At 44.0% G+C, this 263,518-nt stretch overlaps 1 protein-coding gene across 5 annotated transcripts; it reads right to left on the bottom strand.

Annotated features, from left to right (window-relative positions):
* Nucleotides 1-76,462: 76,462 nt before the first annotated feature.
* CGNL1 (cingulin like 1) lies at nt 76,463-250,150 on the bottom strand. Of its 5 annotated transcripts, none has more exons than XM_037020954.2 (19): nt 249,964-250,146; nt 194,203-195,828; nt 193,374-193,468; nt 191,749-191,854; nt 188,570-188,671; nt 187,884-188,032; nt 186,290-186,425; nt 179,499-179,711; nt 107,885-108,091; nt 106,874-106,978; nt 101,223-101,375; nt 100,218-100,388; nt 96,488-96,649; nt 93,548-93,637; nt 82,947-83,030; nt 82,096-82,220; nt 81,021-81,129; nt 80,565-80,728; nt 76,463-79,505 (listed from the first exon to the last, which is right to left on the bottom strand). In XM_037020954.2, the coding sequence occupies exons 2-19, from the start codon at nt 195,811-195,813 to the stop codon at nt 79,370-79,372; spliced, it is 3,918 nt and encodes a 1,305-aa protein (XP_036876849.2). In that variant the 5' UTR covers nt 195,814-195,828; nt 249,964-250,146; the 3' UTR covers nt 76,463-79,369. The 5 variants fall into 5 exon arrangements, with proteins under 5 accessions (XP_036876849.2, XP_036876851.2, XP_073068002.1 ...); XM_037020956.2 differs by having other exon boundaries at nt 194,203-195,825; XM_073211901.1 differs by lacking the exon at nt 249,964-250,146 and adding an exon at nt 249,803-249,820.
* Between the last annotated feature and the right edge of the window lie 13,368 nt (nt 250,151-263,518).

Below are 263,518 nucleotides of genomic sequence, written 5' to 3'. Positions count from 1 at the left end.
AGACTTGCCATTAGGTTTTGCCTGCAGTACCTGTAAATTTGGGTAAATTCCTCTCTTCTTGAGGTTCCCAAGACATTCTTGAGGTTCCTGCACCTGCCAGGAAGTGACCTTCCTTACTCACCTGGTAAGGCTGCTGGGAACCTTCTAAGCAAGGTACCAAGCCAGTTCTTCCAAGGAGCTTTGTTGGCCTTATAAAGTCAACCTTAGCTCCTTAGAGCTGTCTGTTCATATCTGAGATTACACATGTGTCTCTCAGGTATGACATTCCAGTAAAAGCCTTGGTCATATAACCAGTGTTTTTAATTGCTCCTGTTACAAGGAAAGCAGATTCTTATTGAGCTTATGCAAATAAACACACTGCTGTGAAATATAAAAAATAGTCATTGAGAGTTTTTAAATTCTGGAGGGATCAGGTACAGAGAAAGAAACATGTTTCAATTCCACTTATAAAGATTAAACTGTTGTCAGCTTAAAATAAAAAGCTTAAAACACTTTATCAGCTACATTTGAAACAAAAAGTCACAAAATCATTTTCTTTAGTTTACTTAATCCTATGTAACCAATACCTGTTCTGCTGAAATCTACTTCTTTATTAGTTTAGAAGTAATAAAACAGTAACTAAAAATGACAAAAGACTTAAAAATGACAATGGAGGCCGGAGCCAAGATGGTGGCATGAGTAGAGCAGCAGAAATCTCCTCCCAAAATCATATATATTTTTGAAAATACAACAAATACAACTATCCCTAAAAGAAGACCAGAAGATACAGGACAACAGCCAGGCTACATTTGCACCTGTGAGAACCCAGCACCTCGTGAAGGGGGTAAGATACAAGCTGCAGTCTGGCGGGACCCGAGTGTCCCTCACCCCAGCACCCAGCAGGAGGAGAGGAGTCAGAGCGGAGAGGGAAAAGGAGCCCAGGACTGCTTAACATCCAGCCCTAGCCATCCAGACCAGAGCACAGACACACAGTGCGTGGGGTGCTGGATACTAGGGAAAGGGGACAGTAAAACCTGTGAGTGGGTCCCCGCAGCTAGTGCCCCAGGACAAAGAAAAGTGAGTGCTTTTTGAAAGACTTAAAGGGACAGGGACCCCACAGATGGACTGAAACATCCTGGGACACTTAGCCCAGCAGCTGAGAATCCCAGGGAACTCTGGGAGCCCTAACCCCCTGGGTGGCAACACAGCTCGGAGGCCCCTCATGGAGATAAACAGCCTCCCACCCGTTTCTCCTCCGATGCCACCCCGCCATAGTGGAGTAGCAGCATGAGGCTGGCCACACCCACAGCAGCAGGGCAGAGATTCTTTCACAGTGGCCAGGCAAGAATTAGAAACCCCGTCTGTGCACAGCTGCCCAGCACAATCCGCTAAGGGTCGCCGTTCTCCCAGGAGAGGAAGGCCACAAACCAGCAAGAAGGGGAGTTATCCAAGCCAACACATGTGCCAGCTCACCACAAGTACCTCTACCGCCATGAAAAGGCAGAAGAATTTGATACAGACCAGACTAACCCACACATCCTCACCTGAGAAGGAACCTGGGGAGATAGACCTAACCAATCCCCCTGAAAAAGAATTCAAAATAAAGGTCATAACCATGCTAATGGAGCTGCAGAGAAATATCCAAGAGCTAAGGGATGAAGTCTGGAAGGAGACTACAGAAATTAAACAATCTCTGGAAGGATTTATAAACAGAATGGATAAGATGCAAGAGGCCATTGATGGAATAGAAACCAGAGAACAGGAATGCATAGAAGCTGATGCAGAGAGAGATAAAAGGATCTCAAGGAATGAAACAATATTAAGAGAACTGTGTGAATAATCCAAAAGGAACAATATCTGCATTATAGGGGTACCAGAAGAAGAAGAGAGAGAAAAAGGACTAGAAAGTGTATTTGAATAAATAATTGCTGAGAACTTCCCCAAACTGGAGGAGGAAATAATCGTTTAGACCATGGAAGTACACAGAATTCCCAACAGAAGGGACCCAAGGAGGACAACACCAACACAGATAATAACTAAATGGCAAAGATCAAGGACAAGGACAGAGACTTAAAGGCAGCTATACAGAGGGAAAAGGTCACCTACAAAGGAAAACCCATCAGGCTATCATCAGACTTCTCAACAGAAACCTTAGAGGCCAGAAGAGAATGGCAGGATATATTTAATACAATGAAACAGAAGGGCCTTGAACCAAGAATCTTGTATCCAGCACGATTATCATTTAAATATGAAGGAGGGATTAAACAATTCCCAGACAAGTAAAAGTTGAGGGAATCTGCCTCCCACAAACCACCTCTACAGGGTATTTTACAGGGACTACTCTAGATGGGAGCACTCCTAAGGCTAAACAGATGTCACCAGAGAATATGAAATCACAACAAAGAAAGCAGACTGACCAAATAACTAACTAAAGGCAAAAAATAATATCAACTACCCACAAAAGCAGTTAAAGGAAACACAAAAGAGCACAGAATACAACACCCAACATATAAAGAATGGAGGAGGAGGAATAAGAAGGGAGAGAAATAAAGAATCACCAGACAGTGTCTATAATAGTTCAAGAAGGGAGTTAAGTTAAGCACTAAGATACTAAATAAGCTAACCTTGATCCTTTGGTAACCACAAATCTAAAGCCTGCAATGGCAGTAAGTACATATCTTTCAATAATCACCCTAAATGTAAATGGACTGAACGCACCAATCAAAAGACACAGAGTAATAGAATGGAGAAAAAAACAAGACCCATCTATATGCTGCTTACAAGAGACCTTTTTCAGACTCAAAGACATGCACAGACTAAAAGTTAAGGGATGGAAAAAGATATTTCATGCAAACAATAGGGAGAAAAAAGCAGGTGTTGCAGTACTAGTATCAGACAAAACAGACTTCAAAACAAGGAAAGTAACAAAAGATAAAGAAGGACATTACATAATGATAAAGGTGTCAGTCCAACAGGAGAATATAACCAGTATAAATATATATGCACCCAACACAGGAGCACCAGCATATGTGAAATAAATACTAACAGAACTAAAGGAGGAAATAGAATGCAGTGCATTCATTTTAGGAGAATTCAACACACTACTCAATCCAAAGGATAGATCCACCAGACAGAAAAAAAGTAAGGACACAGAGGCACTGAACAACACACTAGAACAGATGGACCTAATAGACATCAATAGAACTCTACACGCAAAAGTAACAGAATATACATTCTTCTCAAGTGCACATGGAACATGCTCCAGAATAGACCACATACTAGGCCACAAAAAGAGCCTCAGTAAATTCCAACAGATTGAAATTCTACTAACCAATTTTTCAGACCACAAAGGAATACAACTAGAACTAAATTGTTCAAAGCAAAAAGGCCCACAAACACATAGAGGCTTAACAACACACTCCTAAATAATCAATGGATCAATGGCTAAATTAAAATAGAGATCAAGCAATATATGGAAACAAATGACAACAACAACACAAAGCCCCCAACTTCTATGGGACGCAGCAAAAGCAGTCTTAAGAGAAAAGTATATAGCAATCCAGGCATATTTAAAGAAGGAAGAACAATTCCAAATGAATAGTCTAATGGCACAATTATCGAAATTGGAAAAAGAAGAACAAATGAGGCCTAAAGTAAGAAGAAGGAAGGACATAATAAAGATCAGAGAAGAAATAAATAAAATTGAGAAGAAAAAAACAATAGAAAAAATCAATGAAACCAAGAGCTGGTTCTTTGAGAAAATAAACAAAATAGATAAGCCTCTAGCCAGACTTATTAAGAGACAAAGAGAGATGGATTAAAGATGGCAGCATGAGAGGAGAGACAGAGGCTTCCTCCTAAAACTGGATACAATTAGAAAATTTAATTGGTGCAACTAATCCTGAGAGAGCAACAGGAAAGAGGACTGCGCCAGACTGCACACACCTGGAGAAAAGAGCAGACCTCAGTGAACAGGGTAACGTACCAGAGCTGTGGCTCCGCGGGACCGAGCCCCTCCCCCACCCCAGCTCGCGGGCAGGGGGAAGACAAACGGAGCAGGGAGGGAGTGGAAGGCTTGGGACTGCTGAATAGTTAGCTCCGGAGATCTGCGCTGGGAGCACAAACCTACATTTCATGGTGCTTGCATGAGACTCGCATGGAAAGTTAATACAGGCAGAGTTCCTGGGAAGAAAGGGATTCCGGCTGCTTGTGGAAAGGAGGGATCCATATCTGGCTGCTCTGGGACAAAAACTTATACCTGTGTGCCCGGCCCACTGGCTCAGGCAGTGGAGAACAGGCACAGGAGCCAGGAGGCAGGGACAGCTATTTCCTCCCCCCAGGCACCAGTACCGTGCCCCTGCAACCCCCGACATTGCTTCAGGGGCTCAGGAGCTCCAGTATAGACCTTCTGGACACTAGAGGGCACCATATACAAACATGAAACGCCAAAGGAACCTTGTCCAGAGTAGAATTGTTAAAACAACTCCTGAGAAAGACTTAAATGATATGGACCTCATGACTCTTCCTGAAAGGGAGTTCAAAATAAAAATAATTAACATCCTAATGGAGGTATGCAAAGACATCCAAGAACTCAGGAATGAATTCAGATCAGAGATCCAATCGTTAAAGAACACAATGGAGGGTATTAAAAGCAGGTTGGATACGGTGGAGGAGACAATAAATGAAATAGAAACTAGAGAAGAGGAATACAAAGAAGCTGAGGCACAGAGAGAAAAAAGGATCTCTAAAAATGTAAGAATATTGAGAGAATTGTGTGACCAATCCAAGCGGAACAATATTTGCATTATAGGGGATACCAAAAGAAGAAGAGAGAAAAAGGGATAGAAAGTGTCTTTGAGGAGGTAGTTGCTGAAAACTTCCCCAGTCTGGGGAAGGAGATAGTCTCTCAGGCCATGGAGGTGCACGAATCTCCCAACACAAGGGACCCAGGGAAGACAACACCAAGACACATAGTAATTAAAATGGGAAAGCTCAAGGATAAGGACAGACTGTTAAAAGCAGCCAGAGGCAGAAATAAGATCACATACAAAGGAAAGCCCAACAGACTAACAACAGACTTCTCAGCAGAAACCTTACAGGTGAGGAGAGAGTGACATGATGTAGTTAATGCCATGAAGCAGAAGGGGCTGGAACCAAGATTACTTTATCCAGCGAGATTATCATTTAAATTTGAAGGAGGGATTAAACAATTTCCAGAAAAGCAAAACCTGAGACAGTTTACCTCCCACAAACCATCTCTGCAGTGTATTTTGGAGGGACTGCTATAGATGGAAGTGTTCCTAGGAGTGGATAGCTGTCACAAGAGGTAGGAAAATTATGGTAGGGAGGGTGGAGCAGCTGATTGTGAGTCAAATGCAAAATTAAATTGACTATCCCCAAAGCCAATCAAGGGATAGAGAAAAAGTATAGAATCTGATATCTAATATATAAAGAATGAAGGAGGAAGAAAAAGGAGGAGAAATAGAAAAGAACCTTTAGTGTTGGCAGCCGCGCTCAGAAAATAGTGCCCAATGCAGGGCAGCTGGAAGGCCCCGAACTTCCTAATGACAAATCATCCCACACCACTAAACTACATGCTAATTGCGCCTTGGCATAAGGACCAATGAGACCCACCAAATGGTTATGCTAATAAGGCATATGGAGCCGCACCAACCAGGTCAGAGCATGAGAACTATATAAGCAAGCCTCTCCTTCCCCTCTGGGTCCTGCCCAACTCATTTGTTTCACAAAGAGCTGAAGAATAAAGCTTTCTGCAGAAGAATCCTGCTGTTGTTGCGTGCTGTTCTTGCTGGCGAGGACGGGGCACGCGACAAGTGGTGCCGAATCCCGGGAACCAGAACATCACCGGCACAGGGAGGACCCTTCAGACATCTGGAGAGGATTCAGAACTGCAGGTCAGAAGAAAGCCAGGAGGGGTAAGTTCCGAGAGGCCCCTGCTTTTTAGGATGATGGTTGATGGTTCTCTGTAAATAAGGAGGCACCATGGGGAATGCACTGTCATTAGTCACGGCGCTGCAGACAGCTCTCAAAGAGCGAAACTTGAAGGTCTCCAGCAAAGTCTTAGGATCTTTTGTGAAGGAGACAGACCGTGTGGCCCCCTGGTTCATTTGTTCAGGGTCCCTCTCAATCCCGAGCTGGGACAAACTGGGGAAAGATCTTGATAGAGAGGAGGAGGAGGGTAGCCTGAGGGGAGGCACCAGGCCCCTCTGGAAACTGATTAGAGCTTGTCTGCAAGATGAGAGATGTGAAAGGGTAATAAAAGAAGGTCAGAGAGCATTGACAGATATCCAAGAGAGCATGTCAGAAACGGAACGGGAAACAGAGAGCGCGCGCGGCCAAAAAAAGGCCACAAAAACGAAGGTAAAGAAACCTCAGAGTGAGGGAGAAAGCCCGCCTAGGGCAAAAGCGAAAGAGCCCCGAGAAGCGAGTGACGATCGCCTCGGAGAAAATAGTAAATACCCCTGGAAAGAGTTGAGGGACCTCCAACTCTCCAATAGGGAATCTGAGGAGGAATTAACGTCCGCAGAGGAAGGGGAAGAGAATAAGACCGCAGAGTGCAGAAGTAAGGGAACCAGCAAAGTTGAAAAGCGGACCAAGGAAAAAATGAAAGCAGGGTGTCCCCCGACGCCCATTGCCCCGCCACCTTACGTGAGTGGCGCACTCTCCTTTTGCCACCCAGATACTCTTCAGGCAATTAGACAAATGTTTCCTGTATTTGAGGATAATGGCGTACGCTCTCACCAGCCCCTGAGCCATAAACAAGTTAAGGAGTTAGCAGAATCCGTTCGGGCTTATGGAGTCAGTGCTAACTATACCATAGCACAAGTTGAGAGATTAACAGAGACAGCCATGACACCCGCAGACTGGCAATATGTAACTAAGGCATGCCTTTCTAGTATGGGGCAATACATAGAATGGAAGGCATTGTGGCATGATATCAGCATGACCCAGGCACGCGCAAACGCGGCCGAAGGACAGCCTGCGTGGTCATATGATATGCTGACGGGCCAAGGACAGTGGGTAGCCAACCAGACCGCCTTCCCCTTACAGGTATACGCACAAATAAACACGTGCGCCGCCAAGGCATGGAAAGCCCTCACCAACAAAGGAGAAGTATCAGGCAATTTGACAAAAATTATTCAGGGACTGAGCGAGCCATTTTCTGACTTTGTCGCTCGTATGATGGAGGCCGCAGGCAGAATATTTGGAGATCAGGAACAAGCAATGCTCCTAGTGGAGCAATTAGTATTTGAACAATGTACCAAGGAATGCAGACAGGCGATAACACCCTGGAAACAAAAAGGGATACATGCCTGGTTGAAAGCCTGTAGAGAAATAGGAGGGCCACTCACCAATGCGGGCCTAGCCGCGGCCATATTACAGAGCCACAAACAAGCCAGGATCACTAACAGAAGTATCAAATGCTTTCAATGCGGGAAATTAGGACATATAAAGAGAGAGTGTAGGAGCCCAGCTTCAGAACAAACAACCCAAAAGACCCCTGGGTTGTGCCCTAAGTGTAAGAAAGGCAGGCATTGGACCAATGAGTGCCGGTCTATTAAAGATATAGAAGGGAAATCCTTAGAACTGCCAAAAAACGCCCAGAGGGGCCCCCGTCACCAGGGCCCGCAAATATATGGGGCAACCAGCACGCAAGTGTCATTCGGGAACAACCAGGCCCCCCAAGGAGAGCCACTTCAGGTTCCGCGGGATTGGACATCCGTGCCACCACCAGAATAGTGTTGACTCCACAGATGGGAGTTCAGCCTATCCCTTCAGACTTTAAAGGCCCCCTACCACCAAATACCATTGGGTTACTCCTAGGGCGCTCTTCTGCTGCATTGAAAGGCCTGGTAGTTCATCCGGAGTTATAGATCAAGATTATGAAGGACAGGTAAAAATCATGTGTTCGGCTCCCAGAGGAATCTACCCTATATCTCCGGGAGACCGCATAGCCCAGCTCTTAGTTTTACCTAGTCTCCACGCCAATTATCCTGCTACCAACACGGAGAGGGGAGAAAGGGGCTTCGGCTCCTCTGACTGGGATTCAGCCTTCATAGTATTAGATTTAGCAGACAGACCAAAATTAACTCTTCAAATAGAGGGAAAGAGCTTTGAGGGAATCCTAGACACTGGAGCAGATAAAAGTATTATCTCTGCAACCTGGTGGCCCTCCAAGTGGCCTGTGACCCAATCCTCACATTCATTACAAGGTTTAGGATATGAGTCAAGCCCTTCAATTAGTGCCAAACCATTGAAATGGCGAGCCCCTGAAGGACAAGAGGGTACAGTCACCCCTTATGTACTCCCTCTACCGGTCAATTTATGGGGGAGGGATGTCATGAGAGACTTAGGCCTCAAACTCATTAATGAATACTCCACCCCCGCCCAAGGCATGATGATGGACATGGGATACATCCCTGGCAAGGGGCTGGGGAAACACCAACAGGGACACATAGAGCCCATCCTGCCCAAAGTAAAGAATGACCGTCACGGCCTGGGTTTTTCATAGGGGCCATTGAAGATGCCATGCCCATACCTTGGCTCACAGAGGAGGCCGTATGGGTTCCTCAGTGGCCCCTATCCTCTGAAAAATTAGAAGCAGCTCATTGCTTAGTGCAAGAGCAGCTCCAAGTGGGACACCTAGAACCCTCTGTGTCCCCATGGAACACACCCATATTTGTAATCAGGAAAAAGTCAGGATCATGGAGGTTGCTTCATGATCTGAGAGCAGTAAATGCTCAAATGAGAATGCTTGGACCCGTACAACGGGGACTGCCACTCCTCTCTGCCTTACCCAAAGAATGGAAAGTGCTCATAATAGATATTAAAGATTGTTTCTTTTCTATACCTCTAAGCTCCAAGGACAGGGAAAGATTTGCTTTTACTTTGCCAGCTATTAACCATGAACAACCCGATGCCAGATTTCAGTGGAAGGTCCTCCCTCAAGGAATGGCAAATAGCCCCACCATATGTCAACTGTACGTTCAGCGAGCGCTAGACCCAATTCGTAAGACCTATCCCACGCTAAAGATCATCCATTACATGGATGACATCCTTCTTTGCTCCCCACAACCAGCGGAAATAGAAGAAGCATATATAGATCTCACTAGATCCCTAGAAAATTGGAGACTGAATATAGCAAGCGAGAAGGTCCAAAAATCTAGTGTTAGCAAATTCCTAGGAGCAACCATTTACACAGATGTAATTTGCCCCCAAAAGCTTGAGATAAGACATAATCAACTGCGAAATTTGAATGACTTCCAAAAACTCCTAGGGGATATTAATTGGTTGCGCCCATACTTAAAGATACCCACCACTGAATTGACTCCACTATTTAAAACCCTAGAAAGAGACCCACAACTAACGTCACCGCGCTCCCTCACACCTGAGGCATTACAAGCCATTCGCAAAGTAGAACAGGCTTTGATGACAGCACAATTAAATAGAGTGCAATCGAATGAACCCTTTGAGTTGTGTGTGCTTCCCACCCCGGAGCTGCCAACAGCAGTTTTATGGCAGCACGGCCCACTGATCTAGATCCATCCCCAAGCCTCTCAGGCTAGGACAATAGAGTACTATCCAGCAGCCGTGGCCAAACTTGCTTTGAGAGGAGTAAAAACCTCCATGACACATTTCGGAGAGGCTCCAGCTAAAATTATAACCCCTTACAGCGTAGAACAGATACAAGTATTATGTGCTATGAATGATGATTGAGCCATACTTGCTTACAGTTTCTCAGGAACCTTTGATAATCATTTCCCTAAACATCCCCTCATCAACTTCGCCAAAAATCATCTCCTAGTATTTCCTCAGGTCACTAGCCTAACCCCGCTGCCTCATGGAAAAACAGTTTACACGGACGGGTCTAAGACAGGCACAGGTGCCTATGTCCATGATGGCAAAGTTGTGACAAAAGGCTACACGCTTGACACTCCACAAATAGTGGAATGTCGCATAGTCTTAGAGGTCCTACAAATCTTTCCTGAACCTTTAAATATTGTCTGACTCCTGTTATGTAGTTAATGCAGTCAAATCTCTAGAAGTGGCCGAGCTAATCAAAGCGTCCAGCCCAGTAGCCACTTTGTTCAAACAGATACAATCAGCACTACTTCATAGGCAATCTCCTTTGTATATAACTCATATCAGAGCACATTCAGGCCTTCCCGGGCCTATGACCCAAGGCAACCACCTGGCAGACCTCGCAACCAGAAATATAGCTTTTCCCCTGCTAGACCCTATCACCACAGCTTCAAAATTCCATACACAATTTCATGTCACTGCCGAAACACTGCGCAAGCGGTTTAGCATAACCAGGGCCGAAGCTAGGAACATTGTCCTTAGCTGCCAACATTGCTGCAGCTTCCTTCCCACACCTCATGTTGGGATCAACCCCAGAGGTATTAGGCCTTTACAAGTTTGGCAAATGGATGTGACGCATATTTCGTCTTTTGGGAAACTGAAATATGTACATGTATCCGTGGATACTTGTTCAGGAGTCATCTTTGCCTCCCCATTGTCAGGAGAGAAAGCTTCCCATGTCATCCAGCACTGCCTTGAGGCTTGGAGCGCATGGGAGTTACCACAGATTCTGAAAACAGACAATGGCCCAGCCTATACCTCTACAAAATTTGCTCAATTTTGTCATCACATGGGGATAAAACATATCACTGGCCTTCCCTACAACCCACAGGGTCAAGGGATTGTGGAACGCGCGAACCACACGCTCAAATCCTATTTACTTAAACAAAAAGGGGGAATTGAAGATATACCCCCCACACCAAAAACTGCCATAGCCCTAGCACTTTTCACTATAAATTTTTTGAATCTGGATGCTCAAGGCCATACAGCAGCGGATCGCCATAATCAGTGGCCAAAAGACCCACAAGAACTAGTAAAATGGAAGGACGTGTTATCTAACCAATGGAAGGGCCCGGATCCAATCATAATCAGATCCAGGGGAGCTGTGTGTGTTTTCCCCCAGGGTGAAGAAAATCCCTTCTGGATCCCGGAGTGCCTAACGAGGAAAGTCCTAAACAAAGGAGATGACTTCGCTGTACCTCCTGACCCTGCTCCTGACACTGGAGACCCCGACTCAGGGAGTATTGAGATGGGGAATCCTGTCTGCCTTTCCTAAGCCTATGCCTGTCCGTTTCAATGCAGCCGTTTTTCCGCGCTTTTTCACTACCAATACTAGTATGAACTTGCCCTACTTAGTTAAAGACACCCTAGTAGCTCCCCTGGGAGAAAACCGATCCTTCGTAACTAATGGGTCATTATGCTTCACCACTCAGAATCTAGCTGGCTGTATCTCCCTGAAACGGAGGAAATACGGATGGTTCAGTGACATAATTCTAGAGGCCAGTAGCCTCCCCGTTATGTCAGCTAAATTTGAAGGGCCTAATAAGGAAGGGAGCCCGCCCTATAAGAACATGACTATCCACCAGATGGTTCTCTGGATCAATGGCACATTTGTACACTCTCCCAGGAACAATTCCACCGACAGGCCTCGTCAACCCAAATATGCCTCCCATTGTGTGGGCGACTATGAGGGAGAGCTGTGGCCCTGGACTGACTGTCAGTCAACTGTAGTAACGTGGGCAACTGAGAGGCAGGAGTTTACCATCTCCCCAGATATGGAGGGACGGCCAGCCAATGAGGCTTGGTGGCCAGTAAAGGTGCTCGAAGGCGAGTTTCGTCAGCAGCTGAGCATGAACCCCTTCCATAAATGGATGCTGTGTGGAGTCAATGGCTCGTGTACCGACCTCTCCCCCTTTTCCGCCCTCCAGGGTGGGGGAATCGGTGTAAAAAATATCACCTTTTGGTGCGAGAATAACCACATGCGCGCACACTGGAACATGATCATGACCCATAACAACGAGAACTACACGTGTTCAGCAAAATCAGGTCCAGAGTCACCTAATTCCCTTTTTCCACCTTCTCCAGTATGCGTATACCCCCCATTTCTGTTTATCTTATCCAATAGTAGCTTTGACTCCTGCTCCAATGAAACCTGCTTTCTGTCTCAGTGTTGGGATGCGCGTAACTTTACCAATGCTTTGGTAGTCCGCATCCCCCGTTGGGTCCCTGTTCCCGTAGACGCCCCTAACACCATGACTCTGTTTCGAGAAAGGCACGATTTCGGTGTTACAGCCGCCATAGTGCTCCTGATCTCCGCGACCGCGGTCGCAGCCACCGCCGCTGGTATAGCTTTAGACACCTCCATCAAATCGGCTACAGAGCTCAATAACCTTGCAGCCTCAGTAGCTTCTGACCTGGACCAATAGTCCACACTTGATGGCAAACTGAAAGGAGGAATAATGATCCTCAATCAACGCATAGATCTCGTGGAGGAACAAATAGAGGTGCTCTGGCAAATGGCCCAATTGGGATGTGAGCGGAAATATCGTGCCCTCTGCATCACTAGCATTCAATATAAAAATTTTACACGGGCAGCTAATCTGTCACGAGACCTGTCCCAGTATCTTTCAGGAAACTGGTCCCAAGACTTCGATGGGACACTAGAAGAGCTGCGGCGAGAAATTATCCACATCAACTCCACCCGTCTAGATATCTCCGTAGCGGAAGGACTCTCTTCCTGGTTCCTCAGAGCTCTCTCCCACGTCAAGGAGTGGGCGGGCATGGCTGGGATGGGTGTGTTCCTGCTTGGAGGTCTCATGCTCTTACTCTGGTTGTTATGCAGACTCCGCAACCAACATAAGCAGGACAAGGTGATCCTTGCTCAAGCCCTAATGGCGATAGACGTTGGCGCCTCTCCCCAAGTGTGGCTCAACATGCTTAAGAAGGAAGCTCGGCTTTAGCTTGAGGTAGCTCTTGCACCCTGAGCCCATGTGGCACTGCACCAGGCCCGAGTACCTCAATGCTTAATCACAGCTCTCTTTAAGAAGCTCATGGTGCAAGAGGGTTGAGAAAAAGGGTCCAAACTCTTTGTACCAAGTGGTCCCAACGCCAGCCAGAGGATGCGAGGCAAAGCACTGCAAGAGGTCTTGGACCCCTCTGAGAGGCATGCCTGACTGCATAGGGGTAGATGCCCAGAACCCCTCTCCAAAAAGGGGGCATCAGGAAGTATGATGGAGGTCAGGCCTCTGTCTCCGCCTCTGCTGGCAAGTTCCGCCTTGAGCTTCTGTTAGACAAAAAAGGGGGAGATGTTGGCAGCCGCGCTCAGAAAATAGTGCCCAATGCAGGGCAGCCGGAAGGCCCCGAACTTCCTAATGACAAATCATCCCACACCACTAAACTACATGCTAATTGCGCCTTGGCATAAGGACCAATGAGACCCACCAAATGGTTATGCTAATAAGGCATATGGAGCCACACCAACCAGGTCAGAGCATGAGAACTATATAAGCAAGCCTCTCCTTCCCCTCTGGGTCCTGCCCAACTCATTTGTTTCACAAAGAGCTGAAGAATAAAGCTTTCTGCAGAAGAATCCTGCTGTTGTTGCGTGCTGTTCTTGCCGGGGAGGACGGGGCACGCGACACTTTAGATTGTGTTTGTAACAGCATACTAAGTGAGTTGTTAGACTCTTAGATAGTAAGGAAAGTAACTTGGAAGCTTTCGTAACCACAAATCTAAAGTCAGAAATGGCAATAAATACATACCTATCGATAATCACCCTAAATGTAAATGGACTTAATGCACCAATCAAAAGACACAGAGTCACTGAGTGGATTAAAAAACAAGACCCATCTATATGCTGCTTGCAAGAGACTCACCTCAAACCCAAAGACATGCACAGACTAAAAGTCAAGGGATGGAAAAAAATATTTCATGCAAACAATAGGGAGAAAAAAGCAGGTGCTGCAGTACTAGTATCAGACAAAATAGACTTCAAAACAAAGAAAGTAAAAAGAGATAAAGAAGGACATTACATAATGATAAAGGGCTGAGTCCAACAAGAGGATATAACCATTATAAATATATACACACCCAACACAGGAGCACCAGCATTTGCGAAACAAATACTAACAGAACTAAAAAGGGAAATAGACTGCAATGCATTCATTTTAGAAGACTTCAACACACCATTCACTCCAAAGGACAGATCCACCAGACAGAAAATAAGTTAGGACACACAGACACTGAACAAAACACTAGAACAGATGGACCTAATAGACATCTATAGAACTCTACATCCAAAAGCAACAGGATACACGTTCTTCTCAAGTGTACATGGAACATTCTCCAGAATAGACCACATACTAGGCCACAAAAGGAGCCTCAATAAATTCAAAAAGATTGAAATTCTACCAACCAACTTTTCAGACCACAAAGGTATAAAACTAGAAATAAATTGTACAAAGAAAGCAAAAAGGCTCACAAACACATGGAGGCTTAACAACACACTTCTAAATAGTCAATGGATCAACGACCAAATTAAAATGGAGATCAAGCAATATATGGAAATAAATGACAACAACACAAAGCCCCAAGTTCTGTGGGACACAGCGAAAGCAGTCTTAAGAGGAAAGTATGCAGCAATCCAGGCATATTTAAAGAAGGAAGAACAAACCCAAATGAATAGCATAATGTCACAGTTATCAAAATTGTAAAAAGAAGAACAAATGAGGCCTAAAGTGAGTAGAAGGAGGGACATAATAAAGATCAGAGAAGAAATAAACAAAATTGAGAATAAAACAATAGAAAAAAATCAATGAAAACAAGAGCTGGTTATTTGAGAAAATAAACAAAATACATAAGCCTCTAGGCAGACTTATTAAGAGAAAAAGAGAATCAACACACATCAACAGAAACAGAAATGAGAAAGGAAACACCACGAGGGACCCAAAAGAAATACAAAAATTATTAGAGACTACTATGAAAACCTATATGCTAAGAAGCTGGAAAACCTAGAAGAAATGGACAACTTCCGAGAAAAATACAACCTTTCAAGACTCACCAAGGAAGAAACACAAAATCTAAACAAACCAATTAACAGCAAAGAAATTGAAGCAGTAATCAAAAAACTACCCAAGAAAAAAACCCCTGGGCCAGATGGATTTACCTCGGAATTTTATCAGACATACAGAGAAGATCTAATACCCATTCTCCTTAAAGTTTTCCAAAAAATAGAAGAGGAGGGAAAACTCCCAAACTCATTCTATGAAGCCAACATTACCCTAATACCAAAACCAGGCAAAGACCCCACCAAAAAAGAAAATTACACACCAAAATCCCTGATAAACGTAGATGCAAAAATACTCAATAAAATATTAGCAAACCAAATTCAAAAATATATCAAAAGGATCATACACCACGACCAAGTGGGATTCATCCCAGGGATGCAAGGATGGTACAACATTAGAAAATCCATCAACATCATCCACCACATCAACAAAAAGAAAGACAAAAACCACATGATCATCTCCATAGATACTGAAAAAGCATTTGAAAAAATTCAACATCCATTCATGATAAAAACTCTCAGCAAAATGGGTATAGAAGGCAAGTTCCTCAACATAATAAAGGCCATATACGATAAACCCACAGCCAACATCATACTGAACAGTGAGAGGCTGAAAGCTTTTCCTCTGAGATGGGGAACAAGACAGGGATGCCCACTCTCCCCACTGTTATTCAACATAGTACTGGAGGTCCAAGCCATAGCAATCAGACAAAACAAAGAAATACAAGGAATCCAGATTGGTAAAGAAGAAGTTAAACTGTCACTATTTGCAGATGACATGATATTGTACATAAAAAACCCTAACGGCTCCACTCCAAAACTACTAGAACTGATATCAGAATACAGCAAAGTTGCAGGATACAAAATTAGCACACAGAAATCTGTGGCTTTCCTATACACTAACAATGAGCCAATAGAAAGAGAAATCAGGAAAACAATTCCATTCACAATTGCATCAAAAAGAATAAAATACCTAGGAATAAACCTAACCAAGGAAGTGAAAGACCTATACCCTGAAAACTATAAGACACTCTTAAGAGAAGTTAAAGAGGACACTAACAAATGGAAACTCATCCCATGCTCATGGCTAGGAAGAATTAATATCGTCAAAATGGCCATCCTGCCCAAAGCAATATACAGATTTGATGCACCCCCTATCAAATTACCTGTTGGGAGCCGGGGCTATGTCCCTTCCCCCACGTCTGAATGCAGCATGGGAAAGCACAAGCTTGAGAGCAACCGGTGCAGTGATTGGAAGTTATCTGCTCACAAAAACATATCTTGTCCTTGAAGATGAGCCAAGACTCCTCACTCTGAAAATAGGGAGACCTTGAGGATGTGTGAAAACACCTCCCCGCCAGCGCCACCTAAGGTCCAATTATCTCCTGACCTACCCCTTACTTGCTACTTGTATAAATTGAGCCTGTAAACAATAAACTTCGCCAGCTTGATCAGACATCCTGTCTTGCTGGTCATTCTTTGTGTCTCTTGCTTGTCTCATTTCTGCAGGCGTCTCTGGCACACTCCACGTTTGTCCCGCGGGCCGGGACAATTAACAACAACATTCTTCAACGAACTGGAACAAATAGTTCAAAAACTCATATGGAAACACCAAAGACCCCAAATAGCCAACGCAATCCTGAGAAAGAAGAATAAAGTGGCAGGGATCTCACTCCCAAACTTCAAGCTCTACTACAAAACCATAGTAATCAAGACAATTTGGTACAATTTTATATCAAACAAAAAAGCATCTGTACAGCAAAGGACACCATCAATAGAACAAAAAGGTACCCTACAGTATGGGAGAATATATTCAGAAACGACAGATCCGATAAAGGGTTGACATCCAAAATATATAAAGATCTCGCGCACCTCAACAAACAAAAAGCAAATAATCCAATTAAAAAATGGGCAGAGGAGCTGAACAGACAGTTCTCCAAAGAAGAAAGTCAGATGGCCAAAAGACACAGGAAAAGATGCTCCACATCACTAGACATCAGAGAAATGCAAATTAAAACCACAATGAGATATCACCTCACACCAGTAAGGACCATCACCATCCAAAAGACAAACAACAACAAATGTTGGCAAGGTTGTGGAGAAAAGGGAACCCTCATACACTGCTGGTGGGAATGTAAATTAGTTCAACCATTGTGGAAAGCAGTATGGAGGTTCCTCAAAAAGCTCAAAATAGAAATACCATTTGACCCAGGAATTTCACTTCTAGGAATTTACCCTAAGAATGCAGCACTCCAGTTTGAAAAAGACAGATGCACCCCTATGTTTATCGCAGCACTCTTTACAATAGCCAAGCAATGGAAGCAACCTAAATGTCCATCAGTAGATGACTGGATAAAGAAGATGTGGTACATATACACAATGGAATATTATTCAGCCATAAGAAGAAAACAAATCCTACCATTTGCAACAACATGGATGGAGCCAGAGGGTATTATGCTCAGTGAAATAAGCCAGGCGGAGAAAGACAAGTACCACATGATTTCACTCATATGTGGAGTATAAGAACAAAGAAAAACTGAAGGAACAAAACAGCAGCAGAATCACAGAACCCAAGAATGGACTAACAGTTACCAAAGGGAAAGGGACTAGGGAGGATGGGTGGGAAGGGAGGGATAAGGGCAGGGAAAAAGAAAGGGGGCATTATGATTAGCATGTATAATGTGGGGGGTGCATGGGGAGGGTTGTGCAACACAGTGAAGACAAGTAGTGATTCTACAGCATCTCATTATGCTGATGGACAGTGACTATAATGGGGTTTGTGGGGGTGACTTGGTGAAGGGCGGAGCGTAGTAAATAGAATGTTCTTAATGTAATTGTAGATTAATGACAAGAAAATTTTTTTAAATGACAATGGTTTAAGATCTGATGAGAGATTACTGTAAGACAGTTGACATAAGGAAATTAGGATATTTCTGTACACACAAAACATTCACTTACAAAGTTTAACATCATTCCCTTTGACAGTGCTGTCCAGGTAATTAAGCAAGTAATTATATGTCAGATAAATAAGCCAAATTAGCCAAATACTTTACCCAATGAGAAAAAACTCCTCTGACATGTTCCAGGGGCCCTCTGGAAAATATCAGAGTTAACTAGAGGTAAAAAAAAAAAGCGCCTTTTTCAGCAGAGCCAGGATGGTGGCGTGAGTAGAGCAGCAGAAATCTCCTCCCAAAACCACATATATCTATGAAAATATAACAAAAACAACCCTTCCTAAAATAGAGACCAGAGGACACAGGACAACATCCAGACCACATCCACACATGCGAGAACCCAGCGCCTCACGAAGGGGGTAAGATACAAGCCCCGGCCCTGCGGGAACAAAGCACCCCTCCCCCCGGCCCCTGGTGGGTGGAGAGGAGTCAGCAGGGAGCGAAAGAGAGCCCAGGACTGCTGAACACTCAGCCCCAGGATTCCGGACTAAAGCGCAGACACAGTGCATGCATGGGGTCCTGGATACTAGGGAAACAGGGCGGCAGGACCACTGAGCAGGTGCCTGAGGCTGATGCCGGATAACAGAAACAGGAGCAGTTTTTTTTTGGCGAGTGCTTCTTGGAAGCCTTAAAGGGACAGGGACCCCAATACTAGGGAAACAGGGCAGCAAGACTGGTGAGCGGGTGCCTGAAACCGGTGCCTGAGGACAAAGAAAATCACACATTTTTCCCTTTTTTTTTTCTCTTTCGTTGTTGCTGTTGTTGTTTTGGTTTGGAGAGTGCTTTTTGGGAGTCTTAAAGGGGCAGGACAGGACACTTAGCCCAGAGGCAGGGAATCTGGGGATCTCTGGGCACTCTAACCCCCTGGGCAACAGGGAGCACAGAGGCCCCTTACAGAGATAAATAGCCTCCCAGCCGCTCTAACTCCAACGGGGCTCCACCACTTTGGAGGAGCAGCCCTAACCAGGCCACACCCAAAGCAACAGCGGAGAAAAACTCCAAACCAACCGAGCAGGTAGCTGAAGCCCTGTCTGCACACAGCTGCCAAGCATAAGCCACTAGAGGTCGCTATTCGCCCAGGAGAGGAAGGCCACAAACCAACAAGAAGGAAAGCTCTCCCAGCTGTCACTTGTACCAGCTCTGCAAACTATCTCTAGCACCATGAAAAGGCAAAACTATAGGCAGACAAAGATCACAGAGACAACACCTGAGAAGGAGACAGACCTAACCAGTCTTCCTGAAAAATTATTCAAAATAAAAATCATTAACATGCTGACAGAGATGCAGAGAAAAATGCAAGAGCAATGGGATGAGATGCAAAGAAAAATGCAAGAGCAATGCGATGAAGTCCGGAGAGAGACGACAGATGTCAGGAAGGAGATCAGAGAAGTGAAACAAACCCTGGAAGGATTTATAAGCAGAATGGATAAGATGCAAGAGGCCATTGAAGGAATAGAAACCAGAGAACAGGAACGTATAGAAGCTGACATAGAGAGAGATAAAAGGATCTGCAGGAACGAAAAAACACTAAAAGAATTATGTGACCAATCCAAAAGGAATAATATTCGTATTATAGGGGTACCAGAAGAAGAAGAAAGAGGAAAATGGATAGAAAGTCTCTTTGAAGAAATAATTGCTGAAAACTTCCCCAAACTGGGGGAGGAAATAATCGAACAGACCACGGAAAAACACAGAACCCCAAACAGAAAGGATTCAAGGAGGACAACACCAAGACACATAATAATTAAAATGGCAAGGATCAACGACAAGGAAAGAGTTTTAAAGGCAGCTAGAGAGAAAAAGGTCACCTATAAAGGAAAACCCATCAGGCTAACATCAGACTTCTCGACAGAAACCCTACAGGCCAGAAGAGAATGGCATAATATATTTAATGCAATGAAACAGAAGGGCTTTGAACCAAGGATGCTGGATCCAGCATGACTATCATTTAAATACGATGGCGGGATTAAACAATTTCCAGACAAGCAAAAGCTGAGGGAATTTGCTTCCCACAAACAACCTCTACAGGGCATCTTACAGGGACTGCTCTAGATGGGAGCACTCCTAAAAATAACACATAACAAAACACACAACATATGAAGAATGGAGGAGGAGAAATAAGAAGGGAGAAAAGAAAACAATATCCAGACAGTGTATATAACAGCTCAATAAGCGAGCTAAGTTAGGCAGTAAGATACTAAAGAAGATAACCTTGAACCTTTGATAACCACGAATCTAAAGCCTGCAATGACAATAAGTGCATATCTCTCAGTAGTCACCCTAAATGTAAATGGACTTAATGCACCAATCAAAAGACACATAGTAATAGAATGGATAAAAAAGCAAGACCCATCTATATGCTGCTTACAAGAAACTCATCTCAAGCCCAAAGACAGGCACAGACTAAAAGTCAAGGGATGGAAAAACATATTTCAAGCAAACAACAGTGAAAAGGAAGCAGGGGTTGCAGTACTAGTATCAGACAAAATAGACTTCAAAACAAAGAAAGTAACAAGAGATAAAAAAGGACACTACATAATGATAAAGGGCTGAGTCCAACAAGAGGATATAACCATTATAAATATATATGCACCCAACACAGGAGCACCAGCATTTGTGAAACAAATACTAACAGAACTAAAAAGGGAAATAGACTGCAATGCATTCATTTTAGGAGACTTCAACACACCATTCACTCCAAAGGATAGATCCACCAGGCAGAAAATAAGTAAGGACACAAAGGCACTGAACAACACACTAGAACAGATGGACCTAATAGACATCTATAGAACTTTACATCCAAAAGCAACAGGATATACATTCTTCTCAAGTGCACATGGAACATTCTCCAGAATAGACCACATACTAGCTCACAAAAAGAGCCTCAGTAAATTCCAAAATATTGAAATTCTACCAACCAATTTTTCAGACCTCAAAGGTATAAAACTAGAAATAAATTCTACAAAGAAAACAAAAAGGCTCACAAACACATAGAGGCTTAACAACATGCTTCTAAATAATCAATGGATCAATGAACAAATCAAAATAGAGATCAAGGAATATATAGAAACAAATGACAACAACAACACTAAGCCCCAACTTCTGTGGGATGCAGCGAAAGCAGTCTTAAGAGGAAAGTATATAGCGATCCAGGCACACATGAAGAAGGAAGAACAATCCCAAATGAATAGTGTAACATCACAATTATCAAAACTGGAAAAAGAAGAACAAATGAGGCCTAAAGTCAGCAGAAGGAGAGACATAATAAAGATCAGAGAAGAAATAAACAAAATTGAGAAGAATAAAACAATAGCAAAAATCAACAAAACCAACAGCTGGTTCTTTGAGAAAATAAACAAAATAGATAAGCCTCTAGCCAAACTTATTAAGAGAAAAAGAGAATCAACACAAATCAACAGCATCAGAAATGAGAATGGAATAATCACTACAGAGCACAGAAATACCAAGAATTATTAAAGACTACTATGAAAACCTATATGCAAACAAGCTGGAAAACCTAGAAGAAATGGACAACTTCCTAGAAAAATACAACCTCCCAAGACTGACCAAGGAAGAAACACAAAAGTTAAACAAACCAATTACGAGCAAAGAAATTGAAATGGTAATCAAAAAACTACCCAAGAAGAAAACCCCGTGGCTGGATGGATTTACCTCGGAATTTTATCAGACACACAGAGAAGACATAATACCCATTCTCCATAAAGTGTTCCAAAAAATAGAAGAGTAGGGAATACTCCCAAACTCATTCTATGAAGCCAACATCACCCTAATACCAAAACCAGGCAAAGATTCCACCAAAAAAGAAAATTACAGACCAATATCCCCGATGAACGTAGATGCAAAAATACTCAATAAAATATTAGCAAACAGAATTCAACAGTATATCAAAAGGATCATGCACCATGACCAAGTGGGATTCATCCCAGGGATGCAAGGATGGTACAACATTCGAAACTCCATCAACAAAAAGAAAGACAAAAACCACATGATCATCTCCATAGACGCTGAAAAAGCATTTGACAAAATTCAACATCCATTCATGATAAAAACTCTCAGCAAAATGGGAATACAGGGCAAGTACCTCAACATAATAAAGGCCATATATGATAAACCCACAGCCAACATTATACTGAACAGCAAGAAGCTGAAAGCATTTCCTCTGAGGTCGGGAACCAGACAGGGATGCCCACTCTCCCCACTGTTATTTAACATAGTACTGGAGGTCCTAGCCACGGCAATCAGACAAAACAAAGAAATACAAGGAATCCAGATTGGTAAAGAAGAAGTTAAACTGTCACTATTTGCAGATGATATGATACTGTACATAAAAAACCCTAAAGACTCCACTCCAAAACTACTAGAACTGATATCGGAATACAGCAAAGTTGCAGGATACAAAATTAACACACAGAAATCTGTAGCCTTCCTATACACTAACAATGAACCAATAGAAAGAGAAATCAGGAAAACAATTCCATTCACAATTGCATCAAAAAGAATAAAATACCTAGGAATAAACCTAACCAAGGAAGTGAAAGACATATACCCTGAACTACAAGTCACTCTTAAGAGAAATTAAAGGGGACACTAACAAATAGAAACTCATCCCATGCTCATGGCTAGGAAGACTTAATATCGTCAAAATGGCCATCCTGCCAAAAGCAATATACAGATTTGATGCAATCCCTCTCAAATTACCAGCAACATTCTTCAATGAACTGGAACAAATAATTCAAAAATTCATACGGAAACACCAAAGACCCCGAATAGCCAAAGCAATCCTGAAAAAGAAGAATAAAGTAGGGGGGATCTCACTCCCCAACTTCAAGCTCTACTACAAAGCCATAGTAATCAAGACAATTTGGTACTGGCACAAGAACAGAGCCACAGACCAGTGGAACAGATTAGAGACTCCAGAAGTTAACCCAAACATATATGGTCAATTAATATTTGATAAAGGAGTCATGGACATACAATGGCGAAATGACAGTCTCTTCAACAGATGGTGCTGGCAAAACTGGACAGCTACATGTAGGAGAATGAAACTGGACTATTGTCTAACCCCATATACAAAGGTAAACTCAAAATGGATCAAAGACCTGAATGTAAGTCATGAAACCATTAAAATCTTAGAAAAAAATATAGGCAAAAACCTCTTAGACATAAACATGAGTGACCTCTTCTTGAACATATCTCCCCGGGCAAGGAAAACAACAGCAAAAATGAGCAAGTGGGACTACATTAAGCTGAAAAGCTTCTGTACAGCGAAAGACACCATTAATAGAACAAAAAGGAACCCTACAGTATGGGAGAATATATTTGTAAATGACAGATCCGATAAAGGCTTGACATCCAGAATATATAAAGAGCTCACATGCCTCAACAAACAAAAAACAAATAACCCAATTGAAAAATGGGCAGAGGAACTGAACAGACAGTTCTCTAAAAAAGAAATACAGATGGCCAAGAGACACATGAAAAGATGCTCCACATCGCTAATTATCAGAGAAATGTAAATTAAAACTACAATGAGGTATCACCTCACACCAGTAAGGATGGCTGCCATCCAAATGACAAATAACAACAAATGTTGGCGAGGCTGTGGAGAAAGGGGAACCCTCCTACACTTCTGGTGGGAATGTAAATTAGTCCAACCATTGTGGAAAGCAGTATGGAGGTTCATCAAAATGCTCAAAACAGACCTACCATTTGACCCAGGAATTCCTCTCCTAGTAATTTACCCTAAGAATGCAGCAATTAATTTTGAGAAAGACAGATGCACCCCTATGTTTATCGCAGCACTATTTACAATAGCCAAGAATTGGAAGCAACTTAAATGTCCATCGGTAGATGAATGGATAAAGAAGATGTGGTACATATACACAATGGAATACTACTCAGCCATAAGAAGAGAGGAAAATCCTACCATTTGCAGCAACATGGATGGAGCTGGAGAGTATTATGCTCAGTGAAATAAGCCAAGCAGAGAAAGAGAAATACCAAATGATTTCACTCATCTGAGGAGTATAAGAACAAAGGAAAAACTGAAGGAACAAAACAGCAGCGGAATTACAGAATCCAAAAATGGACTAACAGGTACCAAAGGGAAAGGAATTGGGGAGGATGGGTGGGCAGGGAGGGATAAGGTAGGGGAAGAAGAAAGGGGGTATTAAGATTAGCATGCATAGGGGGGCAGGGAGAAAGGGGAGGGAGGGCTGTACAACACAGAGAGTACAAGTAGTGATTCTACAACATTTTGCTATGCTGATAGACAGTGACTGTAATGTGGTTTTTAGGGGGGACTGGTATACGGGAGAGCATAGTAAACATAGTATTCTTCATGTAAGTGTAGAATAAAGATTTAAAAAAAAACAAAAGGAAAAAAAGAAAGAAAAAAAAGGATAAAACTCCTTGATAGGATAAAACTATTGGTAAATCAAAGATTAACGCATGCTTTAAATATCCTTAATTTTGATCACTTAAAGGGTGTCAGAGGATCAGCTATGGAGGTACTCTTTTCTGAAAATATTCCTTTCTCTTAATAAAAATTTAAAAAAATTAAAAAATAAGCAGTTCCTGTGTGCTGACCTCCAATGAGTTCTACACAGTAGTATAGAGGGCATGTCAAATTGTGGGCAAAGGGTCTGTTTTTTTTAATGCAGAAGATCAAGGCCTAGCTTGGCTATCCAGAAAATGAACTAAGATACGATATGAGGAGGAGCTTCCGGCATCAGCACTCTCTGGAGGACTTGTGCCGGGGGATGATCATCAAAAAGCCTCCACAGGGATCCGGACGATGGTGCGGTTGTGGCTGCGTCCATCCCACCATTTCCTGGACTTGCCACTGGAATGAGGAGGGAGATGTTTAGGCTGGCATGTGCATACAGTGAGACAACGAATTTGAGTGGATCTGTACTGTTGGAACTCAACCAGGAGTTGGGAGGGGTGCAAGTTTTAGCGCTCCAAAATCTTACGACTATGACTATCTACGGTTAAAAGAACATATGGGATGTGAATAGATCCCAGAAATGGGTTGCTTTAATTTGTCTGATTTCTCTCAGACTGTTCAAGTACAGTTGGACAATATCCATCATATCATAGACAAATTCTCACAAATGCCTAGGGTGCCTAACTGGTTTTCTTGGCTTCACTGGAGATGGCTGGTAATTATAGATTTGCTTAGTTTATGTCACCGTATTCCTATTATGTTAATATGTGTGCGCAAGGTAGTTAGTAGTTTAAAACCTATACATGCTTAAGGTACTCTACAAGAAGATATGGCAAAGAAATAATCAATCCTCCCATGTTTTCTTCCATATGCTACCTCTATAGCTTTTCTTCTTCCTTCCTAATTACAACCCTTAAATAGAATTCGTGCCTCATATCGAATTTACCGAGTATCATAATTCCTCCAGGCGGTAAAGATACCTCGAGACAAGTGCTGGGCATAGAAGCCACAGGGCATAAATCTGCAAAGAAGTAAAAAGCTAACCTTTTCAAACAATATGGCTTCTCTCTCACTTACCAACTTTATATCTCCCTGTATGGCCCCGGAAGATGACTGGTTAGCCAGAGACGGGTAAGATTCCTCAAGGGAGGAACAACCTAAGACAGGCACAGTCGCAGGGGGGCCATCAGGTGAGAAATTGGGGATCAACAGTGGTGAGGCATAAAACCTCTCCCCCCCTGTTTTGAGAGAAATCTGCATCTGTGGATATTTTAAGGCCCTTGTCTAGCTTGGATTAACACATAGTCTACAGGCACACACCTGATCATCTACATTTGCTCTCTTACAACACTAAACTATGTTTTCTACCTTTATCTTGCATCTACCTACCACTTCAGCATTTTATTAAAAATAAAAATAATAATAATAATAAAGGGAGAAATGTGGGATCCACATATAAATCAAGTACAAAAATCAAACGAATATTTATATCTGACCTGATTGTTTATAATTCATAATGCGTGATCAAAACCGAAAGTTTCTGTGATGAATGCCCCTGTACTGTTCACCAGGTAAGAACTTATTCACTATGTAAGAATTCGTTCTCCATGTAAGAACTTCTTCGTTATGCTTCAGAAGATTGGAGACTGACGAGAATTAGGCTTGAGATGGATTAATGATTGTGCATTGAGCATTGACCCCCCTACAGAATTTTATTGTTGTTAACAATCATTTGATCAATAAATATGAAAGATGCCCTCTCAAAAAAAAAAAAAGTGCCTTTTTGAATTTGATTCTGGGACCCTGTCAGAAGAAAGTTTTTAAGTCACTTGCTTAAATAAGATTATAGGTTGCCATGAAGCAATACGTATCCATTTAACCAGAATGACAACAAAGTACCTCAAAGGCAAATACAGAAGGTTACACAGTACTTAGACAACTCATTGAGACTTTAAGCATGAGAAACTGCTTTGATAAAACAATTAGAAAACTGTTTGCAATCTTTCAACATTAAGTGCTCTTAATGAAAACTCTTTAGGAAAACTCTCTTTTACACTGAAAACAAAATTTTATTTGCTGTGTACTTGATGTCGACTTATTTGTTTCAATTTCACATAGCATGACTATATCAATTTTTCCACAAACTTTCTACAATTTTTTTTACATTAAGTGTTTTCTGTTTAAATAAACAACTGTACTTTTGAACAGATACCACCTTCTTTTACCCTTAACAAAACGAATTTCCATTCCTTACACCTTTTTTTATTAAAATACATTTTTTTCTAGCAAACAGATGTTTTCTTTATTACTTTAAGTAGTTTTATTTAGAACTTAAAACCATTAGGAACCTTAATTTTCAGTGAACACTGAGAAGTAGGCTATTGTAAACCATTACACTAGCATCCTTTAGATTAAGAAATCTATGAATACATTTTATAATTTCTGTAACTATAAGCTTTACAGCACAATCTCCCACTAAGCACAAAGTATGTCTACTTAACTTAGCAAAACTTTCTTTAAGGTTTCAGGTTGCCAGAAAGATTCTCAGGCCCTTTGTAGGTATACACACTGTAACACACTATTATTAAGATGTTCACTTGCTACACTTAGTTTACTCATTCCCAACAACCATGCTAGATTACTCACAAAACTTTTACCAAACATTAGACAAAGTCAGGACTCTTTTTCAAGCATTTTTTCTTGAAAGATTTAACAAATATCAACTTAAATGACTTTAGGTAAACTTAGGCAGCTGATAACCATAAGGACATGTCCATTTCAGTTCAACTTAAATTAGCATTAATGCTTAATTTTGGAAGGTTTGAAATGCCCAATTTTCACAAGCGCTTGTTTCTAAATCAATTTTTATTAATACCATCCGGAGGTAGAAAAAATATTTTTCATTTACACACTTAAACACAAACATACCGATTGAGACGTAATGACTACAGTTGGCAACACTTTTCATAAGAGAACATATGCACAGATAAACTGATACAAAGATCTGAGTTACTGATATCCAATTGCCTTCTTTCCCTTTAGCTTAGTAGATTAAAAGTATCCCAATTTTCTAGAATACACTCTAAGAGCGAGTAGTTTACCTAACTGGATTAAGGGTTAGAAAATCCTAGACTAATAGGGCGAATGAAGGCACTGTACTGATAGGGACTGTGTGTGTCCAGGGGGCTGGAAATGAAATACAAGTATAGTTCTAGCACTAGTCATTTAAAGCCAGTCTGTTTTGTAAAAGACAGATTTCTTCCATTTCAGGGAGTCTAGTTTAAAAACCTCCCAATTTTTGAAGATAACCTAAGTAGAATAGATTTTTACCAAAAAAAAATTAGAAAACTAGTTCCATATTGTAGTAGTTCATGGGACTTTTGACTATATTCCTGTGGCAAAATATATTTAGGTGCATAACCTTATTATATTGCATACTTCTCTTAGGGGACAAGCCTCTCTAATCAGAGAGTTTGTATTGAGGCCAGGCTTGTGTGCAGAAGATAAGACACTTCTTTTTCAGGGTCTGGAGATCAAATTTCTCCCAGTTCTTCAGAATGCATGCCAGAGGTGTGTCTGGCCTTAACCTTGAAGAGGAAGCTCCCATCTGGAAGAGAGGGAAAGTCAAGTGTGTGACACCTGATTGGCCTTTCCTCTGTGAGGGCATCCCCTCGCCTTGGAGCCTGGTTACAGTGGTCAATCACTTCCTCTGCCAGGCCTACTGGATTTAACCACTCCTTACCAGCATGGCCTGCACCTTGCCTTGATTCGCCTCTTGCCTTCCCACTCAGCAAGAGTCTCCTTGGAGCTCTGGATTTAGTGGGACCTTACCAGTGTGCTCCTACTTTACGCCTTTTGGGAGTTTTGCTAGTTTTCTCTGCACAAACTTTAGTCATTCCTTGAGAGTCCTCCTGCCTGTCCGATAAGTGCAGGGACTGTGGTGACCTATCGCTGACTGAGCCTTGGTCAGAGTCACAAGCCCGTTTTGCTTCCCTGGGGCCACAGAAAAGGTAATGCCTAGCCCCAAGATGACTGCCTATAAGGAAGAGAGATCAACAGAATAGAGCCATGGCTAGAGTTTAAATGGGACCATTTACATGTACAGTTATGGACAGGGGTGTCTATACTCAAACACTAGTTTTTGCCACTGCCTGGAAATTTATTTAGCCAGTCAGTCATCTGTGACTCTTGCATAGGCAGCAGCCTAGCCAGAGGTTCACTCAGTGCCATGGGATCAATCAGCTGGAGCCAAGATCCAAGGACCACTGTCTACTAGTCCAGTCTGCCCTCAGAGTCCGCAGATTGATAGGAAAGTAGGAAATCGGCTCAGCCACTCTGCGACATTTCCGTCTGGAGGCGGGGGATCAAGGAGCGGCAGACACCGGGAAATCTTTCACCCAAGACTTAAGACTGGTAGCTGATGCTAATCATCTTTTAAGTGGCTAACAGGTGCCCAGACACATTTTTATGATCTAAAAAGTACAGCAGTAAGTCAGGAATAAGAGTGAAGCATAGGTCTCCTACCTTGCCATGGTGGGCATTGGGTTCCGTGAAATTGAAGTTAGGAGAGAGTTAGGAACGCCCCATGCCTCACTGAGGCCAGGGCAGCCTGAAGAAGCTGGCTGGAAGTCAGAGGCAGAGAAAGAGAGACGTTCCTCACAGATACCCAGTCGGGCTATCTGGGTCTGATTCCAGACACGCAGGCCTTTGAGAAGCCGCTGAAGTGTAGCCTCAGCCTAGACTCTCGCAGTTGCCCACGGCCTTCCTCAGTCCCTCTCATCCCAGGAGATGCCTCTGTAAGGGAATCCTGGCCTCCACTCAGCTGACTTTCCCGGCTCCCAAGGGAGATGGGGGATCCACTGAGGGAGACGCAGGGGAACCTGCCGCTTGAGACTTTGAGATCGGCAGCCAGGCTAGTCCCATTTAAGGGGCTGATAAGCACCCAGTTTTGTGTGCCATAGATGGCTTCTGTCCATAAGGACAGTGAAAGAAAAAAGCAGGCTTGGTGCCGATACTCACCTCTGAAGTTACCCTGGACGAGCCCCCAAAGATGATGCCGGGGTTCTTCCTCATGAGCTTCACAAACACTCAGGGTAGGAGAGCAAGGTACAGGCTTTATATATAGATAGAGTGACAGGACAGAGCTCCCGGCTCACGCAGGAGGCGAAAAAGAGAGTCCCTAGTGGTGCGTTGTCTAGGGGGTTTTATAGGCAGTTGAGGATTTTTTGAGAACATGAAAAAAACACTTATTAAGTGGTCCCAGGATATTTACAACTAACTTGATACAAGTAACCTCCTGCTCTGTTGATTTCTCCCTGAGATACCAGCATCTTAGTCTGGGGGCATATGAAACAAGGCCACCTGCTCCACCCCCAAGGCGGGCTGAGACATTGTTTGCTAAAGAGTAAATCAAGCGCAATCTTATCTTCAGGGTGGAATCCTTCTTGCCTTTTACTGTGTTATGGCTGGGCCTGCAGGCTAAATTAGTTTGCCCAGTTTGCAAAATCACTGCATCAGATCTGAAGGAGGAAAGACAGCACATAGGCCTGGGCCTTTTAGCATGTTAAAGTGAATTTTACACATTATTATAAATGATTAGCATAAAATGAACATGTGCTGCGCTTCCTTATCTGGGGTATATTAACTGATCTCACACTGAAGAATGACTCTAGAGCTGAATGTTTAACACAGAGTTTTAGCAGGGGGTTTCCTTGCATGTAGTTACATTGCTCTGACTGCAAATATCCTGCCTTGTCTTTTCCCGAGGCCCTCACCCTACTCTGACTACACCCACGGTCCCTCTCTCACGAGGCTCCAAAGACAGCCCGAGGGTGTGGAGCTCCTGCTCATCCAGTCCTGGACTCTCAGACCTGCCGATTCCAAGTCTCCCCTTTGCCCGGCAATCTCGCCACCAGCAAAGTGCTCGTCTCTGAGAGAAGGGGACAGCGCCTGGCCGAGAGCCAGAGCAGGATTTGGATTCGGTGCCGCTGGCCTCGCCCTGGAAGAGCGGCGCCCTCTCCTTCCTCGGCCCCACGAGCTGAAATTCCGCGCCCACTGCGAGCTGGGGGTTCTGGAGTCCGGCAATTCGGGGCTCCCTGAGGGAACCGAGGTACGACGTTGGAGGGCGCCATATTTTCAGTGTGTCCTGGCTGCGGAGGGCAGGGGCCGACCAGTTTCCGGGCCTCGGGAACAGAAGGGGCAGGAGCGGTTTGCTCCAGGAATTCTGCGCGCCGACGTCGGCACAGAGGCGGCGGCGCAGGACGCGCACGGCGGCTGTACCTGCGGGGCTGGGAACCGCGGTCGGAGACTGCGCGCCCCGCTCGCCCCTCAACCTTCCCGCCGAGACGCGGCGTCCGCGCGCGCAGGCGCAGGGAGCACGTCCTCCGTCCCCGCCGCCCCACCGCCCCCGGCGCCCCGGCGCCCGGGCGGAGTCGGACGCCCGGCGGCACCCTCCCGCCCGGCTCCGGATGCCGAGCGTTCTCCAGGCCGGGGGTTCGCCTGGGCGCCCCGAAGGGTGCGGGAGCTCACACCCTGAGCAGGGGGAGGTGCCCGGGTTAGCGGATGCGGGCCGAAGAGCAGCCCCAGCCTCTTATCCTTGCCGGGCTGCGGCGGCGGCAGCAGCAGCGCCCGCGACTGCGTGCCCAGCGCTCGCTGCGATGCCAGCTCTCGGAGGCGAGATGAGGGGGGCGTTCCCAGAAGTTGGGGCTTCAGGAGACGCGTGGGAAAACTTGGAATTTTGCTGCCTGTGAGGAGCTGCGGCGATTCGGGGATAGGGAGCTGATTCAGAATCTCTCGATCTCGCGGTGAAAACTGATCTCCAGTCTTTTCCAGAAGATGAGAGAGGAATGAGCTGAAGTTCTCGGCGTTGCCCAAGACACAGTTAAAGAACAGGAGGGTAGGGACGATGTCCTGGAGAAGTGGGCCCAAAATACAAAAATTACAGACCCCCTGGTGCTCCAAGTACCACCTACTTTGGCTTCTACGCGTGCCTGGGTGCACTGCGTTGTGGCATCCGCAGGTTGCCCACTGTCCTTTCTACTCCAGAGCTTGGAGTCAGCGACCTCTTGGAAGTCAGGCGGTGGAGAACCATTATTTATTTTTTAAAGAGACTGTGGTCTCTGCTTTGTGAAGGGACAAGGGAAGGGCGTGTTTACTGACCTACAATCCGCTGACTGCAGGAATGTGCCAGTCTTTTTCCTTGGCAACTTACTTAAGTGATGCCATAGTATTGAGGTCATGTCAGCACTTTGGGGGCTTCATCATTGGAGAGAATTCAAGGGATCACAGAAGTGGGAGTGAGGGTGGGGTGGGCAGAGATGGGGGGAAGCTTTCTTCTGGGAGGTAGGGGATCCATGTCAGGGATTAGACCGGTTCTTCCTCCTCCACTTCATTAACTGCCTCCAGGGTGAATGTCAGCCATTGAGTTTACAAGATGTTATCGTATTTGATTGCTGATTTGGGATGTCTATGGGAAAATGGGGGCAGTGAAAATGACAAATAGCCTTGAGAGAGGAGGGATATCTGCATGAATGCTATTTTCGTTTTCATTGAGTCCAAGAATTGTGGAAAACACCCAGAGTCCAAGATGTGCTTATCTAAAATTAGCATAACCAATTTTGGAGCTGAAATCAGCTGCAGAAAATCCCCACCTATATTGTGAGGTTCCCAGTCTTAGAGGTGGTACCTTCAATCACAGAAACACAGGCCTCCTTGGATTGGGCAAGTCACTGTTTTTGCTCAGCCTTTGTACCCACTCATTATCAAGGAAATAGTAGAGCTATTAGAGCCTCCATTTTTGGCATTCATGTTGTGCTTCAACCTCCAAAGGGAAAGTGAACTTGACCCTGTTGGATGCGGATGTTCCTTACAGGTATAGACATATTGGTGTGTGTCTTGTATTCTATTCCTGCTAAATTTGTTCAGGGTTTTTCAAACACTGTTCCCTAGTTTAGGTGAAGTCAGATTTTAGAAAGATGTATGTGTGTGTGTGTTTTTCTAGTCCAGTTTCTATCTTTAATACCTGAAAATTATACTGATTCCCTTGTTCCTCGAATCCTTACTCCCAGATCATTCATCCCCAAGAGCAGTTAAGGATGGTTAAAAGTCATGAACAATCTAAACTTTCACCAACTCAGAAAAAAAAAGTACATCTAAGCATGTATTTACTCATTTTATCATTATGCTTCATAACTATATGTCACATAATTTGTGCATGTGATAGGTGTTATATAATAGAAATTACCTCTAAGAAAGTTTTATTGCAAACCCTGCAATCTTCATTCCCAAGTTCATTGCCTTAATATTTACCTAGTTTCTTATGCCTGTCTTAACAAAGTGTTATAAATTGTGCTTTGTTGCCTCTTGACTGATTCTTATTACAACTTAATGGTTTGATGAAAGTTCTTTTTTTTCCTTAAGAAGATTTAAGAAGATGTCACTTCAAAAGGTTACAAAAGGCTTATAAGTTTTAAAGAGCTGTCTGTCAATTTACCGTGCCTTGTTTTGTGTTGTGCGTGTTGTGGTGTGGCATGCCCAGACTCTTGGAGCAGCATCTAAAACTTGTGATCTGTGACATTATTGCCCCAGAACTTTTGAGTCACAGTGTTTTCTTGGAGATTAGGGGTGGTGTTTGGCCAATACAGGAAGTACTAAAAAAGAGGTTAATAATTCAAAGTTATTTTTATTGGGCCCAAGAAATGTTAAAGACAAGGAGGAAAACTTAATAAGCAGGACCAGAATGACAGCTTAACATACCCAACTGGGGCCTTTTTAATTACAGCACTTTCTCCCAGAATTTTTAATCCTATTACTTTTATATTTAATAAGGAGACTAGTTAAAACATAAGCCAAACAGAACTATTACAAATAATGGGGATAAATGGTGGGTATAACCACATTTTGCCTTAAGTGAAAATAGTTAAAGAATCTGAATTGTCAGACTCCCCCTGCAGGCCCTCCCAACACCTCTCTTCCTAGTAAGCAGGAGATTTTGAGAGGCAAACCATCTTTGAGGGGGTGGAGACAAAAAAGAAAAAAAAAAAAGAAAAGAAACAAAATGCTTAGGGTAGGTTTCTCCTGTTCCTTGCAACCTTTGGCTCAGTGGCAAGTGCCATTTGAGTGAGAAATGGTGGACAAGGCTGGGTACAAAATATTTTGGTTGTGAAAGCCTTGATATGTCACCCAGAACTGTGAATTAGGGTTGGGCTCATTTGCCACCCATTTCATAGGGAATTTTCAGAGTCACTGCCAAGACCATCGTTTTGCTTTTTCCTTAACCAACAATTTAATTTCATCCAAAGTGATGCTGTTCTGAATATGTAGAAAAGTAATGAATATTTGTGTTTCCTTTTACTTTGTAGCCTCAGTCTTAACAAATAAATTTCTCTTAAGTCTTCTATTCACTTATTCAGCACTTGGTTTTGAGGCTTCCCGTGTACTTCATGCTAAGAAGACATCCCTGACCCTCACCACACACACTGAATTCCAAAGGGATGATACTCTTTCATACTTTCTCTATCTAATAGATTAGGGTGGGAGATGAGTGTGTGATTAAATGGTTAAGGGACAACAAAATGGAAAGATGAGCAAAGGATGTGAACAGGCAATCCCGAAAAGAAGAATTATGAATGGTCAATAAACATGGGAAAAGATTCTCAACCTCCCTAATGGTCAGGGAAATGAAAATAGAAAACAGATAGATTAGTTTTCCGTCTATGCAATTGACCTACTTTTTAATAGGATGTTAACATCCTTCATTAGATGTGTTGGGGGCAACTCTTTGGTAGGAATATGAATTGTAACATTTAAGGAAAACAGATGGTGTCTTACCAATGGGTTTCAGCCCCAGGCAAGTTCGCTGTGGATTCAGTGTGACCAAAGAAATTGATAGCAAAACGTTCTTTGGGGTGAAAGGGTTTATTACCTGGCTTGTTGTGTGGCAGTAGGTCGAGCACTAGCATCTCCACCCAGAGCACTGGGCGGAGCTCTCTATACAGCACAATAATAGCTTATTGTCTAAAGATGTGGCAGCGGCAGCCCAGCACAGGCCAGGTACATCATCAGGTGGTTTAAGTTCAGTGAGGATCCTGGCCATAGGAACCCCAACTTCCCCACACTCCACCCCTCCAGGATTCTCACCTTACAATCTACATGCTTTCAATCTTCCGCAATGGTCCCTGTGTGAGAAAGCTGGAGCACTGTAACCAGATTCCACAGTAGCAACAGAGGATAACAACTTGGAGATAATAAAAATTAAGATACAGCAACATTTTTTTTATTATCATTAATCTACAATTACATGAAGAACATTATCTTTACTAGGCTCCCCCCTTCACCAAGTCCCCCCCACACACCCCATTACAGTCACTGTCCATCAGCGTAGTAAGATGCTGTAGAATTACTACTTGTCTTTGCTATGTTGTACAGCTCTCCCCGTGCCCCCCTGACATTATACATGCTAATCGTAATGCCCCCTTTCTTTTTCCCCACCCTTATTCCTCCTTTCCCACCCATCCTCCCCAGTCCCTTTCCCTTTGGTAACTGTTACTCCATTCGTGGGTTCTGTGATTCTGCTGCTGTTTTGTTCCTTCAGTTTTTCTTTGTTCTTATACTCCACAGATGAGTGAAATCATTTGATACTTGTCTTTCTCCACCTGGCTTATTTCACTGAGCATAATACCCTCTCGCTCCATCCATGTTGTTGCAAATGGTAGAATCTGTTTTCTTCTTATGGCTGAATAATATTCCATTGTGTATATGTACCACATCTTCTTTATCCATTCATCTACTGATGGACACTTAGGTTGCTTCCATTTCTTGGCTATTGTATGTAGTGCTGCAATAAACAAAGGGGTGCATATGTCTTTTTCAAACTGCAGTGCTGCATTCTTAGGGTAAATTTCCAGAAGTGGAATTCCTGGGTCAAATGGTATGTCTATTTTGAGCTTTTTGAGGAACTTCCATACTGCTTTCCACAATGGTTGAACTAATTTACATTCCCACCAGCAAGCAGTGTAGGAGGGTTCCCTTTCTCCACAATCTTGCCAACATTTGTTGTTTTGTCTTTTGGATGGTAGCCATCCTTACTGGTGTGAGGTGATATCTTATTGTGGTTTTAATTTGCAATTCTCTGATGACTAGCGATCTTTTAATGTGTCTTTTAATGTGGAGCATCTTTTAATGTGTCTGTTGGCCATCTGAATTTCTTCTTTGGAGAACTGTCTGTTCAGCTCCTCTGCCCATTTTTTAATTGGATTATTTGCTTTTTGTTTGTTGAGGTGTGTGAGCTCTTTATATATTTTGGATGTCAACCCTTTATTGGATCTGTCATTTATGAATATATTCTCCCATACTGTAGGGTACCTTTTTGTTCTATTGATGGTGTCCTTTGCTGTACAGAAGCTTTTCAACTTGATTTAGTCCCACTTGTTCATTTTTGCTTTTGTTTCCCTTGCCCAGGGAGATATGTTCATGAGGAAGTTGCTCATGTTTATCTCCAACATTTTTTTGCCTATGTTTTTTTCTAAGAGTTTTATGGTTTCATGACTTGCATTCAGGTCTTTGATCCATTTCGAATTTACTTTTGTGTATGGGGTTAGACAATGGTCCAGTTTCATTCTCTTACATGTAGCTGTCCAGTTTTGCCAGCACCATCTGTTGAAGAGACTTTTATTTCCCCATTGTATGTCCATGGCTCCTTTACCGTATATTAATTGACCATGTATGTTTGGGTTAATATCTGGAGTCTCTATTTTGTTCCACTGGTCTGTGGCTCTGTTCTTGTGCCAGTACCAAATTGTCTTGATTACTGTGGCTTTGTAGTAGAACTTGAAGTTGGGGAGCGAGATCCCCCCAACTTTATTCTTCCTTCTCAGGATTGCTTTGGCTGTTCGGGGTCTTTGGTGTTTCCATATGAATTTTTGAACTATTTGTTCCAGTTCGTTTAAGAATGTTGCTGGTAATTTGATAGGGATTGCATCAAATCTGTATATTGCTTTGGGCAGGATGGCCATTTTGACTATATTAATTCTTCCTAGCCAAGAGCATGGGATGAATTTCCATTTGTTAGTGTCCTCTTTAATTTCTCTTAAGAGTGTCTTGTAGTTTTCAGGGTATAGGTCTTCACTTCCTTGGTTAGGTTTATTCCTAGGTATTTTATTCTTTTTGATGCAATTGTGAATGGAATTGTTTTCCTGATTTCTCTTTCTGTTAGTTCATTGTTAGTGTATAGGAAAGCTACAGATTTCTGTGTGTTAATTTTGTATCCTGCAACTTCGCTGTATTCCGATATCATTTCTAGTAGTTTTGGAGTGGAGTCTTTAGGGTTTTTTATGTACAATACCATGTCATCTGCAAATAGTGACAGTTTAGCTTCTTCTTTACCAATCTGGATTCCTTGTATTTCTTTGTTTTGTCTGATTGCTATGGCTTGGACCTCCAGTACTATGTTGAATAACAGTGGGGAGAGTGGGCACCCCTGTCTTGTTCCCCATCTCAGAGGAAAAGCTTTCAGCCTCTCGCTGTTCAGCATGATGTTGGCTGTGGGTTTATCATATATGGCCTTAATTATGTTAAGGTACTTGCCCTGTATACCCATTTTGCTGAGAGTTTTTATCATGAATGGATGTTGAATTTTGTCAAATGCTTATTCAGCATCTATGGAGATGATCATGTGGTTTTTGTCCTTCTTTTTGTTTATGTGGTAGATGTTGATGGATTTTCGAATGTTGTACCATCCTTGCATCCCTGGGATGAATCACACTTGGTCATGGTGTATGATCCTTTTGATGTATTTTTGAATTCGGTTTGCTAATATTTTGAGTATTTTTGCATCTACGTTTATCAGGGATTTTGGTCTGTAATTTTCTTTTTTGGTGGTGTCTTTGCCTGGTTTTGGTATTTGAGTGATGTTTGCTTCATAGAATGAGTTTGGGAGTATTCCCTCCTCTTCTATTTTTTGGAAAACTTCAAGGAGAATGGGTATTAGATCTTCTCTGTATGTCTGATAAAATTCTGAGGTAAATCTATTTGGCCCCAGGGGTTTTGTTCCTGGGTAGTTTTTTGATTACCAGTTCAATTTCATTGCTGGTAATTGGTTTGTTTAGATTTTGTGTTTCTTCCTTGGTCAGTCTTGGAAGGTTGTATTTTTCTAGGAAGTCATCCATTTCTTCTAGGTTTTCCAGTTTGTTAGCATATACGTTTTCATAGTATTCTCTAATAATTCTTTGTATTTCTGTTGGGTCCGTTGTGATTTTTCCTTTCTCGTTTCTGATTCTGTTGATGTGTGTTGATTCTTTTTTTCTTAATAAGTCTGGCTAGAGGCTTATGTATTTTGTTTATTTTCTCAAAGAACCAGTTCTTGGTTTCATTGATTTTTGCTATTGTTTTATTCTTCTCAATTTAATTATTTCTTCTCTGATCTTTATTATGTTCCTCCTTCTGCTTACTTTAGGCCTCATTTGTTCTTCTTTTTCCGATTTCGATAATTGTGACATTAGACTATTCATTTGGGATTGTTCTTCCTTCTTTAAATATACCTGGATTGCTATACTTTCCTCTTAAGACTGCTTTTGCTGCGTCCCACAGAAGTTGGGGCTTTGTGTTGTTGTCATCTGTTTCCATGTATTGCTTGATCTCTATTTTAATTTGGTCATTGATCCATTGATTATTTAGGAGCGTGTTGTTAAGCCTCCATGTGTTTGTGGGCCTTTTTGCTTTCTTTGAACAATTTAGTTCTAGTTGTATTCCTTTGTGGTCTGAAAAGTTGGTTGGTAGAATTTCAATCTTTTTGAATTTACTGAGGCTCTGTTTGTGGCCTAGTATGTGGTCTATTCTGGAGAATGTTCCATGTACACTTGAGAAGAATGTGTATCCTGTTGCTTTTGGATGTAGAGTTCTATAGATGTCTATTAGGTCCATCTGTTCTAGTGTTTTGTTCAGTGTCTCTGTGTCCTAACTTATTTTCTGGCTGGTGGATCTATCCTTTCAAGTGAGTGGTGTGTTGAAGTCTCCTAAATGAATGCATTGCATTCTATTTCCTCCTTTAGTTCTGTTAGTATTTGTTTCACATATGCTGGTGCTCCTGTGTTGGGTGCATATATATTTAGAATGGTTATATCCTCTTGTTTGAGTGAGCCCTTTTGCATCATGTAATGTCCTTCTTTATCTCTTGTTACTTTCCTTGCTTTGAAGTCTATTTTGTCTGACACTAGTACTGCAACACCTGCTTTTTTCTCCCTGTTGTTTGCATGGAATACCTTTTTCCATCCCTTGACTTTTAGTCTGTGCATGTCTTTGGGTTTGAGATGGGTCTCTTGTAAGCAGCATATAGATGGGTCTTGCTTTTTTATCCATTCTGTTACTCTGTCTTTTGATTGGTGCATTCAGTCCATTTACATTTAGGGTGAGTATTGAAAGATATGTACTTATTGCCATTGCAGGCTTTAGATTCGTGGTTACCAAAGGTTCAAGTTAGCTTCGTTAGTATCTTACTGCCTAACTTAACTCCCTTATTGTGCTATTATAGACACTGTCTGGTGATTCTTTATTTCTCTTCCTTCTTATTCCTCCTCCTCCATTCTTTATATGTTGGGTGTTGTATTCTGTGCTCTTTTGTGTTTCCTTTAACTACTTTTGTGGGTATTTGATTTTATTTTTTGCATTTGCTTAGTATTTGGTTGGTCTGCTTTCCTTGATGTGATTTTATTTTCTCTGGTGACATCTGTTTAGCCTTAGGAGTGCTCCCATCTAGAGCAGTCCCTGTAAAATACCCTGTAGAGGTGGTTTGTGGGAGGCAAATTCCCTCAACTTTTGTTTGTCTGGGAATTGTTTAATCTCTCCTTCATATTTAAATGATAATCATGCTGGATACAGTATTCTTGGTTCAAGGCCCTTCTGTTTCATTGTATTAAGTATATCATGCCATTCTCTTCTGGCCTGTAAGGTTTCTGTTGGGAAGTCTGATGATAGCCTGATGGGTTTTCCTTTGTAGGTGACCTTTTTCCTCTCTCTAGCTGCCTTTAAAATTCTGTCATTGTCCTTGATCTTTGCCATTTTAATTATTATGTGTCTTAGTGTTGTCCTCCTTGGGTCCCTTCTGTTGGGAGTTCTGTGTACTTCCGTGGTCTGAGTGACTATTTCCTCCCCCAGTTTGGGGAAGTTTTCAGCAATTATTTATTCAAATACACTTTCTATCCCTTTTTCTCTCTCTTCTTCTTCTGGTACCCCTATAATGCAGATATTGTTCCTTTTGGATTGGACACACAGTTCTCTTAATATTTTTTCATTCCTGGAGATCCTTTTCTCTCTCTCTGTGTCAGCTTCTATGTGTTTCTGTTCTCTGGTTTCTATTCCATCTATGGCATCTTGCATCTCATCCATTCTACTTTTAAGTCCTTCCAAAGACTGTTTTATTTCTGTAGTTTCCCTCCCTACTTTGTCTATTAGCTCTTGTATTTTTCTCTGCAGCTCCATCTTCATGGTTATGACCTTTATTTTGAACTCTTTTCCAGGAAGATCGGTTAGGTCTATCTCTCCAAGCTCCTTCTCAGAGGTTGTCTCTGTGATTTTTGTCTGGATCAAATTCTTCTGCCTTTTCATGGTGATAGAGGTAGTTGTGGGGAGCTGGTGCGTGTGTCAGCTAGGAGAATGTCCCTTCTTGCTAGTTTGTGGCCTTCCTCTACTGGGAGAACAGCGACCCGCAGTGGCTTGTGCTGGGCAGCTGCATGCAGATGGGGTGTCTCTGATTCTTGCCCAGCTGCTGCAGAGTAAGCTCCATGGTTGCTGTGGGCGTGGCCAGTCTCAGGCTGCTGGGCTAAGTGTCCCGGGATGTTTCTGTCCAGCTGTGGGGTCCCTGTCCCTTTAAGACTTTCAAAAGCACTCGCTTTTTTTTGTCCCAGGGGCACTGGCTGCAGGGACCTGCTCACAGGTTTACTGTTCTATTTCCCTAGTATCCAGTACCCCCACGCACTGTGTCTGCGCTCTGGTGCAGATGGCTATGGCTGGGTATTTAGCAGTCCTGGGATCCGTCTTCCTCCCCTCTCCGACTCCTCTCCTCCTGCCGGAAGCTGGGGTTGGGAGTGCTCGGGTCCCGCTGGGCCGCCGCTTGTATCCTACCCCCTTTGTGAGGTGCTGGGTTCTCGCAGGTGTAGATGTAGCCTGGCTTTTGTCTTGTATCTTCTGGTCTCTCTTTTAGGAATAGTTGTATTTGTTGTATTTTCAAAAATGTATATGGTTTTGGGAGGAGATTTCCACTGCTCTACTCACGCCGCCATCTTGCCTCCTCTTCCTCAATACAGCAAGATTTTGATACAAAAACTATAATAATCCTCAAGCCAGAGGAGGTTCCTAATTACAAAAATTATAATAATCCTCAAGCCAGAGAAAGTTCCCAATCCACAAAGAGTTTAGGGGCAGTAGGACACATGTTTTAATGACACCAGCATAGGCAAATCTTGTCCATCAGGTAGGATGCATGCAAGAGAGTGTCCTGTGATAGGACTATAGCAGGAAGGGGGTCCCTTCCAAGTCTAGTATACCACACTTTTACTCCTTTCCCCATGGGAGTTACTGAAGGGTCTATATATAGTGCTACTGGAGGTGCATGCACTGGCCACAATGATAAAACAAAACTTCCCGGTAAGATGCTCCTACCTTCTAGCTGTTCAGGATATACTACTGTGACCTTTGGTGGCCACTCTGCTCTTATTCCAGGAATACACAGGATGCCAGCTTCCAGGCTTTGTCCCCAAGGTGCCTGGAGAGCCAGCCATCGTTGGTCCATGTGTCGAAAGATCCAAGGCCACGTCCACTCAATGGAGTCTCTGGGGTTCAGTGCAGTTGGTGCTGGCAGCAAGATGTTATTCTGGTGGCCAAACCTTGGCTTCAGTGATTCTTCCTTGGTTTGTACTTGCAGTTGTATAGGGGAGGCAGCCATATGTGTTAACATGTCTACGGGGCTCAGGGCTCCCTTTTGGGGTCTCTCATTCAAACGCCGTAGCATGGTTCATAAGCGGACTGACCATCCCCACAGACTGTTGATATCTGACTTTAGTCTGGATTTAACAAGCCATGGTGCCTCTCTATCATGCCTGCTGCAGTAGGATTATATGGCACATGAAACGTCCACTTGATTCCCAGCTGTCGTTCCCATTCTTGCAGTGTATGTCCAGTAAAATGGGTGCTCTGATCACTCTTAATCACCTGTGGTCGGCCATAGGCAGCAAAGAGACACTCTAGGCCTCTTTTGGTCATCTGTTGGTCTGCACAATGGGTAGGAAAAGCAACCAGAGGTCCAGTAGCTGTGTCCACACAAGTCATCACATACCGATATCTTTCTGACACAGGTAGAGGCCCAATATAGTCTATCTGCCACCTGATGAGGGGTATAGGCCCCTTAGCTATTGTTCCATGTTGCTGTGGAACTCGGGGTAAGTCCATTTTAGAGCACATGACACACTCCTGCCAGGCTCTACTAACTTCTTCAAAGGTCAAAGGCAAGCCCCACCGATGGCCTACAGCCCACATTATCTTTTGCCCTGCATGCAACAAATGCTTTCCTTCTAACCAACGTATCTGGGCCAATTCATCTGCCTCATCATTTCCTGGGGATTCCCGTGGCAAATGACCTGTCATGTGGTATACTATAATTATTTTGATCTGACCACAGGCCCATAAGCCTTGCCATAATTCTTGCCCCCAGAGGGGTCGCTTACCAACCAGCCAGTTGGCATAGTACCAGGTTGGTAGCCACAGGGTCAAGCCCTGATAGACAGCCCAGCTGTCAGTGCAGACAACTATAGGGGAGGGCTCCTGGCTGATCACAAGCCACACGGCCCGCAACTCTGCCCATTGGCTGCTCTCCCCCTCACCATCTTCCATCCATATTGTCTCAGTCTTAGGATGGAAAGCTATGGCCCTCCATTTTGGGGGCTGCCCATGGCTGGAGCCATCTGTGGGCCATGCATCTTCGGGTATAGGGGCTCTTCCCTCCCGAGAGGGACTGTCTGCTACTAATGGTTCAAAAGCAAGTTCTTCCTGCTCTTCACTAGTATATGTCACCGGCCCCAACAAGTGTTGGAGTTCTTCACTCAAGGGGCTACTAGAGGGCATTACACTGCTGTAGGTAAGCACCCCTTTTGGCTAGTGTGGGTGTTTGTGTCACACCACTCCTTGGCTTTTGGGTCCAGTCTCATACCCACCCCAAGATGGGATAGGTGGTTATTACCTTTATCGGGCAATTCCAATGATGGGTTCTGTAGCGAGCAAAGCATGATACACGGCAGCCAGTTGTCTTTCTATCAAAGTGTATTGTAACTCTGCCCCTTTCCAGAGTTGTGACTGGAATCCAGTGGGGTGGCGAGTTCGTTCAAGTCGCTGCCAGAGACCCCAGCCATAACCATCTTCAGTGACATGAACATCCAGCTCACAGGGCCTTGTTGGGTCTATCACACTCAAGGCCTGCACGGCCCTGACTGACCGTTTTGCTGTAGTAAAGGCAGATGCACATGTCTCATCCCAGTCCCACCTGATGCCCTTTCGTACCAACCGGTATAAGGGCTTCAGGATTTGTGCCAAGTGCGGTATAAATACTCTCCAGTAGCATAGAAGACCCATAAACTCCTGTAGCAATGCTACAGTTGTGGGGGTAGGAAAGGCCTGGACTTTGTCTATAACTGCTTCTGGTATAACTTTGGTCTTACCCGACCAGACGACCCCCAAGAATTTGACAGACAAACCAGGTACTGTTCACAGCCCATCCTTTTTCCTGTAGATGCTGCAGCAGTCTAGGTGCTGCACCTTCTAGATCTGAAAGAGAATCGGACATGAGCATGACATCATCAATATAATGGTACAGCTGCACCGTTGGTGGTTTCTCCCATGTAGCCAAGTCCTGGACTACAAGTCCATGACAGATGGGGCTGTGGAGGTTTCCCTGTGGAAGGATGGTGAAAGTCCATTGCCTTCCCACGTGAAGGCAAACTGTTCCTGACTTTCCTGCTCAATGCCAATGGAAAAGAAGGCATTAGCAAGATCTACCACATAATGGTATGTTCCTAGTTCATGGCTGAGGGTAACCATCAAGGCTGCAATAGAGGGGACAGCAGCATGCATAGGGGGTATGACTTTATTCAGTTCTCTGTAATCCACAGTCATATGCCAGTAGCCATCTGGCTTTTTCACAGGCTGCACAGGGGAATTGAAAGGACTATGGGTGGGCTTTATAATACCCACCTTTTCCAGCTCTTGGAGAGTTTCTCCAATCTCTTTATGCCCTTCAGGCCATTTGTATTGTTTGGTATTAGTCACCCGCCAAGGCACAGGCAAAGCTATGGGCAGGTGCCTAGCATGTCCCCTCAGAACTGCCTTCACCACACGTACCCTCAGCCTGAACTCACGTGCAGTGGTCTGCAGCCATAGGCCCTGCAGGATATCAATCCCCAGAATATCCTCAGGGATAGGAGATATATACACAGTATACTCTTTTGGGGGTAGATGCCCTATTCCTAAAGGGATTTGGGCTTTTTTTACTCTGATAGCCTTCCCCCCATATCCCTCTATGATAGTGGGGGTCCAGGGAACCTCTCCAGGTTACCATGAATCAGTGAACATTCAGCCCCTGTGTCCACCAGAGCCAGGACACATTGTATGTTCACTGGGGACCAATGGATACCTATTTCAACATGTGGCCTCCAGTCTGCCCCTGGTCCCTCAGGGCAGATACCTTGACCTTTCCCTCAGTCAAACCGTGTTCCCCAATCATCTTCCTGTGTGGGCTCAAGTGAGGTTGGCTTGCTCTCCAGCAGGAAGTCTTGCAAACACACAGGCCAGACTCATGGCTCTGCCTCTAACCTCTGCCTCTTTGGTCTTAATGGCTGGAACTGCTGATCTGGTTTCAGCTGTTGCCATAGCTCTAGTAACATCATATTGGACTTTCCATCTAATTTCCTTCCATCTGCTCCTGTCTGTATTAAATCAACCCACATCTGGGTCCTCGTAACCTTCATAGGGTCCTGTAAATTCTTCTTGTGAGTAACAGGTCTTATTTCTCTCTGGGTTCTCATTGCTTCTGCCTCTCCTAAGTCTGCTACTGTACGTGTCACCTCGCTTATGGGATACCCTAAGCGAGGGGAAAGAATGGCCACTAGAGACCCAAAGAGGGATGTGGGAGCCATTTGAAGTACAATATTTCTCATTCCAGTAGTGAAAATCTCTTCATCTGGGTCATAATTCTCTGGACTATAGATGGCATTTCTTATGCCTAGCTCTTGTAGCACCTGTTGGAACTCAGCATATGTCTGCCATCTAACAGGAGAGGATGGCAGATCACCTGGATTGGGCCTCACAGCACTAAGTGCGGCCATAAGCCAATCGAGGAGGGAGTGACTCCCTGGAGTCTGATGTGGACTTTGTAATCACTGCCTCAAGGCAGGCTGCACTGCCAGGGAAGACAGCTTTCCCATCTCTGATCCCGACAGAACAACTCCATCCACCCCCAAGTCCCACAGACGCAGGAGCCAAGCTGATACTGACTCTGCGGGTTTCTGCCTAAACCAGGAGCCCAAATCCACCAGCTCAGCCTGAGTACAGGGGCAGACCATAGAGTGCTCCACGACCTGGGGAGGGGGCTGCTCCTCTCCTTGGGGAACTTTCAGCTGCTGGGTCTTTATTATCTTTACAACCACTGGGCGTGCTTTCAGTACAGGAGGCGCCAGTTCCTCCGGCACCACCCCTTCATCCTTCCCCAGCTCCTCCATTTCTGGGGCTGATGGCACCTTTCTCTCCCCTCCCCCGAGGGCCTCCTCTGCTACAACCTTTACCTTTTCTACTGTGCCTCGCAGCTATGCTACCTTAGTCTTCAGAAGGTCTCTTACCTTCAACTCAATACTTCGCAGCTGATGTTCTCATGCCACCTTCGCCTGTGCTTCCCTCAGGAGTTCGTCTTTTTCCTTGATGGCCTCTTCCTCCTTCAGAACACCTGGCAGCACTGCTGTCTCATCTCCAATCGTCTCCAATGGCACCTTGCTGCCAGTGCTCTCGTGCTGCCTCCTCCTGCATCAAGGCCATCTCCTTCTTCAGGGAATCCACAGAGGTTTGCAGCTCGCGTTCTCTTGCCGCCTCTCACATCAATGCCATTTCCCTCCTCAGGGAATCTACTGAAGTTTGCAGCTCGCGTTCTCATGCTGCCATTTCTTGGGTCTCCTCTTTAGACCTTTTTAAGACTGTGAGAAGCAGCCATCCCACAGTCCCCGCTGCCTCACAGGCACTCTTGCTTCTCAAAGGATCTGCTTACTATATCAAGAGCCACCCCTACAGCCTCAGGTGTCACCTCCACTTGCCTCCAGTCCTGGGGTGGGGCCCAGTCCTCTAGGAGGTAAGCCACCTCAGACCACATACCCATTGGAGGATGATCCACTATCTCCCCATTCACAGGGGCAGCCTGCTGAAGCACCCCTCCCATAAGGGCAGCCTGTCTTTTTCCTTGATCAACAATGAACCCTGCCAACTTTCACCAATTGTCTTGCCAATGGGTTTCAGCCCCAGGCAAGTTCGCTATGGATTCAGTGTGACCAAAGAAATTGACAGCAAAACGTTCTTTGGTGTGAAAGGGTTTATTACCTGGCTTGTTCTGCGACGGTAGGTCGAGCACTAGCGTCTCTGCCTCCGCCCAGAGCACTGGGCCGAGCTCTCTGTATAGCGCAATAATAGCTTATTGCCTAAAGGTGTGGAAGTGGCAGCCCAGCAACAGGCCAGTTACATCATCAGGTGGTTTAAGTTCAGTGAGGATCCTGGCCACAGGAACCCCAACTTTCCCACAGATGGTTTCTACAAAAGTTTTGTAGGTGCATGACAATATGATCTAGCAGTCCCATTTTTGGAGTCCTGTCTTGCAGAAATAAAAGCATAAGCATCAAGGATCTGTGTGTGAGGATGTTTATTGCAGGATTATTAAAGTAAATAACCTAGGAGCAGCATGAATGTTCATCAATCAGTAGGATGAATGAAGTAGGGTGTAGCCATACTAAGGATTTTTTTTACAAGGGATGTTGCCTTGCCTGAGGGTTTCAGCCCAGGCAAGTACACTATGGATTCAGTGAGACGAGGAAATGACAATGGGATGTTCTTGGGTGAAAGGGTTTATACAGACTTTATTCTCAAGGGGTAGGCAGAGCACTAGTATCACGTCTACATCCATCAGTGTGCAGGTCTGTAATCTACCTCTGCCTCTGCTCAGAGCACTGGGTGGAGCCTTTATATAGCGACATACTCAACAATAGCTTATTGCCCACAGGTGTGGAAGCAGTAGCCTGGCAGGAGGCCAATTACATCATCAGGTAGTTTAGGGTCAGGTGAGGATCCTGGCTGTAGGCATTTCCATGTTCCCCACAGATGTGCATGATACAGTAAATGTAAATAAAATCCATTTGTGGAGTATCATGTGTAGTGTGATCCTAATCTGATTTATAAAAAAAGAAGCTCTATGTGTTTGACCTTGGAGAAAAATGGGGAAAGACACACAAAACTTAATATTGTTTAAAATTGGCTGTGGAAAAGGGGTGGTGATTAAATTGCTCCCCATACACCTAGATTGGTTTACTTGCTCAAACATGTAAGCTTTACTACAAGGAAACACTTAAAAATGTTATTTGGTTAGAAACTCGTATGGAATCATTTTGGAAACAAAAGCTGTGCATTATCATGCCTGCTTTCTCTGATGCCTTCTGCAGCAATCTCCATCGCTGAAAACTTTCAGATAATTGTCTTCACAAATCCTGAGGTTTACTGGTTTTGAGTAAATTCCTTCCATGTAAAGGATGGCTTCAGGAAAAGCTGTTTACCTCTGTGCCCCCAGAGAGTAGTGAAAATAAGAGATCATGAAAACTCTTGGCAAGCACTCCCCTTTCCCTGGACTTTCTGTGATCCCATTCTGGGAGAAGACCAGTGGCAGACCTTGCAGGGGAGGTATTTTGGCAAAGTGCTGTCTTCCTCGATATCAGCAGCCTGTTCTCAGACTTGGTTTTCCTATGTGAAGCCCAGAGAGGTGCTGCTTAATGGCTGGGCTGGCGACTGAACCCAGGTCTCCTTCCACACTACCCCCAGCTTAGCTGATTGCCTCATCTGTATCACTTTCAATCCTGCCTCTTACTGTGAGTTTTGATGCTTGATAGAATTTAGAGTTCTTGGCAGTCACCACTAAAACTGAACTTCCAAAAACAGCGGAATCTCTACCCATATTTTTAAAAGTACATTCCAAGTGACCTTGTAAATGCTTCTGGGAGACTCAAAATCTTCACTTGTTGGAAGCTGGGGCCCTGCTGTACAATTTGAGACCCATGGTTGAATTCGAGTGCATCAGAATCACCCAGAGGGCTTGTTAAACCCAGGTCATTGGGCCAGAATTGAAGATTCTGCAAGTCTTGGGTAGGGACTGACAATCTACATTTTCACCAGGTTGCCAAGTATGCTGATCATGCTGGTCACGGACCACACTTTAAGAACCACTGGTTTAGAGGAGATAGCTTGCTCAGATTTGCAGTTCTTGAGTGCTTGGCCAGCCAGTACTCTACCCTATCACAAATGAAAATTAGAAGGCCTATCAAGGCAAATTAAATCAATTTAAACAATTTCACCAGGCTGGGAAAAATAAATATTTGGGTTATGCTATGTAGCTGTTGTCTGTATCTGGTGTATGTGTTAGGATTTAGTGCTATTTTGTCAATAGATGTTTGTTTGATCAAAGTGAAAGTCAGTTAATGGGTATTGTTTTGAATATCTGGAATGGATTCTCTTGGAAAAGCCGAGAGGACTGTTAGAGGTTCTCTGGTTCCTCTTTTTGGTTTTTTTTGCTGCTTCATCATGCATACATACATATTTAGGATTTGATGTCATTGATTCCTTTTAATAAAAAGTTGCATGCATGTAAAGGGTATTATGCAGAAGATGGTGGCCACACGATACATGTTGTTTAAATTGCATTGTAATCTGATCATTCGTGCATTTTGGGGGGGAAATTAAGTACAATAGCCATGAATTTCAATAAGGGTTTATTTACAGTGTTGCCAGAGAGGCCACATTTCTAACAGTGCTTATTAGTGACACGTAAATTCTTGGCTGTCCTTGGGGACCCTCACTTGTCTGGATGTCCTTAAGGGGCTTGGATGACCCAGAGCTCAATAACAAGTTTCCCTGAAAGACTCCCCTCCCCACTGATCCCCTAATTCTAAAAATCTTTAGCAGATAAACACTTGTTCTCTTTGTAGCCTCTCAATTATTGTGCCTTTTATTTGTTTCTAATGATTTCACATATAAGTTATAGCATAGCAAAATGGTTAGCAGTAGTGAGGTGTATGAAAAAAAGTTAAGTGGAAGAGAAGTTTCATAAAGGAGGTCGTACTTAAGCTGGGCTCACTAGGAGTACGTCCCTTCTGTGGGGCTCTCTGCTGGGGCTGCGCGTTGGCATCATCTAGGCACTCTGATGTGGCTGGGTTGGCAGGACCTGGACACTGTGGGCAAGTTCTGCAGGGAATTCTAATGTGTAGCCAGTGTAGACAACACCATCTACAGTTGTGTGGGTCACTTTGCCTCATTTTTTTGAAGATTTTGTTATCTGGCCCATAGTACCTCTCCCATCAGGTTTCAAAATTATTTACTTATTTATTTTTGCCAGAAAGGAACAAACCAAACACTTTTTTTTTTCTGGGTAGTGAGATTATAGATGTTCTAAAATTTTTTAAATACTTGTTGCCATTTTCCAAGTTTTTATGTCTATTTTAGGGTATATTTCTCTTATAATTGGAAAACATTATAAATCTTATTATTGGGTAAATTATGGTTTATCAGATGTATATTTGCATTTATATTTTTCTAATTATTGAAATCAATATCAAGACAGTAACTTCTCCGTATATGCTACAATAAGTGCAGTGCGCTTTTCCTTCTGTAATCCTTATCTCACTGATATATGTTTGTTAAAAATAATTGGGGATTATAGGTTAGTTTATTATTTTATAGTTTTATATTATATACCTTAATTTACAGGAAAGAGAATAGAATTTTGTAAACATGTTTAAAAACATTTTTTCCTGCTGAATTGTATATATTTTGTTAATTTTCCTGATAATCTGAAGTTTTAAACAGAGCAGAATGGTGCTGTCAACATTTCGGTGACTTGGACACCTATGCAGATTGTCCACTCAGCTCAATCCCTTGACCAGTCATCTTTTTCTCTACTCTCCCTCGGACAACTCTCCCATGGTTCTCTCTGGAGCACCCAGAGGCTGTTTGGCAACGTCTAGAGACATTTTTCTCTGTCACTGGGAGGGAGGCTGGGAGGCGTGCTACTGGCATTTTGCAGGGATGCTGCCAAAATCCTAGGATGCATGGGGCAGCTCTCAAAGAATTATATGGCCTAAAATATCAGCAGTGTCAAGGTTGAGAAACTCTGCCCTAGTGTCCTTGAAGTTTTTATCTGTAACTCAAATCCACGGGAGAAATACATCTTCCAGGATAACCCAGTACAAAAACATACATGCAGCTGAAACTGGTCTCCCAAAACAGTATTTACACTTACTAGGTATAATGTGCTCTTAGATCTTTTGTCTCATTAAAAAAAAATTGCTGATCATGACCCACTAAATTGATTTCACTACTCACTAAACCTGCAACCTGTCATGTGAAAAACATGGTTATAGACCTCATCATTACCTATAAATGTACCTCCACCGAAATCTTGACAAGCATTCCAGGCAGACCCCCACTTCTTCTCTTTCATCTTACTCTCTTCTCCACTTCCCAGTCCCACTCAGCCTTCACCCTACAAAGGGCTCTGACCTGGCGACTCTTCACTTTCTTATTGTCTGTTTTCTCTTTCTTGTCCTCATGACACCCCCACCCCCAACTCTCAGCTCACCCTGCCTGCAGACTCCCTCAGCTCCCTTGACCCTTTCCCCCTTCATCTCACTGTCTTGAGAAAACCCACCGTCCGCCCACCCTGCTCCTGCCTCAGGTTGATGAACATGGCTGGAGAAAACACGCAGCCTTCTGTGTCATCTCCCTTTTGATTTATGACCACAAACCTCAAGGGGTCTCTTGGCACAGCTGGATCCATATGTTTCTGTGCCCAGCCCACTCTTGGCTGATGACTTGGTTTATTTCATTGAAAAAAAGGAAGCAATTAGAAACTAGTTTCATCACTTTCCCGTGGCGAGTCTGCTACCAGCCTGCAATGTAACCACACAGCATCGCATGCCCCTGGGCACTGGAGCCGGGCTCTGTGGGCACGCAGGGCTCTCACTCCTGTCTGTATGTCCTGCCCCTTCTGCGTTGTCACTGTTCCCTCTGACAGACGATCCCCATGACAGAAAAGCTGTAGTATCTGTCATCCTGAGGAAAACAGCAGCCAGGACACACCGTGGCCCCGAATCCCATCAGCTGCCCTTAGATTCTGCCTCCCTTGTAGTAAATGCTTCTGAAAGAATTGTCAGGCGTTCTGCTCCACTTCCTCCCTCATCCTGTCACGAACCCACTCGAGTCCAGCCTTTGCCCCCCTGATTCCCCGAAACCACACTTCCTCACACCAGTGATAATCCAGCGGCCAGTTCTTAGCTGTCATCTCCGGCAGGTTCCCAGCAGCAGTGAGCCAGTGAGCCCGCTGCCCGCTCTCTGAGGGACACTTCTTGCACCCGCCTTCCGTGCCCCACCCCCACCTGGTTCTCCCTCCAGGCCTGAGGCCACTGGGACTCTAGCTCCCCTGTTCTCCGCACCCCGGTTCTCAAGGCACTGGAGGCACTCTCTCCACCTCCCTTCATTTAGGAATTTGCTCCAGTGTCCCCTCCGCATGGGCTGGCATCCCCCAGCCTCTGCCTCAACCTCTTCCTTTTTAATTTTCATATCATTTATCATTCAGAATTCATTTATTGCCTGCGTCATAGCACTATACAATATGAGATCCATGAGAAATCATCTCTGGTGCTATGTCTCCAAGTGTCTAGAACAATGCCCAGCACACAGTGGGTCCTCAGTAAAAAACTTAATGAGTAATTGAAGGAAACTTGCTGGTTACACAGGTAGGCCTTGGGTGAGGGAGAAGTAATCTTGCCCAGGTTGGATCTAAGGAGAATAACGAGGTGCAGAAGTGGTGTCTCATAGGGCAGTAGTTTTGAGGTCATGTGCTGAGAGTTAGAAATTCAAGTACTGAGTGAATGAAGCACTCCCTTGCTGAATACTTGCTGAGTGATAGAAGGTCCCTGCAGGGACAGCTAGATGGAGATGAATGATTGCCCCTCTTACTTTTATCTCTGAAGAGGGGCACTTCAGCAGTCTGTTGGGGAACTGTTGTCACTGGGTTGAAGACAGTAAATTCACTTGTCTGAAGTGTTTACCATTGACCTCAATGTTGTGGTGAATTGTTCTGGTCACTCATCTCCAGAGCCCATGTGACCTCATGGCGCGACGTCCTTTTTTCTCATGCAGTGTTTGAGCCCATGGCGGAGTGAATTCCTGCAGATGGGCGGGCGTGTTCCATGGTTCCCACAGCAGTGCTCTCTCAGGCACCCAAGGTGGAGAGCCCCAAAGCTTTGTGTGTTTATATCTTCCCCTTGTATCACAGGTGTGAGTATATGGGCGGGTTCCATTCCTTGAGTGAGGAGAATCTTGAACTTGGCGAGAACACATCTTGAATATGGATCCATGTCTGTGGATCCTTAAACACAACTGAATGGGCATTTTTTTTCTGGAAATAGACCCCTAGCCTAAAGTGCACCAGAGTGCCCAAGGCCAGAGCAGTACGGTGCTGGCTGGCCTTCTCTGCTCTGGGCAGTGTTTCCATGGCAACCCCTCTCTCTTCTGCCCTGCCCCCATTCCCGCCTTGCCTTTGGCTATGCCTGCTGGATCTCCGTAGCAGGATACATTGACCCCACTTCTCTAAAAAGGTGTCACGCAAAGCAGCATGTCCCATGGATGCATGTCTCTTATCCATGCAGCAGTTTTAGCTTCTAGAGGCCGTTTCAGCCTTTTCTGTAGCCTCCCCATTTGGTGCTTAGCAAATGTTGAAAGCACATATGAATGACTAACTACAGCAAGGACTTTTCTGAAGGAAGCAGTGTATGAAACAAGATTATGTCTAACTTGTGGCGATGGTCTATGGAAACAAAGCTACATTTTGGATATAGTCACATTGGCATATAATAGCTTGTCATCAAGCGCTCTCTTGGTTTCCCTCCCATTTCACATTTGTGCTCCAGGACAGCATTTCCTGCTGTGTGCTCCAATGAGCTAGTGATGTGGTGGATGTTCCGTTAGTGAGAAAGGGTTTCAATCCAGCAGGGGTGGGTTTGCTGTGAGCTATGAAGCCCGAGCGTCAGGACCTCTCATTTGTGGGGTGCCTGCCACGGCGCTGCACCTCCTTTGGTATTCTTTCTCCTAAGAAGGGCTTTCTAACTTGGGAGCTTCAAGTAGGTCCATTCCTGAATACAAGTATAAAACACTGAGCTCAAGTATAATGAGGCTTTTAAAACACAGAGAAGACAAGTAGCGATTCTATAGCATCTTACTACGCTGATGGACAGTGACTGTAATGGGGATGTGGTGGGGACTTGATGATGGAGGGAGTCTAGTAAACATAATGTTGCACATGTAATTGTAGATTAATGATACCAAAATTTTAAAAAAAGCAGCTGTAGAGCTTGTCAGAGCCTTTAATGTGTGAATGTTTAAGATGACTACAGTACTGTTTCCCAAACTTTGATTTATAGGACACTTTTTTGCAAAGAATCTCATAGTACCCCCTGAACGTCTCAGAATGAGGCATCTATTAAGTACTATATGAATCAGAAAACTATGGAATTAATTGCCAGCTCATGTAAGCTGACTGCTTCTCTTTCTAAACTGGGTATTCAATGATGTCATGTTGGAAGCTTGAATTGGCTATGTTGTGAGTGTTTACACCATGAAAATTTGCAAACTTACCCACAGGCAGGACCTGATTTCTTATTTTTGTCTGCTGCTTGGACGAGTTATCAGGCGTAATGCATATTCACACTAGGAGCATAAATAACTTTAGAACCCTTTAAAAAACATTCACGTGAAAGGCTGAAAATGTGGAATGGTTGTTTTTTTAAAATACTTTTGTTTTTCTGAAAAATGGGTGCGGTGTTGCCTACTTCCCAGAGGAAAAATTATGCCTTTCTCATTGAAAAGTAGCTAAATATTTCAAAGATATGTACTTAGACCAAATGATTTCACTCAGTTGTGGAGTATAACAACAAAGCAAAACTGAAGGAACAGGACAGCAGACTCACAGAACCGAAGAATGGACTAGCAGTTTACCAAAGGGAAAGGGACTGGGGAAGATGGGTGGGAAGGGAGGGAGAAGGGGATTAAGGGGCATTATAACACAGAGAGGACAAGTAGTGACTCTATAGCATCTTGCTACACTGATGGACAGTGACTACAGTGTGCTGTTGGGGGGGGACTTAATAATATGGGTGAATGTAGTAACCACAATGTTGGCTCATGTGAAACCTGAGCATAAGATTGTACATCAATGATACCTTAATACAAAAAAAAGATGTACTTAGCCTTTGAAAACAACACTTTGCTATTGTAACTAATTTTTTTTTCTGATGCATCCTTAGTCTTTTTCTTTCTTTCTTTCTTTCTCTTTCTTTCTTTCTTTCTTTCTTTCTTTTCTTTCTTTCTCTTTCTTTCTTCTTTGCTTTTTTATTTTGGTATCATTACTCTACAATTACATGAGGAACATTATGTTTACTAGACTCCCCCCATCACCAAGTTCCCCCCACGTTCTCCATTGCAGTCATTGTCCATCAGCGTAGTAAGATGCTGTAGAATCACTACTTGTCTTTGTGTTGCACAGCCCTCCCCCTGCCCCCCTCCACATTATACATGCTAATCATAATGCCCCCTTTCTTTTTCCCCGCCCTTATCCCTCCCTTCCCACCCATCCTCCCCAGTCCCTTTCCCTTTGGTAACTGTTAGTCCATTCTTGGGTTCTGTGATTCTGCTGCTGTTTTGTTCCTTCCGTTTTTCCTTTGTTCTTATACTTCACATATGAGTGAAATCATTTGATACTTGTCTTTCTCCTCATAGCTTATTTCACTGAGCATAATAATACCCTCTAGCTCCATCCATGTTGTTGCAAATGGTAGGATTTGTTTTCTTCTTATGGCTGAGTAATATTCCATTGTGTACAAGTATCACATCTTCTTTATCCATTCAACTGCTGATGGATACTAAGGTTGCTTCCACTTCTTGGCTATTGTGAATAGTGCTGCAATAAACATAGGGGTGCATTTGTCTTTTTCAAAGTGGGCTTATTGTAACAAATTTAACACAGTAGCTTAAAGCTACACAAATTTACTCTTACATTTCTGCAGGTCAGAACTTAAGTCAAGGTCAGCTGGGCTGTGCTCCTTTTGGAGGCTCTAGGGGGAGAATCTGTTTTCTTGTCCTCTCTAGTTTCTAGAGGCCACTAGCATTCCTTGGCCTGTGGCCCCATCTTTCATCTTCAGAACCAGCAGCATAGCCTCTTCCAAGCTCATTCTATCACATCTATTTCCATTATCACGTCCTCTTCCTTCTGACCTTGACCATTCTTGTAAAGACACTGCGCTTCCATTGGGCCCATTAATCCAGGATAATCTCCCCATTTTAACCTCCCCTTTTAATCACATCTACAAAGTCCCTTTTGCCATGTTAGGTACTACTAGGTTTTGGGGATAGGGACATGGGCATCTTTGGGGGGCTGGTATTCAGCCTACCACAGTTGATAAATTTAATAACAAGTTTGTTATTCTTTAAAAATCCAGTTTAATAAATGTCTTCTAGTGTTCTGATTATAATGTTTGGTATTGTCCATGTCCTTCCTGCTTCCTTAACTGGGTCTAATATAGTTTTATCACCATTAATGAACACTGTTGGACAGTGACCTTTAATGGTCCTGCATCCTTTGTTAAAACTTGGGCAAAGGAAAATTGTGTTGGGCTATGAATGAGCTCTCAATTAAAGCTATAAAGGAGGATTTATTTTCCAGTTTGGCAATTTTCATGCCCAGCTACCTCAGAGACCTAATCAAAATCCACTAAAATCCTAAAACACAAATATGAAGGAGCTTTGAAAAAAGAGTCGGGTGTGAATTCACTGCCCTCATTTTCCCTGGGTTTACTTGCTGGATGGAGAGTCTGGAGATTGAGTTTATAGAGTGCTTGTAAAATGAGAATCTGGGATCTCAGTTCATCTGTTGGTGTCCACAGAATTCATTGTCTATTCAAGAAACCTTTACTGAGCCTGTGTTGCTGTGAGCCTTGAAGGGACCTTAACAGTGAATGGTGTGGTGGAGCAGGGGGACCTGCACAAGAGACGGGGGAGGCGTGGTCAGGGAGGAGGAGGGAATGGGAGTGCTGAGAGGGTGGCTGAGGTTAGGAATTCTTATTGCTAAGAGGACAGGATGAGGGGGTCTTAGAAGCAGCCTTTGTCTTTAAAGATGTGAGGTCACTGGTTGCCTTAGCTGTGTCTGTGGAGGTGACGAATCCCAGGAGAACCACGTCTTCAGATGGCCTCAGCCCTGTGGATGGTATGGTTCTTAACTATTAACATCAGACACACATTCTGTAAAGGAGGCACAATAATTCTCTCTATTTTTAATTAGACTTTCGTCTTAGAGCTTTTGTGAATCCCCAAATTTGTAAATGCTTTTATTAATACATAATTTTCTCCAGAAAATACAGTAGTGTAGACTTTGAAGATTATGTATCAGTTTATTTTTGCTTTCCAAAGGACGATCATTTCTTAGTGTTTGCTTTCTCCATTTCCAACACCATCTTTATGCATTCAGTAACTAGTTCAGTCAACAGTTCTTAATATCAGTTTTGTGACTGAGTGTGTCACAACTGATTGTAAGGACTATTGAAGTAATTTGCTACTAATTTCTGGTTAAGGTGCTAAGCTTTGTGTATGACCTACCTGAAAAGAGGAAGTGAGGTGATTCCTATGAGATTGCTTTTCCCTTGTACGGCTTCTAGTATGCTTTGAGTGGGGCAGGAGGAGGAGAAATGGAGTGAGCTGCTCATGGGGATGCATGTAGTGGTGTTGGGTCTTGGCACAGGGAAATGGTGTTGTGCAGCCTTGCCTGTTATTGTGTGTGTGTGTGCGTGCATGTGTGTGGAGAATTGCTTGGCCCTAGTGAGGAATTACAAAGAACCACAGCTTATGCTTTAACAAAATGATAATTACCATGAATCATGGCCATGGAGTTGCCAAGAGACTGCTCAGTGTCGAATTCTAGGACAGGAGAGAGAATGCCTGGCTTAGGGAAGCCAGGATCAAGGAGGCTGTGTTGGAAGAATTGACCTTTAGGAGTTGAACCAGATGTGTTGAGATGCCCAGGAGGTAACACCTGCCAATGAGACAAGTGGAGACCCCAGGCCTCCAGAGCAGGAGTCCTCATCCCTATCTGTGGACTTTGTGACAGTGCAGAGATCTCCACCTTTGACTTTTGGAGGTCTTGATTCTGCCTTAGCAAATAACAAGCAAATAACAATGTACATGCTTGGGTTGATTCCACATTCCTTTGAGGGTTGTGGAGGGACAAGAGGTATCACAGTTTCATCACTGGACCTCTGAAGGAACAAGCAGATTTTCACACATGTATTCTCCCATGCATGCATTCAGACACAGGCAGGTACATGCACACCTTCATGCAGCATTTGTTTGACTATAATCAGGTCTTACATGTGTAAATGCAGCTCTAAGAAAGAAATGTTGAAATTTGTAATGTGCTGTCCCAGTAGTCAATGTCTTATTCAGCTCTGCAAATTATCTTGTTCTTGATATTGAGCTCTGAAGCCTTAAACTCCTAATAGTCATTGTGGAGTCTTCAAAGAGTGCTTAACTCCTCTTTAGTGAGCTCTGGTATTACTTGGATCTTTTCTGTTACTGTTTTTTTGTTCTTGATATGATTGTGTCTTTCAAATCACTGAAGTATCCTGTATTCCTTTACCTGCTGGCAAACCAGCTGGATCTTGGAAAGGGTGAGACCTATTTTCTTTATCCCTTATTACAGAAGGAACAGTAGCTAAGGAGTTGGAAGATCTGGGTTCTATTCATGGTTCTGTTACTAACTTTTGTGACTTGGCCAATTCATCTTACATCTGTGAGCTTCTTTTTTCCTGTAAAAGAATGAATGGAACCTTACTTGATGTTCTCTAAGGTTTTGAAAATTATAAGATACATATGTTTTATACTATTAGATCTAATGTTTCTAATAATTCTTGAGTATCTCTGCAATACAAGGGTTAGACCAGGGACCGCCAGGAAATCAAAGACAGGTAAGACATGCTCCTAGCTTAAATGAATATTCTACCTAAAATAACGTGCAGATACACTCAGAATTAAATAACGTAAGATTAACTGTTCAAGTCAGTTAAATGGCAAACTAAAGATGTGACTTGATTGGTTGGCGGATGCATGGGCTAGATCAGCATTTCACCAACTCTTCTGTGGACCATCAGTTCTGCAATATGACATTAGGTTTTCCTCCACAAACAGGTCCCTAAGTCAGTTGAGTTTAGAAAATGCTGGGTGAAACAAAATCAAACAGTTTAAAGATTCTGAGAAGATCTTTAATAAATCCATAATGAATGTACATCTGCATCATTGGGGTCCTAGACTTTATTGTCAAAGAAACCCTTCATTTCTTTTTTAGAGATCATGGACTACTCATTCATTGAATGTAGTGTAATTTGGAAAGTTTTTGTTAACTGTAAGTGTTAAGAGTTTAAAGTGGAGAGAGATAGGTTTGAGCTGGATGGGCTGGTGAGGTTTTAAGGAGATGCTGGAGTTGGGGCTGAGTGCTTGAATGCTGGGGAGGCTTTGCAGAGCTGCAGGGGATTTGGGCATATGTGCAAACAGCGTGTGGCTGAGTTGTCCTGAACAGAGAGGTGCAAAGAACCCCTAACACTGTCCTCAGAGCCTTATCAGACTCAGTCTTGTCTCGGAAGCGCTCCTTTGGCAGTTAACCCCTCTGAAGTTCCGAGTGCCCTGAGGGTGTGAGGGGAAGTCACTTCCTCCTCCTTTCACTGGAGTGCCTCTTAGTGTTTGCTCCTGCTGTATCCAGTAGCAACCAGCTGATTGCTGGCCTCCCCGCTTCCTTAATGTGCTGCTGTGAGGGGTCAGGGCACCAAACTTGAAGTTGGCTGCTTCTCACCCTTGGTGGGCGGGGACTGAGGGTGGCCCAAGGACTGCCTGTACTGAGTCACCTGAGCAACCCCTCCCCAGGGCCACTGAAGCCGAATCCTTAGGGAAGGGGCCCAGAAATCTGTATTTGTAACAAGCCATAAGGCCATGGAGTTAGAACTTGAAGCCAAACCAGCCTGGCTCTGCTTGGGCCCAGTGAGCCTGCATAGACTCACTTGACCTGAGATTTTGGTGAACCCATTAGGTGTGGAGTTACCCTGGGGAAGGCTTGGGACATCTGTGTGCTATTGACTCCAATGAAGTCTGGCAGTGAAGAACTACAGAATGCTGGGTATTAAACTTCTGGGCAATAGGAAAAATAGTGTGTCACGGTGCATTAGTTTTTAAGACCTGAAATGACGTGGCTTAACTTATTAAGAGACGATGCCTTAGAGATACACCACCTCTTAAAGGGGGGCACCCAAATGGATGGTGAGTAATATGTGGGGGTGGGTGCCTGGTGCCGTAGCTCCTTTGGGGGGTCTGAGGAGGTTTGGGTGTAACTGACTCCTCTGGTGGTCTGCATCAGTGTGGTCCCGTTGCTGGCGTTCTTCTGGTTCTTCCCTCATCTGCCCGGAGCCTTGGAGCTGAAGGAGATGCGGGATCCGCCAGGAAGGTCAGCTAGCACAAGGCAGGGGAGTTTGGAAATCACAGCACCTGCAGGGCCAGCCCAGTGTTGAGAGCCACTGGCCCCAGAATGCCAAGTTCCCTTTCAAAACAAAGACCAACAAAACCTGGGCAGGAGCTACGCATAGAAAGGATGAGAATGCCAGGAAGGGCTTGTGTTTCTAGGCTGGTATTCATAGCCAGAGATGCGTGGATCCATGACTTTCTGTCTCTGTTTCCTTTAATCCCTACTCTCCCCTACACTTCCTTCTTGCTGTTTCTTCCCTGTCCTGGTTGTAAAAGGATTTGGGTTCTCTGCCGAGTTCTGCCACACAGTTTACCCTTTGTGATGCTACTTGCAACCTTCAGTGACCCCCGCTGCTTCTGTAGCTGGACCCCACCTCCCCTTTCTCATGTCCTTTTCTACTTTCCCCTGCAGGAGCCTTGCTCTGGCCAGCTCGATTCCCAGCTGATCTTTCAATGTGTCTTTAGAGTCCTTATCCTTCAGCCTTTATTCAGAAGAGACCCATTGTCTGGAATGTTCTCCCCACAGACCACTTGCTCCCTTTAAATACCAGATCCTACTCAGACGGAGGCAGGAGACTGGCATGGCTCAGGTGTATTAGACTATTACAGAGTAAACAAGCAAGTTCAGAAGCCGATGGTGTATCAAAATCACTATTTATGCAAGACTGATTTCTTGGTTTAACTTGGGAACAAGTTTAATTTGTGTATAAATCTTCAGCATAGACAGACCCCCTCAGAATATAAAGTTGGGTGTTCAGCTTTTTTTCACCTCGCATGACTTTGTGAGCTTTCCCCACATCATTAAATAGTCCTCATGACACATTTTTTTTTAAGCCCAAAGCTTGCCTTCAGTGTGTTATATGTGGTCTGAGGATCCCTTCCTTTAGAATTGCTTGGGTTTTTGCCAAACCTGAGGACTCCTGAGCCCCGTGCAGGCCCGGGGTGGAATCTGGGAGTGGAATGGGAATCACTGGTGTGATTCTGGCACATGAGGTTGGAGAATGTCTGCTTCAGACCCACCCCTGGAGCCCACCACGTGGTGTGAGGGGTAATTGTGCCCACTTAGCAGCCTGGGCAGGGAAGGGCCAAGGAGAGCCTAGGTCCTTCGGGGGAGCTGTCTGCACAGCCTGGCCATCTGGCGAGAGAGCCTGCTGCTGCCTCTAGTCTTTGTGCCCTTTGCACGGTTTGTTGTCTTCCATATACTTTGCAGCCCTGACTCTGTGTGTTATTTTTTTGACTGCACATAGCAGCTATAACTCATGTCCTGAAATCTGTTTTATGTCAAACACCCTCCAAGGTAGGTGACATAGAACGTTAGGTCAGGTGTCAGTTTGACAAGACCCCTGGTCTGGGGCCTCCAGGGTCTGAGGATGGGGGCGCTGTGTGAATAGGTGTGATACTCCTGTGTGCGTGGGTGGGAAAACACGTCATTCCAAAAGGAATGGAATTGTCTTTCTCTCTTTGTTGTCCTTCGCCCATTTCTGGGCTTTTCATTTGCCTGAAAGCGAGTTCAGAGCTCTAAGGCCTGGTTTCCCCCTTCAGAAAAGGAAGTTGTTCCAACTGCAGAGATGGCGTGGGGCTTTCACCAGCCTGGAGGCCTCCTGGCGTGTGGAGATGAGCTTTCTTGCCTCCTTGGACTCTGTTCCTGGGAGGTTTCGAAGCCTGTTGGGGGCTGAGTATACGATGATGCCAGGGCCTTTGGACATGAAGGGAGAAGGAAAGCGGTGGAGTGAGGGGTTTGTTTGCGGGATATTCTGAGGCTGGGATGGTGGGAACCAGGTGGGCACAGAGGCCGGCTTCCCAAGCCCCTGGTCCGCCCCTTCCTGGTCTTGCTTTCCATCCGTGTGTTGCTGATCTGTTTTCCTCATAACCTGGACATTATTAGCAGCAGATACCTGTCCCAGGAAGTTACAGATGAATCAGACAAAAGAGACAAAAAATCTTAGCTAAACAGGAAAGAGGAAGAACATTAGTCAGTCCAAAAAAAAAAATTGGTAAAATACACATACATTTTAGCACTTTAGCCCTTTTTAAGTGTACAGCTCAGCAGCTTAAGTAATTCTTAAGCCATCACCACTTTCTATCTTCAGGACTTTTTCATCACCCCAAACTGAAACTCTATTCCCATCAGACACTAACTCCTCAATCCTCCAGCTTCTCAGCCCTTGGCACCCACTGCTCTACTTAGTATTTCTATGAATTTGCACACTCTGTGTACCTCATAAGTAGAATTATAAAATATTTTTCTTTTTGTGCCTGGCTTTTGTTGGTAAATTTGTACTTTTCTCTGTTGAATTGTTTTTTATTTTTTATTTTTTATTTTGATATCGTTAATGTACAATTACTTGAACAACATTATGGTTACTAGATTCCCCCTATTATCAAGTCCCCACCACATACCTCATTACAGTCACTGTCCATCTGCGTAGTAAGATGCTATAGAGTCACTACTTGTCTTCTCTGTGTTGTACAGCCCTCCCTGTGCCCCGCCCTACATTATGTCTACTAATAGTAATGCCTCCTTTTTTTCCCCCTTATCCCTCCCTTCCCACCCATCCTCCCCAGTCCCTTTCCCTTTGATAACTATTAGTCCATTCTTGGGTTCTGTGAGTCTGCTGCTGCTATTTTGTTCCTTCAGTTTTTTCTTTGTTGTTATACTTCACAGATGAGTGAAATAATGTAATACTTGTCTTTTTCCTCCTGGCTTATTTCACTGAGCATAATACCCTCTACCTCCATCCATGTTGTTGCAAAAGGTAGAATTTGTTTTCTTCTTATGTCTGAATAATATTCCATTGTGTATATGTACCATAACTTCTTTATCCATTCATCTACTGATGGACACTTGGGTTGCTTCCATTTCTTGGTTATTGTAAATAGTGCTGTGATAAACACAGGAAGCATATGTCTTTTTCAAACTGGGCTGCTTCATTCTTAGGGTAAATTCCTAGGAGTGGAATTCCTCGATCAAATGGTATTTCTGTTTTGAGCATTTTTAGGAACCTCCATACTGCTTTCCACAGTGGTTGAACTATTTTACACCGGGGTCATGTTGGAGATGCTGTGTCCATGTCTCACAGGAATGGGCATCCCTGCCTCTGACCTGTCCTTTTTCATAAAGTTCAAAGTTTCTACAAGTTTTATAATGAAAATGAGCATTTTCCTTTTCCATCTTTTGCACCCTGATTCCCAGTCTCTAGACCCAACCACTTTTAACCCTTTTAGCTACTTCTTCTGAGGTTTACCAAATATAGCTTCTGAAATATTCAAACAACACACTTATACAGCTAGATGTGGATTTTATTTAGATTTTAAATCTTATTTATTGACTTCCCATATGGAAGCTGAGCCTCCCTCCACTTTTCTGTCCTCCATTCTCCAGATAGAACTGTGTCATAATTTTGGGCAAATCAATATTCAGTGCTTACACTCTATGGCCATGCAATGATTGACTGCACAAAATGCACTATATAGTAATATTTTCTTTGTTTTACAAGTTTCTGCTTTTCCTGGACTTAACAATGATCACATTTTGTTCATTTATTTGACTTCATGTTCTTATTACTATCTCACCACTAAATTTCCTTCAAAAGTAGCAATCTCTCATAAAACCAAAGTCATTTGGTCCTATACCAATGGCATCCTTTTCTGTCCACAGCCCCCCTGCCACTTCAGGGCAGAACCCTTCTGCTCCAGCCTGGACTGGTTGTTCTCCAGGCCAGCCTCACAGCGCCACCCTGGGGCTTCCCTTACCATTGTTGTGGGGATTCTCACAGTGTATCTCTGGGTATGGATCACCTGCTTCCTTTATTTTATGTCCTTCTCTTCCTTGGAGAATCCTTTATTTTTGGAGGAACACATGTAAAGGTAAAGAGGAACTAAAGTTTTCAAGACTTTGCATTTCAGAAAATGCAAATCAGAAATGCGTGATTTGTAGATGATTTGGGTGTGGATAGAACTATAGGTATAGAGAAATCACTCTCAGGATTTTGAAGACTTGCTCCATGGTTTTCCAGCATCTACTGTTCCTTTTTTTGGAAAGTTCAAAAAACATTCTGACTCCTGATGTCTCCTTCTCCTCTACCAGATGCTTTTAGGGTCCTCCCTTTGCTCCTAGTGGCCTGAAGTGTCATGATTACATCACTTTTCATGGATCTGTTTTCATACATTGTGGGTACTCTGAAGACCTTTTCCATCTTGACGTTCATGTCCTTCAGATATGGGGAACTTTCTTGAATTATGTCTTTGATACTTTTCTCCCCTCCATATTCTCTGTTCCCAATCTATGGAACTCTTACTTGGTTGTTAGCTGACCTGAAGAGTTCCCGTAATTTTATTATATTTTCTCTTCTATTTTCCACCTCACTTTTGTAGTGTTTTACTTTCTGAGTGATTTCCTTCATTCTCCACCTCCTCTCTTATTTATTTTTTCTTTCTGCTGTCAAACTTTGAAGTTCCAAAGAGTATTTCTCTTCTCTCTTCCGTTATTACACCTTCCTGTGCATGAGTATCCATCCATTCTCTGGGGATCGGCCAGTCACAGCACCCTGTTGCTGCTACTGTGGTGACTATTTCTTTCTGCTGCCTTGATTGTTAATTCCCAAGCTCCTCTTGGTTCTTTCTTTTTCTTTGCTTTTGTCTCTGTCTCCGATATTAGTGATTTCTCTCCAATGCCCGATGACCCTTGATTGCCCACTCATATTTGGGAGTGGAACACTAAGTAGCTGAGGTGCAGCAGCCCTCTGAGTGGGGGCAGATCCACCCACTGGGGACTCACTAGAGTAAATGACTGGGCACTTTCACTGAGGGACACCCACTTCAGCATTATTAAGTTCTATGGCCTGAGCCAGTCATCTTCTGCAGACAGGAATCCTCAGGCTCCTGCCTGGAAGATGTCTTCCTAGCTGCCACTGGTCTTGCAGCTGGGTGGTGGAGGGGCCAGTGGTGTCACCATTCAGTGGATAGACTATCACTCAGTCTCCAGTGTAGCATAGTGCCCCTGTCCACAGCCATGCGGCCTAGAGCCATCAGCTTCTGCTAAGATGAGTGAGAAGATCGAAGGGATGTTTCATATACACACTTTCAATCCCTATCTTTAGCCCCACCCACACCCCATATTCAGAGGATCTGCACACTGCAGGCTTCCATCACTGTCTAGATTGCACCATACTCTGATCTGTTAGGTCGACCCTTGTCCATCTCTTTTCAGCTCCCCAGATTTTATTGCTGTGTTAACTGTCCTCTTTTATTGTTGTTGTTTTATGGCCTTAAGATACTATTTTGACTTATCTTAGTGGGGTTTCAGGAAGGAACAATGGCAACCAAGTGAGTTCTATCTGCCACGTTCAACTCAAATCTAGCCATGTCATGTTGGTGAGTACCTTGTCTCTGTGCCTCTTCTCTCTTCCTCATCTGGTAAGGGCTGCCAATAACATACCTCACAGGGGTGTTTTAAGAATAAAATGAGGGAATGTTTGTAAAGCTCTATGTGTGGTTTCTGGCACATACCATATACTCAACACATAATGGTTACTATTGTCAGTTACCAGGTCCACTCTGAGAAAATGTCATGCAACATAGCAAAAAATACTCAGGTTAGGATCAGGTATAACTTCCTAAATTCATAAAAATTAGATCCTGGAAGTAATTCTTTGTCCAAGACATAATTTTTCCACACCTGTAAAATTTTTAAAATATGGTGGACAGTCACATTCTGAGTTATTTTGATTTAGCTCTTTCTGGAGAACTAGATGATATGAACTCTGAATTACAAGGAATCAATTCATCTCTGATGAATACATATCACAAGCACACCAAAGAATGGCAATATGACAGCCCATTATTCCTGGGAATTTGAATTGCTTTATCTCCGTGGTGGTGGCTTGCTGGAACATTAGCACGTTCTCTGAGTAATGCAATGGTAGGACAGGAAGCCTACAGATGGATTATTCCAGTAAATGGTGTAGGGTGGTATTGCAAATGTGTATTTGCATTAGAGCTACAAAGTAAATTTGAATGTAAACAAGGAACACCTAGTCCTTATACTGACCACAGGCCCTTCATGAACTAGGATTCTAGACTTGCTCAGGCTTAGGAAACACACAGCTGTCCTAGAAGATGGGTATTGAAGGGGTTCATCCACAGAGTCTGGTATTTTTTTTATCCAGGGTGAGTTGACTTAATAACTGTTCACACAGAGAATATTTGGGAATATATAAACTTGTGAGAGTGAGAGAGACAAGAACATGGCTTCTCTGAAGAGTAATTGTGCCTGACCATTTTTAGAGGAAATTAACATTCACAGTGATGCTAAAGTTAGGGGAAAAGAGTTATATGTAATTTGCAGGCGATAAAAACACATTTAACAAGAGTCTTTTGCAAATGCTCTCCTTTTAAAGAAGCCATGGTTGTGAGGAATGTTCTCTCAGAACAGAGAACTGGCTTATGGCCCAGAAGGAAGGAGAACTCCTGAGCAGGAACCTCCCTTATGGAAGAACCACAGACCCCTGAGGCTTCAAGGTCCTCATCCTAGCACCACCTCTTCAGCTTCTTTTAAACATTTTCAGTTATTACCTATTCAATGTTTAGGAAAATTGAAATAACCTAAGCAAAAAGAGGAATCCTTGAAATCCTGCCACTGATTTTAGCTTTTTCATAAATGATCTTTGTATAAGAGGAACAATCTAGAAAAATCTTCTGGCTTGAACATGGCACTGCATTTCTACAACAATGCCATGCTTATGGCCTATTTGTAGCTGGGGAGTCCTCTAGGGCCAGATCTGAGAGCCCTCAAAAGCTTTTCTACTCTGTTGCAGGGCTGGCACTCTCACCATTACAGAGTCATTCATACTCTGCAAACATTAGGACTCGGTGAGTCTCCTGGTGAAAGGCCAATGTCTTACTGGCCATGAGCACAGCTGAGCAGGGGTTACTCTGCTTTAGCAAGGCCAACACCTCTGAAAGCAGAGCACAAAGCCCTGAAGGAAAAGGAAGCAGGACAGGCCTTTGACAACCACCAGGAGCTGTACAAAGAGTGTTATTCCGGGTCCTAAGCAGTGGGAGTCCAAGTGATAGAGCTCAGCACTGAAGTTCCTGGACTCACTGGTCACCAATGTCAAGAAAAGTCAGGTGTCAGTAGGCAAACTAGGAGTCACCAGGGATGATTGTCTAAACAACATATGCAATCATAGACGTGAACACCCAGTACACTCATCAGCTTGTCTCACAGAAAGGTAACGGAATCACAGATTCATTCATACTCTGCAAACATTAGCTGAGTTGAGAATTTCCCCTGTACTGAGGGGTGTGAGCTGGGAGCCACTGGGCTAGTTGGCTTGTCACTGCTTGGCTTTAAGAGCCTGTCATGGTATCTGCAAGGAACAGTGCCTGCCACGTTCCCACAAGGCTGGTGTGATTGTAAAATTGTGCAGCCACTTTGGAAAAAGTTTGGCAGTTCCTCAAAAGGTTAAACATAAAGTTACCTTATGATCCAGCAATTACATTTCAACATATACACCCAAGAGAACTGAAAATACATGTTCGGACGAATCCTTGTATAGCAATGCTCACAGTAGCATTGTTCACAGTATCCAAACAGCAGAAACTCAAATGCCCATCAACTGGGGACCATGCAAGCAAAAGGCTGTGGAGTCACACTACAGAATAGTACCAGCCATAGAAAAGAATGGGGCACCGGGACATGCCACAACATGGAGGAACCTTGAAAACAGCAAGCTAAGTTGAGATCAGATACAAAAGACTATGTACTGCATGATTCCATTTATATCAAATGTCCAAGATAGACTCTACAGAGACAGAAAGCTCATGAGTGGCTGCCAGGGCCTAGGGGAGGCAAACGCAGGTGACTGCCGATGGGTCAGTGGTTGCCTTGGCTGGTAATGAGAATGTTCTGAAGTTAACAGCAGTAGTGGTTGCACAACTCTGAGAAAGTGCTAAAAACCAATCGATTGTACACTTGGGTGCACAGTATGGTATGTAAGTTATATCTCAATAAAACTGTGTTTAAAAGAAAACTAAAAGACTGCTCATTTTTTTCTGTCTGGTGCCCAGAAAGATCTTAGCATCCCTCCCAATACACCAAAAACACATCAGCAAATAGCCTGCAAAAAAGGGTGGGGGCCTAGAAGGGTTGGGGAACCTGGATGGAGATTATTCCATAGTGAAGCAGCCAATGCCATTTTTCTTTAATAACAGACAATGAACCTATACAGGCATTTTCTTTATCAGTGAAAATACTGCACAGACAAAACAACAGAATCAGGGGTGCGGGACCAGCCTCCCAGGTTACACCTCTGGCTTTGGCTGCCTGTTCGGGGAAGGAAGACAGGCAGCTCCAAGAAGCTCCACCCTGGCAGGTGTGTGGAGCAGGAAGAGGGGCTGGGAAATAATGACCCTGATCGAAGAGAGAGAACCACACCCAGCCAGAGGCCGCTGTCCAGCACAGCGCTCCCCTCAGCCACGTGAGAAGACGGAACGGAGAAAGCGCAGTCCGTGCCAGGAGCCTTTCAGGTGGGCCTCTTCCCCCGCCAAGTCTGCGTTATGCTGACAATTTTACCCCTCCCTGTGCAGCTTCTAGTAAAACACCCAGCATGTGTGGGAGCTCAATGAATATTCATTTAATGAATTAATAGCAACATTGCTTATGACAGCAAATAAAAAAGAAACAACTTAAATGTCCTACTACAGACTATTGGTTCATATGCATTTATAATATCTCTGTAATTAGGCAAATTATTTAATCTTTCTGTGCCTGACTTTTTCTTTGTGCTAAAATGGAGAGAGTAATGAATGGTACCTATATCATAGGGTAATTGTATGGATTTAAAATGAGCTTAGGTATGTAATCTCCTAGCATATAACTACAAAATGAATGTTGACTATTATTAGTATTCCATGGAATACTGTGCAGCTGTTAAAACTGTTGAGGAAATACTCTTTTATACATGGGAAGATTCACTGTAATTTGAAAAACAGCTTATGTGATAGTACAAACAGTATGATTCCAAATTTTATAAAATAAACATGCATATGGAGAAAAAAAGTCTAGACAAATACACATGGAGATATCAAATATTTGATATTTCTGTATAGTAAAACCAAGGTGACTCTCCTCCTTTTCCTTCTTCTTCATATTAATACCTTTTTTTTTTTGCCTATCTGTATTTCTTAATGACAAACATCAATTATTTGAGTAAGTGAAAAAGTTAATAAAGATTCCGCTTGGATGCCAAAAAGCATATGACACAGTATTTCCTATTCTGGGATACTCTTTCAAGAAAATAATCCCTACAACCAAATAAATACTGCCTAAAAGAATTAGGTAAAATATGCTTTCTATACATTATAGAATAATATATAGTGATGTTTAAAAGATGTTCAGGATGTTCAAAACATTAGACATTCAAAAATGTTGAAAAACATTGAAATAATGCTTTAAAATACTAAAAATGCTATCAATAGTAATTTAGGATAAAAATTACTGGTATCTAATCTCCAGCATATAACAAAATGTAGTAAATATCAGGAGCAAGATAGACTAGAAAAGGACTAGAGGAAAACATTAGGAAAAATAGTCATTAGCAGAAGACATGTTTGACTCTCTATTCTTTGTTGATTAAAGCACAAAAAGCATGATTCCAAATTTTATAAAATAAACATACATTTATCACTTTTTTTTGGTATCATTAATCTACAATTACATGAGGAACATTATGTCTACCAGACACCCCCCATCACCAGGTCCCACACACACACACCCCACTACAGCCTCTGTCCATCAGTGTAGCAAGATACTATAGAGTCACCACTTGCCCTCTCTGCGCTGCCCTCCCCGTGCCCCCCCTCATTATACATGCTAATCATAATGCCCGCTTTCTTCCCCCCACCACCTTATCCCTCCCTACCCACCCATCCTCCCCAGTCCCCTTCCCTTTGGCAACTGTTAGTCCATTCTTGGGGCATTTATCACTTTTTGACCAGAACAGTATGAATTCTTTCTCAATGATTCACAAACTAACTTACAAACCTCTAGATTTGTTAGAATGTCAGTTCTTCTGTGGGTAGGTGGTTGTCCTGTGATATAAAACTAAAATCATTAAGCCTATTCAGTCTAGAAGGAGAAAGGCCCAGAAGAAATATCCTTTCAGTTTACAAAGTCATCAAGTTTAGGTAAATAGAGCCCTGATCATTTCTCAACATGTGAGACAAACAGAAGTTCCAACTCCATCAATATGGAGGCACCTCCTGCAAAGGTGAAAAATGAGACGCAGCCTTTGCCGTGGAGCAGCTCGCCACCTAATGGTGTAGGGGAGAACGACTCTAATCTGCTACGCGGAATCTGGGAAGGGCTGCAATAGAACAAAGGGCCGCGGGAGCCCAGAGAGGGAGCAGTTTGGATTTGAAGGGTCAGGATAGGCTTTTTATGGGAGGACCTTTGAGCCAAGTCTTGAAGCATGGGTATAGTTTTAAAGTGGGGGACTGAATGGTCAGATCCAAACAGGGAGGACATCCTTCACTGAACAACTAGTTGGCAGTGTGTGTAGCTGATCACTTTTAGGGCTCTGTATTGGTTCCTCAAAGGGTCAGCCAAATGGCCCTTGGAGCTACTGACAAGGGCAATCCTTGCGTGAAGAGCAGGTGTTGCAGCCATCTGGCCCAGGTGGGGGATGGGGGGGGACGGGACTGGATGCCGTACCACCCGGGATGGCACCTGGCTAATTCTGGCCTCCTGTCTCGGCCAGCATGGTCTCTGCTGAGACACAGGGGGCAGGCTGTGTGCTGACCAGGCACCATCCATGCTGGTCCCCACAGTTCCGTTTCCAAGCTCTAGTTCACGTTACATTCGGACAGAAACCTAACTGGAAATGACCTGGAAAGTCACCAAATATACTCTGCTCGTCAGGGAAGGACGCGTTGAGGAGAGCTCGCGGGGACTAGCAAAGGGTGTGTGGGGTAGAGCTGGGAGCAGGGGCATACTGGAGAAAGAATGAGAGCCAAGCCACCAAGCACTCCCTTCTACCCTGCGTCCTTGCACTGAAAGCTTGATGATGTGGTCCGTCTGTGTGGTCGTTTGGTAGCAAACGCCCGCATTTGAAGTTCATAGGGAGGGAACAGCCCTGGGCCGCCTCTACCTGAGGACTCCAGGTTGGGCCAGTGGGGTGCTCTCTGCTACCACCTAGTGGGCATATGGAGAAAGGTCAGAGAGGAAGTTTAATCAGAGGTTCTCAGGGAGGTCCCCAGACCAGCACCATCAGCGCCACATTCTCAGCTGTCTTGGAAACTGGGAACCAGGCCAGCAGTATGTGTCTTAGCAAGCCCTTCAGGCGATCCTGACTCACATTCAGGTTTGTAAAGCACTAGTTCAGACTGAATAGCCATTTGCCCTCTGGAGTGTTTAAGATGGATAAGCAGAGAATTCTTAATTGGGAGAAGCTGATTCTCTTTATTGATAATCAAGGATCATACCTCTTTTAAGAACTAAATTTCACCAACCACTTTAAAAAAATTATTCATCTCCTTCTCAAAAAGGACAAAAAGACATAAAACCCAACTCTTCTTGTTTTTTATCCAGAAACTCCCACTCATGAACATCCGCTGCTTTCCTGTTTTTGGGAGTGGCATTCAACATCCTTCAAAAATATGGTCCTAAGCATGTTTTCCAGCCTCACCTCCCATAGTTCCTCCACTTCATTTATCTTAGACTCTAACTCAACTGGCTGATTCCCTAAATCCAGCCTGCATCCGTGTGTTCAGTCCATTCTTTCCCCCCAAGATGCACCCATTTGTAAGACTAAAAATTCAAAATAAGAAGCTCTAAGACATTGCACCCACTGTTAAGTTGGATCCTCTTGAGCACCATTTCCTCCATGAAGCCTTCCCTCGTTGCCCCAGCCAATAATGATCTTTCCGCATCATGAACCACCATCCCACTTCATCTATACCTCTCTCCTTTAGTGCTTTAGATTTAGCTCCTTGTGTATTTAGTTGTTAACAGACATTTTTTTTCATTCCTTTGCGTCCAGAGACTGAGTCCTACTCATTTCAACATAGGCCAGTGCAGCGTTAAGTGCACACAGCAAATACTTTCTGGCAGGTGTAAATGAGTAACTTCAGTCTTTCACAAAATAGCAACTCACAACTAATGTTGGAATTAAAACCAGTGTGATGTGATGCAAACATTGCAACATGAAGGTAACTTAGGAGCCCCAGATGACCTAGGCTAAGCTGGGAAGATAAACCTTGGTATTGTCCAAAGTCCTGTTTGGAACTCCACCACCACTGGGCAGGGCAAAAAAAATGTACAGCTTTATCCGTATTGTTTTATTTCTTTTATTTAAAAACATGAAGTAGATATGACCAAATGTTAACTACTGCTAATTCTTGGTGGCAGAGACACAAATTGCTCAATAAAACAACCCAAAACTCCTCAACAAGAAATTCTCAGAGAACTGATGCCATGTCGTGTCACCTGGCCTATTTCTGTCTTCCCCATATTTGGGACTCCCGAAATGTCTTTGTTGCTGATGTTGGTAGCAAAGTTACAGGGACCAACTTCACAGCTGGCCTCTTAACATCTAGGAAGCAAGTTCTGGATATGCACTGGCACTCCTCCAAAAGCTCACACCCCACATGATGACCCATGGGGAGTGCAAAGCTTCCTGCCTGCATGTCTCTGGCTATCCTGGGGCTCACTGACCCTGCTTACCCTGGGCGCACCTAACCTTTCCACAGGGCCTGGGAAGGCCACACACTTCGAGTAAGCCCACCGGCATTCTGTGCCTTGATTTTAGAATCCAGCAGCAATGAAACACACAGACAAAAGGAAAAAAAGAAAAATACCATGAAGGGGAAGAGGGAGGACAGGAATTGTTTCAGAAAATGGAGCTGCTTTTGGAAGACATACATGCATCAGGAACAAAAAGTGCGTGGAAAGGCCAGAGCTGTGGGTTATACCTAGGCTGCAGGCAGGCTGAGCAGAGGCCAGTCTGTTCTCTAGTTCTTCAATATCTCAGTGCTAAGAGAAGTCTCCCCAGGGAGGGTGGACAGGAACATGGACTATCTCCTTCTGGAGGAGCCAGGAGCCACAGAAGGAGCTTTGTCACCCCTCTTTCTCAGATCCCATTTCCCTTGCCCAGCTGCTGGGAGCACTGTGCCTATCTCCAGAAGCTCCTGTATTCATTCCCAGTGATAGGTTGGGAATTGGCACCTGAAGGAAGGCCAGGCAGCCAGAGCCTCAGAGATGGAACAGAGCAAACCAAGGAGCTAGACTGGCAGGCTTACTGGTCCAGCCCTTTCAAAGGCTGGAGGGCATATAACCAGAAACACAGGGTTTATCTTCATCTCCAAGCCCATTCCTGGAAAACAAGCTTGTCCTGGAAGGTCTAAAGAGCCCAGAGGTTAACCAGGCTGGCAGCATGCAGCTGGCAGGAGGAGGACTTGCAGAGAGGAGCGGGCAGGTCTCATGCTCCAAGAGCGGCTTGCAGTCCAGAGGCCAGGGCGCTGTGACCAGACAAACCGCCCAGCCCTTGGGCCTAATATCTTCAGCTAGGAAAGTCAGTGGAGGGGCAGCAAGGAAGAACAGCCGGAGTACAGGGAAACTCGGGGTTGGTAAGAGCAGCAGACGAGGTGCTTTATCCCAGCCCTGCTATTAGTTGGTGACTTTGGACAAGTTATTTCTCTTTCTGCACGTTTCCTAACATGCAGAAGGAGGTAACACCACGCACCTGACAGGGTGCAGACAAAATCAAGTAAGGTACAGACTCCTGGCCCACAGGAGTTTACCCAACCCTGTGAAGGGATTTTAGATGTTAAAAAAAGACTCATTCTCACTGCCCCAAAGCACCACTGGGTCTGTCCACAGGCCGAAATTAATTTCTTTTTGGAGAGTCCCTGGGTGGAACTCAGAAGGGATGCCTGTCCTCTGATGTGTGAATGGGGAGGTGGGTACCTATCATCTCCCCAGACCTGCATACACAACCCCGATCTCAGCTTATAGACCAGGTTAAGGAGACCAGGAGTCTTGGCCTCTAGGGCTGGAGCCCTACTGCTCCTGGGAATGGCTGGGGCAGAGGGGTCTGTCTCCTTCAAGATGAGCTTCTGCACACAGCTCTAAGTCCTGAAGCTGGCCGTGCCCAGCAGACTTCCTCTGTTGCAGGACACAGCTCAGCCCCCTGTCCACTCACAGGCATCCGGAGCCTATTCCCACTGGGACCACGGCTCCCAACTCAACAGACACTATGCTGTCACCTCTGGGAAGGCAGCCCACTGTTGTCAAATCTGGGGTTTCCAGACTCCAGCCCAACCACCCAGTATTCAGTGAGCTCCTCAGGGCTGAGGGGTTTATTAGCGACCTCTGTTGGTGTTCCATTGACAATCTGCTGATTACAAGTTGCAATGCAATTTTGAATGTAAGACTACATTTTGATTGTAATGAAAGGTGTACTACCCAATGAAGATGACTGCTGTCATACACTGTCCTAGAAGGTTCTTACCACAAAACAGTCTGGGGTTGGGAAGGTAAATGTTCCTTGAGAACCACCTAAACTCAGGGACTTGCTGGCGTTACCCAAAGACATATAGTGAGACAGTGGGGAGGCCCAGTGACCACCCAGAGTAGCTGTCCCACCTCAATCAGGCCCAGACAAGTCAGTGAAAATGAGACTGAAGGTGTAAGGATGAGAGATCCAAAGATCACAGAGGCAAATGGCAGCAAAGACAGCAAGGTCAGGAGAGCCGCTGAAAATCTGTGACTAGCCGCATCCATCGGGCCTGTGGCTACAAAGGCTCACTTTGATTTCCATCTGCCTTTGATTGCCCTGCTGAGAGTAGCGGCAGGCAGCAGGCTGTTGGGTTGCATAGAAAACCACAACAGAAAGGGAGGCCTCAGGAATCCCTAACACAGGAGTGAGTGAAGGGCCTTTGTCCGCCTGGACAGTAAGTGATGGTGAGAGGCAGCAGACTCCCTGGTGCAGAGTGGGAGCCACAGAAACAGACCCAGACTTGTCCTGGCCCGCCCACCTCCTCCAGGCGCCCTTGGGGGGTTAGTAACTCCCTCTGCCAGGGATGCTTCACCTGTCACAACAGTACCTGCTTAGGGGCTGTCAGAGGGATTTACAGGAGTCAACATGTGCAAAGGGTTTAGAACGCCTGATATATGGCAGATAAGTGCTCAGTGCAGGTAAGCTGTTGAACTGCACGTGGCCTCAGAAACCTGGCAGCACCAATTGCTCACAGGGAAGATGCAGAGCTGGGTGCCATGAATGTTTGAAGGGTTTCATGTTTCTAATTTCCACTTAGCTTAATAATCACCATTGCTGTGATTTCACTGGAAGCTGCCAAAGGTCCTAGGCAGTGGCTTGCACCTGTATCTGCACAGCAGCTGCCCAGTGACGGGTTCTCCTCCCAGGTTGGTGACCAATTCCAGTTTTGACCCACAGCAAAATGCCCAACTTCCCCCAGCCTCAAATTCCTTACCTGGTGCGTTCTGCCCTTCTCATAAAATTGTTTAATTTTGTTTACCCAGAAAACCTCTGGAATCATGCTCCCATCCCTAAGGAGTTGTTGACAATCTGTTGTGAGACAGTGAGATTCCACACGGTAGGCAACTTGCAAACTTTCCCCCACAGAATAGTTTTATTGTGGAATGTCTTATGGAACTGCACTGGCACATTTTCCAGCCTTAATAAACTCAGCAAGGGGCACACACTCAAATCCTGCTTTGCTCATGGAGACAGGCTGGGCCTTGGGTCATACCAGTGAACGTCGCGATCATTTTCAATGCTGTGTAATCAGCAGGTCTGAGAGAGGACCAAGTGGTGCCGATCCCTCTGCAAAGCCCGTAATTTCTGGTTTTGGGGCTGTTCAGGCTCTGATAGGAACTTGCTGTTGAGTCATTTTTCCCTATCATTTGAAAATTTAGAACAGAAAATTTTCTGGCTAATGACTGTCTTCCAACCCAGACAGGATCACTGTAACTATTCTCAAGTTCAAAGCAGGAATGCCAAGAATGTGGAGGAAGGAGGTGCAGGCCTGGAAGGACTTTCCCTTTGGCTCTGGGCTCCTGACTCACATTCCTCCATAGGGCTGAGGGAGAGGTAACCTCTCAGGATCTCTTATTCGCACCATGAGAATCCTGGCAAAGAAAGAGGCCTAAATAGTTTCAAAGCAAATAATACCAAAAGGGTGACTTTTCTACAAGTAATAAAATTATACCTCAATAAATCTGACTTTAAAGAAAAAAGCAAACAATTTATGCAAAGTCTCTGAGGGCTTATTAACTAGAAAATCTCATTTATATTTGAGAAGCTCCATGTGCTCCATGTAATCAGAATAAGGGGAGTCATTTTGTCATTTCCTGCAAACGGGCAGTTGGGATTTCCCGTTTCCTGGATGGGTGGGATGTTTACATCACAGGGGCACTGAGGGGGCAGCGGGCAGAGCTCTGCACAGCAAACGGCAGCCCCCTGCATTAGTCCAAAGGTCTTAGTGACAAGCTGCCCTGTAAGACAGTGTCGGAGGGACCTGCCGAGGCTGCCGAAGGACAGAGAGGAACACAGCAGGCACCAGCTGCAGATCTAGATTCATGGGAAGGAAGCACGGTCACCCAGTGCTGTGGAAGCAGGAGCCACGAGGGAGCCCCCAACAGGAGCCACAGCTGGAAACACTGCACAAAGCAGGGAGTGACGGCAGAGAAAGGCCCGACCTCCACCTGCTCCTACCGGAGGACCTCGAGCAGAGCAGTCGGCTGTCATGGAGGGAAGCCAGGGCCCTCAGGTAGCTGACAGGATAAGCGGCGTAGGGCCCTGCCGTGGAGAAGTAACTTCCGTTTCCTGTAAGATGGGGGCCATGGCACCTGCTGTCAGCCTGCTGTAGATAGAGATTATGTGCAAAATGTGACTATTTAAGTTTAGGAACAAGGAGCAAACAGCGGGTGCCTGTTAGTTTGCAGTTGTGAACACTTCCCCTTCTGCCATTTCCTGCAAATGGGTAGCTGGGATCTCTGAGAAGGCTACTGCCCTCCAGGTGGGTGAATTCCCTCAGGGTCCACCAGTGACCCATTCCCCACTCTTTTACTTCTGAAACTGATTCTGGGCTTGGAATGCCACCAAGTTCCACTTCCTCAAGCAGCTTCCAGCCATTCACCTCGGCTGTTCCTTGGCAGCCACAGAGCTAAGCTCTGGAGAATACAAGGGACTCAAAATAATGGGCGAGGCAAGATTCCCACCAAGTGACACAGTTTATTGAAAGGCATTCTTGCTTCATCCAGTTCACTTACATGGAGGTAGCTGCATAGAATGTCTCTTCTCCAGGACAAACCAAAGCAGTCAAAACATACCCAAATGCAGAAACCCAACAGAAAAAGCCAATTGGCATTGTCCAGTGACACTTGGAAGCAAGAAAAAAATTATAAAGATATATGATGATTGTCTCCCCAGCACTGCATTTGGCCACATATTTATTAAATAAAATATTTCTTTTTTAAGCTAGCTAAAGAGAATATTCTTGAGTAGGGTTAGTTCTTAAAACAAACTGAAAGAAAAATGTATGTATATAATAAAATCAAAGAATGACAGCATGTCAGAGCTGTAAAGGACCCTGGGCCCTGGGCCTTGTTTATTCTGGGCAATCTGCAGCTCTGAGAACATGCCCTGTCAAGGTCACCTCCATCAAGGTCACCAGGGTAAGAGGAGCCAGGACTTGAAAACCACCTCTCTCACTAACCAGGCCAGTGGTCTTCCCACCCCGCCACCCTCGCCGCCAGCTCCATTACCAGGGACAATGGCGCATTTGTTAATATTAAAAATGGCCCACTTTTAGGGCAAGGATGGCAAGTCTTTCAAAAGCTGATTTGTGCTTCCTGCAGCTTGCCTCAGGGCTACCAGGAGGTAGTGGGTGAGGGCCAGCAACTTCCTCACAAAACTGGACACTCATTGGCTCCCAAAGTTCCTGGGCCTCTGACCTTTCTCATCTTTCACCTGTAGTTATAAGCAGGCTGAGGCATTTCTAGGCCACTCTTTGGCAAGTATCTCATGATGGTGGAAGCAGCAAAGAAATCAAGAGCCTACTGAGGATCAAAGAACCCCTGGGCCAACCAACCACAGGCCCGATGTGTCCCCGAGAGGACAGAGGGCTCCGGGGCTCGGTCCGGAGGGGCTCAGCCTCTGTGTCCACACCCTACCCCTGGCTGTACTCCGGGAGGGGAAGGATTTGGGCCCATTTTATTCTTTACAGTGCCAAGGACAGAGCCTGACACATTGTAGGTGCCCAATAAATATGTGCTAAATGAAGGAAGGAATCTCTCCACACCCCGTATAAGCAGAGAACCACTCCACTCAGCAGAGGAAGAGGGCCTGGCTCTCTGCTCCAGGGGCCTTGCCTGTCAGGGGCGATGGCACTCACCCTAAATTGGGCTGATTTCTGAATTCTGCTTGGTGGGCTCTGCGGCCTAGGGTGGGACACTGAGATTCTAACCCCTGTGGCTACCGTCATGGAGTTCTCTGATCTGCAGGCTCCCAGCTCGTAGGATGCTCAGAGACAATGCCAAAGCAACTGAGCAGTCATCTCTGCGTCCAACCGTATACACACATCGCAGGGTCCTCTCCCCGGCCATGGTCTTGTCGCCCTCCCCACGCCCTGGGCCTGACTTACAGGAGCCTGGCTGGGTTTGGACCTGGCCTCTGGAAGTGCCTGGGGACCGACCCAGTGGGAGGTGACACCAAGCAGGCCAGGAGAAGTGCCGGATACTACATCCCTCCAACTCCACACTCCCTGTAATTCTGTCCCTGCCTTGTGGCCTTGCCCCAGACCTCACCCAAACCTCTTCTCTTCGTGCCTGGTGCTGGCCCATGTCCTTCTGTCCCAGGAGGCTGGAAGGAGCCCTCCAGTTTGCACAGACACACCTTTATCTGGCTTGTTTCTTTCCCCTCTTCCCAACATAAACCTGAGATCCGCCCCATCTGCCCCCTCTACACATCCCCCAGCTTACAAGAACCTGCTTCACTTCCTCTCTTCCTTCCCACCCACACCCACACCCACCTGCTTACTGCCCCCTATTTTTTCTTTCCCCATGATCTTACTGGACACTGCCCACCTCTTCCTCACACCTAAGTCTATGAAGCTTGTCCCCAGACCCTCTTATTCCCACCCAGAAACCACGCTGTCCAGGGGCTTGGAGAGCGCAGGTCAGAGGCCTGCCATGGAAGGAGGGAGGAAGGACCAGTGAGGAATGACAGAGGGCTCCAACCTTCCAGAAACCATATCATTTGTCATAAGTATTACTTACAAGTCTCCCCACCCTGCCTGTGTAAAAGAAATTGTAATTGGTGACTGGAAATTGGTCCCAGCATGGTTCAGAAATGATAAAAAATTCTAGATAAAATAAGCCACCAAGGTCACACAGACAAGTGATCTTCTGACTCTCCTTCCATCAGCAAGTTGTTTACTAAGACCACTTGAATTTCTCTTCTCAGGATTACCTGTCCTTTATCACAACAACAATTCCTTTGTTCCATGTCTGATGTCCAAAGTGGTCTTTTTTTTTTACCTTCTCTCTCTTACCTCTGATCCTTAATACTTAAACCTAGTAGCTTTGCATTTAAAAAAATAGTACTCGATAGAGATGTGTGACATTTACAAACAAGCCACCCTATGAAGCCTCTGTCACATTCCAAAATGGAACAGCAGCAGTCCAAGAGAAGGTCTGGTTTAAAATATGTACAGCCTAGACATCATTTCCTCCTCTACACAATGGCTATTAAATAACAGCTGGCATTTGGACCCTTTTCTTGGCAGGTGGGGTTGGGAGGCAGGAGCTGCCATGCAAATGGTGCAGGCAGATAACTGTGCAGAACAGGGGCTTTGTCCTGTCAAATTATATTTTCCAAAACATCTAATGGTTGGTGGCACCTGTGCTTCAGGCATCTCAGTGTTTAAGTTGCAACAGCTGCCTGCCTAAGCTACAGGAGCCACCCTAGGAGGAAGGTAATGTGGAGGAATTGGCCTGCAATGTGCAGAGGAGGCGATGGGGCTCCACTCCTGATGGGCGCCCCCACCCGCCCCCTGCTGCAGGTGGCTGTGGGTCCCTGTGAGGAATGATGGGCCGCCTCCGCAGCCCTGGAGGTGGCCTCAGATCTGGCTGGTGGCAGTGCTGTCCCTGGAGAAGGTGAAGCTCAGGGGCGCCTCACAAAGGCTGCCCCCGTCGGTGCTGAGGTCGTCATCGTCATCCATGTCATCCAGCACTTTACTGGGCAGCTTCTTGAGTCTGCGGAAACAACAGGAGGCATGTTTCTCGGGGTCCTGGCCCATGGCACACTTCTGATCTGGAGGTGCAGGAAAGGTCTTAGGGCCCTATCTCTTCAACCCCACTGTGTGGCACAGAAGCGCTTGAACTTCACTGGTCTGCACCTGGAGGTTCCTTCAGTGCCAGGGAACAAACGGCCCGCCTTTCAGCACAGGGGGCTGGTGCTGACACGGTGGGCTGGCCAGGGCTGGGGCCAGATCAGTAGGACTGGCTTTTCTTTTTGTCTCAGGCTCCAAAATGGCTTGTCAGAATGCTGTTCTCAATCCTTCTAAATTTAAAATTTTGATATTTTGTTCACCATTGTTTTGTTTGCATTAATTTTTTAAAAATACTGCATTAAATATTACCTATCTTGATTTCTGAGATTTGGGGTGCCCCTTAAATGGTGTACCCTAATGCTGGCCCCAGGGGCAGCTTCTCAATGGACAGGCCCTGTTTAAGGGGTTTTCAACAGGCCTTTAGAAGAGAACTACCTGTTCCTGCAGCCAGCAGTCAGTCTCCAAGAGAGGCTCAGTTCTCGGGATGAGCATGCACGTAACCTCACCCCTGCGCTCCACCCCAGGCAGGGGCACTTGGGCAGGGAAAGGGCTCCCAGCCAAGTCCCTTAAGACCATGGCAGGGGGGCTTCAGAAGCAACTCTCCTGAAACCAGGCTCGGCAGATCCTAGTCCCATCAGGACACACACTAGACTTTATTTCTAAGTCACGTAAAAGTAGGGGTCACAGGGGCTGGTACAGGAGCTGCCTCCTCCTTGGTGGTGTGAGCTAGTCCCCCTGCCCTGAGCCGGAAATCGGGATAAAATCTGCCCGGCTGACATGAGGATGACACATGGGAGACCCACGGAGCACATGGGGTGACTGAAGGGGACACCACCACTCTCATCTCCAGAATGGGGTGACCCCAAAAGGCAACAACAGGGAATTGGCTTGAGAAAAGAGGAGTGAGAATGCTCTGAAAGCCCTGAGATCCCCTCAAACATCGGAGGCTCACGGCGCCTGTGGGCTCAGCACACTTGCCCACCTCAGGTCCTTCTTTATGGAATTGAGCTGTCCCTGCAGCTGCTCATTCACATCCATCTGCTCCTCCAGCTCCCTCTGCAGCTTCTTCTTAGAACTTTCTAGTCTGTCGATTTCCTCCTCAGCCTCCTCCACCTGCCGCTTCATGGCTTTCAGGCGCAGGCTCAGCTGCAGTGGGAGAGGGGCAGGTTGAGTGCGGCTGGTCGTGCCCACTTGCAGGGCAGTGCAGGTAAGACTCTCAGGCAAGGCTACTTTCTAGAAGCCAAGCTCAGGGTTGGAACACTGCTGAAATCCCCGACTACGCTGGGCTGGGAAGGGCCCATTCTATGACGGGGGAGCGGAAAGGCAGAATCAGTCACCACAGTGCCACTGCCCACTGCAGAGGCCTCCCGCCCTCTTGCTCCCCCAGCCTGGGGCATTAAGCTTCATCTGAGAAAGACCTTGGCAGAGGGCCCCTCACCTGGTCCTTCTGATCTGTCAGTGACAGGTGCTCATCATCCACATGCATCACCAGCTCCTTGACCTTCCGCTCCAGCCTCCGGTTGCTGAGCTGGAGGCTGGCACGGTCCCTGGAAGGGTGGGGGAAGCCAGATCAAGGACCCTTTCATCCCAGCCTCACAGGAGGCTTGAGCTCCAGCCAGGGCTGCCTGTTCAAGTCAAGGCTTCAGGTCAGGGAGACACACATCAGTACAGAAAGGAGGGCTGCTCATTGGACAGATGCCCAAACACAGGTTCCAAGGAGAGTGAGAGACTTGCCCAAGGTTGAAGAGGCTAGCACAGGGCTGAGTTACATTTGCCTTGAGTTCTCCCAGTCCCAAGCTCAGCTTTGCAAGGCAGAGGGTCCCAGACTGCAGGACTCAACATTCTGAGTCTACTCAGGTTGCTCTAGCCCAGCCCCGAAATGTCCTACTGAATGTGGATAATGGCAAGTGCTACATGCACACAGGCCACCATACCCCTTCTAGGGAGGTGAGGTGCCAGGAGTTAGAATTGAGGGTGGTCAAATTCAAGCTGGTGCTGGCCCTCAGGCTGTGATTTGAGAGCTAGCTGTAGAGGGTTGTGGTGTTAGTGCTGGAAAGAAGTGTGGTCACCTGATTCCATGTCCTTTCCACCACTGTGGGGGACCTGCCCATCTCTGACAGATGGCCACTGGGCCTCTGCTTGAATACCCCTGGCCCCCAGGGCAGAGTCGGCCCCCTGGCCTCTAATCCTGTACCAGTGCAGTAGCTTATGAGGCAGCCTCTCCTGATGTGCGATGGGGAAACGAGCAGCAAATACAGTGGAAAAGCTGTGAACTTAGGAATGGGAGCTCCAGGTTGGACTCCAGCTACACCAACTTTCAGCCAGGCTACCTTCCTCAAGTACTTACCTAGATGGGTCTCAGCTCTCATCTGTAAAACGGAAACGGCATGTCCTTGCTCTGCCTTCCTCCCAGGAAGGCAGGTGAGGATGGGAAGAGATACAAGTGTGAAAGCACTGTTTCATGCCATGACCACCGCTGGCCAGGCCTCCACACCCCAGTTGGGCAGGCTCACCTCTCCTCACTCTCCAGACGGTCCTCCAGCTCCGTGATCCTGGCCTCCATCTGCACCACCAGCCCCTCTTTGCTGGACCTGTAGGAACCTTCCAGGTGAATAATCCGGCTCTTTAAGTCCTTGTTCTGGAATTAGATAGGAAGGCTACGTAAGGGGCTATGTGTCTGCCATGCTCTCTTTGCAGAGCAGAGCGCAGGGCTGAGCCAGCAACTGGTTGGGGGCTGCGATAAGCCTGCTTTCCGTGCCAGGATACAAGGCCCGGGGGACCTGGGGAAGCCAAAGATGTTTCCAGGGAAAAGCCTCGCTCTCAGGTCCTGCCAGGCCAAAAGAGGAGATTCTATCAGATTCCCTTATGGGCCTGAGTGAAGTTCTTGGCATGTCCTAGGCCTCCTGGAAGTCAAACGGCCTTGTCCTTTGCCTAGGCCTTATATAAACCTACTGAGGGTAGGGGTGGCAAGAGAAAGAGGCTCCTTCACCAGTATCATACAACAAATTCAGTGAAGAAGTTACATGAGTAGCATATAAAAGGAAAAAATGATTCAAGTCAGCTTTGTTGGCAGCTCACACATTTGGTGACACCAGTTCCTTTCCCTGCCCTTCGGATGAGAATTCAGCTCTCTTTAGGATCTAGAAAACAACACTTGCAATTCCACCTCCCCCACAGATGTTAAACTTGCAAGTAGGTTTAATATGATTGGGAAAAGCTCTCTGGACTAGGCCTTAGAAACACCGCTAGGTCTCATGTGGGTTGTGCCCCAGAGTTCCTGGGATAATATGCACAGGAGGCACTGCTGAAGGGTCTTGTCCAGGGCCATGTGGAAGGGACAGCTCTCAGGGCCAGCTGGCCTTACCTGTCTCTCCAGGGAAATCTTGTCACACTCCAAGTCTTGCCTTGCAGCTCTCTCCTGAAGTAGCTCGTTCCTCATCTGCTCCATCTACACCAAAGGGAATAAGAGCCCAGGCGTTAAAGGGGTTGTTCCTATACCAACAACCCAGGTGCCAAACTCCGACAAGTCAGTGCCTATCCATGACGGGGGCCTCCTGCCATCTCTCCTTCGGTGCAGGAGCTGCTTTTTATTCTTGCCTTTGTGTGAATTGCAAAGATGATAAAAATAGTAACAGTCATAGCTAACCCTGCTGTTAGGGGCTGAATTATATCCCCCCAAAAAGATACACCGAAGTCCTAATCCCTAATACCTGAGATGTGACCTAATTTAAAAACGAGGTCTTTACAAAGGTAATCAAGTTAAAATGAGGTCATTGGGTGGGTGGGGGGCCTCACCTAATCTGACTAATGTTCTCCTAAGAAGGTAAGATTTACATGCAGAGGCAGACATGCACAGAGGGAAGATGACTGTGTGAAGACAGAGATTTGGGGAAAATGCCATGTGAAGACGGAGGACTGGAGTGAGGCATCCACAAGTCCAGGAATGCCAAAGTGCCAGAGAACTACCGGAAGCTGGGAAACAGAAAGAAAGGATTCCCCTACAGGTCCAGAGGGAGGGCAGCCCTGCTGATACTGTGATCTCAGACTCTGGCCTCCAGAGCTATGAGACAGTAAATTTCTGTTGTTCTAGGCCACCCACTCTGTGCCACCTTGTTACAACAGACCTAGAAAACTGTTAACACCTGCTCAGCACTCCACGTGTGCCATCCTATTACAGCTCCAGAACAATCCTAAGAAGTGGGGAATGCTGTCTCTGCTCAGGGCTTCAGGGCTTGGAGAAGTTAATCAACCTGTGTGCTGACCGACCATCCCAGTTTGCCCAGGGCTGAGGATATTCTCAACGCATCGGACTTTGGCTACTGCAACTGGGAAAGTTGCAGGCACCCCACGACAAGCCAGGCACCCAGCTTGTCTGAGATCTACACAACTAGTAATGGGGAGCTGATACTCCCCTGAGCTCCTGATGGTGCATTACAAGTTCAACCCGGGAAAGGGCTTCCATAGTTAGCATATTTCAGGTGCTGCTAGATTTCCCCCTTCTTATGCCAGATAAGGAAGTCAGCAAGAACACGGAACAACTCCAGCTGACCTGGTAAAAACTAAGCACTACTGAGTATTTCTTCTATATTAAGAGGAAATGAGCCTAGCTGAGAAGCATCTGGAAAGAAATCCCATTGCCTGCCGGTCCGCATCTCTGTGCCCCATCCCCAGGGGGCTGTCCGCAGCAGTGAAATAAAATGAGCATCGAGGGTGGGGCCCCAGACCCTGTTCCCAGGACTGTCCAGCAGAGGGCGGCCTGGAAGCCAGGAGAACTAACTAGGTGGAGCAGTAAAATAAAATTGCCCTTTCCTTCTTAAAGTGGGGGTCCAAGGTGAGTAAGGTGTGCACACAGGAGTCCCTGGATTCCTGGGGAGCACTTGTAACAGCCTCCGTGGCTGGCCTCAACTTGCATTTTCCCCACCTGTATGAGTGCCTTAGCAAGTACAGGAGAAGTTGGCCCCTTCCCCACGAGACCTGTGGGCTTAGCAATAATAAAACAGAGACGCCACCACACTGGCCAGGCTTGCATCTGCTCCCATTGTCCCAATTGTGGTGGGTGTCCAAATGGCATGTAGTGAGGTGTGGCTGGCCCACAGTGGGCAGTAGGCAGTGGCAAGGAATGAGGCAGGCGATGGGCAGGGCCTCAGATACCATAGGAAGAAGCTGGGATTCTGTCCACAGGTGAGAGGGTACCTATGAGATTAAAAAACAAAAACACCCACCCACATTTTTGAATTTCTGTCTAGCAGCCTTCTGAGTCATGGGGCCTCAGGATTTACAGCAGATGGACACCGATGCCTAGGGCGGAGATACATGGGACTGGAGGGAGCAGGACTAGAACCCGGGCCGTGCCCACCCACTGTCCCCTACTCCACCGGCTCCAGCTCTCCAGGCCAACTCTGGGAAAAGGCTTCAAACAGATCTAGGGTTCAGACACAGCTCTCACATAGAAGCCAGGATCCAGGGAGGCACTCAGTCTCCTCAGGGCATCAGTCTGCAGTGGGGGAAGAATGCCAGCTATGCAAAGGGTCAGCAGGCAGAGCACATAAAACTCTGCCCTCGGCCCCTCTCCGACTCTCCCTGGCCCTGCAGCCTCTGGATCACATGTTGCAAAGAGGGCACTGGAAAGATTCCTGTAACTGCTCTACGAGCACAAAGTCCACAGGTAACAAATGCAAGGTCACAGCCCCACCCCGAGAGTGGCTTCTGAGCCAGCTGACACAATGCGTGGGGCCGTCATTGTGGCCGCGCCACGGGACCTTGACGTGCCTCCCAGGGGAAGGTGTTCTACTGACACCCCCTAGGCAGAGGCTAGGACTTCATGAGGACGTGGTTAAACTTTGACTGCGACGGGAAGCAATCACACAGACAGGCGAGAGCAGCCTGGCATCTCGTGCTGGCTCTGTGCGCACCGTGTGTGACCTCGGCTGTCTCACCTCTGGGGCGCACACTCCCCGTTTCTAGCCTAAGGAACCTGAATGAGGCAGCCTGTAAAGGCCCCTCAGGATGTGCTGTAATACAGTAAAAGCACATTTTGGTGGCTCCTCCACCCTGCAGGGCGCTCTGTGGCTCTCCTGAGGAAGCCAGAGACCCCTGCCTCCACACCCAGGCTATGAAACCCCATCTTCCAGACATTTAGGAGTGTCCCCAGAGAACAGCCGCTCTGCCAAGGTGGGCGTGAGCGTGTGTTTGTGAACACTCATGCATGTGTGCTGTGGGAGGGTGGGTTTGCTCATTTGTCTGGACGACATTATCAGCCAGAGGATACTTACGACAAAAAACCAGCACAGCACGTGTCTGGTGGGGGACGGATGAGGAAGCCCTGTGTTGTGGTCAGCGTTATGGTGATGTGAGGACAGTGTGCCGGGGTGGGGCCTGAGAGGCCAGAGCCAGGCAGGCAGAGAAAGGGCGGGAGGGAAATGCAGCTTTCCCCGCAGGGGGACCACCAGCAAGAAGGAGCAGGAGGTCAGGCAGAAGTAAGATGAAGGAACAAGGGGGGCGGGGGCAGCTGGAAGGACCGAGTAGGGTGCGGGAAGGCAGGCGAGAGCAGGTGAGGTCAGGTGGGAGGCAGACGGGGAGCAGTCACGCCGGGCCACTACAATGTGAGAGCAGCAACCCCCTGGGCGGCACTTACTGAAGTGAGCCTGGGCATTTCTACAGTGTTATCTCATTTAACCCTCACCACCCACCAACAGTAACAGGCGCTGTTACTAGTCCCCTCTATCTCCACAGTGCGGGACAGGCTGCAGGCACATGCACGGAGACTGGGTGGTGCCAGCCGGAGCTGCAGATGGATGAGCTCACTGAGGGGACACACATGCAGAATGAGGATCCAGCCCGCACCCTGGGGGGCCCTGTCCCCTCCACCTCCTGTCACGGGAAGAACACAGGACAGACCTGTGCCTAAAAGCCAGCAGGGGAGCACTGAGGAAGGTCAGGCAGGAGCAGGACTGAGGAGCCAGTCAGCACCTGGGCTGGACAAGTGGTGGGCTTCGGACGGCTGCGCAGAGACGGTGCTGGACCACAGAGACTGGGAGGTTGCCTGGCGGGAGGGGGCGCAGCCTCTCCTCTAGACCTCCTCGGTGGCCAGACAACAGCTACAGCAGAGGGTGGAGAGGTCCCGGAAGGGGCTTTGGACAAGTTAGAGAGGCTGGACTAGGACGAGGAGGGAGCGTGACAGGAAAATGGGACCCAGGACCCAGGCCCCGCACAGGTGGCATAAGAGTGGGAGAGATGCACTTTCTCTGAGCCTAGGAGAGAGAACATGACTCCAGGGTCAGGGGGAGGCAGTTCCTGGGGTGTGGAGGCACAGGAAGAAGGGAAGGGGATTATTTTCCCCAAAGTGAAGGGATAAGGAAGAACTGGTGGCTTGTAGAGAGAGAACAAAATTTAGAAATCTAGTTGCTGTGGGGTGTGTGGCCAAAAAAGCACCAGAAGACAATAAAGGCCTGCAGAGCAGAGGCCAGGGTCTCGTGCAGCTGTGCAGCATGTGCTTTTAGGGGGTCAGGGGGTGACCTCCGCAGCTGTGCTCAGGGCCTAAGGACCAAGGAGGGAAATAGCAAGAGCCCCTGGCGACAGGCCCCCGGTGACAGCGAGTGTCCATGTCTGAGCCCATTAATCCAGCGTTCTCTGAGGCCGATGCTGTCATTCCCCGCTTCCGGGTGGGAGGCTCAGGAATGCTGGAGGCAGCTTTGGTATTCTAACCTAGGCTTTCTGGCTGAAAATCACACATTCCTTTTCCCCCCTCTTGGCAAACCTATAGGAACCAGGTTCCTCAATGAAAGGTAAATTCTACAAGTAGGGAGAATTCTGGGGAGACTGGAGCCCAAAAGGAAGAGGAGTCCACAGTGGAATGAGGCCGAGAAGCACCACATGGGGGGATCCAGAGACTGTCAAAAGTTTGTGCAGCTCCGGGTCCAGGCCGGGAGTTCAGGGCAGCCCCTGCGACGGCAAGCAGCAGCCACTGGCCAAAGTCTGGCCCCCTTAGTGCCACTAACTGGAGAATCGAGGTCCTGCCAGGAACTGGGCCTCCAGGAGCCGCACCCACTCCTCCCCCAAACACACACACACAGGCAGCCTCCCCGAGGTCTCTGCAGATTCCAGGCTTCCCTGGGGAGCCCCAGGCAAACGGTGACTCTCAGAGGAAAAACAAAAGAAACCTGTAATTATTTCTACCCTACCACATCCCTCGAGAGGCGGCTATTAACATGGAAGTGTAAAATTAATTAGAATGAAGAATAGGAAGGAAGAAATGTGTGACCATGAAACAACAGTTACTGCGACCAGGCTGTTCATTTGTCTTCAATCTTTTGGAAACCAAGGCTTTTAGCAAGCATGACAGGCTTTCTTCAACTCATCAAAAAGGACCACGGGACACTAAATTCTAAAATAAATTCACCACGTGGAACCTTATACAAGGACTACTGTGTGGAGTTGTGGACCATGCTCCCGAGGACGGGTTTCACAATAAGCCAGAAGGGCTTCAGCTGTGCTCCTCCGTACAGTGAGCCCTGGAGCCGGCCCCCTGACTGGGGACACTCCACATCCTGCCCTTCTCATCCTGAGTCCACACTGGCAAGAGGGGAGGGGACAGGAGCGAAGGAAGGAAGGAAAGAAAGAAAGGCCCTTGGCTTGGCCAGCTTCCTCCTTGGGACTAGGGAAATCTGAGGCCGGGAAAGCATTTTTGGTATCAGCTTAGTGCTTTACATGCTGTTTTTCCTTCGACTATATTAAACAGACCCAACAAAACTTTCCAGTTCAATTAAAGCAGAACAGGAGCTGAAGGCAACAGTTTATCACAGCTGGACTGAAAGAATGCTAAACCCTGAGCATTTTGATCGGAAATAACAGTATCAGATTCTGACAGGTTTTATGTTAGAGGCACCCATGACCTGAGTCAGCTCTCAGGATTAGAAGCAGCTGTCTTCTGGGTTAATGAAAAGCCAGATATTTATGATTGCTAATAACAATATTTAACCCCATCACCCGTGTTTACCATTGGGCTGTAAAGGGGCTGGTGAGCCTATACTACTGGCTAGAATTTAAAAATGATAATCACAGAAAGGAAAATTACCGTTAACCAACTGTTCACATTGGGTTTTTGAGCAGCCAATACAGTAGGAGGCAGTTCTGATACTAGGATAGTCTTAATTAAAAAAAAAAAAGAAAAAGGCAGTCCCATTTTGCCCTCTCACTTCCTGCCTGATTTCCCAGGCCCATATCCTGCTGGCTGCATCTCCCTGGTGCAGATTGAGGAGCAGGTGTGAGCCAGACACAGGGAAGCAGTTCCCAAAAGTGACTGCAGAAGCCGGAAACGGTATCCACCGGGATGTATCCTGCAGTTGCCAAGGTTACAGGGCAGCCTCACTCAGCCACTGCAAAGACCATGACACCATCTGAAGTTTGCAGTACTTTTCCTTCTGCTGGCCAGCTGCCTGGCTGCGAATAATCGTCCTTCCCCTGAGCTGGGTCATCCTGGCCTCCATGGCCAGGAAAACACCTCTCCATTCAGGCGCAGCTCCACCGTTCACTGTGTGCACTCAACCACCCCCACCACACAGCAGTGCCCGGTCAGCTAACTCAGCTGGCCGGACACACATAAGCCTGCCATGTGGGGCCTCTCTGTTGCTATGTAAATCCTGGACTCATCAGGAGAGCCAGGAGAAGATCAAGTAAACCCAAGTCTTCACCCATATTAAGAGGCACTGTGGCACTATTTTAACTTGGGAAAAGTGGCCCCAAATGTATTTGTGGAGGGGAGTTACCACTCTTACAGTCTGATGCGGGGATGATGGAAGCAGGTGGGAGGCAGTAGGCTTTGGAGTCCAATGGTGGCTCCACTTCTAACAAGCTCTGTCACCCCAGCAGTCACTTACCAGCAAGCCCTGAAAACAGTGAGCAAACAGCACCCAGCGCTTAGGGAATCCTCCATAAGGGTGGCAACTGTCGCAAGCAGAAACAGGGTTTTGGAAGAAGGTAAGGACAAAGGATTTCTCTGGATTTAAAAAGACCCAAAGCCAGTAAAATACCCACTTCTTAACTGAATTTTCTGCCAACCTGTGAGTCAATCAGAACTATATTTGAGTGAGAAAACAAACACTCCTCACCTGTTTTATAAAAGAAGCATACTTTAATCAAATCCAAACCCATCCCTTCTCCTTCCAATTAGTCAGATTTGAAAACAAAATCCAAGCATCCAAAGTTTGAAAAATCTTTCTATTAGGATTCCTAGGATCTATCAGCCTGCAAAATAATATTCTGAGCACATATGGAAAGAAAGGCCCTAGGAAGTTTGGGAACTCACTAAAATTATGGCCAGAGTTTACTAAGTGTATACACAAAATAAGGGGGAAAAAAAAACATGGAAAACATAGAATGTTTGATCCCACAACTGCCCTTCCTGCCCTCTGTCCCTGGGGACATCTCAGGTGCGCTTCCTCCTGGTCTCCCCTTCTGCCCTTACCCCCATACCTACCACATTAATTTTCTAGAACACTAGGTAGCTTCACTGTTCTGCTCAACAACATCCATTGACTCCCTACTGCCTTCAGGGGAGGGTCCTTTCAAACTCAGCCTCTCTCTCCAAACTTACCTGCCTTTATTCCCTAATAGAAATCAGAAACCTGATCAAGTGACCAGAGTATCTATCTGACCCCTAATTCTTGTACACTATTCATTCTACCCAGGATTCCTTTCCCCTCCTTAGTTTGCCCGAATCTTACCCCTTCTTGAAAGCTAGCTGTGGTCCACTTTCCTCTAAGAACTCCTACAGCCACCCTGCCGGGCGACCTGGCCAGATCCTGGGTGGCACTTGGGCCTCAGATGGTCCCCAGGACCATCTCCCCTCCACTGCCAGGGAGGTCTGAGGGGATGAACTTGGGGGTCCTTGCCAGATCTAAGATGCTGTGAAAGGGACTGGCCGTTTGCTAATATTGCTGGAAAACCTTTCTCTGCTAGCTTTTTCACCTAAGGCCTATCACTAAGACTAGGAAAAAGAATGGGAAATGTTTGGCAGAAGCAAAGGTTCAGGAGAGGGACTTGTAAGAATGCAGAGTTAAAAAAAGAGCTCTAATCGCTTACTTTTTAATTTAAAGAGAGCAAAATCCAAAGATAAAATTCCCCACACCTTCCCTTTTCAGTCCCTCATAGCAGTCTGTCAGGAGTCCAGGGCCAATGTTATAAACCGGGTTGGAGATAACAGACAGGCAATGATTTCCCATTCCTTAGGAGACATCCCTTTTAAGGTGACATCACAGGCCAGCATTCCGGGGGCAGAGGAGAAGGGATCTCAGGTTTGGAAGGTCCCATTCCTCTGACTTGGACAGGAAGGCAGCAAGCACAAGGCCTGAGAAGTTAACCTCAGTGGATTGAAACAGCTTCAGAATCAAGGCTCAACTGTCTACACCCAAGGGCCTTCCTTAGAGCCTTTAGTTTAAGAGGCAAGAAGTCAGTCTCATATTGATGTCCACTTTGAATGAGACTCAAATGCCTTCCTGAGAGGGTATTTGGTCAACCCATTTCATTATGCTTCCTCACAAATCTGGAGACACAGACACGGGCAGAGAGGCCCTGAGCGCTCAACCGGGACACCTCACTTTATCTCAGGAGTTTGGTTTTGTTTTAGCAATTCCTACGTCAGTTTCAACCTGACGTTCCTCTTCTCCACTTAGGCACCAGGCTTTTCCCTCTGGACCTCAGAGAATGCAAAGAGAAGAAAGAAAATAGAAAAGGAAAATAGGACTAATAGGAGAAAGACACGAGAGCCTTGTGGAACTCATCTTTGTAGGTATGTAACTCATTCAGGGAGACAATGAGGGAATTAAAGGTGACTCAGACCCTTTCGTTTTATAAGACCTTCTAATAGCATTTCAATGTGAGAATATAAAAAGCCTTCAGAAAGAGCCTTATTTTTATTGATTTTAGAGGCTGCACTCAGAGAGGCTGGGCCCTTCCTGAAGACGTGGGGTTGGTGCAGGAGTCAGGGCTGAGACCCACAGCCAGAAGTTCCTTTAACTTCTTCCCCGGACTTGCTTCAAGTTCTCAGCTCAGTGGAAATATTTCCAACCTTGACCGCACCACAGAGAGCAGCTCCATTCCCCATGGTCCAAGAGTTCAGTTGAGAGGAGAAGGAAGGGGCCGAAAGCAAACCAATCCAAGTGACCCATTTTCTCAGGTTGGAACATCATCTGAGCCAGGAAGGTTACCTACCACCTTCTGGTTCGGTTTGTATGCATTTTGCTTTTGGCATAAAACATGGGTCTGGAAGTCTGTCTTAATAGCCTGGTTATTGATAGGAGGACAAACTCCTCCCCACCCCATTCCTCCTTGCATAAATCAGAAGTATTGGCAAAACAAATTCATGGCCACCTCTTCCATTCTAAATGCTTGGCAGATCCTGAAATACCCCCTAAGTAACGTGGCTACTTAGCGGAGCCGGCAGGGACTTGTAACACAAACGCTTTCATACCAGTGAAAGAACTTAGAAAACACAGGCTTTAGTGAGAACCTATTAAGGCTAAATGTCAAGGTTGGGCTTTCCATCTGGACTTTAGGTTTTCAAGAGGGTCTTGCTCTGAACTTCTGCAGCCCAGGCCAGATGGGCTGCCACTCCTCCAGATGATGTTGCTCTCAGCCCTGGAGCAGGAGACCGAGCCTGAGCTCAGGGTGGAGGGTCGAAGGAGCCTCAGGCTGGATTTTTTTCACCCTCAGGAGCAAAATAGCCTGACTATTTTACCTGTTTGCAAAGAAACTATCAAAGGGAAACAATGGTAGAGGGGAAAAGAAGCCAGTGATTCCCCTTTGACTTTGAGCAGGGGGCTTACCAGCTTGGAATGGCTTTGTCCTTAGGCACTGGAACTTCCAGTTCTCAGTCAGCCCAAGGGGAAGGGGGTGCTTGTGAATAAGCAGAAGAGTGACCAGAGCAAAATGCTTCTTTGGATGGGGAAGATTTTGCCCAAACTAATTTGTATTTTTTCAGACTTTTTATTTTAATCCTTGACATAGATAATTCCCTAAATTAAACTCAGCATTATCAAAGGTTTTTATGGTTTGCTTGCATTATTTAATTAAGAAAGGGCCTGAGGCAAATCAAGAGGTGGAAAGCACAGTTTTTCCACTACCATTTTCAGGACCTAGACGGACAACTGAGTAAGTTGTACTGAAAGATTTCCACAGGTATCATGTACATGAAAGGCTGACGCTGATGAACACAAGTTCTCTGCAAAACTGCCACTGAGTGTTCTGAAGCCTGGTCCCTTCATATTTCCACATTTTATCAAACGGTTTGGGCATGGAAACCAGTTAATGGCACCACCACATTCTAGCGATATAACACCCCCTCCCCAGGATATGCCTTAGCCACTCTGGGCTTTTTTGAAATTAAAATATGGAAACAAAATCCAAAAACCTTAGGATTATACTGAGTACACTTTGAGAAATTAGTTCCATTATCTACAGTGTGAGCCCAGCAAGAACTGTCCCTGGGTGCCTCCCAGTGTCGCTGTAAGGATCAAGAGTAGGTGAAACTCCTTACATGTGAAAACTGCAAGAAGCATTCACTTGGAAGGTCCTGTTAATGTATTGTGAATGCCTCAGAGGTGTATGTATTGCTAATTAGCTGGTAAAGTCCTTTAAGGAAAAGACTGCACATCATTTACTTTCCATGGCACTAACATGGTACCAGCTACCAAATGTCACACAATTGCTTGCTGAACTAATGATTCCTAGAGGCTCAGCTCTAAAAGCACATTGGTGATTATGGCTATTAGATTATTATCTATAACCACTCTGGAAACTTCCACTTTATATGCTTTATACCTCCCTCATAGTGACTGGGGGTGAAGACTCCTCAATCTTCCATCACTTCCACGGGGCATGAACTTTCTCTCCCTCCTCTCGCTGAGTCCTCAGTTGAAGTGCCCACATTTCTTTCTCCATGCAGGACAGCCCACCCAGCAGCCACAGTACCTGTTCCCTGCTCCGACTGATCCTCTCAGACAGCAGATCTGAGTTGTTTCTTTCTTCTTCCAGTTCCATCTCCAGCTGAGACACTTTGTCCTAAGAAAGAAGTCACAACAGCCTACTTAACTTATATCGACCCAGGTTAGGTGCAAGAGCTGCCCTGTGGAAGGAAAACCCCAAGAGCAGGTCAGAGCTGGATATCATTAGAGTCTGGGGAAAACATGTGGCTATTTCTCATTCTGCACAAAGCAGATATTTTAAAACTGTGTTTTACTGATTTTATAATGTAAAATTTAATTGTGCATTTAGAAAATACATAAAAGGAGAAAAATATCACCCAAACTCTAGTGTGTGAACACTAAGGGTATCTTAGCATGTTTCCCCTTATCAGTCAATGATTTTACAAAGAACTGCCTAAGCCTAACAGGTGTTAAATGACAACGTGGGAGCTATTATCCAAGGCACATTTTTCTAAAAACTCGAAGCTCAAGACAATGCTTTACTTCTTTCCTGCTCATGGCTTCCAACAGCCTTGCAGGAGTCAAGTCCATAACAGGCTTCTGCACCTCTTCCTTCCAGGGAACAAACCTCGGACACTCAGCACCATGCAGTCCCAAATCCACATCAGAATAACAAAGACAGTCCTGGCCCATTCTGCTAAATCAGTCATCACAGAGGGACAGTAATTTCTATCTTCCTTGCTGGCTCCTAATTTAACATCATTGGATGTTAAGAGAAAAGCATTTCAGAGTAGCTTTGTGTATACAAAAAAAAAAAAAAAAGCCTTCTATCACAAACCACCTTGAACTGGGAGGTTATAGGGTTTGTGCATGTGTTTCTCCTGTCACCAGCCAATTTGTCATATGTCTGTGTTAACTCAGAGTCACACATGCTAAAAGCAATCAGCATGGTGAGTTTTTAAATATGCACCTGCAGCATCCGCACATAAATACTGTCTCTGCAATTGTCAAAGTTGGCTGGCAAGCTATGGATGCTTCTATAAGCACCACAAATAAAACTCAAGAGAACTCACATGAGTGACTAAATGTGTGTGATCCCTATTAGTGATCATCATCTACAGAAAACCCAAAAAGCACTCTCTCAGGAGCCGCGAGTGCCAAAGACCAACTTGGAAGAGAGAGCTGGGTTCCGGTACCAAACCTCCTATCTGTTCAGTGGTTCTGGACTCCTCCAAGGCCAGTTTCACTCTAGTCAGAAATCATCAAGTCCACAAATGCTGCATTTACATGAAACAGCCACCTGGATTACTGAGTTTACAGAAAAATGTCCATTACTGAGAGAGCCCTTGAGCCCAGAGAATTAATTCTTAAGTACCAGTGAAGGAACAGGTAAGATATTAGTCACAGCAAGACAGTCCTGCCAGCTACCATTAGGGAGAAACCACCCCTCCAGCATGCTGCACAGGTGTATTCTGTAATCAGTGGAGAAATATCTAAAATACTGCAGATGATAAATAAATAAATAACGCACAGGGGCAAATGGAGCTTAGCTGTGCCACTACTTCTAGACCTTGCGTTAACAAAAGGAAATGTTCCTTTTAGTCAGAATATTCCAGAAAGAGATAAACTGACAACCCAATGTTTATCTAAAATCACCTCGTCGTGGGGCTCTCTTCATGCCTACAATCTGTGCTGAACAGAACCCAGCAGGGCATTCAGGGAGCCAGGTCACTACATGATAGGTTCCCATGTCACTGCCTCCAAGGCTTTAGCTGGCTTCTAACCGACTGTTTGGGTCCCACAATAATCACTTCCTAGTTAACTGGGTGGACCTTAACTTGTCTTAAAATGACCTACCCTAATAAGATCAGAACCAGGACACTAGCAAAACACACAGCAATCTTACACATAACAATAAAATTGTAACCAGGTTATTCTAGCCTCTAGAAATGGCCCATTCAATATAGTCTTTAATGGGAGAAATATCATTTCCTAGATAGAAACTGTCACTTAGTCCCCTGGAGGTTTTAAAAGTTATTTCTATTTATTTGTAAAGTTGAATCAGGAATTCCATAGATTTTTTTTTTTTTAATTCAAACTCTCTCTTGTGGCCTTGAGCACTGTCTGACTTTTATCAAAACCTTGACAGTTTTAACTTCTCCCATAGGTCTGTGGCTGATTTTTAGGTCTCTCTTCCCCTCTAAATTCTGCTGGGATGTGGGTGGTGGGGGAGTGTGTGGTTTGTGCTTGGTTTTGCTCTTGAGTTTTATTAATTTTTATAAATTCAAGTGGACCAATATTAAGGTTCTGTCATTCTCAGGCTGTTCATATTTAGGTTCTCTTACTAGATTCACCTTTTTCTAATGTATTGTGTTTTCACCTTGTGAACAGATCACCCCAGCTGGTGACTCCACTGAGCCTGTGTTCTGACATATTGCCTTGGACTACGAACATACAGTCTCTCCAAAATGAACTGAGCCACAGTTCGCTGCAGCTTTAGCAAAGCTGGATCATCTGTACAGGAAAATGGGCCAGAATCAGGAAACAAGAATAAAGCATGTGGAGGGCAAATGAGTGCTGGGCATCCCTCAGAGTAGGTGGTCTGAACCCAAGGCACAGCCCTGCTCTAGATGCACAGCAGTGTTACCCCCTCTGTAGCTGGACAGGAGAAATAACAAACAGAAATGAGCTATGTGCCCTTACGTAAAATCACCTGACCTTCCTGGAACTCTGTTTTGCTTCCTCTTCAAGACAATGAGGACACTGTGCTAAACAGTTTCTATAATTCCTTCCAGCTCTGACATCTTATGAACTACCAGCTTTTCCTTCAAATCCAAAAATGACTCCATTAATGTCTGGCTACTCAAGAGAATAAAAACCGAAGACTTCCTGGAGGCTGAGCTTTGAACACAGAGGAGGTGTGCGTCCCTCACGCCCCGCACTTGCTGACCACAGACCCCGGCTCACGCCTGGGCAGCCTACAGACCTCCATCTGCTTGATGAGTCGGCTACGGTCATCTCTGAGGTGGCTCTTGGCCTCTAGCTCGTACTCCAGGTCCTTCAGCGTCTGTTCCAGAAGCTGCCTTTTCGTGAGGGCTTCATCCTGAGCTCTTTGGTAGTCCCGTAACTCCTCCTCCATCAGGCGCATCTGGAATAAGAGGGAGTTGGGGTGCCCATCAGAAGCAGAGAGATCTTGGCAGAGGGTGCACAGGCTGACCCTGACGAAGATCAGGTAGACGCCCACTATAATGGAGCTCGGAAGACTTCAAGCAACTACCATCTCCCTCTGGGCCTCAGTTTCCTCTTCTATTAAAAGCAGTGTTCTAGCTACAGATAGCAACCCATTGGGTTCTAAATTCAATTTAGTAAATGTTAGTCAACATTTAAAAATAAATATAACAGAAAAAACATCAGAGTAGAGGACAGGCAAATACCGTTTTGTGACACTTTTGTGCTAGGTAGTCCTATGTTTGTATGGATGGTTGTATACTGGGTGGCAATGCCAAGGTGAATTTTTTACTATAGTTCATGGCCAAAAATACTTGAAAATCACCCATCTGTATCAGCATCATCTCAACAGAGGTTTCAAGTTAGGGGAAAATAAAAAGTAAATTAGTGACTCCAAAGCAACCTAGTAATACAGGCACGCTCCTTACGTGAAAACCACTGCTGTCTAGGAAACCACATTATCAGCTATTGTAACTGACAGTGTTTTTTTCACCCACAAGGTGGCACTGAAATAACAGCTTTGGAGAAAGTGCAACAGACAAAAGAGCTTCATTCACAAGGGGCTGTCTATGATTTCGCTTCTGTGGAACCCTCCCGAGGGGACTGCCACCTCACCACCCACAGCAGGTATTCCCTAAACACCTGAAACATCCGTGTGGACTGATTCGGTGAAGCAGGACGCTGCCTGTTTCGTTTTCAACTCCCTTCCCTTGAGGAGATGGTGCAGGGTGACGGGAGAATGCGCAGTGGCAGGAATTTAATGCTCAGGGTTTACTTCCTTGGGGGAGAGTATGGAGGGTGAGCGGCAAACTCCATTAAGGAATACCAGCCTTTGGGGGTGCTGTCACACAAAAGTTGAGGAAACCTCAGAGATACTCTTTTGGGGGGCCCAATAGGTTAGGCTAACTTAGGAAGACCAGTGGGAAGACTTGAGGGAGCGTGTTCCTCTCCTGAAGGCTGCCATTGCGATGAGAACAGCACAGCCTTGAAGAAGACATCTCCAGATCAAGACCCTAGTCTGGTTTTGGTGGTAACTGAGGGGAAGCGCAGCTCTGAAATGAAACTGTGAGCAAAAGCATAAAGTGCAAATCATCCCATGGGAAAAGGGTGATGGGACATTCTTTGGATACAGAAGGTACACTGTACTCCAGAGGATTAAAACTCTCTCGAAAATAGTCTTAACAAAAAATATACCTCTGTGCCTCAGTTTCCAGATTTGCAATACTGGGATAATTATAAAACATACCTAAAAGACCTGTAATGAGAATCAAATGAGATAATACCTGAAAAGAACATGGATTTGAGTGAGAAAAACGGACAGGAAGTGTAGAGCCCACATCTCCTTTTAGTAACCCTCCCAATGCCCCGCACATCCCTTCACCCCCACTGCCTAGCACATTCCTACCTTCCAACACCCAGTCTTCCCCTTCTAACATCTAGCAAAGGCTCTGTCATCCTAAGTGTACACGATAAGGACATGCAGGAGAGAATAATTAGTACAGTGTCTGTAATCACAAATAAGCAAATAACTCTGGAATCTACAAGTGTTGCTCTTTTAAGTAGTTAAAACTGCCCTTTGCTAACAATGGGATTTAGAAAATAAACTGCACAACAGTGAACTCTAAGCCTTAATTCTCTAAAGATTATCTTCATCAGAACTTTTCTAGCTCCACAGCAAAGGCAAATGGGTAAAATGTCTATTTCTCCCAAAGCAAAGCAGGCAGCCCCACAGCAGTTAGGATGGAACCCCAGAGCTGCTTCTTATGAAGAGTTTTAACTCAGCTCAACCAAAGCACAGGGTGGGAGGCAGTGCACAGAGCTGAGCTTGCATTTTTCAAGGATCCACAATGAGCTTGGCTTGTTAATCCACATTTCTTTTAAACAACAACTCCATGACTTGAGCAGCTTGATTCACGTGGTACCCGACTGTACTTTCAGAATGAGGAGGGCCCGATTCTGCCATTCAAATGAGCCTCACAGAACATCTAGGCAGGGCTATCTTTATTTTTATAAGGAATCCTTTTTTGAATTACTCCTCTTTTACTAACAACAGTAATTATTCCTCTTTTACTAACAACACTGGTCTCTGGTCTTAACTATTTCTCTAGATCTCAGTTTCCTTATCTCCCTAGTGGAGCTCTAAGATTCTTTCCAATCCAAAGATTCTAACAAAATAACCATTAAAAAAAAATAGTAACCAATATACAAAAAGCAACAGGAAGCACTTAGCAAGGGTCACTGTGACACTGATTTTTCTGAAATCAGAACAGCATATCAGATGTTTGTTGGTATTCTGGCACATATCTAAATTCCCCCATCCATTTGCTATAGAAATAAAAACGATTTTTTTAATGCCAAAGAGAACTGTGATATCAATACACTAACTTCAGTTCTTACTCGGAGTCCTGTATCATGGGACCCTGAACCACAGGGGATATATTACCAGGGACCTTTCAGAAGTATTCTAAAAGTCTACAATAAATACCCATTGTTCTTCCACACATTTTTAGGACTGACTCATGGCGAACTTTTCTTTGATCATCAAATATATTAAAAGTTTGTTTTTTAAAGCAAAACTTGTCTTCCTGTGGAATCTTAGTGCTCTTGCCTTTGCTTACGAAACAAAGCAAGACTTAGAATTAAAAAAAACTAACATTTAGTGTTCAGGATATATACAGTCTCTGCTATATAGTCTCATATTTATCTCATTTAATTGTTAAATCGTCATTATTTTGTATACTTTTAAAAAGGTAGAAACAGATGCTCAGAAAAACTGGGGTAACATGCTCAAGGTCATCCAGCCGGCCTAGAAGTCAGCATACACTGTACTCGGATTTCGGAGCCTTCAGCTTTCCATTAAAATAATCAGAAGCATTCCCCTTATTTTTCTCAGTTCTTTAGAAGTCAAGACTAAAGGAAGTTAACATTTGGGCTACTCTGCTCTAATACTCCTAAATATAAAACCAAGAGTATGTTTTTACTAGTTTCAGTGCTCATAAATTCTTGAAGATTTCTTTTTGTCTCCATTATCATTCCAAAACTCTTGTCCATTACTCCCACTCCAATAAAAACTCTGTCTTTTCTAAATGAATGATAAAAAAACAATTAGTTACTATAATCCCTATTCTAGGATTAAATTAAAACATTAATACGTGCAAATCATTTGGATACAGCCGGCACACCACTGGTGCCCTATAAATGCACCAGTTTAGCTGCTAAACTTTTTAGACAGAAAATCTTGGATTAATCAAGAAAATGGTCAGGTTAAAGTTGTGCCAATTCCATGCACTACACCCTGGTTCCTTGTGTGGTACAATGCCGTCTGTCCTATCCAGCCACCCTGAGGGTAAACACTGAGGAATCCAACACAAACACTGTCTTAAGAATCTACCGCAGGTCTCTCCTAGGAGAGCTTGAAAGCAGTCTGGCAGGGTACTCTGAGTAAGGGGTACACCAGGGGCCACGCCAGCCAGGCATTTAAAAATTACCTCATCCTGCATTTTCATGGCAGTCAGACGGGACTTTTCTGCCTCTAGGGTTTTCTCCTTCAACTGCCTCTGCATTTCTGCAAGCTCCCTGCGATTTTTCTCCTTGTACTCATCCAACTGGTTCTGAAGCTCCAGGGTCGATGTGCGGGAAACCTCGACAATGTCGGCCATCTGGAAGAAGTGACCCAGGTGTCAGCCCGCCCCATGATGCTCCATCTGGTCTGGGCTTGGGGCCACCAACCCCGAACACATCTCCTCTTTTTTCTTGCACAGCCTCCCCCAAGACTTTGCAAAGCACCTGGCCATGGGCTATCCAGGTTTAGTCATCTCTAACTTGCAGGCAGCATGGAGGAGTGAATAAGCACAGCCTTTGGAGCTAGATACACAATCCTGGGTCACCTCAGTGCCCTGCCACTTAGCAGCTGTATGACGAGGGCAGGTAATTGACCTCTCTGGGCCTCTGTATGTCCTCCTTGGAAATACTGAAATCATAATATCTACCTTACAGGGTTGTTAACAGAATTAAAACAATATATAGAATTCTAGTTAAATACAAAATAGCAAGTCAAGTGACTGGCATGTAGCAGATGTCGGAAAATGGCAGCCACTCACATCAGCTCCTAGAATGCGGGAAGCCCAGCAGCTTTGTGGACACCTCAGGGCGGAGATGAGCAGAGGAGAAGCACCTATTGAGCTTTGAAACTACCTGAAAATGCAGGCAGTGCATCTGTGCACAATGCAAAGGTTCGGATTCAGGTAATATAAATGTAAAGTCTGCACTTACATGCCAGGCTTTTTCAGGTAATTATTGAGAGGAGCTGGACCCAGAGTCCAGAGGGTACTGGCATTTTCTAGACCAGTTTCCTTATAACTGGGATTCTCAGCAAGTACAAAGAGCTGTGTCAGGGGACTGCAAATTCGGGCTTGCATGCAACTGCAGGCTTCCACAGTTCTCATCAGGCCCTCCGAGGAGGCTGGGTCCCTCCCCTGCTCCCGCTCCTTCACCTCCTTCTGCAGCTTCTCAATGGTCTTGTCCAGGTGCCACCGCTCATTCTCCATCTCGTTCTTCAGTCTCCTTAACTGCTCTTTCTGCTCAGTCTCCTCTTTTAGTTTCTCAGACAACTGCCTCAGCTCCTGGGTGACCCGACTCAGACTTTTCTGCAGGTGACAGAGAAAGGACAGTGCTGTCATCTACCTACCAGGGCAGCCACAGGAACAGACGGCAGAGGGAGTTTCACAGCCACACCACAAAGCAATTGGTCCTGTTACATCAGTGATAAGGAAAAAGATAAAAATAAAGCCATCATAGGAACACAAGCACCCTGGTGGTTCTGAAATTCGGAGACCTCAATGCAACATTGACTTAGCCAAAAACATATACAGGGATGAAGGGGAAGACAATGGATGTATTATAGAAATACGGAAAGTGGCCAAGGCTGCTCGGGGGGCGTGAGGGTGGGGGGGATGATTTAGGACAGTATCCGAAAACCTGACTTGTTCATACTTGAAAATTGTGGTAAAATTACATATTAGACCAACCTAAACCTACCTGGCAATTTACATCCTGTGATAATACAGTAATGCACCTAATACTCTAGAATTTGTTCTGCTATGCAGATGATTCTTAGAGTTAAAATAACTAAAAATGAATCTATAAGAAAAGAGAACACTGTCCCATAGACCAAGAGGCCGCTTGTGTGGAGGGAGTTATAATCAACAGAATCCACGGTTGAACTCATACACAGAAGAAACTTGGCAATACACAAATTGATGAACTGGATGAGCAGATGGTGTTAAATAGTAGGGAGACTAGTCAGAAAAAGTGCATGTAAGTGGTTATTTAGTACCAAATACTAGTACTTTCTATAAAGTGCAACCATTGGGTACAGTATTTTTCCTGGGTTCCCCTGAAGCTCTCTTCTCACACTGTCACATAGATGGACATCCTTTATGTAAAAAACACAACTCGAAAACAAAATCCTAAAATATCTCAGGAAGGTTATAGTGGCTTTTTAAATGGCTGAGTATAAAGGCCATTGGCATAAGAATTTATGAAAAGGCAGAGCTCAGAATGAGGCAGCAGGACCCAACACCGGTGGGATCATCTAGAAAATGTTATCGTGTGCCAAGGGCTGAATGTGGATTAGTACAGGTAACCACTGCTTAGGATTCATTCAGTCTTGGGACGGTGCAGAGGTTGTATAAGGACAATGGCTTATATTTGTATGGTGCTTGACAGTTTACAAGCCGCTGTCATGCGCAGCAACTCAGGCATCTTGAAGTCACGCCCAAATCACTTCAGGCGCTCCTGGTTTGCAGAGCACGGGAACAGCTCTGCGGGCCAACCACATGACCCGGGGCCGAAAAAGCCACCCATGGAGGCCTTGTAACTCCTTGGCCCTGATGCTCTGCCAGGCTGGCTGCACTCAAAGAATCAGCCAGCACAGCCAGGCTTCCAAAGTTAATTGCTACGGGGAACCAAGATCAACAAAAGCAGTTGGGGAAAGGGAGGTGGTAAAAGGAAGGTAATCAGAAGGTCAGCGTGGGGGCAATTAGCAAGAGTGCGTCCCACCATGGTCCACCTGGGAACACACCAGTGACAGGGCTGCCCCTGGGGTTTGTGTTTGTGGTTGATTTTGTAGTGTTGGGGGCAAAAGGGAGCACACAAGGTAAGCGAGGTGGGATTCTGTGTGTGGGTGAAAACATTCAGGAACAGGTATCTCAAAATGTAAATTTCTGAAAAATAACAGCTATGGAGGACCATCAGTGGTTTTCTGTAGAACCTCAGGATCCAGCTCAATCCCCGTGCCTACTGCTCCCCCGGGCATCTCTTTTTCTTCCACCTGGATCCCAACCCTGGGGGCTCCAGGCCAGCAGACAAGCGCGCCTCAGCTCCACCCTGCCTCCATTTGGTATGTGCATTTCTGCTTCTCCCTTGGTTCAGGCAGGGCAGCCTGCAGGCCCTGCTCTCCCTTGGCACCGGACAGACCAGGACTCACCCACTCTGGGCCCGGGCCTCACCCTGCCTCTTCTCCCCTCCCCCACCCCGCCAACACACACAGAAGAACAGCTTTGCTAAATTATTTTTTAAATATTTCTTGTATGTTTGTTTGTCTTTATTTCAGGGTAGTAATATCTGTAAAGGCAAAGAACAGATTTTCTATATGAGTGTGTCACGTAGCCCAGATTCACTATTAGGCATATGATAAAAACTCGGCAGTTGAAAATTAATACCTAACCCCAAAAGTGGTCTAAAGACTTCCTAGAACAGAATCACCACCACCAAGAGTGGAGTAGTCTTTACTTAAAACACAGATTCTAGCCCTTTCTGATGGAATCACAATTTTTCTTGGAGGGGAGCCCACAGATTCGCATTTGAAGATTGCCCAGATAATTCTAATACACTCTGAAATTTAGAAATGCTGTTTAGAACAATGATCTGTGTATTGCCAATGGGTTTCAGCCCTGGGCAAGTTCACTATAGATTCAATAGACCAAAGAATGACAATGGAACATTCTGGGGGTGAAAGAGTTTATACCCAACTTTATTCCCACGATGGCAGGTCAAGCAAGCACTAGAATCCCATCCACTCAGAGCCAGTCTGCGTGCAGCTAGCCAGTCTCTGCCTCTGGGCCTCTCTGCCCCTGCAGCCGTCTCAGTCTGTCCTCAGCACTGCCACTACGCCAGCCTCTGCTCTCCTGCAGCCAGCCGTGCCACCAGGTCGCCCAGAGCACTGGGCGGAGCTCTTTATATGGAGTCAATAACAAGGTATTGACCACACGTTTGTAGCAAGCTAGCCAACCAGGGCCAGATGAGAATCCTGGCCACAGGAACCTTCACTTGCTCCACATTCTGTCTCTTCAGTTATTCAAGAAATATATCACTGCTGAGAAAACATGCACCAGATTCATAAGAAAAGAAGCAAACTTGGCAACTTTGCATTTAGGGTTAGCAGTGAAATGGTCTGAAGCTCCAGCAACTGTATTTCTAAGCCCAGCAACATAAGCCCATTGACCAATACTGGGACAAAACTGGAGCAGGTGGGGAGGGGTGTGGGGAGGGATGAATCAGGTCAGAGGATCCAAAACACAAACTTGGTGGATGTGCAGTGAGTACCCTTGGGCTTGGGGACCGTCAGTGTGAGTGGAGGAACAGCCTGTTACCATGTGCCGGAGTAGGACCCCAGTTAGTCTATACTAACAGTGAACGACTGGCAGGTGAGCTCCCCAGTTAGTCTATACTAACAGTGAACGACTGGCAGGTGAGCCTATAGGCTTTAAGGAATCAGAGACCTGAGGAGGAAGCGGCTGGTTCCTGGGGAGCCCTTGCTACACAACCACCGACTGTAACAGTAGAAGCACTGGGGCTGTTTTCTTCTGTTGTCTCAATGCATGGAAGTCCAGCAGGGTGGGAGCAGGTGAAGGCAAACAGAATAAACACCATTATCTCCCCCATGAAGGGAAGAACTATGGCTTCTCCAGGAAAGGTTTCTTCACTTCCGCTTCTGCAGAAGCCATTTCTCCAGGGATCGCAGATAGCTCTGCCTTGAATGCAGCTCAAGCAGATTTACACAACAGCACAATCCTAAACCAAGTGGTAGGAGGTCAAGCAAACCAAGAATGGCATGTTTACCACCCTCTGCCACCTTCTGAGTCATAATAAATCCCACCTAAGTTCCCATGGTATTCAGCTACTATGTAAAGAAACATTTATCATACGTGAAGATTCAATGGATTGCTAAAGGCACAAGGAGTTTGAAATGTAAAATCCTTGTGTGAAAAAAATCAAACTACTCTTTCCTCTTCCTTTAAGGCCCTTCTGGGCCAGCCTTGGGAAGACAGGCATGCACAAAGAGTTACCAGCCTAAAGGAGCTCCATCTGCTTCCCAGCGTTAGAGAAAATGAACGATTTTCAAGTTCCGGTGCGCTTTTCACGGCAGATCATTTTTGAAAGCAGATAATTCAGATAATGGTGGTGAGACTGTTGGCCCTTTTAAAATTCTTGCTGGATTGTGTGTTGCTGGGGGTTAGCATGACCACACGTGGCACAGAGCTTTCTCACCAACTCAATGCAACTGGGAAAACAGGCCTGAACAAGACATGTCAGGGACAATTTGCAAGGCCAGGATAGAGATCCGGAGGTGGGAGTGGGTGGGGATTACACTCTGACCTTTAGGCTCTGAGGCCCTCATCTGCTCTTCCTGCTGAATTAACTAGAGCTGCAGAGTCACAGCTGCTGAACTGCTTCCCTATGTGTGAAACTTGCTGGGTTGACCAGAGAATGATGAAGACAGCCTGTAATAGCTGCACCCAGCCCTTGGTGTTGGGCAGGACATGAAGATGTAGATTCTTGTCCCGGTTGAGTGAAAATATTTTTCCTCTCTGTCCCCAACTAGCTCCTGGCTTTCAACCCTGCCCTTTGGCAGCTGGGGTTTAGCCATCAGAAGCCTTCAACAGCAGCACAGTGAAAGTGCCGTCCACCCAAAATCAGCCGAATAAGTCTGTAACAGAGATCTAAAGAAAGAAAAAAGACAGAAAGAAATCCAAAGTGAAGATGGTCAGACACGGAACTCAGGAAGAAACAAGGCTGAACTGTATGCAAAACAAGGTCTCTGTCCAAAGCCGGAGAGGAGGTGCTGACCGCTGATTCGGGGGTGCAGCCCCTGAGTTACAGCTGCCCTGAGTGAACCCTAGTACAAGCAGGTTTCTCCCCTCTGTACCCAAGGAGATGAAGCTGTGAACTGAGAGGAAAGCTCCAATCAGACCTTTACAAATCTGAATCCTGACTGCTTGCCAGCTTTTAACACCTTCCACGGTCCCACCCCCAGCCACCGGCAAGCGGGTCCTAATGGGGAAACTTTAACAACTGACTCTTTTAGACAACTGCTCAGAACACCACCTTTACCTCCTCAGAAACTCACCCGAGGGGTGCTTGGTGCTGGTTCTTTAAGACCCTATTGCATATGAAGGACACACCTGGATCACACTGAGGCCACTATCCAAAGTCAATTCAGAACTTCAGCGCAGGCATTTTTTTTTTAACGAATGTATTTCAATCTTTCTAACCTTCAAATGGGAAGATCTAATTTTCTAAGAATCTACTGATTCTGAACACAGATAGCTACCTAGTTTCAAAGAAATGACTTCTTCCTGCTCCTTAATAGCCTCCTTGAAGGACTGCATTCTGTGGTGTGTACTTGCCCAGAGGAGAAAGGAAATTGGCTTCTGCCAGGGAGCTGACTCCATGCTGCCTTGGGGTCCAATCCTCTGCACACAAGTCCTATTTTATCTTTAGAAACCTGTCAAGCTCTTTAATGTCTAGACCAGGATTTCTGCACCTTGGGCAGTACTGACATTTGGGGCCAGATAATTCCTTGCTGGGGGCTGTCCTGTGCTTGCAGGACGTTAGCAGCGGCCCTGCCTCCACCCGGTAGCATCTCTCCAGCTATGACAACCAAAAATGTCTCCCGACATTGCCAACATTCCCCAGTGAAGAACCACTGGTCTAGAAGGATAGTCTGAAGTCCAGGGCGATTATTACTATAGAAAGAGCTCCCTGGAAGAAGAGGACAGTGGCGATCTGTGCCTGTCCCTCCAGTTTTGCTCTTCTCAGGCTTCCTCCATGAGGGATGAAGACAGCAGCCCACAGTGTGTACCTGAGCCTCTTCTAGCTCACTCTCCAGGCTCCTTTTGGCTGACGCGGCTTCTCTTTCTTCCTTTCTTGCGTGTACCAGGGCCTCCTCTAATTGCCGAGTTTCTCCCTATAATGAAACACAGGATCAATGTGCACTCAGCTGCGTGCTGTGCCACAAGCTGACTCAGGGTCATGAAAGGAATGCCGGAGACATTCACAGACACAGCCAGCCATGGCTGTGGTCACGATGCACCTGTCATGCGCCCCAGATGGCACATTCAGCCGTGTTCTTGGATGTGTGGGTCTGTCGGTGGTTCCATACTTGGCCAGGCGCAGACATCCCAGTCATCTGGGATGACTGAGAATACAAATGCCCAGCCTCATCCCTGAGCCAGAAGCAGCAGGTATTGAATGGACTCAGGCACAGGAAGGTTTGAAAAAGGTTTCCAGGTAATGGATGACCATTTTTGGAACCTCTGTTAGACTACATCTCCCTTACATTTCTTTTGTCCCTCTTTTACAATCGGCAGCCATTTCTTACTCCCATCAGTAGGTGTCTCTTGCTAATAGCCTCCCACTTCTAGAGATCTGGCAAAGTAGATAATTGGTTTGTTAAAACTTGCGTGTGACTTCAAAAACTGTCAACTATGTGTTAAAAAAGAATGAATAGTCATGAGTGAGAGGGCTTGAGACAGTGGTGTTCAGATGGCCTTTTAGGGTGTTTGGAGGTCTCTGCTCAGCATCAAAGGCTGGGTGTGTCTGCTGTCTGGGTGAGGGGGATTCATGTGCCAGGACTTGTGCTCCCTCCTAACTTCTTCAGCCCTGTTCCCAGACCTCTTTGGGAATGCACCTCCCACTCCTACCACTAGTTGAGGAACACAAAATGGCTTGCAGAGGAGATGGAGTCCTAGTGCCTTGACCTTTCCTACTATATTATGATAATAAATCCCTTCCCACCTCTGAAACCACGCACACAGGAAAAAAGGACGAGCAGAAGCTGCCAAGCCTGGGCTGGGGGCCCAGCGAGCCTCACCTCATACTTCTTGAGAGTCTCCTTCATTTTGGCTTCATCACCTTGCATATCAGCCACCTGCCTCTGCAGCCGAGCGGTGCTCCGCTCCAGCTCTCCCGCGCTTCCCCGCAGCTTCTCGTTCTCCTCCTGCAAAGCCTTCACGCGCATTTCAGCCCCCACCTGGGTTAGCTCTGAAGCGCTGCTCCGACTGGCCAGGACCTCCACATTCTGTTAAAAACACGCACGGGTGAACATGGAAACCAGAGTGAAGGGGCAATCCCCAGCTTCAAGGAGGCTGACACTTATTAAAAACCCACTGCATGCCCGGCACTGTGCTAAGTCGGGGACCGGCACACTGCAGCCTGCAGGCCAAGTCCAGCCCCCACCCACCTGTTATTAAAAACAAAGTGTTACTGGAACACTGCCACACCCATTCACGTCTATGGCCACTTTCATGCTACAACAGGAGAGGTTGTGGCCAAGACCAGAGGCTTATGGTTCACCAAAATGTTTAGTATCTGGTTCTTTACAGAACAAGTTTGTCAGTCCTTGCCTGTGTTATGTCCTTGACATAGGATTTCAATCTTTTAACAACTCTGGGAGGTGGGTAATATTCTTACCACCCATTTTAAAGACAAAGAAACTGAGACTGGGGTAGATGAAGGAATGTCCAAGTTCACTGAGGAGGAAATGCATTTAGACAGACTGAATCCAGAACCTGTTCTTGGAACCACTGCCTTCTGGTGAGTTCACTGCTCTGACCCCTCACCACGTGCAGGGCCTCTTAAAGTTCTTGATGAAGGGCAATTTCTACTAATAGATTTTTTTTAATGTCCAATACAAAACAAATTAAAACTTGCTTAAATTATGCTACAGTTCAGAGTGTAAGCTCAAGGCACTGTCACCTGCAAATGAGCTCGAGTGGCACATAGTCTATAATAAAAAGGAATGGCAACAATTATGGGATGGTGATTGTGAATTGCAGGTGTCACATGGGACTGGCTCTTTTTGGGTCAGCACTTGAAGTGATGTTAAGTGGCCCCATCCAGAATGCCACCTGTCCCCACAGAGCTCTCTTCTTCCACTTCACTACTACAAAGATGCCAATATATGCAAATCCAATGCTCATGAAACAGTGCTGCAAATGCAAGAAAAGTAAGACTCAGGGAGGGCAAGATGCAGCTTCAAAGGCTATGTCACATGGGGAGTGCTATCTGCCAGAACTGTCTGCTTGCTTGCAAAGCTTTTCAGAAAGATCTTTAATCTTTTAACAGTAAGCTGTATTATCCCGAATTTAGCCACTTGCAGAGTTTCAGAAACCAGAGCATCTTTTCACATCCCAAATGTTTAATTCTATACATCGGGGAAAACCCGCCCAGCCAAGCCACTGAGTCAGAACAAGGTTAGCTGGCATTGCTAGGAGGAAATAAGGTGCCTGGCAGCAGGGATTTCTCAGGATGACTTGGATACCATCTCCCACTGAAACGGCATGATGAGCAAGGAGATACAAAGTATGGTTGAAAGCCTGGGGAGGGATTAAATAATCCAATAACTGGTCAGACCAGGGAAAGAAACAGAAAAGTCTAGATTGCCCATTCCTGCCCTAATTTCCCCATTAAAGGAAGAGGCTACAAAGCCACACTTAACAAGACAGCGTGGGAGTGGAATAAGGATACACATGTAGTTCAGTGCAATAGAATTGGGAGTCCAAAAATAAACCCAACATTTCCAGTCAATTGGTTTTTCAACAAGGGTGCCAAGACAATTCAATGGGGACAGAATGGTGCTGAGACAACGGCATATTCACAGGCGAAAGAATGAAATTGGACCCCTTCCTTACATAACACACAAAAATTAACTCAAAATGCATCAGAGACATAAATATAAGATCTAAAACTATAAAACTCTTGGAAGAAAACATAGGCGTATTTGTGACTTCAGTTAGGCAAAGTCTTCTTTGATACAACACCAAAAGCACAAGTGACAGAAGATAAATTTGACTCCATCAAAATTAAAAACTTGTGCTGCAAATGATGTCATCAATAAAGTGAAAAATAACCAACAGAATGAGAAACTATTTACAAATCATTTACCTGATAAAAGATTTATATGCAGAATATGCAGTTGGCTCTTGAACAACACAGGGGTTAGGAGCACCAAGTCCTCACACAGTGGAAAACCCACATATAACGTTGGACTCCCCCAGAACTTAACTATTAATAGCCTACTGTTGACCAGAAACCTTACTGGTAACATAAACAGTAGATTAATGCACAATTAACACATATACTATATTCCTAAAATAAAGCTAGGAAGAAAATGTTTTTGCAAATTGTCACAAATCTCTGAAAGTTTTTCCAATATATTTACTGAAAAAAATCCATATATACAAATGGACCTATGAAGTTCAAACCCATGTTGCTCAAAGGTCAACAGTATAAAGAATTCTTCAACTCTGTCATAAAAAAATTAATGACCAGTTTGAAAACATAAGGGATCTGAGTAGACATCTTTCCAATGGAGATATAGAAAAGTCCAATAAGCATATGAAAAGATGCCTAACATCATTAGTTTTTAGGAAAATTCAAATCAAAACCATAATGAGGTACCACTTCACACCCCATAGGATGGCTATAATTAAAAAGACAGATAACAATAAGTGTTGGGGAGGATGTAGAGAAACTGGAACCCTCATACATGGCTAGTGAGAAGGCAAAATGGTGCAGCCACACATTGAAAAACTGGTAGTTCCCCAAAATGTAAGCAGAATTATCATAGGAACTGGCAGTGCCATGCCTGGTATATACCTAGGAGAAATCAAAACATATGGCCACACAAAACTTGCACAAAAGCTTCACAACAGCATTATTTGTGCTAGCAAAAAAGTGGGAACAACCCAAGCGCCCAGTGATTGGTGACTAGGTGAACAAAATATGGTTTATCCACACAAAGGAATGTTATTTGGCCCTAAAAGGGAATGATGTACTACTATACATGCTACAGCATGGATGAAACTTGAAAACATTATGCTAACAAAAGAAGCCATTCACAAAAGGCCACATATTAACATTTACATGAAATGTCCAGAATAGGCAAACCTAGAGAGAGAGAAAGTAGACAGTGGTTGCCTGGGGCTGGGTGGGGTCATTTGGGGGTGATGAAAGGGTTTTAAAATTGACTATAGTGATGATTGTACAAGTCTGTGAAATGCTAAAAACCACTGGATTGTGCATTTTGAGTAGTTAAATTATAGGTTACATGAATTATATCTTAATACAGCTCACTGAAAAAAGAACAAAAAAAGACAAAGGAAACCTGGAGGCAGAGGCAGGATGGAGGGAGAGGTGAGGAAAGGAGGCATTTGCCCTGAGGTCTGAGCTGCCAGGCCACCAGCCAGAGGAAGAGGTGCCTGGAGGAATCCACCTAGTCTTTTGATGAAGCACAGAACATGTGCAGGTGCCGTGGCCCTTCCACTCCCCCCGCGATCTCCGGGGGAACAAGGGTGCCAAGAACCAGCTCTGATTTAACCTGGACTTGGGCTTATCTGGCACCCCAACACACCAGATACGGGAACTTACACTGTGCTGGGACATTTGAGACCTGGTATCTTCTCTGTCTGACAGTTGTGGGGCGCACTCTGAGTGGTGAGGGACCACATGCCGGAGGACTGGCCAGGCGGGCGTATCACTCAGCTTAGGGCCGGCAGGGCTCTGCTCCAGTCCCAGCTTCCAGTTCTACCGGCTGGGCATGTGACTCGGAGGAAGTCTGGATGCACTGAGATACTTAGCTCTGCTTTGACTATTTCTAAAGCAAAAGCATGTTTTTCTCCATGTCTTCAGAGCACAGTAGACCACATTATGTTTACAATAAATTGAACCGAAGCCTCTGTTGTTAAACCTTTCCAGAACCCCTGTCCCTGCCCTCCCCCACACACAGTCCACTATTTCATATAAAGCCCATGGGACAAACTTCCTTTTCCTGAAATCATTCCAAATTCACCTATAGCAGTCCTAGATAGACTGAGAAGTGAAAATCATATCCCTTTGTTCAAAGCAAGTCCTATATGAAAGGACTCTGTGGCGTCCCAGCAAAGAAAAGAAAACCGTGCTATCGGAGTTCCAAAAGGGCTTCCAACTCTGAATTTTGATCTATGCATCATCTTTTCCAGATGCTTAAGTTGGCACCTCACGAATGTGGCAAAAGCAGCAGAACTCTACTGCGACCAGAGCTGTTACGGATCCACTCGGAAAGGAGGTCACTGGGGACAAATGCTGCTGACCTCACTTAAGTTGCTGGCACTGTGTTTCTGTGATTCTTTGATCTTAAGTCTTGTACGTCATAACAAGATTAGAGGGGATGTTCCATCATAAATAAAACCAAGGAACACACCGCTTCTAATGACTCATTTAGCTGTATCGTACCACCTATGTGATATCTATTTTTCAAAGGGTTACACTGATTTGCTTTTTAATATGTTAACTATTATTCATTCATATAAGTAGTCATAAATAGTTAACAAAAATTGACTCCAATTCCTCTGCCACTCCAGAAGGATGGAAACACCTCATTAGGTGATCCCCACAAAGGCAAAAGTAGCGGATGTGCTGTGTTCTGTTGTTTTTCAAGATTGGACCATCCTTTAAAACTGCACTGAGATCATTTCTCCACCCATCACCAGCCAAGGTCAAAAGGCTAGAAAACATAGTGTGTGGGGAGTGTAAGGAAACAGTTCTCTCATCCACGGCTGGTGGGGCTAGAAACTGCTATGAGCTCCTGCAGGGCAATTTGATAGCATCCATCCAGAGTACAATGCACACCCCTTTTGACCCAGTGACTTCTCCTCTAGCCCATATCCTACACGTGTGCAAAATGACATCTAAACAGGAATATTAATTGCAGCACTCTAATAGAAAAAGACTGAAAAACAACTAAATGCCAGTTATTTGGGCACTTGTTAAATGTTACATCACTTTAATAAATCCTGTGCAGCTGGGGAGAGAAAAAGGAACGAGAGAGCCAGGAAAATGCCAGGAACAGCACTGCACAGACAGCATGCTTCTGTTTGTATAAAAATAAGGCAGCGGGGCATAAATGTGTATGTACTTGCTACACAAGAAACTGCTAACACTGACTGGCTATGAGGAAGGGAATTGGAGAGATGAAAAGAAGCAGAGGGAAGTATCTCTTATAATTTGAATTTTGAACCATGGAAATTCAAGAGATATTTAAACGTTTTTAAGAAACATACATTTTCTTTGAAAAGATCGCCTATCAATGGCCCCAGACATATGGAGGTCAACCACGTCCCCAGGCCAGTTCTCACCTCCTCCAACCTCTGGAAACCCTTCCCTGGCACATTTGCAGATACTTCTGGTCCATGAGAGCAAAGCAAAGCCAGGGAGCAGCTGTACAAACAGAGCACAGCGCCTACTCTCCCACACTGTTTTACATAGTTTAGAAATTCCTTTTCACCACATATAGCTGGGAGAGTGGAAAAGGCCCAGATGGCCCAGGATTTCCACTTACATGAGTGCTTCTCCAGATTTTTCCACCCAGGCAACCTGAAGCCAAGTCCAGTGTGGATATGAGACATCAAGGGAGAAGAACTGCTCTCAAGGCTTGGGCTTTTCCACCAAAAACACATGTACATTTTGCATGTGACGCCGTAACATTTTTCGTTCTACTCTTCGCCTCTTTGTATATTAAGGTACTGTGTCCTTGGTGTTCCGGGAAGATGTGCCACCACAACCCTCTAGCTTTGCCAAGCACTCTCCTCCCCACCCACCCAGCGCATGTATCTCAACCTGCGTAACACACATAAATCATCTCCAGAATGGAATCCTCAGCTTCAACTCTAAAAATGTAGGGATTAAGATTGTAGGGAAGCAGCAGAGGGCTCTGCTGCCAGTCGGCTGGATCAGACTCAAATCCAGCTGTGTGTCTTTCTGGAGCCTTTCACTGGGCCTGGCCTTGCAGAGCCACAGCTTCCGGATTTGCAAAGGGGGGATTGAAGTTACCTACCTCATATACCATCTAGTTAAATGAGGTGGCAGGTCTTACTATTATTACCAGGCCAACAAAACCCATGTGTTTCCCAAAAGGTCAGGACTCTGCACAGCTTACCTACTCTGGTGTGGGGAAATTGGGGTTCCTATGCCCAGGATCCTTACTGAACTTAAACCACCTGATGATGTAACTGGCCTGTTGCTGGGCTGCCGCTTCCACACCTTTAGGCAATAAGCTATTACTGCGCTATATAGAGAGCTCAGCCCAGTGCTCTGGGCGGAGGCAGAGACCCTAGTGCTGGATCTACCACTGGAGAACAAGCCAGATAATAAACCCTTTCACCCCAAGAACGTTTTGCTGTTGATTCTTTTGGTCACAATAAATCCATAGCGAACTTGCCTAAGGCTGAAACCCATTGGCAAGAGACTTGGCTTCAGACTACGACCAACACTTTTTTATCAGCTAAATATCAAGCCTAGATTTCTCAAAAAGAGAGAGCTGAGCTCTTCTAAATTTTTCCAGGGCAACTGCACAAATTAGATGATTGTTTTCTCCCTTTTTCAAGGGCAAGTCAGTTTTCTTGGTTGGCTAATTCATTAAAAATTCAGTCCCATTTCCTAGTTGAGGATGGTAAACTGATGGACAACTAAAAAAATTTTTTTAAAACAAATAGCATGTTTCAACATGCTGAATTGCTGAATTTCCACTGCCTCTGAAACAGCGGACTTTTAACCATATGCTCCAACTGCTGATTGAAAGGGGTGGGAGGCATTAGGAAGAGACACTGGGAAAAAGCAATTCCCAGTCTTTGCCAGATACACCATTTACTGCAAATAATCATTTGCTTATAAGCTGGCACATTTTTGTGAGTTAATGCCCACATTTAGCCATGTCCACGCTGTTCCCTGGGGCCAGGAGAAACTTTTAGCCGTAAGAAGCACAAAACTCCCAAATAGAGCCACATCTGAGTGTTTTCTTGACCCAAAGGCACTGGTGCACAATCCCTGCCGGAGCAAAGACCTGACAACTCAGACAGACAGCACGGAACAAGTAACCGTGTAGGCCGAGGCCCTCCTGGCCTGTGCTGGTGCAACCTCCACACAGACATATCAGGTTTTACTAATTAACAAGGCCTCTTCCACAGCCAGCTTTTGTTTCTTTTCTGACTCCCTTTTCTGCTGAATGAACGAAAACAGCTGAGGCATGGAGGCCTGGAGTCCAGGGGCTGGAATGTTGATTTGCCGGTTCATGTCACTGGCCACCCCCACAGTCCAGGGTGTGGAGGCTGCAGGATCTCAGCTGGTAGGCACCCAAACTGGGCCCCACAGGTCAGGTCACCACTTACGAGGTTACCACCTTTTCACCGTCACGGCCATGGACTCCACTTTCATTTCCACAACGAGGACCTAGGTCACAAATAATGAGTCCCTTTCTCACTTGGAATGTGCAGAGAACCAGGTAACCTGTGTCTCCTGCTTCCCTTTCATCTGAGCAACTGTCTTGCCAATGGGTTTCTGCCCAGGTAAGTTCACTATGGATTCAATGTGACCAAAGAAATGACAGTAGAACATTCTTGGGGTAAAAGGGTTATACCCAACTTCATTTCCATGGTGGCAGGTCAATCACTAGAATCCCATCCACTCAGAGCGAGTCTGCAGGCAGCAAGCCGGTCTCTGCCTCTGGGCCTCTCTACCAGTGCAGCCGTCTCAGTCTCTTGTCCTCGGTGCTGCCACCACTCCAGCCACCACTCTGCTCTCCTGCAGCCTTGCAGCCGTGCCACCGAGTTGCCCAGAGCACTGGGCAGAGCTCTTTATATAGAATCAACAGCAACGTATTGCCCACACATGTGTAGTGAGCAAGCTGACTAGGGCCAGGAGAGAATCCTGGCCATAGAAACCTTCACTTTATCCACAGGAACAGTAAACTATTTAGGGATAGAAGCAGCATATATTGTAGTCATAAGCCCCTTAGGTTATCTCTGTCCCTATTATCTGTGAATTTCACTGATGTAAAGCCCCTGAGCCAGGGCTTCACACGTTTTCATGAGTACAGGACTAACCTGGGGATCTTGCTAAATGCTCGTTCTGACTCAGGAAGTCTGGAGCGGAGCCTGGACTGTAGTTCTAACAAGCTCCCAGGTGGTGCCAGTGATGCTGTTCTGGGGGTCCCACCTGGAGTAACGAGGTCTAGACTGAGGAGTGGCTGTAACCTCAGGCCTTTCTGAAGAGGTTCATTCATAGTTCAGGTCCAAATTGTCCAAGTCCTTTATGCTTCTTGGTGTGACTCCAGTGCCTGGTGCTGGGTGTCAGGTGGCCCGGATGCTACTACAGGCTTTGCAGCCATCTCACACTGTGACCTGCACAAACCCTTGACCATCCTAAGTTCAATCCACATCTTAAAGAATGTGTAGCAGGTAATACATTCTCTAAATGGGTCTGAAAATCCAAAAGAAAGATCAGAGATACAAATGCTTGAAAAAGCTGAAATACCTCCACTAATGCAAGTGATGTTTTTTTCTCTCTCCTTTCTGACTCTGCCTACTTACCATTTTCAGTTAGAGTGGGGTTCAGCCATTGAAAAACATCATTGTTAAACCCCTAAGAGCTGCATTAGTGTTTCCAAAAACTCTCTCACTATATTTACAAATGCCAACAGCACTCCTTCCCAACGTATCTGCAGTTCAGAACTGAACTGGCAATACCGTTGGACTGCTCATTGACAAGCTATGTTTGTTTTTGGCACTAGTGAGATGAGCATAAATGTGGCAAAGGAAATGGCAAAGAAGTAGAAGATTCTCATTAACAAAACCCCAAATATTTTCAAGGAAGAGTTGATTCTAAAGCCAAGAATAGAAAAAGTCAATATTCAGTTTCCTTCTACTAGAAGACATGGATTCTGGACCAGACTCTGCTAATAATTTACTGTATGATGACTTCGGACGAGTCATTTAACTTTCACTGCCTTCAATTTCCTCCTCTGTGAAATGGTCAGTCTAGCTAATTGCAATGTCCCTGCTGACTCTAACCAGTCTGGCATTCTGGAATGAACTTGAAGAAAATGGGCAGTATTAGGTAGTTCATGTAATTAAACTAAGAATTCCAGAGGTTTTACTCCTATAATTTCATACTTAAATTTCATTTTAATCCATTTGCAACAACGTGGATGGAGCTAGAGGGTATTATGCTCAGTCAAATAAGTCAGGCGGAGAAAGACAAGTATCAAATGATTTCACTCATCTGTGGAGTATAAGAACAAAGAAAAAAACTGAAGGAACAAAACAGCAGCAGACTCACAGAACCCAAGAATGAACTAACAGTTACCAAAGGGAAAGGGACTGGGAAGGATGGGTGGGAAGGGAGGGAGAAGGGGAAAAAAAGGGGCATTACGATTAGCAGACATAATGTAGAGGGTGGGGGCACAGGGAGGGCTGTTCAACACAGAGAAGACAAGTAGTGATTCTATAGCATCTTACTATGTTGATGGACAGTGACTGTAATGGGGTATGTGGGGGGGACTTGACAAACATAATGTTGCTCATGTAATTGTAGATTAATGATACCAAAAAAAAAAGAGCTGTAATAAATAAATAAATAAAAATAAATTTCATTTTCAAACAGTCAGCTAAACTCAGATATTTTTTAGCACTTACCCTTCCACTTGCCATCTAGAGCCAAAGACCACACCCAAAGACAGGCAACTTCTGCCATTGAGCAGCACAAAGTGTCACCAACTTGCCACAACTCACTGAGTTCAATTGCACCATGCTTAATGATGATTCTGCTTACATCTCGTTTTTTCACTGCCCTGGTAGTAATTTTCCTGCTTACAAAACCACCAAAAGATACTCCCTCTTAATCATATTCAATTACCCAGTTTTCCCTGCCATAACACAGTGATTACATAGGTTAAAGATCTCATTGGTTTTCTTCACAATGTCCTTGTGAAATAAATACACTGATACTTCCCTTGATATAGTCAAGAAACAAGCAAGATTTGCCCTCAGAGAGCCCTGTAATTCTGACACAGGTCCAAAAGTTATGCTAATAAAATGCCTCACACTTGTCCACAGAATGGTTTGCATTTGATGTAGGTTCTCATTTAAACCACACAACAAACCTATAAAGATACCCAAGGTGGGGATGAAAATACCTATGATAAAAATACTGTGCATCTAAATAGGTCAAGCAATTTTCCCAGTAATTACTCAATAGTTTAGGCCTTGCCATATAGTATGATTTCACTGATACGAAATGTCCTCAGCAGGTAAATCCTTAGAGGAAAGAAACTAGACTCGTGGTTGTCTGGGGACAGGAGAAGGGGGGATTCCTGAGGTAAGGGGCTTCACGTGTGGATCTGCCCTTGGACAGTGGTGATGGTTGCCCAACCTTGTCAGTACATAAAACAGCATTGAATTGTACACTTTCAAATGGTGAAAATAATAAATTTTATGTCTTATGAATGTTATCTCCATAAAAACAAACAAACAGAAAACGAGTTCAGGCCTTGGAGTCAGCCAACCTGCCCTGGCCCACTTGTTCTTCTCTAAGCCCTCATTTTCCCATTGTCCTAATAACACAAAGGGACATTATGCTAAGCACGGAGCGAGGTTTCAGGCACACAGTAAGAACGCAGTGGATGGCAGCCACGTATGAAGGTCAGTCAGCAACAGCCACCCAGCCAGGACCTGCACCCAGCTCCGACTCCGTGGCTGGGAGCTCTGTTGCTCACCCCTTGGTTCTTCCGAGTGGGGAAGCAGCTTCAGGGAAAACTCCCCACAGTCGGCCAGAGGGTGAAATAAGATTCACAGCTGCTGAGCGGGGCCTTAGCTCTGCCCACATACTCACCTTAATTCAAAAGGGGAAAAGGAATATGCAGCTGTGTCAGAAAAGGAGGATTTCAGAGCCCTGCATTACTGACTTTTAAATGCTTTCACTTTTTTTTTTTTTAATCACTCCCTAAAAATTTCATACAAAAATTTCCCCAGTGTCCCTGGGTCCTCTCAGTTTCCAAGAGATAAAAAAAAGTCTCACATCATATTTACATGACACTATTTCCCTCACCATAAGGGCTGCAGGCTGAGCTAATCCTGTAACCAGTGTGTAAAAGTTCTGTTTTTAGGACCAACACCCCCTGCACCCCCTCCCTCGCCGTGCAGTTAGCCCTTCAAGCTGCTGCTGGCTGGTGGAAGGGACTCCACCCAGACACTGCCATGTGTCCAGAGCTCTGTGTCACAGGAAAATACTGGGGGGTGGGGGCAGGGAAAGAGCAGAGGTTAGTCACCCAGTTAGATTCACTTCATCTCTGACAGGCCAGGCGGCTTTACAAAACGTTAAAGTCAGCCTGTTGTCAGCCCACACACGTCCAACAGGCTGGGCAGGATTTTTGAGGACAGATGGATAAACACACAGGTTCTCTAGATCACTGCCTGCTGGGGAGTTGTGGGGACCCCTCCAAGATAAACCAAAGACTAAATCTGGAAGCCAACAGGTCATAACTGAGTCCATAGTTCTATGCTGTTCCATTCCCAGAAATCTTGTTATTTGTAAAAGCTGCTCCTTCAATTTTCCCATTTTGCCTATACCATCATTTCCATAAATGCTGCAAGGCTCAACACTACGTTCTAGAAAACATGATATTTAAAAAATGCAAATAAAAATTCTTAGACCAAGAATTTTCATTCTGATCAAATTCCCATTAGCGTCTTTTTGCACCCCTCAAACTAGACCAAATTTCCAGCAGAAAATCGTCAAAAATTCCTTTTGTCGCCCTACTTCCATGGCTGCAGGAACAATGCTAATGGCCTGGAGGAAGAAAAGCAGGACTGACACCACAGTCAGGAGGCAAGAGGCTGGCCAATACTCTCGCCAAGTTCTGAGGCTGGTTCCTGCAGTCCCCAGGGTTAAAGCATACAATAAGGATGACCCTTACTTATTTCCTCTTCCAAAAATGTTGGCTGTTCCCTGGGACCAAGTTGAGCAGGCTGGGCTCCTGCAAAGCCCAGGCCCCATCTCCAACCTTCTCCTTGTGGCCAGCCTGCCGGGGTCAGCAGCCAGCTCTGACGGGCGAAGGGAGCAGGCCAGAAACAGGAATGCCCTAATCCAGGGATGGTCACCTGCCTACTCTGAGGTTTTGTCCAAGTAGCAATTTCACTGAATCACAGCTTGGTTTTCTTAATAATAGAGGCAGTATTATACATCCATCTACTGCATGGATCAAGAAAAATGAGACAAGTGTGCCAAGTGTCAAAACACTAGTCACTATGTAAATAGCAAACAGTGTCCAGGAAGGAATTAGTATGCACCACCCAGAAGCTCTGGAACATAAATCACAGATTTCCTTCTAGACAGAGGGTTGCAGGAGGTGTGGTGACTTTTTGTTATCCGTCTCCTTGGACCAACTGTTTCCCAGCCATAGCGTCTGGCACAACTCTCACTCAGTCCTTCCGTTTCTGAATGAAAGGAGAACAAAATGGACAGAGGGGGAGGGATGGAGTAACCAGTCTAATCGAAGACCCACCCCAGGACTGCTTAAAGGTCAGGCCCCACCGGTCTTTTCTAAAAGGCCATTTTGGGCACCTGCCATTGAGACCCCCATAAATCACCATCATGGTCACTGGTACTGCTCACCAAATATCTCCATCCTTCTCTGCTCCAGGCATACATATGACTGGACCTGCCTGTCCCGTTGAAGTCAGGTGTAGCCAAATAACTACCTCTGGCCAATGAACCATGAGCGTAAGCAGCACGCATCATATCCAAGTACCAGCTCTAAAAGCCAGGGAGTGACTCAGCGCTTGCCCCTTCCACTCCTGCAGCCATCACGCACGCCAGGGGCCCCAGTGATCCTGATGAGCGAAGTATCCTCCACTCTCACACCACCATGACCCACTTGGGAAATGTAACGTGAGCAAGAAACATGCTTTTCTTAGCTGAGCTACTGAGATCTTGCTACTACAGCGTACCCTAGCTTACCCCATCACAGAAAACCACTGGCTTACAGGTTGGCCCCCAGCCCACCTCCAGTCCACTAAGAACACAACATCAAAATATCAAAATAGCTTGCGTGTGTCACATACTTCATCCCAAAGAGCCTATGGGGCTATAAAAATGAAAGGGCATGGGTTTCCAGGTCAGGCAGACTAGCTCAAATCTTGACTCTGCCACCTACTAGCCACGTGACTCTGAGCCAGTTACCCTTTACTGAGCTGCTATTTCTCAATTTCGAAACAGCAATTGCATTACCAACCAAACAGGGGCATGGTGGGGATTAAAGGTAATAAATGTAAAGTCCGTAGCATGTGGCCAGCTGTGCAGGACGCCCTAAAGCCGTACGCAGGGATTGCTGTGACACTTCCCTTCCCTTCACCCTGTTTTGGTCACTTACCAGCTAACTGTGGCCTCTGCTGCCTGCTCTGCAAAACGGGGAAGCAATGCTGTGCCCATCTCAGGGTGGCTGCAAACCCCACCCTCCCCCACACTCCAAGCCCTTTACCCAGTCAGCCCTGAGGGAACCCTGGCGTGCCAAGAGCCAGTAAGCCTGCTGCAGACCCAGTGTCTGCCACCCCCAGCCAATCACTGGCTGCCATTTACAGACTGCAAGCACCACCTCTGTCTAGGGGCTCTGACCCTGGGGACCCCGCACACCAACTTGACCCCTGAAATACCCACACCAGCCTACATTTGAGATGCCCCCTTGAATATCCTCTGCAGAGATTGGCCAATCCCTGGGAGCGGAGGGCAGTCTCTTGCCAGGGCTTCTACTGACCTACTGCTCTTGAGGATTCAGAGCAGCCCCAACTCTGGCAGTCAGAGCATTTCAGGAGGCTCTGAGGAGTAATTGATGTCACATCCAGGAAGGCCTGCCTTTGCCACCAGACCCCTGGCTAAACACTAAATATCCTCAAGTGTGTGTCCTTAGGTGGTAGCTTAGTGAAATGCCGTCACTGGTGCTGACACATCCCATCTGCTTGCAAACCTAAGCATGGCCTGTGTGAAAGGAATTGGAGGCACAGTGGAGCAGGCGTCCTAGTTCCAGGGCAGCCCCTCACTAGCTGGTTGACCCGAGGCAAGTAACAGCCTCTCTGAGCCTTGTTTCCACAGACATCAAATGTCAAGGGAGAAGGGATCTGCTTAAAGATTTAAGCACTCCTCAGTGACTGTCTACACTCAATAAACACACAAGTTGAATGAGCCACAGCATCATTCCTAAAAGACTTTAACATCCCACAAGAGAGTTAAACTTGTTCACAACTGAAATACAAGTAATTATGGCCTAAAAAGAGGGTCACGGGCACAATGGTCTAATGGCCTCTAAGATCATGTTCAAGTCTGTGATTAAGAATACGGCACCCACATGGCAGATAAAAGTTATATTCTCTCTGGCCTACCTAAGTTTCCATTTCTCCAGATAAGTTAAAACAAACCTGGATATTCATACATTCATTTATATTCTTAGTCACTTATTAAGTGGTAGAATGTCAGCACTGCTTGGCACACCAAGTTTCTCTAGCTCAAATACCAATCTGGATTCCAATATCTCCATCTCTCTCTTCCCCCACCACACCTTTGGCAGATGAGCAGACATCCAGCCTCTGCTTCCAGGAGCTGGAAAAACATACTGCCTTTCAAAACAAGCCTTTCGGTTTTCTGACAACTCTCAGCCATGGCTGCGTGTGCTTGCTGCTGAGCTGTATCTGTGTTCTACAGCATCACTGGACCAACCAAGCATACAGTCCTTCCTGCAAATGACAGCCTTTTCAACACCAGATTTCTTTGTAGCTCCCTCATACCATCCTGTTCTTTAGGCTAAATTTTTCAAAAGTCCTTCCTCACCCAAGAGGACATGGTATCAAGTACTCTTTCAAAGTGTGAGCCCCAAACCAAAACAATACTCCCTGAAGAGTCAGGTCTGCTGTCGTCCTGACTGCCAACCACCCCAGACTCCCTGAAGTCCCCAATGATTAAGGTGGACCCCTCACAGTTACATGTCTACACAAAGGCCAAAAATGACACCTGGTGCTTGAATTCAAGTCCACAAGCCAAAGAAAGCTTCAGCCACCTGGAGTCGCACACACGTCCGCTAAACCCTCCCCAGGAGCCCCCCGCCGCAAGTGACACTGCTGGGACCAATGGTGACACTCAAGGCCTCACTGCTGGAGTCCTTATGTGCCCGTCCCTTCTTCAGCTGCCAGCCCTGCCCTTCCCCACCCATGGGGGTACCCCCAGTGCCCCGAGGAGCTTGTGCATGTCTCAGAAGCTCCGGGAGCCTACCCTGTTGCCCCAACCCTATTCTCTTACCTGGCAAGTTGTACCCTAATGTTTTGGGGGGAAAAAAATTACAATATCTTGTTCCCTTAGCCTCCTTTCCCTCCAGCTCTTCTCTCGCTTTATAGTCAAGACCCTCTGCCATCCCATTCCAGGGCTATGCCTGGGGAACTCAGCCTGGGGCCCGCTGCCTTAGCGGCCCCAGGTGAGCTGCTGGCTGCACCCGACAGGACCAGGCTCCGGCCAGGCCAGCGTAACGACCCCTACTGAGTGCTCACTCCGTGCCGGGCCCTGTGCCCATGCCATGGGCATCCCACTGAATTCTTCAGTTATCACCCACTCCCAAGGGAGACATGTTAAAGCCTTTGCTTGTAAGTGAAGAAATGGGGACACTAGGAGGTCACGTAACATGTTTCAGGTCTCAAGGCTAGTAAGCAGAGCCAGGATACAAGCCCAGGCAGCTGGACTTGAGCGCCAGCAGAGTGAGCAGCACACCGGGGGCTCTCTGCCCACAGGCAGGGCCCGCATCTCCCTCTTGGCCCCGTCCCAGTGCCCGCACACAGCGCACTCATGACTCATGATTAGTAAATTAATTGGCTCTATGTTTTTGAAGATCTAGGTGTATCTGAATATATCCAGTCACAGTCACCAACCTACCCACTGCCCCGCTGCACATTTTATATAAGTTTTTTATTGTCAACACACTCCATCTCCACTGTATCATGAGCTAGATCAACTTTTGTTATCTGACCTGAGAACCTATCCCCAATTTGTAACAATGTCTCCATGAGCAAATTCTTTCAACATCCAAACACTCTACATAAAAATAAATTTTTAGCACCCTCCTTTCCTAAATCGAGTCCCCAATTAGCAGATTCCTTCATTAGGGTGCTGTTTACCTTTGCATTACTAAGAGGTCTGTCCTGACTGAAATCTGCCTCACTTCGCTGCATCTCTGACTCAGAACATGCCTGAATTTCAAAGGAATGTGTGAACACTCCTCATATTTTTTACAAAGGCCCCATTCTCAATCTAAATTTTTCACAAAATTATTGTTCTCTCAGAGGCACTAGGTCTTGCTTAACCTGATAAATGATTGCCCTAATTAATGAGTTTTTAGTTCTCTGAGACAGCTGAAATGTTTAACTTAAGAGGAGCCTGACGTCTGCTCTTGCCACTCATTTTCCAGATGAGCAAACCAGGACCTGGAGAAATTAAGTGACTTGTTCAAAATCATACAGGATTTCAGCCGTGGCAAGAACATGATGGACTTAAATTTAACTCCCTCATTAGGCATTATCTATTAACCAGTAACACCTCTCCTGCCCCCTGATAATGACAATGCTATTCTGAACTTACACCTTCCCATCCGGCCCTGCCTGGTAACCCAAGGGCTCCAAGGGACTCCTTGTTCTTACCTGGCCTCAGAAAAACACAGAAGAGACTCCCCTTCCAGCCTTCTACTGCTGATAGCAGCTGCCCTTCAATGGGAAACGGTGTGAAGAAATGTCTTACATTTCCTTCCCAACCCGAAAGGTGCATTTTCCCATTCCTACTCCCCCACCCAAGCCCAGATGCTCATTTACTCATGTCCAGAAAACCGGGATACCCTATACTTCACTCTAATACATGCCTCACCACTCAACTCATTGTATGACTTACAGAATGGTCTTGCCAAGATGTCACTTTGACCAAGACATGTCTCAGCTCATGGTTCAGAATGACTCCCAACTTACAGCAAGTTGAATCCAAACTCCTAGCCTGGCTCCCACAACCTCAACCTTTGCGAACCGACTTCAGTCTTCCTATTCAATTTGATTTTGTCGAAGCCTTAAAATTGTGTCAGATTCTTTATACTATGTGTTAGGTTCATTCTCAATTTCAGGCCTTTGTATGATATCCAGAACTCTCTGTAGAAAGTAGACTCCAAAGAAGAATTACATAATGCAGCAGTTCCCCAAAGTATTCTATACAACAAAAGTAGTAAGGAAGATTCCTTAAAAATAAAAAAAGAGACATTCTTATAATAGACTGCTTTCTTGAAGAATCCTGACCACATTTAGCCCACATATTAAAGGCTCTGAGGAGTCTTTTTTTCTGGTATCATTAATATACACTTACATGAGCAGCACTGTGGTTACTAGATTCCCCCCATTATCAAGTCCCCCCCACATACCCCATTACAGTTACCTGTCCATCAGCATAGTAAGATGCTATAGAATCATTACCTGTCTTCTCTGTGCTATACTTCCTTCCCCGTACCCACGCCTACATAATGTGTGCTAATCGTAACACTGCTTTTTCCCCTTATCCCTCCCTTCCCACCCACCCTCCACAGTCCCTTTCCCTTTGGGGGGGATTTCACTCCACAAATGAGTGAAATCACTTGATACTTGTCTGTCTTTGTCTGGCTTATTTGACTGAGCGTAATACCCTCTAGCTCCATCCATGTTGTTGAAATGGTAGGATTTGTTTTCTTCTTATGGCTGAACAATATTCCGTTGTGTATATGTACCACATCTTCTTTATCCATTCATCTACTGATGGACACTTAGGTTCCTTCCATTTCTTGGCTATTGTAAATAGTGCCAGGATAAACATAGGGGTGCATATGTCTTTTTTAAACTGGGCTTCTGTATTCTTAGGGGAAATTCCTAGGAGTGGAATTCCTGGGTCAAATGGTATTTCTATTTTTCATTCTTTGAGGAACCTCCACACTGCTTTCCACAATGGTTGAACTAATTTACATTCCCACCAGCAGTGTAGGAGGGTTCCCCTTTCTCCACATCCTTGCCAACATTTGTTGTTGTTTGTCTTTTGGATGGTGATCATCCTAACTGGTGTGAGGTGATAATCTCACTGTGGTTTTAATTTGCATTTCTCTGATGATTAGTGATGTGAAGCATCTTTTCATGTGCCTGTTGGCCATCTGAATTTCTTCTTCAGAGAAGTGTCTGTTCATATCCTCCATCCATTCTTTATTAGGGTTATTTGCTTTTTGTTTGTTGAGGTGCATGAGTTCTTCATGTATTTTGGATGTCAACCCCTTATCAAATATGTCTTTATGACTATATTCCCCCATACTGTAGGATGTCTGTTTGTTCTATTGATGGTGTCCTTTGCTGTACAGAAGCTTTTTGGTTTCATACAGTCCCACTTGTTCATTTTTGCTTTTGTTTCCATTGCCCATGGAGATATGTTCATGAAGAAGTTGCTTATGTTCATATTCAAGAGAGTTTTGCCTATGTTCTCTTCTAAGAGTTTTATGGTTTCATGACTTACATTCAGGACTTTGGTCCATTTACTTTTGTGTATGGAGTTGGACAATGATCCAGTTTCATTCTCTTACATGTAGCTGTCCACTTTTACCAACACCAGCTGTTGAAGAGGCTGTTATTTCCCCATTGTATATCCATGGCTCCTTTATCATATATTAATTGACCATATATGTTTGGGTTAGTATCTGGACTGTCTATTCTGTTCCACTGGTCTATGGGTCTGTTCTTGTGCCAGTACCAAATTGTCCTGATTACTGTGGCTTTGTAGTACAGCTTGAAGTTGGGAAGCAAGATCCCCCCTGCTTTATTCTTCCTTCTCAGGAAGAATTGCTTTGGCTATTCGGGGTCTTTTGTGGTTTCACAAGAATTTTAGAAATATTTTGTTCCAGTTCATTGAAGAATGCTGTCGGTATTTTGATAGGGATTAAATTGAATCTGTAGATTGCTTTATACAGGATGGCCATTTTGACAATACTAATTCTTCCTACTCAAGAGCATGGGATGAATTTCCATTTATTATTGTCCTCTTTAATTTCTCTTAAGAGTATCTTGTAGTTTTCAGGGTATAGGTCTTTCATTTCCTTGGTTAGGTTTAGTCCTAGGTATTTTATTTTTTTGATGCAATTGTGAATGGAATTGTTTTCCTGATTTCTCTCTCTGCTAGTTCATCGTTATTGTGTAGGAATGCAACAGATGTCTGTGTATTAATTTTGCATCCTGCAACTTTGATGAGTTCAGATATTAGTTCTAGTAGTTTTGAAGTGGACTCTCTAGGGTTTTTTATGTACAATATCATGTCATCTGCAAACAGTGACAGTTTGGCTTCATCCTTACCAATCTGGATGCCTTTTCTTTTGTGTTGTCTGATTGCCGTGGCTAGGACCTCCAGTACTATGTTGAATAAAAGTGGGGAGACTGGGCATCCTTGTCTTGTTCCCGATCTTAGGGGAAAAGCTTTCAGCTTCTTGCTGTTAAGTATAGTGTTGGCTGTAGGTTTGTCATATATGGCCTTTATTATGTTGAGGTACTTGCTTTCTATACCCATTTTGTTGAGAGTTTTTATCATGAATGGATGTTGAATTTTGTCAAATGCTTTTTCAGCATCTATGGAGATGGATCATGTGGTTTTTGTCCTTTTTGTTGATGCAGTGAATGATGCTGATGGATTGTCAAATGTTGTACCATCCTTGCATCCTTGGGAGGAATCCCACTTCATCATGGTATATGATCCTCTTGATGTATTTTTGATTTCAGTTTGCTAATATTTTGTTGAGTATTTTTGCATCTATGTTTATCAGGGATATTGGTCTGTAGTTTTCTTTTTTTTGTGGTGTGTTTGCCTGGTTTTGGTATTAGAGTGACATTGGCTTCATAGAATGAATTTGAAAGTATTCTCTCCTCTTCTATTTTTTTGGAAAACTTTAAGGAGAATGGGTATTATGTCTTCTCTAAGTGTCTTATAAAATTCAGCACTGAATCCATCTGGCCTGGGGATTTTGTTCATGAGCAGTTTTTCAATTACTGATTCAATTTCATTGCTGGTAATTGGTCTCTAGATTTTCTGCTTCTTCCTGGGTCATTCTTGGAAGGTTGTATTTTTCTAGAAAGTTGTCCACTTCTTCAGGTTATCCAGTTTGTTAGCATATAGATTTTCATAATATTCTCTAATAATTATTTGTATTTATGTGGTGTCTGTCATGATTTTTCCTTTCTCATTTCTGATTCTGTTTATGTGTATAGATTCTCTTTTTTTCTTAATAAGTCTGGCTAAGGGTTTATCTATTTTGTTTATTTTCTCAAAGAACCAGCTCTTGGTTTCATTGATTTTTTCTATTGTTTTATTCTTCTCAATTTTATTTATTTCTTCTCTGATCTTTATTATATCCCTCATTCTGCTGACTTTGGGCCTCATCTGTTCTTCTTTTTCCAGTTTCAATAATTGTGAATTTAGACTATTCATTTAGGATTGTTCTTCCTTCTTTAAAAAGGCCTGGATTGCTATATACTTTCCTCTTAGAATTGCCTTCACTGCATTCCACAGAAGTTGGGGCATTATGCTGTTGTTTTCATTTGTCTCCATATATTGCTTGATCTCTGTTTTAATTTGGTCATTGATCCACTGATTATTTAGGAGTATGTTGTTAAGCCTCCATGTGTTTGTGAGCCTTTTTGTTTTCTTTGTACAGTTTGTTCCTAGTTTTATACCTTTGTGATCTAAGGAGTTGGTGGGTACAATTTTAATCTTTTTTAATTTACTGAGGCTCTTTTTGTGGCCTAGTATGTGGTCTATTCTGGAGAATGTTCCATGTGCACTTGAAAAGAATGTGTATCCTGCTGCTTTTGGGTGTAGAGTTCTGTAGTTGTCTGTTAGGTCCATCTGTTCTAATATGTTGTTCAGTGTCTCTGTGTCCTTACTTATTTTCTGTCTGGTGGATCTGTCCTTTGGAGTGAGTGGTGTGTTGAAGTCTCCTAAAACGAATGCATTGATTTCTATTTCCTCCTTTAATTCTGTTAGTATTTGTTTCACATATGTAGGTGCTCCTGTGTTGGGTGCATAAATATTTATAATGGTTATATCCTCTTGTTGGACTGACTCTTTTATCATTATGTAATGTCCTTCTTTGTCTCTTCTGACTTTCTTTGTTGTAAAGTCTTATTTTGTCTGATATAAGTACTGTAACAACCTGCTTTTTTCTCCCTGTTGTTTGCATGAAATATGTTTTTCCATCCTTTCACTTTTACTCTGTGTATTTCTTTGGGTTTGAAGTGAGTCTCTTTTAGACAGCACATAGATGGGTATGGCTTTTTTATCCATTCTATTACTCTGTGTCTTTTGTTTGGTGTATTCAGTCCATTTACATTTAGGGTGATTATTGATATATATGTACTGATTGCCATTGAAGCCTTTGGATTTATGGTTACCAAAGGTTTAAGGGCAGCTTCTTTACTATCTAACCATCTAACTTAACTCACTTATTACACTATTATAAACACAGTCTGATGATTCTTTATTTCTCTCCCTTCTTTTTCTTCCTCCTCCACTCTTTATATGATAGGTGTTTTACTCTGTACTCTTTGTGTTTCCCTTGACTGATTTTGTGAATAGCTGAGTTTATTTTACATTTAGTTAGTATTTGGTTGGTCTACTTTCTTTGCTGTCATTTTATTTTCTCTGGTGACATCTGTTTAGCCTTAGGAGTGCTCCCATCTAGAGCAGTCCCTTTAAAATACACTGTAGAGATGGTTTGTGGGAGGTAAATTCCCTCAACTTTTGCTTATCTGGGAATTGTTTAATCCCTCCTTCAAATTTAAATGATAATCTTGCTGGATACAGTATTCTTGGTTCAAGGCCCTTCTCTTTCATTGTATTGAATATATCATGATATTCCCTTCTGGCCTGTAAGGTTTCTGCTGAAAATATGATGAAAACCTGATGGGTTTTCCTTTGTATGTGGTCTTTTTTCTCTCTGGCTGCTTTTAATACTCTGTCCTTATCTTTGATCTTTGCCATTTTAATTATTGTATATCTTGGTGTTATCCTCCTTGGGTCCCTTGTGTTGGCAGACCTGTGGACTTCCATGGCCTGAGATACTATTTTCTTCCCCAGATTTGGGAAGTTTTCAGCAATTATTTCTTCAAAGACACTTTCTTTCCCTTTTCCCTCTCTTCTTCTTCTGGTACCCCTACAGTGCAAATATTGTTCCATTTGGATTGGTCACACAATTGTCTTAATATTCTTTCATTCCTAGAGATCCTGTTATCTCTGTGTCTCAACTTCTCTGTATTCCTGTTCTCTGATTTCTATTCCATTAACAGTCTCTTCCACCTCATCCAATCTTCTCTTAAATCCTTCCATTGTTTGTTTCATTTCTGTTATCTCCCTCCTGACTTCATCCCTTAGCTCTTGAATATTTCTCTGTAGCTCCATCAGCATGCTTATGACTTTTATTTTGAATTCTTTTTCAGGAAGATTGGTGATTTCAGTCTCAGCAAGCCCTCTATCTGGTGTCTGAGGAATTTTGGTCTGAACAGGGCTCTTCTGCTTTTTCACAGCGATGGGAGTGGTTGCCTGCAAATGGCGTGTCTGTCAGCTGGGAGAACAGAGTCCCTTCCTGCTTGCCAGTCACCTTGCCTTTCTCCACTCTCTGTGCTGGTTAACTGCACACAAGGAGCAGCTTCTGGGTTAATCCCCCAAGCTGACGTGGGCTGTGCGGCCTTCAAGATGGCCTAGAGCAATGGTGGGGGTCGCAGGCCAGCAATGCATGTTCTGCCATGAGAACAGAGCCCCTTTATGCTTCCCAGACTCTGCACCTGTCTCTGCTGTCTGTGCGGGTCAACTGCACGCAGGGGGCAGCCTCTGGGTTAATCCTCTGAGGTTCCGAAGGCAGCACGGCCCTCGGGATGGCCTAGGGCACTGGTGGGGTTCGCAGGTGAGCAGCACATGTTCTGCTGCAAGAACAGAGCCCCTTCATGCCTCCCAGACTCTGAGCTGGTCTCCGTCTGTGTTGGTCAGCTGCATGATGGGAGCAGACTCTGGGTCAGGGCCAGTTAGCTGCACACAGGAAGAAGCCTCTGTGTTAAATTGTGTGGTTGCTGTAGGCAGAGTTGCTGCCCTGCTGTTCAACAGCAATGGCAGGTCAGCTGGTTTGCTTGCAGTGCCAGTGGGGGTGGGGAGGAACAGCAGGCTGCTTATCGCCATGAGGGGGTTTGGAGCTGCACTGCCATCCTGGGGGTTAGGAGGGCTGAAGTTCCTTAAAGTTCCAAGCCTGCTGAGCTAAGTGTGCAAGGATAATTTTGTCTACCTGTTAAACCCTTGTCCCTTTAAGACTTTTAAAGAGCCTGCTTTTCTTTTGCCCCAGGGCAGCCGGCTGTGGGAACCTGTTTGCAGTCTGAATCTTGGATTTTGTTTTTCCACTCCTCTGATATCCAGTGCACCATGCAATGTGTATCTGTGCTCACGGGGCAGATTACTAGGGCTGGTTATGTAGCAGTCCTGTGCTTCCACTCCCTCCCCACTCTGATTCTTTCCTCCCGCTGGTGAGCTGGGGTGGGGGGAGTGCTTAGGTCCCACCAGGTCACAACTTTGTATCTTACCCTTTTCCATGAGATGTTGGATTCTTGCAGATGTAGCCTGGCTCGTGTACTATATCTTCTGGTCATGCTTTTAGGAATAGTTGTATTTGCTGTATTTTCAAAATATATATGGTTTTGGTAGAAGATTTCCGCCACTCTACTCATGCTGCCATCTTGAGAATCTCCTTTGAGGAGTCTTATAATAAGAAAATCCATTTAACTTTATCCCAGGAATTCCCAAATTGATCTCAGATCTACATGCTCCATTCCTACCACCACTTGCCAGTCCAAGCTGCCGTCACTTCCTTCCTGGACAGCAGCAAAGCCTCCTGGCTGGTGTATCCTCATCCCCTCTTCTGTCCTCTCTGATCCATTCCCCACACAGGGGCCAGAAGAGCACATCAGATCATGTCAAAACTGCCTCCCTCTCCCTGCTTAGATGTTTCAGCGACTCTCCTATAACTAATGAGGATAAAGGCAAAAAGAAACAAGTTTGTTTTTCACCCTTAAGTGGTCCACAGCGCTTCCTCAGTCTGCCCGCCTCCCCAGCCCTGTCACATCTCACTCTTCTCCTCCTCCTCACTCACCCCCATCCTTCCCCTGGCCTTTTCTTTCTCTCCCACTTTTTTTTTTTTAAGTTTCCTCCTGTACCTTCTTCCCTCTTACCCCAGGGCCTTTCCACATCTGCATGGAAGACTGTGCCACTCCACATTATTAGCTTCTGCCCAGCCTTATCCTCATGTCCTCAAGGAAATGGTCCCTGACCTTCCAGACTAGGTCAGATCCTAGACCCTGGTCTTCCATGAGCCTTGTCACAGTTGCGGTTTTCACTTACTTGTATGACTTTTTCCCTTAAATTCTCTCCCACCAGACTGTAAGCGTGCTGAAGGCAAGGAGCACTTGTCCATTTTTGCTCACCAGGTTAATAGTGTCTGGCCCAAGGTGGACACTCAAAAATACACAGAAAACTGTTGAATCCTCAATCTGAAGTTTATCAACTGATGTGAAAAAAGAAGGAACACAATACAATCTCTTCTGTAATGGAGATACAACCCCAATGTTGTTGGGGAGGAGGTTAGGGAGCCTTAGTTCTCCCTGGGTGAGATAAGTAAAGCTGCAAAGTGCTCAGTACCAGGCAGAGAAGGGAAGGGAAAGGCAGGGCAGATGGGAGAGCAGCAATGCCAAGGTACAGACGCTTGCAAAGTCTGCTGCCTTCTGATTGATTCCACTTTACAGCTAGACCACCTATCCGTGACCCTCAAGGGAAGAGAGAATGTCTTGTAAGCTCTCCTCCGCAGCATAAAGCCTAGTGCCCTGGGGTCACAGAAGTATCTGCTAACCATGAGAAGTGGGCACCTCCCTCTAGATTAACTGTGCTTCCTTCCTGACAGGGATCCTAAGAACCACCAGCTCTCTGTGTGCACGACTGCAGCCCACATCTTCGCTGCACAGCACGCAAGCTCAGCTCACCAGGGCCTTGAGATTAAAGTCATACTTTGCAGATTCTGCAGGGCCTGCCCCTACGTCTAGCCCACCCTAACCCTCTGCTCCTGTGGCACTGTCCCATTTCTGGAAACAATATGCCTCTCTTCAAGGCTGCTCTGGTTAGCCGCTGTCCCCAATAATATTCCTACTGAAGCTGAATAAGAGCCTATAGATTAAGAGGGTCAAGTCAAAAAAAAGGAGGGTCAGGTCAACTCGTGACCCTTTTCTGTGGGCTTTGACTCCACTAGATCAAAGTTTAACACATGTGTATGTCTCTTCATGCCATCCCTGTCGGCAGCAGGGAGACACGTGCCAGAACTTCCCCTAGAGTTTGTTTTAACCAGGATTCCTGTCAGGAACCACCCCTGCTCCCCAACCCCCACTCTAACCAGGCCTGTTCTTTGTTCCACAAAACAAACAGTGAGTTCCGCCTGCCAGGGCAGATGAGGTGCTCACACAGGAGCAAACAAAGAGGCCCTCTTGCCTAAGACTTTCTTTCCTATTGGACTGACACGGTCACCGGTGGCCTTTGTTTGAAGTCACCAGATGTGCCAGGCACCCACAGGGACCAGGAGCAGCTGGGAATATCCCTCCCTGACCTGTTCTCCCCAGCCGAGCCCACAGGACGTGGGGCTAGGGGCCTGCTGCTGCTCTGACTGCTGAGGTGCTGCTCACCCAGGGAGGGCGTCCTCCTCCCCACAGAACACTCCTGCCGCCTGGGCCCTCACCTGGCCCTCCTCCCTGGCCTGTGAGCGTCACTGGCCACATCTGCAGCGTGCCAGCGCCTGTGCTTCTGCCGACTAGTGCCACCCTTACTGCAGCTCTGCAGCCGTTACTATCCCTACTTTACTGATGGGGAAACTGGGGCTCAGACTAGTTAAGTGACATGCCCCAGATCATATGGCCAGGGTTCAAACTGGGTCCATCGGACTCCAGAGCAAAGACCGCTGACCTCTTTCTCCAGGGCCTTGATAGTTCTTTTACAAAAGAGACTTGTCAGGGAGTAGAAAGCTGTACTGACCCAAATACCAGGTCAAGAATGACTCTCAGTTGGTTTAGTAGACAATTTTGTTGATAATCAGAACAATTTTCTTAGAAACAATCACATTTTTATTTTATGACCCTTCAAAGAAAGAAGAAAATAAGGTGATTTGGGTTTTGATTTTTTTTTTTTTTAACATTTATTGCCTTTGTGAGCACATCCAATTGCACTTTAAAATAAGCCTGTGAATATTTTCCCTGAAAACACACGCTTCCCTCCTCGGCTTTCACTCATTTATCTTATCTCCACTCCCCAGAGCTCCTGAGGCTCCATTCCATGGTCATTCCATTATCATTCCTGGTTATCAGTTTTGTTTTTACAAGCAACATTTATCTGGCTTGCTAAGACATTCTTGGCCTCCTAGAAATATACTTGCATTTTTCTTGTCAACTAGCCACTTTATATGCTTTCAAAATTATGCTTTTATATGAAAATAGATGCCTTCCTAATTCCCTCACTCTTCACATGGCATTAACTAAAGTTACAATGGAACTGGGACATTAATACTTCATTAAAGTCAAACTATACCAGGGAAAGTAATGCTGGTCACCATGCAAATCATGTTAAACATTTCCCAAGACAATGTGGATTAGTTGAACTCTCTTGGTGTTTATAAGCACCTCCCCCAAAGTGTTCATCAATGTGTTAATATACAGAATTCAAAAATAGTAGGGTGGCTATGCTTTTGTATTTTCCTAGACTGACTGTCCCTAAGGCTAATATTTACCACCATCCTTTCTTTCTCTCCTTGGTGGTGTTCTTAGGTGAAAGGGCAAAGGAAGGCTGTTTTTGAGGGCTATCCTAGGTATAAACCAGAAATTCAGGTTTTACAATAATTTTTATTTTAAAGAAACCAGCACATAATAGGCATGAAGAATTCTTGACATAGAAGGGAGGCCTTCTATCAAGACAGGTCCAAACATCCTCAAGGTATGAGAACAGGCAGAGATTTCAGAGTAACTATAGCTTATCATCCACAAGGAAGGCTGGTGGTTAATGAGCAGAGAAAGAGAGCAAGTATATTGATGATACAATGCAAACGAGTTACTGACAACTGCTGTGGGTTACACACGCAAGGTATTTCAGTGATTTCTCAGCAAAAAGTTCCTGTAGAAACTCCAGGAAGACTCCACAGTTTAATGACCCCCAGGGTACCACCAAGTTACATGAACAGATCCCCTAATCTATGAACTCTCTGGAAGGAGGTAAAGAAAAATAAAAAGACCCTGCCTTCGAGGAGTTTCAAGGTGATGATAACCATCTTTACACCTCCCCTCATATGAGGAATGGGTGATAAATCCCTAAGAAAAGAGCAAAGAAAAAGCTCGTGCTTCCAGAGAAGAAGAGCTACCTCCTGGCTTTACTATCAGTATTCTGCAAGAAGCACATGGAGATATTTAGAGGGATGGCAAACGTGCCAGGGTCTGAGCTCATGCCTAGACACTCAAGTTTCCAGGGAACACCCTTGGCCCGAATGTGTTGGACGGGATACCGGCTGAACACTGTGCACCATCACAAGTGGCTGGGGTTCAGGAATGGACAGAGAAGGACATGATCCAGTTGTTCTGGAATGGAAAATGTAATCCACACCAGTTTGCAATTAATCTAAAATGAAGAATCGGGACCATTTAGCCCAAAACAGAAAGAACACGAAGTTCACAGGATTGGGTCCTTTCCCAAAATAAAATCCATCCTTCCTGATGCTTTTTAATTTTCTACTTCTATTTTTAATGGTCTAATGTTATATGAGTAGTTTATTATAAGCTGTTCACAAGTGAAGGGTGTTAAACACTGAATTCCGGTGCAGAGGAGAAAAAAGGACCAGGAGACAGGGTGATGGCAGAGATGGGCCCTTTCACACCCTGGATTTCAACAGAACCACAGCAGGGACCAAGAGATGCAGCAAGAAGAAAGAGAAGTCTCTGTATTTCCATCATAAATAAAGCTTTTTGGCCTCAATTCAGAACACAGATCTTCTCAAGCCCTCTTTCTCAATCACACACTATCTAGTTATAAAGACTCATATGATGGCTATGTCTTTCAAACAGTAAGTCAATAGATGAGCCTATATATGTAAAATTTTCAAGTGGCAAGAGCACAGGCATATAAAAATGATGGTCTTTGGAGCCTGCCTTTCCTTGCCTTGTGAGGTTTATTTTTTAAGTAATTTTCAGGTTGATTTCCCCCCATCAGTGTTTTCTCATCTCTCTCTGAGTGATTACTGCTTCTCGTATTCTTCTGAGTATCTTAGGGTAGCACAGTGGTTTATGACTTCATCCCTCACCCTCACGTATTTAGGGAAAAAGCCTGGGTTTCTCAAGGATCAAGACCATGTGTCACTTATCTTCTTAGCTACAGTGTCTGGACCAGTGTCAGATACACAGCTAGGGCTCAATAAATACTTGCTATTTGGGGAATACTCCTGAGTGGGGAAAGTTACCACGTGCCTATTATAACCACAGCAGATGGAAAGAAGAGAATTTAAGAATTTGCAATCTCACTGAATCCACTGAATGGTACTCTAGAGGACTCTAAATTTTGACAGTATGTTGACTTGTGCACACGAGCATGTCTGTGTTCCTGTCAGTGGAGATCATGGTCATCCCCAAGTCCTGCTAAGCCTTCGAGCCTCCTTCTACACTTAACCCCTAAAAGTGAAAGAAAAAGAAACATGTCATTTATCTGTTTTCAGTGTCATTAAGTCCATCTTTAGTCTAGTCTCTGACTGTTCAGACACTTTGAATCGTGGGCCTCTCTTCTAGGAGCTGGGCTCTCTGCTTGTTGTGGGTCACCGGGAGACTTGGTGAGCATGCTGTCTGTGTCTTTATGGCATGGAAAACAACTGACGTGACAGGGCCAAAAAGTCCTGCCAGCCATCACTAGAAAACTCTTTCCAAACCTGTCTGTAACCCCAATCTCCTTGCCTACTAGCTCTGTCAAAAGGAAGACAGCATGATTCGAATGATTCTGTATGAGCTTTGCTGACTTCCAGAGATCATCTCTTTCTTCAGGTCTCACCTGAGCTTCTAATAGTTTCAAAGAAGAACAAGAGGATCAATGAGCTTTATTGCCACTAATTCATGGTAAACTGGAAATCATGAATTTATTATTAAAAGCATTAGTTCTGGTCTGATATACTTGTTTTCTTCACTTTGTTTATTCCTGATGTCAAACCAGACCTCAGAATCATAAATATGAGTATATTGGCTGCTTGATTATCCCCTTTGCCCACCAATGCAGAAGGACAGATGCTGGTAATTCTCAATAAGGAAGTAAAATTTGGAAATCAAATGCCCATACCCGAGGGGCTGTTCAGGACTCAGGGCAATGACTTGTTTCTCCCTCAGTGACATGTGAGCCTAAGGCAAGTACAAATGACAGGGGACATGTCTGGCTCCTAGCATCTAGCGTCTCTCTGCTCATGGTATCCTCATACCATCAGGCTGGGAAAGAAACTTGGGTATAAAACTGTCAAAAGTATATGTCAAGAGAAACTTTACTTCCCCTGGGGAAGTGGTTTTCTTTTCTTTCTATGGACAGTAAAAATCATGAGGTTGATCATGTTTGTTTTCTTTTTCTCACTTTGATCACCAGGAATCCCAGGGTCACATTCCTCATTTACTTTCGGGATCTATGGACATCATGACTGGGCTCTATTTTGCCCCAGTATTAACTCTATTTGAATTTATATTTCTATTATTTTTTATAAATATAGATATATATTTTTTAACTATATGCTTTTGTGAGTAGCCTCAGATTCATCCCATGAAAATATCAGGGCATAAACAAACTTGCAAACATACTGCTCATGGAAATTTCCTGTCCAAATGAGAGTCTGGCACTCCTTAACCTTTGCAGTGTGCTAGCTGGTAGGATGAAGTGTAATTCTGCAGTAGGTGTGATGCCTCGGAGGAAGTAAATCAAGATTAGGCCTATCCCATCTTTTAAGCTCCTTTTCTGGGGCCACTGAAAAGGTCAGATTCTCCAACCAATCCATTAGGAGGTGCCTGTCTCACTGCCAGATCTCCCAGTCTGCCTTCATCAGTCTGAGAAATCTAAGTCTTCGGTTGATAAATAAAATGCACCTTTTCAGATTAGTCATCTTAATTGAGAATTTCAGAGTAAAAGACTTAAATGAAGAAATAAAGTCTCTAACTAGAAATACCTGGGAGTGAAGTCAGTGGTGTACAGAGTCCGGGAGTAGTACCATGTGAGTCCCACTTGGGAGGAACACGTTTTTAGAGCACTTGTACTGATGGAATCTCACTGTGAACCTTATGCTTCTCCAAAGTAGACGGAGCAGGTGTTTCCTTCTCCTACCGCATCAGGGCATAGTTATCCCATTTCTATTTCTGCCTCTTAGCTACAATGCGCGTGTCTTTGAGTATGGAGACCATAATGCAAAAGGTCGTGCATGCAGGACATGCACGAATCATTTGTTCTTGCGCTCATTCCTTCACTCTATCGATTCACAAACACGTGAGTGCCTCCTGTGTGTCAGAGGCTGTGCAGAAGGATGAATGAGGAGCTCACGGCCAAGCAGCATAGATGAGTTAAATTAACTGCAGCACAGCGCGCACATGATAACAGAGGGGAGGTTGTGCAGTAGAGGAGGAAGCAGTGCCAATGGACGGAGGCTGTTCACAGATGACTACACGGAAGGGGTACTGAACTGGGTATTAGAAGATTTCACTAGGCAGGCATAGTTTTTTTAATAAAATTTAGTTTTTAGATTTTTAGATTTTAAATTCATTTTAGATCACTGAAAAATTGGTAAGCTAGTACAAAATTCCCATATACTCCACAGTGTCCTCTATTTCTGCAACGTACACAAGTATGGTACATTTGTCATAATTAATGAACCAATACTAGTACACAGAACTACTGACAACAGTCCATACTTCATCTAGATTTCTTCAGTTTTTGCCTAATGCCCTGTCTCTGTCCCAGGATTCCACTGAGGACACCACGTTATATTTAGCCATCACGTCTCCTTCGGCTCCTCCTGGCTAGGACAGGTCCTCAGACTTTCCCTGGTTTTAAAGGCATTGACAGTTTGGTGAGTACTGGTCAGGTATTCTGTAGAAGGTCTCTCAACTGGGATTTGTCTGATATTTTTCTCATGATTAGACTAGGGTTATGGGTTTGGGGGAAGGAGAGAGGCAAAATGCCCTTCTCATCCCATCAGTATCAAGGGTATATACACTGCTGATGTTGACCTTGCCCACCAGGCTGAGGTAATGTTTATCAGCTTTCTCCACTGACCAACACAAAAAAATGTTTCTTTTTTTCACCCTCTTTCCAAACCGTAATTTGTGGAAGAAAGCACCTCCTTGAAAGCAAAGTACCTACAGAAATTATTTGGAATTCTTCTAAATTTTGTGATATTTTGTCTATTCTTCCCCATTTATTTATTTAGCCAATCATTTGTTTGTATCAGTGTGAACCCATGGGGGTTTGTTTTATTTGGGAGATTATAATCCAATACTACCTTATTGCTCAAATTGGTCCAGCTTTGGCCACTGGGGCCTCTTTTAGGTGGCTCCTGGGTCCCTTTGCCACACCTGTGTGTGTGTGTGTGTGTGTGTGTGTGTGTGTGTGTGTGTGTGTGTTTCTTAAAGTATTTCCTTACTTTCTGGCACTACCAGGTAAATTTTTGTAACATGGTTTCTAAAGAGCAAAGCTCATTCATGTATCTTCCAGCATCCTAAAACTTAAATGTAACAGCGGAGGTTGTTGATCCAGTGCCCTCCTTTAGTGTAGGACAAAACTGAGTGAAGCTGAAGCCATGTGCTGGAGGCCACACAGCTTTTAGTAACTTTTTACTAACAGTGCCATTATGAGGAACCCCTGCTTTCCATTGCTTAAGCTCATTTCTTCTTTTTGACTGTTCCAAGCATCGACTGTCCATGTGTAAAAGCCCAGTCTACAATAATAGAGAAACTTTAGTCCATCACTAAATCTCTCCAGGTGACCAAGTGACCTCAGTAAGGCTGCAAGTGGACCAGAGTCACATGTGCGTAGGCTGCCTTCAGACATTCAGGAGATGGCACTTTTTTAATCTTCTACAACCAGCCTCATTTTCCTACCATCTCTCACCCACTTGGGATAGCAGTTAACTTGAGCTTTTAGCATTTAGCAGTGTCAATCCCTTCTGGTTTAAACAGTCTCTGTAGGATACACACTCTTGCTCCCAGTGTCCAGGACTCCCACCAAACTTTAAGTATGGGGAACAACTTGGATGGTAAGGGGCCTGCTATCTTAACAGGGACAGCATAGTGCTAAGACCTTTCAATGGGACAAGAACAGACTCTTCAACAAATGGTAGTGGCACAACTGATATCTACATGCAAACGAATGGCACTGAACCACTACCTCATGCCACACTCACAAATTAACTCCAAATGAACCACAGACTTAAATGTAAGAGTTAAACCACTAAAACGATAAAAATGATAAACTCTTAGGAGAAGAGGAAGTCATGATAAATTACAGTTTAGGCAACAGTTTCTTACATATGACATAAGTAACTAAAAAATATATATATATTCATAAAGAAAATTTAAAATGCTTGTGTTTCTCCTGGAATTTACCCAAAGAAAACAAAATCCCTGATTTGAAAATATACATGCACCCCTATGTTTATTGCCACACTGTATGCAATAGCCAAGATATGAAAGCAACCTAAGTCTCTATCAATAGAGGACGGAATAAATATACACAATGGAATATTATTCAGCCATAAAAAGAAAAGAAATCCTGCCATTTGCAACAACATGGATGGAGCTAGAAGGTATTTTGCTCAGTGAAATAAGCCAGGTGAAGAAAGACAGATGCTGTATGATTTCACTTATCAATCCAAAGAATGGGAGAATATTTTGCAAATTACATAGATGATAAGAGAGTGGTATCCAGAATATTCGAAGAACTATTACAACTCAATAATAAAAAGACAATCCAATTAAAAAATTGGCAAATTATCTGAACAGACAGTTCTCCAAAGAAGATAAGCAAATGGTCAATAAGCACATGAAAAGATGCTTAATATCGTCAGCCATCAGGGAAAGCAAATCCAAACCGCATGAGATACCATTCCAGAATCCCCAGGGGAACTACCATCAAAAAGGTAAATAATAACAAGTGCTGGGGAGGATATAAAAAAATGGAACCCTCTTACACGCTGTGAGAATGTAAAATCGTACAGTCACTTTGAAAACTAGCTTGGCAATTCCTTAAACAATTAAACATAGAATGACCATATCACTTGGAAATTCTTCTCTTAGATACCCTAAATAAATGAAAACATCTGTCCACACAAAAACAGGTGCATTTCATATGCTCTGAAACTATATCCAGAGGCTGTAGGACACTGGCAACTCTTCGAGATAGGCTAACTTAAAGCTTTTATTTTCCCACCTAGCATACCTGACAGCATCTGAACTTGTACCCCACTCTATCTTATCTGGGCAGAAGATATAACCTCTAAGCTTCTGCACATTATGAGAAGTAGAGAAGGCAGTAAAGGCAGGATTCCCAATAACAGCACACAAAGCTAGCAACTACACTCACTTCCAATACCCAGTCGCACAGAAGTACCTGCCTCAGCCTTGGGCCTTTTTGAAAATATAAAATACTGCAAACAAAAAGAAAATTCAAGTATATAGATTTATTTGGTGACAGCTAATGACACATATTATTACCCAGATCAGTGAATACCACCCCTTAGAATTCCTAAAAACACTGTGGGGGAAAAAAAATGTTTTCTAACCCAGTATGCCAAATGTTCCCATTAAGTATTACTTTTGCCTAGAAAAACACAAATAAATCAACCCTCCTCTTTAATAACTATTCTTTTGGCTCTGCATGCCTAAGAATAAATAATGTTGGCTCAAGACAAAATAAGTTAGGAAGGTTAAATAAACTCAAGAGAAAGGAAAAGATTTTCTTTGGAACCCACTTACCATTTTGGAAAAGAAAAACCACACCCCTCCCCAACCCCAGGAGAAGCAATCCTGATCTTCATATTAAATATGAATTTGCAAGTTCAACTCATCTTCCCCAAAATACACACATACAATAGAGTATGTGATCTTAGTGTTTTCTACCTGGTATACAACTAGAGCTGAATGAGACTATGCTAGTAGGAAGGCTTTTAAGTCTGTCCACTTAAAAAGCTTTCCTCTACTTTGAAAGCTTGGCTTGCATCAGGAAACAGTTGAACTGGTTTGGGAAAAACAGAGCCAAAGAAATGGATTATCTCCACAGTACCTCAAGCATGGCTGGCAAGACCAAGCCTACAATTACTGTGATGTGAGTAAGAAGTTCTAGAACATGTCATCCCAATGGGGATATAAAACTAGGGCAGAATTCAAGCAGCCTCTTCCTTCAAACCATGAACTGTTCCAAGTGCCCATTAGGACCAATCAAAATTGGGAGCTACAGCCCAGCCTCTCTCTTGTGCCAGAGACCTCTCCTTGGATGTCTGGAAGACTCCTCAGACTCAATACAGTCAGACTCAATATGAGTAAATCGGAAGTCCTCGTCCCACCCACCACTCTACCACAGCCTGGGCCTCTTCTGGATTTCTAATGCCTCCAATATTCATCGAGTCACTTGGTGTAAGTATCTGAAGGAGACTCTTGACAACCTGTTCTCACCCATTCAATCAAACCATGGTTGTGGGCAGGTGGTCCAGTTTAAGGACTTAGATGGTAGAGGTGAGGCAAAGAATAGATTCCACCACTACCTGAGAGGCAGAATCAGCCAGACTTTGTGAAAAAAAGTTTACTTCCTCCAGAAGAGTCCACTGTCTGTCTTGCTTTCAATCCCTGTTACTCTCTTCCCTCCACTACCTTCTCCCTGACCCTTTGCAATGATACAATGATATCATTCCCATTTCCATGAGAGAAACAGAGTCTCGGGACCATAAAGTTGGGTTTGCATTTTCCTGACAGGTAACTTAATAAAGGAGAGGCAGGGAAGCTTGATCTGGGCCTAATTCCTTAGCCACATCTAGTAGCCAAGCCCTATCTATGGGAGATGAAGTTTCAGACTTCAGCATAGTTGAGCCCAACCCTACCCTGGAGTGTCAGGAAGGAAACTGATTCAACAAGGTCACCACACACCTCGGCCTAAGCAGCCTGGGCCCTGACTCACCTCACTTCTGATTCCAGTTCCCTGACTCAGCCTCTCATGAATTTGAATTCCTAACTCTTATGCATTGTCCAAATTATTTTAAAGCAAGCCTTTCTATCATTCCATTTTACTAAAGCAATTATAAAACAGAAAAATTTCACAAAATTACAATTTGACTGGAAATACCACTCAATGGCAAATGCCACTGTACATATCCTGCATATCTTCAACCACTTACTTTTAACATGGAAATAATTGGATTTGCAAACCACTAAAATTTGTAAATATTTGTAAAAAGGATGCCTTCTCATTTGTGGATTTTTTTTTTTGAGAGGGGATCTCTCATATTTATTGGTCATATGGTTGTTAACAGCAATAAAATTCTGTATAGGGGGACTCAATGCACAATCATTAATCAAGCCCAAGCTTAATTCTCAACAGTCTCCAATCTTCTGAAGCATAATGAACAAGTTTATACATGCTGAACAAGTTCTTACATAGTGAATAAGTTCTTACATGGTGAACAGTGCAAGGGCAGTCATCACAGAAACTTTCAGTTTTGATCATGCATCATGAACTATAAACAATCAGGTCAATTATGATTATTCATTTGATTTTTATACTTAAATAAAATGCTGAAGTGGTAGGTAGATACAAGATAAAGGTAGAAAACATAGTTTAGTGCTGTAAGAGGGCAAATGTAGATGATCAGGTGTGTGCCTATAGACTAAGTATTAATCCAAGCTAGACAAGGGCAACAAAACATCCATGGATGTAGAAGATTTCTCTCAAAACAGGCGGGGGGAGGTTCTAGGCCTCACCTCTGTTGATCCCCAATTTCTCACCTGATGGCCCCCGTGCGACTGTGCCTGTCTTAGGTTGTTCCTCCCTTGAGGAATCTTACCCATCTCTGGCTAACCAGTCATCTTCTGGGGCCATACAGGGAAATGTAAAGTTGGCAAGTGAGAGAGAAGCAATATTGTTTGAAAAGGTTAGCTTTTTACTTTTTTGCAGATTTATGCCCTGTGGCTTCTATGCCCAACATTTGTCTTGAGGTATCTTTACCACTTGGAGGAATTATGATACTCGGTAATTTTGATATGAGGCACGAATTCTACTTAGGGATTGTAATTATGAAGGAAGAAGAGAAGCTATAGAAGTAGCAGATGGAAGAAAACATGGGAAGATTGTTTATTTCTTTGACATATCTTCTTGTAGTGTAACATAAGCATGTATAGGTTTCAAATTACTAATTAAATTGTGCACACACATTAACAAAATAGGAATACAGCTACATAACCAAAGCAGACCTACACTTACCAGCCATATCCAGTGAAACCAAGAAAACCAGTTAGGCACCCTAGGCATTTGTGAAAACTTATCAACGATATGATGGATATTGTCTAACTGAGTTTGAATATTTTGAGAAAAATCAGACAAATTAAAACAACACATTCCTGGGAACTGTTCACATCCCATATGTTCTTTTAACAGTAAAGAGTCTATAGTCGCACAATTTTGGAGCACTGCAACTTGCACTTCTCCTAATTCTTGGTTAAGTTACGACAGTATAGATCCAGTCAAATTTGTTGTTTTACTGTATGCACAGGCCAGCTTAGATATCTCCTTCTTCATTCCAATGGCAAGTCCAGGAACCGGTGGGATGAATGCAGCTACAACTGCAACAGCACCAGGATCTTTGTTGAAGTTTTTTGATGATCATCTTCTGGAATGACTCTTCCAGAGGATGTTGATGTTGGAAGTTCTTCTTCATATCGTATTTTAATTCGTTTTCTGGGTAGCCAAATTAGGCTTTGATCCTCTGTATAAACACAAACTAACCCTTTGCACCCACATTGATATGCCCTTTATACCATTGTGAAGAAGTTATTGGAGATCGCCACACAGGAACTGCTTTTTTTTTTTTTTTAAGAGAAAGGAATATTATCAGAAAAATGTACTTCCACAGCTGATCATCTGACACCCTTTAAATGATCAAAATTAAGGATATTTAAAGCATGCATTAATCAGTGATTTGCAGTTAGTTTTATCCTATCAGGGAGTAATTCTCCTTTTCTTTCTTTCTTTCTTTTTTTTTTTGTTATCATCAATCTACAATTACATGAAGAACATTATGTTTACTAGGCTCTCCCCTATACCAGGTTCCCCCCCACAAACCCCCTTACAGTCACTGTCCATCAGCATAGCAAAATGTTGTATAATCACTACTTGTCTTCTCTGTGTTGTACAGCCCTCCCCTTTCTCCCACCCCCCTGAATTATGCATGCTAATCATAATACCCCTTTTCTTCTTCCCCCACCTTATCCCTCCCTACCCACCCATCCTCCCCAGTCCCTTTCTCTTTGGTATCTGTTAGTCCATTCTTGGGTTCTGTGATTCTGCTGCTGTTTTGTTCCTTCAGTTTTCCTTTTGTTCTTATACTCCACAGATGAGTGAAATCATTTGGTATTTCTCTTTCTCCGCTTGGCTTATTTCACTGAGCATAATACCCTCTAGCTCCATCCATGTTGTTGTAAATGGTAGGATTTGTTTTTTTCTCATGGCTGAATAATATTCCATTGTGTATATGTACCACATCTTCTTTATCCATTCATCTACTGATGGACACTTAGGTTGCTTCCAATTCTTGGCTATTGTAAATAGTGCTGAGATAAACATAGAGCTACACCTGTCTTTTTCAAACTTGAGTGCTGCATTCTTAGGGTAAATTCCTAGGAGTGGAGTTCCTGGTTCAAATTGTAAGTCTATTTTGAGCATTTTGAGGAATCTCCATACTGCTTTCCACAATGGTTGAACTAATTTACATTCCCACCAGCAGTGTAGGAGAGTTCCCCTTTCTCCACAACCTCGCCAACATTTGTTGTTGTTTGTCTTTTGGATGGTAGCCATCCTTACTGGTGTGAGGTGATACCTCATTGTGGTTTTAATTTGCATTTCTCTGATAATTAGCGATGTAGAGCATCTTTTCATGTGTCTGTTGGCCATCTGTATTTCTTTTTTGGAGAACTGTCTGTTCAGTTCCTCTGCACATTTTTAATTGGATTATTTGTTTTTTGTTTGTTGAGGTGGGTGAGCTCTTTATATATTTTGGATGTCAAGCCTTTATCGGATCTGTCATTTACAAATATATTCTCCCATACTGTAGGGTTCCTTTTTGTTCTATTGATGGTGTCTTTTGCTTTACAGAAGCTTTTCAGCTTAATACAGTCCCACTTGTTCATTTTTGCTGTTGTTTTCCTTGCCCGGGGAGATATGTTCAAGAAGAGGTCACTCATGTTTATGTCTAAGAGGTTTTTGCCTATGTTTTTTTCTAAGACTTTTATGGTTTCATGACTTACATTCAGGTCTTTGATCCATTTTGAATTTACTTTTGTGTATGGGGTTAGACAATGGTCCAGTTTCATTCTCCTACATGTAGCTGCCCAGTTTTGCCAGCACCATCTGTTGAAGATACTGTCGTTTTGCCACTGTATGTCCATGGCTCCTTTATCAAATATTAATTGACCATATATGTTTGGGTTGATGTCTGGAGTCTCTAATCTGTTCCACTGGTCTGTGGCTCTGTTCTTGTGCCTGTACCAAATTGTCTTGATTGCTATGGCTTTGTAGTAGAGCTTGAAGTTGGGGAGTGAGATCCCCCCTACTTTATTCTTCTTTCTCAGTATTGCTTTGGCTATTCGGGGTCTTTGGTGTTTCTATATGAATTTTTGAACTATTTGTTCCAGTTCATTGAAGAATGTTGCTGGTAATTTGAGAGGGATTGCATCAAATCTGTATATTGCTTTGGGAAGGATGGCCATTTTGACGATATTAATTCTTCCTAGCCACGAGCATGGGATGAGTTTCCGTTTGTTAGTGTCCCCTTTAATTTCTCTTAAGAGTGACTTGGAGTTTTCAGGGTATAGGTCTTTCACTTCTTTGGTTAGGTTTATTCCTATGTATTTTACTCTTTTTGATGCAATTGTAAATGGAGTTGTTTTCCTGATTTCTCTTTCTATTGGTTCATTGTTAGTGTATAGGAAAGCCACAGATTTCTGTGTGTTAATTTTGTATCCTTCAACTTTGCTATATTCTGATATCAGTTCTAGTAGTTTTGGAGTGGAGTCTTTAGGGTTTTTTATGTACAATATCATGTCATCTGCAAATAGTGACAGTTTAACTTCTTCTTTACTAATCTGGATTCCTTGTATTTCTTTGTTTTGTCTGATTGCCGTGGCTAGGACTTCCACTACTATGTTAAATAACAGTGGGGAGAGTGGGCATCCCTGTCTAGTTCCTGATCTCAGAGGAAAAGCTTTCAGCTTCTCGCTGTTCAGTATAATGCTGGCTGTGGGTTTATCATATATGGCCTTTATTATATTGAGGTATTGCCCTCTATTCCCATTTTGCTGGGAGTTTTTATCATGAATGGATGTTGAATTTTGTCAAATGCTTTTTCAGCATGTATGGAGATGATCATGTGGTTTTTGTCTTTCTTTTTGTTGATGTGGTGGATGATGTTGATGGATTTTTCGAATGTTGTACCATCCTTGCATCCCTGGGATGAATCCCACTTAGTTATAGTGTATTATCCTTTTGATATATTTTTGAATTCGGTTTGCTAATATTTTATTGAGTATTTTTGCATGTATGTTCTTCAGGGATATTGGTCTATAATTTTCTTTTTTGGTGGGGTCTTTGCCTGGTTTTGGTATTAGGGTGATGTTGGCTTCATAGAATGATTTTGGGAGTATTCCCTCCTCTTCTACTTTTTGGAAAACTTTGAGGAGAATGGGTATTATGTCTTCTCTGTGTGTCTGATAAAATTCCGAGGTAAATCTGCCCGGCCCGGGGGTTTTGTTCTTGGGCAGTTTTTTGATTACCATTTCAATTTCTTTGCTCATAATTGGTTTGTTTAACTTTTGTGTTTCTTCCTTGGTCAGTCTTGGGAGGTTGTATTTTTCTAGGAAGTTGTCCATTTCTTCGAGGTTTTCCAGCTTGTTGGCATATAGGTTTTCATAGTAGTCTTTAATAATTCTTTGTATTTCTGTGGAGTCTGTCGTGATTTTTCCGTTTTCATTTCTGATTCTGTTGATTTGTGTTGATTCTCTTTTTCTCTTAATAAGTTTGGCTAGAGGCTTACCTATTTTGTTTATTTCCTCAAAGAACCAGCTCTTGGTTTCATTGATTTTTGCTATTGTTTTATTCTTCTCAATTTTGTTTATTTCTTCTCTGATCTTTATTATGTCCCTCCTTCTGCTGACTTTAGGCCTCATTTGTTCTTCTTTTTCCAGTTTCGATAATTGTGATGTTAGACTATTCATTTGGGAATGTTCTTCCTTCTTCAAGTGTGCCTGGATCGCTATATACTTTCCTCTAAAGACTGCTTTCGTTGCGTTCCACAGAAGTTGGGGCTTTGTGTTGTTGTTGTCATTTGTTTCCATATATTCCTTGATCTCTATTTTAATTTGTTCGTTGATCTATTGATTATTTAGGAGCATGTTGTTCAGCCTCCATGTGTTTTTGAGCCTTTTTGTTTTCTTTGTAGAATTTATTTCTAGTTTTATACCTTTGTGGTCTGAAAAGTTGGTTGGTAGAATTTCAATATTTGGGAATTTACTGAGGCTCTTTTTGTGAGCTAGTATGTGGTCTATTCTGGAGAATGTTCCATGTGCACTTGAGAAGAATGTATATGTGGATGTTTTTTAAATAACTAGGATAGGTTAAATGACTTGTCCAACAAGTAAGAATCTTTCTACTGCCCAATGAAAAAATGTTATTTTTATCCCTGAGATTGATCTGTATTTACTATTTTAAATCCTTTTAAGTAAAATACACATTCTTTTCAAGAACTCATGGAATATATGCCAAAATAAACCATATCCTGGGTCATAAAACAAACCTCAACAAATTTAAAAGACCTGAATTCATACAGAGTATGTTCTCTGACCACAGTGGCATCCAACTAGAAATGAGTAAAAGAAAGATAACAGCAAAATATCCAAATATTTAAAAATTAAACAACACACTCCTAGACAATGTATGGGTCAAAGAAGAAGCCACAAGGAAAATAAAAAGGAATAAATACACTGACCCAAATAAAAACTAAAACATAACATACCAGAATTTGCAGAACACAGCTAAATCGGCACTTAGAAGGAAACTCACAGCACTAAAAAATCTGTATTAGAAGAGAGGAAAAGTCTGAATTCAATAAGCTAAGCTCTCACATGAAGAACCTGGAAAAGGAAGAGTGTTATAAACACAAAGCAAGCAGAATGAAGGAAATAATAAAGATAAAAGCAGAAATCAACGAAATGTAAAAGAAGACGAATAGGGGAAAAACGTGAAAGCTGATTCTCTTGAGATCAGTAACATTGACAAACCTCTGTCAAAACTGCCAAAGACAAGAGCTAAAATACAAATTAGACATATCTTAATTGAAACAGGGGAGATCACTACACATCCTGCAAACATCAAAAGGTAATACAGGGATATTACAAACAATTCTACACATGTAAATTTGAGGATGCAGATGCAATGGACCAATTCTTCAGAAAGCATAAGCTACCAGAACTTACACAATGTGAAACAAATAATTTGAATAGTCCCATAACTCTTAAGGCGACTGAATTCATCATTTAAAAACTCTCAAAATGAAATTTCCAGGTCTAGATGGTCTCACTGTAGAATTTTACCAAGTGTTTACCAAGTAAATATGAATTCTATACAATCTCTTTCAGAAAATAGAAAGGAACACTTCTCAATTCATTTGATGAGATCAATATTATCCCAAAACCAATCCAAAGAGTACAAAAAACAATACAGACATAAAAACCTTTAGCAAGTAGAATTCAGCAACATATAAAAAAATTATACACTATGACCAAGTGGAGTTTATTTGAGGGATGCGAGACTGGTTTAATATTCAAAAATTACAGAAAAATGACAGGACCATATCAATATATGCATGAAAAGCACTTCACAAAATTCACACTCACTCATGATTTTAAAAAAAAGAAAAAACTCTCAGGAAATTATGACTACAGGTGCTATCTTGAACTTGATAAAGAACATCTACAAAAGACCTACACTAATATTATATTTAATGGTAAAAAAGTGTGTTCCTCCTAAGATCAGTATGTCCACTCTCACCATTCATATTCAACACAATACTGGAAGTTCTAGCCAGCATAGTAAGACCAGAAAAAGAAGTAAAAAGGCATACATATCAAAAAGGAAGGAATTAACCTATCCCTATTAGCAGATAACATGGTTGTCTATGTAGAAAATCCCAAAGAAACTACCAAAAAAATTTTTTACTAACATAGTATTGGTTCATCTCATAATATATGGATACAAGCAGAAAGCTTTTAAAGGATGTTCATTAGGGAATGATTTGGAGGGAATAATAGGAAATCTCCAGTGACATGTCAAAGAACGTGGATTTCAAGAGGAAGGGAGACAGTGGAATAACAGGGTCCTAGATGCACCGAGTAATGCCACAAGCTCACAGATGTACACTGGGAACCAAGAGTGTGTCTGTCTCTTCTCTAAAAGGCTGTATAAATTGACTAACGTATACAATTAAAAAAAAATGATTACTAGTTTCATTCTCAAGGATGGAGCCCTGAGTCATTTAAATCCTTCTTTTGACATCTTTCCAAAGGTATCTCTTCAAACTCCCACCCAAAGACCAGAAGAGACAGCTATAACATATTGGACTATGGTCCTGTTTTCCACAGACAAATAAATGACACTCGTACTCTTTTAAATATTAAATTCAATGCATATTTCTAGACCTATGCTCAATGATATCGACAGAGTCCCTAGAAATAGGAGGCCTAAAGATTATCCAACTCAAGTGACAAAAGGTTCATTTATCTTCTTCTAGTTTCTCACACCTCACATTTTACTTAAAAGGTCATTTTTTTAGTAACCACATATTTCTAATATTGCAATAAAACCAACATTGGCTGCTCTTTATCTCGGGTAACAGTGGGCTAATACCATGGAGCAGAAAGCCCTCCTGGCATTAACACACAGCTCACAGCGTCACCTCCACCCTCGGCTGCCCACATCTTGAACCTCTCAGGGCCCTCATTCCTCCCTTCCTCTAGATCTTTGGCTCAAACTCCCGACTCCTCTGTCATTCTCCTGATGCTTCCAGCTTCCCCACTTCCTGTCCACTTTCCTCCCTCCTGCCTCCACCGTACCTCACCAGGACCATCACCCTCCCAACTGTTGTCCCTCTTCCCTGCTTCTCACGCTGCCTCTGTAACTGGGCACAGGTCCCGTCCCCAGCCCTCTCCCTTCTTGTTCCTGTCCTTCCTCTGCCGCCTCTCCTTTTCTCTGGCTTGTTCTGTATTTCAGTCTCATCTTCCACATCAGTCTTGGGCCAACTGCCCTCCCCAGAAGTACATGTGTATCTACAGAGCATGCATTTCTTGGCTGGATTAAACTGCCAGCCAGTGTGCTGGAGAAAGCGCTGACAAGGAACGCAAAAACCACATACAAGAGCCATCTCTAGCCCAGCCCCCTGCATCTTCCCAGGGGGCTGCAGAGGGAGAAGCACAGCTAGACCTCTACAGCGCTTTGCAGCTCTTGACACGGAAATGACTGCATTCCTGCTTCAGAGAGCAACCGTGTAACCGTACAGTACGCTCAACACACAGTCATTTAAATAAGTCCCTTATAAGCGAGTCTGCCTCTGATCAGAATGTATGTGTTAGCTAGTGGTCTAGGCTTCTCCAGAGGTTAACTAGAACTTGTAATCTAAATCTCTTCATGGCTCTGAGGCTGCTTTTATTCCAGTGAAGGGAAGAGCAAATTTACAGTGAGAGCCCCTCATCCCATTAAAGTGCCTTCCAGACACAGCAGTCATGTTGACTTTACAGTAGGAAATTTCATCAGTTTAAACTTCTAGCACAATAGCTAAATTCAGAACTACTCAACAAAAAGGGCTATGAATTTAAAAGAAAAGGTGTGGAGTTGGGGCTGGGGAGCCTTTTCACCAACCATACCCACCAAACCCAAATGTTATTCTACCGCCTCTCCTACCGGCTCCTCCATCAATGTGGCTTTTGTTCTTCTACCACAATGAGCAGCTCCACATAAAGCCAGGCCCCCTGACCTCGGGTGACATCTTTGTCTCATGAACACTGTGAATACGATGAGCAAACAGTTCTCCACTGCTAGATACAAACTGGACCGGATGTATGTGAAGGTCAATGTCAACTGCAAACTCGGAGACAGGATTAACCTCTCAACAAGAAGTTATTTCTGTGTCATATTATCCTGTTAGTTAAATGCGAGGCCAGGCTCTGACTAATTTCTCCCAGAGTTTTGTCAAGGTCAACATAGGTGGCTGAACAGAGGTATAGTAACTTATTAACCCTGGTTCTCCACTGAGCCCAAATCAGCCACAGAGTTCACCGCCTGCCAGCCACATTTTCTCCCCAGCTCAGCAGCAGGAAGTTCACGGTACACAGCACAGGCGTCTGCTTCTGCCTGGAAGGGCCACTAAGACAGATACGGGAAACAGCAGTGAGTGAGCGAGGGCTGCAAGCAGAACTGTTCACAACAGAACCAGTGTACGGAAGCCCAGCAGGCAGGGTGAGTGTCCAGCATCCTGGGGTCTCAGAGACCAAGTATTAAAGAAGCAGTGGAACTAGTCTTCTAACACAAGGTCACAAGCATTGAGACATGGAAAAAAATGCCTGACCAGACAGAGAGGACCCTGTAGATCAGAGAACATATGGGATTCAAACAGCATATTGCTCCTTTGGGATTGGTACATACTAGCCTCAAATTCAGGGTCATATTTACAAACCCAACTGGCTTGTAAGACTTCCCCAGGTGGGCTTCACAGGACAACCCCAGTGCCTGTTTTCCAGAGCTTATTAAGCCTTAGCTCTTGCTCCACAGCCACGAAGAACTCAGTGTTTTCCAACTGAACGTGCAGGCATCTATGTCTTCCCTGCACTGCAATCCAGCCAACACTTTCCCTGGTACAGAACAGACATCTTTAAGCTCTTGGACAACTCAGGGATGGAAAAGACAAAGTTTTCACATCCTCCCTATACCACATCTGCCCAAATACTTTGAGATTCATCTCCAGTGCTACCTCTTCTGGGTTCTGTCATTTATTTGCTTGACTTTGTCCCTGGTGTGGTTCCAAAATGTCTTTGAAGCACATCCAGCCCTTTTTTCTAACTGTAAGTGGACTCAATGTTTCCCTAGATCCAGACATCGCCAGTATTTTCCTCACTCTGGACCACACACTTGAGAAACATGTGCAGAAATCTAACACATAAAACACAAAGAAAGAAAAAGAGGGGACGTGTTTAAAGGAGAACTATGTGTGCGTGGCCATATTCTCCCCTTCGTTTGCAAGTCCCCGAGGAGAGGGCCCACCCAGGACTTTGCAGTTTCCTAGGAAAGGAACAAACCTCCCGGCTGTCCCCTCTCCCACCCAACTCCTAATCATTGCTGACAAAACACTGCTTTGTTCTTTACTGTGAAAACTGCTGCAATCACCCTGTGGGACAAACACCATGTCCTGTATTTTGTCTCATGAAACCAACCTAACAATGCTGGCTCGGACAAGCTCTCTTCCCTAGCGATCACTGGGGCAGGAGGAGTTTTCCATTACATCTGCTTCTGACTTGTTTTTACACACATTTCCAGAATCCTAATATGTGGTCACCATGAACATGTGACTCAGTGTGTAGCTCCAGACTCAGCAAACCACATGTGATCACTGCAGAGGCCACCTACCGCTCTCCTGGCCTCTCCTGTAACCCATCTGCCCACCAACCAGATGCCTGAATGCATCCATATTGATTCAGTACCTCGAGCATGGAAAGCACGCAAAAATGTTTGTGGAATGAATATGCACATGAACACAACACAACTATTAACTGCCTAGGGTGAGATTGTGGCAGGAAGAAAAATGACTAAGGAAAATAGCTACCCCTGAAGTCCCAAAAGAAACAATCCAAAATGTCTCATGCTCTGGCTTACGAAATTTCCTCTGGAATGCCCTTTCCCACTCCTAAGTCAGCTCAAGCAGCCTGACTGCTCCCAAGATGCAATCCAGCCTCACTCCCTCTTAGGAACTTTTTCTGGCTTGCCGACATGAAGCCAAGTTATCTACTTTGGCATTTCTGCTTTAGGGGCTGTGTGAAAGCCTCCCCAAACCTGGCTGCCATCAGGCGGCATGCCCAGGTGACAGCATCCATTTTCTTGTCTGTCTGCAGACAAGGCAGAGGGAGAGCAGAGAACAGGGACCACCTTGTCCATCTCTGCACACCAGGCTCTGTATGATGCTCCATATGCTGAGAGTGAACTAGGCACAGCAAAACATAACAAGTGCTATGGGAGGGGCACAGGCTCTGGGGATATCAGAGGTGGGACAGCAACTGCTGAACACAAAGAAGAGGGCATGCAAGCTCAGCCCTGCAGGACAGGCAGGATTTTTATCTTTTTATTTTTTTTATAACGATATCATTGATATACACACTTATGAAGGTTTCACATGAAAAACATTGTGGCTACTACATTCACCCATATTATCAAGTCACCCCTGCACCCCATTGCAGTCACTGTCCATCAGCATACTAAGATGCCACAGAATCACTACTTGTCTTCTCTCTACTACACTGGGACCACCCCACGCCATGTGTACCAATCATAATACCCCTCAATCCACCAGTCCCTTCTTGGAGTCTCTGAGTCTACTGTTTTGTTCCTTCAGTTTTGGTTCCTTGCTGTACTCCACAAATGAGGGAAGTCATTTGGTACTTGTCTTTCTCCACCTGGCTAATTTCACTGAGCATAATGCCCTCTAGCTCCATCCATGTTGTTGCAAATGAGGGGAATTGTTTCCTTTTTATGCCTGAATAATATTACATTGTGATGTGTGTGAGTTCTTTATATATTTTGGATGTTCACCCCTTGTATATGTAGTCCATTTGTTTATTTTTGCTTTTGTTTCCCTTGCCCAAGGAGATATATTCATGAAGAAGTTGCTCATGTTTATATTTAAGAGAGTTTTTCCTATGTTTTCTTCTAAGAGTTTCTTCTCTTTTTGGACCTTGTAGAATTAGTAACTTTAATAGGCAAATGAAAAAAGAGGTACATTTTATCCATTCATCTACTGATGGACACTTAGGTTGCTTCCATTTCTTGGCTATTGTAAATAGTGCTGCGATAAACATAGGGGTGCACCTGTCTTTTTCAAAGTGGGCTGCTGCATTCTTAGGTAAATTCCTAGGGGTGGAATCCCTGGGTCAAATGGTATTTCTATTTTGAGCTTTTTGAGGAACCTCCAGACTGCTTTCCACAATGGTTGAACTAATTTACATTCCCACTAGCAGTATAGGAGGGTTCCCCTTTCTGCACAACCTCGCCAACATTTGTTGTTGTTTGTCTTTTGGATGGCAGCCATCCTTACTGGTGTGAGGGGATATCTCATTGTGGTTTTAATTTGCATTTCTCTGATAATTAGCAATGTGGAGCATCTTTTCATGTGTCTGTTGGCCATCTGTATTTCTTTTTTGGAGAACTGTCTGTTCATTTCCTCTGCCCATTTTTTAATTGGATTATTTGCTTTTTGTTTGTTGAGGTGCATGAGCTCTTTATATATTTTGGATGTCAACCCTTTATCGATCTGTCATTTATGAATATATCCTCCCATACTGTAGGGTACCTTTTTGTTCTACTGATGGTGTCCTTTGCTGTACAGAAGCTTTTATTTTGATATAGTCCCACTTGTTCATTTTTGCTTTTCTTTCCCTTGCCCAGGGAGATATGTTCATGAAGAAGTTGCTCATGTTTATGTCCAAGAGATTTTTGCCTATGTTTTTTATAAGAGTTTTATGGTTTCATGATTTACATTCAGGTCTTTGATCCATTTTGAGTTTACTTTTGGGTACAGGGTTAGACAGTGATCCAGTTTCATTCTCTTACATGTACCTGTGCAGTTTTGCCACCACCAGCTGTTGAAGAGGCTGTCATTTCCCCATTGTATATCCATGGCTCCTTTATCATATATTAATTGACCATATATGCTTGGGTTAATATCTGGGCTCCATAGTCTCTTCCATTGGTCTATGGGTCTGTTCTTGTGCCAGTACCAAAGTGTCTTGATTACTGTAGCTTTGTAGTAGAGCTTGAAGTCAGGGAGTGTAATTCCCCCTGCTTTATTCTTCCTTCTCAGGATTGGTTTGGCTATTTGGAGTCTTTTGTGGTTCTATATGAATTTTAGAACTATTTGCTCTAGTTCATTAAGAATGCTGTTGGTAGTTTGATAGGGATTGCATTGAATCTATAAATTGCTTTAGGCAGGATGGCCATTTTGATAATATTAATTCTTCCTGTCCATGAGCATGGGATGTATTTTCACTTACTGATGTCTTCTTCAATTTCTCTCAAGAATGTCTTGTAGTTTTCAGGGTACTGGTCTTTCATCTCCTTGGTTAGGTTTATTACTAGGTATTTTATTCTTTTTGATACAATTGTGAATGGAAGTGTTTTCCTCATTTCTCTTTCTGTTAGTTCATCATTAGTAAATAAGAATGCAGCAGATGTCTGGGTATTGATTTTGTATCCTACAACTTTGCTTAATTCAGTTATAGTTCTAATAGTTTTGGGGTGGATTCTTTAGGGTTTTTTATGTACAGTATCATGTCACCCACAAACAGTGATGGTTTAACTTCTTCCTTCCCCATCTGGATGCCTTTTATTTCTTTGTGTTGTCTGATTGCAGTGGCTAGGATCTCCAGTACTATGTTAAATGAAAGTGGGGAGAGTGGGCATCCTTGTCTTGTTTCCGATATTAAAGAAAAGCTTTCAGCTTCTCGCTGTTAAATATGACGTTGTCTGTGGCCTTTATTTTGTTGAGGTACTTGACCTCTATACCCATTTTGTCAAGAGTTTTTATCATGAATGGATGTTGAATTTTGTTGAATGCTTTTTCAGCATCTATGGAGATGAGCATGGGATTTTTGTCCATCTTTTTGTTGATGTGGTATATGATGTTGATGGATTTTTGAATGTTGTACTATCCTTGCATCCCTGGGATGAATCCCACTTGACCATTATGGATAATCTTTTTCATGTATTTTTGAATTCAGTTTGCTAATATTTTGTTGAGTATTTTTGCATCTATGTTTATCAGGGTTATTGGTAATTTTTTGTGTGTTGTGTGTGGTGTCTTTCCTGTTCTTGGTATTAGAGTGATGCTGGCCTCATAGAATGAGTTTGGAATAATTTCCTCCCCTTCTACTTTCTGGAAAACTTTAAGGAGGATGGGTATTTGGTCTTCTCTAAATGTTTGATAAAATTCAGCAGTGAAGCCATTTGCTCTGGGGGTTTTGTTCTTAGGTAGTTTCTTGATTACCAATTCAATTTCATTGTTGGTAATTTGTTCAGATTTTCTGTTTCTTCCTTGGAAGGTTCTATTTTTCTAGAAAGCTGTCCATTTCTTCTAGGTTATCCAATTGGCTGGCATATAATCATTCATGGTATTCTCTAATAGTTCTTTGTATTTCTGTGGTGTCCATAGTGATTTTCCCTTCCTCATTTGATTATTTTTATGTGTGTAGACTCTCTTTTTTTCTTGATATGTCTGGCTAGGGGTTTATCTATTTTATGTTCCTGAAGAACCAGCTCCTGGTTTCATTGATTCTTTCTATTGTTTTATTCTTCTCAATTTTATTTATTTCTGCTCTTATCTTTATTATGCCCCTCCTTCTACTGACTTTGGGCCTCATTTATTCTTCTTCTAGGTTCATTAATTGTGAGTTTAGACTGTTTGTTTGGGATTGTTCTTCTTTCTTGAGGTAAGCCTGTATTGCTATATACTTTCCTCTTAGAACTACCTTCACCGCATCCCTGCTACTGCTTTTTTTCTCCCTCTTATTTACATAAAATATCTTTTTCTATCCCTTCACTTTTAGTCTGTGTATGTCTTTGGTTTTGAAGTGAGTCTCTTGTAGGCAGCATGTAGGTGGTCTTGTTTTTTTGATCCATTATGTAACTATGTCTTTTGATCAGTGCATTTAGTCCAATTACATTTAGGGTGATTATTGATAGATACATACTTATTCCCATTGCAGGCTTTAGATCTGTGGTTACCAAAGGTTCAAGGGCAGCTTCCTTACTATTTAACAGTCTAACTTGACTTGCTTATTATGCTATTTCACACATAATCTAAAGGTTCTTTTTTTCTCCCTTCTTCTTCTTCCTCCTCCACTCTTTATATATTAGGCATCATATTCTGTATTCTTTGTGTATCCCTTGACTGACTTTGTGGGTAGTTGATTTAATTTTGCATTTGCTTAGTAATTAATTGGTCTACTTCCCTTACTGTGGTTTTGTTTTCTCTGGTGACAGCTATTTAGCCTGAGGAGCACTTCCATCTACAGCAGTCCCTCCAAAAACACTGTAGAGACAATTTGTGGGAGGTAAATTACCTCAACTTTTGCTTATCTGGAAATTGTTTAACCCCTGGTTCAAATTTAAATGATAATCTTGCTGCACAGAGTATTCTTGGTTCAAGGCCCTTCTGTTTCATTGCATTAAATACATCATGCCACTCCCTTCTGGCCTGTAAGGTTTCTGCTGAGAAGTCTGATGATAACCTGATGGGATTTCCTTTGTATGTGGTCTTTTTTCTCTCTCTGGCTGCTTTTAATACTCAGTACAGGCAGGATTTTAACTGGTGGAGATCAAGGCCCAGGGGTGGTGAAGGACAGTGGAGAGAGACAACTAATGTAGGCAAAAGGATGGAGGAAAGAAGCTGGAGGAAAGAAGCTGGGGGAACCACCAAGGGGTCACGTGGGGAAGTCCAGGAGGAGGACACAGGAGAGAAGTTAGAAAAGACTAAGGCTAGAATATGTACAACCCTAGGCAACCAGTACTGTTAGTATTATTTCCCTGATTGAGAAAAGAGAATTTTGGGAATCACAGATGTGGTCTGCCAAAAGTATTCGGTCATTCTGTCTATTCTCACCAACTATGCTTAAGGTCACACAGCAGGCCTTTGTATAAAAAGAAAAGTAAGACTGTCCATGCATGCACACACACACATATGTATACGGATTCCAGTTACTCAGCAGCAGCACTCTTTGGGGAGCTGTCCTGTGCTTCACAGGATGTTAGTAGCATCCCTGCCTCTACCCAGTGATACCAGTAGCCTTCCTCCAGTTGTGACAACCAAAAATGCCCCGGACATTGCCAGATGTCCCCCAGGGTGAATGGACTGAATCACTCCAGCTGAGAAGCCCTAACATAGATATCCCAAAGAGCACATGAGGGGTTTCAGGGATTGGGAAGAGGAGACAAAAGGAGGTATTTTGCCAACTGGTGCACAGAAACAGAATTTTTTAAAAATTCATATACAATACTACTCCACAAAATAAAATAAAATAGAGCAGTCTGAAAAAGGATCTCCCTGACAGTAAGTAATCTCCCTGACAGTGGAGACAAGCCTCTGCTCTGTTCACTGCACCACACAGGATTCCACACTGGAGGGGACTGCAAAGCAAAGGCTCAGAGGGGGCAGGCACGGGGGAGGAGAAGCACACAGCTTGGTGTAGGAGACAGGGAATTCCTTAGACAACAGTGAGGCTGCACTTGATAAGGCAGATGGGAGGCAGTTCATGCAGGACCCTGCAACTGGATGGAAAGCGCTAAGGGACTTCTGGGGGAGATGGCCGGGTGACAGGGCGACCAACCTGGAGCAGGGCAGGTGTGGCCAACAGGGCCCAAACCAGGAGAGGGCTGCTGAACTTGGCCAGGCTAAAGATGATGAGGTCTGAGCCAGGGCAGGGGCTGCGGAAAGGGGATCCAAGGAGGGAACCGATGCCACCAACACGGAAGCCACAGACCTGGCAGCAGGTGGATGGGGAAGGCCAAGGCAGAGACAAGGACCCCCAGTGATAAAAGGTAAACATGTCACTAAACTCAGGGCTGCTTCTTGGCCTGCCTGGTGGGGGCACAGATGAGTAGCCCTATTTCATTTGTACATGGGATAAATTCAAATGGTATAAAAGGTTTTACACACAGTTTATTTTTAAGTTTTCCTCTCACCCATCCACCTACTTGTCCCCAAAGGCAATCACTATTTACGGCTTTGTATTCTTCCTGAGACAATCTATACATGCACAAGTATATAAGCATATGCGATCACTTTTTTGTTTTTGATAATACAAATAGTATTTGTATTTCTTCTATTATAACAGAGGAAATTAAAATACAGAAGGACTAGGAGACTTCTATATAGTCAGCAGCAGATTTGGACCCCTGACCTCTCTTTAAACGATGTCAGTACTCTTTTTGATTCTGATTCATTCATACATAGAATACTTACTGAGCACTCTGCTAAGAGCTGGGGACACAAAGGATAACATGGTCCCTCTTCCAAGATAGGGAGAATGACATATTACCTAACAGGTACAGCCCAGCAAAACGAGGACTAGACTGAGGCTCCACTGAAGTCAGGGGCTATCAGGAAGCGTGGCACACAAGAGACATCTTTGTCGAAATGCTGTGTTAATTATTTATTACTGCACAACATATTGCCCCAAAACTCAGCAGCCTGAAATAACAGTAACCATCCATCACCTCACAGTTTCTGAAGGAATCTAGAAGTGGGTAGCTCTGGCTCAAGGTTTCTGATGAGACTGTGGCCATGATGTTGGACAAAGTTACAGTAGTCAAAGGCTTGAGTGAGGCCAGAGGACCAACTTCCAAGACAGTGCACTTGCACGGCTGGTGACAGGAAGCCTCAGTCCCTCACCGCATGGGACCCCCACAAGCTACCTGATGCTCTTACAACATGGCAGCTGGCTTCCCCCACAGCAAGCAATTCAAGAGGAAGCAAGGAGGAAGCTACAATGTCTTTTATGACCTAACATTGGAAGACATACTCTAGTATTCCCTATTTGCCAAACCGATCGGCCCTATTCAATGTAGGAAGGGACTACAAGGCTAACAAAAGTACAAGGACACGCAGATTGCTGGGGCCACCCTAGAGGCTGGCCACCATAAATGCCTCATATACCCCGATTTGCTATGACTTTGTACATATTTCTGTTTCCACACTGCTTATTATCTAATGAATTTAGAGCTTATGACATGCTCTGTTTTCTGCTTAAATTGATCAAATAATACTGCCAAATTTTTCCACCAAGTAGAAATCTACTTAATGATCTTGGCAAGTCTTTAGAAAAATATTCACAGGGCAGAGTTGAGAGGGTCAGAGAGAGTAGAGAGGACAGCGAAAGTGTAACAGACTAAGTAGGATTTCTGATAATAAAATTAAGGTGTTGTTCTTTTCAGATACTAAGAATTCAACTATTTACAATACAGTGGCTGCAATCATCCTTGGCTATTTAAAATATCCTCTCTTGTCACACTGACCAGTTGCTGGTCATATCCACCCCTGGAAATGCACCTGGTTACAAATACTCAACAAGCAGCCACGGCTCCTGCCTTGCTCACCACACTCTCAGACTCGGGGTGGTGTGCCTAGATGGTTCAGAGATCTCAGAACATTCATTCCATTTGGGGAGATAAGCAAGCACCCCACTCAGTTATTCTTGCTACTATTCTATAAATGTTTAGTGGCCTTCCCAGCACTGAGACATTACACTAGCTTTATTAGATAAGAAACAAATGAAACTTTCCTCCTGCAAACCTTACCACCAAACTTTTCCCTTCATCCATGATCCCTCACTCCCCCATCCACTCACTCACAGACTCAGCTTACAGACTCAGACACCAACACTTGGCAAAGAACAAAACCTCACAGACAAAATGGGGCCCTTCATGGCCTTACTCCCTTCTCTGCCCTTCAGCAGAGAGGCCGGCAGGTAATCTCCCATGAACATGGGACTGGATTGCTGAAGAGACCCAGAGAGCACAGGCCCCCATCATAAGCGGCCACAGGAACAAACCATCCCACTGTATTCCATCTACTTGTAAAGACCACAGCAGAGTCCTTCTCACACAAGGAACGTGCTCACGTCACAAACACAAACAACACACACACATGCAGTGCTGAAAAGTCTTTTATGGTTCCCATTGTTCTTTGGACAAAGTACAAAAGCCTTAGGATGCACACAGGACTACATGAGCTGGCCCCAGTGCCCTCTACACCACCCACACCCGACTTCCCATTGCCCTTCACATTCAACATCTGGAATAGACTACGCTGCCACCAAGCCCTTTGCACCTGCTGTTTCCTCCCCCTGAAACATTCTGTGAGGTTTTTTTTAAATCTAGTTAATTCGTATTCATCCTTTTATCTCCATCCCCATTTTCCTCAAGGAAGCTTCCCCTCCCTGCCTCTATTTCCAAGCACTTATCATTACTGTATTACACATTTATACATGTGATTAACTAAATAATATCTGTCTCAGCCCTTTTGTCCATTTTATTCCCACAATGCAGCACATTGCCTGGCATAAATGAAATGCTCAATAGATATTTGCTTAATTAATTAGTGACAATAAATGAACCAATTATTGATGGAGATTTCAAAAACTGTATCAACAATCCATTCCCAGCAGTTAGGAGTTGATGCTACTTGATGTCAGGTCTCCTGAGTTATTATTTAAGCCTTGTCCCCTGGTCATTCCTCCTCACAGGTGGGAAATGGGAACCAGCTCTCTGCCCTCCTCCCTGCAGGATTAGAGCCTGTGTCAGGTGAGGCACTGACAGCAGGACTTGTGGGCCAGGCTGTTCTGTGCTCTCCCTGAGGTCAGCACAAGGTTTTCTACTCTCTTCTCCAACCGATTAAGTTTCAACACTTTCTCTTCACACTGCATGTGAATTTGCTGTGCTTTTCTGGGTCATCTGAGTGCCCTGAGTGTCCTGAAAACCCTCCTTCCCCTCCCCTCCCACTGGAACCTCCAGAAAATGCTACCCTGCTTAACCACCCTAATGAGGCTTCAAGGTACCATCTTTACCATCATTAAAACTTGTCAAATGTCCTAGCTATCCTTGTATGAGGAATCTTCCTAATGCAGTTTGTCATCAGTTCTTCCGCTTGCAGTGTGATGCTCTCCACAGAACAGCACCCATTAAATCTACTCACCTGAAATCGTGACAACGGACCTTAAGGAGCGCTCCTTTAATGCTGTCATCCTAACCAGGAAAGGTAGACGTCCCCCCTGTAAATATTTTATTTTATGAGGTCCTACTCTCCGGATATCTTAACTGGAACTGGAATCTAAACTTTTTAAATAAATGAAATCTATTTTAGCTCATCCCCCAGATCAACATTCTGTCTTGCATTTTTGACTGTTTAAACTTCCTAGCAAATCTAAGTAGTGACTCTGAGTTAATTAAAAGGAGTTGGGTATAAAGACAGCAGGTTCAAGGTATGTGAACATCCAGAAACTCTCAGAGAAGTCCTGGGGAAAGGAAGTATCTTTTTCATTCCAAATTCTTAAGCATTTTGGTATGCAGAAGACACTAAAGTATTAAGTTACAGAACGGAGGTACTATGTCTCTTCTGAATTTTACCAACAGTAAGTTTGTCCTGATCTTCTGCCCTGCATATGTCTCAGCCACAGCACCTATAACTTTATCATCATCTTATTGGAATGTCTTTCTCCCCACAAGAATATAAAAGATCTTCTAAGCAGGAGACCATGGTTTGCCTGCCTCTGTACCCTCGGTGACTGGCACTGGTAAACCACACTCAAACATTTGATGACGAATGAATGGGCATGTCTGGGACTCTTACTCTTACTCTGTCTTCCACAATCCACAGCCAAGTGACTGTGCAGCTGGGTTGAAACACCAGGGGCGAAGTGCAGGAATGTCCTGTTTCCTGTTCACCAAGGCCCCCTAAGAGTCTTATCAGGACCCACACACCTGGATCAAAGTCACAGCGGGGAGGGGATGCATCTAGGGCTTTGATGGAGGGTTCAAAACAAACATCCTAGGACACCACACCAGGCCTCCTGTTCAGAATGCAGAAGAGTGATGCAATTATTACAAGAGTCATGTCTGGGGGAAAAAAATGAAAGAAAGGAGACCCTGTTTCTTGGACTCTTTGCCTCTTTCCCATTTCCTTCTGCCGATGGAAGGTCTGCATCACTCCCGGCACACCAGAGTGTGTGGGACAGAGGTGTCCTCCTGCACCTGGACACCTGATTAACCCCTGCTGCCTCTCCTGCTCTCAACGGTTGTCACAGTAAGTTAATTATGTGACGTTAAAAAACTGAGAAAAATAAGAATTTTTTTAGTTTCCCTCACTAACATGTCTCCCTTGGAGAAGACAGAAATGAGTTTTCACACAGAATTAGCCCTGTCTTTAGGGAGGCAATGCCATTGATTCTGAGATTAGAACTGGTTTTACCATCTGACCCTCTGTTGACCTTATGTTTTGAAGGAAACTATTCACAGATGGTAGGAATGAGGGAAAGAAAAATCTCAAAGTAATATGGGAAAGGCCCACCGAAGCACATATGCATTTATATAAGACTGAGAGACATTTCCAAATTCTTGGGTCAAACATAAACATACGCCATTATTTGAGGACAATTTTGGAGGGAAAAAAAACTTCAACATTATTGAATGTGAATTTCTATAAAGGTTATAAAATATATAAAACATGGATGTAATGTTAGAAAGAATTTACACTATGAGGAACCAAACAAGATAAAAGTACAGAGACTCATTTTTTAAGTACATAAGGCAAAAACAGGCCGCTCAGATGTTCCTCAAGTACATCACTAATTAAGCCAAACACGACACCCTTTCCCCTGCTTTCCTGTTACTGGGCTTGCCTGCTTTTCACCAGGTCTCTGCATCTGTGTCCTCCTCCTTCACCCCCGTCAGTTAGACGTCCCCCTACCTCGTGGACTCGCCCACCGCCCCACCCCACCCCAGGGCCGCCCTGCCTCTCACTAACCACCTTCCCCCAGAAGCCCCCCCACCAGCTTTCCCATCCCCTGCAGGCCTCCTTCCAGGCACCCCAGGCCGTACCTTGGGCTCAGCCCTGTCTCCTCTGTCTGCCCCAGCCTGGCCCCTGGGGGCTCTGTCTTATCAGTCCTGCCTCTCCTGAGCCCTCTCTGAGCCTCATTCTTCCTCCCCACCTCCCACTCCCTTACTTCTAACCATTCTTCCAACTTGCACCCTCTCCCACCTCTAGGTCGCACCACTACAAAATCATGTCCCTGTCAAGTCCCTAATAAAAACCATCAAGGGCTCCCTTACCATTAAAAACTTCTCTGTCATGGCATTACAGTACTCAAGGGGTCTTCACACTCCCCTCCACCTCCACTTTTCTATTTAAAATCTTTTCATGTTGTTCTTTTAAAAAAAAAACTTTTATTATAAAACTTCCATCATTAGCAAAAGTAGAAAAAATAGTATAATTTAACTCCTACCTACCCAGCACCCAGATTGTGACCCTTTATCAACACATGGTTAATCTTGTTTCATCCATACCCCTATTCACTTTCTCCCCCAAGTGGATCATTTTAAAGCAAATTCTAGATAGCCTATCATTTCACCCATAAATACTTCAGTAAATTTTTTTTAACATGAAGACTCTTAAAAACAGTATCACTGTCATCACTGCTAAAAAATTTTGTTTTAGGGTGGAGCCAAGATGGCGGCGTGAGTAGAGCAGTGGAAATCTCCTCCCAAAAACACATAGAGCTATGAAAATATAATAAAGAAAAATCTTCCTAAAATAGAGACCACAGGACACAGGACAACATCCAGACCACATCCACACCTGCAAGAACCCAGCGCCTTGTGAAGGGGGTAAGATACAAGCCCCGGCCCGGCGGGACCCGAGCGCCCCTCCCCCCGGCTCCCGGCGGGTGGAGAGAAACCGGAGCGGTTTTTTTTTTGGCGAGCGCTTTTTGGAAGCCTTAGAGGGACGGGCCCCCGTTGCTGGGGAGGCAGGGTGGCGGGACCGGTGAGGAGGTGCCTGGGAACGGCGCCGGAGGACAAAGAATATCCCGCGTTTCTCCCTGCGAGACCTGGGGGCGGGTGCCTGAGACCGGTGCCTGAGGACGGAGGAGGTCGCGCGTTTTTCCCCTTTTTTTTTTTTTCTCTTTTGGGCGAGCGCTTTTTGGAAGCCTTGAAGGGACGGGGACCCCAGTGCTAGGGAGGCACGGTGGCGGGACTGGTGAGCGGGTGGCTGGGACCGGCGCCTGAGGACAAAGAATATCCCCCGTTTTTCCCTGCGGGACCGGTGGGCGGGTGCCTGAGACCGGCACTTGAGGACAGAGGAAATCGCGCGTTTTTCCCCTTTTTTTTTCTCTTTTCTGCGAGTGCTTTTTGGAAGCCTAAAAGGGACAGGGACCCCGGTGCTAGGGAGGCAGGGCGGCGGGACTGGTGAGCGGGTGCCTGGGACCGGCACCTGAGGACAAAGAATATCCCGCATTTTTCCCTGTGGGACCGGTAGGTGGGTGCCTGAGACCAGCACCTGAGGACGGAAGAAATCGCGCGTTTTTCCCCTTTTTTTCTCTCTTTTTGCATAGTGCTTTTTGGAAGCCTTGAAGGGACAGGGACCCCGGTGCTAGGGAGGCAGGGCGGCGGGACTGGTGAGCGGGTGCGTGGGACCAGTGCCAGAGGACAAAGAATATTGAGCGTTCCTTCCCTGCGGGACCGGTGGGTGGGTGCTTTTTGGAAGCCTTGAAAGGACAGGGACCCTGGTGCTAGGGAGACAGGGCAGCAGGACCAGTGAGCGGGTGCCTGGGACCGGCACCTGAGGACAAAAAAAAAAAAAAAAAAAAAAATCGCTTGTTTTTTCCTTTTTTTTTCCTTTTTTTTTTTTTCTCTTTCTTTCTGTTCCCTCTCTCATTGTTGCTGTTGTTGTTTTGGTTTGGAGAGTGCTTTTTGGAAATCTTAAAGGGGCAGGACAGGTCACTTAGACCAGAAGCAGGGAATCTGGGGATCTCTGGGCACTCTAACCCCCTGGGCAGCAGGGAGCACAGAGGCCCCTTACGGAGATAAATAGTCTCCTGGCTGCTCCCCCTCCAACGGGGCTCCACCATTTTGGAGGAACAGCCCCAGCCAGGCCAAGCCCACAGCAACAGCGGAGATAAACCCCAAAGCAACTGGGCAGGAAGCAGAAGCCCTGTCTGCGCACAGCTGCCCAGCACAAGCCACTAGAGGTCGCTATTCTCCCAGGAAAAGGCTACAAACCAACAAGAAGGGAAGCTCTTCCAGCGGTCACTTGTACCAGCTCTGCAAACTATCTCTATCACCATGAAAAGGCAAAACTACAGGCAGACAAAGATCACAGAGACAACACCTGAGAAGGAGACAGACCTAACTAGTCCTCCTGAAAAAGAATTCAAAATAAAAATCATGAACATGCTGACAGAGATGCAGAAAAAAATGCAAGAGCAATGGGATGAGACGCAGAGAAAAATGCAAGAGCAGTGGGATGAGATGCAGAGAAAAATGCAAGAGCAGTGGGATGAAGTCCGGAAGGAGATCACAGATGTCAGGAAAGAGATCACAGAAGTGAAACAATCCCTGGAAGGATTTATAAGCAGAATGGATAAGATGCAAGAGGCCATTGAAGGAATAGAAGCCAGAGAACAGGAACGTATAGAAGCTGACAGAGAGAGAGATAAAAGGATCTCCAGGAATGAAACAACACTAAGAGAAATATGTGACCAATACAAAAGGAAAAACATTCGTATTATAGGGATACCAGAAGAGGAAGAAAGAGGAAAAGGGATAGAAAGTGTCTTTGAAGAAATAATTGCTGAAAACTTCCCCAAACTGGGGGAGGAAATAATCGAACAGACCATGGAATTATACAGAACCCCCAACAGAAAGGATCCAAGGAGGACAACACCAAGACACATAATAATTAAAATGGCAAGGATCAAGGACAAGGAAAGAGTTTTAAAGGCAGCTAGAGAGAAAAAGGTCACCTATAAAGGAAAACCAATCAGGCTAACATCAGACTTCTCAACAGAAACCCTACAGGCCAGAAGAGAATGGCATGATATACTTAATGCAATGAAACAGAAGGGCCTTGAACCAAGGATACTGTATCCAGCACGACTATCATTTAAATATGATGGTGGGATCAAACAATTCCCAGACAAGCAAAAGCTGAGGGAATTTGCTTCCCACAAACCACCTCTACAGGGCATCCTACAGGGACTGCTCTAGATGGGAGCACCCCTAAAAAGAGCACAGAACAAAACACACAACATATGAAGAATGGAGGAGGAGGAATAAGAAGGGAGAGAAGAAAAGACTCTCCAGACAGTGTATATAACAGCTCAATAAGCGAGCTAAGTTAGGCAGTAAGATACTAAAGAAGCTAACCTTGAACCTTTGGTAACCACGAATCTAAAGCCTGCAATGGCAATAAGTACATATCTTTCAATAGTCACCCTAAATGTAAATGGACTTAATGCACCAATCAAAAGACATAGAGTAATAGAATGGATAAAAAAGCAAGACCCATCTATATGCTGCTTACAAGAAACTCACCTTAAACCCAAAGATAAGCATAGACTAAAAGTCAAGGGATGGAAAAACATATTTCAGGCAAACAACAGTGAGAAGAAAGCAGGGGTTGCAGTACTAATATCAGACAAAATAGACTTCAAAACAAAGAAAGTAACAAGAGATAAAGAAGGCCACTACATAATGATAAAGGGCTTAGTCCAACAAGAGGATATAACCATTCTAAATATATATGCACCCAATACAGGAGCACCAGCATATGTGAAGCAAATACTAACAGAACTAAAGAGGGAAATAGACTGCAATGCATTCATTGTAGGAGACTTCAACACACCACTCACCCCAAAGGATAGATCCACCGGGCAGAAAATAAGTAAAGACACACAGGCACTGAACAACACACTAGAACAGATGGACCTAATAGACATCTATAGAACTTTACATCCAAAAGCAACAGGATATACATTCTTCTCAAGTGCACATGGAACATTCTCCAGAATAGACCACATACTAGCTCACAAAAAGAGCCTCAGTAAATTCCACAATATTGAAATTCTACCAACCAATTTTTCAGACCACAAAGGTATGAAAGTAGAAATAAATTCTACAAAGAAAACAAAAAGGCTCACAAACACATGGAGGCTTAACAACATGCTACTAAATAATCAATGGATCAATGAACAAATCAAAATAGAGATCAAGGAATATATAGAAACAAATGACAACAACAACACTAAGCCCCAACTTCTGTGGGATGCAGCGAAAGCAGTCTTAAGAGGAAAGTATATAGCAATCCAGGCACACTTGAAGAAGGAAGAACAATCCCAAATGAATAGTCTAACATCACAATTATTAAAACTGGAAAAAGAAGAACAAATGAGGCCTAAAGTCAGCAGAAGGAGGGACATAATAAAGATCAGAGAAGAAATAAACAAAATTGAGAAGAATAAAACAATAGCAAAAATCAACGAAACCAAGAGCTGGTTCTTTGAGAAAATAAACAAAATAGATAAGCCTCTAGCCCAACTTATTAAGAGAAAAAGAGAGTCAACACAAATCAACATAATCAGAAATGAGAATGGAAAAATCACGACAGACTCCACAGAAATACAAAGAATTATTAAAGACTACTATGAAAACCTATATGCCAACAAGCTGGAAAACCTAGAAGAAATGGACAACTTCCTAGAAAAATACAACCTCCCAAGACTGACCAAGGAAGAAACACAAAAGTTAAACAAACCAATTACAAGCAAAGAAATTGAAACAGTAATCAAAAAACTACCCAAGAACAAAACCCCGGGGCCGGACGGATTTACCTCGGAATTTTATCAGACACACAGAGAAGACATAATACCCATTCTCCTTAAAGTGTTCCACAAAATAGAAGAAGAGGGAATACTCCCAAACTCATTCTATGAAGCCAACATCACCCTAATACCAAAACCAGGAAAAGACCCCACCAAAAAAGAAAATTACAGACCAATATCCCTGATGAATGTAGATGCAAAAATACTCAATAAAATATTAGCAAACAGAATTCAACAGTATATCAAAAGGATCATACACCATGACCAAGTGGGGTTCATCCCAGGGATGCAAGGATGGTACAACATTCGAAAATCCATCAACATCATCCACCACATCAACAAAAAGAAAGACAAAAACCACATGATCATCTCCATAGATGCTGAAAAAGCATTTGACAAAATTCAACATCCATTCATGATAAAAACTCTCAGCAAAATGGGAATAGAGGGCAAGTACCTCAACATAATAAAGGCCATATATGATAAACCCACAGCCAGCATTATACTGAACAGCGAGAAGCTGAAAGCATTTCCACTGAGATCGGGAACCAGACAGGGATGCCCACTCTCCCCACTGTTATTCAACATAGTACTGGAGGTCCTAGCCACGGCAATCAGACAAAACAAAGAAATACAAGGAATCCAGATTGGTAAAGAAGAAGTTAAACTGTCACTATTTGCAGATGATATGATACTGTACATAAAAAACCCTAAAGACTCCACTCCAAAACTACTAGAACTGATATCGGAATACAGCAAAGTTGCAGGATACAAAATCAACACACAGAAATCTGTAGCTTTCCTATACACTAACAACGAATCAATAGAAAGAGAAATCAGGAAAACAATTCCATTCACCATTGCATCAAAAAGAATAAAATACCTAGGAATAAACCTAACCAAGGAAGTGAAAGACTTATACTCTGAAAACTACAAGTCACTCTTAAGAGAAATTAAAGGGGACACTAATAAATGGAAACTCATCCCATGCTCATGGCTAGGAAGAATTAATATCGTCAAAATGGCCATCCTGCCGAAAGCAATATACAAATTTGATGCAATCCCTCTCAAATTACCAGCAACATTCTTCAATGAATTGGAACAAATAATTCAAAAATTCATATGGAAACACCAAAGACCCCGAATAGCCAAAGCAATCCTGAAAAAGAAGAATAAAGTAGGGGGGATCTCACTCCCCAACTTCAAGCTCTACTACAAAGCCATAGTAATCAAGACAATTTGGTACTGGCACAAGAACAGAGCCACAGACCAGTGGAACAGATTAGAGACCCCAGAAATTAACCCAAACATATATGGTCAATTAATATTTGATAAAGGAGCCATGGACATACAATGGCAAAATGACAGTCTCTTCAACAGATGGTGCTGGCAAAACTGGACAGCTACATGTAGGAGAATGAAACTGGACCATTGTCTAACCCCATATACAAAGGTAAACTCAAAATGGATCAAAGACCTGAATGTAAGTCACGAAACCATTAAACTCTTGGAAAAAAACATAGGCAAAAACCTCTTAGACATAAACATGAGTGATCTCTTCTTGAACATATCTCCCCGGGCAAGGAAAACAACAGCAAAAATGAGCAAGTGGGACTACATTAAGCTGAAAAGCTTCTGTACAGCGAAAGACACCATCAATAGAACAAAAAGGAACCCTACAGTATGGGAGAATATATTTGAAAATGACAGATCTGATAAAGGCTTGACGTCCAGAATATATAAAGAGCTCACACGCCTCAACAAACAAAAAACAAATAACCCAATTAAAAAATGGGCAGAGGAACTGAACAGACAGTTCTCCAAAAAAGAAATACAGATGGCCAAGAGACACATGAAAAGATGCTCCACATCGCTAATTATCAGAGAAATGCAAATTAAAACTACAATGAGGTATCACCTCACACCAGTAAGGATAGCTGCCATCCAAAAGACAAACAACAACAAATGTTGGCGAGGCTGTGGAGAAAGGGGAACCCTCCTACACTGCTGGTGGGAATGTAAATTAGTTCAACCATTGTGGAAAGCAGTATGGAGGTGCATCAAAATGCTCAAAACAGACCTACCATTTGACCCAGGAATTCCACTCCTAGGAATTTACCCTAAGAACGCAGCAATCAAGTTTGAGAAAGACAGATGCACTCCTATGTTTATTGCAGCACTATTTACAATAGCCAAGAATTGGAAGCAACCTAAATGTCCATCTGTAGATGAATGGATAAAGAAGATGTGGTACATATACACAATGGAATACTACTCAGCCATAAGAAGTGGAAAAATCCAACCATTTGCAGCAACATGGATGGAGCTGGAGAGTATTATGCTCAGTGAAATAAGCCAAGCGGAGAAAGAGAAATACCAAATGATTTCACTCATCTGAGGAGTATAGGAACAAAGGAAAAACTGAAGGAACAAAACAGCAGCAGAATTACAGAACCCAAAAATGGACTAACAGGTACCAAAGGGAAAGGAACTGGGGAGGATGGGTGGGCAGGGAGGGATAAGCGGGGGGAAGAAGAAGGGGGGTATTAAGATTAGCATGCATGGGGGGGAGGGAGAAAGGGGAGGGTGGGCTGCACAACACAGAGAGGACAAGTAGTGACTCTACCACATTTTGCTAAGCTGATGGACAGTAACCGTAATGGGGTTGTTAGGGGGGACCTGATATAGGGGAGAGCATAGTAAACATAGTATTCTTCATGTAAGGGTAGATTAAAAATTTAAAAAAAAAAAAAAAAAAAGAAAGAAAGAAAGAAAGAAAAGGGGATTACTCGTTAACAGGATAAAACTATTGGTAAATCAAAGATCAACGCATGCTTTAAATATCCTTAATGTTGATCACTTAAAGGGTGTCAGATGATCAGCTATGGAGGTACTCTTTTCTGATAATATTCCTTTCTCTTAATTAAAAAAAAAAAAAAAAAAAAAAAGCAGTTACTGTGTGCTGACCTCCAATGAGTTCTGCACAGTGGTATAGAGGGCATGTCAAAGTGTGGGCAAAGGGTCTGTTTGTTTCTACGCAGAAGATCAAGGCCTAGCTTGGATACCCAGAAAATGAAATAAGATACGATATGAGGAGGAGCTTCCGGCATCAGCACTCTCTGGAGGACTCGTGCCGGGGGATGATCATCAAAAAGCCTCCCCAGGGATCCGGACGATGCTGCGGTTGTGGCTGCATCCAGCCCACCGTCTCCTGGACTTGCCATAAGAAGGAGGAGGGAGATGTCTAGGCTGGCATGTGCATACAGTGAGACAACGAATTTGACTGGATCTGTACTGTTGGAACTCAACCAGGAGTTGGGAGGGGTGCAAGTTGTAGCACCCCAAAATCTCATGACTATAGACTATCTATGGTTAAAAGAACATATGGGATGTGAACAGATCCCAGAAATGGGCTGCTTTAATTTGTCTGATGGTTCAAGTACAGTTGGAAAATATCCATCATATTATAGATAAATTTTCACAAATGCCTAGGGTGCCTAAATGGTTTTCTTGGCTTCACTGGAGATGGCTGGTAATTATAGATTTGCTTTGTTTATGTCACCGTATTCCTATTATGTTAATATGTGTGTGCAAATTAGTTAGTAGTTTAAAACCTATACATACTTAAGGTACTATACAAGAAGATATGTCAAAGAAATAATCAATCCTCCCAAGTTTCCTTCATATGCTACATCTATAGCTTTTCTTCTTCCTTCCTAATTACAAACCTTAAATAGAATTCGTGCCTCATATCGAATTTACCGAGTATCATAATTCCTCCAGGTGGTAAAGATACCTCGAGACAAATGCTGGGCATAGAAGCCACAGGGCATAAATCTGCAAAGAAGTAAAAAGCTAACCTTTGCAAACAATATGGCTTCTCTCTCACTTACCAACTTTACATTTCCCTGTATGGCCCCGGAAGATGACTGGTTAGCCAGAGACGGGTAAGATTCCTCAAGGGAGGAACAACCTAAGACAGGCACAGTCGCAGGGGGGCCATCAGGTGAGAATTTGGGGATCAACAGAGGTGAGGCTCAGAACCTCACCCCCCCTGCTTTGAGAGAAATCTTCTGCATCCGTGGATGTCTTGCTGCCCTTGTCTAGCCTGGATTAATACTTAGTCCATAGGCACACACCTGATCATCTGATCATCTACATTTGCCTTCTTACAGCACTAAACTATGTTTTCTACCTTTATCTTGCATCTACCTACCACTTCAGCATTTTATTAAAAATAAAAATAATAATAATAATAGGAGAAATGTGGGATCAACATATAAATCAAGTACAAAGATCAAATGAATATTCATATTTGACCTGATGGTTTATAGGTCATATTGCATGATCAAAACCGAAAGTTTCTGTGATGAATGCCCTTGTACTGTTCACCATGTAAGAATTTATTCACTCTGTAAGAATTCGTTCACCATGTAAGAACTTGTTCGTTATGCCTCAGAAGATTGGAGACTGACGAGAATTAGGCTTGAGATGGATTAATGATTGTACATTGAGCATCGACCCCCCTATACTGAATTTTATTGTTGTTAACAACCATTTGATCAATAAATATGAGAGATGCCCTCTCAAAAAAAAAAAAAAAAAAAAAAAAAAATTTTGTTTTATTATTTCTTAGTACCATTAAATACAGAGATAGTTGTTCAAATGTCCCCAGTGATTTCAGATATTTTTGTTTTTTCCAGCTGTCTGTGGTCCATGCTGTGGATCTGGGTCCCCAGCTCGTACAAGTCTCTTCTAATCTGTAACCACCTTAACTTCTGCTGCTCCGCGAGGCTCCAGCCAGACACACATCTCACTTTCCCTTCTATAAAGTGTTGCTTCCACTGCACTCAGTACCCAAAATGTCCTCAGCCTCCGTGCTCACATGTCCAAATACCCCTCACCTTTCACAGCTCAACCCAAACGCTGCCCTTTCCACACAATCTTTCCTGATATCCGCAGCCGCCATCCTGAACACAACCCATCTCCTACAGCCCATCATCTCCACTTCACAGGGGGCAGTTACTCTTTCCTACTCTATAATCAGCCTGAGAGTTACTTATCTCCCTTCTATCTTCGGGAAGGTAGATTTACCTGATTTATCTTTATAACCCTTACAGAACTCGGCACAATGTCTTGCACTTAGCAATGGTTCAGTAAGTAAATCTGTAAATGCTATATTTAAAAAAAATACAAACGGAGAAGTGAAGGATGGTAAAAGTATGTCACAAATCTTCATCCACCTCCTCTTTCCCCTCCATTCACTGAAGAGCTGTTTGTTGTCTAGCTGCTCGGTAGTGCCACTCTGAAAGTGCCGAGTGGCCCGAAAGTCATATCGCCCAATACGAAAATAGAAGCGGTTTTTGTAATATCATCAAAATATCTGCAACTTTTAGACATGAATTGATCCTTCCGAGATCAACATTAACGTTATGATAGTGATCCCAACAGACAAGATTTGTTCGTTTTCCTGAGAAACAATTTTAATTCATAAAGAAGACCCCAGATCAGTCTAATGCCTGGCTTTGGGACTGTTAGGATTCAAAGGTTATCTCCCCTTTTGCCAATTCATTCCTAAAACGCACCAACATTAACTGAACACCAATTAAGTGGCAAGCACAGTGGAATGCCAAGTGGGAAATGATGACAGTCCTTAGTATGACAGAGACGATAAAACCAAGAACAAAACTTCTAGCAATACCAGGTGCCTGGAAACTGTAAGGTCCGTGAAGCAACTAGTGAAGATCCTGGAAGAGCCAGAATTTGAGCTGAGCCTACTCTATTGAAAATCTGAAAACAATCAATTTTCTACACTTATTTTTTGTACAGAAGTTAAACATAGGAAGGGGTAGGGATGAAAAAGAGAAGCTAACAGCTGTGGATGGTCTTCATTTTAATCGCAGACAGCAGTCATTCGCATCACATTGACTGTCCATTTCTCCACGTAGATTCCAGCCACTCTCATAAACCCAAGTAGAAAGGAGATTTCCTTTTCAAAGCTGCAGACTATAAAAGGACATAGCCCAGAAAAAGGTATGTCATGGCTTAAGGTGTCAAAGTCCTCAGCAGTCCTGTCAAAGAATGTCTGATAGACTGACAGACGCCCCCTTCCAACAGACCTGGATTCTCTAGAGCGAAGCAGCTCACCTACTGGCCCCGGGCGCCACGGCTCTGCAGGAGGTACAGCTCCTTCTGCTCCACAGGGAAGCCCCGCAGAGCAAGGCACTCAGGAACTCTTTTACTGAAATCCTTTCTTTAGAGTGTGGCTGTTGGGGTTCCTTTTACAGGGCATCTATCTGGAAGAGCTGTAAAATGTACTTAACAGAATTTGAACAGTTTTTCCCAAATGTTCTAGTAATTTAAAACTTTCAGTGCTCAAGCTCAGGCCAGGATGAAGTATTTATTATTTGACAAAGATAAAAGAGTACTTTAGGAGTTTGGGGCCCTGAGGCCAAGGCAAAAATTAGATGAACTGATGCCAGGAGGTTGCGCTGCCCCCAAGACTTAGCAAGGAAGTGACTTTTTAACGTCATAATGTAGTTTCTTAAAGAAATGTCAGCTTTTTAGTAACAGTAGTGTCTGGGTTCTTCCTGTGGGGCAGGAAAAGGCTAAAAGCTAGTGTACAGATTTAAGCAGCACTCCTTACCAAATTAAAAAATTATATTTAAGTCATTCTCCTCTGAGTAGTTAATAGAATAACCTTAAACTTCTACTATAGATTACCCACAATTAAATAATGCAACAAAAAGGCAGCATCTGTCCACTAAATTGACATTTTTTTCCATTAAATATGATATGGTCATATTTGTTGATCAACCACCTTCAGAAGCAAAAGGAAGCAAGACATAAAAATACAATCATGAGCTTCTTTTAGAAACTGCAGGAAAACTCAAAAGGCAAGGTGCAGAAGTTCAGTTTCCTGGAAGACCTCCCCCACTGTCATCATCAGAGAAAATCCCACAGGAAGCACACAGCAGGAACTGAAAATCCAAGAACAGAAAATCCAATTGGGAATTTGTCCTCTACTCACTTTCACTCATCAGACATCGCCCAGATGTGACTGTGTGCTAGACATCAAGCTAAGCCCAGTGTTGGCCTGCAATGGGCTGTGCTTGGTCTACTGTGACTTATTTTTCCCCTAATTTGAAGTAAGGTTTCAAAATCAGGAGATCTCACATCAGTATCTAGGTATTTGGCTTCTCTTAAAAAATTGAGAGATCTAGCCACATGGGCCTAGAATTCCTTCTCTGGCTCAACTACAGCATGAAAGCAACTGACTCTACAGCAATGGACACACTTTCTGGCTTGCCACAGTCCCCACTATGCCCTACTGTCTCCCCAACAAAACACCCAGAACGTCACTCATTTAATGCCCCTGTTTGGGCCCTGAGGTACCTGAGTTTGCCACACCCACTCTAGGAACAGACAAGTGATTAAAAAAAAGTCCCCTGTTAAAGAAGCTATGAGTCTAATGGAGTCAACAGACAGGATGATCAAGTAGAGCATGGTGTATGATACAAACTACAATAAAGGAATAACCAGGGTGCAATGCTCTAAGGAAGGTGCAACAAACCCCAGTGTGGGGAGGAGAGGTGTCTTGGCACCTTCACAGGGGAGAGGATATTTGGGGAGAGTGAAGGATGAGAAGCAGCTGGACAGGCAGAAAAGGAAAAGGAAGTGAGTCCACATGTACAAAAAAATGAGAGGACTAATAGAATATGGAGGCTTCTGGAGATGGGGTTAGGCAGAGAAGGGGCCCCTACTGTCTACCATGCTAACAATTTTGAACTTGAGTCTGGGGCAGCAGGGAACTAAGAGAGCTATTTAAGCAGAGGCTGAAACGATCAGATTTGTTATTTGAGAGAAAGATGCTGGCAGCCGTGAACACATCCTGGGGCAGAGACCATTTGCTGGCACAGGCACGCACCCCTCTGGATGCGAAGGTGAACCCCTTTGTGTTACTTTCCTGGTGCTCGGAAACCCCACGTTCCCTGCCAATGACACATGTGTTGGCTGACTCACCCATTATTTCCCTTACATACTGATACGGGTCAGAGCAGTTCTTGAACTGGCAAAATGAAAATGCTGTGAACTAACATACTATGTTGACCTTGAAAACGGTCCAAATGCAGCAACCTAAGTCTCTACAGATCACCTTGATTCCATACAACAAAGATCTTCTTTCGCCCACCATGTTCCCTTCCTCACAGAGAGTAGAGGACCTAGAAGCTTCCAATAAAATATCCTGCACCCCAAGTGTGGCATATGCTTATTTTCCCTTACAGTCAAATCTCTGTTAACATTTCCCAAACACCATCTTCAACTGCCCTTCAAAGAATATACTATATTAACTCGAACTCTGATGCAAGGTTTACAGGTGCTAATGACATGATGGGTCCAAAGGAGAATCATTTTACTCAGTAGCCTACTGGCATGCACCTGATGAAATAACAGACATAAAGGCCAATGACAATGACATCAGGCAGTTGCAAAGAAAGGAAATGGGATGGAAAAACCAGACATGTCCTCTCAAAGCAATGAAAATTAAATCAGTTTCACTTTTCTCCCTCAAACTAAACCAAATCTCAGCAAATACTAAGACAGGCAAATCAACAGTAGGCCCCTTAAAAACTGTCTCTGTTAGGACAATCCCAAACAGACTATTTCCCAGACTTTTTATTGTGATAACAAACAAGCCCATCTTTCACTTCTTGTCATTTGCAATTACCTTGCTATAATTGAAAACCAGTGAATCGCTGTAGAGCTCATGGCTGAGAGGGCCTACTAGCCCTGAGCTGTCCCTGTAATCATCACAGAATAAACAAACAATATGACGAGTTCTTTTCTCATCATCTTTTACCTATATATATCAGTCTCTCAAAACTGTATGCTCTGTAATTCCCCTTTCCCTAAAGATGGCATGATATTTCAAAGCATTTTCCCCTTCAAAACACTGTTTTTCTTCAATAGTCAAGGTAAGGCCTGAACCAAAAGATTCAACATAATTTGGAATCTATTTATAGGAGCCAAGAATTCAATTAAGAGAAAAATTGTCTTTCAAGGGCTTGGGCAATTCATCCAATGAACCCATCTGTTCTTTGTGGAGAAAAGAACCTGAATTATCTAACAAAAGGCTTTGCAAGTCGGAAGGAACAGGCTAGGACAGGGGAGAAGGGATCCGGAAATCTGGGTCCTATCTGCAATCCTACCACACTAGCAAAACCCTCCAACTCCCAAGGCCTCTGGCCTTCAGGGACATCTACAGGGGCACAGCTCTCCACTCCGCAAGGGGCTGCAGAACATTAAGAGCTCACTCGTGGGCCTCTAAAGCTCACCCCGTGCCACGGCGTTTAACCAATGCCCTTAACAATGTTGAAGTTTATAGACTGTACAAGGCCAGGGGCCGCACTGCCAAGCTTATTCTTTGTGAACAAGCTCTACTCCCACCATGTGAGGACACTGAGCTTCACTCTGTAATGAAAAGGACAACTGGCGGGCGTGGGCCTTCATCCCTGCCCAAGCCCCATTCTCTTGTGGCATCCCGACCCCCGCCGCAGTCCAGCTCACCCTGGTGGCCTCTTCCACACTCTCCCTCAGGGCCTGCAGCTCCGTGTCATACTGCTCCTTCAGCCGGTCCATCTCCCGGTCGTGGCTGGAAACCTCCTCCTTCAGGGCTCCCTTCAGGGCGGCGAGTTCTCGCTCCCGCTTTCTCAGATGGTCCTCCTGCTCCTCTTTGGCGATGAGCAGGTCCTGAAGATCCTGTTTTGACTGTAAGAGCTCCTAAAGAGAGGACGCAGGGATAGGCAGGTGAGGACGAAATACCTTTGACTGCCACGAGGCCCTCAGTCACCCAGGTGAACGGCCACACACTCATCTGGCTCCCCCACCGCTGCCTCCTCACACCGCACGCTGCTTTGACCAGCTCTTCCTCTCCCCTTTCACTGCGCCAAGGCCTTCGGGAAACTGATTTACTTTTCAGGGCTTTGAGGGGACATGCCTGTCTTTTCTGTCTCATTTTCGTGCTATGCAGTGGTCTGGCGCCCTTCCTCTTGGCCTTTACGTGCTGTTGCATCATGGGGTCTTGTTGACTTGCTGGTCTTGCTGGCTTCACAGACCCGGAACCCTGCGTGTGGCCAAACCCTGATCCATCACCCTAGTACTGGGGACAACTGCCCCTTACTCCTTCTATCACACTCTGAGCAAGGGACAATATTCACATTTTCTGCTCCTCAGCTGCCGAGGACTTAATGCAGAAAGTCACAAAACTGGGGCAACAAGTTCCACTACAAATCACATTACTTAAACCCAAGCGTGTCCTGCAGAAGCTCAGTATTCCCTTTACCTCCCAGCTTTGCACTAGACCTGCTCAGTACCCTGCAGGCTCAGAACTCGCCCTCTCCTGCAGACACCCTCACTTCATACTTAGCTGGGCCTGGGCCTCAGCTGCCTCCCCACCCCAGCTCTTCTCTGCTCGCCAGGGCTTCTCCCCACTGGGAACCATGTCACAGACAATGAGCTGTCCCTTGCCAGCCTGCTCCAAGTCTTTACTGCATCCGTTATCTCTTCTTTTCCTGTCATTTTGTTCTTCTCCATTTGCTTTAGTCTATGTCCTTTCCCTTGGGGCACAAGAATCCTTTAACAGAAGGCAAAAAAAGAAAAACACACACACACACAAGCTCTCCCACCAAACTTCTGAAAGCATAATTTCTGTTCAATGCCTCCACTTCTTGAACACCTACCTATTCACTCCTTCATCTCTTGCTATATGGCTTTCATCCTGCTTTGACTACGTACCCGCTCCGAGGTCATAGTAACCTCTTGATGGCCATATCCAATGGCCTCTTCTCAGTCCTCACGTTCCTGACCCCTCTTCGATCCTCCCCCTGTCTCCTTAAAATTCTTTTGCCTTGCAGTTCCAAGACCCTGAGCTCTCCCGTTTTCTTCCCTCAGGCCATTTTTTTGGTGACAATCTGTTCTGGCTTTTCTTTCCCTCTTCACGAAAGCTAAGATGATCCACAAGAATGAAACTGCATTCTTTGTTTCTTTTGGGCCCGCTAGTCTACTTTTTTCCAATTATTAATGCTATATGAATAACTCCCAAATATTTTCCTCCAACTCTTATGTAAGTCCATACCTGCGTTTGCAACGACCTGCTAAACACATCCACCTGGATGTCCCACAGGTGCCTCACCTGCCGGTGGTTTGTATTGGTCCATGAATTCAGCGTGTGCATTACTCTTGTGCATGGCACCGCCTGCTCGAAAGCCCGACAGCTACCTTGACCTCTCTCATCCTTGTCCCTCACAACCAAAGAATTAGCTCTGTCACATTTTAGATCTTTTCCCTCCCCTCCTTGGTTTAGGCTCTCATCACTTCCTGCCCAGGCAGCTTGCAATCACCACCCAACTCTCTGCACATCCTCCAGCCTTTCACCTGTGGCCCCTGGGGCATCGTCTACAGAGCACCCTCCATCTGAAGGGCCCTGCTTGCCTCTCAGTCCCACCTCTCTCTGCTTTGCAGAAGTCTCTGAGGAGTTAGATGCCACAAGGCCTCCTCCAAGAAGCCTTCCTGAATCCCCTTCCCAAATACTCACCTTGCTTTAGCTACACAAACATGCACTTAACACTTTCACCTTGCAGTCCACACATTTACATTATTTTACCTCCCCTGCTAGACTGTCAGCATCTTGAAAGAAGGACAGAGATATGATTTATAATACTTTTGATGCATGGATCAGTGATACTAGGGACAGGTCTGTTATGGGTATAAATAAATTAATATGTCCAGTATAGCAGGAGTCTGGAGTTATTAGAATAAACTAGTCTATTTTTTCACCAGAGGCTTCTGAGAAAATACACATCCTGTGTATTAGTCTTTGTGAACAAGCTCTTTTCCCACAGTGTGATGGCACCGAAGGAACCAGAGGAATGGCTGCTGCCTGGGCACAGAAGGCCTCAGGGATGCCAAGCTACTTTCCATTCAAGAAGTGCATCATTGGTGAAGGGATGAAAACATTCCTATCGATTCAAAGTTTAACAACGGAATCTCTTTCCTTTTCCCGGGGACATGCAGATCCATCCTGCAGTCCCAGGGGAGAGCTGCCTTGCCGGGAGCAAGACTGAGCCCTTCAAGAATCCAGCTAGCAGGCACTGATGAGCTCAGCTTAAAGGGCAAGAGATGAAGCCAGGTAGCTTTTCCAAAGCACTGAGCACAGAGCTCATAATCCAATCTTATGAAAATACACTCTGCCCTGATATTTCCCTACAGGGACGTCCTGCCGCCACCAGCCCCTCCTGAAGGAGTATCAGAGCCTCCCCGCTGCTGTTGCTATTGGCTGCCCCCTCATGTCCTCCGGAGCCCCTGCCAGACTCTCCTCAACAGTCCGTGTGACTCTAACCCTGCCTCCTGCCCTTGCTCTCATACATTTCTCAAGTGGTCTGACGATAAGGCAGTTCCTCCTCCCACATTTATCTCTTCCAGGACGTATCTGTGTTTCGTGTCGCTTCTTGCATATACTGCCGCCAATGCATGTCAAGAACCTAGCTTTTTATGGCCCATTCTACACTGATAGCTGTTATCTGCAGCTGGGCTACTGCCTAAGTGGACTGTGCTGCTCAAATCCAATCAGATTACACCTCACCATAGCACTTAGAAGCACATGAAGTTTTCCAGGATAGAGACCAAAAAGCACTGGAGATTTCAAACACTTCACTTCGTCCTCAATGGCTTTATTGCCAATTACACCCAGCCAACAAAGAGAGCGAAGATATACAAACTTCAAAACATAAGTAAACATCCTTAAGAGATGAACATGCTTCTCTGTAGACTCCAATCAAAGAAAATAAGGGAAAACTTTGGCCAATCAGAATCAGTGCTTTCAAAACTTATATGCATCAGGATAGTTGCATATATGAAAAGTAGCAGGGAGATAAAAATCTTAGTGAGTATGTATGGGAGAGGCTATAAGAGTTCACCAAAAGCTGTAGTTGGCGCTTACTACATAATAAGAATTGTGTTAAGTATTTCCAAAAATCAAAAACTACAACAACCCTAGAGCTCTACGATGCCAACATGTCCAGGGTCACACAGTTTGTAAGTGGGAGAGCCAAGAAGGAACCTAGATTGGATAGAATGCCCCTTTGCTTCATCAGTCAGCCTCTGCAGGCCTGACAGCGAACCTGCACACTCGGGAGGTTCTGAGGAGCAATCACACGTGCTCTGTCTCAGATGCAAACAGAACAGAGCACCATGTTTAGCTGGAAGTGCCTGTAAGGAGGCCCATCTCTTTAAACAAAAGCAAAGAAACATGCCCAAAATCTGAAAAGATAAAACAGAAGGGAAGTTGAAAGAAAAAGCATCGTGCTCTGGGACCCAGCTGTCAGCAGTAGCAAGTGGCCACCCTGCCAAGGGTGCGCTGAGACGCACACCAGGATGCCTTGAGCAGCAGCTTACTTACCTGCAGAAAGCTTCATTTCACACAGCATCTATTCACAGGTGTGCCATGTCACAAGGAGGAAAGTACTAATCTAGACCCTCTTCTGTGTAAATGCTTGCCAAAAGTTCCACAAGGTCCCTATCTCTGGCCACACTCACAGAAAGGGTAAGTACATGTAACACACATTCATATTTTTTCATAATTGAAAAAAAAGAGAAACAACAAATATAGGAGGATGAATAAATACATGTGGTTTACCTCCTTAAAATATGAAATACAAAGACTATAGTTTATAATAAGGAAAACCATTTCTGACAAACTAACTTTTAAAAGCAGGTATCAAAGCTGTAGGGCCCTACAACTGTCCTTAAATTATAGATGGTTAGATAAAACCTATCCATGAATAGGGAAGCAAACAGAATATACAGAAATAAAAATAGTTGTTAAGGTGTTAGGAAAATATGTGTCTATACACACACACCCTGTTTTGTTTGTTTTTTAAGAGGATGGAACATACTTTAATAGTTTACTAGCTCGATTTAATAACTTCGAAATATTTAGACCCAGATTATATGAGCCTCCATTTGTCTCTGCCCAGGACCCGTGAATGTAGTTGGGCCTAGAATTTGGCAGTGGGGAATCAGGGAGTCTTAGCCCAGGATGCCCCAGTAGATAATGAAAAGGGCTGGGAGCTGTATGAAACAAGCTAGGCCTGGCAAGCCGGAGTTTTAACTCACGGTGCCTTCTGAGTATATTTTCTTTCTGTTATTCTTCAGCTTTCAGGACAGTCTTGCTAGAAAATTTCTGGCTGCTATTACAGCTCAACAGCATGGCAGTGAAAAACAGTCATCCTACCAGCCCTCTACCCTATTTTAAAATTTCCTTTTATGTTGTTTCAATAATATTTCAGTTACAAATACACATATTTGCAAAGTCCCATTCCAATGTATCTGGTCCTTATAACTCAGTCCAGAAGAAGGTAAAAGCCACAAGAAGCATGTATAACACCATGAATACAGTGGTTCTTAAAGAACTGTTGGACAAAAGAACTACCAGGCAGTAAGAAACAGGTCCAAGGCCTGCTCAGAGAAAAGGTTTAAATGGAGACATGTAGCTAAGATCATGTGGGGAGAAGAGAAATGATTCCCCTCTGCCCATGTGAAAACCAAATCCATGAGAAGGGCTATGCTGTGTGGCCACCAGCACTCTGCTTTCTGCCCCTGCCAGGTCATGGGGATGAGAGAGGCTAAGTTCTAAGGAGCAGGAACTAAAGTCCCTCCTAGAGAATTACTTAAAATCTAAACAAGGAAGGGTTGACAACTGAAACTTACAGGGAGCTACAAGGATTTATGAGCCAGAAGCTTTTAACCCCAAGAAGCACAAAAATGAGTCCTAAGCCCTTAGGGAAAAAGCAGTACAAAATGAAAGTTAAATACTAACAAGGTACCTTATTTTTTCTGCTTTGTTCTACATTGTGCATCATTTATTTGTCGATTGTTTCACAAACTAAAGCTTACAAAGATATAAATTTCAAAACTACACCAAAAATATAGGTAATGATGTTACAGCCAGTATTAAAACATCTAAATGGACACAGAGATAAAGTTCTATCTTCTCCTGACCCCTCGAGTATATTCATTCCCAACAAAAAGTGTAGACATTCAAAATCTATTCTTGTTCTCTAATCATTTCATATGTGTGTCTACCACTTCAACAGGGATAATCTTGTTCAGGGAAAAGATAGTAACTGTCTTTGGAAGACCCCATAATAATTAACCAATGCTAAGTAAAGGAAAGAATCACCCTTCTCCACTGATTTATAGATTGATCAGAGCTACTAAATACTCAGTAGAGGATACACTGATATGGGCAGAGGCCAGATGGGCAGCCTGAGGACACAGTAAGTTCATTCATTCATTCATCCATCCATCCATTCATCCATTCACTCACTCATACACGTCCACCCAACCATCCACCAAATATTTACCAAGTGCTCTATGTTCCAGGCACTGGGACAGCTGCTGTGGATAAAATGCTAAGCCAATCATGCCCCAGCCAGTAATGTCTTTAAATGTTTTTCCATCAGTAACATTACTTACAAAGTGTTTTTGCCCAAAATTTAACATGAATAGTGTTTAGATCTAAATTCAAATTGACTAGAAATACAGGGGATAGTGGAAGAAGTTAATGGACACCACAGGGAAACAATCAGACAAATTCAGAATGTGGGACATTGTTTTGGTCTCTTTAAAGACCGATGGGATGGAAGAAAAAGAGCAGGGAATAGACGATGGCAGGCAGTGGGGCTATCCTAAGATAAATGAACTCAGAGAACAGTGAAAGCAATGTAGGATCCTTGATTGCATCCCGGCTTGGGGTAGGGGGAACAACTATAAAATATACTTGGGGGACAACTGGCAGATTTGGAATAAGGACCAGGTGTTATAATTACTGTTATATTAAACTTTTTAGGCATGATAATAGTATTAAGGATATTATATTCTCTAATTTTTTGAAGATTTGTGCTGAAGAATTTAGGTATGAGGTGTGGTGTTATCTGTAACTTACTTTGAAATGGTTCAGCAAAGACAAATATATGGACGGATGAAAAAAATAATGGGTTGCATGGATTGACAGATGAATAAATGGAGTAAGTACAGAAAAATGTTGACTGCTGTTGGATTTGGGTAGTAACTCTAGGGGAATTAATGAATTATTCTTTCTACTTTTCTGTATGGTTGAAAATCTTCCTAAGACAATGTTTAAAAACTATTACACATGATGCTCCTACAGAATCTAGCTATAGGCACAGTAGCAAATGCACACAACAGAATATGGCTCTCAGCAGCCAGTTCCACCCCCCACTTCCCATCCTCTTCAAGCAAATGGGACCTCTTGTCACCTGACCCCACCGCCCCCTTACCTCAATCAGAGCCCCTTTCTCGCTGTCCTCGGATCGTTTAGCACTATCCAACTCATCATGCATTTCTGAGAGCTGGTCCTGGAGATCCCTGATCTCAGTTTGGTGCTGTTCCCGTTCCATCTTCACCTGGAACAGCCTGGCAGAAAAGCAAGCCCATCAGAGAGACTCTCCTAGGCTCTGCTTCTTTCCATCCAGTCTGATTTCAGACCTTTGGATGATTAAGCAGAGTCAACTAAAGCCCCAAGGAGCCTCCTATTCTGTTTTGTGCTGAACGAAAAAATCACAAACCAGAAAAGGCATTGGGAAAAACCCATTTCTACAAGCTATTTTCCCAACAAGATGACATTAAGAATGTAAACCAATGTAATGGGACATTTTTTCCCCACAAAATGAGACCTAAAGCCCTAGAATGTGGATGTAGAAGGCGAGGAATTGACAAAAAGAGCACAACTTTTCTGATGAATGTTTTCACTGAAGCTGCCTCACTCCCTACCCCTCACCTTTCCAGTACTCTAGACCAGGAGAGTCAGCAAATTATGGCTTGTGGGCTAACTGGCCCACTGCCTGCTTTTGTAAATAAAGTTTTATTAGATAACAGCCATGCTCATTCATTTATGTATTGCTTACGGTCATTTGCACAATGTGATGGCAGAATTGAGTGATTCTAACAAAGATCATATGGCCCATAAACTATGCAGTATTTACTCCCATAAACCATAAAATATTTACTATCTTACAGAAGTTTGCCAACTGCCGCTCTAAACTCAGAACTATTCTTTTTCATTTTGTAGTCTTTACTACACTCCAAATTTTCTGATTTTTTTCTCACCAACTTCTTTTCTGAAATCAATCTCTAAGAATTTGTGAAAAGCAAAAGCTACATTACCAAAATTGCAAGGGCAATCAAGTATTTTTATTATCGTATGTTCTGTTTTTCTTGAATTTCCCTTGAGATTTCACTCCCGCTTAAACCTCCGCTTAAGGCTTCTGTCATGTGCACAGGGCTTCACAGCATTTTCAGACCGTAGCTTCAGATCCTTTTGTCACAGATTTGAATGAAAAACAATGACAGGGCCACCTTGGGCTTGACTTTACTTCTCTGCAACCTCAATAAAAGCACTGGGCACAGAGACCAGCACCATCCAGGATGAAATCCACAAACTGGAAGCTTATGGGGGTCACATGGCATGTGCTTTTCAGAGGTTGAGCCCAGGCTCCTTGAAACCTCGGTCTTTAGAAAATCACCACACAGCATTCCCTGCTTCTCATTTACCTACTGTGAGATCCACTCTAAGGGCTGAAACTTTATAAACCATTTCATTTGTATAAAATATTAAAAGATGTACACAAAATGATTAATTTTATTTTTAAATTTGAATGTATTCTTAAGTTAATAGTTGTTCTTTTAATTATTAACCTTTCTGCTTACCAGTCAGCATCATTTCCAGTTTTGCAATTTTACAAGAAGAGGGAGAGAAGGAAGGGTCAGCAGCCCCTGTGAACATCAGGAAGGCTGGAGAGCATTAAAAGGACAAAAGGGTGCTGGTTCCATCAGCTCCAAGACCTCAGGAAGCCTACAGGCCCCAGAACTCACTCCTCCAGGTTTCTCCGGAGCTCCCCTTCGCTTTCCTCCAGTCTCTTCTGCAGCTTGGAGTTCTCCTCCATCTTGTTGTCATGTTGGCTTTGAAGATCTGCAAAGTTCACTTTCATTCTCTCTCTCTCTTCTCTGATGTTCTGTTGATTCTAATACGAACACACGTGATATTAAAGTACAGCCACTGTTCATTAACGTAGTGCCACAGAAGCCTACTTCCCAATTCTGATGGATTCTGTGTCCTCAAATTTATATGATTAAACAATTCCATCATACTACATAAGTAAGGCATAGGAGTTTGTAGCTAGAAAGGATATTAAATATTAAATGAGTTGTGATACATCTAAAAGAGAAACACGAATATAGCTAAACTTCAGTCTGCTATTTCTATTGCTTAGTTCAGATGGTTTATACGCATTTAGTTTCCTACTGGCCTGCCTGGATCCAACAGCATTTCTTTTATGCTGTCAAAGCAAATAGTGGCTATGTGCTTTGGTTACTTTAAAAAAAAAAGAAGTTCTTTGGCTGCCAATATGTGGGAATTCATTCAGTGATGAGAGTAACGTTTCTTTGAGGGGAAAGAAAAAAACGGCTTTCACTTCACTTAGGCATCCCAACGTGTTTAATATATTCTTTATCAATCAAGACAGAAATGAAAAAAATAACATAAAGGAAAAACCAGATACCTTGACTTCTAGTTGAAGTTGTCTCTGAAGTTCAGCCACTTCTGTGGTCAACTTGTTTTTCTGTTCCAAAAGATCTTTGACTTCAGATGAAGAATTACAAGCCTATAATTAATTGCAAAGATATCCTAATTTAAATGTTCAAGACTCTTTCAATTCCCTTCCTCCCAAAATATAATCAGAGTAGTAACATACAATCTTAAGACCCAATTCAAATGTAAACCCCTACAGAGGAAGGGGCAGAATGAAACCTTCTGGAGTGACATATCTTGATCTGGGGGGTGTTTACATTTATGCATACCTATGTTAAAAATCCAATTAACTATAGTTAAGATTTGTGCAATTTACCATTTATAAGTTATACCACAATAAAACAACACAAAAAAGATAAAAGAAAGTATTTGTTGAAGATTCCTCTGTTGGAGGAAGTCACACCCAAAGCCCATGTCTCTGTGCTCCCAAGGCCCTGTGTACATGCATCTATCATGAGACTTTCATTACACTGGAAATTATTGCTTCATAATAAGCTTCTTATCCTTCACTCTCTTTTTTTTTCAATTTAGCAATTTTTCCTTTTATTGGCAGTGTTTTTTTTTGGTATCATTAATGTACAGTTACATAAGCAACATTATGGTTACTTGATTTCCCGTATTATCAAGTCCCCCCCACATACCCATTAGTCACTGTCCATCAGTGTAGTAAGATGCTATAGAGTCACTACTTGTCTTCTCTGTGCTATACTGCCTTCACCGTGCCCCCCCCACATTATGTTCACTCTCTTTATATGCCTCTATGCAGTAAGAAATTAAGTGTATGTTAGCTTAATCAGCTTTCTTCTTCAGAGGTTACATTTCCATAAAAAGAAATAAAATGAAGAAGGATCTGATTAAAGACAGTCTATTAGAAAATAATCATCTCTGATTGAGTATTCTCAAAATCTGGCTAAAATCCTACAGCAAAATGATTCGGAAACTACAAATAGGGGGAGGAAAGAGATAAAAGCAGGAATCAGAGCTAGAAAAAGCAGGCTTAGTTCTCACTGGCCTGAATCCAGGTGTGAGCTGTGTGTGAACTTGGAACAAGGTACTTCCTCACCTACTCTCCCTTGAAGTTAACCAGAACTCGATAGTCGGCTAAAACACAGGGCTTCCTATCTTCTTAGGCAAAATGGGAACAATCCATTTTGGAAATGTAAATCCAACCCAGCCAGGGAAATCGTACATTGTTCTTTCCCAAACGAAAACCCTACGTGCTTTGCTGTTTTCCAATATAGTCTGAATCCATAAGGGAGAGGGTTCTTACATTCTCCCACAGGAAATCACTTAACTGACATCAAAACGATAAAATTCCAAAGCTCTTGCCAGCAAACAATCAGATTTAGAAAATAAGAGGGAGAGAAGGGAGCAGAAGACTGTGGGCAATTAAGCAGCTATGGTGCTGTGATGGGAGCCGGAAGGCTAAGAGCCGCAGTTCATCTTCTAATCATCCCTCCCTTGGTTCAGCAGCAGCTTCTTCACTGGCCTCCCCTTTCTCTAACCTTGCCTCTCTCCAAAAGCTGCAAAAGGAATGCATTTTTAAGAATACAACGCTATTCACTCCTGTTTAAAGTCCACCGATGGCAGCCCTATCACCTTCAGCCTACGTACGTGATTTCCAAAGTCCTTCCCAACTGGTGCTTCCTCCCCGCATCCTGGCTGTCTGCTCCAGCCACCCTAAATGACCTCCAGTCCCCTAAACATAGCAAATACACACCTCTTTGTATTTGTTCATGCCATTCCCTCTTACCCAGAACACCCTGCCAGCCCTTCTTCTAGAGAATTCTATACTCAAGACACTATTAATGTCACTGAAGTCTAGGAGGGCTAACCTGACTTCCCCAGTTTGGACTAGCTACCCTTGGCCTGTGATCCACAAAGACCATGTGTCTGCCTTAAGAATACGTAGGTAAGCAAAAAGCAAGAGTCACAGTGATAATTTGGATTTAAGAGTTTTAACAAAAGACCCTAAACTAATCTTAAGAACTATGCAGAGTCTCTGAAGCCTGTCTATAAGCAAGATATGTAATATAAAAATCCCCTAATGGGAATGATTAATATATATGCACATGTGCATGTGTGTATATTAATATAAACATACATGTTTATAAACATAAATGTACTCTATATACATGTATATATAAATAATATGTACTATATATACATGTATATATAAATAATGTGTGTATATTAATATGAATATTAATATAAATATGTATGTATATATATACATAAATTGTTCTATTTGATGCCAGAGCAGCAGCCATGGGTTAACTGAGTGCTAGGGGAATACTGAGCAGTAGAGAAAAGAGAATAGTTGATGCCTAAAAATATCCTCTCTACATGTTTCAAAAGTTAAAAATGAGCCACAGGAAACTTCCTGTTACCTGACTCTGGGTGTCTTCTCTCTCCTTCCTGTGGAGAATTCCCCCGGGAAGGGAACAGAAGCCCACAAGCCAGAAACGAGTTCTAATCCAACGTGGTGTAGGACGGAGGAACAAATTTGCAGTCACCCCTCCTAACTGCTGCTTCCTTTCAGGGCACACGACCTGTCTAGCTCATAGCAGATGTTCATCGAATATGAGATGACTCCTTCTTTAACAAAAAAGTCTCCAAGTCCCAACTTGAATTCAGTACAATAAATTCAACAGGCAGTTTCTTAAAAAGAACTTGGCACCACTCTGCTCCTTCTTTTCCCTTCCACCAGTGCTGGTGGCGTCACCAGTCTCTATTCTTCATCCTCTCGTTCTTCCTCTCTTATTTCTTCCTCTCTGAAGTCCCAGAGCTGGGGCCCAAGCCAGTTCGCACTTACCTTCCAAATTTGCCTACAATAATGCTAGGGCTCTCCATCCATTACTTCATTTCACTCTTCCTATTCTTACTTGCCCTTTCTAAATTTCATCACCTATTTGCTTCATCCTGCTATATTTTGTATTTTTTAATAAAATACCTTAAAATATTTCTGAAAAAAGGCAGAATGCAAGTTAATAATATTCGAAACATGATCTTCCATCTTAGTTTCACTCACTACTCAGGGAACTTCCCACCTACTCCTTCAGTCAAAGGTACAGACTGAAGAAACAGCAATTTGTCTGCCATAGTTCAGCTTTTTTTAAGCCCTCTGCAAAATACAAAACTTTGATTTACTTGATTATTTCGTGGCGTGCTCCCTGTTGCTCGAGACTTTAAAGTCTGGATTTTCTCAAAGACCAGGTTGACTTTCCTTTTGGTAGCATCATCGTTATCGGTGCTTCTGGAAAAGAGGCAGCAGAAAAAAACAAGGGTACAACCATTGGTCTCAGAATATTTTAAGTGCCAAGACACACAGACAAGCCCTTTAAGATGATAAACTGCCAAGAAGCATGAATTAATTAAGGCTACCAACAAAACCAATGCAAGAAGAACGGGATGGATGGTGTTATTTTTCTTCAAATAAATTTTTACATGTGACCTCTCAATTTGGAACAGGGGTCCCCATTTCCTAACATATGAAAGAGACATAATCATATTCTAAATAAGCTTGGAAAAAAACATCCAGAGAAAATGTACTCATCTTTTGTTTGATTCAAATTACTTATATCCATTCCATCAAGGAATTTCTCCTGTGTGTGTATCTCACACAAACACACATTTTACTTTAAATCTTACACTAAGAATGATCTGCATTGACCTTAACTTGTTTAGCTTGTGTTTAAAAAATAAATCCCCCAGGCCAAGACTGGCAACACAGCAGCCCTCTGTCTAGACTTCCACAGGTAATGATCAAATAAATTTTTATTAACTTCTTCCACACCTTCTATCACACATACCTGACAATTAGGAAAAAATTTTTAGTAAGTTTCCTTAAATAGGCACCTCCTCCATAAGAGTATCTCACCAGTCTCTCAATACATCATAAGCAAAAATAAAGAATTTAGAGAAAAAAAATTTTTTATCAAAAGTACTTCTATCTTAATCTTAACATGTAAATCCCTTCACAGAGACACTAATAACTAATTTTTATAAGAATTTCTTTGGTTAGAAGAGAACCTCTTTCCTCCTCCTCCCCCCAAAGAACCCCTATCTGATTGAACCTGACTACTCTGTCAGCTCTATATGACTCACAAATAATTGTGAGAGACAATACAAAAACATGAAGTGTTTCGATACCGATGAGTATTTGCCAAGTGACTTTCAGTCATACCAGGCTGTAAAGCCTTTTTTCTTTTTAATCATATTGATGAGACAACTGAAACAGAAATTTCAAATTCCTGACCTAGAATTCCAGTGCAGTTACTATCTAAGAACTGAGAACAAGATTACTCAAACTCAACCTTCAAGATAAGTATGTGGAAGGCACTGCTTTCAATGACTCAGACATGCTTTAAAAAAAAGGGAAGCACGAGCTTCTGGCCAGTGTCAACTCTGAAGAGAGGAGGTGTTTTTATTTGTAATATCTAATAAGGGACCACTGATTGCTATTGTGCATGTTCAAGAACTCAAGGGGATGGCATAAATTCAAAACTGAATGGCAGATATTTCTATCTTTCCATCTGTTTTGCAATAATAAAGAACCATTTAAAAAATGTGTTCTACCTCCCTCTCCCCTGCTCTCCTTTCCCAACCACCCAGGACTTAAATGCTGTTAGGAAAACTCCAGCAGTTGAGTCTTAACCCTCAAATGACTCACACAGGGCAGGAAGGGAGGGCAAAACACAGGATCTCAGAAAAGGAAATAAAGCCCCCCCCACCAGAAATGACAATACTTTGGTCCTTTAAGGAAAACCACTGACCCTTCTTTAAGGTAATTGTAAAGTATCTGCTTGGCGGTCTCCTCATTGGTTTGTTGAGTGAGCTCCTGCTGGCCTTTTAACAGATCCGGTGTGGCCTGGAACATAATGTCTGTTATTAGATCACAGGATGTTAGGAAGAAGGCAAAACCCTAAAGCAAAAGCTGCCAAACAAACACATGCCTACTTTCCAAAAAAGATTCCTCAGGTAAGGATTCTCATTACAACTGTCTCCACCAGAGACTCAGGGCAAGTCTCGTAACTTTTCCTTACCTCCATTTGCTTGCCTGTGAACTGAATTTAACAGCGCCTACCTTCATAGGGTTGGTGCAATCCTCTAACATATAACAAATACTGCCTGACATGTACCAAACTTATTATCATTTTTCTCATTAGTTTTTAGTGTTACTACCATTACACTGAATGTACCACTTAAATAAATTCCATCACTTTAGGATTAACCTAATTTCTCAGGCCAAATTAACACAGTCACTCAATTTCATGAGGAAAATTAATACATCCACACAAACCTCAGCATTGAGCCTCTATGTGGAAACAGATTCTGCATAGTTTTAGATTTCACACAAGAGAAAAATCGAGCCTCTCTATAGTGTTTGACAACTCACTCCACAGACAAGCCATGATGGAATCTAGATGCACTTAAGTTAGAAAACCATACAGCTGGCAGTGAGTCATATGCAGAGGAAAACTCTAAAAAAAAATTCAACTGTGCAATTTTACTCCTTCAAGATGGAGGATCTCTACTCCTATAGGTTCTAATGATTTAGGTCATTTAGGGGGGTTAAAAAAAAAAGCCTCACACTAGTATTACCTGAGTATTCGAGGTGGAAGTAAACGTCTTCACAGAAATCTTCTTGGCACCGGAGTCAGTGGCTGGTGAAGTTGGTGAAGTTGCCAGCGCCGGATTCTGTAACAGCAGCGTAGCTGTGGCCGTCTTGATTTCCTCCTCTTTTTTATTCTGTGCTGAGAGGGAGTTTGAACGCAGGGTAGTGCCTTCCCACCCACCTGTTTTTTCTGCAACTTTCCCGCCATGGCCCAGAGGGGGCAGCCTGGGGTGGGCTCCCTGCAGCTTGGCACAGGCGCGGCCCACGCTCTGCTGGGCGCCAGGCTCCTGGGCCTGTGGCCGCTGCCCACACACCTGCGACGGGCGGAGGAGGTGCTCACTCGACTTGCCCAGGTGCCTGCTGAACTCGGTCAGGTACTCCGAGTCCCCTTGGAGACCGAAAGGAAAGGCGCTGTCCACGCTTCGGGACCTCTTCCTGTCCTCTGGATTGATTCTGTTACGCTTCCCAGACCTTCCTCGTCTCTGGAGCCCAGGTTTTTGGTCAAATTTTTCAATTAACTGATCCACAGCAGGAATTGATCCCGTATCAATATCTCGTCCCGTTCCTGGCAAGAAGGGAATATACCTTCTGTTTTCATGACGATTGACATTGTCAGCATGGATGGCACATTCTTGATCATCAAGCAAAAATCTGTACAAAGAGTTGGCAGAGGTGGGCGTCGTCGAGGCGGAAGACGATCTCCGGGACCGCGAGCCATCCAGGACGGGTCCCGCTGAATCCTGCCGACGGAAGGGAAGGACGTCCGGCCTGGTTGTCTTGGTTTCAGGATGGGAGTGTGGGCTGTGGGTAGTTAGGGGCCTCCCGCCAGGGGAGGAGAGGAGCTCCTCCCCAACCCCCTCCTTGCCGCAGCTCTGAACATTTACACACACTGAGGTCTGCTTCTTGGCATCATCTATTACCACGGAGCTGCACAGACGAATGGCCCTTACGCCAGACCTGCCTGCGTCTTCCAAAGAGGGCCCGGTAGGATGGGAACTAGTAGCTTTGGGAAGGCAAGTCCAAGCCTTTTTATTGGACTTAATTTTGTTGGGCCCTTCTTCTGTTAAACTTTTTAGCCAATTACTCTCGGGAGGTTGGTGATTTTGTAAGTTCAACTCATTTTTTTCAGGGTCATAGGGCTGCAAAAGCTCTGGATGCTTCTGAAAGTTCAGCATGTGGGATGGCTTCCCTGGCCCCTCTTTGCTTTCTAGAACTCCATTCTTGTCCTCAACGAGAGAGGGTTGTTTCAGGTTTCTTAGTGGGCTGGGTTGCGCATAGGGGTTCTCTGGGAGTTGCAATTCTTCTGCACTGTTCTCTGCTAGCCCAGACCCGTTGGAGTGCAGAGGCAGGTCATTTATCATTGGAGATGGAAATGATGGCCCATTTTCAGAAAAAGATGTGCCTGCTAGACACCGTTCTGTGTTATTCAGGACTATGTAGGGATGGCCATCAATCCCTTGCACACGAATACTGACACCATAGGAGCCTGCCTTAGGGTGCTGGGAATTCCTTGGTTTTTTGGTTTCATCGCTCGCAAGTCTCAGATGGACGCCATATTCCTGCTGCACGTGTTGATATTCACCGAAATACAGCTCCATGGTTCACTGTTCCTGCTACCAGGGAAAGATGGAGTAAAAAGAGGACATTAAGTTAGCATTACATCTATTTAAAAATGAAGATTATGAGGAGAAGCTTCCAAGTTCAAAGAAAACAAAACACTTTGAGCAGCAAAGAGACTTCAGAACCAAATGCTCACCCTAACAGGCCTTTCTGGCTGCCCCTGAGTCCACGTGACCAGGGTGTTTATCAACACTGGGCTTGAACCCTGGCCTCTGGGTGAATGACTGGCATAATGACCTGACGCCGTTGGCTTCACTTCATTACTGTTTCTGTTGATGGGCTATTCTGGTCGCTTTGTTTTTCCCTTAGTTGGTTTTTTCACACTTTATGCTATTTATTTTTAACCAATAGGATATTCCAGGTACCAGCATTTGAGAACAACATAATTTTCCATGCAAATAATTCAGAGCTAAAGCATACTGATGCTATTTTTCTTTTTTCCTATACTATTATGTCCCATCAAAACAACACTTTCTACTTTTTGTATGCACAATTCTGCTTTGAAATCTTTACCATTCTTTATGTAGATATAATGTTAACATTATTTGTTTGTGAGACCAGCAGTCAGAGTAAATACACAAAAAATAATTTTCAATAGTCTTTTCTCACCAAAAAAGTCCAAGTAACATATTGATCTGAAAAATGTTATGAAAGACTGAAAACTCAGAACTCTTTATTTTATGATGGGTCCTAATGCTAAGTATCACTGCCTTTGCCTTTCTGGTGTATGGCCACCCTAGTCAGAAATGGAGCCCAGACCACCAGGTCGGACACTCAGGCCTCCCCCCTACACCCTGAGGGATCCGTCAGACACTCACACCCATCACTCTGAACAACAGCAAAGACCCAGAAAGAGCTGTAACAACTGGTTACAGGTAACAACCTGTCTCATTCTTTCACTATTAGGGACCTCTTTGAGTTTTTTTTCTATTCTGGAATCAATCCAGTAGCATGTTTCCCAAGAAAATCATCTATTTGATCCACATTTTCAAATTTATTTTCACAGAGTTTTGCTAACTACAAACTACTTCCCCTCTGTCATTTTCTAGTTTTGTTTGTATTTTCTTCACCTCTCTCTTAGTTACATAGGTAGAATATATGTCTATGTCTTTTTTAAATCATTGTTCCCCTAAAAACCTAGGTTTTACATTTATCAATCATTACTTTTTTTAAAATTTTCTAATTTATTGAGTTCCAGTTTGATCTTTATTATTTCCTTCTGTTTTCCTTTACTTTGCTGTTCTGTTTCCAATTTCTTGACTGGCATACTTCATTTGTTTATTTTTATTCTTTAATTATATCCCATGAACTGTGGTATGTGACTATGTGGTATATAACTGTGGTATGTGAACTGTGTTGGTTCCTAACAAAGAGACCCAAAATAATAACCTGGGGTTAGGATTTTTTTCCTCAGAGGTAGGAAGTCCAGGGCTGTTACAGATGCCAGGATATTTTCAAGAAACACATTTCTTTCCACTCATCTACCTTTAGCATATATTAAACACCTGTGATTGTAAGATGACGGACCCAGCATCACATATGTCAAGGGCTTATAGGCCAGCTGAGTCAGCCTTCTTTTTAAGGAGCTGTCCTGGAAAAGCCCCCTTTCCAATAATCCCTTACATCTTTTGGTGAGAACTTTATTATATGGCCACTCCTACCTTCAAGGGGGATTAGAAAATAGGGTTTTTAACTGGTCACTGACACTCTCAATAAAATAAATGTTCTCTTAGTAAAAAGAGAAAAGAGAATGGACACTGGGTAGACAGCCAAGTTTCTACCACAGTCGTGTTTTTATTATTATTTCCTAGGTAGTTTCAATTTGTGGTTTCAATTTCTTCCTTGACCCAGGAGTTGTTTTTGAGAAAGGTTTTTCATAGCCAGTATCCTTGTTGTATTGTTTTGGCTTAAAGTATATTTCTATATGTTGTTAATTTCTACTTGTATGCTAGTCAGAAAATGAAATGCCTATTATTTCTTCTTTTTTAAATATATTAAGGTTTCCTTTGTGGGTGAACATATAGATAACTTTTGTCAATGTTTAAGGGGTATTGGGTGTAGTCTCTTTTTAAGGCATGGCATTCAAAATATATCCCTACAACCTTAACAATTATTTAGTTCAGCTATATTACATCCTTATTTTGTCTTTTTTGTCTTTCTGATCTGTCTTGGATCTTCCTGGATACATCTGTCTCCTACTCCTAGCATGATGCTGTCAGTTTTGCTTGGTGATTATTCCTTTAAATGTAAAACGTATTTGACATCACCTCTAATTTTACAGATACGAACAATTTGGAGAAGTACATTCATCTGCAAATTCATCATTATCTCACCAATTCCAATTATTTCATTATGCTTACTGCCAATCAGAGTTATATTAACATTTTAAATAATTTTTCACTAAAGTAAAACCAGATATAATGAAAACCTGTACTCTCTGGCTTCCCTTTCCCTATCCTGACCCCATTCCCCACAGAAAGCTGATTGCAGATCAGAGCTGTTTCTTCCAGTACTTGCCTCTGTAAGTCCAGGGAGAGGAAATCCTGGGGCAAAATACCTCTAAAAACCGAAATCAGTCAAAGGAAGAAATAAAGTTTAAAATCCATTTATTGCTTACAAACTACAATCTGGGGCCTTCTCTCTTTCCTCCAGCAGAAGCAAAACCGCCACCCCCACACCCCCACCTCTCAGGTACTGGTAAGCCCTCTGTTGCCCAGGTAATTACCCATAGTTATGGAGATGAACTTCTCTCCACCCCTGAGAAATGATGCAAATGCACTAAAGCCGTACTTCTCTCCACCCTTGAGCACCTACTGATATGCAGATGTACTAAAGCCAGGTGAGATATTCTGGAAATGTTACAATTTCACCCACACCCTCCATGTGGCTGGGTAATATGCCTAGCTGCAGTTTAACTTATCAGCTTTCCATAAAGTAGATGACAGATCACGCATACGAATTTCTCATTCTGCTAACTCCCCAATAATAAAATCAAGAGCCAGTTGTTTATATTATTATGACTACATACTGTTGAGTAAGGAACCAAACTGTAGACTATGGTCATTTTCCTTTGATACAAAACTTTAACTTCTTTAGAGTTAATAACCGACTGTTATTTTTACTCATCCTGTTCCTCACATATCCTGAAGCCCTTTCATCAAGTATAGCACCTCAGTTAGATGCTCAGCAGTACTTAATTTCCAAATGATCAACGTATCAGATAATTTGGTACTCTCTCCGCCTGGTGCCCTCCCTTCTACAGCCTTCCACCCTCTGCCCTGTAACAGGGTCTGTGTGCTCTCTTCCTTTCATGCCGTGTTGTTTCCCAAGTACTGTGTCTTCCTCTTTTTTAGATTACCCAGTTGGTCTGATGGAGCACACTTCCACTACCTTTTTAAGAAAAGGCAATAAATTTTTGAAATCACTGTATTGTGAAAAATGTCTTTATGCTTATTTTTTATTAACATTCTAGCTGGATTTAGAATCCAGTTAGAAATAATTTTCCTACAGATTTTTGAAAGTATCACTGTAATCTCCCACTTCCAGGGATGCTGTTAAGAATTATGATGCTATTATATCCTTCCCTCTATATGTACCCCGTTTCCTTTTCTCAAAAATTTTAGGACATTTATTTTGTCCTTCAAGTTCTGAAATTTCACAATGACATACTCAAGTGAGGGTTTCATAAAATTGGACATCTTTTATAAGACCTGGGCACTTAATATATTCCTTCAGTTTAGAAATCCATGTCTTTAATCTTTAATTATGTGAAATGTTCTTACATTATTTCTGTGATCATGTTAAGAACCATTTTACTTTGTTCTTGGTTTTTGCATCTAATATATTAATAATGTTGAATCTTTTTGACTAAGTTTCAGTTTTTTATATTTTCTCATCTATTTTTTAAATTTTTTATTAAGGTATTATTGATATACACTCTTAACGAAGGTTTCACATGAGAAAACAATGTGGTTACTATATTTACCCATATTGTCAAGGACCCAAACATACCCCAATGCAGTCACTGTTCATCAGTGCAGCAAGATGCCACAGATCCACTATGTGCCTTCTCTGTGCTACACTGTTCTCCCTGTGACCCCCACACCATGTGTACTGAACATAATACCCCTCAATCCCCTTCTCTCTCCCTCCCCACCCGTCCTCCCACACCCCTCCCCTTTGGTAACCACTAGTTCATTCTTGGAGTCTCTGAGTCTGCTGCTATTTTGTTCCTTCAGTTTTGCTTCATTGTTTATACTCCACAAATGAGGGAAATCACTTGGCACTTGTCTTTCTCCGCCTGGCTTATTTCACTGAGCATAATGTCCTCCAGCTCCATCTATGTTGTTGCAAATGGTAGAATTTGTTTTCTTCTTATGGCTGAATAGTATTCCATTGGGTATATGTCCCACATCTTCTTTATCCATTCATCTACTGTTTTCTCATCTGCTTTTCAACTCCATCTTTTTTGTTCTACTTTTTGAGAGATACATCCTCAACTCTGTTTTTTGAGTTCAACTATTTAATTTACAATTTCCGTCATCCCTTTTTTGTGCTCTAGATGTTCTCCTCTCATAAACACTCTTTTCATTTTAGACATGAAATACTTTCTCTCTTTGAGGATATTAACAATAAATATTTTTCAAAAACTGTGTTTTCTGTTTTCTGCAGTATCTCCACTTCTGTAAGTTTCCTCTTTTCTGGTTGGTTTTGGTCCTTTCGTGTTGAAGGTTTTCCTAATACGACTCAGATCCTTGGCTGCCTGACCCTATTTAAGAGTGAGTACCTGAAGCAGGGTGGAGGCTCTGTGCGTGTGGACAGGAGTTACTAGCTAGTGAGCTCCAGGTAGTAAGGGAAAAAAGGTGCCAGTCTTTCCAGTGAGGGGCACATACATTTCACCATTTGGGGGCACTTTTTTCTGGAGCTGTTCACTTTCTCAAACAAGAATCCTCCAGTCCATTGCTGGCACTGCACAGGCCTGACTGCTGGCTTCACAGCACAGGGTATGGAGAGAGCATGGAGGTCCCAGCTCATTCACTCCTTCTGTTTTCAGTCACCCACACCCCCTTCTGACATTCAGTTCAGTTTCTCCAGAGAACCGACCTCCAGTCTGGAGGGGCACAGGGGCAGGTGGATACCTAGATATCCAGGTGCACAAGAGACCCCAGAAGCCAACTGCTCCAGTTCTCAAGGCTCTTACGTAATTCTCTCGTTTTGGCCTTCTACGGTCACCCCCGCCTTCTACGGCCACTGATGCCTTCCATCTCAGAGCCTCTCGGCATCTCTGCAGGGAAGTCACCTCATACTGTCAGCACTTCAGAAGGAAGCATCTCTCTCCACTAATTCAACTACCACTCCTTCCCTCTAAGTCTCCACTGCCGTCATCTTTGTAGGTTTAAACATTTTTGTCCCTTTATATTTTTGAGTGGGATTTTGAAAAGAAGATAAACCATCCACTTTTAAACTTACCTGGTGAAACGAGGCTAATAATATTTGTAAAACACATCAGTAGCAGAACAAGAACACAAACGTGCTTTAGATGGAGAAGCAGAGCGCGAAGGCCGAGACTGAAATGACTGGCCGCGTCCTGATGCCTGGTTTCTGGGCTGCGCTGGCGTGTTTTATTCTGGATCTGCAGAAGTATTTGTATTCCTTAAAGTTTATAACAAAGACTTACTTAACAGAAAAGCCTTTATGCCAACATGGCAATGCTTTGTTTATGATATTTACTAAATGGGGTCGTTTCACTCACCCATAATCTCTTCTTAGGCTGACTCTGACTTTTCTATGAAAACATTTCTTCTAATACTTGGTAATAAAATTTTTCTTGAGGGTTTCATAGTCCTTTTCATTATCTGCTGCTTTTACAGTCAACACTAATTACATTTCAATCTTTGAAGAAGGCCACCTTGGTTTATTACAATCTTAGCTCCCTGTTAGCAAATTAATCCACATATTTGAATTTCACAGTATGTCCATAATTTACATTTCCTTGACAACAAACCTTAATCCAATATTTTCAAGGAATGACATTTCTCAGCTGGGCACTGGTGTCTTAAGCAAATGTGGATTTCATTCCCAATCACAGTGTAAACACTGAATTAATGAATGAATTCAAAGACAGATGCTCTCCATTTTCAGACACCAGGCCACGTCTAGATCCTGATGCACTCCACAAACATACTTGCTCAGTCGGGGACTAAGCCCAACCAAAGGCTTACATAATTTGGCAGAAAATGCTAACCAACTGCCAGGCTGTAACATTGTGGCACTTGGCAAATAAAAGTGGTGTTTTGGAGTGGAAATAATGCTTTCAGAAAAGACCGTTAAGTGATGATAATTGCTTTAGTTAGCGAGATCAATGAGTGTGTTTCTGACTAAGAACAAAGAGCTTAGCATTTGGAAGAACTATGAACATATGCCAGAGAGAAACATTTCCTCTCCCTGAGCCATCACATGTTATCAGCTGAGTGCAGAGATTAGTCACAATGCCAGCCACACATCCCGGCCTCTCTACCCTAATTCCCAGTGGCACCTCCAAGACCTGGAAGCATATTCACCAGCCATTCCAGGGGCCCTCCTGGCTCCCGTGGAAATGCAGCCAGGCGCTTGGAAACCTCTCCACTCTGGCTTGCCCTCCCTCCTGAGGACAACAGTCCTCACCAGTCAGGCCAGGCAGGCCAAGCACCAGGCACAGGACAGGGATACCGCGTATGTTCACTTGGAAAGAATAATTGTTTTATCATACAAGTTATTTAAAATAACATCTAAAGCAGGGGTGGTGAGCTAATGATCCTCAGTGCAATTTTTAGCTTAATTCCAGAAAGTAAGTGAGCCACAAACCAAAAGGTAATTTCCCCCAAGGGGGAATTCAGTGGCCGTCTCATTCAGAGGAAAGCCACTGTCAGTCTGATGATACAAGTTAACCCCTCTAAAGACCGGACAAAATGTTTACTCCTAAAGGATATACGTGTGAGACTGAATTTTGTGTGAGAATATCCACATCAGAACCTCAAACTAGATTATAGTAAAAACTCAGCGTGTGGAAAACCAAAATTAGCAAAAGGCATACTGGTTTTTCAATGTATTTCCACACATGACACAAAGAGGCAGCCTTACCTAAATTAAGCAGTGTGTTCACTCTTTCCTTTTTATTTCTTTTCTTCCTTCCTATTTTATTCATTCCATAGTGAAAACAAAGGAAATGGACCAAACTTTTAAGATTCAAGGGAAGTGTCTTCACACACAGTCAAACCTTCAGAACTCCCCAGGAAACAATTTCAAAAATCAGCTTTGAGGTTTGAAAATGACAGCCGGGTTGCTCATTTACACAGTTCAGTATGGTTTGAATCTCTTTAAGCAAGCACAATGACCAAAACATTTCTATCAGAGGGAAACATTAAAATGTCAACATGGAAGGCTGCAGCTTTCCTGCAAGCCCACCCACTTCAAACAAAAAGGGAGTGAGTGGCAAAGTAAGAAAGGAAGCCAGTAGGAAGGTTCCTTTTTTCCTAGGGATGGAAAAACTGAGACTCAACCTAGAAGTCTGCCGATCAGAGGTGACCAGGACTAGCTAATCCGAGCGCACTCAGCCTGGCGCGAAGGTGCCAAGCAGGCATTTCTGGGTTCCTCCGCTTCTCTAGAAGCCCGCACCATCCTGTCCCCACCGGTGGTCTCTCATCAGATCAGTCTCTCTTCCACTTTTGTTGGCTTTGATCTTTCTTTCCTTACCTGGTTAGCACGTCCATGACCACTTAATTGACCATGTTCTTATAGTCCCAACTTCAATTTTAAAATTCAGTGATTGATAAGTTACATTCCACATGGCCTTTGAAAAAACACAGAATTCCTATCCAAAAAAAGGTTCAAGATATGTTATTCATCCTTTTTCACCTCATGGCCCTGAAATGATTTCTAAAAGTTCCCCCACCATTACAGACCTAAGACACAGAAGTTTGCAATTCTGAAGACAAGTAGTGGAGCAAATACCCAGATGCAGGGGAAAACTGTCCACCTTTGACTCAGGTCAAATCCGAGCTCTGGATAAATTCTTTAACTTCTCTGAGTGTTTGCCTATCTCTGAGGTCAGAAAGTTAATAATGACTCATAAGGTAACTGGGAAAATTAAATCATATACTGCATGCTAAATGAAATAACAGGAAATAAATGAAAAAAAAAAGTTCATTGTGGTATTTATGGCCATAAGAAAGCCAGCCTTGATCATAAAACATTTTTAAATACTTATGAGGCAGAAGCTAAAAACCCTACTAGTTAACCAACAAACTTTAACACAAGCATCCTGAAATAATTTATTAACTAATTAAGAAACCAGAGGGCTGAGAATCTAAAGTACAGTGCTGTGTCCATGATGGAAATATAATAAATAACTGCTGTAAGAATGAGTATCTTTATGTTATCAGGTACACTGAAAAGATCTTAACCAGGTAACAAATTCACAACATTTTTTGTGCTTTAGTTTCCTATATGGAGTGTAAGCTCGAAACATATCAACAAAAGGTTTCAAGGCATTTTCTCTCTAAACCCAAATCTAGCTTCAGAATCCTGCTCAACACCACGCCCTTGCAAGCATTGTCTATTGATCAGCATAGACAAACCAAAACCTGCTTGTCATCCCTGACATATATTACGATACTCACCTAAACCTACCTACATGGAAGCCAAAATGTCCCAGAAATAAATTAACTCCTAAACTCCCTGTGTGAGGGATTCTACTTTCCCCCGTTTAGAGATGTGAACTCTAATGGGGCAGGAATTTCCCCTAAGGTCTCACACCTGGCTTAGGGGCAGTGATGAATTTAGGCCCAGCCCTTCTCTCCCTAAGACCTGAGCTATTTCTTGAGGGACCACGTCTTATTTCTCTGGCTCCCACACTCATTGGATGGCTGTGGACCAAAACGTATCTCTTTGTCCCTCTGCAATGGCATGCCAGCAGGGTGGCCTCTCAAATGTCAGATCTCAGGGGAATGTCACTCCTCCAGGTGGCCTACCTGCTTGCCATGTTACTGGCCCTCAGAAAAGGGCCCTGCACACATGAATGAACGAATGAACTAATAAGCCTCATAAGATGCACATAGCTCTCTGAATCCCCTCCTAAAATGTGAACTTTTTTTTAAGTCAAGGTTTCCCATAACAAATCCCCTATGTGCACACTACCACCCCCAGCTGGAAAATCACTGCTTAAAACACCAGAACCCGATCATCACCATTAGTGTGGTTTCCCTCCCACCTCCAGCTACCGTGTTCACAAGATGTGTATGTTCCAAAAGTAGAAGGTAGGCCCTGGGTTATCAAGCATCTCCTAAGTGAGTAAAAGGGCCCCTGCAGAATTCCCACAATGCCAGCTGTGCCAAGCCCAATTCCTGGAACCTCCTCAAAGGAGATTTCTGCAAAGAGAATTCCATAGCTACACATTCTCCCCTGGAATATATGTAACACCTTCTGCAAAGTATCTCTTCTTGGCCACTCAAAACAAGATCACACCAGGGAAATATGTCCATCTTTGTCCTCAACAGTGAAAAGACAGAGGGAACTGGCACTATGAAGAAACTTGGCCAAATGACCATGAAGTCCAGAGCCACCCAGGAAAGGTCCATGCCGTACAGCCTTCCCACCTCCCCTCAGGCATCAATTCACAAACCAACTAAGTGTCCTAACTGTCTCTCTCTCTCAGTTGTTTGCATGGATCCAGAAAGACTGTGCTAAAAGGACAGGCACCCTGATTTGTCCACAGAAACCCACTGATCATACAGTGTGACTGTGAAAAAACAAACAGAACACCACGTGGTCCCTTGAGATATTAAAAAATAAAATAAACGTCCTAAAACAAAAACCTAGCAGCTTCCCACATGTGCAAATTCAGACTGTCTGTTGTTCAAGACAGTTACTACCCCAAGAGTTTGATGACACCAGAAGTCTGAGGAACACTTAGGAGGGCAGCAGGGGAAGGGGGCTATCCCAGACCCCAAAGTCACACAAAACATGCTGCATCTTGTTCTCACCAGTTACTTGGGTAATTAAAGAGCTGATGGCTCTTTTGGATATTCTGAGCATTTCTGAGGTCCTCAGCTCCCCTCCTCCTTTCCTAAAGTACTCCCACCCAACCGCATCCTCACATCCTGCTTTTCTTCTTCTGCCCCAATCTCCCCAGTCTTGCTGTTCCACCTAATGAGCTCATCAGCTTGAGAGCCTCAGATTCTATTTGGAAGTTGCCGTGGTCTGATGTGTCCCCCTCAAAATTTGTATGTCCTAACCCAACCTAAACCTAACCTAAAATTAAAAAACCCTAACCACCAAAGATGATGGTATTAGTCTCTGGGAGATGTTTAGGTCATGAATGGGATTAGTGTTCTTATAAAATAGGCCCCAGAGAGATTCCCTAGTCCCTTCCACCTTGTTTGGACACAGCAAGAAGATGCCAGCTGTGAACCAGGAAGAGGGTCCTCACCAGAACAACACATGCTGGCACCTTGATCTTGGACTTCCAGCCTCCAAAAATGTGAGATATACATTTCTGTTGTTTATAAGCTGTCCTGTCTGTGGTATTTTGTTAGAGCAGCCCGAAGGGACTAAGACGGAAGAGAAATAAACAGAATAAAACAAGCACATACATTCAAATGTAATGGGTGTGAAAGAACCATCTTTCAAAGCAACAATCTGTCTCCCTCTTGGGCCTCATTTCCCAAGTGCAGAATCCATTCCTCTGTGACTGCTAGGGCCTGGGACAAAAGTCAGAACGAGGAGCTTCTGCTAATACCTTCGTAACCCAGGCCCTGGCCTTGATGAGAAGAGGCTGTCAACTCCATTATCTTTAGATGGAATATCTTTATTTGATACAGATGTTGTCAATATGGCAGTTTTCACAACTCAGGATGTTTTTCAATAATCAGAAATTGAATCAGACATAATCAGAAACCAAAGTTTTATGACATAATACAAACAAAAGTATTATATATGCTAGTCTTTTAGGGTCTGTCAGTATGTTTTCTTGTATTCATACGAATGTGGACATTTTTTAAATTTCACTCTCTTGAAAGCATGCTCAAATTTAATCACCCACTCAGAGCCTATACTACCCTGATTTTGTTAAAAATAGCTTTCACAAGTACTTTGAGAGTTATGGCCTATTCCTAGGTGTCCCTGTCCTTAGCCACATCTTGAACAGATTAATTCCTATTTTAGTTTTTTATAAGCTTGTATAATGTACAGATGCCTTTAGACAAAAAATCCTCAAAGACCCTTAGTGTTCACTTAATGTACAATTTAGAACGAGTACAGTTCTTATACCAGTACAACCAAATTTGCACAGTAAATACAAATATGATTTTTAAAACTGATACAATTCAAATTCACAACATAAATGTAATTACAGGATGCTACTGATTTTGCTGAAACTAAATCACCATACATGATGTGAACAGGAAGACAAGGGCCGCTACAGAGCACGACCTCCAGATTTCGGTGCGCACTTGTTACCTGGTACAATTTTCTGAGACTTTTTATTCAAACACTATGAAATGTCCATTTGTGCAGTTTGCCATAAAAATACTGGGTCTTCACATGGTGTGATGGCCTCACTTCTGTGTCCAATCTTTCTCATTTTCCAATAGTATGTGATAATTAAAATGTTGTGACCTGAAACCCAAACCATTATAAACACAGCCATTGGAATTGAGTGTTGGTATCCAGTGGTCATCCGACTCACTCAGGATATGCTGATACCAATGTTTTATTTGATTCCTAACAGTTTGTTACTGAGAGAGCCTATTATTGGGCTAGGCCTTCTTCCACAGCAGTTATATGGGAAGACAGTCCTGGCCCCATATACTGTAGTAGGGAGAGAGAAAATGATCAAGTACTAAGTCCCTCCTGCAGAGACAAGAACCATGAAGAAAATGAAGCAGAGTAAGGAGAGAGCATGGTGGTCGGTGGGGAGGTCTGTTTGAGATACAATGGCGAAGAAGGCCTCTCTGAGGGGAACATTCGATGTGAAAGATCTTTGTAAGCCATGCATGCACAGAAAGTTTAGGGCTCCTGGGAAAGGAATGTGCTAGGCAAGACGGAGAATCAGCCAGAAAGCCACTTGGCCAGAACAAGGTGTGAGAGAGAGGGAGGGGAAGGATGGGGAAGGGCAGAGCCAAATCAGGGGGGTGCACAGACCCCAGGAAGCGCTCTGGGTCTTACCCCAAGTGGGATGGGAAGTCACCAATAGGAGTCAAGACGTTGTTTAAAGCCCAAGGCTGGCTAAGCTCAGCTAGGAAAGGATGCAGATAGAGAAGCTGAGGACAGAGCTCCAGGGCCTTGCTGCACAGAGCATCCCATGGATCAGAGTAACCGCATCACCTGGGAGCCTGTGAGAAATGCAAACTCTTAGGCTCCACCCAAACCCAGTGAATCATTAACTGCCTTTAACAAGACCCACAGGAGGGTTTAGGCCCTTGCACAGCAACACTGAAAGTCAAGAAGAGCAGCAGAGGCACAGACAACCAAGAGGGAGCCGTCAGTGGGCAGGGAGGAAGCCGGTGAGCGTGGGGGCCTAGAAACCAAGAGAAGCTGGTGTTCCAAAAAGGAAGGAATGGCCAAATAAATCAAGCACTGCTAATAAGCAGATGAAGACTAGGGAGCGGTCATTGTAGCAGGCAGGATGGAGACAAAGGTGACCTTGGCAAGAACTCTGGAGTGGAAGGCGTGGAAGGAATGGAAGCCCAACCAGACTGGGCCAGCAAAAGGATGGAGTACAGAACTCTTTCAAGGAATGTTAATTATGGTAGAAATTAAAACACAAAAATAAAGGCTGTTACGGAGAACTCAGATGCCTCCCTTGCCCACCCCCACTCTCCCTTCCACCCCAGTACAATCTCTGCTCTATTTGTTTCCTCTCCCCAGGGGTGTGTTTGCAGCCTGGGGGGGGTGCAAATGAAATGCATAAACTGGTATTCCTGCTCAAAGAATTCCAAGCAAGGCCCTACCTAATTTCACGGTAATTTTGCCTATTTTTCCCTTCCTCAGGCAGTTGTTTATTGCCCTGAGTTTGCAGCTGAACCTCTTAAGTATATGCCAAGAACACTGGAAGAGTGGAAGACCAAATACACTGGTCTGTATTTAATTAAGACCAATTGCAGAAGTATATGGAAATAGCTTTTCACCCCGGGAATGCCAGCAAAGACATTGATAAAAGAACAGGAGTCAAGAGAATCCAAAGGAAAAAAAGTTACTCCTTCTCCCTCACCTCTTCAACATCCCTTGACCTAATAATGCCCACCTCGTTCTACTCCAGGTAGAATCACATTCTAAAGACAGAAACACTTTCAGAGGCCATCTAACTGACTTCCTAGTGAGTCACGTGCAAGCTCCCAAGTCCCAAGTTTTTAGACTTAAACCTCCACTCTGGGATCCATCCCCATCCCCATTATCACTTCTCCTGTAAACACAAGCACAGCAATTCCAGCTCACTCTCCTCCACACCACACCTTCTCCTGATGTTAGGCTCTCACCTTGTCTTATTGTCCCACAACATGCAATATGGGAGCAGTTTTTAGTTTGTAATAATAATATTGTAATTAACTCTTATATACGCATACTGTGTACCAGGTACTCTTCTAAATGCTTGTATACTGAACTAACCTGTGGACATGAGCCTAATGTTTAACATTAACACCTATACTTTTGATGGTTAACTGATGACTGCATAGAAAAAAACTGCAAAAGGAGAAAGCACCTAAATATCTTAGTTTTCTCCCAGGGGCTCAGTTTAGAAAGGTTTTGTATTTAAAACCACAGTGTAATTTGTTTTCCTGGGTAGATCTCTCCAACTGGACCTTCTCTGAGTAACAGCCCTGGAAATCATGGTGTGAAGCCCTGGACAGATTTACCCTGGATTCTTTGTCCTGAGGGCGGCAGGAAGCAGACATCCCTCTCAAAACAGGTGCCCAGCTGTGAAATGAAACAAGCAATAAAAGTCATTCTTTTTAAAATCCTGGGCATGAAAAACTTCACTGCAAAGAAAAGAGAAAAAAAATAAAGAGGAAAAGGAAGAAACACAAATGAGAAACAATGAAAGGAAGTCCTTCCCTAGCAGTTAGGGTTTTTTTTAATGAACTCAATCCATCCATTGAGCTGAGGGCCTTAAATTTCTCCCAAGGGTCAGGCTTCTTTTGTTTCCCACACAAGTGACAGCTCCTATGACTTCTCTCCTCTACCCAGTGAGCAGGTAGTTGCAGGGCAAACACACAATCGTCTATCTAAAGAAGATAAAAACACTTAACAATGAAAGGAGAAATACTACAAATCCACACCCAGCATCCCAGAGAAAAATCTGCCTTAAGGAAGCCAAGGCCTTCAACCTGGACTTTGTAACAGTCCCTCACATCCACACTGGGATGCTACGGTTTACAAAGTACTTCCACATTAACCATGTCAGGCAGGACCCCACTACTGGACCCCACTACAGGAGCACATGCTGCTAGACGAGTGACCACAGTGAAGAGCCAGGACTCAAATCCAGCTCGGCACCATCATGCGTGTGCTTTATGACCCTTCTCAAGGGTGCTTCCTGCTTGAAAAGCAGGCCCTCCTGCTCTCTTATGGGGAAAGGGGTTATGCTTTTCTCCAAGGAAGCAACTATGATCTAAGAAGCATTCCCTTGATCCTGATGCTTGCTTTTGCCAAAAATGTCCCATCCGACATCCTCAGACAGTCCCCATAAAGAAGTTTAACCCTAAAGCTGTCACATCTAAATGCACCACGCTAAGAACACTACCTGAACCCATTTCCCACCCTAGATGCACTGAAGGAAAGAGGGGTCTCTTTGTTGTTTAAGGTAGATATCTTGATCTGGGTGATAGTTATATGAGTATTATACACATGCCAAAATTCATCAAACTGTACACTAAGATTTGTGCATTTTATTGTATGTAACTCAATATAAAAAGAAAAATTTTTTAATAAAGGTAAAAGGGGAAATTGGAAATTGTTTTAAGAAAGGGACCCTCAACAGCCCAGGGGTGCCTCCCCTTTTTCTATATGTAATGGTGTGTTACTTTGCTCAGATTGTCATAGACTGGGTGGCTCAAACTACAGAAATTTCTCACTGTTCCAGAAGCTGGGAAGTCCAAGATCAAGGTGCCTGCCAATTCTGTTCAAGGTGAAAGCCCTCTCCTGACTTGCAGAGGACAGACTTCTCACTACATCATCACATGGCCTTTCCTCAGTGCCTGTGCGCAGAGAGAGACAGCTCTTCCCTTCTCCTAAGGCTGTCAATCCCATCAGGAGGGCCCATCCTCATGACCTGACCTAATCTAATCCTAATGACCTCCCAGAGGCCCCTCTCCAAATGCCATCACACTGAGGGTTAGGACTTCAACGTTTGCATTTCGAGGGACACAAACATTTAGTCCACAGCAAATGGGTAAGAACCAAAGTAAGTGGAGGGAGAAAAGAGTACAAGAATCCTGTCACCTAGTGCACAGAGTCACCAAACATTGGATACATGTAAGAAAATTAACTGTTCACAAGCTTTTTCTAACTCAGTTCTCTGATGACTGAGCCTTCATCTTCCCATTCTCTTTTAAGGAGCCATCAGACCAAAAGAATCTAACTATATTACAAATATATGAAACAACTTCACAGAAGGGAGTGAGGGAAAAAGGTAATGATCTAAGTAACTCTAGAAATCAGTGGAGTATGTAAGACCAAAAGCAAAAGAAATTACATACATACAGAGGAACGAATTCACAATTCTGAAACTGCTATTCATATGTACTGGAAATGGACATTAAGTAAATGAATAGTAGATGGTGGGTGGCTTGCTTCTCACAGTGGAGTGGGGGTGGGGGTCATAGATATGCATATACAGTGACCTATGTGAAAATAGATTAGAGTTGAAGACATCAACATAAATTCATATTTAGCTTAATTGATAGAGATGGTTACATATTCATAAATATGTTTATATGCACTATATCCACATGTTTCCTCAATCTGTCAGCCAAGAAGACTTAAAAGCAACAACATACCAGTAGCAGTGAGCACACCTAGCATCCAGATCTTGGTTTCTAATACCAATATATTCTCCACTAAAAAGAACCAGCGCTCCTTGAAGAAATGGCTGATTCCAGGAGTAGGGGAGGAAATATACAAGATGAGCCTGGAGCATTTTGTAAGTAAGATTAAGGAAGTCAGAAAGTAAGGAAGTGCTTTAAAAACAAAACAAAACAAAAAAAACACTAATGGAGGTATGTCAAAGCTCCCAATGGCCAAAGCTGAAACACTCTGAATAACAAAATAAAGTAGCATTCAATTAAAACCCAAAGTACAAAAGTAAATATCCATGAGTGCATGCTGATATATGCAAATGATTGAAGAAATACATAAATGGGGAAGAAGAGACAAATCTCACATGTAGAAGAATTCCAAATAATTGACTTAGATACTCCACCCTAAAAGAGGAGAACATAACTCACTCCTTAATTATAATCTGTACATAGTGACTTCCTTCCAGAGAGGAAAATGTGGGAAGGAAATAAAAGGAAACCTTTACAGTGGAAAAGCTGACAACAGACCTCAACCAGGTGCACACTTTAGCAAGAGGACCATCAAGAGTGGTGAGTTGTACTGATGATATATGTTGTGATGAAATGGCATTATCTCCATGGTCTTCAGCGTAATCAAGAGGAACACATAAGGCAAATTCCACTAGAGAGGCATCCTATAAAATACCAGACCAGTATCCCTCAAAACTGTCAACGTGATCAACAAGGGAAGTGTCAGGAACTCTTACAGCCCAGGGAGCCTCAGGAGACATGACAATGAACTGTGATGTGGTGCCTGTAACAGAAAAAGGGCATTAGATAAAAACTAAGCAAATCCGAATAAAGGTGGGCAACAGAAGATATACCTTCCTATGCTTGCTATGCTCTAGCTAGTAATAATTTATCAATATTTGTCCCCTAATAGCGACGATCCAAATGTACAGTGCTAATAATAGAGCGAACTATGGGGGAAGGAGGAGGTCTATGGAAACTCACCACACTCTTGTCACGATTTTCTAGTAAACCTAAACCTATTCTAAAATAAAAAGGGTTTTTTAATGCAACATTTTTTTTAAAAGCCACCAGCCAGTCAGACCCATTTTTGTGGTCAGTGTGGTCACACCAGAGCCAAAACTTCCTGCCACATCCTCCACCTCTGGCCTGTTGGGCGGCCGGGCTGAGATACTCATGTCCTTCAACAGGTCACAAGGGCACACCACCCTGGTGAGGGCCCAGAACACTGTCCTGGATCATCCGCCTGTCAGGAAGAACAGGGCAAACTTGGAGCATCACATCACAGGGATAGCTGCACAGAAGAAAGGCATCCAGCGAGTTCCCAAGCTCAGAGTACTGCACAACGTGGCTGTGAATATGATCTACGTGGTGATAATTTATGAGCTGAAGACAGTTTCCCACAAGAGTGGAACTGAATGACTAAGAAACTTGCAAGCTGCATCCAAGAGAGAAGGGACAAGTAGAGAGCCAGGCAGACACAGAAGATGTGCCATACCCAGAGAGCAAACATCAGAGCAGAGTTTAAATGGCAGCATTAAACAGAACCTATATATCAGTGTCACTTATGTAAGACAGAACTCTGCCCCCTTCCTCCTCCATCTCAAAGAACATGCTTCTGCGAGAGAGAAATGTTAAATGGATGGAAAACAGATCAGTCACAGAACAGAAGAATCAGGGAGAAAAGGAGAAATAGAGATTGAGAGCGAGAAAGGGATAGTGAAAGATCAGAGATGAGATGGAGCCAGTTACATGAAGAAACATTAAACTTGCTTGGCCTCAGGAAGCCACGTGACAGGAATCCAGGAATCGGGCGTTATTTGGGCTGAACAGGAGTGGCCAAGTTAAAGCCCCACTTAAAACATTCCTTAATAAGCACCACCTGAGAACTCAGCTGCCCTGATCAGACAGCGGGAAGTCTCCTTTCCTCCCCAGCCATGCTCTTCCCAGCTGCTCCTCTCTGAGAAATGCCTGTGTCTCTGATGGTGTCTCTCAGAGACACCGAATCTCAGGTTCCTGGGACTGTCCCCCTGCTGGAGCCCAGGCTACCACCACACCTACTTTGATCTGGACCCAGTGCTGCCAAAGCCCCAGTCCACGCAGCTGAAGACAGTGTCTGCTACCAGTGACACAGATCCAACCCAAAGGCCCACTAAATACCAGGAAAACACTTCCCTAAACCCTCTCCCAGCCACTCTCTCATAGCAGCTGCATTGTCATGTCTTAAGATTTTTATTTTGATTAGTGCCTGTCTCTCCCCTCAGACTGCAAGATCCATGAGCACAGGAACTACACTGGTTTCTGCTCACCATTTTGTCCCCAGTGCCCCACAGCATGCCTGACATAGCGTGACTGTTTATGAATTAAATGAAGGAATGAAGACTCCCTCGTCAGCTCCCACCCAGCAATCTGAGACCTCCAGAAGGAAAGAAGGACATTTCAATTCTGAGTGACTAGCCCAGAGTTTGACCTTGGAATCAGTTTACCCATAGAAATGGTAGTATAAATAGTGATTAAGATGTCTGATGCTACATAATTAATAGTACAGTAATAAATAATACTGACCATTCATTCAACAAGCATTTTTCAAGTATTGTAACTGGTGGTTAAACACTTTTTATACATTATTCAGCAGCACTGCCAGGTAGGTATTACTTATCATCATTTGCAGGAGAGGCAACTGAGGCTCACACGGTTTAAGTCTGTGGATAAAGTGAAGGTTCCTATGGCCAGGATTCTCACCTGGCCCTGGTTGGCTAGCTCACTACACACATGTGGGCAATACATTGTTACTGACTCTATATAAAGAATCCTGCCCAGTGCTCTGGGCTACATGGTGGCAAGGCTGCAAGGCTGCAGGAGAGCAGAGCAGAGGCTAGAGTGGTGGCAGCACTGAGTACAGAGGCCCAGAGGACGGCTGTGCGGGCAGAGGGGCCCAGAAGCAGAGACCAGCTTGCTGCATGCAGACTCGCTCTAAGTGAAAGAGATTTTAGTGATTGACCTGCCACCATGGAAATAAAGTTAGGTATAACCCTTTCACCCCAACAGCGTTCTACTGTCACCTCTTTGGTAACACTGAATCCATAGTGAACTTGCCTGGGGGCTGAAACCCACTGTCAAGACAAAGTCCCTTGCCCGAGGTCACCCAAATAGCTGTGGCTGAGCCAGAAGTCACCCAGACCTGTGGGATCCCAAAGCCCATTCCTTCCAGGACTGGAGTTTGGCTTACATAACAGGTGCAACAGATACTGGTTAGGGGCCTGGAACCTAACCACTGTTTATGACTCTGAATCCCCAGGAAGATGCCTTCCAGTTCCAATCAATCAACTAATTACAAAATAAACTTTCAGAACTCCTCTGGTTTGTAGCTTGGGGACCACCTCCTGAGGATTATGAGGAGAAAGGAGGCTGAGGATGTGGCTGCCGGGACAGCACCCAGCCAGCACAACTGAGCACCTCCGTGTGCACCCCGGTACGAGACATGAGGCCAGGTCCCAGGACACCCTCCCAGGTGCCTCTGAGAGCAGGTGCTGATCTGGGAGGCCTCTGTGTCTCCAATTTAAACCCAAAGCAAGATGGGCAGCCGACAGCGGCAGGCCCAGACGGCAAGGCGGCCACGCGAAGAGCATGCATGGCGGGGATGAGAGAATGCTAACTTCGTAAAAAGGAACGCAGGGTGCAGAGGGCTGCCCGGAACTCTAAGGCAAAATAAGAATGTTCTCAACAACATTAAAGAGTGGCGAGTGGTGGTTCCAACAGCCCTGGGAACACAAACATCTTCTGGACGAGTCACCTTGAACTCTGACCCATGAAAAAAGGGATGATGGGTTTCCTGCCCAACATGTCAAGAGTTTGTACATCATCACTCCCATCCTCACAAGAAAAATGCCTAACAAACTAAAAAGGGGATGGCTGCTGCACGGGGCCACCGTGGGGGTTAAATGAAGCACTTTTCTCAACTATACTACATTAAAGAAACAGAAGTCATCAAAACCGCATTTCTATGGGTTTTTTAAATCCAACCTCTGATATTTGAAGAGTATTAAAAACATGGCAATAGTTCAGTCTCTGAAAGCAGGTGGATTCACCACACAGAGGCCCTAGAGTGGATTCCAAGTGTGATGAAGAACACTTAGGAATGAAGTGGGCAGCTCTAAGCCCGCTCAAGGTTCACAGGGACAGGAGAAAAACCCAAGGGACTGGCTTGTTCCTTTTCTGGCAAGGGTGCTGAGCAGGGAGGCAGGATCTATGACAGCAGCTGAGTTTCTGAAAGGCATCATCAGCTCTCTTGGGGTCCTGGTTCCACAGACATGCGCCAAGGACCCAGCGCGGGGAGGCGCACGCTGGCCTGGAGGCAGACAACAGTGATGAAGGGGGAAGGCACAGACCAAGGACACCACCTCCAAACAAGGGCACGAGGTCCTGGGGGTGCGCTCATCACTGCAAGTGGGCAGGTGGCATGTGGGAGAATTTAAGGCAACTTAGTGACTTAAAACCACACACATTTATTTTAACTGAACCAGAGGTTAGAATCTAGGTGTTCACAGGGCTGCATTTCGGGGAACGTTAGGGGGAAATCCGTTTCCTTGCCTTCTCTAGCTTCTGGAGGCTGCCTGCACCTCCCAGCTCTCAGCCCCTTCCTGCATCTTCCAGGCCAGCAGTGGAGCATCTTCCCCCTGACCCTGCGGTCTTCATTACACCTCTCTGACTCCCACTCTCCTGTCTCCCTCTTTCTCTTATGAGGACCTGTGACGATGCTGCCCGGCCCCACCCCAGGGTAGCACAGGGGAACCTCCCCATCTCAAGATCCTTAGTTTCATCACATCCCTTTTGCCCAGCAAGGTGACATATTCACAGGTTCCAGAACTAAGCTGTGGACATCTCTGGGGGTGGGGATGGGGGGACCGCCACATAAGTCAACAGGAAAAATCAGCCTTCAGAAAAGAAAAAGAAAAATTAAATGCTCAGAAAGGAGCATGGAGGAGTTGAGGTCTTTTTTCAGCTTCCCCAGTTCTGACTTCCTGAGGCTGCTGCCTCCTGCCCTTGGGTTCCTGAGACACCAGTCATTTGCTCTGTCACTTGCCCCAGAAGATTCTTCAATAGCCCTTGCCCCAAACCACATAATCAGTAGGTGGCGGACACGGGGTTCACACCCATGTCTCTCTGACCCTAAAGCCTGTGCCCTGAACCATAGGAACACAGAAATCCCCAAGACACAGGCAAACCTTGTGGGAGAGAATGGATCCGACTGGCCTGATGGGTCAAGCCTACCAAAATGAAGTTTAATAGGGAGAACTGAGGGCCCTGAAGAAACCACCTGTTTGACTGCAGGATGGCTGAGGCACAGAAGCACACCTTGTTTATCCTTAAAAAAAAAAAAAAGACTTGTGATCTTAGTTGACAAGTTCTCGAGGAAATTATCAAAGACCATTATGCTCTGGTCTCTGGAAATGATATATCCAGATTCAGTAGGGCAGAGCTGAATTATTAGCCATAATGTAGACCCCCTGAAATCAAGAACAACTCCCCCCACTATTTCTGAAGTATGTCTTTTCATCCAAGCACTCAGCCTTGGGGGAACAGGAGCCCTGTGGACAAAGGTGCGGCCCAGCAGTCACACTACCCAAATGAATACTGCTGATCGGTGCTGGCAGATGCCCCTCCCTGGCAATTAGGGAGCCCCCTCTGCCTGGGGCTGATCAGCAAAAGCCCGGTGCAGGAAGAGCGGCCAGGATGATTTCAGGCCGGGTATAGCAGGCGGGTATTGGGGCTGACAACAGGATAAACTGTCATCAAATATGAATACCAGAGGGCTGTCATGTGAAAAAAGGATTAAATTTGTTCTGTGTGGCTCCAAAGGTTGGACATGCTAGGGACAATGGCTAGACATGTCAGGGGCACAAATTCCAAGTCTATCTAAGGGGGAAAGTTTTATAACAGTTCGAGATGCGTAAAGATATACCAGGCTGTATTTGGAGACAATGAGTTCCCCACCTGCAGAGGAATGCAAACAGGGAGGGGCTGTCTGGTCACAGGTAGGTTGGAGAAGACTCCATTGTCAGTGTCTGGAAAAGACAGGCTTTTCCAAATCTGAGAGTGAATGATTCCATCTCATATTTACTCAGTAACAATCACCCATCTACATACACACAGAGGACACCAAGATAATCACACCAAAGATAAGCAGTACAGAGATGAGTGCAGCCAGCAATACTCTTCGAGAGGCAAGGAGATAACAGAACAACCAAAAAACAAGTTTTCTCCAGATCTTCCACAGTTTTTATCTGTACAGAACATTAACTTGAGAATGAAAGTATCTTGACTGAGTGGAGTCACTTCTGCCTGCAGCTGGGGTGAGGGTGTTCTGGCCCGCCCCCTGCCTAAGGGACACCAGCCTAGACCATAAATGAATGAGAATTACTTCAGCACACCTGGGACATCAGGCTTATCCCAGTACAGTTAACCCTTGAACAATGAGGGGCTCAAGGGCACCAACCACCACTCCCTCCAACCCTACCCCTTCCATCCCCACCTCTTCAAAGTTGAAAATCTGTGTATAACTTCTGTTCCCTTAACTACTTAACTACTAATAGCCTACCGTGGACTGGAAGTCTTTGTGATAACACAGTCAATTAACACATATTTTGTATCTCTCTGCATTGTACAGTGTATTCTTACAGTGAAGTACACTAGAAAAAAAGGTTTTCTCAAATTGTCACAAATCTCCAAAAAATTTTCCAACATATTAAATACACACACACACGTGTGCGCATAAGTGAACCATCACAGTTCAAACTTTATTGTTCAAAGGCCAACTGCACAACGTACTCAAAGCCATTATTGGCTGCTTGCCATCTTGGCAGAGGAAGGAAGCCAACCCAAGCCTGTCCCAAAGGAATCCTGGGGATGTCACATTCAAAGGTTATGAACACTAATGGGGCAACTGACAGGTAACACAGAAAATATGAGCCTTTATGGAATTTTCCAAGCACTTGATACTCATGGCTTAAAATATCTATTCTTTCAAAACTAGGAAGCAAGAAGGTTCTCAGGAGGTACGGCAAGATATTAGGATGCTCCGCATGGAAGCTGAGCCACAGGGCAGTGAAACTGTCCACATCAAAGACGATGATGAAAAGTTACTGAGAGCTGAACAGTACGTGGCAGAAATGGCAGAACAGCTACAAGACACTGTGAGCTCCCCGAGGGGAAGGACAAGCGGGTGGCTTCCCAGTGAGAGCACAGCTGGTGTGAAGCCGGCAGTGAGTCCATGAGAGAGTGGAGGGGGCCTCTGGGCAGCCCAGGTGACTCTTGATTCTGGGAGAAGATAAGCTCAAATTCTAAAGAAGACTCAAAAACCAGTGCATGTCAGAAAAATCTCTGTATCTACAGACAGAGCCCCTGCTTACGTGCTGATATTGAGAAGAGTATTGTCAACAGCACCAGTTTGGTATAAATTTGATTAAGTTTTAGTAAACTCCTTCAAAAATTGGGTTTGAAGTTGGTCTTGTGGTATGATACTAATTGTGTTCTCTAAGCCGTTCAGCTTATTTTCAGACTCTTGTATTAAAATGCAAAACTCCAGATGAATATTGTCATTTTCAAGTAAATCTGATTTTCTCCACTGAATCTGAGAAGGCGTGAACATGGTAAACATCACTTTCTTACGAAGAAAAGCATGGCATTTTATCTTTTAAGCAGAAGAGAAAAGAAATTAAAACCACACAAATATGTCATGTTTAACACAAGTATTGAAAAGCACCTTCAGAAGCCAGGACAAAATTAGGGAGCAGAGGTTTAATAATCTTGAAATAATAGGTTCATTTGAAATTTTTCTATTACAGTTTCTCTAGTAGTTAACAAGACTTTGTGCATTTTTTAACAAATAATAAAGCAACAGATATTTTTAGGTTGGATTTACTTTTCCCTCTCTCTATTTCAACTGTTACTATTCAATCTCCTCATACTCACTACCCCACCCCACCCCACACACATGCTGGCACCATGTAGACACGGTCAGGAACGCCTGCCTAGAAAAAGGAAGTGATGGGAAAGTTCCGGAAGTCCTTCTCCACCTTTCAACAGAACCAGCCGCAGAGCACAGAAGGGGAGAAAGAAGACGGCTGTCTGCCCAGGGACCAAGTGTCATTAGGTCATGAGCAGAAAGCCAGGGCTCCTGTCCAATGGTTATATGAGCATCTTCCACAACGACTAAGGGAAAGGATTTAGTTTACTGAGTGCCGACCATGAGTCAGGTGCTGTTGTGGGCACTCTGCCTAGGTTCTCATTGAACCTTCCTAACCACCTTGTCAAATGGGAAAACTGGAAGAAGAGGAGTTTCAGTAATCTGGATGAGGTTATAAACTCACAGCGCTGGGATTCTGGGAGCAGCTGGTCTGTCCCCCTTGAGATCCTTGCTTGCCCACTTTACAAGACCGTGCTGCCTCCTGGGCATGCAGTCCTCACACTGCACACAGGGAATCCCCACAACGGAGACATGATTCCACTTACCTGAAGCGGTGAGCTCTCACTGGTCAGAACCCAGAACCATCCTGGCTAAAATACTTTCCAACTGATGGCTTGTGCCTTTGATCTTCCAAAACGGAAGGAATCATTGACGCCTGTCAAGTTCAGAAAGGGCAGGGCAGTGGACAGTAAAGGTGCTCTGTAGGGAACTTTCTGTTCCTAATTTCCTTCTACTAATTTGGTTTTTCAAACCAAGCAAGGTTTTATTGAACTTGTTTCTCTACATATTTTTCAAGAGAAAACAACTGCCTGGTTGAAAGGCAACTTGGAACCACGCCTGCCCTTATTGTAGTAGTTTCCAACTGTCCTGGGACCATTTGATCTTCTCTAAAAACTCCTGAATTACCACAAGACAGGGCATCAAGGTCAACCTCAGCACCTCTCAGTGGCCCGGAAGCATCCTAGGTTCTTCCTCCCCCTTATGCAGCACACCAGTTAGTGACTGCTTCTTGGTGACCCTGCCTCCCAGAGTATCTCAGCCATTCTCCCCATTGCCGTGCTGGCATCCTAATCTGGGCCGGACGTGGGTCTCACCTGGATGTCAGCAAAGGCCTCCTAAATTGTCCCTCAGCCCTAGGCTTGTTTTCCTCCAAATCATTCTCCAAATTTTCCACATGGCCAGTGAGATCTTTTCTAATTTATCCACTCATTTGTACTTGAGCTTAAAAAGTATTCAGTGGTTTCTCCCTTTGTGTGCAGGATGAAAATACAAGGTCCTCAGCATGGCATACAAGAGCAGGCCCCTGACAATCTCAGGCCACTTGGGACGCCACCGCGCAGGCTCAGGGTCTCCGTGGCTCCCATGAGCTTGCCTGGCCAACCCCCACTCTTCTTGGGTCTCACCTTCCCTGACTCCCCTGACCAGGCTGCCTGCCTTTGTCTCCCTCTCCTCTCCCCCCAACACCCGCCAGCGCTTCCCAGACCAGGAACTCACTGATTGTGCACTTACTTCCCCACCTGTCCATTGCAGACTGTGGTTCCTAGAGGGCAGGCCCACCCCTTAACTTCTGCAGCATTTAGCTCCTAAAGCCCTCAGTGAATGAACACAGGCAGGGGTGAGAGGTCAAAAGGCAATTTTAAGAGCATACCACTCACAACGAATGCTGACTGTGGGAAAGTGCATCGTCTCCAGAAGTTCAGCTCTGGGAAGACTGCCCAAGCTTTGCTTTGGGGCCTGAAAGTCACATTTCTGAATAATCAGCTCTGTGAGCCCAAAGGGAACCACTGGGCAGCACACAGTTGAGGCAAGAGATTCACCTCTGAGTAAGGCTCTCAGGACAAAGGTCTCTATCAAAGGAAATGATTTCAGCTCATGAGTGTGTGGGTTCAACCTCCCTGACATCTGGGGCCCAGGGAAAGCTAACTCTATGTTCCCTTCACCAAAATGAACATATATCAGGAGTGTTCTCCCCCAGTTGCTTTGCGAAAACTTCTTGGGTTGGACTGGTTCATTTTCGAGCATTCCACTTCCTGTAAGACTTCCGCAGGACCTGGATACTTAACCAGGTCACTTACCCCCATCCTACCCTCTTAGCTCCATGTCTTCAGAAAACACTAAACAGAAAAATAATACTTTCAGACATGGAACAAAGTGATAAAACTCCTTTTTTGAATTTAAAAATTGAAATAATCTGAAAGGGACCTTTTGTTTTCAGTAGTTTTTCAGTAGCAAAAAGGCTGCACATTATTCTAATGAGCTTTCGGGTAAGAAACCTCATCCACGCTAGGCTTATACTACACAATTATTTCTTTAGAGACTTTTTTGGGTGATAAGACTAGAAGCAATTCAGAAATCAGAGCAGATGAGGAGTCTTTTCTTTCATCATATTTGCTAAAAAGAAACAAAGAAAGAAAAAATTTAAGCCAGACATCAAGTCAGTTATAACAAGTGAGTTAAGGCCCCCTGTAAACGCTACCACTTGGCTCTCACTGGTCTAACAGAATGTCCTGCAACTCCTCATGTATACAGAAAGCAATTTGGGAAGCCCACTTCCAAAGAGCATGGGCAAATGACTGGACTCTGCCAGCAATAATCAAATGGCCCAACAGTTACCAATTCTGCCATCAGATAACCAGAAAACTCAAGTCAAAGGAACAGACGGCCCCACCTTCCAAGTGGCTGTGAACCGACCCAGGAGTATGGCAACAGTCGTAAATCCTAGTAACAACTAGTACCATAAGCACTAGGTTACTATTTAGTAAGTACTCAACATTTTGATAAATGAATCGATGCAAGAAAAACTTGTTTCGGAATGGATGCAGAGCACAGCACCATCTCTAACTCTGGCCATCAGAGCAGCACCCGCACTAATAATTTTGGGGACTGACACAGCATGTTCGTGGAAGTTTGGTTACTATGCTATTGTGTGTTTAGGTGACATTTGAAACGAGGACCCTTTGGTCCAAGCAGGCATCTGTTTCCTGAGGTACTCACTCTGGGCTTTTCATTCCCACCCTCCGCCTCTGTCACTGGCTCTGCTCCTCCGTATTAGTATGCCAAGGCCACTTTGCAAAAACTGCAGAACAAATTCACAGAAAGTCCTGGTCTGCTGTCCTAGGCTCCTGACTGGGATGCCCGCCTCCCCCACTCTCAAAACCCTTAACTGGCCTCCCACTCTCATCGCAATACAACCCCTAAGATGCTCTGTGAGATCCAACATGCTCTGCCCCCCCAGCCCTACCACCTCCCCTCCCTCACTCCTCTCCAGCTATGCTGGCCACCTTCTTGTTTCCAGAACACACCAAGCATGCCTACTGCCTTAGGGCCATAACATCCCCATTCCCTTTTCCTAATGCCCTCACCCCAGACAGCCAGGCTCCGGACTTCCCTTCAGGTTTCCACTTCTTGTTGACCATCTCATAGAAAAGACAATCCCATAGAGTAGGATTCTCTACCATCCTACAATCCACCTTATCTTGCCAGGCTGTCCTCCTGAGCGCTTATCACCCCCTGTAGGCCTTTGTTTGTGAGCTGACTGGCATCTCCTCCACGAGCTCTCCCCAGCTACAGTACAAGCTGCCACAAGTGGCCCTGTGCTTTGCTAGCTTTGTTAAGGATACTGCATATCCTCAGGGCTAATGCAGGGTCGGGCACACAGCAGGCTGTATGCTCTGGGACATGTCTGTACTGAATGAATACAAAGCATTTGTACTAAATGTAAGTTGCAACACCTTCTAAGAGCTTTCCTGTCTTCTCAGAACCCTGGGGAAAGGGGCTAAGTCTGGGCTGGGGGAGGGGAACATGGAAGGAGCACAGAAAAGGTCAAATGAATGAAGGACCTTCTCAGGGGGCCCAGCCCTCCCCATAGAGCGGAGTCAGCCTGTCTGCCCTCTCCACTCACTGAGCTCACCACACACCCTTGAAAGACAGGAAAGAGCTGAAGACTGCAGTGACAGAGCAAAGAATGCTGCGGAAAATAGGGACCCCAGACAGAGTCAGGACAGGAAGATCTGGAAAAAGAAAATACCTGAGGGCAGGAAAAGCAGGGGTCGCAGCTCGCAAACCAGGAGCAGCACCAAATGACAGCCCAGTCAAAGTCGGTGACCCAGGAGGGATATGACTCGCTGGCCCGAGGAAGAGAGGGAGAAGGGCCACCCCAGAGATGGTGGGGCAATGACGTCCATGTTGCCACGGACTCAGAGGCAGTGGGATGGGAGAAGTGCAGAAGGGAGCCATCATCTTGATCACGTATTTATACAGCACTTCACAATCAGGGAGCATCAACACAACGTGACTTTACTGATTCACGTAAAAGACAGTGAGATAAGCGATATCATTTTACAGGGCTCAGGGCTCAATATCACTTTTCTGAGAGTCAGAAAAGTCAAGAGATTTCTTGTCGAAGATGGTGCAGCAAGTAGCAGAGGTAGGACTTTGGGGGCTGTAGGGCTCCAGGACTCTCAGTTCTTTGACTGAATTCAATTCTTGAGTCCCCCAGAAATGTGACGAGTAGGATTTTATCCATGTTATGCTCACGGCTGTTTATGCAAAAGCAGGATAGCCTTGCTGAACACCTCCAGGAATTCATTCTATGACCTCTTGACTTCGAAGAAATTTGGTCTTCTCTGTCTAAGCCTTCCTAGGGTTCTTGAAAGCTGAAGAGACCAAAGAGAAGTCGAACCCAGGCCTCTAAAAGCATTGTCTCAGGGCAGTACAAAACCACGGCCAGGAAACCAAACAAAACTGCTCCTGAAAGCATTTCCATGTGAGAACACACCCTCTGCAAAAATTCACATCAGGCACCATATTTTTCAATAAGTTCCTTCAAAATGTCATGACCAAGCGTTCACAGAAATTTGGTTTCAGAAAATCCATGACCGGTTCATTGGATTTATTAGAACTGCATTCTTTACACAAAAATATCTCACATGTGGAACATCAAAACAAAGCAAAACTGAAAGAACCAAACAGCAGCAGACTCACAGACACTGAGAAGGGACTTATGGTTACCAAGGGGGAGGGCCTGGGGGGAGGGGTCGAGGATAAAGGGGCACAATAATTCGCAGTCGCAATAAAGGTTGGTCATGGGGACAGTACAGCACGGAGAATATAGTCAATGATCCTGTAACATCTTTCTGCGTTGATAGTGACCACACTAGAGGGGGCAAGGATTTAATAATATAGGCAACTGTTGAACCACAGTGTTGTACATTTGAAACCACCATGAGATTGTATATCAATGATACTGCAATAAAAAATAAAAAGACTCACATGCTATTCAAAAAGAAAAAAAACCCTCAACATTCCTAAATCCCTGGAGATGCTGTTCTGTTCTTGTCACCAGCTGGTAGATGCAAAATTGAAGAGGAAAAAGGGATTTTCCCTGGTGTCTCAAGAGGCCCAAAGCTGGGCTCCTCCAAACTCGGCAGGGAGAAGGGAGCACAGCAATCAGCCACTTGCCTTGGAGATGTGGCAGAGCCCCGAGGACAAGCACACCTTGAGAACGTGCTGAGGGGGAAGGGATTTCTAATGGTCTAAACCAACACCTCCAATTGCACTGGAGGCAGACAAGAAGTCCAGGCTGACCACAGAGCCCTGGCCCAGGTGCAACCTGGGCAGCAAACATGATTCGGCTCTGGGTGCCAGCGGCCACTGTGGGAGGACCCCTCTCCCCCATGGGAGCCTCAGAAGGGGAGAGGCAGATAACTGGGCTCTGGGCTGTGCATCCATCTGTTGGAAAGGCAGGGGCAGTGCATAGCTCCAGGAGGAAAGTCAACCCAGGACACGGAGCGATGTGTCTCGGACACAGGCCCTGGACATTTTCTCCAGCTATTTCTTTCCTTCTGCACAACGTCACCCCCTGTTTAGACTGAGTATTCGCCAGCTTGCCTCCCTCTAGCCAGATGTTGCCTTTCAAGGATTGCGTATTTCTATAATTATTTCCAGGAGAAGCAAACACTCTTGAGCCACTGGAGTTTGCATGGAATCACTTTTTCCCACAAAGGGGTGTGGCTCTTCCTTTGCCCCCTACTCTCAGTGGGCACACAATGGGGTGGGCTCTCCAAGTCCCTGCAGTCAACAGAACCTGTTTTGAAATAAACTCTTTGACATCAGTGAAGGCTTCATCCACCTACCAAGTTTTGCTTTTTGTTTTTTGAGTTGTGGGAAGCTTTGAGTTATGGGGGAAGCTTAACCCCATATTTCAGTAAGGAGCCTTTCTGTTGAAGGAGAAGGAGTCTTAAACACATTCCAATCAGGCCTAACTGATATTCCTAATAGTATCATTTTCTTAGCAGCAGAATCTTGGCCTAAATGCATCCAGGAAACCAGCCTGTTGTCCTGGGCCCAAAAAAGGCGTGTCAGCCCAGCCGACAAAGTTCAGCAGGAGTCAGGGACAGGCTGGCGGAGCCAAGACCACCTCTGAGGTGGCCACTGAGAAGTCAAACCCCCTTGTCAATAGCTGGCAATCAGGGCTCCTTTGCTCCTACATAGTCACTTTCAAAAGGCTCCCCTGACATCAAGTTCCTGGCAGGCACTGTGGAAAGGACAGCCTCCAAATGACAGCAAAAGATTTCACAGTGGCCTTTTCTGACATCATTCGAGCCCCACCTCCAGTTTCTTGAGTAGATTCAGAAAAGTGCCAACCCCTTAGATTGTCACTTGAAATAATGCATGCAGACAGCTGGAATCTCAAAGGCCTGCTGCCCACTGCTTTGTCAAAATATTGAGCCTATAGCCCTAACGCCCTGCACAGAGGACTGGGAAATAGCTTCCTGGTAGCTGAGGTAGGAAAAATAAAAGGTCCCTATGAGTAACTGAGTCTATGGCAGGAAGGGCAGAGGTCAGAGCAACCGGAGCCTTTAAACTCCCCAGCTCAATGCCACTGGCCATTTAACTTGTCATCCACTTAATAGAGAACCTACTGTGTGCCAGTCACCTTCAAGATGGTATGGAGGACACACTGTGAGGCTGTCAGACAGCAGGGTGTCAGGTATCAGTTAGGTCAGGCTCAGCTACACATGCTGGAAAACCCAAAATAACTTTGGCTTAAACAGTAAGAAGGTAAGCAGTCCAAAGCTGGTGTCATGGCTCTGTGGTAATTAGGGATCCAGGCTCCTCTTTTTTTTTTTTTCTTGTACCACTTATAGCATGGGTACCACTTTCACTGTTACCTCATGACCCAATACAGCTGCTGGATTTCAGCCACCGTGTCCATGTTCCAAGCGGTAGGTAGGAAGACAGAGAGAAAGCAAAAGGGGTGTGTTGTTTATACAAGTCCATCCCTGGAACCTTCCCACACACAAAACTTCACGTTTTACTCATTAAAGCTAAGTCACTGGCCCATATCTAAGGTGAAAGTGAGGCTGGAAATAGAGTTCTCTAGCTTGGTACATTAATACACTTAAAAAAAATCAGGCTTTGGTTACTGAGGAAGACAGGGAGAATAGAAACTAGATATAAAAACAGCAGTCTTTGCCACAGAGTGCTTAAAAAAAGAACTCAAGGATGAACCAGTCTGGAGTCCTACTAAGTTCAGAAGAGTTGGTAGTAGAAAAAGAGAAAGGATGTGAGAGATGAAGACTCAAATGATATTATTCGTCAGGGACAACCAAAAACTTTATTTAGTTGAAGGTATGTTTGAACCACTAATAAAACCAATTTTCCAGAACCATCCACATTTGAATTAAACATATTTCCTGGTATTTATTAAAGCTGGTAGAGAAATTTCTCAGGGATTCTAGAATGATGGTACCACTGGAATCATTTAGGAGCTTTTTAAAAATACAGATGCCTAAGACCCGCTTTTGTAAACTCGGATAGAGATGGTTTAGAGACAAGGCCTAAAATTGTGCTCGCACGCATACACACACACACACACACACACACACACAAGCAAACGAGGTAATTCTTCTGATGAGCAGTCTTCAAAAACTGGCTTCATCTAAGCCCCCATTTCAAATATGAGGGGACACCTTAAAACAGTCACATGACTTGTCCAGGGCCTCTATTAGTTATTAAGCAGAACTAGGACCAGAAACAGCTCTCTTCCTTCATAATCCTGTCCCCTTTTTCCTGAAATCACCTCTCTGAGGAATTTGCCTTTGAGCCTCCAGACTCCCAAACACAAAGAATCAGACCATCCAGCCATCCCACCCAGGTCTTCTGGGTGAAGGGTGTTAGTTTCCAGGCTAGATCAAATCTCCATCTAAATTAGACTTCCCCAGCCACTAGGAAACGGTATAACCAGTTGTCTGCTGGAATCCCCGCCCCTGCAGTGAGACCCAGCAGCTTCCGAAAAGTTTGCCTCTTGGTGCTGCCCTGCAACCTAAAGCAGGGGAGCTTAAAAAGAGATTTAAAGACAGATATATGAATGTATAAATACATGTGCATGGATCTGTATCTATATCCCCCATCCCAGAGATCTCAAAGGTTCTGCAGAGAGAAGCAAGGAAGATCACGCAGGGATAATGGTCAGAGACTGGAAATGACTGGCACACAGTAGTTTGGGCAGCCTCGGAACACAGTCTCTTCCTGGGTTGGGGAATTCCCCATGGACGCAGAGGAATCCCCCATGGACGCAGGGGAATCAAAGTGCAGTAGGGTCCACCATCAACCGGTAGGAAAGAAAAGGCCAAATTCTCTCTCTGCCCACATCAGCTAGAGAGAGGGGGCCTGCTTCCAAAGTGCAGCAAAGCCCGGGGCACCACGTCCTAATCAGATCCTGCCTGTGGCAAGACCAGGCTGCGGTCCCACCTACCACCCCACTTCCCTAGGTCCCAGCCCATTTCCACAGTGGGTTCCCACCCTCCCAGCAATTCTGTGGGCCTTACAACATCTTCATAATATTTACTCCCTGCTTAGATCTACCAGGGTTAGTTTCTATTGCTAAAAAGTAAGACCCATGATTGACATCCCCCAGGAAATAGAGAGGGCTCCAGCTCCCTAGAGGTGAGCCATTTCAGGGTAAATGGACAATCTGAAAGGGTGAGAAGGGAGGCAACAATTTAGGAAGACCCCTGGGTCAGGTCAGAACTCACAGAATGCAGAGACCAGAGGCCACAGGAGGGATTCGCTTCTGGTGGAAAACCAGCATTTCCCTGGTACCTCTTCTCTCTTCCGTTCACTCTCCTCCCCCTGGCCTTGTCTGCCTCTCTTCTTGACAGAGGTGAATCCCTTCCTTCTTTTTCTTGCCTCTTACATCCAAGAAACAAAGGTCTTCTCTTTGGACAAAAAATGAAATTCAAAAAGACCTCATCTGATACTTCAGACTCTCAATTTGTGCTTTGAAAACACCAGAAAAATATGCAGGAACAGTAAGTGTATATGGGTCCATGGATAGCAGACAACATCACATTTTAAAAGTACACCAGTGGATCTAGCAATTTTACTCCTAGTAATTAACCCTAAAGAGAAGAATTATACAAACACACTTCTATGTATGTAAATACTTGTATAAAGTATTCACAATAACTCAAATGCCCATTAATAGGTGGTTGACTAAATTATCATGTATTTGTATTGATCAACCTAGGAAGCTATTTTTTTTTTTAATGATTTGTGTAGACAGCCATAGAAAATATCAATATCCATTGCTTTTTAAAAAGCATAATACTATATATACTTACAGAATAGCTCCATTTCTGTAAAATACCTTATATATATATAATTACATAAAAATCTAAATTTAAAAAGTTGACCACATTCTTAGAGTAGATAAGACAGGAGGTGACAAGACAAAGTGCTTTTGATTTAAATTACACTTTGCTGTAGTGCTCCAATGTTGATTAAAAACAAATATTGTAATAAGGAAAAAACAAATGGAAGCAGAAATGGCTTTTGAGCATGGAGAACAGCAGTGCTGAGAAGCCCACTGCTCTCTTTGTAGGCAGCAGGCTGTCTCAAATCCAGCACCTACCACATAACACGATTCAACATCAATATTCTTCTTTGCTTCTTACACACAGGTCTGCACGGTTGGAGATTACAGTTCCCTAGCCCAAGGCCAACCAGAAGCCATAGCTCAGAAATATGAGCAGCTACTGAAGCAAACAAGGTATTGCTTACAGAAGATAACAAGAACCACAAAAGGCAATCATTAGAATTAGAAGCACGGCAATTTCCACAACTATTTCGTGTAGGAACAAGGAGACTAATGCACCTAGACCCTCTAAAGATATCACCATATGATACATAAGATCAATATGAATGACATGGGAAATTTTAGTTAGTGTCGAGGTTGTAGGAATTCAGGGAAATGTGTCCCTACTGAAATTCAATTAAAAAGCCAAATATTTAGTCTTACCTCTTTAAGAAGTAAATGTCAGAAATCAGGAAAAGGAACTAATATGAAATATCTAATTGCTCAACATGTTGTATAATTAAGTTATTCTTTTGAGTTAGGTGGTATTTCCAGAAAAAAGTTTTATGAATTCTGGTTTTTATTTTTAAAGGCCATTAGATTAAATACCCATCATTCTTCAAAGTTAGTCCCACAAACACCTAAAATTACCTTGTATTCACATGAGAGAACTTTTCCCTAGGTAACCATTCTCTATAGAAAGATTCCATACCCTCTGCTCTCAAGAGATCCTTACAGGTTGTCATGAAGATATCGAGTAAATTCAGGCTTGTAACATAGTGTATTTGGGGGTAATATTTTTTCTATTTCAAAGGATTTTTATTGGCAACAAAAATTGGGTCTTCAGGAGATTAACCATGGCTTCAAAGCATAAGTTTCCCCTTTTCAAAAAATTACCCAACCAAATCTATACATGCTTATGTTACTCTACAAGAAGATATGTCAAAGTAATAATCAATCTTCCCATGTTTTCTTCCATCTGCTACTTCTATAGCTTTTCTTCTTCCTAATTACAGCCCTTTAGTAGAATTCATGCCTCATATTGAAAATTACCAAGTATCATAATTCTTCCAAGTAGTAAAGATACCTCAAGACAAATGCTGGGCATAGAAGCCACAGGGCATAAATCTGCAAAGAAGTAAAAAGCTAACCTTTTCAAAGAATATTGCTTCTCTCTCACTTACCAACTTTACATTTCCCTGTATGGCCCCAGAAGATGACTGGTTAGCCAGAGACGGGTAAGATTCCTCAAGGGAGGAACAACCTAAGACAGACACAGTCACAGGGGGGCCATCAGGTGAGCAATTGAGGATCAACAGAGGTGAGGTTTAGAACCTCACCCCTCCTGTTTTGAGAGAAATCTTCTGCATCTGTGGATGTTTTGTTGTCCTTGTCTAGCTTGGATTAATACTTAGCCAATAGGCACAGACCTGATCATCTACACTTGCCCTCTTACAGCACTAAATTATGCTTTCTATCTTTATCTTACATCTACCTACCACTTCAGCATTTTATTTAAAAAATAAATAAATAAATAAATGAGGGAGAAATGTGAGATTCACATAAAAATTAAGTATAAAAATCAAATGAATAATCATATCTGACTTGATTGTTTTTAGTTCATGATGCGTGATCAAAACCGAAAGTTTCTGTGATATGACTGCCGTTGCACTGTTGATCATGTAAGAACTTACTCACTATGCAAGAACTTGTTCACCATGTAAGAACTTGTTCGTTATGCTTCAGAAAGTTGGAGACTGTTGAGAGTTAGGCTTGGAGTTGATTAATGATTGTGCATTGAGTCCCGTATACAGAGTATTATTGTTGTTAACAACCATTTGATCAATAAATATGAGATGCCATATCAAAAAAAAAAATTACCCAGCCAAGATATCAGCCAATAATGCAAATTACTCAAATAAAGACTATAATTAGGATTTTGAGATATTACATTCAATGTTAAACAATAAACAGTTAGATTTAATGCATTTGAAGGAAATAGGACAATTGTTAAAATATGAAGTATATGCACCAAATAATGAAGTATTCTCCATTCTTTGTTGTTCTGTGTGTTCAAGTGGGTTAAAACAATAGAGGCATGTGCACCTTTGCAATGGGACAAACCTGCCGTTTTAATTAAACTCAATTTACACTATGACATAAGTCCAGTTTTCCAACATGCTCAGTTACTAACTCATAAGACTTATTTTTCAAATATGCTGTACATTATATGGCTGTCATGCAGGCTGTACTTTCTCAGAGTGCTCAAGTTGACTCTGGAAGCATACAGCTCTTCCCAGCAAGCACCACAGAGCCCAGGGCATGGCAGGTGCACAATAAGTGCTGGTTTCCTTTCCCCTTTCCTTCTTCCTGCAAATAAAATAGGAAAATGGCAATATGATAAATACTTATAATATCACTAAGACCCAGGGCCTTCCATTCATTGCTTTCCTATTTCATTATATGGGTCCCCAGAATACCCACCTTGAACAGTACTCACTTGCACAAAACAACTCCAGTTTTGTATTTAGCATACATATATATACATATATGCAGTGGAAAAAAAAGAGGAAATACACCCAGTTAACAGCTATCTATCTTGACAGTAGAACTGAAAATCGTTTTTAATTTTCATCTTATACTTTCTTATATTTTCCAAATGTTTGACAATAAGCATCTCTTGAGTCAAAACTGAGTTTGATACAACACAGCTCCACTGCATGCTCACCAAAATGATTAACATGAAGACAATACACAATATCAAGTGTTGACACTGGAGCCACTGAAATTCACACCCTGCTAGGTGGGAGTGCAAACTGGTACAACCACTTCGGAAAACGGCTTACAGTATTGACCACAGTTCCCCATATATGAAGAACCAGCAATTCCGCTCCTATGTATATACCCAAAGAACCTACATACATATACAAGAATGTTACACTATTAATAACAACCACAAGCCACAAGCAACCCTAAAGTCCATCAACAATAGAGTAGATAAATCAATTATGGCATAGTCTTCCAATGAAATATATAATGAGAAACATGGCAATATACTCACAATGAGAAAGAACGAATTAGTGCTACATCTAAACCCATGGATGAATGTCACAGATAATGCTGATTGAAAAAAGCCTGACCCAAAAGAGTACATATGATATGTATGTGGAAGACAGCCAAAATTTACCTACAGTGATAGGAACAGGATGGTGGTTTTCTTTGTTAAGGAATAAGGACTGGGAGGAAGCATGAGAAAAACTCTGGAAGATACTATTCACTTATGATTTCTGCACATTTTTACATTAAAGAAAAAGCAAACTGGGTTTGCACCATAGCTCTAACCACTTCCTAGCTGTATGGCCTTGGGCAAACTTCTTAACCTCTCCAAGCTTCAGTGTCTACATCCATAAATGGGGCTAACACAGAAACAACACCTACTTGATGGGAATGTGATGAGAATTAAATTAGAGAATACACGTAGAGAGTGTAACATGGTGCCCAGCAATACATAACATGGAACAAGCATCTCCTAAGGTCTTAGTAGGTGCCAGGTGCTGCTCTAAGCCATAAGCTCTTAATCATTTCACGATACCAGCTCTCCCAGTTCCTGTTCTTATCACTCAAGGCCAGGAGTGCAGGCTATGACCTGGGCCTTCAGAAGTCGTCTGTGCAGAACACCAACCACAGCATTCATTTCAAGGAGAAGTGTGAATCACTAGCTGTGTTGCTGCTGAGGTTTCAAAGAAAGGAAATTGGCAGGAGTCACACACTAGGATTAATCACAGACGACTGAAGAGAAAAATGACTTTAGCTTCTGAAAGCAGTAGCTGCTTTCTGCAGGAGGAGAAAGACAATTTTATTCTGGAGGAATAATTCATTTTAAATTGAGGAGTCATTTGGGAACTGAAAGAGCTCATCTTTCTTCCCTAAGGAAAGAGAGGAGACAAGTAACTCCCTGTTAAAACTTTTCCACATTGACTAGCTAAATTTACTGACCTTTAATGCATTTCAGGTTTACAACTAAAATTATTTCTAAAGAAGATGCTTGCTGGGAATGTAACTTAAAATGTTGGTCATGAAGCAAGGGACTCAGATTATTTTAGTTAAATGAAACACTAGGCTCACTGGTAGAATAGTCTCCAATTTATAAGATTAACTAATAGATTTAGGAATGACATGTCATGAATTTTTGCTTCAGTTAATCTTTAATTTGCTTTCAACTAAGGAAAGAGAGACTGCTAGATTTGAATCTATAGCCCCACAACTTTCTAGCGGTATCATCTTGGGTGAGTTACTTAATCCCTCCTCTGTAAAATGGGATAATAGCATGCTTATTATAAGGACTAAATGAGTTAATAGACGTTAAGTGCTTAAAACAGTGCCAGGCACTATTAAATGCTATAGAAGTGCTACTGTCATTAATTTTTATTATATTTTCTAATGTAGATGCAGAATTCACCTAAAATGATAAAATTTAACCACAGAATTTGCAGAGATGGGATAGACTGAAAGCCAGGCGGATGTGTACTATGATTGTGTCAAGGGAATGTGAACATTTGGGTCTGTAAGTACATACGTGTGCGAACACAAGCTCTCTCTTCTTCCCTTCCACCACCCCTCCCTCCTCTCTCTCTCTCTCCTGAGTAATTTAAATCACTCTAGAACCTAATCCACAATGATCCCCAGTTCTTTTGATCCCAAAGTGATCCCAACAAAGATGTGATATTACTCTTCTTCTAAATATTTCTAAGGACCTATTGTAAAGGTACACACTGAGAGAAGTGTATTTGCCTTGTGTATTTCAAAAACATGCTGGAACCTTTCCATGGCACATTTGAGCTGCAAAGTAGATGGTGCTCCAAGACCGACTCTTTTCAACCTGCAGCAGAAGAGACCTACTAAAGCTTGACATTTTCCTCCAATTGTGAGTGCAGAAAGCTTTTCATGTTGTTCCAAAGGAAATGATCTTCCCATAGCTAAATGATATCATCACTGTCTGAATAAAGTGGGCATCCGGTGGCCATTACAGAACGGTTAAATGCTAAAACCCAAGGGTATAAAAGTTAAAAGCAACTCAATGGAAATGTAAGTTACAACACTCTCTGATTTATGAGAATTAAACTCAGAAAGAAGGAACCCTCATGCAAGGAAATTATGAAGAATATCAGCACAACATAATGGTAGCAGCCTACCTTCCTTCCCCCACCTTCTTCAATAAAAAGTCTTTTCAATGCCCATGTGCCTTTGGTTTTGTGTGGAAGAAAATTATACTTGAAAATACTACTACATATAATCCTTTCATTTCATCAGTAGGCACACTCACACTTGTCTATGAATACTGGTCAGATTGGAAAATGCCTATCTCACTACTATTATCTATTTTCCTATTATCAGAGTGACATAATTAAGATAGCACTTTTCTGGTTTACTTATCCTAAGTATCTAAGAATCTTATTTGGCTTTTAAAAAAATAACTGCACATTCTATACTTAACAGACTTTAGGACATCTAGAAAGCTCTGCACTGAGGCCACATCTATAAACACAGCCAACCCAGGATGGTGGTTCCTGTCTTTGCCTTACCCTTAGCTGTAAAAACCTTCCTCGGCTTTATTACCCAGACTTGGCACAGTAGGCTTCAGTATGAGATGGGTGATGAACAGTGAGCTGCAAACTCAGATTGGTTCTCGGCAATGAATTAGACTCTGGAAGCACAAGAAAAAAGGAGGAAACAGCAGCCCTATTTTATTTGCAAATAAATTTCCAGCAGAATCTACTTTCTTGCTGACTTAAGCTGCTTGGCTGGGTTTTGGCACTTTATAAAGTTGTTTTGGGTCTTGATCTAAACACTCATTCCTTCTTCAAGTGTATATTTGACTCTACTACATGTAAGACACCATGCTGGGAGATATACCAAGGGAGATAAAATGACCTTATTTCACTCCTGAACTTCTTTCCTCCACAACCTCCCTTCACACAGACCACACACAGCCAAATGGCACTCCCATCCCCTCACAACCATGTTGCTGATAACACCCCATGTTAGAGCCCTGGTTTCCTCTCCTTATCCCAGGTACACGCTAAGAAAATACCTATCATTTTCTTTTTTATTATAAAGGCAATGCATACAGTGATTTTTATAAAATTCAAAGAGTCAAGGGCATGAAATGAAAAGAAATTTTCCCTCCCAACCATACCATGGGTCCCACAGCCCAGAAATAACCACATCTCTTAGGACCTCTAGAAATGTGTTTTTGCAATCAAGAATTAAGACTTTTTTTTTAAACAAATGAGATTTCAGAATACATACCAAATTGCACCTTGCTTTTAAAAAAACAACAGTACACTTTGTGAATTTTTCTTTATCAATACTTGCAGATTTGCCCAATTCCATAATGTATTTATACCTGAGTTTATTTAACAAGTCCACTGTTGACATTTACTTCCAGTGCTTCGCTATTATAATGCTGTTAACGAGTATCTTTGTATGTTTGCCAGCACACTTGAGCAGTCATAAGATAAACTCCTAACTGTGAAAAGGCTGAGCTACAATATGTACATTCCTAATTTTCAAAGAGAATGCTGTGCCAACACCTACCACAGCAGCTGCTGCTTTCCCCCTGGCCAGCAAAGCTCCAGTTTCGTCCCCTCTCATCCCAGGGCCAACATGCTTCAGGGAAGGCTGGGCCCCTATCTAGCACCACAACTGGTCTAAGCAAGCTATGGGCACCCCCTCTTCTCCTGAAAGTCATTGGTTTAAGTGTGGGCACCCGACCCAGTTTTGCCAAAAGGGCACAGAAGTTCTGGGGAGGGGTCCTGGTAAAGGCTTCCTGTTTTCCTGCATCTGGACATCACTGTGTGTGAGGATACAGGCTGGAGAAGCTGAAGCCACATGAGACCGTGGGGAGACAAGCTTAAGGACAAATGTCAAACACTGAGGCTAATAAAGAGGGAAGAGTAGAATGCATATGAGTCTTTCATTAATTAGCCCCAAATTGCCCTAATTTGGGGCTCCTTATTTACATGAAAAAACATCTTTACTATTTAAACCACTTTTAATTGAATTTTATTTACTTACAAGTGAGAGTACCCACTGCCAAACTGCTCTCCAAAAAGAAGTCTGCTGGATTTACAATCCCACCCATACCACATATGTGTCTCCTCACACCCTTGGCTCCCCAGGGTTTTACTCCCCATCAGTCCTCTGCACGTTGTCACCTAACAGCCAGAGCCTAAGCACACGCTGCCAGAAGCTAACACAAAGGCTGCTCACCCTTAGCCAGTTCCCTCCTCCTGCTCTTCCCAGGGTATCGCGCTGAGGCACTGGGTCCACCTGGCTCGTTCAGGAGAGGAGACCCTGCCATCAGAGGCCCAGGATGCACTGTAACGCCGTGAAGCCGGCTGACTCACTCCCTGGGCCGAGACAGTCCCGGAGCAGTGCAAGGACAAGCCCTGGGCTGGGGACTGGGCGGCTGAGTTTGGATCTGCTACCGAGGAGCCAGCGGGCAGCAGACAAGGCACCTAACTTCGCAAGGCCTGTTTCTCTGGATATAAAAAGAGGGCTCTGAAAACTAAGGCCCAGAGTCCTTAAAAAGATGGGAAGGACGCACGGGAGGCCTGACGATAACAGTCACTGACTTTTAGAGGTGGGATTTGGGCTTAGTTCCCACAGACCTGCTGAGAAGCGACCGTGTGAAGGGTAAGCCGAAGCCCAGCTTCCCTGGATACTCTGGCCCTCTCCGTCCTCTTTGCAGCCTCTCTATCTGTCGCTCCCCTGCCACCTCAGTGGGCTGACTGTCAGGTCATCACTGCTGACCTGAAGAAACCCAGCCTACCACTTCTGCTCCTCGCACAGAAAAGCATTGCCCCAGGAGCACCATCACAGTGAATGACTATGAAGTGACATCCAGCCAGCCGAGAGTCAGTGCGTGCTAGATCAATGCACAACAGTCGCCAAGGCCCGGCCTGGTACCTCAACAGAACTTACGTGATTCCTCCCCCTCACTGGCCTAGGTTTAGCAGGCTCCCCAGAGGCTGGTGCAGCCCACACGTCCCTCTTCTTCACTCTCTGCCACTGGGCCGGAGTGAATTGCTGTTCCCAGCACTTCACTCTCTGGAATGAAGTTGGATGGCCACCTTCTTTGCCACGCGACTTCACAGTACTTCCCACTAGAGTGGCCCAGGCATACCTCTCCACCACACTGATGTTGGGTTTGGCCATGTGATTTGTGTCAGCAGAAGTGACAGTGGGGTGGTTATAAGCCAAAGCCTTCAGAGGACCCCACTTGCTGTCCTATGCCTCTTCGATCTGCCATGAGACAAACACGCACTAGGAAACCGCTGCCGCTTCAGTCTGGACCCCAGAACAAGCACATGCAGAACAGACCTGAAGCCAAATGGAAGCCTGGAGTCTAGCCCAGCCCAGCCAAGGCCAGCTTAGGTCAACTGAACCACACTCAACCAACAGATGAGTGACTAGGAAAATAAATGTGGTTCTGAGGCACTTAACATCTGGGATTATTTGTTACCAAGGAATATTATGCAGCAAAACTAATATAAGCATCATAAGAGCAACAATAATGGTAAGTTTGCCTGGTACATAACAGATACGTAGTAATTAAACATTCATGCTTATCTTAAGATCTTACTTCATACATCATTCAAACACATACAGAGCACTCCAATGCATGGGGCACCACGCTGAGCCCACCAGGAAATGAAAACTACAAGGACAACTAATTCCTACAAGTGTCTCTTTAGTCTAGCAAAACTCCAAGCTTCCTAAATCCTACTGGAGAGGGGTCTGTGTTAGCAAAGCTTATATTTATTTCATTCATTCATTCATTGTCCTGGGTCAGATCCCAGAAGGGATGGAATTCAGCATCTGTGCGATTAGTGACCTAAATGTGTCTACATGCATTGACGGTAGAATCTACTTCTATCTACAAATATACGATTTAATTAAAAGAAAGAAATTAAAGTTATTTTTTAAAAGATGGAAAGAACTTGAATTATTTTTTAGCGAACTCCTTGGTTCTATTGATCTTCATTTACTGAGCACCTATGATCTGTAGCTGTGCTAGGAAGCAGCACACACAATTCCTAGTCCCAACCCCTGGCTGCCTAGGAACAGTCACTGTCCACAAATGAATTATTTAAAATAGAGTTAATATATCCATGTAGCATACAAAGTTAAACAAAAGAAAAATTCCCTATAGTTTAGGAGATAGTTTAACTCCAACATCTTTGCATTTTACTTTTAAAATAATTTTGTTTCATCTGCAAATATGAAGATTTCACCACCCCCTTTCTCCTTTTATTGAAAACAATAGAGAGGATGGGTTTTGGCCATACTCCTCACATTCATCTCAGCTCAGGGTTGTGGGAGACTGCTGCATTTAGTCTTTTCAAGGGTCTTTGGTAGTCTAAATACACTGTATCCACTGGGTCATGCTTATTCCCACACGTATTGTCTCCCTCAGGGAACTTTCATAGATTCATCAAGCATGATTTCTCCACGGGCACGTCATGTATTTTCAGGGGTCTGGTGGGATCACCCTCTTCCATGGACTGCACAGGAATGCTGGGTATGAAGGTGAATTCACTCTGAAAGCAGGGAGCACTTCTACAGCTCTAACGGGGAATTCACAGAAGTGAAGTGTCAGAATAAGAACACACATACCCACACACACGTCCGTATGCAGGTGCTGTTTTAAGCATTTTATACATATTAACACATATGACATGTAATCCTGGAGCCAGGAGTTGGATCCCGACAGTCTAGAGCTGGAGGCCAGGCTCATCATGACCAGGCCCTGCGGCATCTCTGCAAACTGCAGTGGGTGCCACGACTCTGGAGTTCCCGGCCTTCCTGCCTGGCCAGCACAGTGAGATCCCCAGGGAAGCAGCGCAAAGGGAAGGCGCTCTGGAGCGTCCCTGAGTTCAGGACATAGCCTTTTCCTGGGCAGTCCCCTGTGAGAACTCCCGAAGTTGCCCACGAAAGGACCTCCATCAGCCTCCTAAAGCAGCCAACATCCTGCTTCTCTTGGCGGATCCTACTCACCTCCCCAGATTCGGAGCACAGAGCAGAGCCTCCTCAGCAGTAAGGGCACACGGCCTCCTGAGCCCAAGAAAGTTCCAAATCCTGGCAGAAAGCTTCGCCCCAAACACCCAGAATCTCAGAAGCCTTGATCTGTTCTCCAAAATGCTCTAATCTCTTGTTGCTAATGCTACCCCCACCCTCACCCCGGCCCTGTCACTAAGGGCAGAATTGGAGGTGGGGGGAGATGGGGCCACACATCACCACCTCTCCGTATAGTTTCCCTGCAAGTGAGCTAGTGTTTCATCTCCGGGCGGCTTTAGGCCAGCCGTGCCTGAAGGGGGGAGGAAAGAGAGGAGTTAAGATTGTCTGGGTCAATGACAAGCTACAAATGCGGCCCAGGCCTCCACCTGGAAATCTAAAGCAAAAGGGTATTATTAAAGTCACAGGTTAAGGATCACTCACTCCACAGCTCCTCATTTAGAAGCCCATGGTGGCATTAAATGTAAACACTTCCCAAGAATGCTTTAAAACAGAGAGGGTTTTTATTAAACGACTTAATTGAGGGCCACTTCTCATTGTGGAAAGCTTTTAAACCGAGGAATAAAAGGGGGCCTGGTGGGTGTTTTGCAGACACTTGTTTTTAAAACCTGCCATGCTGTTCTGGGAAAATAAAGCACAGCTCGAGGCCCCTGCATGGGCCCCTGCTGTGAATTTGTCAGCAGAAACAAAATACCTAATAAGACCTACTCCCTGGCAGCACCAAGAAGCTGGTGAGAGAGCTTTAGTCCAATATTCATTTCAAGGGTCATTAGAATCACTGGATGGGAAAAGTGGAAAAAGTAAGGCAGGCCAAAAATGGACCAAAATATATTTTAAACCTGGAAAACAGGACACAACCTGGGAAAAACCACAGGCCTGATATACCGGAGGCTTGGGCTGCTCTACAAAAAGGAGACCAGGTAAAAAGGAATTCAGCACTTAGATTTGCTGTCATACACAGATGAGCCTGGATAACAGGAAACTAAGCAAAAGAAGCCATAAAGGGCCACATATTGTACGAATCTATTTATGTAAAATGTCCAGAACAGGCAACTCCAAGGAGATGGGGTGGACTAACAGTTGTCAGGGCCTGGGGTGCTGGGAGGACTGGGAAGGGACTGCTTAAAGGGCACAGCTTCCTTCTGAGTGATGAAAAAGTTCTGGAATAATTCTGTAAGGTCCTTCTGTGCTGACAGATAGTAACTACACTAGTTGGGGTGAGCATTTAATAATGTAGCTAAGTGTCAAACCACTATGTTGTGTACTTGAAACCCATATAATATTGTATATAAACTACACTTCAAAAAAATATAAAGTTCTGGAATGGTTACATAACACTGTGAATGTACTTACTGCCGCTTAAATTTTACATGGGTTAAATTTAAATTTAAAATGGCCAGTTTCATGTTGTATATATTTTACCACAATAAAATTTTAGAAGCTACCAGGAACTCCAGAAAGATCCTCTAGCACCTAACCTAGGGGCAACTGCTTCCTCACCTGAGTAAAAATACATATGCTGTAGGCCAGAATACTAAATAATATTGTTTTACTAATAAAGCATGTATTGAGTTAAGCTTATGTGCACCAGGCACTTCTTGAGGGCACAGCCCTATCACGTCCCTCACACCTGTCCTCAGTACGTGGTGGGATTATCACCAGCCTCGTTTTACAAGCCAGGAAACCAAGGGGCAGGGAGGTCAAGGTTCCTGCCCAGGGCCACACAGCTAATCCGGACAAGCCAGAGGGGAAACCAGGAAGCTCCCACCCACACTCATGCTCAGCCACGGGGCACACAGCCTCCAAATCATGCACTCTGCTGGACTGTTTTCTGGGCCTAGCTTCCCACTTGGCCTGCAACACAGATACTTTTTGGCTGTTGAGCTCTAATCCTTTTTTAGTGGCATTTACTGTGTGGCCACTTATGAATAGGGTTCTCTGAAAAAAAAAACGTGTTCAAAAGGCATGGTGTAGGAGTCATACATGTACAGGGTTACTTTCACATGTGCACAGTTATTTTATTTAGTCCTGGAGTAGCATGATAAGACAGGAGGGTGATGCATACCTGTTCTTTACCCCGGAGAAAATCAAGCCTCATAGTTGTATGGCCGACCTCAGGCCACACGGCAGGTGCAGGAGCCTGGCTTCTACTCCAGGCCAACGCTCCATGGTCTTCGCTCCACAGTCTTTGTAAGGGTAAGTTTTTGGTTTTAACAACCCTGAGATGTTAAGGATTTTAGCATATCTAAGCCATTTATATGTAAATTGATATGTATTTTTTTATATGTAAACAGTGCAAGCATTTACAAATGAAGTTAAGAAAGGCTTAATGGAGGGGAAAGAAAGTAGCTCTTCCCACCCTTCAGGAGCACCTGTGGGATCACCCAGAAGCAAGGTTGAATTCCATTCCCTCCACCCTACTTAAGAAAGGCGGGCTCTCAGTCACTGGCCAGTAGTACCCTTTGATGAGAGATGTTAAAAACCACCAGTGTTAAAGGTTCCACCTTGCCAGGGTGCTCAGCCACAGCGCTACTGACCCTTGGGGCCAGATCATTCTTTGTCACCGGAGTGTCCTGGTTATTGTTGGGTGTTGAACAGCATCCCTGGTATTTACTCACTAGATAACAGTAACCGCCACCCACGTTGTGACTATGAAAAATGTCTCCAGGTGTTGCCAAATGGCCCCGGTGGAGCCCCCCTTGAGAACCATTATACTATGTCAAAAAGATGCGGCCCCAACAGCTCTTTGACATAGCACTCCACCCCCATTTTACAGCTGAGGAAACAACCCCAGGGGGTAGAAGAACCTGTGCACAGCACCACTCTCCTACCGATGGGCAAAGTGGTTTCCAGTGCACGTAGGCAGGACCCCAGCGCTCTCACCCACCGTGTGGAGAAAGAGCCAGCATAGAAAAGGGAGAGAACTACCCCCACAGGCCCGTGTATTTAAACGTTAAACTGTGCCTTGCCCTGGGAAAATGGAGGGTGTTCTTGAATCCTGCCGGTGTTTGGGCCTCAACTCCAAAGAAAATATGCTCGGCTGGCAGGAACAGCCCCCAACCATGCAGCAAGTCTGAAGGGCCATTTGACTCAGGAAATCATCTGCAAGCTGAGGGTAGCCATGCTCTTCGAATAAAAAATGCCTTAAGCACAAACACAAGCAAAAGATCGCTGACCAAGGGAACTTGATATACATTCTTCAGCAGCGTGCCTGTATCAGGAGCGCTCCCCGGTTATTTCTGTGAGACACTGCCTCCACGCTCTCACCCTTCCTATTGCTGGGCTCCTTTCCTGTTTAGAAATTACTGTGGCCCCTAGAGATGGACAGACAGAAGAAATACAGGGATGTCAAGTTTCAGAAAGCTGCTGATTTCCACCCTTCACAGAACGTTACTGAGCACCTATCTTCTGCTAGACACGGGGACTCAAGGTTGGAGGGTCCCCCCTCTTTATGGGCTTGTTTATAGGTTTGTGGGAGTTCAGACAAGTCGGCAAAGGGCACTGATGGTGTTTTAACTGCTGAGATAAAGCTATCTATAAGCAGCCAGCAGGCTGTGAGGGAACAAATGAAGAGCCAGTGCAGCTATGCGAGCTCTGGGTCTAGAGAGGCCACCTGAGTGGTGACAGCATAGCTCCAGACACACAAGTTTGAACTCTGAATCCACCACTTTACCAGCTGTACAACTTTGACAAGTTACCCAGTTTCTCTTGGCCTTGTTTTTCCTCACCTGTTGAATAGGTTTATGAGAGTACAGTTGACCCCTGAATGGGGGTTGACGGAACCAAACACCCCCCTGCACAATTGAAAATCAAGTATAACTTTTGACACCCCCAAAAACTTAACTACTAATAGTCTACTGTTGACCACAAACCTTACTGATAATGTAAATAGTCAATTGACCTATTTTTTATGTTACAGGTATTATATACTGAATTCTTACAATTAAGCTAGAGAAAAGAAAATGCTTTTCAATTGCCACAAATCTCCAAAAATGTTTCCAAAATATTTATTGAAAAAAATCTCCATGTAAGTGGACTCAGGCAGTTCAAATCTATTTTTCAGGAGTCAACTGTACCCATCCCACAGAGTTGCTATATTAGAAGTTCTCAGGGCCAGAGGCATGTACTCTGAAGCATTTGCTGTTATTATTAGAATTACGAATGTTGCACAGGTCTTCTGGCAAGTCTGGAGACCCTCTCTCTTTGCACCTGCTGCCTCTCACCCAGGAAGCTGGACTCACTGCAGGGACCCAGTCCTGTAGTGAGAGGTGGTCGTGCTCTGAACAGGCCAGACACCAGGTAACCAGGGGCTCTAACCATCGCCCTCACACCTCCCCTTTTCCTGTTCTCCCCCACCCCCACTAATGCTTAGAGGTGGTGCAGGGCAACTAGACAGGGCTGAGCTGGTCTGGCTCCATCTGGAACAAAGGTGCTCAAGTCCAAAACTTGAAACTCACAAGTAAAAGAAATCTTAAATTTGGTAAACTCTACCCTGCAGTCCCTTTGCAAACTACTCTCTTTCTTATCTCTGCCTCCATTCTTTCTCTATCAGTTCCTCTGCAGCTCCTAGAGCTTTCACTGTAATCACCACTCTCAGTAAACTTTCCAGGTTTTTGGTATTTGATTAGGGCACAGAGAGAGGCTAATCAACTTTCAGCTGCTGCCATGTAATTCTGAGTAAGTCACTGTTCTTAATAAGAAGGATTAAAATCTCACATGCAAAAATAGCGGAGAAGCAAAATCTTTTTTTCTTTAAGCTATCAAAACAGCTACAATGAAGTTCAAGGATATACATTAGTTCACAGGGTATACTAGAACCTCTCCACAGCTTCAAGCCATTTCTTTTTCCTTTTATTAAAGACCAAAGAAGCCAGCTGCTTAGAGTCTGAAACTATGAGCTGGAATCTGCAAACTCCCACTTAGAACCCAACTCTCTGCCAGTTTCTTCACCTAGAAAATGGGTCTAACAACACTGACATCACAGGATCCCTGGGAGGAGTTCACCGTAGGTCCTCTCCTCCCTATGGGTTTAGGGGTGCAAGGGAAAACAGAGTGCCTCTCTCAAATGCAATAAAATACAAAGATAGAAAGCCACCAAAAGTCAGAGGTAAAACCCAAGAGAATTGCTGAAACCCAAACTAGAAAATCTTGGTTATCTTGCTTCAACCCTCTAGGAAAGATAAGCAACAGTGAAAAGTCATTAATAATAATGGGGCTTTACAGACCTAAAAAACTACAAGGTAACAACCTGAACCATTATGTACTTAACTCTAGCTAAACCTCTCAGAAATCCCTGTGATTGGGTGTCAGGGAATAAACTCCTCCCTAGAAGCAGAGGCTGCCAACGAGGCTGGCAGAAATATTCCGCGTTCATGACGAATGCCCTGTGCTCTAATCCCAAACACTCTAACTCCATGACTACCCTCCACCGAGTCCCCTGGAAATGTCCCCTGGAACTGATCCTTCTCAGGATGAAATATTGAGCAAGGGCACAGTGTAGTAATGAACACACAACCACAAACCCTGTTTTAAACTCATCTTTACTAATTGTAGTTCCATATGGCCTCTAAGTCTACTACCTGTAATTTTAAGAGCTTGAGATAATTATGATGCAGCGAAGTTTTATTTTTGCCACAAGTATCACATAAATAAAGAATTGAACATGCACAGTTATCATTTTGCTCTAGAATGTTCAACAATGAATTTTCTTGTTAATCTCTTACCCAACAATGACTTAGCTGCAAAAACTCAAGAGATTTGCAGAGCTGGAAGAAATGTAGAGATACTGTCTCTCTAACCTAGGATTTGGGATCCATTCAGAGCCTTTCTGAAGAGCCTCATCTACCCTCACCATTATAAAAAGACACTAGGAAAGGATTTCATAATACTTCCGCTACGGTGACAAGTCCACGGTGGTCTTCAGTTTAATGTCACACAACATCTAGTAGAAGAAAAGAGTAAATCTATCTGGACTTAAGGAGATTATGGTGTTAGAAAAACAAAGCACTGAAAACACAATTTCTTAATCAGCTCTGCTTAAGAAGAGCATGGAGCAGATGAAAGAACTAAGCACCCCTGAACCTCATCTGTAAAGTTTCCTCATCTGTAAAGGGAAGCTGCTGCCACCTGCCTCTCAAGAACAGAAGGATTCAGAATAACGGAACACAAGGGCTGAACACGCTGCCTGGCACTTGGAAGGCGATCAGTGAACAGATGGTACCTACTCTTAGAACCCTGGGCTCATTAGCCCTATGGGTCAGCAATTTGGAAACCACCCTCCCAGGGGAAAAACAGTGTTAAGTCCAGCTTTCAGTCTGTCCAAGGAAACCTGAGCTAAGGTGACAACAGCGTAAGAAAGAAGGAATGTCCGCACACTGGCTGGAGTCAGACAGGAACGGAGCCACTTGCTCTAAAGGCACATCAGCCATTGCTTTACGGAGACGCGTTGCACTCTCCTCCCTGTCTCTGCTGCAGGAGTAGCTCCTGCTAAGCTTATCTTGCCAGTAACCATCATGCCAAAACTGGATCCAGCCAGCCACACGTTCCACCAGCTTCCGGACCCCAGGGAATACCCCAGCGCCACCCGGATAAGTACTCCTCGTACACAATGCACCAGCCAGAACCTGGCCCCTCTTCCTTCCCTCCTCCTCCCCTCTACATGATCTGTGCACAAACCCTTCCCTCTCCTCTGTCAGAAAAGTATCTAAAACTACTGATTTAAAAACTTGATGTAGGAACACAATAAAATAAATTCTAATTTAAACCCAAGTATAGCTTCTCTTACGCCTGCTTGGCCAATGAATTCAGAAAGTATCTCTCCACGTGAGGCTAGCCAGGTGGGGTGCCTGGCTACCCCCTTACTTCTTTGTGTTTGCCATGATTATCAGTTTCCAACTTACTGTAACCCACGATTTACATCTTCACCAGATTTCAAGCTCCGTAAGTGTGCAACTGTACCCTGTTTACCAAGAACTCAGGGAGGAACACAGAGCTCTGCCAGCAGTAGGGGCTTTATAGGTATTTGTTAAATAAGGGAATAAAGAAATGAAACAACAAAAACAAAGAAAAAGTTGGTGCAAATTTAGGAGGAAGCTCTCTCCTCCCAGGGATACTGGTTTGGGGGACAGAGAGACAGGGGATGAAAAAGGCAGGGAGAGGAGGACTGGAACATGGGAGCTCAACTGAAACCTCCAGTAAGATTCCCCTGAATGAAAGCCAGTCAGCTCTGGTGCTATGCCCCTCAAATCCCCATTTTTTCTGTTCCATTTTCAGGGTTTTCATGCCATAACTTGTTTCTCGAGAACATTGACATCACATGACAGAGTCAAGTAAGCATTTGGTCATTCAGGGAAAATTACCCAATTTCCAATTCCCCTTGAACTTTGTTTTCCTTCTCTGATGCCAACCTCTCAGCCATTTCATGCCCTTTAGTGCCAGGTTCACAGGAGGGAAAGAAAGGAAAAGCACAAAATCAGTTGTGTTTTTTAAAAAGGTCAATGACAACTTTTAGATCAATAGATTTCAGGAAGAAAGGTAGTTAGGGAGACTATTAAATTTCTTTAACCACCCCTCACCACATCAGTACAAGCAAATGAACTGTCCTGCTGAAAGAAAGAAAGCCAACAGGACGGGCTATTCTTAACCCAAATCAAAGATCAACCTTCTGAACACTCTACACTTTTTCTCTGGGTGAAGATGTCACTCAGTAAGTCCTCTTAATTTTTAGTCATTTACTTTCTCCTGTTCCCTATAGTTTAGAGAGGCTACTCCAAAGTGAAAAATGTTTCAGTATATCTTTTGAGGTCCACATTTACACACATTTTCTCTTTTTGTTTTTATTTTGGCCAGAATGTGCTGCTATTCACAGTATAACTTCCACTGTTCAGGTGCTACTTTTCAGATACCAGTTCAATAGCATCCTCAAATATTTTCCCCCAAAATGAAGACAAGATCCACATACTAAAAGCTCACAAACCACTCAATACCATGCCTTCGTTTTGTTGGCCTGGTTCAAAAAAAAAAAATCAATAGTACAAAAACACTTTCCATATGGTCTTATTCCCCAAGGTTGTGGATTTGGGTCAGGGGCCACCCTGTGAGACCATGCACTCCACATAACCTTCATTCTCAAGCCAAGACAATTAAGACTGTTCCCACAGCAGCCCCACTTCCAGCAATTGAATACAGTGATAGGAGCAGGGCATGATAGTGGAAGGTGGGAGACAAAGAAAAACCCAACTAGGCAAACTACACAATTTTTTATTTTTCAAAATAAATGTTCTGTGTACTCAGGAGCTAGAAATGAACATGAGCGCCACCTCTGGAGGGCATTCCCTTGGAAGTATGTCACTCCACTGCTAGTAAAAATGCAATTTAGGCAGCAAGCTGGTGCCTAAAAAAAGATAAAACCCACAAGTTTGTGGCCAGGTAGCAAAATCAAGGTGGGAATTTAATACAACCATTGTACTTGGGCACAATAGTAGATTAACCAAGATCCAAGGAGACTGTCACAAAATAAAGACACTGAAAACACACTTTCAAAATAAAATATATATATATGATCAAATTGAGTCAATAATATACATGTTCAGATTTTCCTTAGTCCTAGTTCCCTATCATTTTTAAGATCATGTGACAAGTGGCTAAGGTCTCACCTCAGATGTGCCACGCTACTGTAAGGCACAAATTTCCTAACTCAGATGTTATTCTATCAACAAGAAATACACAGTGCGTTACATCTGCTGGGCTTCATCACATACTGAGCTTAACCCGCAAATGCATACACATTAACACAGCAGCAATACAAAACCTTAAGAATCTTGTCACCTTGTTTTCTTGAAAGACAATTCCCCAAAGTTATGCAAAAATCATTCTCTGTGGCTAAGGGTCTCCAAAGACTGATGGATTCCTAAAGTATTTTTCCTCCTTGTAATCTGAAACCCGTTCTCAATTGGACAAATCAAGCCACCACTTGGTTTTCCGTGAAGAGAACAACTCTATGTTACAACCTTGACCTTTGCAAGGACTTGGTAGCTTTTATTCCTACACTCCCACCTCCTTGGAGGAATGGGCCAGGGCAATATTTACTGTCAACAGAGAGGTAGAAACAGAGCGAACTCCAAAAAAGGGCACCGCCTGCACTCTAAGGTTGGAAAGCGACAATGAACAGGCTCTTCAGGTGGGGATGTGGGTTGCAAAAGGCAGGGTCAAGAGTGCCTGCGACCAGTTCTGTGTGAAGACTGATCTCTAGAAGTTCAAAGAGTGGCTGTGGGAGCAAGCCCCAAAGCAGAGGTTTTCAAATGCGGCTGCACGTTCTTATCACCTGACTTTTTAAATTCCATTGTCCGGGCTGCTTCCCAGACCAACTGACTCGGGATCTGAGAAGCGAGACCAGGAATCGGCATTTTTAAAAAACTCTCTAGATGGGCGGCCAAGTCTGAAAACTAATGCTCCAAAAGAATTTCCAACGTGTTTTGAACTGCGTGTTGTGAGCAGCGTGCGCAACGAGGTGCACTGCTTGCTTGGGGCGAAGGGGTACGCACGTAGCAAATACACAAAAATCCAGTTTAACTAACTCCAACATGACAGCCAAGCACCTGTCTAGAGGCCAAACAGTGAAGCAACTTGGAAAAGTCCCTTGGAAAGCCAGGCTATGCGCCAGGAGAGGCGGGGGCTTTCAAGGGAAGACCCCGCGCCGAGAGAAAGGGCGGCCACAAGCCCTTTCTTTTCAAGGGATGGTCTGCACGACCAGCGGAGAAGTTAAGCAAAACAGGGTAGGACAGGAACCGAGGTGCTCCGCCTTGGCCCTGGAGGGACCCTGGCTCACTCCCAGCTGTCACACGAGCCCGAGGGTGGAGGCAGGGGTGCGAACGCTGCCAGTCCCTCATCGAAGGGAGGTCCTGCGGACTCGCTCCCACCGGGCCCCGACGCGGCCCCCCAGGAATCCCCTCCGTGCGCTCTGCGCGTCCTCCGGGAGGGCGCGGCGGGCCGGGGCCAGGGCGCACCTTCCAGCCCGAGGACCCGCGCGCCCGGCGGCAGGCGCGGGCTGAGCGCGGTCACCTGGCGGAGCCCGAGCACCCCCTCCGGTGCCGCCGCCGGGACACTTCGGACCCCGGACCGGGTCCCCGCTCACACCAGGGGCCGCTCCCGCTCTCCACTCGCTTACCGCCGCCGCCTCCCGGGTCGCGCTCGCGCCGCAGCCAGCAGAGCCGGGCCCGAGTGCCGGGGCCGCGGCGCCGCCGGGAGGCCGGGCGAGCCGGGACCCGCCCCGCCGCGCCGCCCGCCCCAGGGAGGAGGGGCCGGGGGCCGCGCGGGGGCCCAGAGCGGCCGGCCTGGAAGCCCGACGCCCCTCCGCGGCCGGCGCCCGCCTCCCGGCGCCTGCCGCACGCTGCGGCCCTCGCCCGCCGCCCCCCCCCCACGCCCCACGCGGGCTTGCCCGGGATGCGCCCTCCCTCCGCCCCGCCAGCCCCTCTTCCCCACCCACCTCGGGTGCACTTCTCTCCAGCACCGCTTTGTCCTCACCCTTCCCCAGATCGGAATGTTCTCCCACTTCCCTTCCGCCGTCACCTGGTGCTTTCTCCCCGGAGCCTGGGCCTTTCAGATTCCCAGGCCCCCAGGAAGCCTGCCTTGTTCCGCGCCCCGACCCCACAGTGCCTGAGCACGGGTTTCGCCTTACCCTCTGTGTGGCCTTTTTCTCTTAAATCAGACGCTTAAGGTACTACTTTTCTCCTACCACAATCAGCTCTACAAATATTTATTGAGCAACTACTATGTCTATATGCTGGTGGAGGAGTTTAAGCTTATAATCACCATTTACAATCTAATAATAGTAAATGTCCGTTAGGCGGGGAAGTGAGGGGCCCAAGGTCACACAACTGGTGGTAATAGGACTGGGATTAGAAGCCAGATTTCTGACCTCAGGGTGCCACTGACCAGCTGTGAGAGCTTGAGCAAAAATGTTTTTGTATGTTGATCTCCAAAAAGGGAAGCAGGATACCAACTCCACCAGGCTGTGAGGATTGCCTGAGATAACAGAAAAATGTCTCACCACCTGTGCTTAAGAAGTAAATGTTTGCTGACATACTGAATGAAATAGACTCGAAAATTCAATTTAAAATAATATAAAAAGACTTTTAAAAGTAACAGTGAATGGGAGAAATGTGTGCAAATCAGATGTCTGATAAGGGATTAGTACTCAAGACATAAAGACTCAATAACAAAAAAGTAAACAATCCAATTTAAAAATGGGTAGAGGATTTGAATAGACATTTTCCAAAGAATATATACAGAAAACCAAAAGGTACATGAAAAGATGCTCAACATCACAAATCATCAGGGAAGTGCAAACCAAAACCACAGTGAGATACCACCTCACACCTGTTATAGAATGGCTAGTATTGAAAAGGAGTGAGTGTTGGGGAGGATGTGGAAAAAGGGAGCCCTTGTGCACTGTTGGTGGGAGTGTAGATTGGTGCAGCCACTATTGAAAACAGTATGGAAGTTCCTTTTAAAAATTACAAGTAGACCTACCATCTCAGCTATTCGTCTTCTGGGTATTTACCTGAAGAAGAGAAAAGACTAACTCAAAAATACATGCATCCCTATGTTCATTCAACAGCCAAGTGTCTTGCCAATGGGTTTCAGTCCCTGGCAAGTTCAGTATGGATTCCATGAGGCTGAGGAATGACAATGGAATGTTCTTGGGGTGAAAGGTTTTATCACCCGGCTTGTTTTCCTGGCGATAGGTCCAGCACTAGAATTACATCTACATCCAACAGTCTGCAGGTCTGTAATCCTCCTTCTCTCTGTCTCGGCTCAGCATACTGGGCAGAACTCTTTATATAGTGACTCAGTCAATAATAGCTTACTGCCTAGGGTGTGGAAGCAGTAGCCTAGTGGCAGGCCAGTTACATCATCTAGGAGTTTAGGGTCAGGTGAGGATCCTGGCCATAGGCACTTCCATTTTCCCGACACAGTTAAGGGGGTCAAAAGGTACAAATTTCTAGTTATAAATAAGTCCTGGGGATGTCACGTATAGTTAATAATACTGTATTGTTGATATCGTATAACTGTAGTTAATAATACTATATTGCATATTTGAAAGTTGCTAAGAGATAAATCTTAAAAGTTCTCATCACATGACAAAAATTCTTTGTAAATGGATATTAACTAGATTTATTGTGATCATTTTACAATATATACACAAATATCCAATCATCATTGTATGCATCAGATATGTCATATGCATACTAGAGAGTGGGATGGGGCCAGATGGTGGGAAAGACATCATATACCAAGGGGAGGGGCTCATGTTAACCAAACAGCACTTGGACATCTCAAAACGGTTGGAATGGAACCTACATCCCGTGAGGGCATTTAAAGGCCCTGGAGATCTGGAAGGACACAAACCTGCAGCCTGAGAACCAGCAAAGTGACAAGGGGCATTTGCAGCAGGGTGGGACAGGGAAGACAGAAATTTCCAAACAAGAACCTGAAGGACTTGGGGACCAGGTGTATGCAGCGAGGGAGTGGAAAGGGCAAAGACACAGCAGAAACCAGCTGAGATTGTAGGCGGTGGCTTGGAGCACCAGGAATCGGGAAGACTTCTTATGAGATCTGCTAGAGCTGGCAAGGAGTGTGAGGTAATGTTGACTCTTCAGTGAAAATGCCCTGCAGGCAGCAGGGGTGCAGTTGGGAAGGGAGGACAGATGTGGGCAGCTCTGAGTGAGGGTGAAGGAGAATAAGGGCCCGACCAGGTACCTGGAGAGGACCACGAAGTGCCCCCCCTTAGGGCTGAGCAAGCAGTAGGCCTCAGCTAAGGGAGAAGGAGCAGGGTACCAAGAGTTCTTGGGGACACCCAGGGAAGTCTTTGGCAGCTGCCACAGGGCAAGCAGTTCATGAAGGAGGGGGCGGTGCCAGATGTCATTAACCTATTTCTCCTGTAGACACACAAGGAGCTCCAGAAAGTATGCGCTCAGGAAATATTTATTAACTGTCTGAAAAGCATTAGTCATCAATTGCCCCCTGCAGATATTTTACTGATTAAAAAAAACAAGGCCATAAGAAACAATCAGGGAGCCAAGATGGCGGCATGAGTACAGCAGCGGAAATCTCCCAAAATCATATATATTTTTGAAAATACAACAAATACAACTATTCCTAAAAGAGAGACCAGAAGACACAGAACAACAGCCAGACTACATCTAAACCTGCAAGAACCCAGCACCTCGCGAAGGGGATAAGATACAAGCCGCGGCACGGTGGGATCCGAGTGCCCCTCACCCCAGCTCCCAGTGGGAGGAGAGGAGTCAGAACGGGGAGGGAGTGGGAGCCCAGGACTGCTAAACACCCAGCCCTAGCCATCTGCACCGGAGCACAGACACACAGTGCATGGGGTACTGGATACTAGGGAAACAGGACAGTAAGACCTGTGAGCGGGTCCCTGCAGCCAGCGCCCCTGGGAGAAAAGAAAAGCAAGTGCGCTTTGAAAATCTTAAAGGGACAGGGACCCCACAGCTGGAAAGAAGCACCCCAATGCAATCAGCCCAGTAGCTGGTAATCCTGGGGAACCCTGGGCACCCCAACACCCTGGGTGGCAGTGCAGCTCAGTGGCCCCTCATGATGATAAACAGCCTCCCGCCCATTCCCCCTCCAGTGTGACTCCACCATAGCAGCAGTGGCCATGCCCACAGCAACCGGGCATAGCTTCTTCCACAGCAGCCAGGCAAGAATCAGAGATCCCATCTGTGCACAGCTTCCCAGCACAAGCTGCTAGGGGTCGCTGTTCTCCCAGGAGAAGAAGGCCATAACTAGCAAGAAGGGACGTTCTCCCAGGCGACACATGCACCAGCTCCCCACAACTACCTCTATTGCCATGAAAAGGCAGAAGAATTTGATTCAGATCAAAATAACAGAGTCAACCCCTGAGAAGGACATAGACCTAACCAATATTCCTGAAAAAGAATTCAAAATAAAGGTCATAACCATGCTGATGGATCTTCAGAGAAATATGCAAGAGCTAAGGGATGACGTCCAGAAGGAGATTACAGAAATGAAACAATCTCTGGAAAGATTTAAGAGAAGAGTGGAAGAGGTGCAAGAAGCTGTTAATGGAATGGAAATCAAAGAACAGGAATGCAGAGAAGTTGACACAGAGAGGAATAAAAGGATCTCCAGGAATGAAGGAATATTAAGAGAACTGTGTGACCAATCCAAATGGAACAATATCCGCATTATGGGGGTACCGGAAGAAGAAGACAGAGAAAAAGGGATAGAAAGTGTCTTTGAAGAAATAATTGCTGAAAACTTCCCTAAACTAGGGGAGGAAATAGATGCTCAGACCATGGAGGCCCACAGAACTCCCAACACAAGGGACCCAAAGAGGACAACACCAAGACACATAATAATTAAAATGGCAAAGAACAAGGACAAGGACAAAGTATTAAAGGCAGCTAGAGAGAGCAAAAAGGTCACCTACAAAGGAAAACCCATCAGGCTGTCATCAGACTTCTCAACAGAAACCTTATAGGCCAGAAGAGAATGGCATGTTATATTTAATGCAATGAAACAGAAGGGCCTTGAAACAAGAATACTGTATCCAGCATGATTATCATTTAAATATGAAGGAGGGATTAAACAATTCCCAGACAAACGAAAGGTGAGGGAATTTGCCTCCCACAAACCACCTCTACAGGATATTTTAAAGGGACTGCTCTAGATGGAAGCACTCCTAAGGCTAAACAGATGTCACCAGAGAAAATAAAATCACAGCAAAGAAAGCAGACCAACCAAATACTAACTAAAGATGAAAAATAAAATAAACTACCCACAAAAGCAGTCAAAGGAAACACAAAACAGCACAGAAAAAAACACCCAACATATGAAGAATGAAGGAGGAGGAATAAGAAGGGAGAGAAATAAAGAATCACCAGACAGTGTTTATAACACCTCAATAAGTGAGTTAAGTTAGACAGTAAGATACTAAAGAAGCTAACCTTGAACCTTTGGTAACCACAAATCTAAAGCCTGCAATGGCAATAAGTACATACATACCATTCAATAATCACCCTAAATGTAAATGGACTGAATGTACCACAGAGTAATAGACACAGAGTAATAGAATTGGATAAAAAAGCAAGACCCATCTATATGCTGCTTACAAGAGACTCACCTCAAACCCAAAAACATTCACAGATTAAAAGTCAAGGGATGGAAAAAGATATTTCATGCAAACAACAGGGAAAAAAAGCAGATGTTGCAGTACTAGTATCAGACAAAATAGACTTCAAAACAAGGAAAGTAACAAGAGATAAAGGACATTACATAATGATAAAGGGCTCAGTCCAACAAGAGGATATAACCATTATAAATATATATGCACCTAACACAGGAGCACCAGCATGTGTGAAACAAATACTAACAGAACTAAAGGAGGAAATAGAATGCAATGCATTCATTTTAGGAGACTTCAACACGCCACTCACTCCAAAGGATAGATCCATCAGACAGAAAATAAGTAAGGACACAGAGGCACTGAATAGCACACTAGAAGAGATGGACCTAATAGACATCTATAGAACTCTACATCCAAAAGCAACAGGATACACATTCTTCACAAGGGCACTTGGAAGATTCTCCAGAATAGACCATATACTAGGCCACAAAAAAGAGCCTCAGTAAATTCAGAAAGATTGAAATTCTACCAACCAACTTCTCAGACTACAGAGGTAAAAACTAGAACTAAATTGTACAAAGAAAGCAAAAAGGCCCACAAACACATGGAGGCTTAACAACATACTCCTAAATAATCAATGGATCAATGACCAAATTAAAATAGAGATCAAGCAATATATGGAAACAAATGACAACAACAAAAAGCCCCAACTTCTGTGGGACGCAGTGAAAGCAGTCTTAAGAGGAAAGTATATAGCAATCCAGGCATACTTAAAGAAGGAAGAAAAATCCAAAATGAAAAGTCTAATGTAACAATTATCAAAATTGGGAAAAAAAGAACAAATGAGGCCTAAAGTCAGCAGAAGGAGGGACATAATAAAGATGAGAGAAGAAATAAATAAAATTGAGAAGAATAAAACAATAGAAAAAGTCAATGAAACCAAGAGCTGGTTCTTTGAGAAAATAAACAAAATAGATAAGCCTGTAGCCAGACTTATTAAGAGAAAAAGAGAATTAACATACATCAACAGAATCAGAAGTGAGAAAGGAAAAATCACGACGGACCCCACAAAAATACAAAGAATTATTAGAGAATACTCTGAAAACCTCTATGCTAACAAGCTGGAAAACCTAGAAGAAATGGATAACTTCCTAGAAAAATACAACCTTCCAAGACTGACCAAGGAAGAAACACAAAATTTAAACAAACCAATTATGAGCAAAGAAATTGAAGCAGTAAGCAAAAAACTACCAAGAACAACACCGCTGGGTCAGATGGATTTACCACAGAATTTTATCAGACATACAGAGAAGACATAATACCCATTCTCCTTAAAGTTTTCCAAAAAATAGAAGAGGAGGGAATACTCCCAAACTCATTCTATGAAGCCAACTTTACCCTAATGCCAAAATGAGGCAAAGACTCCACCAAAAAAGAAAATTACAGACCAATATCCCTGATAAACGTAGATACAAAAATGCTCAACAAAATATTAGCAAACCAAATTCAAAAATTTATCAAAAGAATCACACACCATGACCAAGTGGGATTCATCCCAGGGATGCAAGGATGGTACAACATTCGAAAATCCATCAACATCACCCACCACATAAACAAAAAGGACAAAAACCACATGATCATCTCCATAGATGCTGAAAAAGCATATGACAAAATTCAACATCCATTCATGATGAAAACTCTCAACAAAATGGGTATAGAGGGCAAGTACCTCAACATAATAAAGGCCATATATGATAAACCCACAGCTAACATCATACTGAACAGCGAGAAGCTGAAAGCTTTTCCTCTGAGATTGGGAACAAGACAGGGATGCCCACTCTCCTCACTGTTATTCAACATAGTCCTGGAGGACCTAGCCATGGCAATCAGACAAAACAAAGAAACACAAGGAATCCAGATTGGTAAAGAAGAAGTTAAACTGTCACTATTTGCAGATTACATGATATTGTACATAAAAAACCCTAAAGACTCCACTACAAAACTACTAGAACTGATATCGGAATACAGCAAAGTTGCAGGATACAAAATTAACACACAGAAATCTGTGGCTTTCCTATACACTAACAATGAACCAATAGAAAGAGAAATCAGGAAAACAATTCCATTCACAATTGCATCAAAAAGAATAAAATACCTAAGAATAAACCTAACTAAGGAAATGAAAGACCTATAGCCTGAAAACTATAAGACACTCTTAAGAGAAATTAAAGAGGACACTAACAAATGGAAACTCATTCCATGCTCTTGGGTAGGAAGAATTAATATTGTCAAAATGGCCATCCTGCCCAAAGCAATATACAGATTTGATGCAATCCCTATCAAATTACCAACAGCATTCTTCAACAAACTGGAACAAATAATTCAAAAATTCATATGGAAACACCAAAGACCCTGAATAGCCAAAGCAATGTTGAGAAGGAAGAATAAAGTTGGGGGAATCTCGCTCCCCAACTTCAAGCTCTACTACAAAGCCACAGTAATCAAGACAATTTGGTACTGGCACAAAAACAGAGCCACAGACCAGTGGAACAGAATGGAGACTCCACACATTAACCCAAACATATATAGTCAATTAATATATGATAACAGAGCCATGGACATACAATGGGGAAATGACAGTCTATTCAACAGATGGTGCTGGCAAAACTGGACAGCTACATGTAAGAGAATGAAACTGGATCACTGTCTAACCCCATACACAAAAGTAAATTAGAAACAGTCAAAGACCTGAATGTAAGTCATGAAACCATAAAACTCTTAGAAAAAAACATAGGCAAAAATCTCTTGGACATAAACATGAGTGACTTCTTCATGAACATATCTTCCCAGGCAAGGGAAACAAAAGCAAAAGTGAACAAGTGGACTACATCAAGCTGAAAAGCTTCTGTACAGCAAAGGACACCACCAATAGGACAAAAAGGTACCCTATAGTATGGGAGAATATATTCATAAATGACAGATCTGATAAAGGCTTGACATCCAAAATATATAAAGAGCTCACACACCTCAACAAACAAAAAGCAAATAATCCAATTAAAAAATGGGCAGAGGAACTGAACAGACAGTTCTCCAAAGAAGAAATTCAGATGGCCAACAGACACATGGAAAGATGCTCCACATCGCTAGTTATCAGAGAAATGCAAATTAAAACCACAATGAGATATCACCTCACACCACTAAGGATGGCTACCATCCAAAACACAAACAAGAACAAATGTTGGCGAGGCTGTGGAAAAAGGGGAACCCTCCTACACTGCTGGTGGGAATGTAAATTAGTTCAACCATTGTGGAAAACAGTATGGAGGTTCCTCAAAAAGCTCAAAATAGAAATACCATTTGACCCAGGAATTCCACTCCTAGGAATTTACCCTAAGAATGCAGCAGCCCAGTTTGAAAAAACAGATGCACCCCTATGTTTATTGCAGCACTATTTACAATAGCCAAGAAATGGAAGGAACCTAAGTGTCCATCAGTAGATGAATGGATAAAGAAGATGTGGTACATACACAGAATGGAATATTATTCAGCCATAAGAAGAAAACAAATCCTACCATTTGCAACAACATGGATGGAGCTAGAGGGTATTATGCTCAGGGAAATAAGCCAGGCAGAGAAAGACAAGTACCAAATGATTTCACTCATATGTGGAGTATAAGAACAAAGAAAAACTGAAGGAACAAAACAGCAGCAGAATTACAGAACCCAAGAATGGACTAACAGTTACCAAAGGGAAAGGGAATGGGGGGGGATGGTGGGAAGGGAGGGATAAGGTGCGGGATAAGAAAGGGGGCATTACGATTAGCATGTATAATGTGGGGGGGGCATGGGAAGCGCTGTGCAACACAGAGAAGACAAGTAGTGATTCTATAGCATCTTACTACACTGATGGACAGTGACTGTAATGGGGTATGTGGGGGGGACTCAGTGAAGGGGGTTCCCTAGTAAATATAATGTTCCTCATGTAATTGTAGATTAATGATAAAAAAAAAACAAGGGTAGCAGTTGGGGGCAAGGAGAAAGGCAGCATGGAGATGAGTTTATCAAAGAAATAGTTTTTTATGCTGCTTTTGTCAAGATGCATGCTCAAGCCCCTTCATCCTCAACCTAAAGCAAGCATTTCCCCAAGCAAAGCTTCTGAAAAATGGAAAAGCATCCTTCCTTTATTTTTATTCAATATAAGTCTTGCTCCCTTTGCTGTTGTTATTGAGCCTATAGAGTTTGTTTGTTTGTTTTTTAATCAACTGCAGCAACTTCCAGAAGAGAAATTTTCAGGAGAAAGAGTAAAAAAAATTCACTTCTCTCCTCCACCCAATTGTGTGTACATGGAATACACGATGTAGAAATATTCTGAGATAAGCTATGTCAATGACCTTCAAAGAGTGATGCAAGACACAGGAAGGGCCTGGGAAGGGCCACTGCATCACGGGACACCTCCTGTGGCTCATACTTTGAGGATGTAGGGAATGTAGGTAATAGCACAGAAAGGCATTCGTGGAAGGTGTGATTAGATGCACAAAGCAGGAAACTGAAGGAAGTGAGTACAGCAGAAAATTGTGAAGTGGTTTATTTGGTAGAAGTGGAGAAGCTATGCTTGGGAAAAGAGACGGGTTAGAAAGGGTGCCCCTGGGAAGAGGATTTGGTTGGAGCCTTTGGAAGAGGCCCTGAAAGTGGGCCTGTGGCAGGAGTCAGGGCAGGCAATATAAGAGGGGATCCCCAGAGAAGCAGGAATGAGGTGGCAGGAAGAGCAAGACAGGGAGAGAGAAAGCCACCATTAGATCCTGTCTACCACACCCCCTGCACTCTGGGGCTGCCTGCAAGGCTCCTTCATCTGCAATACCCTAGATGCTACTGAGTTGTCACTCTGTCATGAGGCTTCTTAAGAAGCTACTGAATCCCTCACCTCCCCCTGACCCCACCACTGAATTGACAGCCTGGAGGTCAGGGGACTGGAGTATTTAACCCAGAACATCTGGCATCAGATTTCCAGCAAGGACTGCCCCTGGGAGCTACACTCCCTACCCCAGCTCCCATGCTCAGAGGGCTTCCCTGGGCAAAGTGCTCACTTGAGGCAGTAAGCTGTCAGTACTTAGTGGTGCTGACTTTGCATGGAACTGTCCCATCAGCTACAGCTCTAGGACCTGCCTCCTACAGCACATGTCAGCTGGCAGCTTCTCTTGACTCCATCTCCTTACTCCATCCTCCCCACCAGCTGTTTCATAGTAGATCAATTCCAGTAAGCACCACCTCCCCTTGAACAGCTTAACCCAGAACCCAGAGGTCGGACTTTCAGCAAGTTCCACCAGCCCGACACCACAGTGCCTTCTCTGCCATCATGAGATGCACCATGCCCTCTCCAAGGCTTAGTTCCAAGCCAGGTAGAGCAGTGGCTCTTCCTTGGGTACCAAACTCATTGTCAGATCATCCATACTTCCCACATGAAGTTAAGAATCTATGTCTTAAACTACTCACCTTTCAAAGTGTTTGCTTATACAGGCGCTAGGGGAAGCGACTTGATACACCAAACAATTACGGTAAATTTCTGTTTGAAGTCCTAGTCCCCTGAGCAGACAAACTTGCTGGATCTTCCCTCAACCTACAGAAAAAATCCAGCAAGGTGTGGAAAGCCTTGTGTGCTCCGGCCTGGACTGCCAGAAAACTCCACACAGGGGCCATGCTCACCCAGCCCCTGCTCTCTGGGGCTGCTTTCAAGGCCCTCCTCTAGGACATCCTTCCCTCTGGCTCTAAATCATTAGAGGTTTACCTCAAGTCCTTCCTACTTTGTCCTCCCATTCTGCCTTGCAGAGTATTTAATCACAGCACCTACTTATTTACAATTCAAGTTTCCCACACAAAGTAAGTTTCCCTTAACTGCAGGAGAGGATCAGATCCCTCCTCAAGTCTCCAGCCCCTAGAACTAGCAGGTGTTCAGTAAGTGTTTGATGAATGAATAAATGAACACATGCTCATCACTGCACACAGGCATAGCTATCAGGAAATGCCACTGAAAACAAGTGCTGAGCTCTTCTTCTTGTGGTCAGATCATGGAATGGCCCAGACCATCTGAATTCTAATAAAGACTTGCTCCATGGCCTTAGACTAGTAACCTAATCTCTCTGTGGCCTGGATTCCAGAGTATATAAAGGAGGGTGATATTCATGTACCCCACAGGAAAGGTGGAACCTAAATACTATTTAAAGGTCCTCAGTAGCCTTTGGAAAAACAAATGTTTGTGTGTAGGAAGGTATAAGGAAGATAATGAAGGTATATGAAGGTAATGAAGGTAATGAAGCTCAGTGTGTCATTAACATGTTCTTAATATAAATAAGCTTTATTTATTCTAAGAAGCTTTATTTTTTATTCTCTCTAAAGGTAAGACATTCTTATCATAAAGGTAGAAATGTTGAAAGAGGGGTGAAGTTTCTCAGTGGGGACAAAAAAAAAATCAAACAAGGCTTGAGTGTGACTCCCTGCTGCCCTTCCAGGTCTTGCTCTAAGGGGATGACAGATTTTCCCCACAGGTGTTTTAATGTGCACAAATAAAATTTTTAAATAAAGAGAAAACAAATAGCAACATTAGAGGACCTAGCATAGTCAAAAATGTTTTGTGTACATTTTGTAGGTCAATTAGACCATAGCAGGCTGACTTTCTAGGAGCCTGCCCAAAGGCTGAAGAACAAAAAGTTGGAAGGCAAAGCTCGGCCAATGGACCAAGGGAGGAATTACCGAGCAACAGGACAAGTTCACAAGCTCTGTCTCCTCAGTCATCCCCAAACCACCAGCCACCAATTCAATGAGATGCATTTGTGAAATATTATCCCCCAGTGTCCCTGGCTTTGCTGCAACAACTCCAGGATATAACATTCTTGCCATTTCCACTGTGGTTTGGCCAAAATCTGAATAGCTCAAATTCCAAGATAAAAACAAAACCTAAAAAAATTTTTTTAAAATTTTGACTCTGTGGGCCACATTTTCTCTGTAGCAAATTAATTAACCATTTGTGGGGTTGAATTACTTGGTACTAGATCATCTAAGCCATCTTGAGGACCACATGCTCAGACCAACTGAGCAATGGATGAGGCCTGAAGCACCAGACCCAGTGTTTTGAAATGCATTTTTGTTCACCTAGGTCTGCCAAAGCCCTCTGACAAGGGATTTCACCTTCCAGAACACATTTTTTTGGGGACATGTTCTAAAGCATAGGTTGCAAGCTGAGACTCTTTGGTGGCTTGTCCTGAAACAATGAAAGGTAGAATTTATCTTTCAAAAGTAGGTACAATTTATTTTCCTAGAACTTCAGTGTAAAAAGTTACCTTATGGCTTGTGAGTTGTTCTACTCAAGGACAGGTTGAAGTGCACAGACTGGTGATTCCCTTTACCTATGTCCTGGGGTCAAGGTGACAGTGATTACAGCAGGAACCTTGATTTCTCGGGCAATTTGAGGAACTTTGAAATCAACATTTAAGTTTCAGAACAACTTGATAAGGTAGACGTTCTTAACTGCATTTTACAGATGAGGAAGTTGAGGCTTAGAAAAGCCACAAAACTTGTCCAAGGCCAAATCCTTAAAAAATAAGTGGACGACTGATTGGATTAAAGATGGCAGCATGAGAGGAGAGACAGAGGCTTCCTCCTAAAACTAGATACAATGAGAAAATATAGTTGGTGCAACTAATCCTGAGAGAGCAGCAGGAAAGAGGATGGCACTAGAATGCATACACCTGGAGAAAAGAGCAGACCTCATGGAACATGGTAACGTACCAAAGCTGCAGCTCAGCAGGACCCAAGCCCTTCCCCCACCCCAGCTCACAGTGGAAGGAAGAGAAACAGAGCAGGGAGGTAGTGGAATGCCTGGGACTGCTGAATACCTAGCTCCGGAGATCTGCTCTGGGAGCACACACCTATATTTCATGGTGCTTTCATGATACTCGCATGACTACCTGGTTGGAAAGTTAATACAGGCAGAATTCCTGGAGAGACTGAGATTCCAGCCACTTGCGGAAAGCAGGGATCCATATTCAGCTGCTCTGGGACAAAAGCTTATACCTGTGTGCTCAGCCCACTGGTTAAGGCAATGGAGACAGGCACAGCAGCTGGAAAGCAGGGAACAGCTCTTTCCTCCTCCCCCAGGCACCAATAGCACTACCCTGTGACCCCAACATTGCTTCAGGGGCTGAGGAGCTCCAGAGTAGAGCTTCTGGACACTAGAGGGCGCCATATACAAATAAGAAACACCAAAGAAACCTGGTCCAGAGTAAAATTAATATAACTCTGGAGAAAGATTTAAATGACATGGACCTTATGACTCATCCTGAAAGGAAATTCAAAATAAAAATCATCAACATGCTAATGGAGGTACGGAAAGATATCCAAGAACTTGGAATGAATTCAGGTCGGAGATCCAATTGCTGAAGAGCACAATGGAGGGCATTAAAAGCAGGTAGGATACAGCGGAGGAGACGATAAATGAAATAGAAACTAGAGAAGAGGAATACAAAGAAGCTGAGGCACAGAGAGGAAGAAAGGGCCT

Source organism: Manis javanica, chromosome 8 (genome assembly GCF_040802235.1).
Source record: "Manis javanica isolate MJ-LG chromosome 8, MJ_LKY, whole genome shotgun sequence".
Taxonomy (NCBI): Eukaryota; Metazoa; Chordata; class Mammalia; order Pholidota; family Manidae; genus Manis; species Manis javanica.
The sequence above is the reverse complement of the archived record's forward strand: the minus strand, read 5'-3'. Positions and strand labels throughout refer to the sequence as shown.

Excerpts from the sequence above, each read along its gene's own strand:
- CGNL1 (XM_037020954.2), bottom strand. The coding sequence starts at position 195,813 with ATGGAGCTGTATTTCGGTGAATATCAACACGTGCAGCAGGAATATGGC. Across the intron at positions 193,469-194,202 it reads CTTCCACCTCGAATACTCAG|GCCACACCGGATCTGTTAAA; the intron begins GTAATACTAGTG and ends ATTATGTTCCAG. Across the intron at positions 83,031-93,547 it reads TCAGTCGGAGCAGGGAACAG|ATGGAGCAGATGAGGAACGA; the intron begins GTACTGTGGCTG and ends CCTTTGGTGTAG.